This window comes from Notamacropus eugenii, chromosome 1, assembly GCF_028372415.1.
Source record: "Notamacropus eugenii isolate mMacEug1 chromosome 1, mMacEug1.pri_v2, whole genome shotgun sequence".
Lineage (NCBI taxonomy): Eukaryota > Metazoa > Chordata > Mammalia > Diprotodontia > Macropodidae > Notamacropus > Notamacropus eugenii.
Window position 1 is genome coordinate 530,785,174 of NC_092872.1, and position 224,969 is coordinate 531,010,142.

General features: G+C 40.0%; 3 protein-coding genes across 15 annotated transcripts; 1 reads left to right on the forward strand and 2 right to left on the reverse strand.

The window, feature by feature from the left end:
* Positions 1–11,313: 11,313 nt before the first annotated feature.
* On the reverse strand, positions 11,314–26,007 carry PCARE (photoreceptor cilium actin regulator). Its single transcript, XM_072644141.1, has 2 exons — positions 22,280–26,007; positions 11,314–11,836 (listed from the first exon to the last, which is right to left on the reverse strand). Exons 1-2 carry the CDS (start codon positions 26,005–26,007, stop codon positions 11,707–11,709), a joined length of 3,858 nt encoding a protein of 1,285 aa, XP_072500242.1. The 3' UTR covers positions 11,314–11,706.
* Positions 26,008–45,213: 19,206 nt separating this feature from the next.
* CLIP4 (CAP-Gly domain containing linker protein family member 4) lies at positions 45,214–215,409 on the forward strand. Of its 13 annotated transcripts, none has more exons than XM_072634095.1 (20): positions 45,214–45,288; positions 51,673–51,805; positions 73,617–73,706; positions 93,025–93,172; positions 94,321–94,460; positions 98,647–98,740; positions 99,882–100,043; positions 111,535–111,653; positions 118,570–118,806; positions 119,681–119,816; positions 125,905–126,048; positions 138,886–138,975; positions 140,174–140,317; positions 143,704–143,835; positions 146,719–146,842; positions 149,475–149,530; positions 150,272–150,344; positions 153,582–153,710; positions 168,214–168,268; positions 179,440–179,721. In XM_072634095.1, the coding sequence occupies exons 4-20, from the start codon at positions 93,040–93,042 to the stop codon at positions 179,473–179,475; spliced, it is 2,004 nt and encodes a 667-aa protein (XP_072490196.1). In that variant the 5' UTR covers positions 45,214–45,288; positions 51,673–51,805; positions 73,617–73,706; positions 93,025–93,039; the 3' UTR covers positions 179,476–179,721. The 13 variants fall into 13 exon arrangements, with proteins under 13 accessions (XP_072490196.1, XP_072490199.1, XP_072490197.1 ...); XM_072634098.1 differs by lacking the exon at positions 168,214–168,268 and adding an exon at positions 178,154–178,211; XM_072634096.1 differs by having other exon boundaries at positions 143,707–143,835.
* Positions 160,243–215,215, reverse strand: ALK (ALK receptor tyrosine kinase). The gene is made up of 10 exons (XM_072634100.1): positions 214,953–215,215; positions 212,667–212,757; positions 212,460–212,524; positions 211,393–211,522; positions 185,577–185,674; positions 178,356–178,448; positions 176,695–176,796; positions 174,569–174,703; positions 173,641–173,731; positions 160,243–168,262 (listed from the first exon to the last, which is right to left on the reverse strand). The coding sequence occupies exons 1-10, from the start codon at positions 215,213–215,215 to the stop codon at positions 167,564–167,566; spliced, it is 1,767 nt and encodes a 588-aa protein (XP_072490201.1). The 3' UTR covers positions 160,243–167,563.
* Positions 215,410–224,969: the final 9,560 nt, after the last annotated feature.

Sequence of the window (224,969 nt, forward strand, 5' to 3'; positions counted from 1 at the left end):
AAAAATTATATGAACAAATATAGGCTCCAGTAAAAGGAAATGGAAGACAAAGGCTTAAAAAAATCAAAACCACCCACACAGGCCCTGAGTACACAACACTCACCTTGTCATATTTTACAGCTTGAGTCATCTCTGTCAAGAATTCAGGATGGGCAGGGCTGCCTCATTGCTACCCCACTCACAGACCTTGCAAATTCTGTCCACCATGCTTGTTGGATAATTTGGTTCCATGGGTCCTGTTTAGTTTTACCATGACTCTCACTTTGGCCTGGTTTCTGCTTTTGCCTCTGCCTGCTAAGCTTTGTCATCCTTCTCCTCAGTTTAAGGGCAAACTCTGTTGAGATGTTGGCATTTTTTTTATGGTTGTTACTTTGTCATTTGGTTCTGATGCCTCAGTTTCCTTATCTTCTGAGCATTCAACCTGACCTCAAGCTAATAGGTTGACAAAGTCAAAGCTAGACCATTGGCAGTTTAGGAGCTAGCTCCAGCTATACCTGATACTTCTCTCCCTGGCCTTCATTAATGGATTTCATGAATCTCTCTCATCCTAGACTTGACTGCCTTCTGCCAGTCCCTATGGCAACTATGGGTCAGGTTGGGTCACCCCTTGCCTTTCCTATAACTGACCTGAATTCTGTGGGGAAATCTAAAAATTTAGGTTTTCTATGAAATTCTGAATTAGCTTAGGGTCCAGAGAGTTCTCCAGAAAACTCTAGTATGTCCTTGGCTTGATTTGGTCCCTTCCTATTTCCTATTGAAATCACAGAGGGCTTGTGGTTTCTTCTCAACTTTCACACTACCTCTCCAAAAATCCAACTGATAAATAACTTTCATGGTGGTGCTCTTTATCCCCCAGTCTCTCTTTCCTTTGTGATATTTCCCCTAGTTTCTATTGCTTAGGGATCCTTTCAATATAAAGCATGTTCTCTCTTGGGAAGGAGGCTGTCCCTGTTCTGGCTGTTTTTCCCCAGAAATCCCATCCCTTCTTGTAGTATAAGAGACATCTGATGTGAAGAGATTATCCCCTGAGAAGGAAGCAGCAGTAGTGGGGAATTGTGAGAATAGAATATTTCTTGGTATTGCAACTGGTCTAAAGGGAAAGATGGGAGGGGAGCAGATTGCTTCATTCACATCCACCTAGGAATAATACAAGACAAAATGGGTTAAAGTGAATAAGACAGTAGGAAGACTCTCCTGTCCTTGAAGATGGGGCAGTCTAGTTCACTGGGCCCGAATCTGGCCTCTGTGTGACTTTGGCCTCATTGTTTAACCTCCTGGCCTTCAGTTTCCTCATCTGTAAAATGAGGGGATTGGACTACATGACCTTTGACATCCTCTCCAGCTTCATTACACAGGCGTACTGTGGAGTCTTCTTAAGAGATAAAGATAAAGGAGAAAAAAAATTACCTTGAGATGCAAAAAGCAAATAACTTTTCTTCTTCCTTCTTTCCTCTTCCTTTTCCTTTTTCATTTTACTCCTTTTCCTTCTCTCTCTCTCTCTCTCTCTCTCTCTCTCTCTCTGTTTCTGTGTCTCTGTGTACTTCTTTCTCTCTCTATATATATCTCTCTGTTGCTCTCTCTTTCTAGCTCTCTGTCTTGGTCTCCCTTGCTCTCCCCTTTCTTCTGCTTTCCTAGGGTCCCCCACACGCCTCACTTTTCCCCTCCTGGTGTCATCAGTCAAGCCTGAAGAGATCCGGACTTCCTGTTGGCTGCTAGGTGGTCTCTAGATCCCCCTTCTTGCTCTCTGCTTCTCTGTTCCCAGGACTAGTAGAGGGCCTAGGGAAATTCCATCGAGTTCCATTGTGGACCCTGTGAGGGCAATCAACTCAACAGTGTCAAGAGTTCTGCTATAAAACTGACTTAAAGTGTCGAGTGAATTAAGGACCTCCCCCCCGTGTAGGGTATGCACCTTTAATTACATTTCATAAAAACGTCCAGATAGATTGATGGAACTTTGTATAAACTTCAGGCAGGTGCCATGAGTAAATGATACTGCAGCATAACAAGTCCTGCTTAATACAAGCACAGACCGCAGGCACGGAACACAATCTTTGACATGGGACCACTTAAAGCACCGTACACTTGAAAAAATGTCTTTTGTCAACCATTGTGGGAACTTGAGGGGGTGTCAGCAGGCAATGGTGGCCATCAATCCATACCCATTTCAATGCATATATTATGGGCTACATTCACTGTGGTTACATGCAAAGCACCATTTTATTTTGTAGCAGTAATAAATTTTCTTAACTCTTTTGTCAGCCACCCTGTGGAATTTTAGGAGACAGGTCTTGTCAAACATGGGCACTTCAGAATGAAAAAAGGTTAACTTTGTTCCATCTGCCCTTTATTGAATACCAACATAAAGTTATTGGATCTATGGAGCTAAAAGGTAATGGGAGGAAAGAAATAAGAGTCAGTTATGCTAAAGAAGCACTCACCTCTAGACTTGTATTGGGGGTAGAGGAAGGTTATATTTCATCTTGAAGGTCACACTTACCCAGGCAAAATGCCACTGATATTCTGCCACTATCTTCTATTTGTCTCTCACTCCAAGGATTCTTTTGAACTGTTTAAAATATTTTTCAAATGAGATAATATATTTAAAGCTCTTTGTAAATGTTAAAGCACCATAGGATTATAGATTTAAATCTGGAAGGAACCTTGAGGTTATCTAGTCCAATCCCTTCCTTTTATAGATGATGATGGAGGACAAAAGGTTAAAGGATTCCCCCAGGTCACCAAGGGTAATAAGTAAATGCTTCAATTCAGATCCAGCTTCTCAGACTCCAAATCCATCATTCTTTCCGTTGGACCACACACTTTCTATAGAAATAATTTCTTATTATCATCATCACCATTATTCAATTATCCTGAGAAAAGTCACTATCTTGGTAATTCTTTTATGTTTAACATTTTGCAGATGTGGGTAGATTAAAATGCCTGATTTTATTGTAATTGGAAAAAAAGTTTTGGGTTTTAAACACCTTCCACAGCCACCCTGAAAGCAGTCAGGGTGGTAGGAATTTTATATATACTACATCCTGTTCCCAAGTCATTTTGATTTCTTCCACTAGGGTCACTATATTTTGAAAGCTCTTTATTTTATGTAGTTCAGAAATTAAAAGTATTTGGCATAGACTCTGATTTCACTGGTTTAATTCTTCCCTCCACCTTTGCCGATCACAATGCCCTCTAAGCCGAAGGGATTAGTATCCTGGAATTGCTGTGGTCAGGTGACAAAAAAAGATAAATGACAAATGTTGGCAAGGCTGTGGAAAAACAGGTACATTAATACCCAGTTGAACTATGAATTGCTCTAGCATTGTAGAAAGCAATTTCAAACTGCCTCAAAGTCACCAAATTGTATATATCTTTTAGCCCAGTGATCTCTCCATCAGGTCTATGCCCCAAAAAGATAAAAAAAAAAAAAGGAAAAGGACTCCATACATGTAAAAATATTTATAGTAGTTGGTTTTATAGTGGCAAAGAACTGAAAACTAAGGAGCTACCCATCAACTAGGGAATAGCTGAAAAATTCTGCGATTTGTATATAATTGAACACTGAAAGGGATGGTTTCAGAGAAATATGGAAAGACTTGTGTCAACTGATGCACAGTGAAGAGAACAGAACCAGGAGAACAAGTTATACAATAACTTCAACGTTGTAAAGCCAATTTGGATATTCTCCAGAACTCCAGCCAGTGTAGTGACCCAAACATGATTCCAGAAGACTGATGAGGAAACGTGCTACCCACCTCCTGAAGGAGTGGCTATGGTTTCACGAAGCAAATGGATATGGACTATGTGGGAATCTATTTTGCTCAATTAAGTACATTTCAAGTGTTTTCTTTCTTTCTTTTTTTCAAATTAAGAAAGGAGGATATAAAGGAGTGAAAACAAATGCTTGTTAATGGACAGTTGCTTTTTTTTTTAAGTTCTAGGAGTAAAATAAACTCATTAGCTGGTGGCTGCCCTTCTGGTGGTGAGCCTTCCTGCATTTAGAGAGGCCTGTCCTTGTGTGGCAGATATTCATCCAGTGGCTGGGACATAATTGGAATCTTTTCCAGCTCTGTGAAATCTGTCAACACGTGGATTCTGCTAACATAGCCTTGGGTGACCTCCATATGCCAATAAAGCTTCACAGGAGGACTTTAGTGGAGGGAGGGCATTATTACAAAGGTATTTTCTTTCTGAATTACCAGCCTCTCATTAACAGTAAAGTCACTGGAGCAGGAATGGCTGTGCTTTATGTTAGGTCTAGTTCAATCCAGTACTAGCCTTCAATAAAAAAATCAATCATGTAGGCCAGCAAATACTCCCTTTTCTTTTTTGGGGGGTAGGCCTTAGGGAAAATAGTGACCGTGACAAAACTTGGCGACCCTTCCTAGACCTTGGTTTTGACCAGACGTTTCCTATAGAATCACAGAACTGGAAGAGATCTTAGAGGTTATTGAGTCGTATCCCTTAAAAGGTCTCAGCTCCTTTACTTCCTTCTTTCCCACTCTTATATGAATGTGATACAACTGAAGACAAAACCAGAACCTTACATAGTAGTAGCTAGGTGGTACAGTAGATAGAGGGTTGGGCCTGGACTCAGGAAGAGTGGCGTTCAAATCCATCCTCAGATGCTTACTAAGTGTGTGACCTTGGGCAAGTTGCTGAACCTTTGTTTGCCTCACTTTTCTCATGTGTAAAATGGGGATAATAACAGGACCTACCTCTCAGGGTTGTTGTGAGGATCAAATGATGACCTCATTTGTAAAATGACTTGGCATAATACTTGGCACATAGCAAACTCCTTATAAATATTTTGTTTGTTCCTGTCATATCTGACTCTTTGTAACCCCATTTGGGATTTTCTTGGCAAAGATGCTAGAGTAGTTTTGCCATTTCCTTCTCCAGTTCATTTTACAGATGAGGAAACTGAGGCAAACATGCTTAAGTGATTTACCCAGGGTCACACAGTTAGTAGGTGTCTGAGGCTGAATTTGAACTCAGGTCCTCCTTATTTCAGGGCTGGTGCTGTGGCCAGTGAATCACTCAGCTGTCTCCCTAGTTTAAACATTTAAGGTTACGAAAACACATAGGATAGGAGCATAGATTCTGGGCTGAAAAGGACCTTGGGGCTAAACTAGCCCAACAGATTTAGTTTTACAGATGAGGAAACTGAGGCCCAGAGGGGTTAAAAGCCTTGCCCTAGAACACAAAGGTAGTGAGTAGCAGAGAACCCAGAAATCCTTGATTCCAAATCCAGCACCTTTCCCCTATAGCCTACAGCTTTTCCCTTCTAATCCTAACAATTCTGTCCAATATTATTAAGTGTTGAATTTACCCAAAGTACTGTTATTAGAAACTGGAGATACAAAGATGAAAAATGACAAGTTTTGCCTTTAAGAAGTTTACAATCTAACACGGTACTACTAATAATTATAATACAAGAGATAAGGTATGCTAGGAGTCACAAAAGTAAAGTGCACTAAGCAAAATGGAGTGGTGAGAGATCACGTCCAGCAAAGGCATTCTGGGAACACTTCCTGGAGGAGGTGGCACCCGAATTCAACCTTTGAAGGAAGAGAGGGATTTTTAATAGGCAGAGAGGAGAGGTGAAGTTAGTTTTAGGCAGTGCAGGAGCACGGAAACTGGAGAACAGTTAATAGTCCAGAGCAAAATCTCTCCCTCACGACAAACCAGATTACAGCCTGGTTTGAATCTGCCACTCAATGTTCAGGCTGACTTCAAAGGGCCCAATATTTGTTAGCGGTTAGAATCTGGTATATATATCTTGTGAATAGAGGCCATCACACATTGCTCTAGAACTCAGAGAATTAAAATTTAGATGCAATTCTCTGTTAAAACAGAAATACATTTAAAAGTGAATTCTTGCTCTAACACATGCAGACCATCATGGTCTAATCTAATACATCAGACCTATGAATCTCTTAACACTATCTCTAAAAATTTCCCCTCTTTTCCATTGTGCTCTCCTGAGCCAGGGAAAAAGAGGAAGGGAAGGGTGACAGTGCGGGGAAGCAGGGTGTTGGCCATATCTATAAGGACCAAGTCTATCATGTTTGTCTTTATTCTGGGTATCTGCTATCTCACCAAGAGTTTGTTTTTTTTAAAAAACATGCACATGTGAGGTTTGAATATTCCTCTTGGGAACTGACTCAGAGCAACTAGACATCATATTTATCATTTATGTGGGGTTGTCTATTTGAAAAATTACTAAAATATGTGTTCTCTTTCCCAACATATTCTTCCTCAGTGGCTAGAGATTCATAGAATGTTAAATTTGAAAGGGCCCAGAAAGACCTTCTAATGCCTCATTTTATATAAAGACAAATAAGAAAAAAATAAAAATATAATGATAATGATAAAGATAAAAAAAAGCTGAGGTCCAGGGAGGTGAAGTAATATCAAAGGTCACGCATCTGGTCAATGGGTAGGGAGCCTAGGTATTCGAGCCCATTCTTCTTCTTCTGGACTTACTTCTTCAACCTTACTTTTTTTTTCATATTCTTTGCTTCCTTCTAACCTTTTTTAAAATTTCTTCTTCTTTTCTATTTCCTGATTCTTTCCTCATTCTTTTCTCTTCAGCTCCTTTCTCCCTTCTACTCCATTATTTCCCCATTTTCATTCATTTATTCATTCATTTGAGAAGCTTTTATGGAGAATCTTTCCCCTTTCCCACCCCATCCTCACCTTTGCTCTCATGGTTTCCATGCCTCCGTCTGTGTACAATCCAGTATGTATCCACTCTGCCACCCAACTGTCTCTCTAGTTTAAACATTTAAGGTCACTAAATCACATAGGATAGGAGCATAGATTTGGGGCTGAAAAGGACCTTGGGGCTAAACTAGCCCAAAGATTTGGCTTTGCAGATGAGGAAATTGAGGTCCAGAGGGATTAAAAGCCTTGCCCTAGAACACAAAGGTAATGAGTAGGAGAGAACCCAGAAATCCTCAATTCCAAATCTAGCATCTTCCCCCTGTAGCCCACAGCTTCTCCCTTCTAATCCTAATAATTCTGTTCAACATTTATTAAGTGCTGAATTTGCTAAAGTACCATTATTAGGAACTGGAGATACAAAGATGAAAAATGACAGTTTTTGCCTTTAAGAAGTTTACAATCTAACGAGGTACTACTAATAATTATATTATGCATGTGTGGGGAGTTCAGGAATACAGAGCAGATAGGAGTGGAAAGGGAGGGGTAGCCATGGGAAGGGGGCCATGGGAGAGGGAGTCCTTGTCCTGGCCCTGACTGAACTGTTTTGACCCTTGACCAGCTATTCAAGGGACAGCAGAGGCTCCCTACCCCCACCCACATTGCCCCTTTCACATGTCTGCTCCTCCTTTTATCTTGGCTCTCCTTTCATACATACCATTTGTTATGAAATGTATTTGCATCCCTGTTGACTGGAGCTTTAGCCATGTCCCATCACACTATTGATAATCTACAAAACCTGTGCTTTCTTCTCTGGTTCAAGGCCCTTGTGCTGTCCCAGTGAAAGCCAGGGTCCCCACTGAGCACACCAAGGGATTTACCTGCTCTGGTCAATGCCCCATCCTGCCTTCCCAGTAGCTGCCTTGTATCCAGCTATTGTTGGACTGTCTGACCCGAACGCACTAAAACTTACCTCTCACATGTCAAGGCACACATTCATTAATGCGACCAAAATGATAATAGTTAATCTGATAAAAGAATTTAGTCTGTTTCAGTGATGCTAATGGGATAGGGCTAAAGGATCTTAGATTCACAACTGGACAGGACCTTGGAGGCCATTTAGCCCAGCCCCCAGGGAACCGTGTACATTTTGAACATCAACCTCCCAAAATCATGCCCTACTTTGTGCAACACAAAGGGATGGCTTTGATAATGATGGAGATTTGGGGCATAACAATAATAATACATAATAATAAACATCTAAGTTGTGCAGTGGGTAGGGTGCTGGGCCTGGAGTCAGGAAGACTTATCTTCCTGGGTTCAAATCTGTCCTCAGACACTATCTATATGACTTAACTCTTTTTGCCTCAGTTTCCTCATCTATAAAATAAGCTAGGGAAGGAAGTGGCAAACCACTCCAGTATCTTTGCAAGAAAACCCCAAATGGGGTCATGAAGAGTCAGATATGACTGAAAAACAACTAGACAGTGCAATCACAATAATAGCCAACATTTATATAACACTTACTACGTGCCAGGCACTGTGTTTAGCATTTTACAACCCTGACAACAACCCTGAGAGGTAGGTGCTATTATTACAGATGAGGAAACTGAGGTAAAATGACTTGTCCAGGGTCACACAGCTAGTAATGTTTTGAGGCTGAATTTGAATTCAGATCTTCCTGACTCCAGTGCTATATCCAATGAGCCACCTAGCTGCCTCAAGTAGGAGGGCAGGACAGGGCAGACTGATTAAGAAGGTGCTTTGGGTCCAGGTGTCTCTCAGAACTGCTCAGACTACACCATCAAGGTAGTTGCCTTTCTTCCTTCTGTCTGCTCCCTTCTTCTCAGTATGAGAAAAAGCAGAAGCAGCGATAGTTTTCTTCCCTGGTTTTTGAAAGTCTTGTTTAATGAACCACAGTTTCACCCTCTAACAAGCCTACTCATAGGTTGGGGGTGATGTCATTGCAAGGTGTCATTTTCTAGTTGGTGCCTGCTGTGGGAAAGACAAGGGCTTGGAATGTGTATGACATACCCACGGCAATCCTTTTATCTTTATCACGCAGTCAAAGAAGAAAAGTATCCCTTTTCCTCTGAGACTTTTGGAAGTCCCTTCCTGTGCTAAGTATACACTGTTTGCTATGGGACGGCACCAACTCTGTAGGCCCATTGAGACAGAGTCAGCATAGCTTCAGGGACTCACCCCAACACATAAAATGCCATTCACTGTGAGGGGAGAGGCAAAGTTGAGTCTGAGAGGTGGGGAACGACCTGTATCTTAGATCCTGCTTCACCCTCATGTCCCTGGGGTAACCAGCTTTGCTAAGTAGATCCTCAGAGTAAATTCATATGAAAAACTTTATAACTCCAAGAGAGGTAAAGCCTTATCCATATTATTCTTTGGATAGTTCCCATCATGATAATTTCTATTTCTATTGTGCCTTGTGGTTTACAAAATGTTTTTCTCAGAACCCTTGGGAAGTAGGTAACGTAAGGAGAGGGACTGGGGTACTACTGTTGTTTGTCTTTCATTCCCAAAGAGAATCAATGATATCAGGAGGGTGATATCTTAACTTTCAAGTGATTGAAGTGTGGAAGAGTTGTTCAGAGTCATCAGCCTCACTTTCTCCTCCAGTTATTAGAGTCCAGTGGCAAGGCATAGGTCAGGACAACTAGCGATGGCCCTGGATGCAGAGGGAGACTTTGGCCTTTTTAAACTAAGGTCTTTTCCCAGGGCTTAGTTTGTCTGAGGCAGCACCCATTCAGTGGTTCAAGGCTAAGTAAGAATTGAGGCAAAAGATGACCTACTTTGACTTCACAAAAGAGTCAATCTGGGAGGGGAAGACCCTCAGAGTTTCAGAAACAGAACAGAAATAGAAATTCAGGGAGTGGATATAAGAGGATAAGAGGATATAAGACTGGGGGATTGGACCTGGTATAGGAAATACCTTCTACCAATGCAGATCAGACCCTTCTCTGGATCTTAGAGATCTTTCCAGAGTCACAGAGCCACCATGTGTCCAAGGTGGGTCTTAGCATCAGGCCAAGAAGGACTTAGCATCTTGGCTCCAAGGCTATCTATCTATCCATTATACCACAAGTAAGTGTAATGGGGGATAAAATCTGTACGTCCATTGGATGATTGCAGCTCTGTGGTGCCTTTCGTTGGCCCTATCCATAAGAATAGCTGAGGGGGGGCTCAGGGAAGCGATATATGACAGCTCTTAGCCATGTGAAATGCATACTGATGGTCTCAAAGTCAGAGACAAGGAAGAGATAAGGGAGAAGGGAACAGAATGCACATCTGTATGGTGCCTGCTATGTGTCAGGCACTGTGCTAGGCACTTTACAAATAGTTCATTCAATCTTCACAATGACCCTGGGATGGAGGTGCTATTATTATCCCCATTTTGCAGTTGGGGAAACTGAGGTAAACAGGGGTCAAGTGACTTGCCCAGGGTCACATAGCTAGTAAGTGTCTGAGGCTGGATTTGACTCAAGGCCCAACATTCCATCCATTTCACCATCCAGCTGCCTCCAGGTACCAAGATGGTGAATGAGGGATGTGATAAGAAATTAAAGTTCTCTTTAAAAAACTCTAGTCATACAATCATCTGCTGCACCCCTTTATAGTTCTATGATCTGAACCATGAGGAGAGGCTGAGATGTGGATCCTGAGTTCCTGGCTTATCCTAGTGACTGGTTCTACTATGTTCATAAAAGTCAGAAGCTGGGTTGTATTTTATATTCTGTTTGCCTACTCATGAGAGAGGCTAAACCCATTAACTGTGTCTTTAATAGACCTAGTGGGGTTGGGATCACTTATGGACTGGTTAGCGTATTCTGGGTAGAGAGGAGAAGCAACAGGCATGCAGCCCTGGGGTAAATGTCTTGTTATATACTGTTTATTCCTTTTATTCTTTGGAGGGAATAAAAACTGTTATACCGCATCCAAACGTCCTTCTCCACTCCTGTGAGGAAGTAGGTCACAGAGGCCAGGGCTCAGCGGAGTGTGGTCAGTTCAGGGAGGAGGTGGGGGCTCAGAGGTATTCTCATAGGGTAAATCCATGCTAACTCCGGTACTTAGACTAGTGAGATGGCACAGCCAACCTGAGAGAGGCAGCACTTGGGGATGGCGCACCCCCTTTCTGAGGACTTGACCTGAGAGAGTTTGGCACTTCCCAGGTATTCTTCTTCTGGTAGGACCCTGGAGCACATAGACACCTGTGGAGCACTCCTCAGGGTGAATTCGGGCACACGTACTGTTTAATCCTCCTTGTCAACAGGAATGGGACAGTAATCAACAGCAAGTCCTGGGTTCAAATTCAGCCTCTGACACTAACTACATGAATATTAACAATGTTGCTCAACAGTTCTGAGCATCCATTTCCTCACTTGCAAAATGGGAGGGAACAATCAAAGTAACCGCTTCTAGGGCTGTGGAGAGGATCAGGTGAGAAGAGGATTAAAAAACATGTGCAAAGAGCTTTGCAAACCTCAAAATGCATTATAAAAGCTAGTTATTGTGGTTATTCAGTGACTTGTCCAAGGTCACACAGCTAATGCGTATCAGCTCAGACTCAGGTCTTCTGACTCGGAGACCTTAAAGATCCTTCTGACTCTTCATGCAGCAGAAACACAACCAGTGTTAATAAAGACCTTTCTGAGATGGTTTATGTACATATAAAATGCCACAGACAGAAGAAATGGTAACAAATCTGGGCCTTCGTCCCCAGGTAGGGCTAATACTTAGAAGAATAGGCAACATGGCCCAGGCTTCTAAACGCTCCTTCCTTCTGGATGCCAAGATAAAGGGACCTCTGGCTAGAAAGGAGAGGTCTACAGGACTGACTTCCCTGGAGAGGCATCCAAACCCCTCTCTGTGCTCCCCTACCCCCAGCGGTGGAAGAGCTCAGTGCAGTGTTGGGTAGCATCATTTCAAACTCGGGGCAGGTCTTGGGTGGCTGTCATCTGCTCTCCTACAGCTGAGTCAGTCTTGGAGTGATGAGGGACTTCCCTCCCCAGCGGGTCCAGACCTCCTTCACTCCCTCTGGAAGCCTCGACCGACCACGTACAGGTCAGGGTGGGATGCACACCTGCTGCTTCCCTTCATGTCTGATAAGCAGAGGCTATTCCAAGGTGCCCCTTCTTTTGGAGAATTATCCTCTGAGCTGCAAAGAAGAGAGACAGAAACAATAAGGAAACAGAAATATAGAAGGTAATAGGAGTGGTGGGTGTGTGATCGGCTCTGATGCTTAATTGACTGTGTAACCATGGGCTTGTGGCTTAACCCCTCTGATCCACAATGTCCTCTTCTAGAAAATGCAGTTATAATACCCATAGTGTCTACCTCACAGGGCAGTTCAATCACTTGGTAAGCCTTTATTAAGTACCTACTGTGTGCCAGGCACCATGCTAAGTGCTGGGGATATGAAAAGATGCAAAAAGCAACCCCTGCCCTCAAGGAGCTTACAACCTAAGAGAGGCATAAGGTCAGAGATCTGTGACCTTACAGGTTCATTTACATGAACAATGTGGTTATTACTATTAACCTTTTTTAATCAAATGTAAGTTCTTCAGGCATGAGAACCATGTGTTACTCTTTCTGTTCTCTCCCCCTGCAGTGCCTAGCACAGTGTTCAACACTGTGGAAATGGGAATCACTCAGTGTTCCTCAAAACAAAAGTTCAAATTGATGCCCAGTGCCTGCTATTCTCAACCAAGTGATGCTCTTTGGATGCTGCGGGGCCTGGAATTTTATTCTGGCTTTTCTTTTCAGAAGGCAGGCTTCATTTATTTAATGTAGGGCTGAACCTGCCTCATTTTGTTGACATAACCCCACACACAGATACCTAAAGACACCCGTCATGTGGCACAGTCAAAGAATGGAATGGTAACCCAATGCAAGTCCCTAGGCCAAAACTGAACCACAGCCCATTGCTATTGGAGTCGTCCTTCCCCTCTTCTCCCCAACAAGAGATCAAAAGAAGAGCTGGGGCTGAGATGAGGCCTCCCTTTGTGGGGCTTCTCTGTGTCCATCCATACGAGAGGAGGATTGATTTTAAAAGGCAGTTCTAGGGGTTAACTATCACCCAAGTGATCCAGATACTCTGAAAGGGCTCTTTCCTGTCCAATCCCTCATCCATACAGCTACCAAAGTAACCTTTCTAAAGCATATGGTACAGTGAAAAAGAATATTGGTTCTGGAGTCAAAGGACCTGGATTCAAATCCTACCTTAGAATGAGTATTACCTATGTTACTCTGGGAAAGTCAATTCACATAGCCCGGGTCGCAGTTTCCTCATCTGTAAAATGAAGTTCCTTTCAGCTTTAGATGTGTGATTTTATGGATAAGTCTGATTGATAGAAACTTCAATGGCTCCCTCTTGTCTCTAGAAGAAAATATAAAATCCCTGGCCTGGTATTTAAAACCCTCCGTAGTCTGGCTTTTGCCTGCCTGTCCAGTCTTATTTCATCTTATTCCTCTTCATGCTATTTATCTCTGTTCTGGTCAAACTGGCCTGCTAGCTGCTCCCTAAAAATGACGATCCCTGACTTGACCTTGTGTATTTGCTTGGGCTGTGTCTCATATTTGGAACACCTTTCCTCCCTTCCTCCCCCTGCCTCTAAGAGGCTGTGGTTTTCTTCAGGGCATGACTGAGGCTTCGACTTCTGCTGGAGGATTTCCTGATCCCCTTGTTAGCCAGCACCCTCAATCCCCCTTGAAATGACATAGTTTATCCCTTGGAATTTATTTATTTCTGTACATGCTATTTCTTCCCAGTAGAATGGAAGCTACCTAATGGGGTAAGCACTGGTTTGTTTTTGTATGTTAAATGCCTGATATTGTTGTTTAGTTGTTTTCAGTCATATCCAAACTCTTTGTGACCCTTTTGGAGTTTTCTTGGCAAAGATGTTAGAGTGGTTTGTCATTTCTTTCTTCAGCTTGTTTTTCATATGAGGAAACTGAGGCAAACAGGATTAAGTGACTTGTCTAGTGTCACACAGCTAGTATGTGTCTAAGGCTGGATTTGAACTCAGGTCTTCCTGACTCCAGCCTGGCACTCTATCCTTTGCATCACCTAGCTTCCCCAATACCCAAAAAGTGCCCGGCAAAAGGCAAGCCCATGATTAATAATGCTTATTAAATTAAATTGATTACATCTTTTTGGGACTCACACTTGATAGCACTTTAGTGAAAAGCTATAAATTCTGTGCTTTTCCCTACATTATTTTCCTGTGTCATTTAAATGTACTGTCTCCCCAGCTAGGTTGTCAGCTCCTCCAGAACAGAGATGTTGTATCACCTCCATATTTGTATTCCCTTTCATGCCAAACACAGTGCTGAGTGCTCATGGGGCTATTCGGTGGCTCTTAGCATACACTAATAAACAACTGGAGAGTTGTACCCAGCACCTTAATGTTCCTAGGGAAGCCAGAGGGTCAGGCAACTGCTGGGCTGCCATCTGGTAACTTACTAACTCAAGTAATTATTTTGCTAACTAGGTGCTAAGCTCAGTTATTGCCTGCTTTTGGAGGATTAAGAATGCTGTCAGTCCCCTCAAAATTTAGTTACCCTGGGTCAAAGACCCAGTTAGGATGTCCTAGTTACCTCTCTGGAAAAGAGCAACAAAGGAGGAGATAGTTTGTCAAATTCCTGGACCTGGATTCTATTAATAGACCATTGATTCTGATACGATTTTGCTTAAGCAGACCTGTGATTTCATTGACGCAGGTAGTACGAACATCATGATCTCCATTTTACAGATTGGAAACCTGAGGCTCAGTAAGATATCTAGGACCACACAACTAATAAGTGCTGAAGGGAGGACTCAATTTCAGGTTTCCTGCTTCCAAAACAAATGGTCCTTCTACTACACCATTCTTTATGTATTGGAAGTACCTTGTCACTATACAGGGAGAGAGAAATACAAGCTACAGTAGGTCCACATTTGAGATAACAGATAAGGAGTTGGGGATCTGTTATCTGTTCTGACTTTCCAAAGTTACTTTGCAGCTTCCCACCCACAAAGCCTAGCGAATTCCAGGGTGATAGAATTCCATTCCTTGGCAGTCATACAAACAAGGACTTTCAAGGATCTGCTGAGAGCCAGGTTAGATGAAGGCCAGAGTTCCCTCCTACCTTTAGGACTCCATAACCTTGCCAGGGAGACCAGACCTGGATTTGACATGAATAATCATAAGGCAGTGTAGCAGCAAAAAAGCAAACATGACAGTGTGGTACATACAACGAGCGGACCTCCCAGATGATTCTGGCCAGGATCGTTTGTTCCTGAATGGGCCCAAGGCCCAGTGGATTTATGGGTCATTGTTTGCTCTCTCCTCCCCAATCCCCTCCTTAATAGGAATCTCTTCAAGGGAGAAAACTCATGCCTTTGGTCTCCATACCTCCTCTACCTTTCTGCTCTGTCCCTTGATCCATCATTTAAAGGAGAGTATACTAAAAATAGAGCATGGATTAATAGTTAGAAGTGGTTTGTTTTGTTTTTTGCAAAGCAATGGAAGTTAAGTGACTTGCCCAGGGTCACACAGCTAGTAATTGTCAAGCATCTGAGGCTGCATTTAAATTCAGGTCCTCTTGACTCTAGGACCAATGCTCTAAGGATTGCTATCCAAAGTGCTGATTCAGGTTTGTTTCTGCTACCTGTTGAGCAAATATAAGTTACTTGACCTCTGAGCCTCTGGTTCCCCTAAAAAAAGAGTGGGTTAGATTAAATGAATTGTGAGGTCCCTTCTATCTCTGAAAATATAATCCTATGAGTTGGATGAGAATCTTAGATCTGGTACCAACTAGTTGTGTGACTCTGGGCAAAACATGACATTTCTGGATTTCTGTAAAATCTGTAAAATGGGGATGATAATCTTTACTGCCTCTTTCCCACCTTGCAGGTTATGATCACACACACATATACATGCATATATACATATACACACATTCATATATAGATATATACAAACACACACACACAATACATATGCATACACCTTAAGGCATTACAGAGTGGGAATAGGGGCAGCTAGGCTGCAGAGTAGCTAGCTAGAGCTCTCAGGGAGATTCATCTTCCCAAATTTAAATCTGTCTTCAGAAGCTTACTAGCTGGGTGAGCCTGGCCAACTCACTTAACCCTGTTTGCCTCAGTTACCTCATCTGTAAAAATGAGCTGGAGAAGGAAATGGCAAACTGCTCCAGTGTCTGCCAAGAAACCCCCAAATAGAGTACAAAGTGTCAAACATGACTCACCAAGAAGAAGAAGTATTATATTGAATCTGATTGCCCATTTTACAAACTGAGGCAAGAAGAGAAAGTTGTAGCACTTCAAAGAGGGGATGGAATAGCACTGACTTCCTTTGGGGAGAGTGAAAGGACAGATAACCCCTTGCTAGGTGACTGATGGGAACAGAAAGGATCCAAGCCCATGTTTCCATGAATTTCCTTCCAACTTCACAGATATATGTGATTTCCCTGAGTTACGTTACAGTGGTGAGCCAGTCCATGGATTACCTAAGACTGTTTACCTTGGTTCTTCAAAGGTTATGGTAGAAAGATTGGAAGCATGCAACAGTGGAAAGAGCCCTAGTCTTTGAGTCAGAAGACCTCAATTCACCTCTGATTCTTGCTACCTTTGTGACCTTGGGTAAATTACTTAACTTTTCTGGCCCTCATTTTCTCCATACAACTCTAGACCCATGATCCCCTGATTTTACTGTCCTTTTCCTTAGTGTTTCCGGGACTCTAGGCTTCCCACACACCTTGCAGTAAGCCTTCTATGTAACCTGACTCAGGAAGGTGGGTGGTGAGTAGGAGAGGGGTAGAAAAGCAGGCAGGTGTTGAAGGGGCCCATGGTAGAGTTATTAGTTTGTATTTAAGGAAACAGACTGATCCCTTTTTGAATCTATGCAATCACCAAGCATCCTGAAACCTTCCTCCACCCACAAAAGAGAGATACAGTGGACTGTCATTTGAGCCACTGATCTCTAAGTGCAGGATGTAAACATCATTCTCCTTTTCTGGAAAAAAAATAGGTCCACCGTTTCTACCAGTGAAAGTCAGTGAGTTCAGGCAGACAGAGTTTGGCTGTTGCATGGAGCTGTATTCACAGTTTCAAGGTATGGTGGAGAGGTTGCCTGGGGTTGGATAATCCTGCCCTTAGTACAAACTACGTGGCCTTTTGCCACTGTCTCAAAGCATGACCCTAGGGTCAAGTAAGGCCTATATCCTGATTATGGCTGCCCTAGGCCCAGAAGCATACTTGATATCTATGGTTCAAGATCACAGAATTTCAAATTCACCATCTCTATGTGACCTTGGGCAGGTCTAAATTTTCCTTTCTGAGGTCAATTTCCTCATCGCCAAAATGAGGGTGTCAGACTTCATGAACTTCATTAAATGGCCATCCCTGCTCTGAAATTCTATAAATTTGTGAAAATGCTACCTCTGGGATGATGATGTACGTTTGTACCCCCTTCAGTTGGTTTGCTTCTGTTATAAGTTAAGGGGTCCCCTTAATAGTCCTTAACGCTCAGCAGTCAGCTTTATACTTGAAAGAACTAGAGGAAATCATGAAGGACATGGGAGAGGGGGTGGCACAATACAGTGTAGAGTCAGAAGACCTGGGTTCAAATTCTGCTTTATAATTTGCTGCCTGTGTCATCTTAGACAAAGTACTACATCTCTCTAGGCCTCAGTTTCTTCCTCTGTAAGGCAAGGCAGTTGCTTAGATCAGTGGTTCTCAGACTTTATGCTCTCAGGAACCCTTTAAACTCTAAAAATTTATTGAAGATCTCCCCCCAAAGAGCTTTGGTTTATGTGGATTACATCCTCTTGATAATTGTTGTGGCTCAGTAGTATCTGACTCTTCATGATCCCATTTTGGGGTTTTCTTGGCAAAGACACTGAGGTTGTTTGCCATTTCACACAACTAGTGTCTGAGGCTGGATTTGAACTCAGGAAGGTGAGTCTTCCTGCCTCCAGGCCTGGCACTTTATCCATTGCACGACCTAGCTGCCAAATGATGTCATTCAGTTGTTTTTCGGTAATGTCCAACTGTCTTTGGCAAAAATACTGGGATGGTTTTCCATTTCCTTTTCTAGCTCATTTTACAGATGAGGGAACTGAGGTAAACAGGATTAAGTGACTTGCCTAGGGTCACACAGCTAGTAAGTGTCTGAGGTCAGATTTGAACTTGAAAAATGAGTCTTCCTGACTCCATGGCAAGCACTCTGTCCACTGCACCCCTTAGGTGCTCTGTTGATAATTACCATGTTAGAAATTAAAATGTAGTATTATCATGAACATAGTTTTGACTTCATGAATGCCCTGAAAGGGACTCAGCGATGGGACAGTCACACTGTGAGAAACATTGGCCTAGATGTCTGAGATCCCTTGTAGCTCTAAATTGATGATCCCATAATCCTAAAGAATCATGAAAATGCAGAGTTTTGAAAGACCTTCATTTCATTAGGTGCCATGTTGTCTGGAGACAGGGGAGTAGACTAAATGAATCCTAAAAATCTCTTTCAGCCAAGTGAACAACAAGAATAACAACCATTTGAGCAGCACTTTAAGATTTGCAAAGTGCTTTTCATTTAGGTTATCTCATCTGTGCTCACATCAACCCTGCAAGGCAGTTGCTGTTATTACCTCCATTTTACAGGTGGGGAAACTAAGGCAAACAGAAGTTAAGTGATTTGCCCAGGGTCACCCAGCTAATACATGTCTGAGGCAGGATATGAACTCAGACCTTCATGATTTGAGAACTTCCTATCTCTTCTGTATTACTAGTGTTCCAAATTCATTGGGATAATCTAGTCCTACTCCTTCATTTTACAGAAAAGTTAAGTTATTTGGGAAAGATTGAAGGCAAAAGGAGAAGGGGACGGCAGAGGATGAGATAGATAGAATCATGGAAACAACAAACATGAGCTTAGACAGACTTCGGGAGATAGTAGAGGACAGAAGGGCTTGGAGTGCTCTGGTCCATGGGATCTTGAAGAGTCCGACATGACTGAACAACAACAAAGAAGGTATTTGCCCAGGAACATACGGGTGGTACGTAGCAGAGTTGGTATTTGAACTCAGGTCGTTTAACTCTGAATTAAAGTGCCCTTTTCATTAGCTTTTCTATTCCTAGAAAAGGAGAGTGGGATTTTATTCCTGCACAATTTTATGTCGTTTGATTACTGGCTCCTGCTGCTTGGAAATGCCAGGGTTTCTAATCAATACTTTTTTTTATGGTTTCTTCTCGAGCCAGTAGTTTCCAGGAAGGCTCCCCTTTAGAACTCTAATGATAAAATAAGTGAACAACTGAGGAGTAACATTAATAATTTGCTCCCAGATTCCCAGATGTGGGCAACTCATCTTTGGTTTAAGAAATGAGCAACATCACAGAAAGGTTCTTGTAAATAATCCATATCTCATTTCCTTCAGTGGCTGGGAAATTTCAGATGGTTTTTAACTATGTTCACATACAATTTTTCATGGATCATGATATTTTAATTAATGTTGGCTGAAAAATAGAAGTAAGGTTCTTGATGACAGGGACCATTTTTGTTTTTGTCTTTGAATCTGCAGAGCCTAACACAGCACCTGGCGTGCTTTAGGGGAGGGAATCTTCACTTTGTGCCATGGACCCCTTGGGCAGTCTGGTGAAGCATATGGACCTTTTCTCATAATAATGTGTTTAAATGCAGAAAATAATATACAGAAGGTTACAAGGGAATCCAATTACATTGAAATAAAGATGCATTTCCCCCCATCCAAGTTCATGTGCCCCTGAAATCTATTCTCAGATCCCTTCTTAGGTAAAAGAGCATGGAGTCAGCAGAGTACAATGGAAAGAGACCTGAATTTGGAATCAAAGGGCTCTGATATAGCTTTCAGCTCCACCACCTATGTGATCTTGGACAAGACTCCAGACACAATCTAAGGTAAAGCTGGACCTCCATTCAAATCCCTCCCGACAGTGACTATTTGCTTATTATCTGAGTGACTTTGGAAAAGTCATTTCACTTCTGAGTCTCAATTTCCTTATTTGTAAAATGAGAGACTTGGGTTAGATAACCTCAGAAGTCCCTTCCAATTCTAGACCTATATTCCTCTAATGTTAATATTAGAGTCATATTTCCCTAGTGCTTCAGGGGCTGTAGCCTTCCCACATACTATCTAACCAATCTTCTTTGTAAAACTGTGGAGTCAAGAAGACTCATCTTCTTGAGTTCAAATCTAGTTAGCTATGTGACCCTGGGAAACTCACTTAACCCTGCTTGCCTCAGTTTCCTCATCTGTAAAATGAGCTGGAAAAGGAAAGGGCACACCTCTAGAATCTTTGCCAAGAAAACCCCAAATTGGGTCACAAAGAGTTAAATATGACTAAAGTAATAGGACAACAGCAGCCACCTTGTAGGCTGACTTAGGAAGGTGGGAGGTAGATGGGAGAAAGATAGAGAATGGCAATGTGCCTGAGGGTCTTTAAAATGCAGCTGTTGAATTAAATGACCTCCAAGTCCCTTCCAGCTCTGAATCTGTGATCCAAGGGTTTTAGTTCAAATTGTAACTCTACTACCTCCTCCATTCAGCTGTTGTGGAAATCCAACATGACTGAATCAGTAAAGCACTTCATGACCAGCCCAAAGTGCAGTGTGAAGGATGAACAATTCTGATCTCAAGAGTGGGCGAACACTGATGGAACAGAAAGGAGACGGGCTGAGGTCTACCCCTGCCTCTGTCATTAACCAGAAATGTGACCTTGGACAAGTCATTGCAAACTACGTCAGGGGTGACTTAACTCTCATTAACTCACGCATCAAAAAGGACAGTGGATTTGGAGTCAGAGGTCAAATTCTGCCTTTGCTGCTTATTTACCTTATTTGCTGAGTGAGTCAGGCAATTCATTTCCTCTCTCTAGGCCTCAGTTTCCTCACCGAGGAAGTTGCACTACATGACCTCCAAGGTCTCTTTCAGCTTGAAATCTAGAAGCTTTTGACCAGTCTATCTCCATTAGGTGATGACAGTAGTGGACATTTACACAGCTCTTAAAGGTTGGCAAGGAGCTCATTCTACAATGTCTCAATTTATCCTCACAGTGAGGCTGAGAAGGAGGCTGCCATCCCATCATTGTTCAAATGAGGAGACTAATGAGGCCCAGAGAAGCTGGATTAGAGGTACAACTTGAACCCAGATCCTCTTTCCTACTGTGCTAAAGAGGCAGTCAGGACATGAACTTAGCATAATAACTAAGCCTTCCCACTGCTAACAGGCTTTGACCTTAGGAAAAAGCAGTCAAAATAGATTTAAAGTCAGATATCCCATGAGACATATTTTCTTCCCTCCATGAGAGTGAAAGGGTAGGTTCAGTTTAGAAAGATGGTAGCATCTCTGCCTCTGAGAGGAGAAAGGCCTGCAGCAGGTGAGGCCTGCTCAGTGTTGGGATGGGGAATCCACACATTCCCCATTCCCACTCCCTAACACCCCAGGCCTTTCCTGCTCCTGAAGTAAGGGCTGTAAGAACTGCTTAGGTGGAGTTCTCCTGCGCAGAAACCTATTTTCTAGAACATGGAACCTTGGAAGGCCACATCTGTGGGTGAGTTACCCTTTCCATTCCTTTCCTATTCTGTAAAATATATAATGAGGAGCAGCTAGGTGGTGCAGCGGATACAGCATTATCCCTAGAGTTAGGAAGACCTGAGTTCAAATTCAACCTCAGACACATACTATCTGTGTGACCCTGGACAAGTCACTTAACCCTGTTTGCCTCAGTTTCCCCATCTGGAGGAAATGACAAACTATTCCAGTATCTTTACTAAGAAAACCTCAAATGGGGTCATTAAGAGTCAGACATGCCTGAACAACAACAAAGAAGAAGGACTGGAATAGATGATTTCTGAGGGCCTTGCTGGCTCAAACACTCCGTGCTTCTACCTGGGTTCAAGTCTTGACTTTACCTCTAACTAGCTGTGTGAACTTGGGCAAGTCACTTAGTCATTACAACTCATGTTCACATCTCACCTTAAGATCTTAGAAGGCCTTTTGCTTACAATGAAGCTGACATTTGAATAGGTTTGTAAAGGCCTTCAACTACCGTATCTCACTTGATCCTTACTCCAGTCCTATGAGGTAAAGGTTATAGTTATTCTCATTCCTGTTTTATAGATGAGTAAACTGAAGCCACGATGGGGTCAGTGATTTGCCCAGGGCTACTAAAAGACTGGAGACAGGGTTTGAGTCCAAGCGTTCCTGACTCCCAGTTGAGCATCCAACTCACTATACCACGCTGTCTCAACAACCTGTGAAGTGGGTCATTCAAATATTAGGCCCATTTTATGTGTGGAGACTGAGGGACAGAGAAGTGAATTGACTTGCCTAGACTTCCCTGATAGTCAGTGTTGGTGCCAGGATTGTGGCTGTAGCACTCCTAACCCCAGGGCTCTTTCCATTGCACTATACTGCCCCTTAATGAACACTTTAGTTTTCTGGACCTCAGTTTCCTCACTTGTAAATTGAGTTTGTTGGCTACAGGCTCTTTAGGGCTCCTTTTCACTTTAACATTCTCTGATAGGATACAGCTAAAGGACAATGAGCTTGGGGCCAGCCTTACCTGGTCTGGCTACACAGTTCGCTTGTGGTCCCGACAGAGGCTGAGCCGGGCATCCGGAGGCGTACTCTTGGCCTATGGTCAGAGGCAGTCCTTCTGATGAAAGGCTGAGGGTTGAGAACACACAAGGCCATCCTTCTTTGGGGCTCCCCCCACTGCCTTGGCATGGTTCTCTTAGCCTCTGCTGCCATCTCTGGAAGCTCCTCACCCTCTGTGGGTGATCCTTTGGGGGAGGATGGAGATTTGGCCTCAAACAGAGAGGAGGTTGCAGGACAGAATATGGAACAGGTGTTGGGGGCCACCTTGCCTGGAGCTAGATCACTCTCCTCACATGAGCTTGGTTCCTTGGGTTCCTGGGATAGGGAGATTGGAGGGGTAGGGGTGGAACCAGCGGGAGGAGGGCTCACTTCTCTGTGACTGACCAGTGGACTTGAGAGCTCTTGGGGAGCTTGGGGGCTCTGAGGGATTTCTGTGGGAGAACTGGGATTTTGGGGTTGGAGGAGTGGAGAAGCTGATTTTCTTGATGCTGGGGGGCTTGTTGGGGGGCTAGGAGTCCTGGCCCTGGTCAGAGGGCTTGTCCTAGGGCTAAAAGGGGGGCTGGACTGTCTTTGCACATGAGGGAGGCTCGGCTGGGTGGGCAGCTCAGTGGGTCTGTGGGAGGCAGGCGGGCTAAGGTTTCTCTTTTCAGTCCTGTGTGACCAGTGTATCCTTGTAGGGGAGACTTTCCTCACCAGAGCTGGGGTCTGCCTCAGTCCTTCCGATCGGGGTGGTCTGGGCATACTGACTTCCTTGTTTCCATTTGGCCCAGCTGTTCTTTGGGGGTGGGGCAGATGTATCACCTTATGGGGTTGTTCGTTCAGACTCGCAACCTCTTCTGCTTCTGACTGTCTCTGGGCCACACCTGGTTTCTCTTGGTTGTGGTTGGTCCCAGGTGCATGGATCAGCTCTAAGGAGAGATTTCTGGCTTTCCTCTCTGTCTTGGTGTTCCCTGACCCTTTGCCACTGGGAGGGATGGGGTTGGGCACATTTTTGCTAGGCAGTAAGTCAATGGGCTTCAGGGAAGTCTTCAACCTTTGGGAAGCTGATTTCCTGGTGGGGGGAAGCCCCACTGGATGAAGCTTGTTAGGCACTTCAGCTGGACACCCTCCAGGCTCTGGATCTCCAGGGGTCTTCAGTGAATTGAATGAGTTGTCCATCAGGATTTCTGGAGGTGGGGGAGGGAGATCCTCTAAATCTTCCTCTGTTTCACTGTTTGGAGCACTCTTAGAGACTTGTGCCATTCTAGGGAGAGGTGTAAAGATTGGTGCAAAGGGCCTCCAGTTTTGATCTAATTTGGGGGGCTCTCCAGTTGTTCCTGGAGAAATCTGGTGCTTGGGATACAAAGGGGCAAGCCCTCTATAAATAGGAAATCTGGAAGGCATGATGGGAACACCAAACTTCTTGATGCCACTGACCTCCCCAGAGGGTCTGGGGCTCATTGGCATCACCATCTCTTCAGTAGGACTAAATGTTTCAATGAGTTTCCTGACAGACGGTCGAGGGTTACATCCATCACCATTCCAACCTGGGGTCTCAGGAGCCTCGTTTTCTCTTTCCCAGGATATATGTTCCTGGACAGGTGTGGTAGCCTTTGAAAGTGTCTCAGCTTTTCCTTCGCTGGACTGCTGACTCTTAGAGTTGAGATCAGGTTTCTGCAAGAAAATCTTTTCCTGACTAGGCAGAATGCTGAGGCTCTTGGCAAGGGAAGCTTTCAGCTTACTAATGGAGGAGCCCTGGAGGGGCCTACTTCTACTGTCCAGACACAACATATCTGTTCCGGGGACATGGTGCTCCTCTTTGTTCAGTGTTTTCCTTTTCTTACGGAAGCCATAAAACGTCTCTAGCCTCTGGCTGAGGTCCTTCTGGACCCTCTGCAATTCCAGGAGTGTGGGATCTTCAGTGTGATCCTTGAGGGATTCCTCCGACTTGGATCGCTTTGGTCTCCCAGACGACCTCTTGCCCTCGCTGACTGTGCGTGGCCTAGCAGGAAGGATTATCTTTGTTTCTTCATCCTCTGTCCATTCCTTGTGTGCTGGTTGGGCTGGGACAAACTTGATTCTCTCACTAATTGCGTCCTTCATCTTGAGAATCATCTCCTGGGCCTGGGGGCTCTCGATTCTCTTGAAACGTGGCCACAACATCCTTTCTGTGAGAGCTGGGGAAGTTGTTGGCCTCAAGGACCAAGTCTCTCTCTGACTGTGATTCAGGCTAGTGGTGACGTCTTCATCATCATTGTCCTCCTCCTCCTCTGGATTGCTGTTTTCCTCATCAGTGAGGAGTGGAGGGCCGGTTGACCTGTTGTCTCTGAAATGTTCCCCTTTCTCAGGGGCCCTGGTTTTTAAAGCATTTTGTGAAGACCTCTTCCCCAGCTGCAGAGAACAAGAGTGTGTATTTGCTAGAGTTTCATTGGCATGTAAAGGGATACTCAGTGCAGCTAGGTGAGCTCTTTGTGTTTCAAGAGCACAGTCCTGGGGTCTACTGGACCCTGATACCGATGGGTGATGCTGCCAGGAATCTGCCAATGCCTTGGTCTCCCTGTAGGATGAAACCCAAGGCTTCCTTTCTGTGGGCTCATCCAAAGAATCCCAGCTGGCCTGTTTCCCCAATTTGTCCACAGAATGCAGAGACTCATTATCAGCCCCAATGCCACTGTCGTCAGAATACAGAGGCCGATCATCGACCTTGGGCATGCTGGGGCCAGCCACACAACCTTTGAGGAGCCCTATAGCCTTCAGGAGGCACTGGTCCAGTTCTCCTTTAGTCTCTAATTTTTTGTCCAAATGTTGGGCAGCAGAGTGGAGATAGCTACTGGAGTCCTGCAGAGCGCTGGAGGTGAGGGCAGTCACTGTGTGATGGAGAACCTGCATCCTATTGGCAGTGTACTGTAGCAGCTGTTGCAGGAGATCTGGCTGGAATGATGGGACCTCCTTACCAACTGGCCAAGCCAGATGGGCTCCAGCTTCTTGGAGGAGGACTTCTCCATCATTGGCAATCTCTCCCAAGAGCTTGTTGATCTCATCAAAGCGCCAGAGCAAGAATCCCACCATTTGCTGGAGGTACTGCTGGGTTTGGGCAGCCTCATGGGCTATGCCCAGTATTGCTTCATATCTGGAGAGGCTGGGATGCAGAAAGGCATAAGCCCTGTGGTGAGCCTTCACCAGGGGTTCAGGGAAATCTACCTTGTCTTCAGGCCCATAAGCAAGAAAGTCTTGGGCTTGACAGTAGCAACTCTCTTTCCCCAATGTGTGGCCAGTAGGAGTCTTTCCTTTCTTAGAAGACTCCTTGGCACTATATACCTTCTCATCATTCCAGCAGAAGTCCTCCCTGGAAGAGTTCTGACCCTCTAGCTGTATATGCTCAGTCAAGTGTTTTTGAGACTCGATGGTCTCTGACACAGCCACTGCAGCATCTAGGGCCGTGTTTCCAAATTCTCTCCTGCCTGGAGAAGCATTCCCAGCAAACAGATGGAGACTTCGGGCCATGTTCTGATTCCTCCCGAGATCTGGATGCTCTATTGCCTGCTGCCTGTGGCCCTGAGGTGAGGCCGCTCCATGGCCATAGCAAGTAGAGCCTTTAACCAGCAAAGGGACAGCCTGATGTGCTGACAAAATGGTCTTGGGTTTTTTCCAAAACTGGATACCACTCCTGGTCATACTGTTGACAATGTCACTATGGGAAGGCGCACACCCCATAGCTCTGAATGATTCTTTTTCTACTTTCTCATCTTTAGAGAATCAGTTTAGAAATAAAAGCAAAAATCAGTCTCACCATTTCGTCCAGCAGTACTGAGCATCTCCTGGGCAGCAATCCAGAGCCTTTCTTTTCCCCACCTCCCAAAACCCCCAGCAATAACAACCCACCTGTGCCAAGTTTGGTGCAATGACCCATAGGTTACAATAGACCTCCTCTTGTTTCTTTTTGCCCCCAAGCTGAAGGCTTGTTTTCCTTCTCAGTTTTGGATTCGCAGTGGCCAGTGAAAAACAGGCAGACTCTAAAGGGCTTTACCCTATGGAATTAAAGGACCCTCGGGTTTTTGCTTGTGTCCTGACAGATGTGAGTGGCAAATAATGTCTTAAGCCTATTAGGTTAATCATGCTTCAGGCAGTCGGCATCTGCAGTGTGTTTCAGCATTTACTATTTCTGGAGATGGATTATTTCTGCACGTGTTTATGTGTTTAATCCTCATCCAACGCTGTCGGATATGAAGAGAAAAGGGCTATAATGGCAGGAGGGCTCTTGGAGAGAGGTGCTGACAAAATGGTGCTGGAAAGAGAGAGAACAATGCTGGAAGAGAGGAAGTGACTTTTGTGACCTAGGAGGGACATGTCAGTGGAGCATGCCACAGCCTAGTCCAGGGCAGGAGAAAAGAGCTTGAACAAATGATGGGCAATAATTGAAGAAATAACTTGTTTTCTTTCTATGGTGTAATGAATAGAATTGCATTGGTGAGAAGTTCCTTAGAATGAACGGGCAGCAAACAAAAGTGGTTTTCATATTCTCTATGGCATAGAACAAAAAAGTCAGCTATCATAGTCACAGACTCCATTTGTTTAGAGAAGTCCAGTGAGCACCAAAGCTTTTCTGATAAGCTCAAAGTCAGTCAGAATACAAGAATGACAAGGCAGGAAGGGGACAAACACTCAGGCAGAGAGAGCCTGATAAACTCTCCCACAAGCAACTACCAAGTTGAGTGACCTTGGGTCATGGGCTTAACCTCTCTGGGCTTCAGCCTCCTCATTTATCTCCATAGGTTTATAAAAACAGCTAGAGCTGAAGTCTGTGCACTGTTTTATGCTACTTGAAATAGGACTTGACATTAAATGTGTTTTTCCTTCTCAAATGATAAACCACTTACTCAAAAATCAGTGTGAGAAATCAAAGTCTAGGTTTGCCATGGCAGTGGGTCCTCCAACATTTAAGATATAGCTACCCTTATATTTGACAAATATAAAGACTTAAGATTTTGGAATAAGAATGCGTTGTTTGGTAAAAATTGTTGGGAAAAGGGGAAAGCAGTCTGGTAGAAACTGGCCATTGACCAATAGCTTACACCATTTACCAAGATAAGGTCAAAGTGGACACATGACCTAGATATAAAGAGAAATATTACAAGAAAATTTGAAGAACATGGAATATATTAGGAATAGGCAAACAATTTATGAATAAACAAGAGATAGTGAGATAATGTTTAAGAAAATTCCCCCCAGAGCCAAGAAGTCAAATCACAGCCTGTTCCTGGCCAACAATTTCTGATTATACTTGTATGGACAGAAACCAATTTTAGAAGTGGGGACACCAGAAGTCAGGGGTCTTACTTTCCAGGTGCTATATGGGGCCCTGGCTTGACAAGGCAGACTGTTCTGGAGGCTAATTTCTCCTTTCAGGGATAAGACACTGGGGAAGGAGGGGGGTGGTTGTAAAGATAAAAAGAAAACAGTCCCTACTGACCTTAAGGAACTTCTGTTATCCTGGGTAGCAGGTATATGGAAAGTAAACATAAAGGAAACTGAGGGAACTGGGGAAGGTTCCCATAGATCCTGAAGGAAAAAAAACAAGAAAGATTTCTTAAGCACTTACTAAGTGAAACAAAATTCTGAGAAGTAGAGATGAGGAGCAAATGCATTCCAGGCCTGGGGACAGCCTGTATAAAGGTATACAGAAAGAAAGAAGGAGAAAAAAATATCAGAGCAAGCAGCAAGCAGATCAATTTAGTTGATCAGAGAGTGGGATGGGGAGTAATATGCAATACTTGGGGAGGCAGACTGAAGCCTAAATGTGAAGGCATTAGATACCAAAAAGAAGAGATTAAATTTTATCCTAGCAGTGATAGGGAGCCATGAAAGGTTGTTGAGAAGGGGAGAAATATGGTTAGACCTATGCTTTTGGAATATCATTTTGTCAGTTAAGTGACGGATGGATTGGAGGGTGGAAGAATGAAAGCAGGGAAACTGGGATACTGTTAGAGTCTAGAGAAAAGGCTGTAAGGATCTGAACTAGGGTGGTGATTGTAAGTGGAGACAAGGGGATGGATGTTAGAGATGGATTGGAGGTAGAGTCAATAGAATTTGGATATTCGAGGGGAGTGAGAGGGAGGAGTCAAGAATGACTCAGAGGCTGATACCAAGACAAGACAGCCATTGAATGGATATAGAGTGGCAAGAGATGATGAAGTGCAAAGTATGGAAATTCATCAGGCTGTAAAGGTGGATACATAATCATCATAATTATTTATACTTTGCCATCAAATGACAGGTAGTTAGCATTTATTAAGCACTTACTATATACTAGGCACTATTCTAAATGACAAGCTTGAGGAACTTCTCAGTAACACGTCACCAGTGCTGCATCCCTGCACATCTGAATGTGTTTATTGCTGTTGGTTTCCTTATCGTCTAGTCACACTTTTCTCTAACTTACCCCAAAGATTCCTGCCAAATCAAGCTTCCTTAAACATCATTACATCACTCTTCTGCTCAAATGGCTCCCTACAGACTATGGAATCAAGCACAGGTTCCTTTGCCTGGCATTTAAACCCTGCCCAATCTGGTGCTAGCCTACTTTTCCAATAGTATCTTTCTTTTTTTTTTAAAATTAATTTTTATCAATATATTTTGTTTTTATATCATCTTCATTTTCCATTGTATCTTTTCTCCCTCCAGTGCCCAGCAGGTCATCCCTTTTGACAAAGAATTGTTAAGACTCTGCCAATGATTGGCAGTACCATAAATATTTATTGTTTAATGAGTCGCTGTGACCAAAATATTTACCATTATCCATAGTGCAAGATAATTGGCATTTAAACTCCAATACTCATGTTCACTTGTGTTTTCTTCCCAGTAGGGAAGTCTACCTGAGACACAAAGTTCTTGTCAGGAGGTGGCTGAGTGAATCTAGAGTGAGGGCAAAGGGAAGGGAAATTACCATCTGGTCTGATAACACCCTTCTCCACTGTTAGGATAGATCTATATGCCAACCAGGCAGAAATATTTCTATTATCTCCTAAGGGGCCCTTTCCACCCCACCCCTGCTCCCACATACCTCTCTCCATAATGCTATGCCCCCTCTTCATAGTGTCAGACATGAACTGGCAAATTCCTTCTACCCAACATGCTTTTCCTGAAGTCCATCCAGATGTTCTGCTTGATTTATTATTAACAAGTTCCAGCTCCTGAGATGGCAATTTATCTTGCATTAATTACATTTAGATTGGTGTTATTTTGGGGTCTCTCTGATGAGATGTCTGGAGACACCCACTCTAGGTTCACTAATAACACATTTGCCGAGAGAATTGCCACATAATGCCCAACCTAGAAGGGAGCACTGGGTCCAGCATCCTGTTACGGATGATGGAAGCTTCTCTGTGCTTGGCACAGTAGGTAGAACCTGGAAGATCTGATATCAAACCTTTCCTCTGACACATGTGGGGTGAGGGACCCTGGACAAGCTGAGTGACCCTCAACGTTTAAAGGGCTCTCTGAGGCTGTAAGTTGAAGAGCAGGGGTTGGTTTGCACTAGGAGAGGGAGTTTTATCACTAGACAGCTGAACAGATCACATTTAAAAAAGAGTGTGTGTGTGTATGTGTGTGTGTGTGTATACATACACAGAGATGGATTAGATAGATACATGGAGAAAGCTATGGGGAAGTGGACAGAGTGCTGAAATAGAGTCAAAAAGGCCTGAGTTTCAGACCTATTTCTGACAAATGATGGCCATGTGACGCTAGGTAAATCACTTTACTTCTCAGGAGGTGGCATGGTGGATAGAACATTAGCTTTAAAATCAGAAGACCTGGGTTCAACTCCTGACTCTGTTTTGCAATTTTGGGCAAGTCAAGTAGCCTTTCTGGGCCTCAATTCTTTACTTAAAAATTGGGGGATTGGGCTGGATGACCTCTAAAGTCCTTTCCAGCTCTAAATCTATGATCCTATAACAACTCTCTAAGGCTATACATTGAAGAACAGGCGGGAAACTGCATGGGCAGAGGAAGTTACTTCACTGAAAGTTGTTCAGTTTTTCAGTCATGTCTGAGTCTTCATGACCCCATTTGGGTTTTTCTTGGTGAAGATACTGGGGTGTTTTGCCATTTCCTTCTCCAGCTCATTTTACAGATGAGGAAACTGAGGCAAATTAAGTGACTTGACCAGGGTCACACAGCTAGTACATGTCTGAGGTCAGATTTGAACTCAGGAAGATGAGTCTTTCTGACCCCAAGCCCAGTGCTCTACCCACTGTGCTATCTAGCCTCACTGGCCAATTTCAAGGCCAATTAAAAACCCATTAGTAATAATATAAGCTGACGTTTACATAGCTCTTTAAGGCCTACAAGGCATTTTATATACCTATCTAATTATATATATATATATATATATATATATATATATATATATATGTACATATTCTATCTAGTCTAATCAACCTTATAAAGAAGACACTATTATTGCTCTCCCCACCCCCACCTCTACCCCCTATTTTGCAGATGAGGAAATTAAGCCTCAGAAAGACTGAGTGACTTGCCAAAGGTCACACATATAGTAAGTATCTGAGAGAGAATCTGAACCCAGGTCTTCCTGGTTCCAAGTGCAGTGCTTTATCCTACTATATCAATGCTATGACAGTAAAGATGAGAAAACAGTTCCATGATTTGGCAAAACTGCCCAAGCTCCTACACCAAGTACGTGGCAGACAGAGGATTCAAACTCAGATCTCTAGACTCCAAACCAAGGTTTGTTCCTACCTTGCTTCCTCCCTCCCCTTCCAAATGATGTGCCTTGGCACATGGTCAATATCATCTATTTCCTATTGATTTTTGAGGGTGATATACTCTGGCTTTTGTGCTACATATGTTCTGAAGGTGCCCCTCTGTTTGGTGCCCGCATCTCTACATGAGTTGACTCTGGGTGCAAGAAAGGGCTGGGGCCAGAGATGATGAGGTCCTGAGAAGGGGAGGAGATCATGGGAGGGGAGCAAAGGGCACCATTCTGAGAGACACTGTAGAAGTTGAATGGACATTGGAGTGAGGAGTCCAAGGTGACTCTGAGATTTGGGTCCTGGCAGTGCCAATGACAGAAATAGAGGAGTTTGAAAGGGTTTTGGGTATGCTTGGAGAAGGAAGGGCAGATAACGTTTTCTGAAGACAATACCCCAGCCCCTGGGTCTGTCATTGAGTGAAGTCTTGGCTTTGAGAAGCATCCTCTGCCAGGAGGAAATGCTGAGCACTAGAAACTGGTGGCTAAGCATGAGCCCCAGGGCGAATCACTGCTCTATGCCCCAGAGTGCATAATTAATTGAGTTCCCCAATCTGTTTACTAGAAATGGAGGTAATTCGGAGCAGAGAAGAGAACTGGTGCCTGGGGGAGAGCTGTGTTCAGAAAGCGATGTTGTTTTAATGTCTGTCCCAGGGCACAGTTGGACCAGTAAACAGGATGCCAAATGGGGAACGGCTTGTTTTTTCTCTTCTTTTCTCTCTTTCTCCTTTTACTTCTCTGTTTATTACAGTGAGAAGCTCATTTAAAGGCTTTGTTATGCAGATATTCTTTCTTTCAAGATTCAAGTCCAGGACTTGAATCATCCATCACGAAAACCTTTGGTCCAAGTGGCTCGTGGGAGTCCCAAACCAAGCATCAGATTCTAAGTTTACAACTAGATAAGAATTACCTAATTACCTATGATAGGTCTGGCACTCTATGACCTGTTTTTCCATGTCATTCCCAAGCCTCACTCCCATTGATCGTCTCATCATGGATTCATTTGTTTGTTCATTCATACATTCATTCAACAAGCATGTATTAAGCCCCTACTATGTGCAGGAATTCTGCTTAGCCCTGGTGATACGACAAAAATGAAAGAGCCCTTACCTTCAAGGAACCTATATTCTATGGAGTGAAACAACATTGGCATAAATAAATACAAAATCTATACAATGTGAGAGACAGCACTGGGGAGTGACTAGAGATCTAGCCTTGGAATCAGGAAGATGGGTTCAAATCTTGCTTTTGACAAATATTGTGTGATTCTGGGCAAGTTATGTCATCTCAATGTCCTGCGGCAACTTCTGAATGTAGTAAGTTGCAGAACAGGTGATATTCTGTATTGGGGAAGAGAGTTTTGTCACTGGGGAACCCCAGACACCAATGAAATCACAGGTTGGGACCAAATATATACATAGAGTATGTGTGTGTATGTTCATATATATGTGTGTACCTAAATAGAGGTATACATATATGTACACGTGTGTGTACATGCGTGCACATGCATATGTACATACACATGCTTACATATTTATTTCAGGACATAGGGAACACTTCATACATTCTTCATTAAGCCTTTTTTGTGTCTTTAAATGGGAGTGACTACAAATAAAGACTTTCCTAAAGTATTTGCTGGGGAATACTATAATACAATAATCCCAGGATTAAAGATTTAGATGGGACCTCAGATGCCATCTGTTCTAAACTCCTCCTTTTACAGGTGAGGAAATAAGGTGACTTGTGCTACAGCCCATGATAATGTCATAGGTGGGGTTGAACCTACATCCTCTGACTCCAGAGCTAATGCTCTTTCCACTGTGCCACACTGCCTCCTTTTCTCTGTAGTTGGCATATTGCCAGTCTTTCAAAGGGAGTGAGCCCAGAGGAACGTTGTACCTCTTAAGGATTGCCAATTTGAAATCCTGCTCATTTTTTTAAACTGATTTTCACCAAAAAGAGTCATCTTTCCACTACCTTCACATCCTTAAGAATATCCTAAGTGGGAGACAGAAGGACTGGGAAAACAGTGGCTTAGGGAGATTAAGTGATTTACTGAAGACCACGTGGGGGTATCAGTGGCAGGGACAGGAATAGAATTCTAGGAATAGAGCTCTCAGATCCCAAGCTGGTGCTTTCAGTAAAACTTTCTGCCTTAATTTAGTGGGTACTTACTGACTTTGGGACACTACTGGGGATATATGAAGTAATGATGCTGATTTTAAAAACAGACCTGCCTGTACTATTACATCCAGATGAGTACTGTAACCTCTCAAGCAGGGCCCTCAGGAGGGAATACTCTCATTCCCAAGGATGCTTTTGGTGTGGCAAAAAAACTCATTTGGCACTTTTCTTTGGGAATGAATTGCCCTCTGAGAATGTTCATGAGCCAGGCATAAGAAAATTAACCTCTAAAATTTTGTTCATACCTTTCAAGCTAGAGATCTAATTGCTTGGCATATGCCCTAAGGAGATCATTGACAAAAAGAAAAGCTCTATATATCACAAAATATATCTGGCAGCACTTTTTGTGATTGAAAACAAAGTAAATTGTGTTTTGAGTGGGGGAATGGCTAAATAAATTGTGGTATGTGAATGTTACTGGGCTGTAATAGAATGGACTATTTTTTTTTTTTATTATTAAATTTATTTATTTAACTTTTAACATTCATTTTCACAAAATTTTGGGTTACAAATTTTCTCCCCTTTTATCCCCTCCCCCCCCAAACACCAAGCATTCTAATTGCCCCTATGACCAATCTGCTCTCTCTTCTATCATCCCTCTCTGCCCTTGTCTCCATCTTCTCTTTTGTCCTGTAGGGGCAGATAGCTTTCTATACCCCTTTACCTGTTTTTCTTATTTCCTAGTGGCAAGAACATTACTGGACAGTTGATCCTAACACTTTGAGTTCCAACTTCTCTTCCTCCCTCCCTCCCCACCCCTTCCCTTTGGAAGGCAAGCAATTCAATATAGGCCATATCTGTGTAGTTTTGCAAATGACTTCCATAATAGTTGTGTTGTATAGGACTAACTATATTTCCCTCCATCCTATCCTGTCCCCCATTACTTCTATTCTCTTTTGATCCTATCCCTCCCCATGAGTGTCGACCTCGAATTGCACTCTCCTCCTCATGCCCTGCCTTCTATCATCCCCCCCACCCTGCTTGTCCCCTTATCCCCCACTTTCCTGTATTGTGAGATAGGTTTTCCTACCAAAATGAGTGTGCACTTTATTCTTTTCTTTAGTGGAATGTGATGAGAGTAGACTTCATGTTTTTCTCTCACCTCCCCTCTTTATCCCTCCACTAATGAGTCTTTTGATTGCCTCTTTTATGAGAGATAATTTGCCCCATTCAATTTCTCCCTTTCTCTTCCCAATATATTTCTCTCTCACTGCTTGATTTCATTTTGTTTTAAAGATATGATCCCAACCTATTCAATTCACTCTGTGCACTCTGTCTCTATGTATGTGAGCATGTGTGCATGTGTAATCCCACCCAGTACCCAGATACTGAAATGTTTCAAGAGTTATAAATATTGTCTTTCCATGTAGGAATGTAAACAGTTCAGCTTTAGTAAGTCCCTTATGACTTCACTTTGCTGTTCACCTTTTCATGGTTCTCTTCATTCTTGTGTTTGAAAGTCAAATTTTCTTTTCAGCTCTGGTCTTTTCATCAAGAATACTTGAAAATCCTCTATTTCATTGAAAGACCATTTTTTCCCCTGAAGTATTATAGTCAGTTTTGCTGGGTAGGTGATTCTTGGTTTTAGTCCTAGTTCCTTTGACTTCTGGAATATACTGTTCCATGCCCTTCGATCCCTTAATGTAGAGGCTGCTAGATCTTGTGTTATCCTGATTGTATTTCCACAATACTTGAATTGTTTCTTTCTAGCTGCCTGCAGTATTTTCTCCTTGACCTGGGAACTCTGGAATTTGGCCACAATGTTCCTAGGAGTTTCTCTTTTTGGATCTCTTTCAGGCGGTGTTCTGTGGATTCCTTGAATATTTATTTTGCCCTCTGGTTCTAGAATCTCAGGGCAGTTTTCCTTGATAATTTCATGAAGGATGATGTCTAGGCTCTTCTTTTGATCATGGCTTTCAGGTAGTCCCATAATTTTTAAATTGTCTCTCCTGGATCTATTTTCCAGGTCTGTTGTTTTTCCAATGAGATATTTCACATTATCTTCCATTTTTCCATTCTTCTCTCTTTGTTCTGTGATTTCTTGGTTTTGCATAAAGTCATTAGCCTCCATCTGTGCCATTCTAATTTTGAAAGAACTATTTTCTTCAGTGAGCTTTTGAATCTCCTTTTCCATTTGGCTAATTCTGCTTTTGAAAGCATTCTTCTCCTCATTGGCTTTTTGAACCTCTTTTGCCAATTGAGTTAGGCTAGTTTTTAAGGTGTTAATTTCTTCAACATTTTTTTGGGTCTCCCTTAGCAGGGAGCTGATCTGCTGTTCATGCTTTGACTTCATGTCTCTCATTTCTCTTCCCAGCTTTTCCTCCACCTCTCTAACTTGATTTTCAAAATTCTTTTTGAGCTCTTCCATGGCCTGAGCCCATTGGGTGGGCTGGGACACAGAAGCCTTGATTTCTGTTTCTTTGCCTGATGGTAAGCATTGTTCTTCCTCATCAGAAAGGAAGGGAGGAAATGCCTGTTCGCCAAGAAAGTAACCTTCTATAGTCTTATTTCTTTTCCCTTTTCTGGGCATTTTCCCAGCCAGTGACTTGACCTCTGAATATTTTCCTCACACCCACCTCACCTCCTGATCCTCCCAGCCCGTGTTTGTGGTCTGAGATTCAAATGCTGCTTCCAGCCTCAGGGCTTTTGGCGGGGGCAGGGCTGCTATTCAGTATGAGATTATGATCTGGTGCTGAGATCGGGGCAGGGCCACCTCTCAGGCTCAGTTCCCTCAGGGGGTTTATGCGCAGACCTTCCGCAATGGATTCAGGCTCCCGCCCGCTTGGGGAGACCCTGTCTGCAGCCGCCTCTCAGCTTCTACCTCCCGGGGGGGGCCTGAATTATGGGGGCACCCCACTCCCCTCTCGACCCGCCAAAGAGACTCTCTCACCCACCCCTGTCACCTGTGGGTGGAGGGACTTGTGCGGCCGCTGGAGATCCCGTCCCTGAAGCCTGCTCGGATCTGTTTCTCTCGGTGCTGCAGCCGTGGCCGCAGCAGGTCTGGGCTGGGCTTTGTGTCTGCAGCGCGACGGACCTTTTGCGAGAGGTTTGCAGATCCCTCTGTGGGTGGAGGGACCCGCGTGGCCGCTGGAGATCCTGTCTGTGAAGCCTGCTCGGATCTTTTCCTCTCGGTGCCGCGGCCGCGGCAGGGCTGCACTCAGCTCCCAGTCCCGGCGCCCAGTCCGCAGCGCGAAGGACCCCCCCGCCGCGAGAGGTTTGCAGGTCTCTCTGGAACAGAAATCTCCCTCGCTCCAATGTTCCGTGGCCTCTGGGTGCGGAATTCGCCGTGAGTTACTTCCCTGTAGCCATTCTATGGGTTGTGTCAGAATGGACTGTTATTGGACTATATGAATGAATGAATAAAAGAAGAAAGAAAGGTGGGAAGGGAAAAGTGTGTATTAAGAGCTTGTATATACAAAGCACCAGGCATAGAAATAGAAAAACAAGACCATCCCTGCTCTCAAGGAACTCACATTCTAATCATAGAATGTTTCAACTGGAATTCAGGAAGAAAGGCCCCATCATTTTTGGGGGCGCAGCAGGAAAGCAGAAGGTAATGCCTCCTTTTCATGTCATTTCTAGTAATAAAATTGCATCTGTCCTGGTGTGGAATCATTTGACAGCACCAAGGACTTTGGTGGTGAAAATCTACTTTTCTGGATCTTCTAAAGCTATGGCTACAGAGGCACCAGCAGGAGTACTTGCTGGGTTTCATCTCCCTGATGCTTGTTTCCTGAGGTGATGGCTGTGGGGGCTGGATGGGGTTGCTACTTATTCCTGAGGCTTTGGGGCTTACCTACTGTTGATGGCAGTTATGTAGAGGTGGTGAATGTGATGAATATAGAGAAGCATGAGAAGTATTGCATAAATTGATGCAAAGTGAAGTAAACAGAATCAAGAAAATAATATAATACAACGTAAATGTGAAAAATAACCATAAGAAAACAATAAGGAATGAATGTTGCTAAGCTATGAAGAACAAACTTGTCCCTAAAGAAGAAATATGAAAAAGATACCTCATCCCAGTCCTTTAGAGAGAATGGAACATTGTATATAATGTCATATTCTCTTGACTTATTGATTGCTATGTTGAATTTTTTTTCTTCCTCTTTAAAATTTTTTTCTTTGTTAAAAGGATAGCTCTCTGGGAATGGGAAAGGGAGAAGTAGAGGGGACAATTTAGGCAATGGTAAAAATCAAATCAATTAAAAATGTTTTTTTTAAAGGGAATGAGTTTCATAACTTCATTCTTTTAAATCATATCTCATAGGATAATAGGGTAATAGATTTAAATTTGGAAGGGACCTTAAAGGTCATCTATTCCAAGTCCTTCATTTTGTAGTGGAGAAAGCTGAGATTCAGAGACATAAGTGACTTGTCCATGGTCACACAGGTGACAAGTGACAGAGTTGGAATTCACACCTGGGTCATTGAACTTCAAATCAGTTGAATTTTCTACTGTACAATGATATTTTCAAAAGCATGCTCAGCTGTGTCATACACTGTATTCATGAATATGGCTCAAAGGAATTATTGACTCTTTCCAAAAAATCCAATCTGCTCTGAGAAAATGAAAATATGCCATCAGCAGAGCTATTCAAAAAGAATGCCTTCAGTCTCTAAAGGCCATTGTGAACTGCTGATGTCCCTTTAATAATGAGTCCAACATTGGTATAAGGCCATAGCCTTCTAAGGTGATCCCTTAAAAGGGGCAGTACCATTTAAATTATTAGGTTCTGGTCTGGTTTGTAAAAACCATCATTACTTTATAGTCATTCCATGTCTTCTCTCTGCTGCTGTATTTGCTAATTTAGGTACCTCAAGGAGCATGAAAGGAAGTGAATCCTTTGATCATGAATGAATAAATGAATGAAAAGCACTTATTAAGTGCTTATTATAGAGTTTTCAAACAGTATAGCAAAGGAAGAGTATTCAGAGAAAGAGGGGAAAGATCAAAGTTTGAGGACCATTCAGTTAACCATAACATTACCATCATTATCCACCCAACAGAAAGTGATTTCTGAATTAAGCAAACCCATTTACTGTTCTCGTTGCACTTCCCATTCTACCTTGTATGGCAGATACCTACATGTCTTATTGCTTCTTTTAGATTGTAAACCCATAATGGGCAAGGCTATAAGTAGCTAGGTGGGTAGAGTGCTGGGCTTACACTTAGGAAGACTCATCTTCCTAAGTTCAAATCTGAACTCAGACACTTACTACCTGTGTGACTCTGGGCAAGTTACTTAGCCCTGTCTGCCTCAGTTTCTCATCTGTAAAATGAGCTGGAGAAGGGAATGGCAAATCACTCTGGTATCTTTGCCAAGAAAACCCTAAAATGGGGTCACAAAGAGTCGGACATAACTGAAATGATACAACAAGTGGGTTGTGAATCTTAATTTGTTTATAATCTTTTAGTCTAGGGTGTCATATATAAATACTTAATAAGAATTTGCCAGTCTCATTCTCTTTGTTGAACTCCACTCCTTTATCACCAACCAAATGCTAGAAATTTCAAATCCAATACTCTGGTTCTAAAACTCAACACATTCGAAATGGAAGTCATATTGTTCTGCCTGTTTTAGGCTAAAGCTTAACTCAGGTCACTTTGGTGGTTCAGACGTGGTAATGGAACAAAATGAGGCACTTATAGATCATATGATAAATAATTTTTAATATAAGGTCTTTAGTTAATAAAAGGAAATTCAGCAAGGCTACAACATTGATGCAGGTTGGCTGAAGTTCCTCTTGTCTCCTTGGGGAGATGGGTTCAGTTGGGAGAGTGTGTTGTTTCACATAGCAGCATGAGTTAATGAGCAAAGTTCATTAAACCTAAGTGGGGCTGATTATTAGTGGGGTTGACTTTGTATGCCTTAGATAACCAGGAAGTGACATAAACACTTAGCTTTTGTTCCCTGTATAAATTAAGTCTCGAGGAAAGTTTCTTTAACTGTTTTGAGGAAAAATCTGGCCTAACCTACAGGAAATAGATGTTCCTACTACATACCACCCTTTTGTGGCAGTCATAAAAATCTTCTGGAAAACCTTCTTCTACCACTTAAATGGCCTTAGGGCTCTTACTAGATAACCTTGACTTTAGGCATGCAACAGGCTTGGATCAGGTATAAATGAGACAAAATCATGAAGACAGCAGATAACAACAACAAAAAAGCAAGTAGTATAACTGACCGCCAAAAGGGTAGAGCACACCACCAAGGAGTACTTCTAAAGGAGTGCGGTACCAAGATGACTGAATATAGAGAAGAAAGTCTAGAAATCCCAGGTTTCACCCCCCTCCCTTTGAAAGGGTGAAGTCCTGAATCTTAGCGATCTGGTTGATGCAGTGAGTAAAGACAAACATTTACAGTTTCTAGTGGGTCTCCTTATGTAAAGCAATGCTGACAAGTAAGGGCTGCACCCTGGTGCAGATGATGGCATTTCTGGCACAGTCATTGGTTCTCTTTGTGGGTCAAGGCCATCAATAGTAAGGTCCCTTTTTGCACCCACCCTGTCCTAGGACTAGGGTCAGAACCACTACCCACTCTGTATTCTCCAGCCCTTTAAACAACACCACCCACTGATTTCATTCCTAACTTTTTCAACGCAAAGCACCTCTCAATAATTCTGCCCTTTGTTCCTTGGTTGGAGGATAATTCTGCTACTGACCACAAGGTAGCTTATCATCAAATACTGTGGAATAGTTTTATCAGTTCCAGAGTGCCATAATTAAAAGGCTTACTATTGGCCTGCCTATGTTTCTGCTCATGCCAGGTTCTGGATTGCTGCCCATCTTTGCTGGGGCCCACGCTACTGCCACTGATTCTCTGCTGGAGAGAGAATGCTGCCACCCGCTGCTCTGGGACCTGTGATGATGCTCATTGACTGAAACCCTTGTTGTCAATGGTCCTTGCTTCCCATGTTTCCTGTACTAATTGCAGCCAGTGCCCACAGGCCAGGGTGGGCATGTGCTTCTGACTGGTCTACCATACCTGTGAGGTCGGGAATGACTGAGGCAGTGATGAACTTGAGTAGCAATCTGTAGTCCACTATAAGTTACCAAATGCTATCTCCTTTTCTCATCAGCCATTCAGTGACTTATTGTTTATTATTTAAAAATTGATATTATTTTTTATATTTTAAAATTTATTTAATTTTATTATATTATTATTAATTTTTAAATTTTAATTTCTGGAATAAAACAAGCATTTCTGTAACATAGTATAATAAAAAAGATGTTTGCACATGAAACTGCAAATCTATTATGCATAACTTGCAATTCCTTCTAAATGTATAATGATGTTATGAAAATTTCTTTTTTTTTCTTTTTTTCCCCTCCCCAGCCTTGCTTTGGAGAAGACTACCATTAAACACACACACATTACATGTGTATATATATATATATGTATATGTGTGTGTGTATACATACACATACATACATATATACATACATAATTATTCTATACATACCTCTTTTAGTTTTTCTTTGGATGCAGATAGCATCTTCCTTCATGTATCCTTTATTTTTAATTTGGGTATTTATAATAGTTAAAATGACTTAGTCACTCAAACTTGTTCTTAAAACAATATTGCTGTTACTGTATACAGTGTTCTCTTAGGTCTGCTCATTTCACTCTTCACCATTTTGTGTCTTTCCACGCCCTGCTAAGATCATTGAGCTCATCATTTCTTATAGCACAGTAGTATTCCATTACAATCATACACCACAACTTGTTCAGCCATTCTCCAGTTGATGGGCATCCCTGCAATTTCTAGGTCTCTGCCATTACATTCTTGTAACACCTCCCTCAAGGTAAATGTCTCCTGGCAAGTCAGGAGAGGAGTCTGATCCTCCTCCTTTGCTCATCTTCTCCAAAAAGTATTGTAGTAGTTGGCAGGGACACTTCCCATAGTGTAACCAATATTGACTAAGAAATCCAGGGGCTTTCAAACCCTTGAACTCACAAAGTTGCCTCCAGGTTGGAAATAGATGTGTCATGAACACTGTTCAGTCATTTGTTCTCAGACAAAGAAAAACAAAGCAGAAGAGGCTACCAGAGGCCCTAGGACCAGGTTCAAGTTTATTTTAACAGCTCATGATTGTAATACTTCTATACCTGCCAAGGGTTGGGGAAAGGGACCTTCTCCCATCCCCTCATGGGAAGTCCAAAAAGAGAGAATCGCATTGCATGGATATTAGAACAAGAACGGAAGCTGCCTTTTCTTTTAAACTGATGCAGCTTATCCCTTTTAAATACTTGGTCTCCTCAGGAAATCAGATATACCTCATTTGGCACATTTGTCCACGTCCCCAGTTTTGAAAAGTTCTCTGGAGTACTGAGGGAGGCTTGAGCCTTCTAACCTTCTAACTACCTTCTCCAGGAATGCTAGAGAGTTTCAACATCCACATGAAATGGTCTTCTAAATCCATTGAAAGAGTCCCAAGTAGTCCATTTAGGACTCAGACAATCTCAAGCATAAGAGCCTTTAGTAAGGGGAAGACCCAAGCTTGCCATAGCTAGTGGGCTAGAAATGACAATCACTCCTAAATACAATGGAAACTCAATAAATGACTAAGTCTATGAGTTGCCCCTCTGACCTCAGTGCATGGTTCTTAAAGATCTAGAATAAATTCCTATCTACTGCTAGTTGTTTAATACAGAGGGTCAGTTTACTTTCATTTTCCTTATGCTGATAATCCAGCTTTTTTTTTTAGAATCCTCAGCAGGATGTGGCATGTGAGTCCTGAAGCACAGGACCATAGGGTGCCAGGCTCTCGTATCAGCGATCATCTGGTGCTGTTATCTCTCCATCTTCCTTTCCCAGAATCAGTCCTGAGGTTATTGTATTCCAGTCCTGCCAAACATCCTAAATATTCTTGGCCAGAACTATTGAGAGTCAATCTAGGGGCTCAGGTTTAGGATTAGAATGAAATGACATAATTGCAGACCATATAATCTTTATTAAAAGGATTCTATTTAACAATAGCATGGAAGAGATGTGTAAAGGGAACAGGCATTTATTAAGTACCTCTTATATGTTAGACACTGCGTAAACACTTTACCAATATAATTTTGTTTGTTCCTCACAACAATCCTGGGAGGTACGTACTATTATTAGCCCCATTTTACAGGTGAGGCACTTGAGGTAGATGACTTGCCCAGGGTCATACAGTTAGCAAATGTCTAAGGACATATTTGAACTCAAATTTTTCTCACCCCAGGCTCAGCTCTCTCAACCTACCTGAGCCACCTAGCTGCCATTTAGCACAAAAAGGATACTCAGCAAGGATACAGCATTGGTTCAGCTGACAGTGCCTATCCTGTGTGGTTGGTCCATTGGGAAATGAGATCTGTCAGGAGAGTTATGGTGACTTCAGTTTGCCTTGTGTTAATTTTGTATATATTTTGAAGGTGTTTATATACATATAAATAGGATGTGAGTTCCTCAAAACCAGAGATTTTTTCATTTTTGTCTTTGTATCCCCAGTACCCAGCACCTGGGACATGGTAAATGGCACTTGATAAAAGCTTCTTGATTGGTCATTTGATTGATTGAATCAAATATTTCTAGAATTGTGAAAATGTTTATTTAGAATCATCCTCCTGGCTTTTGGAGGAGAAGATTGTGTAGCAGAAGAGACAAAAGAGAAGGATTTGAGCTGAATAAGAAAGTTAAGGACATCAGGGAGGTAACTTAGAGGGTCTTAGAAACGGGCAGTTGTTTAGAGATTGATCTGGGGAGAACTTGAAGGAAAGTTGAAAGAGAATAAAATTCAGCAAGGAGAAAGGCTAAATCTGCAGGCAAGAGCAGTATAAACAAGACGGTAAGGGAATAAAAATAACAATAATAAAAATAATGAGGTAATAAAAAGGATAAACAATAACATAAAGGGAAGAATAGGTCAGTAAAAAGTGAGAATAGGTGAGTAAAATAAGTTGGGAAGACAAAATCAGAAGTTCCTAAAGGGCCAGGAAGTTGGATATGACTATCAAGTTGGGGTGACGAAGAATGAAACCTAATAGAACCAGAAGAACAATTTCTATAACAATGACATTGTAAATTCCATTTTAATCTGGTTGGGGCTGTACTTGGGAGGGTTGTGAGCAGCATGCAGTTTAAAACTTCTGGTCTAGACAATGAAGAAAACAATAAATCAAGCCATGATTTGTAGGGTTTACTGGTGTCTGAGTTAAAAGAGCTCACGCTGAAAGTTTAACAATTGACTTTTGTGAGCTACTGTTCTGGCAAGCCCATGAGTAAAAGGACAGGAAAAGCGATTGAGCCTGTGATTTAATTGTTATAGAGAATTCCCAGGCGAGGAAATTCCTTCCACCAATGCAGATCAACAGCTTTTTGTAGGGGTGATACAAAATAAAGACTTCTAAAGTCCCAATAACACAAGTATGTGACACCAGTGTAAGTGAATCATTGTCCCTTCCAGACAAAATTTTAAGACACTTCTAACTTGTTAAAAATCCCCCAATAACTTCCTTTCTCCCAGTGAAAATCACTATATTCATAGATCATAAGATAATAAGACCACAGATTTCAAGCTGGAAAGGGCATTAGAAGTCATCAATTCAACTCCATTTTATAGATAGGGAAACAGAGTCAAAGAAACATGAAATGATGTTTTCAAAGTTGTACCATTGAGCCTAAGAAGCAGCAAAGCTGGGATTTGACCCTTGGTCCTCCCTCTAAATCTATTTCTTATACCCTGGGGCAGCTAGGTGGTGTAGTGGATAGAGCACCAGTGCAGGAGTCAGGAGGACCTGAGTTCAAATCTCACCTCATACACTTGACACTCACTAGCTGTTTGACCTTGGGCAAGTCACTTAAGCCCAATTGCCTCATCCTGGGTCATCTCCAGTCATCCTGATGAATATTTGGTGTCTGGAGGAGAAGTGAGACTGGTGACCTGCACAGCCCTCACTCACTCAGAAAAAGCAAAGTCAAGTGCAAATCATGTCATCATTTCTCTGATGGCATGGTCTTCTTCAGCAATGAAAGACAAACATATATTTCTTATACCCTCTAAGTACTAAACTCCTTGAGGGCAGCAAATACCTTGTCTTCTAGATCTTTATATATCCACAGACAGATGCTTAAATGATTACTGAATGATTCGTCATTTGACATGACAAAATAGGGTAGATTTGTTATAATGAATTCCAAGAAACTGCCCACATGCTTCCATTGTATTTCTATTGTTATTTATGGAATATGGGTAGAAATAATTTCACTTGGGCTTGGAAATATCGCTACTCTTTCTAAGATTTTTGCTGCAATGATATTCATCGTATCTGAACATAGTAAGCACATAGTAGACCCAGATTAAACATTTAATAAAAGCATGATTGATGGATTAATTTGAGCTCTAATAATGAAAAAAAAAGGCTCATGCATTATAGCAGTCTTCAATTTAAATAATGAACCACAGTTACAATGAAATCTTATTATAATACAACTTCTTGTTATCCAAATTCAACCGTACTAGAAGTCAAATCATGTTGTCTCCACAGTAATAAAAGTAACCATGATAATAATAAAGGTTCATTACTACATACAGTTCTTTAAAATTTTACATCTTAGTTTCCTAAATTACCCCATGTGAGGTAGGTAGCCTAAATGTTATTATCCTCACATTTTTACAGATGAGGAAACTGAGAGTAAGAAAGGTGACATGACTCGGTTCACACGGTCAATGTCAGAGTCACATTTGGTGAACGTCTGATATAGAATTATAAATGTATGGAGGTTAACGATTTCCACCATAGTTTGTTTCATGTCTGAACTAGTTGACTGGAAAGAGTTCTCTTGTCTTGTCATGCTGAAAATGACTCCTCTACAGCACTGAGTCCTGGATTAAAATGAAGGTCATTTTAATATCTGTGAAGTGGAAACTTGGATGGGATTGTGAGGCGGGATGCAAATGTAACAATGGCTTCCTTGAGTTCCATTGGCTTCAACCAAGAGCCAGATGTTCAAAGACAAGATAATATCATCAGGGAAACAGCTGGCAAACCTGGCCTCCCTTATGCCAGGTATGATCATGGGTATGCTGGGTGCCAGGGATTATAAATATAAAAGTGAGATAGTTCTGGCCCTCAAGGGAGCTTACACTCTATATCAACCTTGAATTCTTGAAGAATATTTGTTGTTTTCAGGACTGAAGTGATGATCATCACAAAATAGCTCCATTGATACAGAATAAGCTAACATTGGAATGAAGATGAGGGTCTAAAGTATAGCAATCAGAAACAGAGACCTATAGAACTAGCTAAAATTTAGTGTGTTCAATACTGACAGATTAGTTTGATGCCCACTGGAATTTTAATTAGATGTGCAATTAACAGTCACAGTCAGAATAAGAAGGATGGCGATATGTTTGTGTGGTGCCCTTAATAATGTATCCTAGCTGATATTTTATAAGAGAAAGGACTAGTTAACAAGCTTCTAAATTGAATTTCTTCCTATATTTCTATTCCTTGGGTAATTTGAGATTTTTGGTTTAATTAAAATATTGTATTGTCTTCAGGACTTGGTAAATACAAGCATGTTTGTATTTCATGAGTATGTTTGAATTTGACAAATTTGCGTTTATTATAGATTTTAAAAGGGAAGCAGTGTGGTATGATAAATAGAGAGCTGACCTCAGAGCTATGAAGACCTAGATTCAAGTTTAGCCTCTGGTATATACTATGTTTAGTCACATTACTAAGTATCCCAGTGCTCTAGGCCAGAAGGGTGAAACAGAAGCCAAATCCAGTTTAAAATGGGAAAAATTGGGAAATATTTAATGAAATAAATAAAAACACAATAGACTATAGATAATATGCATCTATGGTTTTCCCAGTCAATATGCTGTCTGCAAAGAACGTTATATATGGTTTAGTGAACTCCTTTTCAATTTGAGTTTGGTATAGCTAGGTGACACAGTGCATAGAATACCAGGTCTGGATCAGAAAGACCTGAGTTCAAATCTGATCTCAGGCTAGCTATGTGGTCCTGGACAAGTTGTTTAATCCTGTTTGCCTCAGTTTCCTCATCTTTAAAATTAGCTGGAGACGGAAACGGCAAACCACTCCAATATCCTTGCCAAGAAAATCCCAAAAGGGGTTATAAAGAGTCAGACACGATTGAAAAATAAAACAACCTCTGCTCTAGGCAACTCTTTAAAATTCTAGGTTGCAACAGTGTCTGTGATAAAGGCCTCATTTCTAAAATATATAGAGAACTGAGTCAAATGTACAAGAATACAAGTCATTTCCAATTGATAAATGGTCAAAGGATATCAACAGGGAATTTTCAGAGGAAGGAATTAAAGCTGCCTATAGTCATATGAAAAAATTCTCTAAATCACTATTGATAAGAGAGATGCAAATCAAAACAACTCTGAGGTACCACATCACACCTTTCAGATTGGCTAACATGACAAAACAGGAAGATGATAAATGTTGGAGAAGATGTGGGAGAATTGGAACACTAAGTCATTGTTGGTGGAGCTGTGAGCTGATCCAACCATTCTGGAGAGCAATTTGGAACTATGCCCAAAGAGCTACAAAAATGTGCATACCCTATGACCCAGCAATAGTGCTTCTAGGACTGTATCCCCAAGAGATCCTAAAAATGGGAAAGGGTCCCACATGTACAATAATATTTATAGCAGCTCTCTTTGTGATGGCCAAAAACTGGAAATCAATGGGATGCCCATCAATTGGGGAATGGCTGAATAAATTGTGGCATATGAATGTAATGGAACACTATTGTACTATAAGAAATGATGAATAGGAAGACTTCAGAGAGACTTGGAAGGACTTATATGAACTGATGTTGAGTGAAAGGAGCAGAACCAGGAGAACTTTGTACACAACAACAACCAAAGTGTGTGAGGAATTTTTCTGGTAGATTTAGCCCTTTGCAGCAATGCAAGGATCTAAAAAATTCCCAGTGGACTCTTGAGGCAAAATGGCTTCCACATCTGGAGAAAGAACTATGGAATTGGATTGCAGAATGAAGCAGACCATTTTCTCCTGTGTTATGTTATGTTTTGTTTTATGGTTTCTCCTATTCATTTCAATTCTTCTATTCAACATGACTAAAGTGAAAATGTATTTAATAAGAATGTACGTGTAGAACATATATAAGATAGCATGCCGTATCAGGGAGGGAGGGAGTGAAGAGGGAGGGGGGCAAAGTGGGGGAGGAAGGTGGAAAATCTAAGCTATATGGAAGTGATTATAAAAAACTGAAAACGAATAAATTAATAAAAAAATAAAATTCTAGGTGTCAATGAATATGCCAACTTGAATTTGTAAAGACAGCTTCTGTCTCGAATACCTGGGATCTCCTTAAACCAATGAAATCACAATTATCAATTTAAAAAGCAAAATAAAGCTAATTCAGAATCTCTCTTTTCAACAATTAGCCTTAAGACTGAAAGTAAAACCAAAATATAATTCATAAATTTTCTAATTGGTTTCCCTAGCTACATACATTAGCCAAAGCCTGATCTTAACAGTAACGTACATCTGTATGCACACTCACGTACCCTGTGGGTGAGAGTACAATATGTACTTCAAGACAAAAGACAACAATGACTGAAGTCTAAAGCAAGGAAGAATAATGAGTGAATCGTTAATTATGATCCTAATTATACTTCTGCTGCCAAATAAAATCATTTGTTTAAAGTAAGACATTTTGCTTTGATTAAAGACGTTCTCATTAACTGAAACATGTTAGTCAGTGAGTGAGTCAACAGACATTTATTAAGCATTGGTTTTATGCCAAGCAAGGTGCTAAGCATTGGAGATACCAGAAAAAAAAAAGTCAAAACTCTGGTCTCTGCCTTCAAGGAGTTTATTTTCTAATGGGGGAGGTGACATACAAACAACTATCACCATGCAAAATAGATTCAGTATAATTGGAAACTAATTTCAAGGGAAGGCATTGACAGTCAGAAAACAGAGAAAGGCCAGTTACAATAGATGCGATTTGAGTTGAGTCCTAAAGGAAGCGAGGAAAACAAAGAGGTGAGGAGGCATGGGGGGCAGGCAGCTAGTGAAAACAGACAGGATCTAACCATCAAGGACAGAAGTGTCATTGGATCAGAGCATATGGAGAGGAGTAAAGTGTAGCAAGATTAGAGAAGAAAGACGAGGCCAGGTTGTGAAGGACTTTATATGCCAGAGAATTTAATATTTTATCTTAGAATTAATAGGGAATTTTTAAAAATTGAGGGTGGAAGGAGGTGTCATGGTCAGAACTGTGCTTAAGGAAGATGACTTTGACAGCTGAGTGGAGAATGTGGATTGGATGTGCTTCAGAGATGCTGTGGACAAGGAATCTTGTCCTGTCCACTCTGCTCCAGCTGATTGTCCTCTCTATGAGCCCCACTTTCTCACTTGTCTTCAATCTCTGCCTGTCTGTTGGCTGCTTCTCAAACATGCCCACGTCTCTCTTCTTCCCCAAAACCTTTCACTCGATTCGCTCAACTCTTCTTCTAGCCATCGTTGTCCCATAACTTTCTTCCCTTTTGTAGGTGAACTCCTGGAGAAGTCCTTCTACTTCCTTTCCTCTCACTCTCTCAATTTTCTCCATTCTGGCCTCTAACTTCATCACTCAACCGAAATTACTCTCTCCAAAGGTATCAATGATTTTTATTTGCCAAGTCCCTAATTTCCTTTTCCCATTCCTCATCCTTCCTGATCCCTCTTCAGTCTCATCCTCTTCTCCTTGATAACTCTCTCTCTAGACTTTTGTAACACTGTTCTCTTCTGGTTCTCTTCCTACCTGTCTGACCACACCTTCTCAGGCTCCTTTGTTAGATATTCATCCAGGTTGCACCTGCTAAATGTAGGTTTTCCCCAAGTCTCATTTCTGGGCCATTTTTCTTTTCTCCCTTTATAATATTCCACTTGGTGACATCATTAACTCTCATAAATTTAATTATAATCTCTATACTGATTATTCTGAAATCTACTTATTTCCCTCTGACTTCTCTCCTAAATTCCAAACTTGGATCTCCAGCTGCCTATTGGACAGCTCTGACTGGATGTCCTATATACATCTTAAACTGAAATGTCTAAAGCTGAACTTAAAAAAACATCTTTTCCCCAAAACTATCCCTTCTTGCCAGACTTCTATATTACTTACCATTGAGGGTACCACCATCTAGCACCATCCTCATCTCCTCATTATCTCCCAACCCCCCAATTGGTCTCCCTACCATGAGTGTCTTCCCACTCCACAGTCCATCCTCTACTCAACTGTCAAAATACTATTTCTGAAGCACAGGTCTGATCATGTCATGTGCTCATCTGATAAATTTTAGTGGTTTCTTATTGCCTCCAGGATCAAATAGAAACTATTTTCTAAGTTGAAAAGCCCTTTGTAAGCTGGCCTCCTCATATTTCCAGTCTGTTTATACCTTATACCTCTCCAAGTTTACTCTGTGATCCTGTGGCATTGACCTTCTGGTCATTCCTCCAGCAAGATATTCCATTTCCTGACTTGGGGCATTTTCATTGACTGTCCCTCATACCTGGCATTCTCTCTAGTTCTGCCTCATGGCTTCCCTGACTCTCTTCTAGGCTGATATCCCACCTTCTATAAGAAGCTTTTCCTGACCCCCCTTAATGCTAGAGTCTTTCCTCTGTTAATTATCTCCAATTTATCCTTATTTGTATCTTGTTTGTACATAGTTGTTTGAATGCCTTAGACCATGGGCTCCTTGAGAATACAAGGCCTTTTGCCTTTCATTGTATCTCCAGTTCTTAGTAGAGTGCCTGGCACATAGTAGAGACTGCCTGAAGGTAGACTGACAGTAGATTTGGCAACAGGTTGGATATGATGGATTATGAAAGTGATGAGTTGAGGATGACAGCAACACTATGGGCCTGAACAACTAGGAAGATTATCATGACCCATAGAGTAATAGAGAAACTGGGAAGAGGGAAGACAATCAGAGGAAAGATAATGCTTTCAACTAATGTTGAGTTTGAGATGGCTTTGGAACACCCAGTTTGAGATATCCAAGAGGCAGTAGACAATGCAAGGTTGGAAGTCAGAAGAGTGGTTAGGGCTAGATAAATATATTGAGAATCATCTGCATGGGCAGAATAATTGGACTCATGGGAGCTGATAAGATCACCAAATGAGATAATATAGTGGGGTGGGATAATATAGATATAATAGATCCCAGAATGGAGCCTTGGGGTCTTTTAATTTTAATTTCATATGACCTTGTATTTCAGGGCAGGACCCTTTATTTCCTGTTCTGACACTTGCAATCAAAAGGGTTCCACTTAAGTTAACAAATGATCATTCTTCATAATAAACAGAATGTCATTTCATTAATTTTGTAATTGTTTTTCTTTGTCTCAGACATTAGTTGATAGTCTATCTTTAGCCATAATACATATGTAAAAGAATGTTAATTACCAGATTTGATTACAAACTATGCCACAAAGACCTCTTCAAATCAGATAATTCAGAACCTCCCCATGTTTAGAGAACCTCCCCTTGATAGAGCTATATCTCAGAATAGCCGTAGCAGAAGGAGAGATTCTGTTTGGATTAAGAAGTTGGACCATGCATGGAGTAAAAAAAGGATTAAGTTATGGCAGAGAAGGGATATACCCAGGAAAGTCATTGTTTCTGTGGGCATCTTGGACCCAGACTGAGAGAAGTCTCAAGAAAAGTTCAACTTTCTCTGCTATCTGTCTATCTAGAGATACTCGAAATTCAAATGCTTCCAATAAACTAAATTTTGCCTTGACCACAAATAGGCCAGGGGTTAATGGGCAGCTAGGTGGTGCAGTGGATAGAACTCTGTCTGATTTTGTAGGCCAGGTTATTCATCTTCCTGAATTCAAAACTGGCCTTAGACACTTCCTAGCTGTGTGAACCTGGACAAGTCACTTAACTCTGTTTGCCTCAGTTTCCTCATCTGTAAAATAGACTGGAGAAGGAAATGGCAAACTACTCCAGTATCTTTGCCAAGAAAACCCAAAATGGGGTCATGAAGAGTCAGGCATGATTGAAAAACAACTAATTGAACAACAATAGCCGAGATATGTATGAACACGTTCAACCCCTGTTTAAGGTATTACTTAATGTTTCTTTAGGGTGATTGTGACTGAACACAGAATTTTTCATCTAAAATTCCCTAAAAGATCGAAAAGGGAACCAAATGGACCTTAGGGGCCATTATATTGCCCGTAGTCTTAAGTGAGCTAAGTATTGTAAGAAGGTATGTTACACAGACATTGGGAAGTAGTTCTAGTATCTTATGGACTTCATAGCACCTTGATACTTACATAGCTCTATATATAATCTGATTGATGTGAGTCTATCTTTAGTGTTGAAAATTAAAATTTATCCAGGCTTTCTTATCTTGTCCATGTCCTCTTATGAATCCTCCGCAGGGATGACCACTCAGTGTACTAGAGTTTTTGGCCTACCTCATTTTTCATCTGGAATTTGCTGCTGCTGGGGAAGAGATACCTTTATCTCTCTTTGAGATTTACTTCTGCTTACTGGATACTTCTTAGGGACCAGGTAGGATATTCATGAAACCCCAGTTTAAATATTTGTATAAATATTGTGACTTCTATGCTCATTATACTTTCTTTTGATTTGAATTACCTTGTTAATATTTGAGAGAAATTCCTTTTCATTTAGGAGATACTCTGGACCCCTTAGTGGGCAGGGCAAGAAAGAAGACAATAAAGGTACTTAGAATAATTCAGGTTTTAATAATTGAATAATTGAAATAACAATGGATATAATTGAATCATTGATATTTGGGTTGAATAATTGAATAAATTGATTTTTAGTGTATTTTCTTTTTTTAAGAAATATTTTATTTTTCCTCAATATCATGTAAAAACAATTTTTAACATTCATTGTTTTTTTTAAGTTTTGAGCTCCTCCCATCATTCTCTTCCCCTCATCCTCGATAAGCAATCTGATATAGTTTACACATGTGCAATCATGTAAAACATTTCCATGTTTAGGCATTTTGTGGAAGGAGACTTGAAGAAAACAAAAAAAAGAAAGTAAAAAATAGTAAGCATTTCTTTATTCAGATGCTATCAGTTCTTTTTTTAATATTTTTTAAAAAATATTTTAAAAAAATTTTTTTATATTTTCAATAGTCACCAAAATTTTTTTAATTTGATGAACTAAAACACATAATTACATGATTAGTCATCTACAAGTCAATGTATAGAAAATGTTTTATTTTTCTGCTTGTTTTACGCAATTTTTATACTATATTTAAATATAAAAATAGATCTTTAATCTTTAAAGCAATTTATTCTCAAATATAGTCTTCCGGGGAAATTTTTCCTTCCAAAGTCCTGGTTTATTGCTAGCTGCATGTTTAACACCTCTGCTATAATCTTTTGAGATTTAAATATCAGTGTATCAGTAGTTATAAGTTACTGAACTCCGATTCAAGTTGCTTATTAATGTTTGCTGTGAGTCTTTCAGGCTTAGTGTTTCTTTTGTTTATAGGAATAATTTACCTGTCCTATACCAGGTTCATATTGCACTCTGAGTACTGCTCTACTTTCCTTTTTTGGGGAAACCCTAGAGGTGAGCCATAACCTAATCCATAAATAAATTTGTCCCTGGTGCTGGAGTGCAGGGGTGGGGTTTCATAAGTGAATGAGTATGACGACAGGAGCCTAATTCCCTGTTCTTGGAGCTCCCCAGGACTACACCTGGATGCCTAGATGCAGCCACATGCTGGGAGGTAGAACAGGGGCTGGGTGCAGTACTCTAGTCCTTGTGAACCAAGCCATAGTTTCCTGATGTTAAACATCAGGGCCAAGATAAATGGTTTCTTCATTACTGGAAGCATTCAAGCACAGATAAGCTAACTTGTTGGGAATATTGTAAAGGGATTCCTATTCAGGTACAGCTTAGTCTTTTGCTCTAACCTCTGAGATCCTTTCCAGCTCTGCGATTCTGAGATACTTTTCAATTTTGCCTATTTTTCTTCAATGGAGTACAGAAAAAAAGCAACCAAAAATGGAGTTATTTAGTTTATTTTTGTCATGTGTGGACTGGAAAGCAATCATGCATGTATCTTAGCAGGAATTGTTGATCATGAGGGACCTCAGTGGACAGATGCAAAATAGCTCTACTTACTATTCTAAGCCGCCTTGTATAAGATCTAAGTTCAGAGCTCAGAGTGTTAAGAGCTAGAAGAGATAATAGATGTCATCTAATCCAACCCCATCATTCCAAAGATGAGGAAATTAAGGGCCAGAATGAGGCAGTGACTTGTGCCAAACCACATAGCTAATAAGTAGCCAAATGGAGATTTGAACTACTTCTAATGGGGACTAGAACCCAGATCTTCTCTTTCTCAAACTATTTTTCTTTCTTCCACAACACACTGCCTACTACATTTCCTAATTAAGAAATTTTCTCCTCGCCTTTTGCCGATTGATGGGATACAGGAGTGGGGAACCTATGGCCTTGAGGCCACATGTAGCCCTCTGTGTCCTCAAGTGCAGCCCTTTGACTGAATCTAAACTTTACCCCATTCTACTCTCCCCTTTCAGAACAAATCCTTTTAAAGGGAGAAGATCCATGTCCTGTCCTGTGTGAGTTATAAGCAAGTCTGGTGGAAACACTGTGTTATGTGATGGGAAGTCTCTGCCCCACTCCCCAAAGGAAAGAGACAGCAGAGACACGATGTTCAGTATTTAGCTGAGTTGTTTATGTATTTAGTTTTAAACAAATATTTAAGGCTTTGGGAAAGTGCCTGTACTTGTACTACAAACTAATCTTAAAATAGTATCTTCCTCCTAGTTGCAGTTCTCTGGGTTTCTTGCCAAACTAGAGAAAAAAAATCCATCAGAGATGAGATAAATGCTAGTTGGTACATAAATGTTTGGAATTTTGTCTGCTTGATTTTCCCAGCATTATCATGGGATGAGGTAGGATTGATCTGATCTCCTTGGGATACTAAAGTACCTTTCTGCATAATTTTTTCTCTTTGTCTTTTAATTATGTAAGAAGTGGTGTGGTAGAATGGCTGGAGAACTAAGTTTGGAGGGATGAAGACCTGAATTCAAATCCTGCCTCTGACACTCAATAACTGTATTACCTTGGGCAACATTCATTTATCCAATATGGGCCTCAGCAACTCCATAAGACTTGTCTACTAAGTTAACTGGTGTGTTGTGATCTGCAGTGGTTAAGGATTTACCATAGTAGGTCTTCCCCATGCCCATGAGCTCCCAGATCACTGGTATTTAATTTTGTGGAACTAGGAATGATACACATATCTTTAGCACTTCAAGGTTTAGATGGGGAGTCAGTACAATGCAGTAGAAAGATCTCTGGATTTGGAGTCAGAGGAACTGGATTCAAATTCATTTCTTTTTTTTTTTTGTAATGGTGAAACAGTTTGTTTATTGTTCAAATATGTAAGTTAAGAAAATTTTAAAATTTTCACACTATTATTTTATAGTCCTAAAATTATTAGTTATACCAATAAGAGAATGAAATTAATGTAATAAACATAGACAAAATAGGCAAAATAATTCCTGTTTTTGGATATGACAATGTACTTAAAAATCCTAAAATATCAGTGAAGATGCTAATTGACATTAGAAACTAATTAGCTTCAATATGGTAGGAAAATGCAAAATAAATCCACAAAATTAGCATCATTTCTGTATATTGTGAACAAAACCAGGAAGAAAAGATTAAAAGTAAAATTAGTTTCTTTTTTTCCCCACTTAATAGGATTGAATCCATTTCTGACACTATCTTAGTGACTTTGTCCAAGTCGCTTACACTCTTGGGCTTCGGTTTCTTCATCTACAAAATTAGGAGTTTGGAGCAGATGGCTTCTGAGGCTTCTCCCAGCCCTAGATCTATGGCCATGTAAATGCTTTCTTGACCATAGTCCTAGGAGGCAAGCTGTGCGAATCTGATTATTTTTACTTATTTATTGTTTTGGAGGCAAACAGGGTTAAGTGACTTGCCCAGCAATCATACAGCTAGTAAACGTCTGAGTCCAGATTTGAACTCAGGCTTCCTGACTCCAGGGCCCGTACTCCATTCCCTGCACAATTATCTTTATTTCAACCACACAAAGAAATGAAATGATTTGCCTAAGGCCACACAGCTGGTGTATGTTGGAGTCAAGCCTTGGCCTTTTCTGACTCCTAGTCCAAGGCTTGTTTCATCATATGACAGCGCTATCTCACAAATATTGCTCATTTTATCTTATTATTACTAATGTGAAAGTGTGCATTTGAATTTACACAGTTGTTTGTATACATTATAGATAGATAGACAAATAGGCTGTTGTTGTGTTCATCCTTTGTTTTTGAAGAGGACCATGACGTCAGAGAAATGATGACATGACTTGCACTTGACTTTGTTTTGAGTGAGGGAGGGCTGTGCAAGGTCACCAGCCTCACTTTCTGGATCCGTAGATATAGATATATCCTCATAGCAATCACACAAGGTGAGTAATGTCAACCGATTTTATTCCCACTTTCCAGATACAGAAACTGAGGCAGAGAGGGGTTAACTGATTTATCTACTGTGGTAGAGCTAGGAAGCCCTTGAGCAGGACTTACATTCAGGTCTTCTGGATCTGCTGAATTAGAAAAAGACTCTCAATGTCCTGTGGTTCAAGCAATCCCTAACATAGGAACACCTGGCAATGAACATCCTGGAATATCATAGAAAGAATGGGGGCTCACTTTCACTAGGTGAGGGATTGAAGGATGAATTCTTCTCAGAGCCCCAGGAAGGAAAACTTGCTTCATTGATTCTGGGTTCTAGGAAGCTACCTTGGATGGGAGAGAAAATGTTCTTCAGGTATGTCATCATTTCATTCTCAGTGTGGGTCAGCTAGCTTCCAGTGCTACTGAGTGTGTGTGTGTGCGCGCGCGCGCGCACGCGCGCAGGAGAGGAATGGCAGAATATATTCTCAGCATTATGAACCCTTAGAAGATGGGCAACATGGCACAATGGGAATAGATGGGTTAGACACCAGAGGAACTGTGTTCAAATCCCACCTTTGTTGTTTATTATCAGTGTGACTTTGGTCACATCATGTTATCTTTCTGGTCCTCAAGTTTTCTCCTCTATAGAATCTTGGAGTTAGACTAGATGATTCCAAAAGTCTTTTTCAGCTTTAGATCAATGAGCCTGTGAGTTAATTTCCCTCTAGAAATAGAAATTTCCCTCTAGAAATTAGTGGATGGAGCACTGCGTCAATGTCCAGAAGACTTGGGTTCTAATTTTGCCTCTGACAATACCCTTGGCAAATCAGTTCTCCACTTAGAACCTCAGTTTCTTCCTTTATAAGTAGGGATAATAACACTTCCCTTGCCTACCTCATAGGATACTTTGAAGACTCAAGGGAAATAAAGTACATGAAAATATTCTTTGCAAATGTCAGCTATTGCTGTTGTTTGATAAAGTTATAAATGAAGGTCAGGGTCCCTTGACAGCTGTTGGGCTCAACCCAGTAATGTTGCTTATACTCCAGTGTAGTTTGGTCTATGATGCTCATTGAGAAGGAAAGATGAGGAACTCAAAGGTTCATAGATATGGAGGTAGAAGGGGCTGTGGAGATCAATAATATTACTCCTCATTTTACAGAGGAGGAAACTGAGGCTCAGGGGTACAAAGTACCTTGCCTAAGGTCACATAGGTATTAAGTAGAAGAAATGGGATTTGAACCTGGTTTCTCTGACTCTAGATTTAGTAGTATTTGCTGTGCCCCACCTCTCTCTCTTTGTTCCTCTTTCTATTCCAAAGTGGCATGGGGCCTCCCTGCAATCAAAAGGAAAGGAGAGGGAAAAGAAGAGGACAAGTATTTATTGAGGGGGCAGCTAGGTGGCACAGTGGATAGAGTGGCAGCTCTGGAGTCAGGAGGACTGAGTTCAAATCTGGCCTCAAACATTTATTAGCTGTGTGACCCTGGGCAAATCACTTAACCCTGTTTGTCTCAGTTTCCTCATCTGTAAAATGAACTGGAGAAGGAAATGCAAACCACTCTAGTATCTTTGCCAAGAAAACTCCAGATGGAGTCATGAAGAGACTCCAACAACAAGACTGAATAACAAATTTATTAAGTGCCTACTAAGTCCTAGGCACAGTGTTAAGTGCTTTAAAAATATCTCTTTGATTCTTACAACAACTCTGTGAGGTAGGCATTACTATTACCTCCATTTTACAGTTGAAAAAAGTGAGAAAGAGGTTGAGTGACTTGCCTAGGGTCACATGGCTAGTAAGTATGTAAAGCTAGACTGGAACTTAGGTCTTCCCAATGCCAGGCCCAGTGTTCTACTCACTGTGCTACCTGGAGGGGAATGGGATGGGGTAGAGTAGTGGAAAGAAAGTAGTGGAATTTGGAGTCCAAGGCCCTGTGTTTGAATCCCACTTCTGCTCCTTCATAGTTGTATGACTTTGGGTAAGTCACTTCCCCCTTCATCTCAGTTTCTTGTCTGAGATCTGACTAGATCTGACTAAATAATCTCTTTTTTGGTAGCAGCACATATCGCAGCTAAGACAGCCAGAGACTGCTTGGTATTCAGAGACAGGGGAATATGGTGGCTCGGGAAACAATCCTCACTTTATGGTACTCTAGACAGGATGGCACAGAGGGGTTGATTTCCTCTTCAGATATGGGTTGAACCAAATGATTTCTAAGACTACAGCTGGTAGCACAGTTGAGTCTGGAGTTGGGAAGACCTGAATATAAGTCTGGTTCCCTTCCCCCTTCCCTGCCCTTCCCTATCCTTTCCCCTTTCCCTCCCCTTTTCTTTCCTTCCCTTCCCTTCCCTTCCCTGCCCTGCCTTTCCCTGCCCTTCCCTTCCCCTTCCTTCCCTTTCCCCTTTATAACACTGTTTCAATGGGAAAATGCATCCTGGATTCCAAATAATAAATTTTCTGCTCATCTTCTTGAACACAACTTCTTTCCAATTTGGGAATGTTCTGTATTTGGAAACATGAAAGGGGTCAAGGGCTCTTAGTTTCTTGATATTCAACCTTAAGGGAAACAAATTAGGCAAGGCTGTGACCCAGCCCTGCACAGACAATTAAAATATTCTGACCAGTAGAAAGGAACATATTGTTGTTGTTGTTGTTGTTATGTTCTGTCTTGTCTAACCCTCTGTGACCCCATTTAAGATTTTCTTGGCAAAGATAGTAGAATGGTTTTGCCATTTCCTTCTCTAGCTCATGAGGCAAACAAGTGACTTGTCCAAGGTCACTGGATTCAGGTCTTCCTGACTCCAGGGCTGGTGCTCTATCCACTGCACCATCTATCTGCCCAGAAAGGACCATTCCTCTGGCTTCATGCCAGGTTGCATGTAGAAGGCTTCATGGAGTGGCGATTGACCGTTCTAACCTAAAACAAAGATTAAACTGTAAATGAACAGAAGAAAATAAACAACCAAGAACAAACATCCATCCCATCTTTACCAACATCTGTGCTCTCACATCTTTGGTGCCAAATCCAGGGAGTGCTGGAGGGTCCAGCCTGAAGTGACTCCCAAGGGCCAATTGTTCCATTCTCATCATGAGCACTAACATCTTGGAAATTCACATTTTGCTATAAATAGGAACTTAGTTTATTGTTTTTGTTGCATAGACTTAAGAAAGTAATGGAGAGAAAATATTGATAATGCAGATCAAACTCAGGAGTGTGTCATGAGTACATTTTTTTCCAGAGAGATGGTTGTTAAACAATTACTAGCACACTCCTGCCAATTTTCTATACAGGCATATCTGGTCTTATTGTATGTTGCTTTCCTGCTATTTGTAGATCGTTGTGTGTTTTTTTGGTTTTTTTTTTGACAAATTGAAGGTTTGCGGTAACCCTGCAGTCGAGCAAATTTAATGGTTATCATTTTCCCGACAACATGTGTTCACCTCATTTCTCTGCACCACATTTTGGTAATTCTCCTAATATTTCAAACTTTTTCATTATTATTATATGTTATATGATCTGTGATCAGCAATCTTTGATGTTACTATTGTAGTTGTTTTGGGGTACCACAAACTGCCTATGTAAGACAGTGAACTTCATGGATAAAGGTGTGTGTTTTGACTACCCCATGGACCAACCTTCCCCTCATCTCCCTCTCCCCGGCCCTCGCTATTTCCTGAGAAACAACAATATTAAAGAATATTACATAAACTTAGTCAATAAAGCAGTAGCCCCAGGCTTTGATAGGATTGACTCCAATTTTGAAGGAAACTCTGCTGTGGGTAAAATGCTACCAAACAACAGCACAAGCTGCAGAGAAATCTTTTGTGAAAGGAAGAGTCAATCCATGCAGCAAATCTCACAGTTGTCTTATCTGAAGAAATTGCCACGGCCATCTCAGCTTTTAGTAGTCACTACCCTGATCAATCAGAAGCCATCAACATCAAGGTAAGACCCTCCACTCACAAAAAGATTATTTCTGGTGCTTTATTTTTGAAAAGGACCAATGACATCATGAGATGATGTCTTGACTTAAGTTGAACTGAAGGCAGAGTTATGCAAAATCGTTGGCCTCACTTTCTTTTTCAGAATCATCAAAATCCAGTGTAAGACAAAAGTCAGGATGACTGGCAATGGCCCAGGATGCAATGAATGAACTTGGCTTCTTCAGTGTTTGATCAAGTTCTAAGCACTTATCAGTCCTGCTTCAGCCATCTTCATGGTCATTGGAACAAACTGTTCTCATTTGGCCATTGCATAGGGGAAGTCTTCAAACGCTTGGGGGAGACATCCCTTCATTCAGTGACAAGTCTGAAGTCTATCAGTTACCTTCAACATGGTTTAGCCCATCTGATGAGATGGTTTCCTGGGGGTGTGACCAACATGCATGCTACAACTTCTTAGAGCCACTGGGGAAAGTTGGGTGAATCAGGTGGATAACAAAGGTAGATGAACAAACCCTCATAGCAGAGGTGCTAGTTCTCCCTGATGTAAAGATAATTTTTATATGTACTGGAAAACCAAAAAATTCATATGATTTCCCTTTATTGTGGTAGTCTGGATCCAAACCCACAATATCTCCAATGTATATGCCTATGCCTTTTAACAGTCTTTAAATTTGGAAGGAGATAAATTACAACACAAAAGAATATATCATATAGCGTTTTAGGGATTTACAAAATAGTATTCATATATTCCTCACTTGATTTTCACAAATTGATCCTATCTCATCCCCAGTCCATCTTCTATTCTGTTGCCAAAGTGATTTTCCTAAAACACAGGCATGACCATGTTACTCCCCTACTCAATAAACTCCTATGGCTCTCTAGCACTTGTAGGATCAAATACAAAATCCTCTGTTTGACTTTCAAAACTCTTCATAATCCTCTTTCAGTCTTCTTATAACCCTCCACATATTCTTTGATCCAGTGAAACTAATTTGTTTTCTGTTCCTTGAACAAAAACATCCCATCTCCAAATTCCTGGCATTTTCATTATCTGTCCCCCATGCATGGACTGCTCTCACTTCCCTGGCTTCCTTCAAGTTTCATCTAAAATCTGACCTTTTACAGGAAGCCTTTCCAAATCCATCTTAATTTTAGTGCCCTCCCTCTGTTGATTTTTTCCTATTTACTTTGTATGTAGTTTGTTTGTGCTAAGTTGCCTGTCTGCATCTTGTCTACCTGGTTAGATAGTGAGCTCCAATGGTCTTTTGCCTTTCTAACCTCAGCCCTTAGCACAGTGCCTGGCACATAGTAGGTATTTAATAAGTACTTATTAATTGACATCTCTGAAAGGCAGATAATAAAGAAATCATTATCCTTATTTAACAGAAGAGGAAATGAAGATTCAGGGTCAAGTTCACACAGCTGGTCAGTCAGCATCAGAATGGTATGATTTGAATCCAGGTCCTCTAGACTCCAAGTTCCGTGCTCTTTTCCCTGCAGTCTGTTGCTTCAACTGAATGGTTGCGCTTTTAATTCTTGAATATCTGCCAGCATCTCCTTGGTAATATTTATGGTATATTTATCACGACCCAAGTTAATGCTGAGTTTATTACAGCCTAAATTGATCGTAGAATTGATTAAGTATTTTGAAAGCTATTATTCTGTGTGAACTTGTATGTTGGTGTTATTTAGTCGTTTCAGTCCTGTCTGGTTCTTAGTGACTCCATCTGGGGTTTTCTTGGCAGAGATCCTGGAATGGTTTGCCATTTTTTTCTCTAGCTCATTTTACAAATGAGGAAACCAAGGCAAACCATGTTAAATGACTTGTCCAGGGTCACGCAGCTAGTGTCTGAATCTAGATTTGGTCTTCCCGACTCCAGGGCTGGTGCTCTATCTACTTACTGTACCATCTTGCGGTCTTGCATGCCTTCCAGTCAATCTAGTAGAAAGAGTTGTTGTCATACTTTGGACAAGCTAACAGCCTGGAGGTGTATGCTCCTTTTAACTTGGAAATTGAATAGAAATTGCAGATTTTCATTGTAATATGGTGTGAGATATTTTTTTCAATATAAAAAACATAGCAATACCTCATATAGCACTTTAGTAATGGAAAGAAAAGCTAAAATTTAACTTTCTTTATAGCCAATGGGTAATTGGGAAATAAGTCAGACAGAAGTGTCAGTCAGCAAGCACTTAATAAACACTAAGTTTGTATCTAGGGTTGTGCTAAGTGCTGGGAATGCAAATATAAGGAAAAAGAAAGACATCCCTGACCTCAAGGAGTCACATTCTGATGGATAAAACCCATATAAGGAAGCTGAAAAAGAGTGAGGGAAGGTTCCCCCAAAGTGGGTAGGGCATGTTAGAGAAGTAAAAAGAGTGAAGCCTGGTTGGAAGGGAAGAATCAATCAGAGAAAAGCTTGTGAACTGCTTTATACAGGATGTTCCCAAAGTTTTATAATTCTTGAAACTTTTAACTTAATTAAAGCTTAAAACTGCACTAAGACTTTTAGGAAGTTTTGTATGCTATCATTAGCACCACATTAACAAGCCAGTTCTTTGTCCCTATTTTACAGATTAGCATACTGAGGCTCAGAGAAGTTAACTGACTTGCCTGTGATCAAACAGCTAGTGAGTGGTCAAAAGTGGGATTCAAACTCGAATCTTCCTAACTTCAAGTCTGACATCTCTGGCTTGTGAATCCTTATCTGGTCTACAAGGACCAGATGTAAGACATCTTGTCAAATGCCTTTGCCAAAAACCAGAGATAATATATTTATGACATTCCCCTTTTCTACTAGTTTAGAACCTAGATCCAAAAGGAAATGAGATGAGTTTGGTGGGAATGACCTAGTTTTGATGAATACATACTAACTTTTAGTGGTCATCACTTCCCTTACTGGATACTGCCAAGCTAGTTATTCAAGAATAAGTTCTGGAGTTTTGCGAAGAATAAAAATAAAATCCCCTGAGCTGTATATAAATATTCTCTCTCTCTCTCTCTCTCTCTCTCTCTCTCTCTCTCTCTCTCTCTCTCTCTCTCTCTCTCTCTCTCTCTCTTATCAGGATATTTGTAAGCAACACTGAATATAATTTCAGAATTAAAGTATGTATGCATTTTTCTTTCCTGAGATGATATTTTTGGCATGGAGTGATAGTTAAAAGAAGAGGGTCTCACACCTTTGACCTGGTGCAAATTTGTACTGGGTCTATGATAAGGATATTTGAAAACCAAGTACGGGGGAGAAAGGGATGCTTTGAATCTGTAAACCACCCCATTCTACTTAAAGTAACTACTTTTGCCAGATGAGAGGACCTCCACTAGGTCAATCAATCACAGGTATGAGCTAGGTGTGAACAAGGTCTACAAATCCCTATTAAATGACGGGTAATAGAGTAAGTGTAAGAAGATCTTGAAGGCTATTGGATGAAATGGAGTGATGGTAGGCTGTGTATTTGGATTGGCTCTCCTGCGTGCGGGTCTTGTATAAAATAGCAGACCAGTTCAGAATTTAGGAGATTTCAGGGGCAAGCTGGAAAAGAACAGTTTCTATCCAATCACCTGAGAGGAGATTTCTGGGGGCTGTGGGAGAGGAAGGAGGAGAAAGCCTCTGTTACCTCCTCCCCTCTCTCCTAGACCCGTGCAGGAACTCCTGGGACAATTGTGGCTGGTGACAGTGTCTGCATTGGTAGCCAAACACAAATTAGATGCCCTGAGGAAGGGTAGCTTTGACTCTACAAAGAGCCTACAAGAAAGCTATATACCATGTGTCAGGGAACTTCATGAATACCCCTCCAGTTCCCCCAAAAGGGAGAAAAAGACTGACAGCAATCAGGATCGGTGAGTTCCCACTTACCCTGGACTGTATGAGAAATTGTCATAGACTTATGGGGATGTGGTTTCTTTTTTTTGTTTTGTTTTGTTTTACAATTCTTAATATACTGCCTTAGTAAATATCTCTTTTTAAAAAGCTAGTTAAGCCTGGCTGAGTAATTGCTCTCAGCTGAGGATCAGTGGGAGGAAGGAAGCTCTCCCGTGGGGCTAGAGAACTATGGAATTTGCAAACCGCCCCCAGCCCCTCAGGACTAACCCTAGAGCTCTGCAGGGATGGGGCAGCTGCTCTCTGGGGACTTGTCCTGCCAATGAGATTTGGTGCTAGAAAAGTAGCTACACAACATGCGCTGTGGGTCTCAAAGGTGTCATTTAAGATGCTGTGTTGAGTGTCCCGTACACTGCTATTCTAATCGAGAGTCAGAAGATATGAGTTTGAATTCCTTCTTTGCTACTCACTGCGACATTAAAAAAGAGTCTCTCATGCTCATATTTATCATGTATAAAGTGGTAAAGTGAACCCGTGAGCCAGCCCTGGAGTTGGCAATACCTGATACTTATTGGTTATATGACCCTGGGTAGGTCCTTAACTTGTCTGGTACTCCAGGCAGTTCTCAAAGACTGTAACCCACTTGCCTCTATAGAGATTCCTAATCCACAAACTTCCTATACCAGAGAAATTATAGGTCCAGTCTCTATCCCTTTAAAATATTTATCCTGTTGATTTATCATATTGATTGAATATAATTTTATGTTCCCTGTTTTAAATTTTAAAAACAGAAGAGTTTAACATTTTTAATATTTCTCTCTTAAATAAAAATATCCAACCCCAAATCAAAACAATGAAATTTCATTTGCTTTATGTTTCTGTATGATCGTCAATGTTTCTGTTTGCTCCCAAGCAGTAACCCTTTATAGCAAGAATTATTAACCTGGAGTCCATAAAAGCTGTAAATTTGGAGGGGGAAAATTACATCTTTATTTTCATTAAACTCTAGTTGAAATTTAACATTACTTTCAATTATCTAAAAGCATTCTTTTGAGATGGGGTCCATAGACTTCATCAGACCACCAAAGAGTTCTGTGATACTTCAGAGATTAGACAATAACAAAGATTTCTTCTCTTAAGTAGAAAGGTTTCTAATTCACTCAATCTTACAGCAAATATCTATTTAAACATCTCTAATACCAGGTACTATGCTAGAACCTGGGGACACAAATTCAAAAGTGAGATACACCCATAAACCCTGTCTTCAAGGAGGGAGGGAGGGAGGGACGGAGGGAGAGAGAAAGAGAGAGAGAGAGAGAGAGACAGAGACAGAGAGACAGACAGACAGACAGACAGACACTTCTGAATGAATAATTATTTTCCTCAAAGCTGTATTTAAGCATTCTACTTGGGAGATGCAACATATTTAGACAGAAGTAAATATCCTATATACAAAAAGTGAATACAAAGTGAATTGGAGGTGAAGGGGCACTAAACAAAAGACTCTGGGAAGAGATGGCACTTATGTTGGGACTTGAAGGAAGGTAGGAGTTAAAAATAGATGGGGAGGGAGTGTATTCCAAGGATGCAGGAAGCAGGTCAAAGAGAGTTGCTGGTGCTGTGGATGGGCCCAAGTTCAAATCCAGTCGCAGACACTCACTAGTTAGATGTGCGACTCTGGGCAAATCACTTACCTCTCTTTGTCTTAGTTTCCTCATCTGTAAAATGGAGATAATAATAACACCTACCTCCCAGAGTTGTTGGTGAGGATCAAATGCAATAATATTACTCACCTTAAAGCTCCTTATAAATATTAGTTATTATAGTCAGATTTGCACTCTAGGAACATCAATTTGGCAGCTGTGTGGAAGATGGATAGGAGAGGGAAGAAACTTGAATCAGGGAAACAAATTAAGGGGCCATTTTAATAGATGAGAGATAATGGAGGATGGAGTTAGGATGCTTGTGATAAAAGTGGAGAGGAGAGGAGGGGGAAGGACAAGAGAAATGCTAAAGAAATAGTATTTCCTAGACAGGGCACCTACTGGGGCATGGGGGCAGGGTGAGGGATAAAGATGATGGCTAGTTCACAGACCTGTTTATTTGGGAGGATGGTGAAATAATAGCACAGAAAGTTCTAAAGAAAAGACATCTTGTCATTTACTCATACATGAAGGCTTGTGGTGTTGAAAAAAGTGGTGCCCATTTAAAAGTGACACATGACAAGAAGGACCAGTATATTTTTGCTCATGGACTCCATACAGGGAACCTGGAACAATGTGTGCCTGCCTTATTCCAGTGTACTTGGACCAACTCTTATTAGTACCTAGTTCACAATTTTACATAATTAAGTTTTATTAAGCTTGAGGAGAGGGAGGGAGGGAGGGAGAAGGAGGGAGGGAGGGAGAGAGAGAGGGAGAGGGAGAGAAAGAGTTCTGAGTGAATAATTATTTTCCTCAAAGATGTATTTAAGTTCTCAGAATTGTATCTCAGTAGGTAAAATCCAGATGAGGCAGGTTTTATTGTGTTCCCTTAGGAGAATGTAAGCTCCTTGAGAACAAGAACTGCTTCATTTTTGTCTTTGTATCTCCAGCACCTACCACAGTGCTTTTGTATATGACATTAATAAATGTCTGTCAAATTTATAACTCTGGGAACTTTTGGTTCATTGTCTATGGATGTCTCAGGGAGACAGGAGATTTGGAGAAAGAACAAGGTAAGGTAGATTCAGGGACATTTCTACCATAAAAGATTGCCCTAAGGAGGATCATGCTAATTCTCTTAGGACTAGGGACATTATAAAAAGATGGTGATTTTAGTCTATGTTCATCAAGATTATTGGCATTATCATTCTGGGAACAAGCCTAGTATCAATGGAAAGAAATGGCATGGTCAGTTGTTGCCCTGATTTTGTAGAAAACTGATAACAGTTATGAAGAATACATCCAGCAGTCAGATTGAGAGAGCCTTGAGATACTTTGCTCCTCTTTTCTCTTTTGTTTTTGGGGATTTCAGTCCATGACCTTGTCTTTTCACATCCTCCAAGAGTTATGAGTGTGTCAGAATTCTTTGGCCCAGAAGAGTTAGGGAAAAGGAGAAATAAAATGTCAAAGAAATCTATCAGAACATGAATAAAGCTAAGTGGGGAGTAGGAGAATCAGTCTCTTGATGAAACTGTATAACCTATATGTTGTTTGTTTGAATCATTGGGTACAACAGTGGAAAGAAACTGAGAAACACAGGATTACTCCAAGGGATGGGGGCTGAGCCAACATAATTGAAGTAGCTGTTGTTTTAAATATTTTACTGATCTCTTAAACAGGAATTTGAGATGTTATCATACACAAAACCGAAATGACTTTCAATGGCCAAAAGGGAAAGACAACTGCTTGGCTGCCATTGAGTGAAACAATGCAGTCTATGAGCACCTGCTAGGTTTGATGGGGATAATGCAGGCTGCTGAAACATTGAATCTAGCTCAGTACAAATAGATTTAACAGCTTGAGATGTTAAGGGCCCCACCTGGTGTCTGACTGGGTTTTTGCAGTCACCCCAAACCTCTTGGACTAGATTTCAACTGATGTGTTGCAGTTATCTTTTAGTATATTTAGAAATGCACCACAGAGTCAAAAAGTGTCATAAACTGAATTGAATTAAATGAGATGGAGTGAGCTAGGGCCTGAGGCAGTTTCCTTAATGGCCTTCATAGGGGAGGACTTAAACTTGACTTCCATTGGCTCAATTTTAGGGCCAAACCTGACCAAACCTGGGACCACCCAGGAACCCACCTGGGACTGGAACCCAAGTGTGTGTATCTAATCTTGAAGAAGGAAGTCTTTGTATATCTTCAAATATCCGATTTTGAAACTGCAAAACTTAACAAGTAAAAGCAAAGACAAGAATTTTATTAAAATGATAGCATTTGCATTTTAATTATTTTGCAAATGAAGTTTCTTAAATGTTATAAAAATCTAATTAGCTTCATGTGCAAAAATAGTTTGGTATTGTATTATCTTACTTGGGCTGAAGATGCCCATGGCTGAGCAATTTCCCCCAGTAATTGGGTGACTGAACTTTGTCATGACTGGTATTATATGAGGGCTCTGAATACAATCTATAAGGCCCATCATTACTGCTTAGTTCAGGAGTGGAGAACCTGCGGCCGTGAGGCCACATGTGGCCTTCTAGGTCCTTGGGTGCAGCCTTTGACAGAGCCAAAGTTTTACAGAACAAACCCTTTTATTAAGGGTGTTTGTTCTGTGAAGTCTGGATTCAGTCAAGGGGCCACACTTGAAGACCTAGAGGGCCACAGGTTCCCCCTGATATTCTCTTGAGTATAAAATCAGGGAATCATAGAATCAAACCTGAAAGGGACCTTTGACATCATCTAGTACAACCATTTCATGTTATAAATGAGCAAAATGAGGCCTAGGAAATGGGCCTTTGGAAATGACTTATCCAGAGTCATGCAGGTAATGAGTATCCTAAGTTTTGGCTATGAATTTATCAAGACAAGATGATTGTATCCCCACAAAAAATGTTTCTTGTTATCTCTGGGTTTAGATGAAACCAATACTTCCATTTAGTTGCATGTTCCTTATATCTCTTGGTTTCCTTTATATTGAATATATTTATATTCACTTCAATATTGATATGGTTCAATTCCTTTAAGATTGTAGTGCTTAGATTTAGAGCTAGAAAGGGACTCTCAGGCCACCTACTGCCAACCCCTTATTTTATAGATGAGAACTGGAGGTCCAAGGGAGATTAATTATTTACCCAAGTTCATGCCAGTAAAATACAGAGGCAGAATTTGAACCCAGGTCCTCTGATTCTAGTTATTGCTTTTTCCATTTTTCTGCCCTATCTCTATAGTAGTACTCTGACTTGTTCATTGCTGGACACTAAGGTTACCAACAGTGAAATTCATGTTTATAGATGACCTAAAAACTGTGTTATTCTTAGCACCCTCTGTCCCCTTTTTCACTCCCCTGCCACGGTCACTGAAAAAGTAGGAGGAGTTCACATAAAATTGAGTGCCATTTGCATTTTTCTTTCTCTTCATTATTACTCAGACTTAAGAATTTGTCCTCAAGTGACCAGCCTGTACTGGGTAATGAGCCTCTCTGTTCTATACTTACCTAGGCTGGTGTTCTAATTGTTTTCACAATCTGTGACCTTCCTCCAAGCCTTTCTATCTTGGTAGAACATGCCAGAACTTGCATGGCCTTTGAGAATCCAGGATATCCAGAATCCTTATAGGGCAGCTAGGTGGATAGACTGATAGACTTGGAATCAGGAAGACTCATTTTTCATGAATTCAAATCCAGTCTCAGACATTTACTAGCCTTGTGACTCTGAGCACATCATTTAACCCTGTTTGCCTCAGTTTCCTCATTTGTAAAATGAGCCAGAGAAAGAAATGGTAAACCAGTCCAGTATCTCTGCCAAGAAAATCCCAAATGGGATGATGCCGAGTGGGATACAACTGAAAAGTGACTGAACAAGAACAACAAAACTGTCACAAGCCACGGCAAGTGGAACTGGGTTTTTAGAAAATCCTACTGAATTCATATCTAGCCAGCATTTTTCCTTGAAGAAAACCGATGAGAGGAGAAGAACGAAAGAAAATAAAGTGGAAAAATATTGAAAAAAAGAAAGAAGACACAGGAGTCTTCATCTTTGTATTGTCCAAACTGCTACTACCCTATCTTCCCATCCTCTTATGGAACTTTCTCAATCATTTTGCTTATAAATAGTAGGAGAGAGGAAGCAGGAGATCTTGAAGCAGAGGAGGCTGAGGGAACAGTAGGGATTTTTGAAGTTGCCCAGGACTGTTGGAAAGGCAAACATGAGTCTTTCCTTTAATTAAAATGACTAATGGGTGAACAGACAGCCTGTGATGAATGCAGAGAAAATTTGCTTCTCACTGCTGATCTATGAACTTTGTGACAGAGAGAAAGTCCAGCATTAGGTGACAACCTGACAGGAAGGGCTGGGTGCTGTTCCAGAGGGTAATGTTAGGTAAAGGTTAAAGAAAGGAATGTTTCAACTTGGGGTGAGAGTAGGGAGAGGAGAGCAACCTAAAAAGTGAGTAAATGGCATCTTGTGGGGAGACTACATCTCCTTCTTACTGAAACTGCCCACTGATGGAAGAGGCTGTCTTCTAAACAATATTCTCCTGATGATCCTGCAAGTTCTGGAACATGAGGATCTCAGATGAATTCAAATAACCAAAAACCCAAATGACAATGAAAGGATCCATGGTAGATGGAAACAGGCCACAACACGCCAGCAATGACAAGCTGTGTATGTGTGTTCATCCTTCCTTACTGAAGAAGATCATGCCATCAGAGAAATGATGACATGACTTGCACTTGATTTTGTTTTGAGTGAGAGAGGGCTGTGCTGGTCACCAGCCTCACTTCTCCTCCAGAGCCATCTGAATCCAGTGACCAGATATTCATCAGGATGACTGGAGATGACCAGGATGAGGCAATTGGGGTTAAGTGATTTGCCCAAGGTCACACAGCTAGCGAGTGTCAAGTGTCTGAGGTGAGATTTGAACTCAGGTCTTCCTGACTTCTGCACTGGTGCTCTATCCACTGCACCACCTAGCTGCCCCAGCTGTGCATGGAGAGCCCCCTGAAAGATCATATCTAGAATTTGTCTGCCTAGAAAAGGAGGTGGGTCAAACACCACCAAGGAGAGATGACAAGTGGAGAGCCCAAATAATAATGTTCAAGATACCAAGAACATAAATGTCTTTATTGTATTGGGTAGTTGATTTCTGGCAATGGGAAAATGGACGAGAATCATGGGATCCTAAATATAGAGCTAGAAGAGAACCCAGAGATTATCCATGAACAAGGAAACTAAAGGTCAATATGAGGAATTCAATTAAAAACTAATAATGCATTTAAAAAGTAATGAAGGGAAAAGTTTCAGAGAAACCTGGGAAGATTTGTATGAACTGATGCACAGTGAAGTGAGCAGAACCAGAAGAACAATTTGTACAATGACAACATTATATGGACCACTTAGACTTAGGAACTCTGATCAGCACAATGAATAACTATAATACCAGAGGATTCAAGATGTAACATGCTGTCCGCCACTCTTCCCTACCCTTTTCTGACAGAAGATGAAACCACTGTGCATACTGAGACACATTTTTTGGTCTTGGCTGAGGGGTTTATTTTGTTTGACTATGCATGTTTGCAATGAAATAGCAAAATTAATATTACCTCTAGTTTCTACTATATGAATTTAACAGATTTTATGCTATATTCATTTTGTAATGGAGTCAGCTTTTCCCCTGAGTTAATTTAAAGTTACAAGGTAATTTGTTATCATCCCCAAAAGTTATATTGTCTATCCTTGCCTGTTCTTGTACAGTTAAGGAGGGTCTTATCTCCCTAACAAGCACCAAGGAGTCTGCTAACTCAGGTCTGTTAATAAGGCTTGCAAGATGATGATGAGTCCCATCTTGTCAGAGAGGGGTGGTCACCAGCCTACATGGATCTTTAAGCACACTTTAAAATACCCAGTTATGTTGTCCCCACTCCTATGATACTGTCTACCTTGTAACTGATCACATTGTCTTCCTCACCTACACAACTCTGTACTCCCCCAAACGATATTAAGGCTGGCAAACCCTACCTGAGGGTTTTGGACATTGAGAGAGGCCATTGGTTTTTTTGGTTACTGCTAGCCTAACTACATTGATCATGCTTGGACCATTGTCTCTCAGTTTAATTTTCAAATACAACAACAAAAGAGGTTTTGTTTTTCTTCCTTTCCCAATGGTTGGGTGGATGGAAGAACAGGAAGGAGAGAAGGCAGGTCTTATTTTCAGATTAAAATAACATTGAAAAGATAATAAATGTGTTGCTCAGACTCCTTTTCCTCAGCTGTAAAATATGGGTAATGATACTTGTCCTACCTACTTTATAGGGTGATTGTGAGAAAAGTGCTTTATACATAAATATGAGCTATTACTCTTTTTTTTAAATGCCCAACTCTCCTGTTCCCTTCTCCAGTTCTCAACTCCCTACTATTAAGGCACTTACTATATAACCTAGAACTGTTGTATTGAGTATCTAAGAGGTCAAGAGATTTGCAGGCATGGAGTTCGAATCCAGATCTTCTGACTCCAAGGCTAGGGGACATTTTCCAACTCCCTAACTTGGGGAAAGAGAAGAAGGAAAAAGGAATAAGTATTTATGTAGTGCCTACTATGTGGCAGACATTGTGCTAACTACTTTTTATGAATGGTACTTCATTTGACCTTCACAACAACCTAGGGAGTTGCTGCTATTGTCCCTATATCATAGCTGATGAAACCGAGGGAACCAGAGGTCAAATGACTTGCCTAGAGTGACACAACTAGTAACTGTCTGCGTCTGGATTTGAATTCAAGTCTTCCTGACTCCAAGTCTAGTACTGTATCCACTGAGCCACCATCTACCTCTAATTAGCTTATGAATTCCTTAAATTATTTAGTATTTTAGTATCATGCCCCACATGTCATCTTTATATAAACATTGATGGAAAAAGAAAAACCAGTGATCATACACAATCACTGCTACAGCTTAGAGCAGTGTCTCCATTTTTTTTTTTTTTGAGATTGGGATCCCTTTATAGTATTAAAATTATTGAGGATCCCTCAAAGCTTTTGTTCATGTGTGTTATACCTGTTAATATTTACCATTTAGAAACTGAAAGGGATAAATTTTAAAATGTAAATTGGTTTAAAATAATAATAAGCCCATTACATGTTAGCCTACTTCTTTAGGAAAAATAGCTGTTTTCCAAAACAAAAAAAAAATAGCGAGAAGTGACATTATTTTGCATATTTTTGCAAATCTCTTTAATGTCTGTCTTAATAGAAGACAGCTGCATTCTCATATCTACTTCTAGATTCAGTCTGTTGAGATATGTTGTTTTGGTTGAATTTGGGCTCCCACAGATATGTAGGTGGAAAAAGGAATATTTTAATAGGAGAATAATATCTTAGTGTTATTGTCAGGGGTATACTAGCACCAGGTCATACTGGCTAACGAGGGCTGATTTTTAAATTTTCAGTATTAACATATACACCTCAGAAATTGTAAATCACCACAAATCAGGGCTTGATTTATTGTTTTGATGATTGTCTAAACTTAAAGTGATGGAGAAAATGTTAATGACATAGATTAAACTTAAAAGTATATGCATACTATGCATACATTTTCTCCCCAGAAAGTCAGTTGTTAAAAATTTACCAATTTTTCAATTCAATTCAGTAAATATTTTTTAAGTGCCTACTATGTGCCAGGGCAGGCAGGTGCAGTGGATAGAATTAGGAAGACTCATCTTCCTGAGTTCAAATCTGGCTTCGGACATTTATAACTGTGTGACCCTGTGCAAATCATTTAACCCTGTTTGCCTCAGTTTCCTCATCTGTAAAATGAGCTGGAGAAGAAAATAGCAAACCATTCTAGTATCTTTGCCAAGAAAACCCCAAGTGGCATCATGAAGAGTTGGACATGACTGAAAAATAATTGAACTATGTGCCAGGCACCATGCTAAGCACTGGGGATATTTTTGATACTGACTGACTTTGTTATATCAAGCAAGTCACTTGCTTGTGGTTCACTTCTCTAGGCCTCAATTTTGTCATCTGTAAAATGAGAGGCTTGGACTAGATGACATCTAAGTTCCCTTCCAGTTATGATACTATGTACATATATATGTATATATATATATGTATGTGTATTTTATTTTTGTTAACATTTATGTAATATGCTCAACTCTTAAAAATTATTTTTATTATTTATTTTTATTATGATTTTTATGATTTTTATTATTATTTATCACTATTTAATTTACTATTATTTAATTTATTTATATTTTATTATTTTTAATTAACATTTATATAATATGCTCAACTTAGATCTCATTTAGTAGTAATTAAGTTTAATATGATGCCCCCTCTCCCTAATCCATAAATCATAGGAGTGGTCAAAGAATTTAAACTTATTGCTGTGTTCTGCTAATCTTGTTCCTGATTTTCTCAGTCACTTGAGGATAGTTTTACTATTGTTCTGTTCTGAGAGCCTCTGTATTTATTCCCACAGGGTTGCTGGGAGAAAGAACACTTTTTTTGGAGTCAGGAGAGACTTGGGTTTGAATCTAGTCTCTGCCACTCCCTAGCTATGAGGCCCTGGGTAAGTCTCTTAATCTTTTGAAGTCTTGGTTTTCTCATCTGTAAAATGGAGAAAATAATACCTGTATTATGTTTCTTACAGAATCATTGTGCAGCTCAATAGTGACAATATATATTAAGTACTTTGAAAACGTTAAAGGGCTGTATAAATGATGGCTGAGCAGCGGATAGGAGTCAGGAAGTTCAAATTCTGCTTCAAATACTGTTCCACCTTGGGCAAGTCATTTAACTTCTCTCTGCCTTTGTTTCCTCCTCTATAAAATGGGGATAATAATAGTACCTACCTCCTAGGGTTATTGCGAGAATAAAATGAGCTAATATTTGTAAAGCATGTTACAAAATTTATAGTGTTATATAAATGTTATTATAATTATTTTGGTTACATAGAAATATGTGCTTTTTCTATAAATTGTGCAGAAATGTAAACATATAAAAGAGTACCATCTGATCAGTTACTAGCTAGAAAGGAGATTCTTAACCTGGGGTCCACAGACCCCTCTCCCCAGGGCTCCAGGTATAAATTTCAGGAGTCTATGAATTGGGATAGGAAAAAATCTATATATGTCCTATCTATCATTTTTCCCCTCTAGCTTACTGAAATGTAGGGGTAGCTAGGTGGGGCAATGCTGTGCCTGGAGTCAGGAAAACTCCTCTTCCTGAGTTCAGTCAAATCTGACCTCAGACACTGACTAGCAGTGAGACTCTGGGCAGGCCATTTAACCCTCTTTCCTCATCTATAAAAGAAGCTGGAGAAGAGAATGACTTCAGCATCGTTACCAAGAAAACCCCAAATAGGGTCACGAAGAGTTGGACATGACTGAAGATGATTGAACAACAACTGAAATGTAGAATTTCCTTCCATTATGAGGGTTTTTTTAGAAAAAAAAACCTGAGAAGAGGTCCATTGGCTTCACCAAAGGGGTTCATGACCAAAAAAGCTTACGAGCACCTAGGCTGGAATAACATTCATTGTATTTTATAGAATAAATGGTAAATTCATTTCTAGGTGAAGAAGGACTTGCTTTAGAGAATGAAATCCCAAGAATCCATGTTCAGACAGATTGAGTGAAGTGGGCTGTACTGGAATCACTCCCACTCAGTCTGAAAAAGAGAGCTGACATACATAGCATCTGACTCATCCCAGCTGTCAGGAATATTTCGTCAGACAGAATGCCATGCTCTCTGTAACCAAAAGACAATGTTTGAAAAGACATATAGGCCTCTCTTCACCTTGACATAATAGAGAGAGGTGATTTCTAGCCTTCTGAGGGCTCCTTATTCCATTAATTCATTTAAAATATTTTTTAAAGATATAAAACTGTTTTCCATAATTTTCATTGTGCATTTAATTCCTCTTAGGAATTGTCTAGCAGCTACATGATGAATGGGAAAGGATTTTAGACATTTAGAATGTAAAACGTTTAACCTTAGAGGTGCTGTATATGAGGACTGTGTACTTCTAAGTACCACATTTTAGCTAATTTAACCTTTGCAGTGATCACAGAGTCTTGTCTTGTCACCTGCAACCCAAATCACTATATTCCCTACACTTGTGAATTTGTGAATAGTCATCTCTCATCTTGGGTGTTGTAGTCAGTTCCTTTCTTAGAAATGAAGACCAGGGTTGCTCTGAACCATGTTTTTCTTTGACTCAGACCCAAAGGCTCCCACCAGTGGGTGTTCCCATGTGGAACTGCTGTCTTCACAGCACTGATGTTCAGCGAGAGGGTCCGAAATGGAACTGTGGCCTTCTACTTGCTATTACAAGCACAGAATTCTGTGGGTAAACATCAGGAGGAAAGCAAACAGCTTGAGAAATTTAAAAAAATCCATGCATTCTGGGGACACCAGAAGCAGACTGTCACTGAGTTCCTGTTCAGCATCCCAGTGAGCCTTCTTACTTGTTCCATTTGCTGTCATTGAGGATCACTGGAATTTTAGCCTAACAATAAAGCCATGTGTGGTCTCCCACGAGGATCTCAAAGAGTGTAGGAGGTAGCCACATAGAGCAGCTTTAGAATGAGAAAATCTGAGACTTGCGTTCTAAGCTCACAAAGTGCTTTGAGGTTTGCAAAATGCTTTATGTATTGTTTTATTTGATCTTTGCATCACACCTATAGCTATCTGACAAAGGAAACATGAGGGAAAGAGAAATCAAGTGACTTGACCAAGGTTACCTACCTAATAAGTTTCAGGGGCAGAAACTGCTCCAGGTTTCTTTTGCCTCCAAAATCCAGAATTTTCTTCTGTATCACACTAAATGTGTGTAGTAATGAGGAGCTCACTAACCCCGTAGAATAATCCATCATATTTTTGAACTCTTCCAAATGTTAAAATGTTAGTTATTCTGAACTGAAATCTGTCCCCCTCTCATTTCACCTACTTCTGCCCCCTGAAGCTGTGCATAAACAGCTTGCTCCCTCTTCTACATTAGTTGTGTCAAACTCGGAAATGGGGGCACCAAACCATTCATAAGGATCGCTGCTTAGAAAACCACAAATCAACATTATCTACATTGTATTTGTATTTATTTTGTTAAGCAGTTCCCAATTATATTTTACTCTGGTTCTGATAGCACTGTGGGAGAAGGGGCAACCCTCTGTAGATGATAGGCTTTCAAACAGCATGATAACTATCAACTTTTCTCTAAGGCATTTCTCCTCCAGGCTTAACATTTCCAGGGTTCGTTATTTCTTCTCAAGGCACCATTTGCCGAAGGACAATTTATAGGATAACAAACAACATTGTAAAAATCATCTCCGAAAGACTTTTAAGGACTCTGATCTATACAATAACCAACCACAGTTCCAGCACATCAATGATGAAGCAAACTGTCTGCCACCTGTCAGAGGCAATGGACTCTCGGACACAGAATGAGACCTATGTTTTCAGACATAGCCATTTCTTTGCTCGACCATGTGTCAGGGACTATTTTTGTACTGCCAGTCCCCAGCATAGTATCTTCTATGTATTAGGCATTTAATAGGATTGTTGGATTGAATTAGATAATGAATTACAAAGGGAAGAGACTGGAAGCAGGAATTCTAATCAGGATCAATTCTGCTGAGTCCTGGTGAGAGTGGATAAGGATTTGAACTAAATGGTGGCTATCTGAGTGGAAGGAAAGGAATAGGTGGCAAGGTTTGGCAATTGGTTAAATAGGGTGAAGAAAGAAGAGGGAAGAAATGAGGATGGTGCACTGTATGGTTTGTGGGGCCCTCAAAAGAAATAAGGAAGTTTGGAAAAGCATTGAGCTGGTGGTGATTGGTGGGGGTGGGATCAAATCCATTGTGGACATTTTGATTTTGAGATGGCAGTAAGACATACAGGTGGAGATGTCCATTAGCTAACTGGTGATGCAGAACTAAGGCTCAAGAGTGAGACTGTTCAGTTTTTCAGTTTGTCTGACTCTTTGTGATAGCATAGACCATAGTGCACCAGGCCCTTTTGTTCTCCACTATCTCCTGAAGTCTGCCCAAGCTCATGTTCATTGCTTCTATGACTCTATCTAGCCATCTCATCCTCTGCTGACCCCTTCTTCTTTTGCCTTCAATCTTTCCCAGCATCAGTCTTTTTCAATGAATCCTGCGTTCTCATCATGTGGCCAAAGTATTTAAGCTTCAGCTTCAGTATTTGTCCTTTTAATGAATAGTCAGAGTTAATTTCTTTTACCTATTGACTGATTTGACCTCTTTGCTGAACAAGGGATTCTCAAAAGTCTTCTCCAGCATTACAGTTTAAAAGTGTTAATTGTGCAGTGTTCATCTTTCCTTATAGTCCAACTCTCACAGCCATACATTGCTACCTGAAAAACCATAGCTTTGACTATATGGACCTTTGTCGGCAAGGAGATGTTTCTGCTTTTTAGTACACTGTCCAGATTTGCCATAGCTTTCCTTCCAAGGAGCAAGCATCTTTCAATTTCATGGCTGCAATCCAGACTGCAGAGTGATCTGAGCCCAAGAATATAAAATCTGACACTGCTTCCATTTCTTCTTCCTCTGTTTGCTAGGAAGTGATAGGACCAGTTGCCATGATTTTAGTTTTTTAATGTTAAGTTTCAAGACAGCTTTGACACTCTGTTCTTTCACCTTCATCAAGAGGCTTTTTGATTCTTCTTCACTGATTCTCAATAGTAACAGTTTCTCTTTCTCTCCTACTTTAAAGGTTAGTTTAGTTATTTTTTTTTTCTTTCGCTCATTAAAAGGGCCATTCCCTGACTACTTCTTAAATAGGCCTGTTCATTCAATGGGCATTACTTCCCTCGAAGTGAATGTATCAAAAGGCCTAGGCTAAAAAGGCCAAGGTCTCCCATTGCATCCTGGGCCATCTCCAGTCATCTTGATGAATATCTGGTCACTGGACCCAGATGGCGCAGGAGGAGAAAGTGAGGCTGGTGACCTGCACAGCCCTCCCTCACTCAAAACACAGTCAAGTGCAAGTCATGTCATCATTTCTCTGATGGCATGGTGTTCTTCAAAAACGAAGGATGAACACAACAACAATCAGAGTGGCATTGTCTGCTTATCTGAAATTGTTGATATTCCTCCCAGCATCCTTAAAGCTTTTGATTTGTCTAATCTGCCATTTTGCATGACGTTCTCTGGATATAACTTAAATAAGGTGACAATATGTAACCTTGCTGTATTCCTTTCCCAAACTCAAACCAATCAGTTCCATATTTGATTCTAACTATTGTTTCTTGACCCGCATACAAGTATCTCAGTAGACAAGTGGAATGACCTATTACTTTCATCTCTTTGAGGACTTGCCACAGTTTGTTGTGATCCACTTAGCTAAGGATCTTAGTGTAGTCAATAAAGCAAAAGTAGTTGTTTTTCTGGAACTCCCTTGCTTTCTTCGTAATCCAGTGAATGTCGGCAATTTGGTCTCCAGCTCCTCTTCCTCTTCAAAAACCCAGGCTACTCTTCTGGTAATTCTCAGTTCACATATTGCTAAAGCCTAATTTGCAAAATCTTAAGCATAATCTTGCTGGCATATGTAATGAGTGCAATTTTTTGGTAATTTGAACATTTTTTTTGGCATTGCCCTTCTTGAGGACGGGGAAGTAAACTGACTTTTTCCAATGCAATGACCATTATTGAGTTTTCCAAATTTCCTGGCATATTGAGTGCAACACTTTAACAACATTGTCTTTTAGGATTTTAAATACTTCAGCTGGAATTCTATCATCTCCACTAGCCTTACTGTTAGCAATGCTTCCCAAGGCCCACTTGACTTCATTTTCTAGGACACATGACTCTCATCACAGGATGCCATTGTGATTATCAATGATGTTAAGATCTTTCTTGTGTATATTCATGCCCTCTCCTAATCTTTTCTACTTCAGTTAGGTCCCCTCATTTTTGTCTTTTATCATGCCTATTTTTGCATGAAACACTCCCTTGATATCTCTAACTTTCCTGAAGCAATCTCATTTTTCTCATTCTATTGTTTTATTTCTTTGCCTCACTCATTTAAGAAAACCTTATTTCTCCTTGCTATTTTCTGGAATTCTGCTCTCATACCACTTGCTTTCCTCAGCTTTCTGTTAAACTGAGATAAGGACTAGATATGTACATTCCAGACTTAGTTCTATGGAGATGACAATTGAACCACCTGGAGCTGATGATATTGTCAAAAGAAAAGGAATAGACAGAGAAGGGGGCCCAGTATAGAGCTTTGGGGCAGACCAATGCTTAGGGATGGGAGATGGATAATTTTTCAACAAAGGAGACTGAGTCAGAATGGTAGGAAAAGAACAAAGAAAAGTGTCAGAAAATCTGAAGAAAATAATTTCCAAGAGGAGGTCATGTTCAGCAATATCAAAAGCTGAAGTGAGAGCAAGAGAGATGAGGTCTGAGAAAAGACCATTGGATCTGACAATTAGGAGATCCTTGGTAATGTTAGAGAGAGCAGGGGCAGAAGAGGAGTGGGTTACAAGTAGCCAAGAAGTTAGTGAGAAGTGAGGAAGTGGGGGCAACAATATTTACTGCTCAGTGACATTAGGCGAAGTCACACACATACATACCCTGCTGACTGGGACCACGACCAAGTTATGGTATCTTCTCTGCTGGATCCTCACTGCTCATGGCAATTCCTTTATTCATCCCTGATTGACTTTATTACATTCCCCACATTGACTATAGACAAAGGTTTTTTTTTTTCTAGCAATTTCGCTATGAAAGGGCAGAGAGATCTGGGATGATAACTTAAGGGGATAGTAGGATCAAGTCAAAGTATTACCTTTCGTACCTTTTTAAGCAGGAGAGAATAATCTAGTAGATAGATTATGATGAAAGAGAGGATAGTGATGCTCCAAAAACTAGAAGAAAGGAGATCAAGGGCACAAAAGAGGGGTTCACTTTGGCAAGAAGAGCCAGCTCTTTGTCAGAGACTGGAGCAAAAGGATGGAGAACAGAGGTATCAAACACACATCCAACAACACTCGTGAGTGTGGCCTGAATCAGATTAAAATGTAATTGGGAAATATTTCACAAAATTAAATTTAAAAAATATAAAGACATGCATAGTGTTTCTAAGTCATTATGTGACTTGCAGAGATCCTTTGTGTTGCAGAGGTGGAGTGAAGGTGTAGGACTTAGGAGGCTGATTAATTGGGAGGCCAGGCTATCTGACAAGGTACTTTTCAAGTATACTGACCTCCCTTAGTCTGAGGAGAGGGTTTGGGATGGAGGGGAAGATGGTGAGTCAGGTGCTGAACTCCAAACAAGGAGGGAGAATGACCTAAGATTGGTAGATAAGCAAGATAGGTGGGAATGAACCTCAAAGGAAGATGTTGCTGAATGATGGTGGTAGGGAGTGGATCAGAAAGTGATGGTGAAGTGTAGAGAAGATGCCTATTCTTTCTCTTGACTCAGAGTGTCTATGGAAGAAGGCATGCCCATTTACTGGAGAGGGTACTTAGAAAAGTCGTGTCTTCTATGGAGAGCTAGATAAATGAATGAAAAAGCATTTATTAAGTAAGCACTTACTGTGTCTGGCACTGTGCCAAAGCTCTGGGGATGTGATATAAGCAACCACAAGAGTCCTGCCCTCAAAAACGTGTTATCTAAAAGGTGAAGACAACGCATGTAGAGGAGTCGTGCCTAGGGAGGATTGTTGTGGGCAGGGAAGCCAGAGAGAATGGTAACTGCAGTCATAGGACAAATGACTGATGTGCTCTTTCCAGGAATGGTAGTGTTGATTTGATTGCTTTTCTCAGACACAGAGTTGGACGACATGGATTGGAGATGGCTGGGAAATGGCATTAGGGGCCTCAGGATGAGCAAGGCAAACACTTGTCAGAGATCAGGGTCATGAGAATGAGAACTTTAAGAAATTTCAGTGAATGAAAGAAGATGGAAGGACTTGCAAGGAAAAGGTCTAACCTGCAGCCTTGAGGCCACATGTGGCCCTCTAGGTCCTCAAGTGCAGTCTTTTGACTGAATCCAAACTTCACAGAATAAATTCCTTTAACGAAAGGATTTGTTTTGTAAAACTTGGACTCCGTCAAAAGGTTGCACCCAAGGACCTAGAAAGCCACATGTAGTGTCAAGGCCTCAGGTTCCCCACTCCTGGAATCTGAATGGAAGTTTGGCCTCTGAAATGAAGGCATGATAGGGATAGGACTGAAATGGATGCAGGGTGATGAAGTTTTCACTTGGGCAACTTGAGACTTTAGGTCATAGCCTGAGTGGATATGGAGAGTGAAGGAGAGCAAGAGCCAAAGATGACTTGGAGCATATAAATCTGAGTGACTAGAGGTGATGACATCAAAATGAGTACAGAAGTGGAGAAGTTGGGATTAAAGGGGAGAAGATTTTGGATATATTGAGTATGAGGTGGTGGTAGAATGTCCAGATCTGTTAGTCATTTGGAGACGTTTCCTTTCTTTTCCCCTTCCTGCATCCCTCAATTACAATTACTACGATTTTTACCAATATATTTTTGAGTTATTATTTTTAGTGTGTACTATGCAATTTAGCACAAAAATTATATTTTATCATGTGGTATTTGATTTTTGATTCATTTTCTTTAATTTTTTATTTCTTGTTATATTTATAAACCCCTTACAGGCAGGCACAGTATCTTATACTTTTAAAAAAATAGTCCAGAATGTTTAGCATGGAGTTGTGCACATAATAGGTACTTAATAAATATTTGTTGATTGATCACTAGCATTGTTTGAGGTACCATGGTCATGTGCTGAGTCAATGCAAATTTGGTTACAACACTGAGATACAGCCATAATGTACTTCATAATGTACTTCCTTAATTGATTGACACTAGTTGGGGCAACATGATGTAGGGTATAACTACGTATCATAAAAGTTGTTCTTTTCTCATTGTGTCTGGTATTTTTGCTTTTATCTAATGGTATGTTCAGATGATCATTATTAAATTATTAGATAAAATGGGATGGGTTTTAGATGATACAGGTGAGCCCTTACTGAGCTTCTAGATGTAGCTGCAGAAATAGTTTAGCATTACTAAAGAGGAACTGTATAAAGTATTAATTTCATTTTGAATGCAGGTCACTTTTGATGTCCAGTAAGTATACAGATTGAGCTACTGGATTTTTTGGGTAGAGAAGCAACGTATAAAAATAATTTATTTTAAATAATTTGTCTAAGTGATATCTTGAAAAAATGGGGGAATTCTGTGAGACAGAGGTGAAATGGGAGTATATTATAGGCATGGCAGATATCCAGCGGTCAAGCGTGAGAAAAAGAAGACACATTTGGCTGGATCTGTAGAGTGTGAGAAAGGGAATAATGTATAATGAAATTAGAAATGTAGGTTTGGGTCAGGTTGCAAAGGGATTTAAAGGCTAAATAAAAGAGTTTATCTTTTATACAAGTGGCAATATGAAGTCATTGGAGTTTGTCATATAAGGAGGGGCATGATCAGGCATGAGTGTTAGGAAAAATCACTTTAGTAACCATGTGGAGGATGGAATGGACTAGTTGGAGACTTCAGTCAGGGAGATCACTTAGGAGGCAATTGCAATTGTCTAGGTGAGATGTGATGACCTGAACTAAGGGTGGTGGTTGTATGAGTGGACAGAAGGGTCAGATTTGAGAGATGCTGAGGTAGAGAGGGTAAGCTTGGCAACTGATTGGATATGTGGGGTAAGGGAGAGTGAGAGTTGATGGAAACTTAAGAGGTTTCCAAGAGAGTGAGTGTAGAGAGAGAAGAGATGGCCCAAGATAGAGCTTTGGGAAACACCCTCTCTTAGGGTCTGGCATTGTGATACGAATGATAAATCAGCAAAGAAGACTGGGAAGGAGTGATCAGACAGATAGGAGAAGCAGAACAAAATAGTGTCATGAAAACCTAGAGAGGAGAGGGTGGTCAGCAGTGGTAAAAGGAGCAGAGAAGTGAAGAAGGATGAGGATTGAGAAAAGATGGTTAGATAAACAAAAAGGGCAGGCATAGGAATAGGTAATATAGGTCTTTAGTTAACTCTAAAAGGCTAACACTGGTGGAAGGTGGCTGATCAACAACAGCTAGTTGTAATTAGATTGACAATTAAGCTGCACTTTGACCTGAAGGTGTCCATACCCTTTAAATCACGAATCATTTCCCCTCAGGTACTGGTAGAGAAATCTGATCAAATACCCTCCTTCTAAGGAGGGGGGGGCAGGGAATGACAGAGGAGCTGAAGGGCAACAAACTCCCTTCTACTTTGAGACTGTCTGCAGCCAGTATATACAAGCAGGCAGTTAGAATCTCTGCATGAGTTTTTAATATAGGCTGACCCATTTTATTGAAGTTGGAAGAATTCATTAACTTTGGGAGGGGGTAAGGGAGAGGAGCAGAGAGGAGTAGAAGAACCAGGCCCATACCTCTTGATAGCAAAGCACTTCTGTACTTTTTTCCTGTATATCCTTTCCTGTGTGTCTGCATTTTGTCTTCTCCTGTATTATGGTTAAGCCCATTCTTAGTGAGGTCTTGTGTACTGGGCTGTGCTGTGAGCTTCCTGAGATCTAGAGCACTGAGAATACCAAAGGAGTCAGTGATAGCTGTGTTTTTGATGAGATTGTCTGAATTCTTCACCCATTCTCCCAAGTGTGACTAGTGTGACTATTGGCACCTGTGAGACCCCAAACTGTGCCCTGTTTTATACACATGGCTGTCAGTTAAATGTCTCTCTAATTCCCATCATGAAACCCCAGGGTTTCCTTCTCAGGATAGTACTGCATGTATTCATTCACACTTTGTTGCCAGGACCTTCTTATAAACAAGCTTTCTTTTTTTGTAGAATGACTGGGATTCAGGATTTAGTTGGTCTGGCCATATAACAGTGGAATTAATTGAGGGAATGAAATGTTTGATCTTGAGTTTGATATCTTATGTTTTGTGAGGGAGCGCTTATTCCAAATATAGCTGGGCCCTGATTAGTGCAAATAGTGAATCCTGTGAGGTGGAATTCCAATGAGCACTATCTGCAGTTATACTTATGTAAATATGGCAGTTGGTTTCAGCCCAATGGAAATGTACAGTGCACAGTCAAATAATGTGATCCCTTCATAGGTGTGATTCAATATTTGCATTAATTGGGACCTAATTATAATCAATTTTTCAAAGGATTCCTCCCAGAAAGAGGATACTTATGAGATAAGTAAGCAGATCCTCAGGATACATTTTTTTTTTTGGTTGGTAGGAATGTAGTAAATGTTATAAATTTTCTCACCAAAAAACAAAAGGAAGACAAAAAAGATATGTCGGAGTACTTAGGAATGCTTTGAGCTCTTCCAAACACTTTAAAAAAGATTAACTTAATTTTGATGTCAAGTTGTCAAATATTGCTACACCATTTAATGCTCTAGGATTTTCCAACAGCTGGTGGTGAGAATATATGCAGGTGCCTAAAAGGAACAGGCAAATCCAACACAACATAAATAGCTTTTCTAGGCCGACTCAGAAAATGCTGCAGAGAAAGTTGGAAGAAACTTATACAGCATAAATGTTTAAAATAACCCAAATAAAAAAGTGTTCTAAGCAACACATTGTGATCAAAAATTGTTGCCAAGAAAGAGAATTTTGAGGATAAATTTTTAAATTTCAGAAAATATCTCTGACATAGGCTTCAGACAAAGTACGTACAATTTAATTTTGTCTTTCTCTTTTCTAGGAAGCCTTAGAAAAATGTTATCACCAAATAAGAACTATGTAGTTGGTCAACTTATTCCTTGAGACAATTGTTAATTAACTAGCTTTGCAATTTTTATCATGGAACTCCACCATAAAATATCCAGTTTCTCTATTAAACTAAATATTTAAATCAGTTTAAATTTAATACAAGATTTAAGCTGTACTTACTGAATAAAATAAGTACCGGTTATGTAAAAGAGAGAAGGGGGAGAAGTTATTTAAGAAGAAAATACTAAAATAAAAATAATACTATAAAAAATACTCCTAAGAAAATCCAGGAACAAGGGAAAGGATACTTGCAAGAGGAGAAAGAAAAGTGATATTGACATGGGAGCCAACACACTACAGACCACCTGGAAAGAAGCCAAAAACGAGATGCTAAGTTTGATCTTGCCGTTTGCTGGAGCTCTCTCGCTGCCAAAGCACACAGTTCAGTATTTTGGAGGATCTGGTACATCACTGATGTGGGAATTCTTTTCAACAATGTAATTCACAACTCCAGTTTGCTGTCCGTTTGCCATGCCTGTCCTAGATAGATGTGTTGATTGATGAGCTTTGAGCTGTCTATCCAGTTTTATAGTCTGGAGTAAGCATTCTTCATTTACTTGAGTTTCCCTCCATGAATGATTGCTCCAAACATTTCTGAATGATCACTGTATCTTAGGCTGGTTTTTCCTTAATGCCAGATCTACTTTCTCTTAGAAAGTCTGTTAAGGCAGGGTGACTTAGAACAATAATTTGATACTTCCTTGGTTGGGGTTTGCATCTGTGAGATCAGGAGAGAGCAGGGGACAAAATTTTACCTAGTGGGTTCCATCCCAGCAGGGGTTCTTAACCTTTTATGCCATGGGACTCCCTTTGGTAGTCTTGTGAAGGCTGTGGATCTCAGAATAATGTTTTAAAATGCAAAATATAGGACTAGGAAGAAAACCAACTATATGAAATTAGTTATTATATATAAGAAAAAAACAAGTTTTGTGACCACAGATTCTGTGACCTTGATTCTCCTTAGTCTGCCTACGTATAGCTTGTTTACAATAGGTCTTACTTAAAGTTGCTTGTGGCGGATCCTGGAGGACCTCCTGGCTTTCAGCTGAGTAGGGGGGTGGAGGGGGACAAAGAGGGGGCCAGGAGGGAGGGAGGAGGGTTTTTGCGGTTTGCCCCCCAGCTGATGTGCCAGTGCTAGTCTGCGGGGTGCCAGCATCCGGAAGCTCCTCAGAGGCCCCAGGCTGTCTTGGCCTAGCAGGTACAGATCCCATCCCTTCCTCCCTCAGGTCTCTGGGAAGGAATCGGCGGGAGAGCCCAGATCTCCTCAAGTCCGGTGTTCCTGCCACGACCGCTTAGGAGTCTTTTCTTAGGGACCAGGAACGGTGCCGGCCGCCTGGGCCTGGGCCTGAAGTCCGAGGACATGCGTTCGAATCCTGCCTCTGACACGTGCTCCCTGGGAGATTTGGGGCAAGAAGCTTAACAGCACCCTGCCTAGGCCCCAGCTCGCTCATTTATAGGAGAGAGGGCTGGGTTGGAGGCCTGAGGCCGGTCCAGCTCTGGATCTGGGTTCAGGGAGAGGACGGGGCTCGGAGCGGGGGGGTCACGGGCCCACTAACGGCTTGTTGACAACATTCATAATGGAAAGAGGTGAGAATTTCAGTTCGCCGTTAGTGAGAATAAGGACGTAAGGTGCTCCGCAGGCAGCCTGGCGCGGGGTGCACGGCCCCTGGACGACGCTGGTCACCCAAGGCCTCCAGCTCCACCTCCGCGAGGCTGCCGAGGGCACAGGCCGCCCGCCTCCTCCCCCTTTCCTCTCGGTCTGCGGCGGGGCGGCCGCGGGGTGGGAGGCCGGGCGGGCCGGGCCGCGGTCGGGGTCACGGTCACGGTGGCGGTCAGGGTCAGGGGGCACGCGCTGCGGCTGCGTCCCGGGCGCGCCTGCGTGCATGCGCCAGCCGGTCCCCGCGCCCCGGAGGCGGCGGCCGTTGGAGGCGGGTCGGGGGGAGGCCCGAGGAGCTGGCGGGGCGGGGCGTCTCCCGAGGCTCGGCGGCCCGCGGCGGCGGCGGCGGCCGGCCCGCTCAGTGCTGCTCGCGGCGTGGTCGGGCGGAGGCGGCGCCGTCTGCTCTCCTGTGGCGCGGCCTCCCCTCCCCGCCCCGGCCCCAGCCCTCGGCGCGGCTCCCCGAGAGAACCCGGAGGAGCGCAGGTGGGGGCGGGGGAGAGCGACGGGAAGGGGGTGGGGGCGGCCCGGGCGCGCGGAGCGTGCGTGGCGCGGGAGGGAGGGACCACCAGGGCGGGGGGCAGCCGGGCCTCGGCGCCGGGGTCGCGTGGTGGTGGTGATGGGGTGAGGAAGCCTTCCGTCCGGGAGCGCGGATGCCGAGGAGGGTGCACCTGCCGCGCGCTTTCCCTGTGGCATCTCAGCTGGTAGAGAGCTGGGGCTAGGAGGGGCCTGAGAGGCCCCCAGTCCGCCCCCACGGGGAAACTGAGGCCGAGGGGGCCGAGGGGGCCGCGGGGGCCCAGGGGGCCCAGGGGGCCCGCTCGCTAGTAGTCCAGTGGCAGAGGCAGGGGCTCGCTCCAGATCCGCTTAGCCCTTGATTGCGTGGCGCCCTCCAGGGTCAAGGGGACTTCAGAGTTCTTCCATCCGGGCTGGGGGTTGTTGCAGGGCAGAAGTCGGAGGGTCCGAGGCCCGGAGCTGGAAGGAACTTGAGAAGCCGTCTGGTCTGATTTTACCGCTGAGATTAAGGGAATGGTCCCAGATCGCCCCGGTAGTGCGAGGCAGAGGAGGCGCTTGAACCTTGTTCTCGGACTCCACCGGCGGGGCTCCTTCCTCCCGTCCTAGTTTTCCAGTGTAATTACTTACGGGGAAGCTTTTTAAAAATGCTGTTACATTTGACACGGGCTCCCTGTTCATGCTGGAAGACTGATCCGTCAGAGGTGATGACTGTTGTCTTCAAGACTGTGCAAGCCTGCCGAATGGAATAGTTCTAGTGTTTATTCCAGAAAAAGGTTAAATTGAGTTTAATTTTTTAGGTTCTTCAAAAAAGGGATCGTAATGTTTTGCTTTTTATTGTTATGAATGGTAACTCATCCAGAAAAATCTGTCAGCACTTCTAAAGTTGTATCATTGCTGTGCTGTGTTCTCCCTTACAATGTGATTATTTTCTCACCCCTATTGTTTATGTATACAAGTTTATATATTACAACATTGGATTGTGTTGTAGGTGGCCTTGTTATGTATGAATATTTTGTTTTTTTAAAGAGGAATGTAAGCTGCTTGTGAGCAGGACCACACATTTATTTTTTTGGTACCTTTCCACAACGTATAGTGCACTTCTGGGTGCATAGAATACAATGAACAAACTTTGTGTTATAGCAAATAAATAGCTTTCTGAGTGTGCACTGAAATATCCATTTTGGTCAGACAGCTTTGAAATTTCTTGGGGATAATAAATAATCATGATGGATGAATATGCATTTTGAGTAAAGGAGCCTAAGAGATGCAACTCTGTGTGAATGTGACTGGAAACCCCTAGCTGCTGGCAGACAAAAGGTGTGTCCTGGGCCCCTGGCGTTCCTCAACTATCTTCGTGAACCGTGTGCTCTGCTTCTGAAATAGAATTCTTATTAAGTGGGCATTGGCCAAGCTTCCTTGAGGCAGTCCCTCAGAGCAGTGTTGTAGGATTATGGTATTCAGGAGTGATGAAACTAGACTGGAATTCTGTCATGGGGTTTTCCAAGTTGAAGCTTGGGAGGTATGAATCTATTCTCTGGTTGCTGAGTGGTATCTATCATATACACAGTAACTTAGAACTAATACCACCTCACTTCAATAGATGTCAGCTGTAGTTATCTGTTTCATGTACAGTTATTACTTGCATAACATTGCCACCATGAACATCAATAACATTGTCAAAGCATAACCACACTCCATCATAACATCTTAAGCCTTTTTATAGTGCTAGGACTCTTGCAGGGGTAGCCCTGGCTTTTCCTCTTTTATTCCCAGGGGATCCTCAGCTCCATTCTGCTCCCCATAGCTCTTCCTCTGACAATAAGTGCCCTCTGTAATGCTGTACCACCTAAAGTGGGGATAATTGATTCTACAGAAGTGAAACACCAGGCAAAAAATGCTTGTCATTGATGAATTGCTGTGCTTACTTGCTCCTCTCCCCCAAAAGCACATAAGTAATATTGAGTTGCACTTAATAAACTAACGTCTGGTAAACTAAAGTGTATGTGGATAGATGCAATAATAAATGCTGTCATTTTGCCTTTTTTTCATAATTTTTCATAACAAAATCAACTTAAGCTTTAAATAGGTAATTGATGGCAAGAGATGGACAGATACCCCCCCCCCCAAATTAATTCTTTTACCTTAAAGCTGAAAATAACGTTTTTTCTCTTGTAAAAATATATTGTTCCTCCATAATCTCTAGAGGAAATTCTTGCTACTATTATATAAAAAGAAGTTTGACCTGAAAGGAAACATCAGTAATACCCTACATACTATTTTCTGAAGCTCCAAATTTATTCATATCAAGTCTTTTTCTTTTTACCAAAAGCGCAGAGGCCAGCAGGTTTCTGTAAGTAGGGATAAACTGTAGTGTTGGAGAAAGAACAATTACTACAGCCCCTGCTTCCTGGGAGACTGTGGTTGCTTGAACTGAGAATTCTGAACTCAGGGGCTCCAAGCTCAGCCTTCTCCTGGCTCCAATATGATCAGCTCCCAGTAGTGAACTGGCCTAGGTTAGTGATGGAGTAGGTCAAAGTTCAAAAGAACATCTGTATCAAAAGAAAATAAAACTTAGTTGGAACCTTGATTCTTCTATTTTGTATTTGGTTTTGGAATGTAATTTAGTGATTTGCACTTGCCTACACATATGAAGATGCAGTTTTTCAAATATGCAGTGAAGCCTCATGTGAAGAACCTAATTCAGGAGGAGCTAGAAAACTGTCCTCATGCTATTTTTCTTCTGACCAGAAATCATCCCTGTTTCCTTCGCAGTTGCTAGGAACAGATGATATCACTTCTCAGAATCTGATAAAGCACCATGTAATTGTAGGATCTCAGAGTTGGAAGAGACCTGAGAGGTCATCTATTTTCAACCTGAACCTTTTAGACAGAAATCTCCTTTATAACATTCCCAGAAAGTTATTCATGCTTATTCAAAGAACTGTGGTTGTGGGCAGCTCGTTTGGCTAGTACTGTTTGTTAGAAAGCTTTCCTTCACATTGACTTTAAATCTTGCTCCCTCCAGCTTCTTCCTGTTGTTCCTCTGCCTTTTGATTCTAATCAGACCAAATGTAATCCTTCTGTTACATCCTAACCCTTAAAATGCTCGAAGATAATGGAGTCTTTTGCTTTAGGAGCAGTGCAGTTTCTTCCCTTAGTCCTCATATAGAAGACTGCCTTCCTCTAGACACCCTCCAGCTTGTCAATATTTTTTCTCTCTAATTATGATCTAATCATAGCTGAATACAGTGAGACTATTATGTCTTTCATTCTGGACATTACTTCTTCCATGCATCCTATGGATTGCATTATTTCTTTTTTAAAAAATTTCATCCTATTAAATATCTTTGAGATCTGTTCTTTAAATATGTAGGACATGTATCATTCTTGATGATGATGATAATGATAATAAAAGCTCATGGATCTATAGAACCTGAAGGTTTACAAAATACTTTTTCTCACAGTAAATACCCAGTGAATACAGCAAAAATTAACATTCCCATTTTACAGATGAGGAAACTAAGTAATTTTGAGTGACTTGCCCATGTTCATACAGGAAGTGTCACTGATCATTTGAGCCTAGGCTTTCTGACCCCAAGTTCAGTGTTATCATAGCCCCTTTTCTTCTTTGACAACTAGTTCTTTGTCAGGATCAGGTTAATGGTTCTCCTTAACCTTCTCTTTTTTTGAAGAATGAAACAACCATTAAGGCAATCAGACATTTCTTGGCTGCTCTTCTTTTAGCAGAGAGCATTTGAACAGCTATCAGGTGTCTAAAAGCCTAATCACTTATATAATGTGTCTCTGGGCCAGGTTTGAATTTGTTTGCTGAATTCATCCATTTTCTTCTGTCTGGGGCTCTGTGTTTCTAGGCCAGGTTTGAATTTGTTTGCTGAATCCATCCATTTTCTTCTGTCTGGGGCTCTGTGTCTCTAGGCCAGGTTTGAATTTGTTTGCTGAATCCATCCATTTTCTTCTGTCTGGGGCTCTGTGGTGTTCCTACCACAATTTTGCCTCTGTTTCTCTCTTTGTTGACATCACCCAAATGATCTTGTTTGTGCTTAGTCCATCTGGTTTGTGTAGCTCCAATTTTGTCATCTGTCCTTACTGCATCTGCCACACAGGATTGTAAGACTGAACCGAGATATTGTACATAACGATCTTTGCAAATGTTAAATCCTAATATAAATGTTAGTTATCATATATGATGCTCGTCTACCTCTCTAATGGGTTATCATTGAATAAGATATCCTATTTATTTGTCATATTCCAGTTGAGTCAAACCTGCCCAAATTTCAGTTATAACTGTGAGGTCAGACTTCCCTCATTGCATTCAGGTCTCTGGTTCCCATTGTTTATTTCTTGTGCTTTTTGCATATGATCAGTTCATAGTTCTAGAGCTGGAAGGGGGTACCTTCATCGCTTTACAGCTAGTAAACTGAGACCTGGGGAGGTTAAGTGCCCCAAATCACTTAGCTTGTAAATAGAAGAGTAAGAGTTAAACCCAGGTCTTCTGACTCTTCAGCTACTGCTCTGGTCACTGAGAGTATGAATTTTATTGTCTCTCTTATTGTCTCTTTTGATTACTTGGCCTGTTCGTTGATATTCTTGTTGGAGGTAGGTAAGCAATTTTTCTCTCTCTTCTTCCCTTCCCCCTTGGTCAAATAATTTAGGCAGTTATATTTTTATCAACCTTATTTGATGCAAACCACCCCTGGCTGAAAGCCTGTCATTCCAGTATCTTAAGCTCTAGTACAGAGATCTAAATCCTGTTCTCCATCATTACCTTCCTAAGTAGCTGTTTGCTTCCCAAGTTCCCAACTTTCTCTTCTGAAAGCCCAAACCTTCAGTCAGCAGTGGTGATAAAAGTGTCACGTGTGCTCCTGAGGTCTTAAGTTTCTTGCCTAGGATGTCATAATCCCTAGCAATACTTTCCAAGTTCCTTGTGATAGCATTTGGCCCAAGAGAAATAACAAGGACTGAGCAGTGATTATCATGTTCAACAAATATCTCCTTACCTAGTACATGCTTCTTGAATTCAACCTGGCATGTCTCCCTGGAAGAATCCTCAACTCTCTTGGGAGGAGTAGTATATACTTGCCATGCAGCTTGAGAGAAATCCTGTCCGTACTCCACCTCTTTATGTTGGCCAGGTGCTACAGATGGAAGCTAGGCCTAGAATTAAGTAGCTCAGCAGGGTAGAATGAAGTTGCTGGTTATTAGTTCACAAATTTCCTGGGAGCAGTGAAGCAACATGCATGATTTGTTTCCAAAGTCCCTGTTTTCCAGCTCTTTCGGAGCTCAGAATCAGCAGAGATCTTATATAGTATCCCCAAGAAATGGTGACTCCAAGACAGTGCCAATAGATACTTGAAAGCAAAGTTTATTATGTGATCACAATTTTTCACAAAAGTTTTACTTAATGTTGAGACAGAATGGAAATTCATCATAGAAGAGATTTTTTTTTTTGTATGTGAAAAAACAAGACCATTGTATTGCATGTAGTAAGTGATGATAGATAACTGTCCCTGTCAGCATTCCAGAGTAGTAGACCTTAATAGGTAATTTTTGCTAGTGGATACTTTGTGTCATTGTGTCTTAGTAAGCTAAGAGGGCACCAACCCCACCCTTTTAGATTAGTGTGGAATTTTGAAACAGGTTTCACTTATTATATATTGTGAAATATGCTGGGTGTCATCACCCAAGGCTCTCTGGTGAAAAATTTCCATTGTCATTGACGGAGATTGTGTTGGACAAGTTTTATTACTTCAGACCGGTTTGCTGAAAGGACCAGGAAAAAAAACAGCCCTGCAATTGGAAACTGAAAAGACAAGATCCATTATTAAGGGGAAAAGGTTACTTTTTTTTTTTTTTAAAGATGACTTTAGAGGTAAATATTCTAAGCTGTATGGGAGTAAGAGTGTTTTTTGTTTTTGCCTTAAAGGTGGCTTTCTAGAGGATGACCATAGAAGACCTTCCAGATCTTCCCTCAGAAGGAAATTCTTTGATTGGAAGATACCCATTTTTATTTTCAGGTTCTGACACACCGGTTATCTTTTCAGTTTCTGCAGCACCAATGCCTTCAGACTGTGGTATGTTGTGTAGCAGTTTTAACTTTCTGTGAACCAGCAAATTGATTCTGTGTCTGCTTTTATTTAGGCTTTTGCATTTTCATTCTAAAACCGTGCACAGTATTTTGCACATGTTCCAAAAGCTCTGTTTTTATTATAGCTGACTTTCAGCATCTGCATTCCTGAGCTGATTGCTTTATTTCTTGTGTCAACACTTGCATTTCACTTAAAAACATATATTTATTTTAAGCAGTAATGGCAGACTTCTTGAATTTGCAATTTAGAAAGTGATACAAATTTCCAGAATTCTTCTGATACAATAGAACATGAGAGGTGGAATATTACTTTACAACATAGTAAAGGACAGTGAAGGGGAAAATGAGGTGGCAGAAAACATTTTGTGATCTATCTAAGCTAGATCATTCCAAGACCAAGTATACATAAAAGTAGAACAGAAATGCCATCATTTCTATTATGATGCTGTAGGTATAATAATGTCAAGATGTCTGAGGGGCAAGATTAGTTCATAATACCTTTTAAAAAAAGACTTTAATACTCTTGAGGGGTATTTCATCATAATAGATTTTATTGGCTAGGAAGAATACATCTTGAAAAGGTGATGATCAGTATTGTAGAATGGTCAAATTTCCCAATTTTACTAAATACTTCAGTTGTAATTTTGGTTCTTTAGAAAGGAACATGTTTTCAGGAAACCTGAGTCTTCAACATTGTGAATAGACAAATAAGCCTTTATTCACATTTATCTTAGCAATTTGTCTTTCCTGATACCTAGGTTTTTCATTGTATATAGATTTTATTGTACTCTTTTACCTTTGAATTATTAAAGTTACATGTGTCATGAAAAGATACAGCATGATATCATTAGCAATTTGTAACTTAGAATTGTAGCATTTTAGAGTTGGAAGAATCAATGTAGTATATACCTGGAATTCACTTGTTGGGAGATTTGGATTCCCCAAATTAACTTGGGCAAGTCCCTTAATCTCTCTGGGCCTTCATTTCCTCCTTTGTAAAATTGAGATTGGACTAAGTGAATTCTAGTGAATATTTCTTCTAGCTCTGAAATCTGTGAACTTGATTGCAATAAGTGTTAAAGGGATTGATTTCTTTGCTTATCTATTAAAATAATATTTTCTTATTTTAAATAGAGTTTTCTTTTTTTGATCCCAATGATGCATCATGCCAAGAAATTCTTTTTGATCCTAAAACATCAGTATCTGAATTATTTGCCATTTTAAGACAATGGGTTCCCCAAGTACAACAGAACATTGACATTATTGGAAATGAGGTAAGGAATGTATACTTATTCTTAAAATATAATACTCAAATTTTGGGAATTGTTTTATTAGTATTAACAAAATTAGGTTTATTTAATAGATAATTTATTCTTTTTTAGGTCTTGTAAAATGAAAGTTGGGAAAGGAAAGATACTAATCATGCTAAGTTGTAAGTTCTTTTTCCTTAGGACAGTGTCTTATTGATCCTTGTAACAGTGCTTTAAACATAGTAGGCATTTATTTAATAAATGTTTCTTATATAAAAAGATCCCCTTTTAGCCCTGATGTTTTTATTTATACTTTGTATTTAAAATTCCATTACAAAAGTCTTACACCTTTGCCTCATTGTGGTATGGAAGTGAACCTGGGTTCTTGGGATTCTAGCCAGCTGAACTGCAAGCTTGGGCAATTTCTGATGTTTTCTAAGTTTAACAGTTTCTAAATTTCTTTGAGTGTGGTCTTGGTCACAGACTGTGTCCATTATCTGAGGACTGTGCTAGTACAGAGAGGCACATTGCAAGTAGGTTGATAATTTGGTGATGAAGCCTCTGTCCAACTTAACCTGTGAAACAAAGAAAAATATAGACAGGCCCTCAATGCCCTTCTGTGGTGGCAGTAGTATTAGAAATGACACTTAAAAGAATGAATTTGATGACATTGGGAAGAGTAATTGGGCCAGACTAAGTGTACATAGAAGAAATATGTTTTGGAAGCAAACCATTCTCAAAAACATCAAGAGGCCTATGTTCAAGTTTCAGTCTGCAAGGGGGAAAATATTGAATGAAAAGCAAAAAAATCACTTGTAATTACTATTTTTAAAAAGGTGATGAGAGGAACATTGGTAACTATTGACCCCTATTTCTTATTTCTCATTTCTCCAAAATCTTTGTGAATTAGCAAGGGTTTCATTGATGAAACTATGAGAAAAGGACAGGCAGATTTTTGAAAATGACTTTCTATAGCATCTTCAGTCATGTAATTGCTTGAAAGATGTAGTGAATACAAGATCCTACTCTATTGTTTGTTGATTTAAAAAAAATGAGTAGAGTAAAATGTAGCCTGAAATGAGATGTAGACATCTCCTCTAAGATGTCTTTCATGTATACATTAAGATCACCCAAACTTCCTCAGTAGGTACAGCCACAGAGATAATTTTGTTCATCCATCTTCTTATCAATATCAAATCGGGCATAAGATAGATAAATGCTTACCAAAGTCCTCACCACTGTCAGAGACTGCTTGTAAAGTGTTGAAATGGATGAGGGATTCCTTATAGATGGTGAGATCCTGTAAACACTGCTATTTGCAGATGATACCGTGTGAAGCCCTAAAATAGTAAAGCACATCTTCAGTGAGATCCAGGACAACTCAACATAATAGATCACAAAGGAAAAACCAAATAGATGAAGAGGCAGCATGTTAGTCAGTGAAAACATGACTGTTTGTAATCAGAGGAATCTGATTTGAATCCTGACCCAGGTGCTTAGTAGTTGTATAACCTTGAAGAAGTCACTTCACTTTTCTTGGCTGAAACCTGATTTCCTCACCTGTAAAATGAGGATATTGGATTCCATCTCTCAATTTGTGCTCCTATAAGTAAGCCTGTTGTCCAGAAGATGGAAGGAGGTTGAATGGACAGCCCATTGAATTAGTCTTATCAATATACCTTGGATAAGCACTATAAAAGGGCAGTGGTTTTGTCCCAGAATTGGATAGGCAGAGGAGAGCAAGTTGAGTAACATTTCATAAATCTTTTTTACTTTGAGGTTCCTTTCTGACAGAAAAACAAAAACAAAACTATCATTGTCTTATTGAGAATTGTGGAATGCTAGAGTCTCCAAAGAATCATTAATTGTAGGTGATCTTTTAAAGGGCAGTGGAAGAGATGTATGCTGGGAGTAAATATTATGGAATCTTAGAGTGTTCCATTGGTACCTTCATAATAGTGGGAGAAAATGAGCAAGTCCTGCAGCACATAGGGTGGACCTGTCATGGAAAACCTTTGGGAGAATGTGAACCAGAGTCACTTACAATGGGCAAGTATGGATGGATTCCAGGGGTGGGGAACCTATGGTCACATGTGACTCTTTAGATTCTCAAGTGCAGCCCTTTGACTGAATCCAAAACTTCACAGAACGAATCCCCTTAATAAACGGATTTGTTTTATAAAGCTTAGACTCAGTCAAAAGGCCACACCCAAGGACCTAGAAGGCCACATGTGGCCTCAAGGCTGCAGGTTCCCCACCCCTGGGTTAGATCCTGCATAATTTGAGAGAATTTCTGAAATGATATAATCGCAGATCCATTTGAATATTAGTAGAATATTCAAAGTAGAACACTGAATGACCATTAGGATCATGGATGTAGGCAAGTTTTGTTTGATCGCTTAATTCTTTGGTTAGTGTGTCTTTCCCAAATATTCATTAAAAAAATTACTCATTAAGAATGATCTGTCAGAGGTACCAATTATATAAGGAAAAAAGGAAAAGGATGGTAAAAAGATAAAATTTAAGAAACGAAATCTATAATCCTAGATTTATATCTTATCTTCTCTTTGACTAGAGATATAAATTACACACACTAAAATAATTGCCTAAATTAAATTTAACAATATTTTCTCATTTGTTGCAAGATAGTAGATTATTTTGTCATTGATCTTTCTAGATTTAACATGCTATCTCAGGATCTGACTTCATTATTTTTTAAAGCATATTTGTGATGAAGATTTAAAGTACAGAAATATTCTCTAATGTCGGGCTAATGTCCTTTGCAATACAATGACTATTGCTAAGAATGGGAAGATTAGACAATGATACCTCTTGATGAGCACGAGTGAGCAGAGGAAAAGGCTCTGTAATAATATAGTTTCTTTGTATAAAATCTGGTTATGAGAAGTCTCTTTTCAAGGAAGAATTCTGCTTAACAAAACTGTTTCTGCGTCAGTATACATAACTCACAAGACCAGTGGCTTTGATTATTATAGTTAAAGGAATTTATATAAATAATAGCCATTATGGCAGGTTGTAATTCTATTATAACCAAAAATGCTTTTGTGTTCTACAGAGTTCATTATAGTGGGATTTGTTTTATTGTAGTTTTTCTCTTGGCTACTGTGATTTAGTGTGTTATCTACTTTTTAAAATGTTTTCCTAAAGAGAGAGGTTTAAGTTTGGCACTGTCTCAGATTGTGTCCTCTTTTCTTTAGTTTTGGTATTATCTGGTGGAAGTAGATATTCCTACTTTCCTGGATCTATTATTGTTTCAAAGAATTTTTCATAAATAGTTCCATTGGCTCCCTATTTACCTCCAGAATCAAATATAAAATCTTTCTCTTGGCTTTAAAACACTTCATAATAAAACAAACAAAAATCGCCTTTATAACTTGCTCTTTTCTATCGTTTCCATCTTCTTATACCTTATTCCTCTCTACATATTCTGCAGTCTGGTAAGGCTGGCCTCCTTTCTGTTCCTCACACAAAACACTCTTGGTCTCCTGACTCAATTTTCACTGGTTATCTCCCTTTTCTAGAATTCTCTTGACTCAGCTTTGTCTCCTGGATTTCCTAGCTTCCTTCAGGTCTTAACTAAAATTCTGCTTTCTGCAAAATGTCTTTTCCTGTCTCCCTGATATCTTTCCCCCTGAGATTATCTTCAATTTAGCCTACATATGTCTATTTGTTCATAGTTGTTTGCATATTGTGTCCTCCACTAGCCTGTGAATTCCTTGAGAGCAGGGACTGTTTTTTGCCTTTCTTTGTGTCCCCAGCACTTAGCACAGTGCCTGGCATGTAGTAGGCACTTAATTAATACTTGTTGACTTGACTGTAAAATGCCTGGCAGGTTGGGTAGAGCAAACTAGTATTTTTGTTAACATTATATCCATTGGAAATGAAAGCTTACTCATTATTGATGAAGGTCAAAAAGCATATTTAGAGGACTGTTTTTAACTGTTTTGTAATGTAAGTTTTGCTTCCTGGTGATGTGTATCACAATAAAAATTGTTTCATTAGATCAGACTGAACAGTCATTTGAAGAGTCAATTCTGTGGGAACATGTTAGTCAAACACTAAATTGAATGTTTTGGACTAGCTTCATTCTTGAACAAATCTATTTGATTCCTCTAGTTTTGTATTCATTTAAAAGCTACACTTCAGTAATAACACTAATTATATTCTCTTATATTTTAATTGCTTACAGATTATCAAAAGAGGTTGTAATGTAAATGATAGAGATGGACTAACTGATATGACTCTTCTCCATTATACCTGCAAATCTGGAGCTCATGGTATTGGTAAGTACATGGCAGATTTGTCAGCAGGTTCCCTTTTTAAGACTTTTGAGGTAGAATGTCAAATCAAACCACATATTCCTGGCTTTTATTGGCTATGAAATATGTTGTCATATGAACTTAAAAGTGAAACTCACATCTGTCCATACTTTGTTGAAGTGATGCTGAGATATAAAACATAATAGATAATGGAGAAAAAGAACTTGGTGAATGTTGGAATAAGATGAAGTATGACTAAGTTAAAAGTGATCCTGATTATTTAAAGACACATTGTGCCTTCTCCAAATTAATTTTGTTTTCAAGTTTTACAAACTTTGTACTTTGCTTGAAACCTACATTGCAAATCGTTGAAATGCAGTAATCCTTTTCTGCTCCAGAGTGGGGACAACTTGCTTAGCTTAGTGTTTTGCTTCACTCCAAGATGGTTTTAGAGTCAAGGAGGTTTCAGAGCACATCTCCTTAAGTCAGGTTTTCAGTGTGGCTTCATTGTTTTACTTCTCAGATAAAAGCACATTCAGACAGAAGTACAGAAGTAGAACTCCACAATCAGTTATGAATTTTTGTGTTATCTCTGTTTTCATCTTGATTCATGTGAATATTAGAGACTTGAAAGAGCAATGTGTCACTCATAACTGCCCAAGGATTGTTGTCTTGTTTCACTGGGGGCTATAATTAGTGTATGTTTACATTTTTTGGCTCTTAGAAGGGGAGAAAATTTGATTGGGAGTGTTTCTTTGTGAAAAACGTGCAGTTTTGAACGTATCATCTTGAAATGAATAAATTTTAGTATGCTATTATGAATCTGAAATTTATTCTTCAGTTCTTGATTTCATAGTGAATTTCAACTTATAGTTTCAATAGCTCTTTTTGTTACTCAAGTCATTGAAAATGTATTCATTAGGACGTGGTGTATTTTAATGAATGATGTGTTACAAACTCTGGGAGTAGTTTATCTTGCTAGAATATTTTTGTGGCAGAATATGTAAATTGTGACAACTTCTTCAGATGCTTTTCCTTTTAAAATTACACATATTTTATAAAATAACCCCTTTGCTTTGTGCTTTTTATGTGGATAAAAAGATGAGTCAGTGGAATATACAGTTTTACTTATCTTGGGGAAAATAATTTGAAAACTTTTTTTTAGGTGATGTTGAGACAGCTGTAAAATTTGCCTCTCACCTCATTGAACTGGGGGCAGATGTCAGCTTGAGAAGTCGCTGGACAAACATGAATGCCTTGCATTATGCTGCTTACTTTGATGTCCCAGAACTCATAAATTTGATTTTGAAGGCATCAAAACCAAAAGGTAGGTAATGTCAGAACATCGTCAATTATTGTTCATTATTCATCCACTGAGTAAAAAGGATTAAGTCCACCAGGCAGGCATTCTAATAGAGTAGTAAAAGTTCATAGTCAGAGGATGTTGTAGCTCAGTTTTTTTGAACTAGACTTGTGATTTCATTGTGGGATCTCTCAGTGAGCAGCTTTCTCTACTGACAGTGCAAATTGGCACCTTCTCTGCAACTAGAGCCTTAGGGAGCTTCCTCAGGCACTCAGGAGTTCTGAGTGACTTGCCTAGGTTCAAACAGGGAATATTTATCAGTGATGGGATTTGGACCCAGGTTTTTCTGACTGTAAGACCAGTTCTTTATTGTCTGGGCCATACTACATTATAGAAGGCAGTGGGATAAACAAGTTTCTTGGGGAATGACCAGCATGCTGGCTTGGTTGGATTAGAGGATTCGAGACTGAAGTGATGCACACAGTAGTTGACAGAATGCTTGGAAGCCTAGGTCTAAGAATCTGAAATTGATGTAATAGGTAGCTACTGTAGATCTTTGAGTACAGGAATGACCAAATGATCTTGTGAGGCCAGGTGCTACAGGTATTATTATTCCAATGTATAAATAAAGAAACTGAAGCTCAAAGAGAATTGGTGACTTGTTCAGAATTACAGAGCTAGAAAACATCAGAGGCAAGATTCAGATCGATCGCTCTGTGGTACTGTGCTGCTGCGGTATGTCTCCAGCTTTTAAAATCACTCATGTTTCACACTTTTAATCTTTTAAAAAATAAGCTTATTTTTTAATTTCCTTAATAATTTTTAAGGATTTTTGAAATCTCTTGAATTTATCCATTCAGGTTTCTTATGTCTTTTTATTTATCTTTGGAAAGCAGAGCTATTCATATTTAGGGGATTTAGATTTTTTTTGCTGATTTTCAATATCTTGTGCTAGTGTATGATGCTATAGATTTGTTCAAGGGCAAAAAATTGGGAAATCTAAGAAAGTCTTGTGTTATTTTGTTCTCTAATGTGACTTATTATATCAGTTAATTCTTAAATCATTTCTTGAACTTTAAAGGGTATATTTTCTAGATATACTCTGCTTAAGTATTACCTTTTACACAAGACCTTTCTTTACCTCACCAGCTTTGAAGTTTCACCATCTTGGTGCCTTTCCCCTACCCCTGTCATCTGGTATTTGTCTTCTATATGTGTATATGTTGCTTCACCTAATAGTATGTGAACTCCATGAGGGCAGGGACTGTTTATTTTTTGGTTTTTGTATTCCCCCAAACCTAGCATAGGCCTTTAAAGACTGGAAGGGTTCTCAGAGGCCATTTAATGCAACCCCCCTCACTTTACAAAGTGGGAAAATGATTAAGGTTAAGTGATTTGCTCTGGGTCCCACAGATAAGTAGTCACTATAGGCAGCAGAATCTGTGACTTCTATCCACAGAGTCAGGACCCCTTCACCCCTTGCCCAGTTACACAGGGCAGGGTGAGGAAACAGGAGCTAACACAGTAGAATCACCTCAGTGCATTGCTTTTTGTGTAGCAGATTTGACTTCTAATAAACTTTTCATTGTATGCCTCCTTATTTATGGCCTTTGACCTGACTTTGATTTTGGGTTTCTCCTGGGGCTTTTGATGACCCTTTGGCTTATTTTGGCTTCAGTTTGTTGTGATCTGAGTCTGGATTGTATAAAATGATGTGATGAACTGAACTGACCTCACACAGTCAGTTGAGATGACCTTCTTCATCATCTGTTCCAACTATCACTCAAGTTTCAAATCTCATAGATGACACCCCAAATAATATTTTGGGACATTTTGGGACAGCTTTGATTGTTAGAAAGATTTTATTAGCATTGAACTGAAGGTTGCCTTTTGTAATTTCTGCTCATTGGTCGTTGTTCAGCTTCCTGGGTCTAGAGGAATAAATCAGATCTTAAGACTTCTTTTTCCCAGTCTAAATATAGTTAGGAAGGAAACAAGCCTTTATTAAGTGCCTGCTGTATGCTAGGCACTGTGCTAAGTACTTTACAGATACCTTATTTGATCCTCATAATTCGAATGGGAGGTAGGTGCTGTTAGTGTCCCCATGTTATGGTTGAGGAAACTGAGACAAATGGATTGACTTGCCCTGGATCACATAACTAGTAAGTATCTGAGACCAGATTTGAACTCAGATCTTCTGCTTCTAGGCCCAGCACTCTAACCACTGTGCCACCTATGTTCTTTCACCTAATCCTCATAGAGGATGGTTCAATTCAACTCAGTAAACACTTAGAGAAATTGCTAAATATACCATGGAGGTAGTGTGTCCCCAGTGCTCTGGGGGATTCAAGAACAAGCATGAAACTGTCTCTGCCCTCAAGGATCTTACGTTTTATTGGGAGGGCTCATCATAGAGATAAAAAAGTACAAAATATGCATAAAAGAAATACAAAGTGGCTTTTGGTAGGGCAGCACTCAAAACTGAGGGAATCGAGAAAGGCCTCTCGGAAGAGTTCATAGACAAGTATTGGGCTGAGAGGGTCCTCGAAGTTACCTGGGCCTGTGCGCTCCTTTTACAAGAGGCAAGCGAGGCCCATCCAGAGTAAGTGACTTATCGAAGGTCACATAGGTTTTAAGCATCAGAAGTGACTATGACACATGTTCTCTGAATCCAGAATTCTTGCTTTTTTGGGATGCTGTAAGGGAATCCAAGAGGCAGAAATGAGGAAGAGCACAGTAGTTATTAATTTTGCATATGTTTTGTTTTTATTCACCTGTGTGCATGTTGTTTGACACAATCTCAGATGTTTTGTGCTCTTTCAGCCCTCAATATTTTAGGAAGAAAGGCGTTAACTAGGTGCTCACCTGTCTGGGATAGATCTACATATCTTCCAGTCTTTTTGCAGTGAGGTTTATTGTCCTGAGCTCAGAGATGAATGTACCAGAAATGTAATCAAGGATGAATGAACATCAGATAGGTAGACTGTTGTTAAGTATAGGTTTGACATGCAAACCCTTGCCTCCAGAGATTTTTCTCTATTTAGGAAGTAGCATAGGGTAGATTTAGAGCAGAAGTGTCAAACATGTAAGGGATCCACAACCCTCTCCAGCATGGCCTGAATCAGATTAAATGCAGTTGGGAACTGTTTAACACAATGAATAAAAATACAGTAAAACATAGATAATATTAATTTTTAAAACTGTCAGTTAAGTGACCTACAAGGATCCTTAGGTACAGTTTAGTAGCTCTTGTTTCCATCTGAATTCAGCCCCACTGACTTGTGTCAGAGAGGCCCTCCTCAACAAGAAGGACTGTAGCCCTAGATGTTTATATGGCTCTAGATTCTTCTTGGAGGAGGCTGACCTCTAAGAGGAAATCAGAGGTCTGTCAGCTTTCACTCCTTGCTCAGACAGTGTCTTTATGGGATAAATGCCAAACACCATTTTAGTAGCACCAAAAAGCAGTGTGTATCCCTAGCACTTATCACAGTACCCAGCACATGTAAGAGCTTAATAAATGCTTTATGTTTTGAGAGAGCATAATGAGCATAATGAACTATGTGAGATGTTTCATGCTTTTTGAAAATGTGTTAATGTATACTTGTGAGCCTTTTGAATTTTGAGCATGTTTGCTAGTGGACAAAATAAATAACTGTCCTATAGCTAATATAGGAGCAGCTGGGTGGCAAAGTGGATAGAGGATTGGCCCGGAGGTCAGGAAGTCAGGAAGACTCACCTTCCTGAGATCAAATCTGGCCTCAGACATTTATTAGCTATGTGACCCTTGGCAAATCACTGAACCCTGTTTGCCTCAGTTTCCCTATCTGTAAAGTGAACTGTAGAAGGAAATGGCAAACCCTTCCCATACCTTAGCCAAGAAAACCCTAAATAGGATCACAAGAGTCAGACAAAATTAGAGTCAGACTCAATATTCATTTTGTACTCTAAATACCTCCTTCTAGAAGGGACTATCTAGTTCTGAGTCACAGATCCAGGGCAAAAAGGAGTGGTTGGGAGCCTGGGTCCTAGCTGAGCAAAGGACAAGTTCAAGAAACCTCACTCAAAACAAAGTCAAGTGCAAGTCATGTCATCATTTCTCTGATGGCATGGTCTTCTTTGGCCGTGAAGGACGAACATAATCTAGAAGGGACTCTGTTTTGTATTACATTTGGGGAAATCCTAGGCACAACTAAATTTTGTCTTAGTGATTTCCCTGGAATTACTCCAGGGTGGAGGCAATGAGCCAGAGATAAGAGATCTGATATCCCTTTTTTTTTTTTTTTTTTGTGGGGGGTGGGGTTGTCAGACTCCACTGATATGAATCCAGATCCACATGAATTCAGGACCAGAGTCAATCTTTTGTTGAGGGAGAGGCCCTGGGGTGTAAATGCCCTTGAAACAACTAGTTTTATTTTCTATCACTTCTCTCTGTTTATGAGGTGATGATGTTGATCTTTTTTTTGTACTTTTAAATAATTTTGTTTTTTTCCACTAACCTTTATTTTCTCTCCCTTCCACTTCTTCCAACATTGGGGGTGGGGTGGGAAGAAAAACAACATCCTTTTAAAAATATGTATAATATATATGTATATTTATTTATTTTTAAAAATATTTCCCAATCTCATGTAAAGTTTTTTAAAAACATTTATTTTTTCCCATTTCTTGTTAAAACAGTTTTTTGACACTTCTAAAAAAAAGTTTTGAGTCTTCGATTCTATCCCTCCCTCCTTCCGTCCCTCCCTCCCTTTCTTTCTGCCTCCCTAAGCAATCAGATATAGGTTATATATGTACAGTCATTTTAACATTTATTTTTTAAAATTTTAAGTTCCAAATTCTCTCCTTCCCTCATCTCCCTCACCCTTTGAGAAGGCAAGCAATGTGATTTCAGTTATTCATGTCAGGTCATACGAAACATAATTCCATTTTAGTAATGAAAAAGCATCCTTATAACAAACATGCGTAGTCAAGTAGAACAGATCCCACATTGGTCACATCCAAAAACATATGTCTCATTTGCATCTTGATTCCACCATGTCACAGGAAGTGGGTAGCATTGGCCATTGCGTTGATCAGAGTTTGTATTCTTTGTAATATATTACTAGTAAGTTTATATTCTAAACTGGAATTGCCTTGGCTACCTTAGCTCTCTGGTTGTTACTTAGGCACTTTTTAAAATCTCTTTGGATCTTATTATCGCTATTGATTAGTTAAACTTGGTCAGTTAGATTGATCATTTAAGCTTTTATATGAAATTATTGGCTATCTTTGCCTTCCATTTTTCATTTATTATTACGTTTTCACTTGTTGAAATAGGTTGGAAAAGTTGTTTTAACTGCATATTTTTTCTCACTTTTTCTTCTGGTTTTGTTCATTTTGATCTTTGTTCTGACAAGGCAGTGACCTGATTGTGCACAGACATCTGAATAGAGGAATAAATTCTACATTAGTAATGTATTGTTTCTTGTGCGTTAAAATATAATTACTTTAATTTTTTGTGATGTGATTTCTTCATTTCCAGGTGTATTACTAATTCCTCAAAGAAAGTATTAATGATACATAGACATGAAGCTTCTGTGTAGTATGTGATACCAATCTTTGGGACAGTCTTTTTTCCTTATTTCTCATCTATATTTTCCAGTATATTTTTTTGCCATTCATATATTTTTTCCATTTTTGTGTTGAAGTCATTGAGAATCAGCATGTATGTTGATTAATTTGGAAAGTCTTAATGAGTTCTTAATAGAACATTTTTTACCTCCTCATCCTCTACCCAACTGTTATTATCAACCCTGCTGTTATTTTCCTGATAGTCTTTTTTGAAAAAACTTATTATGAACACTGTGATGTTAGAAGAGAAAATAGCTTGTGAAATGTTTTTTCTTGCCTTTTGGGCACATATTAGAACCAAGTCTACCAGCTCCTTAATTTTCCTCTCCAAGGAGAACCAGTGATCCTTCTGTTTTACTACAAATTCCTTCTATCTGCTGGCTTTGTCATATAAAGAATGTAAAGACTGATAGGATTGTGTTTGTCTAGTGTGCTTGTCTACTCAGTGGTCACTAAAGAAGGATTTTAGAGAGAACCGATAGTTTAGTTATGGTTTGCACAGTAGTTGCAAAAAGAGAAGGGCTGCACTAGTCTGAGGACCATTTTGTATTTTATTTTATTTTTTTTGCCATGGTGACATAATTCCTCCAGAAATGGTATACTAGTCATAAACCTTTCTGTACTTCCCTACCCTGGTCTTTAGCAAGCTGACTTGGGCTGCTAGGACCATAGTTGAAGCCTTAACAGGTAGAAGCTGCTGGAGTTTGTGCTTCACAGTTACAGCCTTCAGGAACTCAGACCATGATGAGACACTGGAGTAGGATTTAGTGGAGGATGGTTAGTATAGGTGCTGTTATTCCTATTTTATAGATGAACAAACTGGAAGTTAAGTGATTTGCCCACACTTGTGCCTTTGGTTTGAACCCAGCTTTTCTTGATTCCAGCTTTAGCCTTTCTTCTGTTTTGTTTCAGAATTTATCCTGTTACTATAACCTCAAAATCACATTCTATATCTCATTTCAAAAATAAACTTGAGAATTTTAATGAGATTTCACCTTAGTAGACATTCCACTTTTTCTAAATTTTTAACAGTTTTATTTAAAGTTTTGAGTTTCAAATTTTGAGTTCCAAAATATCCTTCCCTTTCCCACCTCCCTGAGATGGTAAGCAATCAGATATAGGTTATATGTGTGCAATTATGTAAAACATTTCCATGTTAGTCATTTTGTACAAGATGACTTAAAAAGAAAAAAATGAAAGAAAGGGAAAAATAGCATGCTTCAGTCTGTATTCAATCAATATCATTTCTTTCTGGAGGCAGATTGTGTGCTTCATCATCGGTCCTTTGGGATTGTCTTGAATCATTGTATTGCTGAGAATAGCTAAGTCATTCACAGTTCTTCATTGAACAATATTGCTGTTACCATGTACCTTTGTACATTGTTGTCCTGGTTCTGTTCACTTCACTGTGCATCAGTTCATGTAAGTCTTTCCAGGTTTTTCTGAAATAATCCTGCTCGTCATTTCTGATAGCACAATAATATTCCGTTACAATCATATACCACAGCTTGTTTAGTCATTCCCCAGTTGATGACTATCCCTTTGATTTCCAATTCTTAGCTACCACAAAAAGAGCTACAGATAGATCCCTTCCCTTTTTTTGGGTGTCTGGGATACAGACCTAGCAGTGATATTGCTGGATCAAAGGATATGCACAGTTTTATGGCCCATTGGGCATAGTTCCAATTTGTTCTCCAAAATGTTTGGCTCAGTTCACAGTTGCACCAACAGTACATTAGTGTCCCAGTTTTCCCATATCCCCTCCAATGTCCAACATTTTCCTTTTTTGTCATATCAGCCATTCTGATAGGTGTGACGTGGTACCTGAGAGTTGTTTTAATTTGCATTTCTCTGATCCTATTTCATAGATACCTTTGATTTCTTTGTCTGAAAACTGCCTGTAACATATCCTTTAACCATTTATTAATTGGGGAATATCTTGTTTTTTTTTTCTCCTGAATTTGACTCAGTTCTCTACATATTTGAGAAATTAGGCCTTTATCAGAGATACTTGTTGCAATTCTACCTCTCTCCTGGTTTTCTGCTTTCCTTGTGATTTTGGCTTCATTGATTTTGTTTAAGCAAAACCTTTTTAGTTTTATATAATCAACATGATCTATTTTACATTTTGTAATGTTCACTATATCTTCTTTGCTCCTAAATTCTTCCCTTATTTGCTTATGGTTATCATCTTTTATGTGTAAATCATGTACCCATTTTGACCTAATCTTGGTATATGATGTGAGATGTTGGTCTCCACCTAATTTATGGCATATTGTTTTCCAATTTTTCCAGCAGTTTTTGTCGAATAATGAATTTTTGTTCCAAAATCTTGGACCTTTGGGTTTAATCATATGCTAGATTACTATGGTCGTTTAGTATAATTTAATTTGTACCTAATCTGTTCTGCTGATCCACCACTCTCTTAGCCAGTACCAGATTGTTTTATAATTACCACTTTATAATACAGTTTGAGACCTTGTGGGGCTAGACTACCTTCTTTTGCATTTTTTCATTGACTCCCTTGGTATCCTTGAGCTTTTGTTCTTCCAGATGAATTTTATTTTTTTCTAGCTCTGTAAAATAATTTTTTCATAGTTTGATATGGCACTGAACAAGTAGATTAATTTGATATAATTGTTATTTTTATTATATTGACTTGGCCTACCCACGAGTAATTAATATTTTTTCCAATTGTTTAGATCTGATTTTATTTGTGTGAAAAATGTTTTATAGTTGTGTTCATGTACTTCCTGGGTTTGTCTTGGCAGGTAGACAGACTCCCAAGTAGTTTATATTGCCTACGGTTTTTTTAAATGGAATTTCTCTTTCTTTCTCTTGCTGCTGGACTTTATTGGTAATATTTAGAAATGCTAATGATTTATGTGGGTTTCTTTTATCCTGCAACTTTGCTAAAGTTTTTAATGATTTCAAGTAGATTTTTAGTTGATTTTCTAAGTATCATTTGTATCATTTGTAAAGAGTGGTAGTTTTGTTCTTCAGTGCCTGTTCTAATTCCTTTAATTTCTTTTTCTTCTCTTACTGTTATAACTAACATTTCTAGTAAAATATTAAATAATAGAGGTGATAATGGGCATTCTTGCTTCATCCCCATTGTATTGGGAAAGCTTCAAGCTTATCCCCATTACAGATAATGCTTCTAGTTTTATTGATTAATTCAATGGTTTTCTTTCAATTTTATTTTTATGTCTAGTTTTATTTATTATTTCAATGGTTTTCTTTCAATTTATCAATATTGCCTTTGCTTTTCAGGATTTCCAATTTGGTGTTTAATTGGGGATTTTTAATTTGTTCTTTTTCTAGTTTTTTTCATTTCATGCCTAGTTTATTGATCGGTTTTTTTCTCTATTTTGTTTATCTAAGCAATTAGAGATATAAATTTTCCCCTAGGTATCGTTTGCTGCATCCCATAAATTTTGATAGGTTGCCTCATTGTTATCATTTTCTTTGATGAAATTATCAATTATTTCTATGATTTGTTCTTTGACCCACTTATGTTTTAGGGTTATATTACATAATTTCCAGTTGATTATAATCTCTCTATTGTTCATTATGAAATAGAATTTTTATTGAATTATAATTTGAAAAGAATAGGTTTACTATTTCTGTATTTGGTTGTAAGGTTTTTAATGTCATAATACATGGCCAGTTTTTGTGTAGTTGCCATGTATTGCTGAGAAAAAAGTATATTCCTTTCTATTCCCATTGCATTTTCTCTATTATGTCTATTACATCTAACTCTTCTAGAATTTTATTCACCTCCTTAACTTCTTATTGGTTTTTTTTTTTTCAGTTAGATTTATCTAGTTCTGAGAGGGGAAAGTTATGGTCCCTCACTAGTATAGTTTTATTATCTATTTCCTCCTGTAACTCATTCAACTTCTTCAGAAATTTAGATGCTATAACATTTGGTGCATTTGTGTTTAGTATTGATATGACTTCATTGTTTGTGGTACTTTTCAGCAAGATATAGTTTCCTTCTTTATCTCTTTTAATTAGATCTATTTTTGTCTTTGCTTTATCTGAGATCATGATTGCTACCCCTGCTTTCTTTGAGCTGAAACATAATAGATTCTGCTTCAGCCTCCTTACCTTTACCCTGTGTGTATCTCTCTGCTTCAAATATGTTTCTTGTAATATTGTAGGATTTTGGTTTTTAACCCATTCTGCTACCACTTCCATTTTATAAATGAGTTCATCCTACTCACATATCTAGTTAGGGTAGCTATGTATTCCCCTCCATGCAGTTTTTTGCTTATTTCTCTCTTTCTCTTACCTCCCACCCTTTCCCTCCTCCCAAATGTACTTCTGATCACTGCCTTCCCAGTGTACCCTCCCTTTTATTGGTCTTCTCTCCCCTTTCTATTATTCCTATCCCTTTTTACTTCCTCATAGGGTAAGATAGATTTCTACATCCACCTGAGTATGAATGTTATTCTCTCTTTGAGCCAGTTTTGATGGGAGTAAGGCTTAAGTTTTGCCCACTCCCACCTCCATTATAATAGCTCTTTCATACCTCTTTTATGTGGGATAATTTATTCCGTTCAGTATCCCCCTCCTTCTTCCAATGCAGTGTTCTTTCTCATCCCTTTCTTTGTTTGGGGAAGGGGCATCATCTCATCAAAGTCACCTTTTATTCAAATCCTCTGTCTGCATATACTCCTAATTGCTCTTAAGTTGTTAGTTACAAATATTGTCTTGCCATATAGAAATATAAACAGTTTAATCTTATTAAGTTTTTATGTTTTCTCTTTCTTGTTTCTTTTTTACATTTTTATGTTTACCTTGAGTCTTGTATTTGGAGGTCATATTTTTTATTCAGCACTGATCTTTTAATTAGAAATGCTTGAAAGTCCTCTATTTCATTAAATGTACATTTTTCCCCCCTGAAAGATTATGTTCAGTTTTGCTGGGTAGGTGATTCTTTGTTGTAATCCTAACTCCTTTTCCTTCTGGTATATCATATTCCAAACCCTTAGGTTCTTTAGTCCCAAATCCTGTGTAATCTTGATTTGTAGCTCCATGATATTTGAATTCTTTCTTTTTAACTGCTTATAATACTTGCTCCTTGATCTGTGATCTCTGAAATTTGACTATGATGTTTCTGAGAGTTTTCATTTTGGGATCTTTCAGGCAGCAATTGGAGGATTCTTTCAATCTCTGTTTTGTTTTCTGATTCTAATGTATCAGGACAGTTTTCTTTGATAATTTCTTGAAATGTGTTGTTCAGAGGTTTTTTTTTTTTTATCATGGCTTTTAGGTAGTCCAATAATTTTTATATTATGTCTCCTGGATCTATTTTTTTAGGACGTTTGTTTTTTCAATGAAAAATTGCACATTTTCTTCTATTTTTTTTATTTTATCTTATCTTAATGCCCTATAGAGTCATTAGTTTCCACTTTTTCAATTCCCATTTTTAAGGAATTATTTTCTTCAGTGAGCTTTTGTACTTTCTTTCCCATTTGACCAGTTCTATTTTTTAGGGAATCATTTTCCTCAGTAAATTTTTGTATATCTTTTTCCATGCTATTGACTCATTTTTTTCATAATTCCGTTGCATTACTCTCATTTCTTTTACCAATTTTTCTTCTACTTATCTAATTTACTTTTTAAAATCCTTTTTAAGCTCTTTCAGGAATCCCTTTTGGGTCTGAGGCCAAACTACATTTTTCTTTGAGGCTTTACAAATAGTCATTTTTATACTGTTGTCGTTTTCTAAGTTTATGCCATGATCCTCCACCTTAGTAATATGGTGAAGCTGTCTTTCAGGGCGGATGTATTTTATTTCATCATGATGAAAGAGTTCTTCAAAATAAAATACTGCCTTGTTTTTTCTTATGTCTACAGATGAATGAGGAGTTAATGTACTTGTAATGTTTAATTGCAGATGTGGATGCTACATGCAGTGACTTTGCTTTTGGAACAGCTCTGCATATTGCGGCATTTAACTTGTGCACGGGGGCTGTGAAGTGTTTACTGGATCATGGAGCAAATCCTGCCTTTAGGGTAAGGGTCCTGATTTCATGGAAGAACCCTATGCCCTCCTGAACTCATCATCTCCAACCAAACAGAAAAAAAAAGAATTTGGAAATTATCAACTAAATGTGCCATATTTTTGGCTAATAAATAAAGTGGTAATCTAAAGTTCATGTTTGGGTATAGGGTAGCTCACTGAAAGGAATAACACTAGCAGTTTTGGTTCAGCATCCCCAGGGTCTAAGTCAGATTTGTGTCATCTCAAAGCTTGGACAAATTTCATAACTGATAATAAAACTTAGCTCTGAAATTCAGGGAATGCCTAATAAAATTAAAATGTGATTAATGTATCATTCTTAGCAAAAGATGAGTAATATGTCTAATATTATTGTTGCTAGGGCTACCTTGGGTTATTTTTAACCTTTGGCCTTTGCTCCTTTCTTCCCTGATGCCCTGTCTCATTTTGGATGAGATTTCTGTTACTTCATGCTTATAGCTTGGGAATGATTTTTTTTTTTTTTTTTTTTTTTTTTTACTAAACTTGATCAGTTAAAGTTTGTTTATATCTGTAGGAGAATAGGAAGAGGAGATATCTTTTTTGTATGGATGTAGATAGAATTGACACATTAGGATTTTAAGATTGTAGATTTAGAGCTGGAAGGGATCCTAGACCCATCCAGTCCCACCTCTTCATTTTACAGGTGAGGAAACTGAGGCCTCTAGAGGTGAAAGGGCTTATCAAGGTCATCCAGATGGCATCAGAGCCATGACTGGAACCCTGATGGTGCTGCCTCATAGATGTATACTTGAAAAGTTGCATATTAAACACAGATTCATGTATTGAATCTCATTTCCATTTGATTTACCTTATGAAGATTGAGGTACAGGTGGAGTAGCTTAGTGGGCATATTGCTGGGTTGGGGTCAGGAAGCCTGGGTTCAAATCCCATCTCTTGACACTACCTCTCTGTGAATCATTATTTCTGTGATTCTGGAGAACTTACTTAACTGCAGTCTGTCTCCAGCACCTCTTTAGATTTACCTCTCAAGACATAAATTTTCATTATGCTCTTTCTTGGGCACTGGAAATGTTGAGTTGACATTCTATAGCCTTCAAATCTTCAATAATAAAAATTGGGGTGTATTCCTGGATATATGTAGGTGTGGGAGGGGAATTTATTGAAAGATATTTTAAGAAAAAATTGCATTTAAGGATCCAGTAAATTTTAAAAAATAACACATTTTGTTTAAAAAAAGATAACTTTCTGATTTTCATGATATTCTCAATTGCAGTAGTAACATATTGAAATAAGATTGAAATCATAATCCTGAAGAGAAAATTTAATATTTACTAATAAAAAGGAATAATTGCATCTTTGTGAAGGACCTTAGAGGTTCATTCAGACCCTACCTGGATTGTAAATTCTCTCCTTCCTGCTTGAACACTTCTCATGAAGAGCTGAACTGATTACAGTACAAAGTAGTCTGTTTTGGTTTTTGATGGTTCTAATTGTTAGAATGTTTTTCCTTATACTCAGCTGAAGTCTTCCTCCCTGTGACTTTCACTGCTTGGTTTTAGTTCTACCATGAGGGCTCAGGCAAAAGAAGTTCAGTCCTTTCGGGAAGGTAGCATGATGCAGTGTAAAGACTGCTGAGCTCAAGGCCTGGATTCAAGTTCTGGATCTTCAACTCACTTACCTGTGTGGTCTTAGAAAAATCACTTCACCTCCCTGGCCTTCAGTTTCTTCATTTATACAATGAGAGGGTTGGACTGGATGATTTCTTAGATTCTCTTCCAACTCTAAATCTGTACTCCTTTGATCCATGTGACAACCATTCAAATATTTGGTAACAGAAATCAGTACTCTTCCTATGACCATTTTTCTGTAGGTTAAATATTCTTAGTTACTTCAGTAGTTCCTCATATGACCCATTCCTCCTAGCAGACAGATGTAGAATGGAAGGCTCATCTATTTTAGTGATGAACTCTTTTTTCCAGAGTTTGTACAGAGTGCCAGAAGGAACTTACCTTATGGAATTTAAATTTGTTGTTCCTGTGCACGTTGCTTCTTCATAGCCACCCTCAGATTGGTTGTTCACGTGACACTGAAATTTTTACTTCTCATCAACTTTAATGCGCCATGCTTTGTTTTTGATGCCTCCTCTTTTTGGGTGTGTCTCCCTTCTCCCCATGTTTTGTTTGTGTTGCATTTTATTTTGTATGTTAGTATTTATTATTTTTTTCTCCTCATTTTATCATCTTAATTACTTTGTTATAGTGAATCAAATAACTGTTTTTGGTCAGTGGTCATTTTAATTCTTTTACTGTGGCTTTTGTCTTCATCTTCTCTTTTTTGTCTTACATGTATTCTTCTTAGTAATGAATAGGATTAAACTGAGGGATTCTGGTATGTAAGTCAACTCCATTTATTTCCCCATTTGGAAAATTTATACTTCTTTTGGTAAATTTCTTTATTTTAAACTTATTTTAAATAAAATGAGAAAAGAAAAAAATTGCCATGTACACAGCAGACCATAAGAGAGGATTCAGTATAAAACAATAAATTTCCATTTCAAGAAAATCTATATAATAAATACTACACATTGTTTTCAAAGCTGCCCAGCTTTTCTTTGCTTTCTTGTTGGTTTTCTTTTGTTCTCTGCAGTGCACTTTTTACTTTATTTCTCCTCCTCCCCCCAAAGAAGGCTGCAATGAAGTGTGGATATGTATACATACATACATATATACATACATACACATAGATATCTATAAACATACACATATATACTCATACACATGTACGTAAGACCATACTATGCTTATTTTCTCCTATCATCTGTTTCTCCTATCATCTGAAGGTGGTTAACATCATCCTTCATAAGTCCAGGTCTGTCCATGTTTTTCCAAATCAACTAACTCATCGTTTCCTACACCACAGCAATATTCCAATTGAGTCACGTCCTATTTGAGAGATCATCTGTGAAAATTTTTCCCCCTAATTTTGTGCATTCATTCTATTTTTGGCTACATAGGTTTTATTTGTGCAAGAAAATTTTAATGTAAAATAATTGAATTTCTTTTTATACTTCAACAATGCTTTCACTTCATAATATAGTTTAAGGTCTGGTACTGCTGATTCTGCTTCCTGTACATCTTTTTTCCCTGGTTTCTTTGAAGTTCCTGACCTTTTGTCTTTCCAAATGAACTTTATTATTATTTTTTCTAAATCAGTAAAATAATTTTTTAGTAAGTCAGTTGAGATAGCATTGAATAAATAGATTAGTTACATGTAACTGTCATTTTAAAAATTATATTGGCTTTACCTACCCATGAACAATAAATATTACTTCAGTTATTTAGATCTGAGTTTATTTGTATTAGAAGTGTTATTTGTTTATATAAGTTCATGCAATTTCTGTGTCTGTTTTGTTAGGTATATGCTCAGGTATTTTATACTGTCAAATATTGAATAGTATTGCTGATACATAGTGTAGTTTCTCTGTTTGTCATTTTTGATTAAATCCATTTTAACTTTAATTTTGTCTGAGATCGTGACTACTATCCCTGCTTTTTTTACATACTAAATTTACTCCTGCTCTTTATTTTATCTTTGTGTATATCTCTCATTTTTATGTTTCCTGAAAGCAACATATCGTTGATTTCATATTTTTAATGTTTCCACTTTATGAGTAAATTTATCCCATTCATATTCTAAGTTACATTTACTTGTGTATTTTCTTCCTTCATATTTTTCTTCATTATGCTTCTCACCTATACCTCCTCACTCCTCTGCTTTACTTCTACTGGCTACCTTGCCCTCCTATTCCTTAACCTACCCACCCTTCAAATAGTCCCTCCCTTATCCTCTCCCCCCATGCTATGCCCTTGCCCTCTTATTTCTTATGAATTTAGAAGACTTGTATACCCTTCTATATATCTATATCTATAGATATATAGATATAGATATATATATAGTTTTCTCTTGAACCCATTCCTGATGAGAGTAAGATTCCAGCACTACCTGCCTTTTCCCCTAGTAGCTTCTTTTGTATCGGTTTTTCCTTTTATGCCTCATTTCTGTGAAATAATTACTCCTTTTTATCTGTCCTACATAGTTTTATTTTTTTAGAATCACCCCATCATACATGGCTTAGTCCATGCCTTTGTTTCAAACTGCCCAAATTATGTTGACAATTATAAGAGTACTGCTAATATTTTCACATATCTGCAGTAAACAATTGGACCTTATTGCATCCCTCATAATTGGTCTTTAATGTTTACCTAGTATTTCTCCTGGATGTTTTACATTAAATTTTTCCTTAAGTTCTGGGGTTTTTGTCACAAAAATCTGAAAGTCTTTGAGTTCACTAAATGTCCATTATTTTTTCATACAAGATTATATTTAACTTTGCTGGGTAAGTTACTGTTTTGCTCCACAGAATATACTATTCCAAGACCTACAGTCCTTTAATGTAGTTGCTGCTAGGTCTTTTGTAATCCTTATTGTAGCTTCATGATATTTAAAATTTCTTTCTTTTTCTTTCTTTCTTTCTTTTTTTTTTTTTAGAAAATCTATGAAATCACTTGGATATTTTTCCTTGGATGAGAAAAACTGAAGGATACTTCTTATCTTTTTTATATGTACTTTTAAAATCTTTTTTATAGGTACTTTTAGGTCAAAATGTATAATCATTTACTTTATTTTTATTAGGATAATAGATTTGTAATTGGTAAGAGCTTTGAGTTCATATAATCAGCCTCTTTTTTCACAGATGAGGAAACTGAGGTCCAGCAAAATGATATATTTGTAAAACATTAAAAGCATTACATAAATGTTATTGCTGTGTCACATAGGTAGTAAATGGTAGATCTAGGATGTGACCTGAGCTTCCCTTACCTCAGATCCATTTGTGGGGGCTGCAGTAGTAGTATTCCATACTGATGTCGTTTCGTGGTTGAGAGATGATCCTGAGAGGTTCTTGAAGAATATACCAGTGCAGTTCAAGCTATGACAGATCCTATCGGTCTGAATGACTTTTGAGTCTGGGCTCAGTGTTGTTTATCCCGCTTCAAGAGAGCCTTATCCCTGGAAGGTTGGCTACTTGTTGATAAGTTTTTTTGGCCACTTATGAATTTTTTGTAATCTATGAATATTATCTACAAATGTGCAGGGAGGTTCTGGCCTCCATCAGTAGGAGGGAACACTATGTATTCCAATGAAAGAATGGGTTTTTGGAGTGTATTGGAAAATGGTTGGCAAGCTTTTACTGAATGCCTTAAGAAAGATCCAAGACTATACTTCCTAAAGCATTAAAAGAATTCTGTTGTTACTATTTGTTACTTATTTTCTTATAGCAAAGCACGGTTTGAAATTCAGTTGAGAAATTGGAAAGCATGATAGAATAGGAAGAGCCTTGGAGTAGGGATTAGGAGACCTGGATGTTAGTCTCAGTTCTGTAACTACTTTGCAGTGTGACCATGGGCAGATCATTTCAGCTTTATGGGGTTTCATTTCCTTCATCTGTAAAAAAGATGAAGTCTTATTATTCTTTAATCTGCCATTGATTAGAAAAAAGCATGGGTCTCATAAAAGTTTTGAGTTCTTGCACCTTATATGATGATCAGTTGTCATTGGATATACTCTTGCCACTTTGGATTTCTTCTCTTGAGAAGTCTCATACCAGGGATTCCTTTTTTGCCTCTTTTTGTATCCCTTGCTCTTAGCACAGTGCCTGGCACATATTAGGTTCTTAATAAATCCTGATTGTTTAAATATTTAGGATTTCCTTTTATCTTCTTTGGTTTTTTGGAATATTAAATGATATTTTAAATTCTTGGCTCTAGTGCTAAATTGCTATTATGATTATTGTATAAAAGTTCCTAGTCCAGAATACCTATATAGTTTGTTTAGTTTCTGGGAACTGTGGTTTAGCATCTTATTACGTCATGTGTACAGTGGCTTGCTCATTATTTCCCTGCTTCTACTATCTCCCTCTTAGGATCCATTCATTTATTTGCTGCTACATTAATTTTCCTAGAGTTTTGTATTGATCATGCTACATTTTTGCTCAGAAATTTTTTATAATTCTCCTTTTCTGTGTAGTGTTCAAAGTTGCCTTCAGTTTACCCTATCTTATGGCATATTTCATATATTACTGGTATGATTTTCATAAATAGATGTTTCTACCTTATTACTTTGTAAATGCCTTAAGAATAGTTCTTTTATACCATTAATTTTAAGACTGCTGCTCTTCACACCATCTTCCCTAGTTCTTTTGAGTCTCTCCTTTTCTTTCTGTCCTCCTTCCACCTTGCTGGCTTTTTCAGCTTATTAATCACAATCTTCTATTTGTGCTGTTATGAGTTGGAGACCTTTTGGAGGAAATTTGGGACCTGAGCTTACCTAACATATTATAGATTATTGTCTGACCAAAGTAATTCTAAGCAATAGTAGCTGAGAAGAATTTTAGAATAATTTAAAAAACCCAACAAAACCAGAAAATGTTTAATGCAGAGGGGAAGAATTCTGAGGAAAGGACATCAAACAAGCAAAAATCCTAACAACAACAAACCAGAATAAGAGTTCAGGACATAGGGACATTTTAGAGTGTTAGTTTGTCCACTGTCACTATAACCGTCCTGACCTCACTCAAACTCTTTATATAGGGGCATGTTCTGAATTATTTTCATCCTGTTCCTGAAATGCAAAGGTGTGAACTTCTAAATTCTTCCAGAGTTACTTTTGTGTGATAGAATAACATTGCAAGGTTTAATAATAGCTATTTTAAAATACTTATTTTCTTCTGTTTCTATTTTTATTGTACAGTACTGGAGGATAGGTACTATGTCTCATTTATATTTGTGTCCTTTTCAGTACCTAACACAGTTCTTTGCATAAGGTAGACATAATATATCTTTTTTCTTATTTGTCTTTCGATCTCTGTAGAATGACAAAGGACAGATCCCAGCTGATGTTGTTCCAGACCCAGTCGATATGCCCTTAGAGATGGCAGATGCAGCTGCCAGTGCTAAACAAATCAGGCAAATGCTGCTGGATGCTGTCCCTTTGTTGTGTGATGTCTCAAAGGCCGTGGTTCCAAATTGTGATCCTGCAGCTGGCAAAGACTTGCTTACATCTTTGGGCCTAAAGTTGGGAGACCGTGTGATCATTGCAGGACAGAAGGTAAAGTGATTCAAATCAGTGACGTGATCTCTGGCCTCCCTGTTATGGATAGAGAGCTTTGAGATTAAAATGCCTATTTATTAAAAAAAAAACAAACACCTAGTAGAAAATGTGAAACTTGTTTGGGAATAGCAGTGTAACAGGGATTTTAAAACCACAAACTATATTTAAAGACTTAATGAGGATCTAGCCACTTGGATAGAAGAAGATTGGACTAAAGTTGATGTGAATAGAGGAGAATTTTGGGGAGTTTTCCCTTACCCATTTAAAAAAATGATACCTTTTCCCACTCCTAATCCAGCAAGAGTTTTAAGTGCTGAATTTTTCATGGGGAAGTTCTAGGAACCCCACAAATATGGAAATCATGTATGCTTGGAATAAAGGATGTTGTGCAGAGGATATCTTTTCTTCAACATAAACTGTGGCATTTGACTTCCCTGGAAAACTTCCCTTTTTCAGTGCTCTTTCCATTTTCTGATTTTCTCAGGAAAGGGAGTTTATTCTCTGCCCTTGATTTTGGGTAACCTTTTTGCTCTGTGCTAACATTCCTTCCAGAAGTGCTCAGAGAGGACATTCCCAGAGCTTCCCTTTAGAATAGGGCATTAAAAAAATCTCACTTAAAACTTGTCATTGAGGTAAGGTAGGGACTACTTACATGGCTTAGATTTTTTTTCCTGTGTTATGACAGTGTTGCAAATTATAAAGATTATAAACTTAACCATTTTAATTCAGATTGCTATTCAGTCATCTCAGGTAGGCTTATAGTGCTTCAGAGTAGACTTTTATCTTTACTCCTAAAGAAAAGTAGTTGCTTATGAACATTTTTCTAAATTAATTATAATTATCAAAAATTAATCTAGTTTTGTATCCATAGGTTGGAATATTAAGATTTTGTGGCACAACTGAATTTGCCAGTGGACAGTGGGCTGGCATTGAGTTAAGTGAACCAGAAGGAAAGAATAATGGAAGTGTTGGGAAAGTCCAGTACTTCAAATGTCCTCCCAAGTACGGTAAGATATTAATCTAACTTAATTGGAAAGAGTCCCCACATCAGATCAGTAATATGTTACAGTTACAGTTAGTCTTCCATGATCTGGATTGATGATCTAATGTGTAATCCATACTAAGTGTTCCCCCTCCAACAGACACAGGATCCTTCTTTGTAGAACAAGGCTGTGTTTTTCTTTTAGCTGGGGGAATAGTTCTTGTACCATGGGTACAGTCTTTGGAATTGACTATGAATTTAACAGATTAATGGTATGTTTGTGTGGATAGTGCATCATTTGCTGGGAAAAATGATCTCATGTGTAACTCTTGGAATAGTTGGGACTGGGAATAATTCAGGGATGAATAGAAAATCCATATTGTCAAGAGAAATACAGACTCTATTCATCCTCTTATTTTATTCTGGCTCTACCCTCCATTTCTTTTCTCTTCTGTTTTCTCTTCCTCTTCTTTTTTAAAAAAGATTATTTTTTTATTCTGAACTTAAGAAACAAGCATTTCCATAACAAAGTGAGATAGAGAAACAGAGGATTGCACCTGAAACTGCAGATTCATTATGTACAACTTGGCTATTCCTTTTCATTATATAACAAAGTTATCATGTAACTTCCTTTTCCCCCCTCCTCCACTCAAAAAACTTCAAGATGGTTTCCATTAGACACAAATATGTATATGCATGTTTTCTTTTTCTGGATTCAAAAAGCATCTTCATAGAATCTTCCCAGTTAATTTGGGTATTTATAATAATCAAAATGACTTAGTTGCTCAAAGTTGTTCTCAATACTTCTTTTACTGTATACAGTATTCTCTTGGTTCTGCTAATATCCCTCTTCATCATTTCATGGAGGTCTCTCCATGCTTTTCTAAAATCATTGAGTTCATCATTTCTTAGAGCAGAGTAATGTTTCATCATGAATGTATGCCACAATTTGTTTAGCCATTCACCAGTTGATGGGCATCCCCACAAATCCCAATTCTTTGGCACCACAAAGAGAGCTGCTGTAATGTTCTGTATGTTCTAAATACAGGTTCTTTTCCTTTTTCCCTAATGATTTGGGGCAACAGATCTAATAGTGGTGTTGCTGGGTCAGAGGGTATAGGCAGTTTATTAACTCTTTGGGCATAATTCCAAATCTTGGATGAGTTTACAGATCCACCAACTGTGAATTTAAGTTCCCAGTTTTTCCATGTCCCCTCCAACGTTCGTCACTTTTCTCTTCTATCATTTCAGCCAATCTAATAGGTATAAAATGATATCTCAAAGTTGTTTTAATTTGTATTTCTGTTTGGGATTACTTTATATTCTGCTACTTTACTGAAAGTATTAATTATTTCAATTAACTTTTTGGTTTAGTCCTTAAGGATTCTCTAACTAATATCATCATATCATCTTTATTACATCATTCCCTATTCTGATTCCCTCTCTTATTGCTGTTGCTAGGATTTCCAATACAATATTGAATAATATTGGTGATAGTGGGAATCCTTTTTTCATACCTGATCTTACTGGGGAGGTTTCTAGCTTATCCCCATCACACGTCATGCTTGCTGATGCTTTTAGGTAAATGCTTCTTATCAATTTAAGGAAAAGTCCATTTATGCCTGTGCTTTCAAGTGTTTTTAATAGAAATGAGTGTTGTACTTTATTTCAGACACTTTTTCTGCATGTGTTGATATCATGATTTTTGTTACTTTTATTATTAATATCAGTTATGTCAATAGTTTTGATGATTTTAAACCATTCCTGCATTCCTGGTATGAATCCAACTTGGTCAGAATGTGTAATCTTTATAATGTACTCTTTTACCTAGTATTTTATTTAGGACTTTTGCATCCATGTTCATTAATGAAATTGGTTTATAATTTTCTTTCTGTGACCTTACCTTTCTTGGTTCAGTTATCAATATTATATTTGTTTCATAGAAAGGAGTTTAGTAGGACTACTTTGCCAATTATTTCAAATAATTTACTTAATATTAGAATTAGTTGGCCTTTAAACATTTGATAGAATTCATTTGTAAATTTGTCCCTGGTGCATTTTTTTTTTAGGAAGTTCATTTATGGCTTGTTCAATTATTTTTTTTTCTAAAATAGGTTTATTTAGATATTCTGTTTCCTCTTCTGCTAATCTAAGCAATTTGTATTTTTGTAAATATTCTTCCATTTCACTTAAGTTATTAAATTTATTGGCATGTAGCTGGGCAAAATAACTCCTTATAATTGCTTTGATTTCATCATCTTTAGTGGTATATTTACCCTTTTCATTTTTGATACCGGTAATGTGATTTTTCTCTCTCTTTTTTCAATCATATTAACCAATGTTTTATCTATTTTATTGGTTTTTTCATAGTACCAACTCCTAGTTTTATTTATTAATTCAATGGTTTTTTTTCCACTCAGTTTTATTAATTTCACTTTTAATTTTTAGGATTTCCAGTTTAGTGGTTAATTGGGGGCTTTTAATTTGTTTTTCTAATTTTAAAAATTGTGTTCCCAATTCCTTGGTCTATTCTTTCTCTTTTTTACTGATATGAACACTTAGAGATATACATTTTCCTCTGATTACTGCTTTTGCTATATTCCGTAGGTTTTTGATATGTTGTTTCATTATTGTCTTTTTCTTTAATGAAATTACTGATTGTTTCTATTATTTGTTCTTTAACCCATACATTCTTTAAGATTAGATTGTTCAGTCTCCAGTTAGTTTTTGTTTTCTATATTTCCATGGTCCCTTGTTAAATATAATTTTTATTGCATTGTGGTTCTATATTTAAGTATTTAATATTTCTGCTTTTTTACTTTTAGCTATAAATTTTTTGTGCCCTACTATATGATCAGTCTTTGTAAAGGTACCATGTACAACTGAGAAAAAGAGGTGTTCCTTTCTATTTTCATCTAGTTCTCTCCATATGTCTATCATATCTAGCTTATCTAAAAATCTATTTACTTCCTTAACTACTTTCTTAGTTATTTTTTGGTTAAATTTGTCTAGTTCTGAGAGGGAAAGATTAAAGTTTCCCCACTGTTATAGTACTACTATCTATTTCTACCTGCAATTCATTTTACTTTTCTTTTAAAAAGATAGATGGTATTTGGTGCACATAAGTTTAGTATTGATATTGCTTCATTATCCTATGGCACCTTTTTAATTGTAATGCAGTTTCCCTGCTGATTTCTTTTAATTAAATCTGTTGTAGCTTTGACTTTGTCTGATATCATGATTGCTGATCCTGCTTTTTTTGCATTGGTTGAGGTATAATACATTGTACTCCAGCCCTTTATTTTCACTCTGTTTCTATCTATCATTTTTAAATGTGTTTCTTGTAAGCAGCATATTGTTGGATTCTGATTTTTAGTCCTTTCTATTATCCATTTCTGTATTATAAGTGAATTCACCTCATTTGCACTCAAAATTATAATTACTATTTGTGTATTTCCCTCCATTCTATTTTTCCTCTCTGTTGTCCTTTTCAGCCTCTTTTTTTATCCTATCCCTTCTTTAGTTTACATCTAACCATAGCCTTCCTATTTCACAACCTTCTAAAGAATCTCTTCCTTATCCTTTCCCCTAACCCTCCTATTTTTTATTCTACCCACTCCTTCCACCCTCCTAAATCTTAAACTACACACCCTTCTCTCCTTTTATTCTTACTTTGAACTTGGCTTCTTCTGACCCTAGGCTACCTCTCTTTCTGTAAGAGTTAAGTATAGGAGTGTATACACTTAGATGCAGGGCTGGCTATTTGAATTTAATGACAATAAATGGGCTATGTCACAGTTTGATCTCAGATTGTTTTCGTTTATGGATTTGGGTCTTTCTTACCTGCTTTTGACCTCTTACTCCTAACTGATTTGGATAACTTGGAAAACTAGATGAATGGGGTTTGGAAAGATGAAGCTCTGCTGTTTTAGGCTTAAAACTCTTAGGATCTTAGAATCAATGACAGCTAGCTAGTAGAGTAGAGACATTGCCAAATCTAGTGTCTAGAAAAACAGTTCAAATCCAGCTTCAGATTCTGGCTGCATTACCATGGTTAAGATATTCAACCAGTCTGTGCCTCAGTTTCATCATCTGTAAAACTGACAAAAATAGCACCCACCTTACAGGTTTGTTGTGAGAGTCAAATGAGGTAACATTTGTAAAATGCTTTGAAAACTTTAAAACACTATATAAATACCAGCAATTATTATTAACATTAATAATTCCAAGTTTAGCTATTTAAAATTTCCCTTCACAAATTTCCATTGAGCAATGTTAAAGCCTTTCTGGACTACCTGGATTCTTTTAGTTTATTATACTTTTTAGTGTGTTATTCTTAAACTATTTTGAATCTTTGCTGGTATAGTATATACGTAGTATATCTGTATGTAGTCTCTCTATATATGTTTCTATATAGTCTCTCTATATAGTACACATATAGAATATATGTTTTATATATATAGCATATAGTATACTGTAGTATAGTAGAAGCAGCCAGTTTGCCAGGTATTTTGTCAAGTCCTGAGGATATAAAGAAGCTTCCACTGTAATGGAGGAGACACAACATAAAGGGGATCTGAAAGGGAGGGGTAGGGTTGGAGGTGGGATGTAGGTGGGGAGATGGCCAATAAGTGTCTTTGAGACCATCCTCTAAAGTAGTGGAAAATATGGTTTACTTGGACAGATGGAGTTTATTTGCTTGAATCTTATCTGTATACATTTTCAAGGTCACAAAAGTAGTAACAAACTCTTCAAAGTCTTCTTAGAAGGAAATGCAGAAATCTGAACTGTCAAGTTAAATTTATGTGAAAATTACAGTGTTACTTTGATCCCTTCATTCTGTAAAGCTTTTTTCAGCTTTATTAATTTAGCCTTTCTTTTAGATTTTGCGTTAATGGGTTTGTATTCTTTTCGTAATTGTTTATGTTGTTGATCCCATTAGATGAAAAACTCCTTGGTGGTGGAGACACTGTCTTATATTTCTTTTGTAATAAGCCTCTTAGCACCTATAGTACATCATGGCATATGATCTTTTAAAGTTAAAAAAAAAATTCCCCAAATTTTCGTCCTAATTAATGGAGTCTCCCGGTAGGTGAGTCATTTCCATTCTCACTTGTCATTTTGGTTTCCATTGATTTAGAAAGCAGATACAAGGTGTTTCTCTATAGCAGGACATAAGAACACTACTACTTATGTCTATCAGAGCCAGTGTCAGCTCCATGGAATTCTGGAATCTAGCAACTTAGGTTAGCCTTTATGTCAGGTTGACTTTGGCCTCATGATAGTATCGCAGTCTAATTCAGTTCAATAAACTAGTGTTAACTTATTATATATGAGGTATTGTGTCAGGTTCCATACAGAATATACACAGTGACAAACCCTGTTGTGTCCTGCCATTAAATCTGAAAGACACCATAATTGGTAATAGCTGCAAAAGAGGTTGAGTTCCAAAATAGGGAGCTGGTATTAATTGAGAAAGATTTGGTGTGTACTAGAAGTCCAGCCAGGAATGAAGTTCAGAATTTTGGAATTTGTAGAATTAGCAGTTAATGAACAAGAGACCTCAGAGGTGATTTTTTAAAAAAAATCTTAAGAGAGGAGCTGTTTGTTTTATTTTCTATTTTATGGTTGGTGTGTGTTATGTGTGTGTGTGTGTGTGTGTGTATGTGTATGTATGTATGTATGTGTATGTGCATGTCTGTTCAGAGCCTAAAGACTCTTCTGCTGGAATAGAGGGCTAAGCCTTCTGGAAGATCCTTACATAATGTGCTACCATTAAATGAATAATTTATTCAAAACACTTTATCGAAAATGCTTAATTCCATTGATCTTTTCCTGACTTCTATTTTGTACTGTACTACTGATTGCCAGATTGTGTACTGCTTTGTTCTAAAATTGTGTCATATGGTTAGCTTTTCCTCCTTACTTTGTAAGCCCCTTAAGGATAGGAACTGCTTAAACCTTTTTTGCATCATTCACAACCTGGGTACTAAGTAAGTGCTAAATAAATGTTCCTTGATAAGATAATCATGCTAAATAGTTGAATTTGACCTTTTACTTGAAATAATAAATTTGATATTTAGTAATGATTCAAACCCTGTATTTTCCTTTAGGCATTTTTGCACCTCTTTCAAAGATAAGCAAAGCTATAGATCGAAAGAAGACCGTAGGACGAACACCTTCTACTACACGTGCTGCGCCGCCCATTAGGTCCCAGAAGGTTGATGTCACTCATGTAACTTCAAAAATAAACACTGGTAGGTAAAACTGGAAATTTCATCACTTTCTTAAGCATTAACATTTCATTTGTGTAAAAAGTTTTTCCATATAGGTTAGAGCTTGGAATTTGGGGTAGGTAGCTTGCTCTCTGAAACCTGAAGTTGGTAAGAATTTGATATCGGTTGTGTTTGACATTCATTGTTGCTTAAAGATTTCAGTTTCTAACAGCAGCAGCAAAGATCCTTCCTGTATTTTTACCTTAATTATTTTTCCTGCTGCTTCTGAGAAGAGATCTGTAGGATTTACTAAACTGCTGAAAGGGTTCGTGAGACCTATGAGGCTATGAATCTCTGCTCTAGAATCTTCTTTCCTATATATTTTGCAACTTACTGTCAGAATAATCTTCCAGTAACACAACTTTCACTTTGCCATTCCCCCACTGATTAAGTTCAAAGTCCTCCATAGTCTTACCCTTTCATAACAATATTCAGCCTCACTTCCTCCTGCTTCGCTGCATATACACACCAGTCCAATTCTGTTGTCCTTATTGCCTCTCACACATATAATTTTTGTGTTTATTTTTACCATTGAACCTTTGTTCATACTATTCCCTTCCCCAGAATTCAATCAGTTAATAAATAAACTTTTATTAAGCACCAGTTATGTGCCAGGTGCCATATTAAGCACTTTAGTATTTGACCCCCCCTTTTCACAGTCCTTCCTATTAGTCAAAGCTTGAGTCAAGTCCCATCTCCTCTGGGAAGCCATCATGGCTGACTTTAGTCCATGTTAATGTTTTCTTTCTTTGCATTTATTTACCGAAACACATAAGTTACTTTTATAACCTGTATTGTTTTACTGACCATGGTCTGTCTGACTGTTGTCAGACTGTTGGATGGGTTGCAATCTGCCTTGTTGGAGGTACTGCCATACCACTGCAATCGCAGAACTATTGGAGTGTTGGTCTCATTCTCTCTTGGCTTTAATATCTGGAAGTGGATTTATCCAGTGAGACTGAGCTCCTTGAGAGCTGAAATGGACAAGTATCTTCTTTGTATGTGTTCAAGTCATAAACAGCCCAGTGCTGGCAGCATGAGTGGTACATGCTGCCTGTTGGATTACTTTGATAGAAAGGAGTGTTTATTTTTGTTACTCTGGACAGCAATTAAAGACCAAAGAAGGCATTTCTTTCATTCTTTCTGAGCCAATCATTGGTCAATGTATGACCCTTGGTCAAATCAGTATTCTTCCTTTCTCGGAAATCCTCCAGATTTTTAACATTTTTACACTGATGTAAAAAGTTTATCACATTAGAAGTTTGTGAAGAAGAATAAATGATTATAAAGTATAATCAGTTTTCAGTTAACCGTAATTACATTTGAGCAGTGGTGGAGGGTACCAAAAACAGTAGTCAGTCCTGGAGTTCTTAATGATTTCTAAATTCATTTTATGGTGTCTAGTTTTTTCTCCAGCAGATTTACCTTCCTCATTAGAATTCACTTAGGATAATATTAAAATGGGTTTTCATTCATTGAACACATACCAGCCGACAATGAGGGGAGAGACTCAGGAACTTGTCAGGGGAAAGCAACTTTGGGATAAATAGTCAATCAACAGACATTTATTAGGCACTATGTCAGGCACTTTGCTAAGCACTGGAGAAGCAAAGAAAATAAAAATTATGGTCCTCCTGTCAAAGAGCTTTAATAGGGGACACAACATACAAAAAATGTGAGTACAAGAAATATCTAGTTGAAGTAGGTGGTAATCTTAGAGTGAATGGAATGTGTGTGTGTATGTGGCACTGGGAAAGGCCTTCTTTAGAATGTGGGATTTGAACTGAGTCTTGGAAGGAAGCCAGGAGGGAGATATGAAGAGGGAGAGCATTCTTAGTGTTAAAAGACACAAAACAGTGAGTTGGAGTGCCATTTGTGAGGAAAAGCAAGATGGTCAGTACAGTTTTGATGTGTACAATTGTGTATTTGTGAAATTTAAATAGCTCACAGATAGAATTGATCAGTTGGGTAAAGAAATAAGTTTTAAAAGCCATTGGCCCAGAGTTTTCTAAATGATTTTAAAATACTTTGCCGTGAAACCTGTAGTCATACAAATGAATTATTTACTTAGTTCATCTCCTCCATCTCAGCATCTCTAAATATAAACGCCTAAACTGTTTGAATTACTCTGATAATCAAGTTAAATGACTGGGCTTGGAGAAGACATGGAAAAGATTCTTAACTTGGCATTTTAAGTTAAAGGTATGTTTCAATAAGAATGTAACATTAATTAAAAACAGCATTTTATTCTTTCCTAGTACACTAAATCATTGTAACCCCTTTGCACTTTGTCAGATCACTCACTGAGCCCTAGATATGTCCTAAATTTTTTATGACATATTATTTTAATTAAATTTTCAGTTACCAATGGGTTTTTAGCCTTTAAAGCTTCTTGTCTTTGTGAGACCCTCACCCATAGTTCTTTCTTGCCTTGTCCAAAAAACAAATCCTTCTTTAATCTTCCCAAATAGGAAATCCAATTAGTCAGAAAGTACCTACTGTGTTCTAGGAACTATGCCAAGTGCTGGGGATACAAAGAAAGGCAGAAGACAGTCCCTACCTTTGAAGGTCTTCCACTGTCTAACGGAGGAGACAGCAAGTAAACAAATATGTACAGACAAGCTATAAATAGGATAATATGGGAAATAGTTAACAGAGGGAAGGTGCTAAAATTAAGGGAGGTTGTGAAAGGCTGCCTGTAAGAAATAGGATTTTAGCTGGGATTTGAAGGAAGCCACGGATGTCAGTAGGCAGAGTTAAGGAAGGAGAGAATCAATCCTAGGCACTGAGGACAGCCAAAGAGAATGCCTGGAGTCAAGAGATAGAGCATTTTGTCTGTGGATCAACCAGAAGGCCATTGTTACTGGACTGAAGATGAAAGATGTAGGGGTGGGGTGGGGGGAAAACTAGAAAGGAGGGTGTGTGTGTGTATGTGTGTATGTATGTGTGTGCGTGTGTGCCTGTGTGTGTGTCTGTGTGTCTCTGTGTGTGTGTCTGTGTGTGTCTGTGTGTGTATGTGTGTGTGTATGTGTCTGTGTGTTAAATTATGAAGGATTTTAAAGGCCAAGCAAAGGATTTTATATTTGACCCTGCAGATGATAGAGAGCCACTGGAGTTTGAGTAAGAGGGAGGTGACATTGTTGAACGAGGACTTTAGGAAAATCCTGTTAGTGGCTAAATGGAAAATGGATTGGAGGGGAGAGAGTTGAGGTAGGCAGAGTCACCAGCAGGCTTTTGAAGTAATCCAAGTAAGTTGAGGTAACACGGACCAGCATTAGAGTGGTGGCAGTGTCAGAGGAGAGAAAGGGACATTTTAAAGAGATTTTGCAAAATTAAAGTCGACAGACCTTGGCAACAAATTGGATATGGGGGCAGAGTGAGAAATTGTAAGAATCTAGGATGACTCCTTTGAGCTGGGGACCTGGAAGCACAGTGGTGCCCTCTGTACTGATAGGGAAGGGAGGCAGGAGGAGGGATTAGGGGGAAGATAACAAGTTCATCTTTGGACACCTTTGGTTTAACTGGACATCTAGTTTGAGATGCCTGAAAGGCTGTTGGAGATGCAAGATTGGAGGTCAGCAGCAAATTTAGGCCTGCATAGGTAGGTTTGACAGAATCATCAGCATAGAGATGATACTTAAATCTGTGGGAGCTGAGATCACCAAATGAAATAGTATAGAAGGAGAAGAGAAGGGAGCCCAGGACAGAACCTTGTGGGACATGCAGAATTTGATCTGAATGAGGAGAAAAGAAGACTGAAAGTGGTCAGAGAGATATAGGAGGAGAACCAGGACAGTATTTTCTTAAAAACCTAGAGAGAAGAAAGTGTCAGTGCCATAGGCTACAGAGAGGTCAAGGAGAATGAGAACTTAGAAAAGGCCTCTTGACTGGGCAAGATTATTGGTAACTTTGGAGAGAGCAGTTTTAGTGGAATGATAAAGTCAGAAGCCACATTGTAAGAGTTAAGAAAGTGAAAGCCCCTGTTGTCGATGCCCTTTTCAAAGGGGTTTAGCCAAAAAATGCAGAAGAGCTATAGGATGATTATGGGGATAGAAGGATCAAATGATAAGTTTTTGAGGATGACATGGACACATTTGTAGGCAGAAAAAGAGCCAGTAGAGAGGGAGAAATTAGGGAGCAGTGTTTTGGAGGAGATGGGATGGAATTTGATCATTTGTGCAGGTAAAAGGGTTTTGCCTTTGCAAAGTAAGGCTGTCTTGTCCTGTGAGATGGGATGAAGGAGGAGATAGTGGTCAAAGGTGTCTGAGTGATAGGAGATGAGAAAGAGGGAACTCATAGTGAATGGCCTCAATTTTTTCAAGAAAATAAGAAGCAAAGATCTCAGCAGAGAGAGTTGAGAGGAGGGAGCCATGGCAGGTTTGAGGAGGGATGACCAAAAGTTTAAGAGGCAGGATAGAGGGTTGGCCTCAAAATCAAGAAAACTCGAGTTCCAGTCCCACTTCTGACACTACTTACTGTCTGTTTGACCCTGTTCTCCAGCCAACTCCCTAAGAATAGTTGCTGATCTGCATTTATTAGAGTATCCTTTCCAGGAGCTCCCTATACCAGCAAAATCATAGGATTTCTGTGTTTCTTCTCTGCTCCCCTCCCAAACAAAACAACCTGAAAGTATACTGTCCCTTTTTTGTTGATTTTCTTTGCGTGGGTAGAGTAGAATCTTGACTATATAATTATAAAAGTTTCAGGACAACTGGTTCTCAGATTTTGTTATTCCATGACTCTCTATAGCCTGATCTTTACCTTTCATCATTTCATCAAAATAGTCTGGTTGTTCTTGTAAGGACAAAACTGCTAAAATTTTACCCACAGAATGTCCATACCAGTGGTACTGCGTGTATGTGTTTGTATTTATTATTTTTTAACAAAATAAAGTCTTTTTTCTTGATCTCTCGTATATTTATATTATCCACATTTCCCCATTATATTCCTCCTTCTCCTCTCAGAGAGCTATCTCTTAAAACAAGTAATTTTTTAAAAATAGAAGAGAAGAAAAAAAAATCCAAACCAATCAGCACATCCCACAGGTACCCCTCTTAGAGTGAGAGGTGAGAAGTCTGAAGCTGCTGCTTGAGGGGGCCTCTTTTTGTTTGAGTAGGTGGGAAATGGAGTCCTGAGTCCCCAGGATAAACTTAGCCTGAGTGCTCCTCTTGGAGATCAGGCATGTGAGACCCATATGCATTCAGATGGAAGCAGCTAATGTGATGTTCTTGCAGAGATCAGAACAATGTTGGGCCAGGTTTGTGCTGAATTCATACTCCCCACACCACGTATAGCACATACTGTGAGCTGGCAAACACATCACAGGCTTTCCATACCTAGGAAGTCTGGGAATCTGTGGCTTCCCCTGGAGTTTACGTTCAACTCTCGCATGTACCACTTTTCTTTTCCTTGTTTGAAAAACACAGTTTAAACTGAATGATAATGCATTCCTTATAGGTTTATCCTGAAAACCTCTCACAATAGAACTTGATTGCTGTTGTAAATCCTAAATTGACATATGCTTTTTATGTAAAACGTAGTGAGGGGGAAATTCCCATCTTTTCCCCAAGAGATTGGATGTGCAAATGGTGTAAGCTGAGATCTCGCTTGAAGATGTGCTTGTGCCAAAGGGCCCATTAGATCTAATCTAGGTGATTGATTCATTGGTAGTGTGGGAGGGATGTCTGAAAATCCAAAGCTTGTTTGAAGTGTTAGTATATGCTGCTGATTTTAATTTCTTTCATTCCCTTGGCTTTCAGTTCCTTTGTTGTCTATTAAAAGATATGAAATATGATTGTTACACTTTTAGCTGTATTTGGATTCTGCTGTTGTTGCTATTTGTGGATACAGTTTGCTTCCTCAATGCCTCTTCTGCCAAGTCAAGTCACTTTTCACCTTAACTAGCATACTTCTTTTCATCCATTGTGAAATGAGGATAATATTTGCCTTTTTTGCTTTCTAGGGGTGTTGTAAGGAAAAATAAGATATTTGTGTATTAAATTGGGAGTTTTGAGCGACTGTGGAGGAAAGATTAAATTCACACTTAAGGTGGCAGCATCCTTCACCAATCCTTTGCCTTTGAACTAAATAGAATATGAATTTTGAAGTGTAGGGATACCAGTAAGTTCCTGGGACCACTTCTTAAAAATTAGCTGTTTGTTTGGGGTCTTAACTGGAGTAGGCCAGCCAAATCTTGCTTAGTGTATGGGTGCTGGCTAAATTCAAGGTGCCATGATGGGAAGTCAATCACCAAAGCCAATGTTTTAAAAAAAGTTTATACAGCTTAATAGATAACAGAAATAAGCTTAAAATAATAGAAGAATTTTAGTTCAATTAAACCTTCATTTACGAAGTACTCTCTGATATGTGGGATAGCTAGGTGGCATAGCAGAGTGCTATGTGACCTTGTGTAAGTCACTTAACCCTGTTTACCTCAGTTTCCTCATCTGTAAAGTGAGCTGGAGAAGGAAATGGTAAACCACTCCGGTATCTTTGCCAAGAGAACTCCAAATGTCAGAAATGACTGAACGACAACAAATACTGTCCACAGGGGAGATACGTAGTTTAGATAAGACATAGTACCTGTCCTCATGAAGCTTATAGAGGGAGGCTGTGGCATATACCAAGCATTATTTTGCATGAAAATATTTAAGTGAGTAAGAAAGGTGCAAAGTGATATGTGAGGGTAAAGGGGAAGGTCATTACTGTTTTTGAGAGGGAGATTTCATGAAGGGAGGTAGCCTTAAGATAGGCTTTAAAGGATTGTGAGGCTAGAGGTCATCGCAGGCATAGAGAACAGCAGGAGTGAAGGCCCTCTGCCTGATCTGTTAGTGGATCCCTGATCTTTTCATTGTGGTCACTTCAACCAACCCAGGCCAAGAGCCTTTTATGCCTTCTTGTTCAGCATATACACATCCTTGTCTCTGTCTTCCTTTAAATCTTTAATAGAGAATCCATCCAGTGTGGTAGAAACTTTTCTTTGCATCTTTTGATATTTTTTTTTTATTTGATAGAGTTGGATTAAAGCTGTCTATGCAAAGAATATAAGAACCCATTGTGGCTATTGTTTATTGATTTCAAGAGAGGATTTGGCCTATTGTAACAGAAGGCATCCTTGAAGGCATCTCTCCTGAAGCATGTTATTTTCAGTTAAAATCATACATGATTCTATGGCAGTTGTAATCACAGAGCTTACACACACTATCAGCATCTGGTTAGGAAAGCTTAGATTAGGAATCTAATCCAGGAACCCTTCATCCAAGGTGTTGGGTAGTCTAAGGTCATTTTTCTGTGCACACTCCAAATAGAAGAGATTCCCCTTTGATGCTTTTTGTCCAGATGCCCCTTTTTCTAGATGAACCAGTACTTCTTATGTTGAGCCCTAGAACACCACAAAGCTTCCTCTGTGAGATCTGACCAAAAGAGGGGAGGGCAGCCTCATTTCACATAAGAAAAACAAAATGGACAAAATAGAGTATGTTGCTTCCTCCTTTTAGGAGCAGGTAGTCCAAAGAAGCCAGCCATAAATACACACACACACACACACACACACACACTATTTCCCAAAGTCTGTCTTTTTTTACACTCCTATTTTCCCAGTGAGTCTGTGTGGCTGCTGCTTTCAGACTCTACGTTCTCTGAAGACTTGAAATTGCTGGTGGCAAAAGGGACATGCCTAGTGGTAATCCATATGTGTGAAATGTCATTGTGCATAACATTTTTTTCCAACTAGCTTTAACTCTTCACATTTTTTTGGCACCCATGCTAGCTTTTAGACTACTCTATAATTTAAACTCTTCTAGGGCTTATGTTGTGTCATTACAGTTGTGTATTTTATTTTAAAATATATTTTATTGATGCTTTTTTGACATTGTATTATAATCATTGCTACCTTCCCTTGTGACACATAAGAACAGTTAAAGATATTCCTTATAGTGAGTATATATGACAATGTGTACATTCTGGCAGGGGTGGAGAGGAGGGAAAGATACATTTTATTATCTGAAGTAGCAAGGCACTCTGAGGGAGAGCCAGGAGGCAGCATGTGAATCACTCCTACCACCCTGACCACCATCTCCCCTCGGATGCTGATGAAGACAGCCCAGGACTGTGAGCCCAAGAGCTCAAGAATAGTGATGTCCATCAAACCAGCAGACCTGCTTTTATCCTAGGCTCATTGCCATCACTAATTGGAGAAATGATTGCAGAGAATGGGCCCATCTTCTGCACTATCACCAGTGTGTGGGTCAGAGACCGTCAACTCAAAAATCAGAGACTTCTCAAGGTAGAAGCAAAGCAGCAAGATTTTATTACGATCTGGAGAGAAAGGGCATCTCCTCTCTGAGAAGTAATCAGGAAAGTGAGGCAATTACAGAAGGCAAAAATAGAGATTATATGGCCCTAACGCAGATCCATCCTCTCTGCTGGCCTTTTCCTCCTATTGGCTGGGAGGCAGGCTTACAATCTAAACTCAACCGTCTGCCCTGTGAATGGGGGACAAGGTAGCAGTGGAATAACCAATAGACATTATGTTGATGTGGCAACCCAAGGCGGGTAGTTTAAGTTTCGTATTCCCAAAAGTCACATGATTTCTGGGAAACTAAAATTTAGGCCTAACCGTCTACTAAAAGGCTTTTGTTAAGCATGAGAAGTCTTCACTAACTTCATTCCATTCACCAGCAACTGGTATATAAAGAACCAGCTGGCATATAAACAGAAAGTTCCCCTGCCCCTATCCTTCCAGCTCAGCCCTCATAGCCATCATCCAGGGAAGTAACCCCAACATAGATGCAACCTGCCCCAGCTGCTCAAGACCCAGAAAAGAAAACTCTTACCCAGTTCAACAGCAGAGACTGATAAGAAGAGGTGACATTACCATGAGACTTTTCCATCTGACTTGCAATTGAAATTTCTTATGTGTGTTGTCTCTCTTTTTTAGAATGTTAAGTCCTGGAGTACAGGGGACCATCTTTTCTATTTGTATCCCCAGTGATTAGCACAGTGCGTTGTACATAATGAGTGCTTAATAATTGCTTTCTTCATTAATTTATTCATCTATTCAATTCATTCAAGGGAAGTCATTGATTTTTCTGTTACTTAAAGTTTGATTTTTTTGGTGACTTCAAAAATTTATATATTTTTTTCATGTTAATTATTTCTCTTTGTGTTAGTTCATACAAATCTTCCTATTTTTCTCTGAGTTTCTCATTTGTAATTCTGTATTTTACAGTAAGATTCTATTATATTTATCTATCAAAGGTTCTTCAGCCATTCCTCAGTCATTGGATGTTTCCTATTTCCAGGTCTTTGTTACCACAAAGAGGATTGCAGTGAATATTTTCCTAAGTAGTGAATCTGTTTCTGGCTTTGAAATCCTTGGAGTATAATGCACCGTAGTGAGATCAGTGGGTAAAGGGAATTGACAATTAGTTCATAGTCACTTGTCTTACAGAATTTCCTATCGTAATTCAGAAGAGTTGGACCAGTTCACAGCTTTACCAAGAGTACATCACAGTCAGTACCTGTCTTCTGATCACCCCTCTAGAATTTACTGTCCCCATCTTTTATCATATATGCCAATTTTCATAGCATAAGGCAAAACCTCAGGGTTGTTTAAATGTGCATTTTTCTTATCATTAGGAGTTTGGAGCGTATTTTCATTTGGCCATTTATTATTTGTGCAATTCTCTTGGACCCTTTATATACTTTGTTCATTTATCTGTTGGAAAAAATCTCTTGATGGTCTATTTTTGTGTCAGTTCCTTGTGCATTTGGGATATCAGAATTTTATTGGCGATATTCACTGCAAATACAGAATGTGCCAAAACCCTTACTGCATGTTAAAGCTATTAAGCTATCAAATAGCTTAGAACTGCATTAAGACTTTTGGCACAGCCTCTTATCATTTCCATTCTCTGGTTTCTCTTCTACGTTTGTATTCTTTGATTCTATTTGTTCACAATCTTTGAAATTTGATGTGAGCAAAATTGTCTGTTGTGTCTTTTATCGTCTTTCTCATGTTTGATTAAGAAGCCAGAGATACCAGATTTTGTTCTCTTCTGATTTTTTTTATAACTTCTAAGTCATAGCAGAGTGTCCATTTTGAACTCATTACAGCCTGCTGTGTACGTGATGCTGGCCTTCACTTCAGCTAGGCTGTTTGCCAGCTTTCTCTGCAATTCTTGTGAGAAAGGGAAGCCCTTCATCTACCAGTATTTCTCATTTCTTATTCCTGACCCATATTTTCTAGAAATGTTTTCATCTTTCTATTTGTCCACTTTTGAGGGTTTGAGAACTACTGTATTAGAGAGAATACCTACATTGAAGAAATCAGAGATTCAGTTATTGGAGAATCAACTTGATTGTTTCTCTACTTTCTTCTCTTCTGTAATAGATATTGGCAATTATTTTCTCTTAACCCCTGTTTGCCTCAGTTTCCTAGTCTGTAAAATGAAGATAGTCAAGTACCCACCTCCTAGGGTTGTTGTGAGGATCAAATGAGATAATATTTGTAAAGTGCTAAGCACAGGGACTGACAAATAGTAGTTGTTATATAAATGCTTAACCCTTTCCCTTTTCTTCCCATTTTCATGGTGGTCTTTTGTTAAATATTTCTCATGATATGATGAAATGCCCCATGAGCAGATGTTTCTTCTTGCCTTTGGATGTATAATAAAACTAATTCTGTTTTACTAATTATTTTTACTAATTATTAATTCTGTTTAACTAAAACTGTTAATGGCTTCTTCAAGGGGAACTTGTGAGTCACCCTTTAATTATATTTATTTAAGATATTTTTACTGATGTCATTTCTTTTACATTACTTTCATTTCCAAATGTAGTCCTTCCTTACAGCAAATAATAAAACAAAGAAGGGGAAAAGGCAGTTTATTAAAATTAATCAACACATTATCCAAGTTTGATAGTATATAAATTGTTCTACACACACTGTTCCCTCACCCCCCAACCCCCACCCCCGTGCAAAGAAGGGACAATTGTGAATTTTCTCATTTTCTTCTTTGGGGCCAAGCTTGGTCATAATGATTAATTATATAGGGTCAGGGTTCAGTTTACTGAAAGATAGAGAGCTACCAGAAGAGTAGTACCAGTATGGTTCTGGGATGGCATTTTAATTTTTGCTTTCATGTTATGCATATGCTGTTATCATATATTTTAGATGAGGAAAATTTGACTCTAAGGGGTTTAAGTAAGACTTGTCCAGTGCCACAATGAATGTATGTCAGAATTAGGACTTCTATTTAGATCATATAACTTGAAACATTTGAAGGACTGACACTTAGAAGGCAAGAATAAAGTAGTTCTTTCTCATGCCAGAGAGCAGGACTAAAAATAATGAGTGGACATTACAAGTGGACATTTTGGCCATAACTTCCCAAAGTCTCTTTGCCATGAACTGAAGCAGGTACCTGCCACCTTCTTCTCTCTTCCACCTTCCTCCCCCCACCTTACTTAAAGGGATATATACTCCTTTATGTATTTTTTTCAGGATGTAATAAGCTCTTTTAGGGTAACGACTGTCTTGTATATGTGTCCCCAGTGCTTAGCACTGTGCCTGATATTTAGTAAATACTTGATAAATGCTCTCTGTCTTTGTAACTTAAGAAAGAACTTTTAATAGCTAGTAATGGAATGTTTGACTTGTTAGATAGTGAACTCACCATCACTACAGTTATTCATGAGAAGGCTAGAGAAACATGTATTGGGAATGCTCCGTAAAGGCCTTGTGTTACAATCTACTGATCACATTTTGCTCGGCATTGTAGATCTGCATAGGTGATTGTGACATGTCCTTTCTTCCCAACGAGTTTTGAGTATTGTGGGGGAAGGGTATAAATGGTCATCTTTACAAATAAATGTGGTACAGAATGGAGTATGAAAGTCCATAATGGAATAAGCATTTATATGGCACCTACTTTGTGCCAGCTACTGTATTAAGCACTTTACAGATATCTCATTTGATCCTTGCAACAACCCTGGGAGTAGGTGTTACTATTATCCCCATTTTACAGTTGAGGAAACTAAGTCAGTCAGTAGATATCAAGTGCCTGCTATGTGCTTTACACATATTATCTCATTTGATTCACACTACAACCCTAGGAGGTAGGTGCTATTATTACCCCATTTTACAGTTGGCAAAAATAAGGAAATCAGAAATTAGGTGGCTTGCTTAAGCTACTAAGTGTCTAAAACTGGATTTGGATCCATATCTTCCTGACTCCAGGTACCACAGCACTAAATCCACTATGCCACCAGCTGCCTCCTCCATGAGAAGGCTGAGGGCCATGAAAGTTTGAATCAGTTGGAGCTCACTTCTAATTTAGGTGGGTGGGGTGATCTAACAACTCCAGAATGCTAAGATTCTATAAAATGGTTTTCTCTTGCCTGAGATTTGGTTTATGTGAAACTTGGTAATTGGCAGACCTCAGAAAGCAAAGAATGCAGGTCTTCAGGAGTCAGTATTTAAAACACTTAACTTGATCACTTGGTCGTGCTTTTATGTTGTGCTAAAAATGCTTTTATGATATTTTGATAATTTAGATTTTGAGTCAAGGATGTAAAACATGGGAAAGGGAAATACTTTAGGATTGTAACATGTGACCATAAAAGTGTTTTTTAAAAACATAGATTTTTCTTAAGCTGTGTTTCTTGTATCTCTTTTCAGATATTGTGATCATATGGTACTTTAAAAAGCAACCAGGCTTATTATCTTTATTCAAAGCTTATTTGTGTATGTTCAGCTACAAACTATTTAGAATTCTTTTCCTGTTTTCTGAAAAAAATGTTTCTTTTTTACCCCAGGATTAACAATGTCCAAAAAAGAGGGTGGTTCTGAATCAACATCTTTATTGTCTCCTGGTGAAGGACTGAAAACTGCACCTGGGAAGGAAGGTAACATAAAATATTCTGTTCTCAAGATGTTTTTGGTTCATTATCTTAATCATTTGTCACGTTTATCCTACCAACTCATTCCTTTACACAGAGCAAGCATCATCTCTTCTAGTTCATAGTATTATCATTTCCATGGTGAACATTTGCAATATTTATTTTTTCTCTGCTTATGAAATGCATTATTTACAAGTAATAATGACATCCACAGTCCACCTAAGAAAGGACATGTATTTTTGTTGTGCTGTAAAGTTGACAGTGTTTTTATATACATTCTCATTTGATCCTTATAAAAATCCCATGAATATTCTGATGAGATAGGCTTGGATAGCAGTTATTGCCATTTAAAAAAGGAGAATCCCTTAAGAAGAGTGAGACCTTGAACAGAATAGATTTTCAGAATCCATGTTCGGAATTCGTTACTGCACTGTGCTTGTCCAGTATCTCACCTAATTGCTGGAAAGCCAAGGGGAAAGTTTCAGAAATCAAGGTGATCCTTGAGAGCTCCTCTCGTGCTACCTTTATACCACCTCTTGATGTTCTTCTCTCACCATAAAAATGGGAAAAGGACCCACATGTGCAAACATATTTATAGCAGCTCTTTCTGTGGTGGCCAAGAACTGGATATTGAGGGGATGTCCATCAATTGAGGAACGGCTGAACAAGTTGTGGTATATGAATGTAATGAAACGCTGTAGTTTCATAAGAAATAATGAGCAGGTGGACTTGAACAAACTTGGAAAGACAAGAACTGCTGCTGGATGCAGTGAGCAGAATCAGGAGAACATGGTACCTAGTACAGTAACAGCCACACTGTGCAATGACTGACTTGGATAGACTTGGCTCTTCTCAGCAATGCAAGGATCTAAGGCAACTACAGAAGACTCATGATGGAAAATGCTGTCCACATCCAGAGAAAGAATTTTGAAGTCTGAATGCAGATGGAAGCATACTGTTTGCTCTGTTTTCTTCTTTCTTTCTCATGGTTCCTCCCATTGGTTCTAATTCTTCTTTATAGCATGGCTAATGTGAAAATATTTCATATGAATGTATATGTGGAACCTACATCAGATTACATGCTGTCTTGGGGTAGGGGAGGGGAAGGGAGGGGGGGACTCAAAATTTTACAGAAGTGAATGTTGAAAACTAAAAATGAATTAATATTTTTAAAAAATAAGATATTCTTCTTTCTTTGTTTCAGCTATTCCACCTGTATCTGTCAGTTCCTCCTCTTCTGTATCCTCCCTGGACAACAAACAGATTCATCATAAGAAATGGAATCTAACCAACAGTAATAAGGAGGCATCCATAAAAAGTTCTTCCATTTCATCGAGAGCCAGTGCTGGTACCTGTGACTTTTTCATCCTGGATTTCTTGATGTTTTTTTTTTTTATTTTAAAAAATATATATATATATATATATATATTTTTGGTTGTTAATAGTTCAGTTTTGGTGGACTTAGACTTTTAAATTGTGAGGCAGGCAATATTGTTGGCTTTTTCTGTTTGAAGAAGAAATTTCCCCCAACTACATTCGTTTTTGTGGGCATAGCTGAACAACCCACTTGGTGACTGACAGACTTTTGAGTGACATGCATCTGTATAGATGATTGTTTGCTTTGTCGGTGGAGCTGTTGCTTGCAGAACCTTGCGTATTTTGCTGTCTTGACTCGTAGATTGTAGTCACTTGAAAAAAAGCTACTCTTCCTGATTATTGTGCATTAGGCTCAGCTTTTGCTTTTCCCCTATAATCAGTGTCCTTGTCACAGAACAGCATAGGAGCTTAGAAGTGGAAATGGCATCGGAGGACATTTGTGCTGACTGGACAGTTTTTCTGTAACCTTCACACCAAATGATTGTCCAGCCCCTCCTTGAATACTTCAAGTGATGGAGTTGACTGCTTCTTTAGGGAGCATCTTCCATTATCACTCTCATTATTTCATTCCTTAAATGCCTGCTACACATGAAGTATCTGACTAGAATACAAAGACAAACTCAGTCAGGTTCCTCTCCCAAGGAATTTACAATTTAATAGGGTGGAGAAGATAATATATACAAATGCTATGGTACAAAGTAAAAAGTGATTAATGAAAAGGAGAAATCCAGAAACAGTACTAAACACCTTCAGCTGTGTCAGGGTTGGGGCTGGGGTGGCTGAAATAGATAAGTCTTCCAAGGTCTCATGAGGAGGGAGGTGGGTGGTGCCTGAGCAGGTCTTTGAAGAACTAATGATAGGAGCTCACATTTATGTAGATCTTTTTAGATCTTTCCTCATGCAGATAGGTGGATAGTAAAGTATTATTATCCCCATTTTATAAATGAGAAAACTGAAGTAAAGAGATTGACTGGACCATAGCTAGTAAGTGTAAGGGCTGGAAGTTGAACTCATTTCTCTTGACTTTGAGTGTGGTGATTTTTTCACTCATCATATGGGCTCCAAAGTGATTACATTTAATATTCATGGAATTTTCTGGGAAAGAAAGTCTCCTTTACATTATTAGGGTGATCTTTTCAGAGAATAATATGCAGTAAAAGTTAAGAGACATAATAACTCACATGTGGAGAGTTTTAATGCGTGCTTACAGTGATTCAATGAGGCAGGTAGTGAAAACATTCCCCTTTTACAGACATGGAAACTGAAGCTAGAATGAAAGGGAGGGACTTTAAAAGGGTGCTCATGGGTACTAGTAGATAGAATCCATTCCAGGTGTGGGGAAACTGCATGAGCCAAAGACATAGAGATTGGCTCGAGAAGTAGATGTGGGAGAACAGCACTCCGCCTCCACCCCTGCTGCTAAGAATAAGAGTGGACCAGCAGGAGATAAAACTGAAAGGGAGATGGTAACCAGGTGAAGGGGATCAGCCCAGAATCTCAGAGTTGAAAGGGTGATTAAAGTGATCTGCAAAGGTCATCCATTTATAACCAGATGTGAAGAGGACAGTTCTCTTTAGAAATTTTGCCTTGAGCTGAATTTTTTCTTCTACAACTTCTAGTTTTGGTTTATATGGCTAGGTCAAGTAGACCTAGTCATATCTCTCTCCCACAAAGCAGTCCTTCGATTCCTTGAAGGTAGATGGCATATTGCCACTGAATTTTCTTTTCTCCCGGCTAAATCTGGTGCCTAAACCCTCCACCTAAGCATTTATGGCATGGTTTTATAATCCTCTCACATTAACATCCTCTTCTGGCCCCACTTCTAAAATATGACTGTCATTTGAATATTCACCATAGCACTCTAGATGTGATCTAAGTAGGATGGTGGGTAGTGGGACAACTTCCTTGTGCTTCTTTTTATGCAACTGAATGTTATTTTAGGTATTTTGGCTTTCACATTCCACTATTGACTTATGTTGAGTTTATCCTATATAAAAACACTCAGATCTTTTTCCTTTTAAAAAATTATTGATAGTTTTTGCTTTTACATTTAAATTTTCCCCTGTATTCTTCTCTCTTCTCCCTGAGAGCCATCCTATATAACAAATAATTAAAAAAAAGAAAAACAGAAGAAAAAAATAAAACTGAGAAGTATATTAAAATCTGCAATATATGCAGTGTTTCACTTCTGGGGACCCCCCACCTCTTTAAAGGAGTGAATGGAGGGTGTTTTCACATCTATATCTTTTTCATATAAGTTGTTGTCTAGATACACCTCTTATGTCCTCTACTTGTATGTTTAATTTTTTGAACTCAAATGTACAACTTGTGTAACATAAATATTTTAAATTTAATCTTAGTTGATTTAACTCATCATGCTTGTCTATAAAGTCATTTGTGGATGTGGATTCTATTGTGTATCATGTTAATTTATTCAACTTTGTGTCATCTGCAAATTTGATCAACATACAAGTTATACACTCCTTCAAGTAATTGAAAAAACTGTCAAATAGCATATGTCTGAGGGTCAGGGCACCCCACTGGAACCACCTTCAGTAAGATTTCCAGTGTAAAGCCATGTATACTACTGTCTAGCCTACATCTCTCCAGCTACCATCTGCCTCTTTTTTCTTCTTATCTCCAAGCTAAATATTCCCATTTCCTTTCATTATTCTTCACCTGTGGTTTCCACACTCCTCACCATCTTTGTTTCCCCCCTTTGTACATGTTCATTTGTCATTGTTCCTCTTAAAATGTGACAGCAAGAGTTGAGCACAATTCTCCTAGCATATCTATCCAGGGCAACTTATGTGACAGCAAGAGTTGAGCACAATTCTCCTAGCATATCTATCCAGGGCAACTTGCAATGGTACTCTTTAATTCCTGGAATCTGGCACAGGACTTCTGTTACTAAAGTGTGGTCTTGTGTCAGGTTTTTTAAGAAGTGATGTCACATCATTTTTCTACTAATGTCTTATTTGGATACCTTATCGTGGTATGGAGCTGCCTCTGAATTTTCCAAGGCCGTTCTCACAGAGTGCAAGCTCTGGCAAGCCTTACCAGGCTGGAAAGGTATTGCATATGACTTGGTACAGTATAGCCCTGGCATCCAAAGACTGGCCTAGCCACATTCAGAAAGGTTCATCTCCAGGTTGGCCTCAGGATGGTAACTATTTTATCCACAGTAACTAGCAAAAATATATACTAAGGTGTAGAGGAGTGCATCAAAGAAGAGAAAAGTGGTACTGCCAAGACCAGGGATCCTAGAGGTATTTGTTAGGGCTGTGTTTAATTGTCTAACATGCTCATTTCTCTTCAGACTGGGATTGATACTGACTCATTATTTTATTGGCAAAGCAGTGTCAACTACTTCAACTACGTCTGTGGGAAATAAACGGGAAGACGAAGTTCACGTTGGAGACCGAGTGCTGGTGGTAGGCCAGAGGATTGGCACTGTCAGGTTCTTTGGAACAACAAACTTTGCTCCAGGTAGCTTACCTTGATTCTTTTTTTTTTTTTTTAACATGGCAAATAAATTTAAGAATCTTCCATTTGTGAAACTGAATTGCATTCAACTTTCTTGGTGGATGATGCAGTGGTAACAAGTATATGTAATGGTGGAGAATCTTCCAAGTACTTATACTTGTTTTGATAATAGTCTCTGTTTTTCCCCAACAGATTTATCTTTCCAGTTATATTTCTCTTAGGTTAATAATAACCTTAGTCTGTATTCTCTGATCCTACACTTTGTTTGCTGCCAAGGATAATGTTGGGTGAGGAAAACAAGCCTGGGATTATGGTTTTTGCCTGGGATAATCCATAAAATGAATAATTTTCTCTCAGACAATGAAGAGGTGACTGTATAACTTTGTTTAGGGTTCTTTGTAGAGAATGGAAAATCCCATTTTTCCAGACGAGTGACTTTGCTTGATTATGCTATGCTAAAGCAAACTAAAAGCTTGTGTATACACAACTCACTTAAACATTTATGTGTCCATATATTATTTCTGGACTTCTCACAAGGTCAAGGAAAAACATAGACTTAATCTTATGTTTTTATGTAAAAGAGACTTTATTTGCATTTTTCTATTACTAATAATGTTGTATATTTATTTAATGCCTTACAGTTTACAAAGCATTTTCATGTACCATGCATTTTTGTACTTTTGAAATGGAAGCTTAATTCTTCCATGTCAAGTGAAGCTCTGCTGAAAATTTAAAGTGGCAATATTGCCATTTTGACACATGGTGGCATTGCAATATTTCAAAAAGAAAATGTATACTGAAAAATTGATGAGAAATAAGCACATAATATTCTATTCTTTTTATCCATTACTGGCTACCTGTGCTTTTGATTATAATACCTCAGGTTGATTGCAGGCTGATTCTTTTTTTAGAATTCACTTCTCTCTCTCAATTTTTCAGGTCATAATTGGGATCAGCTAGTATTTTCCTGTTAATGGTTCCCAAATAAAAGCTTAGTCATAGATCATTAGACCTGGAAAGGACTTTAGAGGTCATGGAGTCTATCCCCTTTCATTTCACAAGTAAGGAAACAGGTTTAAAAAAGGCACACTTTCCTTTCTAGGGAGGATGTTTTCTGCCATGTATCTTTGATACTGTCATTATTCCTGGAGAGTCCTTTTGGGAAAGTATTAGAGTATGGTACTTAATAATCAATTAAACATTTATTTATTAATGTCTTCTCTGTGTAAGACAGTGTGATAGGTGATAATGATACAAAGACAGAAATGGAAAACATCAGTTTTTAGACCAAATAAGGCCCACCAAAACAATGTACTTTCTGGCCTTCAGTATGACTATAAAACCTGGACCTGTTAAATGTGTTACATTTTTTTCTGAGCAGTTTTTATCAGTGTCACCTGTGAACTATAGTAAACAATAAGCGATAAATTGGGATCATCAGCAGAGAGATGTAGTCTGTAGCCTGCTGAAACATCATGGTGTGGCTTGTCCCTGTTCAGCCCTTTGGAGGTGCCCAGGTGCAGGGGTCCTCATGGGAATAGATCAGGGAGCTGTATTCTATGGCAGGCTCCTAGGGGACTGTGCAGACAGGGCAGATCCGTATTAAGGGTACAGTGAAATGTAACTTCAGAGAACACGCCATAGCTGAGGTGTTATGGCAAACAACAGGGGCAGGTAGATCACCTGGCTTGGAACATGGAGTGGCTTTTTTTGTGAGACATTAAATGACAGAGCTAAAAACCATGACAGGCCCGTCCACCCTGCTGTGTATAGATCCACATCATTGGATAGCCTCTTCATAGGAAAGGAATAGGTTATACATTAGTTTTTCATTGTATTCTCAAATGCGAAAAATTATATCCTCTTTGAACATGGAGAACAACTTGCAGATGGTAAGACATCCCCTGGACTACCTTTTCTATTGTTACTAATTAAGTCTTTCAATTGGTCATCTGAGAGAAGACGCTATTTTATGGGTTTGATAACTTATAGTATTTAGTCTGTCGTTTATTTGAACTTTACCTTTACCCGCTCTGGTAGCACCCAGATGTGCTTCTACTTGGTCTTCCTTTCATATCTTAAAGTTAATTTCACATTTGGGCTCCCTTAGTGTTTTCCATCTTGAGAGTAGAAGACTTGTCTACAGTCGCACAACTGATAAGCTAGCAGTCTATTCACTGAGCCACTAGTTGCCCCATGAGAAATCTGCTAATATAACTTAGATTTAATTTTCTTAAAGAAAAATCTTCTGCAAAATTCATAATTTCAAAAGTAAATCCTTTTATTTCCCAAGTTAAACTGACCTTTCTTGTTCTTGGTCATTTTAAAATAGTCGTTTGCCAGCTTGTCTGAAGGTCCTTTGTATATTTGGACTGGAACTGATTTCCTCCTGTGATTCCCTTCTCTGTTACACTCTCCAGCCCACCACCCATCTTGGTGGCTTTCTATAATACGCCCTTCCTGTTCTGCATGCCGCATCTTAGTTGGGTATAAAGGAACTAGACATAATAACCAACCCTGGAAGATGAGAGTGGTAGCTTTACCTTGTAAGGATAGCTCCTCGTGTTAGCCTTGGGATTTCAGCGACATACTTGCCTTCACCTGCGTGTGTTGTGGTTATATTTACACAGAGCTCGCTCCTGCCCGACATCTATTTCTCGGGTTTGTTTTTGTTTTTCTCTTCTCTAACATACCCTGTAGTTATGCTTATAAATTACATTGTTGTTGTTTCTGACCACTTTGTGCAATGTGATTTGTATCATTTGAAAATTTAATGCCTGTGCTCCATATTACATTTCTGAAAATGTTTGGTTACATTGGGCCTGGGACTAATATACTGGTCCTGAGAAAAGTACAGGTGCTTCATAAACTGTGTTTATGTTCTAGGAGTTTGGTGTGGCATTGAGCTTGAAAAGCCCTATGGCAAGAATGACGGTTCAGTTGGAGGAGTGCAGTACTTTACTTGTCAACCAAGATATGGAATATTTGCTCCCCCAACCAGGGTGCAGAGGTAAAAATGGGATATTTTTGTATTATATTTGTTTCCAGGTACAGATTTTCTGACTGCCTTTTCATTCCAGTTAGAGTTCTTTAATATTAGAATGGAGCATTGGATGCAGTTCATTTGTTCTTCCAGGGGCTTAAGTATCTGCCTTCTGTAGAGGGAAGGCTCATGGAAAGCAAAATTTCCTTTTGCGGAGGATTTGCAATTTTAAAAAACATCCTTTCTTCCTCATTTGCATACCCTTTGAGGATATGTAGGCTGTTAGATGTAGCATTGCAGCTAAGAAGAGTGAGAGCAGCAAGCTTAATCTGTCATGCAAACAAAAGTTAAAATGCTATCTGATTGCTTCAGTCACATCCTAACTGCATTACATTTCCTGCCAGCAGGCACCCCATTCATTCTCTTACAAACCTAATGGAACCAAAATGACTTTTTTCTCTGATTCCTTTTCATCTTAAAAATAGATAGACAGTAGATCTTTGGGGGAAGTGGAGCTTCAAGAATTTTCTTATATGTAGTAAACTAGCTTACTGTTTTTTGTTAAGATATTCCATTTGGAAAATCATCCTAGTTCACTTTGGTTTTAGGAAATAAGTTTACCAGAAGCAAATTCTCTGTAAATTCTAGGCACCATTATGTGAGATGACTTGTCATATGCTGATATGCTGAAAGGCATGTTGTCTTGGTACACTTTTCAGTGGAAGGGGAATGGTACAATAATTTCTAAATACAAAATAACATGAATAAGGTAACTTCATGCATGCAAACAGTTCTTCTAGCCATTATCTAGTTGTGAACCTCTTCTAGTTCAGATCGTCTTTTTCTCCCCCGAGTAGGAACACTAGACAATAGAGTATAAATGGATATTGTCAAGATAGGTCCCAGATAAATTATTTCAGATTTTCTTGTGTGTTTTTGGTTCCCTTTTTTGGAAACGTGGAAGACAACTTCTTTTTTACCTTATTTATACCTTATTCTTTTACTACTACTATATATTTTAAAATGGTTACTTTTGATTATTTGAGCACCAAGTAGAAAAGTTCACTCATCAAACAAATTATTGAGCTGAGTATGGTGCATGTTGAGCACTGTATTTTGAGGGAACTGTTACTGGATATTGAAGCATATATTGGTCACATATTGTCTTAATATTGATAACAATAGCTTGGATTTATGTGGCACCTCAATGTTTACAAAACTCTTTATAAATATTATCTCTTTTTGTCTTCACAACAGCCATGGGAAGTGGGTTCTGTTATTTTTATTTTAAATAAAAATTGAGACATTTACCTTGTTTTTCTTTCAAAATTGTTTGAAGAGATCTCTGAATTGATTTTATAAATATGTAAAGGAATTCTTGTCCCAAAGATCTTAGTGCAGCTTTAAGCTCTAATAGCTTTATCTATACCCTCTTCTAAAATTGCAGAACTCCAAGCTTTTTACTGTTCAATCACTTTCTTTTCTGTTACCCCACTCTCTTTTCTATAATTTTCTTAGCTTTTCTAATTTTTTTTCTTTTTAACATTTATGACTTTTTTCATTTCAGTAGTAAAGCTGTAACCAAAAGACAATGATTTTTTTCCTGTCTAAATTTTAAAACTTTAAATCTGAAACTTTCATATTTCCTTTCTGACATTTTGTAATTCCCTTCTTATTCAACTATCTTAATGTTGGTGATGGCATTTATGTATTGTGTGAGTATATGTATGCACATATAAACTCACCTATTTATGATGGTATCGTTAAGATATTATTAGTAATAATCACATAAAAGCTGAATTAAATCTCAGAGGAAGGAAAAAAGTCAATAAGAAACTTAGGTGAGATTATTTGATTCAGAAAAAACTTTTTTTGTTTAATGGCTTTCAGAGTGCATACATGGATATTATCTCATTGGATTCCCACTGAAATTCTGGGAGAAGTGAATTGTCTTTCCTTTATAGCTGAAAATACTAAGAGATAGAGAGGCTAACTGACTGTCCCTCAAGGTCACATGATTTGTAAGTGGCAGAGACTAAGGAGAACCCAGCTGTAGTTTTCTTTCTGTTGCATTGTACAGTAGCACATATTGACATGTCATTTGGTGAGTGAGCCTAATTCTGTCATTACTCACTTTTTTCCCCTCATGATTTCAACTAGTGTTTATCGATTAAACCCAAATCTCTTTTCTTTCTGACCTTCCTCCTTCTGTTCTCCTTCTGTTGAAGGTGAAGGAGGCCATCCCTGAATGGTCTGCTTTTTTGTTCTCTGTTATGTCTCAGTCGTCTTGTTGCTTGTTTTCCTCATGATGTTAAGTCTTCCCGTAGCGCTGTGTTGGGCCTTCCCTTAGCAAAGTGAACATATGTAGTCTCTGCTGTTGAGTTTAAAATCCAACTAAACTCAAACGTAAGAGACCGAGGCATTCAGAATAAAAGGTCAGTAAGATTTTGAAGAAAACATGGGAAGATCATTTTCAAATTGGGGAGAGCTTGAGGCTTGCTTTATGAGAATAGAAATTAACATCACAGTGGTTGTCATATCTCCATTGAGAACCAGTATCAAATACATGAATATATCGTACATAAATCAATAGACTTTTTATTACAATTGATTACCAGATACTTGTACTGAGGTGTTTGCATGTTTGTTTAACCAATAGACTAAAAGAAACTCTTTCGGAGAATGCATCAAGTAAACGAAATCATTCTTTTCCAGGTAAGACTAAGAATTTTATTGAAATTAAAAAAAAATAAACCACTAGTTCTGTGCTCCATTATTAACTGCTTTTAAAGAAAGAGACATATATAGGTTCCTTGATTCACTTATTTTTTTTTTTTGGTGGAAGCTATTATCCTCAACTAGCAATTGATGGAGCTTCCGGTAGTCAAAAATTGAAAAGTTGTATTATTGCGACATCAATGCTCACTCTTTTTTGTGATAATAAAGCAATTAATTTTCTTTGAACATGTAAAGAATTAGGTATCTTTAGTGATAAACATTACTTTTTTCTTAGTATATGTACTTCGATTTTTGTCTTTAATTTTTTTGGTAGATTATGTATCAAACCATTAAATTCAGTAGAAAAAATGGTAGTTTTATCTGTTTATAGTGATTTTGTTGTCTTTATGAAATTTTTTTTAGTATCCAGTGTCTTCCTGCAAAATTAAAAGAAACTCACACTTTGGAAAAATGATTGTCTTATTCTTATATGTATATAGTTTGATTAATAAGGATATAAGAAATCATTTAAATTTTGGATAAAATTTTCTCAAGAAGTCTAAGCTATAATTATGTTCCATATATATGTGCTTTCTCCCTTTGACTCTAGCTTCCAAGGAAACATTTGATATAATGGAACATCTGCAGAAGTAGAGACAGAATATGGGGTTGAATAGGCCTACATGTTTGGGGTTGTTTTTTTTTCCATTTTTTTCTACCATTAATTTTCCTACTTAGGTTTTAGACGAAGTTTCAGTACAACTTCCGCATCTTCTCAAAAAGAGATAAACAGAAGAAATGCTTTTGAAAAGTGAGTATCAAGTTATTTAGAAATATAGATAGTTGATATAAATATGACTTGGAATGTTATGAAAGAAGACTACTATTTTGTGTCTTATTCTTTGGTGCATTTCTTAACATTTAGGAATAAAGGTGTAATGCTTGTGGTAATAATGAAATAAGTACTTTGTGAGCATATTATCCTTTTGTAAATGCTTATAAAAACCTTTAGTGTTTTGACATCATATATACACACATATATATGTGTATTTATATAACATACATATCTGTGTATTTACATACATATACACATGTATACTGTGTGTATATATTTACATGTATGTGTCTATTTGTACACATATGCCTATCATTTTCTCTTTTTGAAGTCTATAAGTTCTATGAGAAGGGGTTGATGTTTTATGTTACCATTGAATTGGGTGTATTCCTCTCTCTCCTAATCAATCTATGTTAGTAATTAATTTGAAAAATTTGATTTAGTGTTTTCCCTGTTGAATGCAAATGATAAGTATATCAAAGGAATATAATACCACTTTGCCTAGATGAAACAACATTCTGTTATTTGGCAAAACCTAGATACTCTGGAATATTGTGCTTTATTTCTCTGAACAGAGAATTTCTCTCTTCTCTTATACTTATTTCAGTCCCTCCACCTTCCCTAGATCTACTTTGCTCCCAATAGCCCTTTTATCCATTTAGATTTGAACTTTTTTTAGAGGAAAGGTAAGTGCTTTATTCTGTAGGCACAAACTTACAGTTATACAATAGAGCTGTCATGTCTCATTCCACATACTATTGACTTCAAATATATTATTTGCAGAGAAAAATTCACAGTTTGAGAATAGAAACTAAGTGTATCTTTGATGTTTAATGGGTTCTTCTAGCCTAATTGATCTGTTACATAATGGATAGAGAGCCCCCTACCTTGGAGGAAGAAAGATGTGCTTGTATGCACATACCTGTGGATGCAGTACATGCGTGTATCTTGTGTACATGGGTGCATATGCACACATATACATGTTTGTGCATGTATGCATTTGAATGTCTTCGTGTGTGCATATGGAAAGGATTGTAAGTGCACATATGTGCATATGTGTTTGGGATGTTGTGATGTCATTAATATAGTGAATCCCTGCTGATGAAGTTTCCTCTGTCAGTGCACTTGGGGCACTTTGAGAGTACCCAGAGGGTACTCAGAAGGGATGTGACAGTAGGAGTTAGGGATCTTCCTGACTTTTAAACTGGTTTTCTGTCCCAATCCTACTAAACAGCCTTAGGATGCATGTATCTGTGCGTGTGAATATAGGTGTGCATGTGCCTAACTGTGCATGCACATTTGTGTGCTTGAGTGTAGGTGTGCATTGATGTTGCTGCACAGGCATACACAGGATTGGCTGAGACATGTAATTTCATGAATAGAGCACCCCCTGCAATGAGGAAGCTTTTTCTCCCAATACAAGCCTACATTTTCTCTGCGCCTGTTGTCCGTGCCTGGGCCATTGGGAGGCTATGTCACTTATCTAGTAGTTGTGTGTCAGACGTAGGGCTTGAACCCAGACCTTCCTAACTCTGAGGTGGGCTCTCTATCCACTATAGCACACTGCCTTAGGATGCATGATATGTGTGTGTGTCACAGTGACATCTCCTGTCACATTTTGATAAGTTAAAGACTGCCAGTACATTTTTACCCTGCTTAGGTGGAAGTAACCAAACAGTCAGCAAGTATTTAGTCCATGGTCAGTAAGCATTTATTAAGTGCCTGCTCTGTGACAGGCATCCTACTAAGCTCCCAGGGTACAAAGAAAGGTCCTGATTCTCAATGAGCTCACAGTTAATGCAAATAACTACAAGCAAGATATAGCCAGGATAAGTTAGAGATAATTAATAGAGGGAAGGCACTAGAATTAAGGGTGGTGGTGGTTGGGAAAGGCTTCTTGTAGAAGGTGAGATTCTATCATGGGAGGGCCTCAGAGAAAGCTAGGAGACAGAGATGAAGAGAGAAAATTGTGGGCATGGGGGGTGGGCAGGTGCTGGGGGAGGGAGTAAAGGTATAAGAACCCTGGAAAGGGAGGGAGGAGGGAGACAGGTTGTGAAGGGCCTAGAATGCCGATTAAGTACTTATTATGTGTTAGGCATTGCACTAAGTACCAGGGATACAAAGAGAGGCAAAAACACAGCCTTTTCCCTCAAGAAGCTTATATTGTAATGAGGGAGACAGGTAAACAGTTAGGCAGATGCACATACACCTATTTGTATATGTTTATACACCAAGTAGATGTGTAAGGAAAGCATCAGAGAGTGAGAGGTATTTGCAGCTGCAGGCACCAGAAAGGCCTCAGGAGGAGTTTGGTTTGAGCTAAGCCTTAGAGGAATTCCCCAGGAACCTCTGAGGGGGAGGGGAAGGAGCAGAGCTCAGCCAGGGCAGAGGCACTGGGAAGGGAGGGAGAGGGATGTGAGGAAGGACTTGCCAGGGGGCCAGGGGTTGCTGGCATGGAGAGGGCCTGCAGAGGAAGAGAGACTAGGAGTGCTGCAAAGTCAGGAAGGGGTGAGCTTAGATACAGCTTGAAATATCAAGCTAAGAGGTTTCTGTTCATGTTTGAGGCAACAGGGCCCTCACTGAGCAGGAGGCCCACATCTTAGAAAGATGGAGGAAGGTGTCTTGGAGGAGAGAGCAGAGACCTGAGGCGTGGCGATGAAAGGTACATTATTGCACCATCATCCAGGGAAAGGTGATATATGAGAGCCTGAGCCAGGGAGGAGGGTAGCATCTGTGTGAGTGTGGAGAAAAGCCTGTATGCAGGAGATGTGGTGAAGCTAGAAGTGACAAGAACGTTCTAAAAAGGGAGCAAAAAGCCATCTTAATTTGCTACCACCAGAATATTTCCCCACTATTACTCCTGACTCCTGCAGTAATCATGAATATTTCTGCAAATGATAGTTAGCAGGTAGTCTCTGCAAAATGATAGTTTGATGATATTTTTCGGTGACAGTACTAGCATTGTCATCAAGCGTTGTAAGTGACATCCTGAATCTAGAACTAGACCGGGTAAGCCAGAAGAGAGTACATTTTCTGCAATTAAAAACATGCTGATGCATTTTCATAAGTTATGAATTTCCATACTAATGTTTAATTATTTAAAAAAATTATTGGACCTAAAAATTAAGTTTGCCACTGAAAATCAGTGTAAAAATTGTATGGATATTGTGGCTGAGTACTTAAATATGTACATTTATTTTTTATCCTGGGTAGATCAAAAAGTGCTTTACTTCGTCGAAGCTGGAGCAGTACTCCAACTGGCGGGGGTGTGGAAGGAGCTGTGAAACTACACCAAGGCTCTCAGGTTCTCCTCACCAGCTCTAATGAAATGGCCATTATTAGGTATGTGGGCCCCACTGATTTTGCCCCAGGCACCTGGCTTGGACTTGAACTCAAAGGTGCCAGGGGAAAGAATGATGGCTCAGTGGGGAACAAACGTTATTTCACTTGTAAGCCAAACCATGGAGTTTTGGTTCGGCCAAGCAGAGTGACCTATCGGGGGATTAATGGGTCAAAGCTTGTGGATGATGACTGCTGAACTTTTGAGACCTTTATATATGTAGAGACTGTCACACTAGAGGCTCCAACACGTGGTGAGTGCATGGGGAATGGCTGACTTAGCTCTTAATCAGCATTTTGATAACACAACTATCTTCATAATATCATTAAGGCAATTTACAGATTAACTTTTAAACAAAAAAAGTACGAAATTTTAAAGAATCATGAATCTCTTAAGATCATTTAAAGAGAACTTATTTTTTAAAGCTTGTAGACCTGAGTGTGGTCCTGGGGTGCCAGAACATTGTGCCATTAGGAGACCAACTAACGTGTTCTGTTGCTTGTTCTGTCTTCCTCTGTTGTATGTGATTGGATTATTGTTGAAAGTATTGGGCAGTATATTACTTTGAGAGTTCCTTTAGCTGTCCACAGTGTTTTGGGAAATTGTTATCCCTTTCTGCTCTTTCACCAGTAAAGGGTAAGAAATGGCTATAGGTGACTGATCATTCATGAAAACACCCATTCCCTCTCTGATCCTCCAAAGAAATTCGGCTCTGAAGGTGTGCAGTCGAGCATTTTAGGACTGGAAATGACCTCATGATTTATCTAGGCCACTCCTCTTAGGTTATGGATGAGGAAACTGAGGTGCAGAAACATGAAACGATTTCCCCAAGGGCTCCCAGCTGGGAGCAAAGTGGGGAGCACAGAACAGGCCTCCTGACAGCCAGTGTCTTGTGCCATCTGCACTAGACGTACTGCAGGGATCCTCGGCATTCTTCTGAGTCACTTATCAAGGATTGCTGACAGTCAGCTCCTGTTTTAAATACCACCTTATTGTTGCATAAAAGACTGCATTTGGAAGACGCACTTTTAAAACTTAATGCACTTTCATTTCTGTGGCAAACTTCTCCTTGCTGTATCTTGAAGCCCTTTGCCAGTTTTTCCTGCTGGCTTTGAAAAAAGAAACCAAGGAGCAGATTGAAACATCCTAGGCCTACATATAGAGAACAGTGTGGTTTACCATGCAGTTTTCCTCACCCATAAATAGAAATAAATATTGCACAGATAGCTGAGGTCTATGTGTTACACGTTCATTCAAGTGTTTCTTTATTTCTTTATATTTCTCTTTGTGGTATTGCTCCTAAGGCAACCATGACATTTGCCTTAGTTGGTTTTGGATTTTCCCAACTGTTGCAAAGCACAAGTATTTGAGCTTTGGCTAAATGCTACATAAATTCAGCGGGGGAGCCTGTTTTCATTCTGTGGCTTATGCCCATCTTTGTGTTTAAGCTTTGTAATAGAATAACATTGTAAGGAATTTGTGTTATATCTGTGTCTTGATGTTTGTGTCCCATAAATGTAGAAGATTTATATTTTATTGTAGATATTTAGATTTGAAGAGACTACAGAAAGAGTAAAATAGTTCACTTTATAAGATTTAAAATTATCCTTAACAATGGAATTGCCTTTGCACTTAGAAATAACATGTTCAGATATTTTGCAATATACTATTTTTAAACTGAATTCTGCTGCTCTGCTGCTCTTTTGGAAAAAGTGTGGTATTTCAAATACTGCTAGACCTATTTTCCTGAAATACATTTGCAAAACAAGGCTGTAAAATGCTGCCTTTTAATCAAGGAATATTTTTACTGACTAAAGAAAATGAATGTACTGTGATTTTGAATGTAAACTTATTTTATTATACCGTTTCCTAAAAACTCTTGTTTATTTATACCTTGAGATGTATGTGGATACACTGAACTTTTACGAAGTCCAAAATGTTTCCTGTTGTACATCAGAGCCCTATAAATTAAAATCTGTTATATTGATGTTGACAGTGATTTGCTTTTAGGGAAACCATAAACCACTTTTTTTCTTCTCTTGCAACCTTTTTTTTCTTTCATGCATATATTATGTGAAGAGAACATCTATTCAATCCATACAGATTTATACATTCATGCATAAATACATGAAAACAGATTTTTTTCATCTTTAGCTTATTAAATGTCAGTCTGCTCATACTGAATTGTAGCTTCTTGAACATAAATAAAATGGGAAACCCTTGTGTTTTGGAATAGTGTCTTATGATGGACTCTTTCTATTATTCTTTTCTTCTCCCATAACCCAGCGTATTAGCGTATACAATCACTTCTTAAAAAAGAACATTTTATAAAGAATTTGGGGTTGTTGTCTTTACTAACTAGACTGTTCTTGTGTGTTTGACTCTTCTCATAAACACTTTTCAAAAATGAGCATGCTTTCTTTAATACAGCAAGGTTGGTTAAACAAACCACCCACTGTAGAACGTGTTTTAATAGACAGAGTGTTATTTCACAAACACTAGCTAGAAACACAGAAGCTTGTCTTTTTATAAACATGCAAAGAAAGCAGTTTCAGTTATTAGTGTTACAAATATACATGGAAAAACTCATACGCATGGTCCTATCAGACCGATAACTACATTTGTGTATTTTATTATTCACATTTTCATGATCTACCAAGATGGTAAGCTTCCTGATACATTTATCCCATTACCTTGTACTGTATATTGTCATCAGTGTTATTAAGTGCCTGGCTCATAGTAGGCTCTTCATCAATAGGTGATGAATGAATGGATATTTTACAAGTAATTCCTTTACTAAAATTATTCTTTGATGCATCATTGTGGCAAGGATGACCATGGGTTCTCAAATGCTTTTTCATTACCATGTGATCTAGCTCTGCTCACTAGCTCTGCAGGGCCTGCAGAAAGTGGAAGGACTTTGACTATGGACCCAGTATCCATTTGTTGTCCTATAAGCAAGAAATAGCCTAGCCAAGTTGGGAAGGTTCATCACCAGGTTAACCAGAAAGTGATGTTCTTTTGGGGCCACAGCAGCCCTTCAAGAACATCTGTGAAATCTCTGAGAGCTTCTGTTGTGTTGATAGGGGCAGTAATTTTCTTAAGTGCTCAAATCATAGATCCTTAAAGTATGAAATTTTGGGAAAGGCTACACAAATTCCAAACTAAAGCTCTAGATAAAGGTGCCAGCCCATTAGATGTAAACATAACCAGTGTGATAGGGACAATAAAAAATTTACTTAAAATTATACTGGCAAGCAATATTTGCAGATCATTTTAAACTTGTATAAAGTAAGATGATCATTCATAATTCCAGAGGAAAAAGAGGAGAAATATGTTATTAAAATAAGTGACAGTACTGCCTCCTCAGACTAAAGGTGTAGACATCTTAATACTTCAGAAATCTACTTATTTTTATTTATTTTGACATTAGTTACGTCCAAATATCTCTCCCTTCTCTTACTCAATAAGCCTTAACTTGTCACAGGAGAAGAAAAACATTTGAGTAAATTCAACAGACACATTGATTGTATCTGGCAGGATCTGTGACATTCTGCCTCCATAGTCATTTTCGTTTTTTTTTTAAAGTTTTGAATTTGACAGACAAAATAAAATGAGCATTTTCCTATACATTGTGAAATAGAAGAGGGGTGTACGTGGAACTGCAAATTTATGTAGAGCTTGATTTTCTTTTTAAGTATACAATAAATGTAACATATAACTTTCAAAGCTGTCCTGCTTGTCTGTGATTTCTTCTGGCCTTCCTTCTGCTCTTTTCTCTTTTGGGGATTTAGGTGAAGGGAGGGCACTATTTTTGATTCTTTGCTACAACAAAAAATTTTGGTATAAATTCTTTTCATACCTTTCATACCTTTCTTTTTGTCATAACCCTCTCTTTGAGATATGTTCCTAGGAATTGAACTGCTGAGATAAAAGGATATGCATTATTTTAGTCACTTTTCTTTTGCATAATTCCTAGTTGTTTTCCAGAATAGTTGGACTCCATCATAGATCCACCAACACTATATTAGCTTCCCTGTTTTTCTGTAGCCCCTCAAATACTGTGTCTATCTTTTGTTCTCTTTGCCAGTTTGTTGAATGTGAGGAAAAATCTGAGTTGCTTTATTTGCATTTTTCTTATTAGTGATCTAAAACAGTCTTTCATTGTTTAACTGTTCATTTCCTTTAAGTACATACATTGGGGAATGACTCTTGTTCTTATGTTTAATTCCCTCTATAGTTGGGATATCAGACCTTTATCAGAAATATTTGGTGCAGATTATGATATCCCTTTTTAATCTAGTTGCATTGTTTTTATATGTCTGAAACCTTTTTGTGTTACCAAAATAGTCTCTTTTATCCTTTGTAATCTCTCTTTCTCTTTTGGTTAAGAGTTCTCCCCAGCTCATAGTTGTGAAAGGTTTTTCCTTCTGTTGTCCTTGATGTTTTTTTTCCTGTAACTTTTTTTTTTAAAGCTCGTGTATCTTTTGGGAACTTAATATATGGCATAAAATGCTTGTCTAAACCTATGATAATGATTTTTTTGGGTCAGATTTACATTTTCTGAGTAGTGATTAGTGATTATCAAATGAGGAGTGTTTTAAGTTCATTCTTGTGTTTATTGAACACTGAGCTAATGCGTTTGGTTATTTCTGACCCTTTTTCTAGTTGGTACACTGATATACTTTTCTGTTTTTTTTTTTAACTAATACCAAATAGTTTTGATAATTACAAGTTTAATAATACAGTTTGAGGTCTGGAAGTGCTCTTCTCCCTCCATTCCCACTCTTATTACTATTCTTGAGATTCTATACCTTCTGTATCCTCCATAACAATGAATTTTGTTATTTTCTTTAGCTCTGTAAAGTAACCTTTTGGTAGTGTGATTTGTATAGCCCTAAATCTATAACTTAAGTTAGGAAGTATAATTTTCATCATGTTGGTATGGTTCAGCCATGAGCAATGAATATTCTTTCAATTGTTTTTCTTTTCTGTAAAGAGTGTTTTGTCATTATATTCATTTAAATCTTGAATGTGTCTTAGTTAGATTGACTTACAGATATTTTATACATTCCCCAAACAATTTTTAAAAGCCAAATGATGTAATCAGTCAAGATGAATAGTAATTAGAAAGTCTTTTATTAGAAACTGAAGAAGCAATATTCAACTCTTTAAAACTTTTCAGTCTGTTACTAAATTTCAGTACATATTTGTTTGGTGGAATTGAACTCCAAATAGATGTCTTTTGCTCCTGGTATGCTGTGTCAAAATGCCTTAGGGTTTTCTAAAAACTATGTTTTGGACAAAGTTTAATTTTGGGGAGAGAGATTTTTAGCCAAAGATTTTTAATCTTAGGCCATATATCAGATATATCTAAAAGGCAATCCTGCCCTCAAAGTACTTTATTGCCCCAGTTATGTTGTTTAATATTCCCACATTTATCATTAGATCAAGGTACTGAAGGCCTTTGCAAAAATATAAATTTGTAATACTTAGTGAATCAATTCCAGAATAGTTTTGATCAATTAGCAGGGCCTTGTGAGAATCAGACATAGGACTTTTTGTTTTGATAGGTGGAAAGGAATCAGGACATTTGAATTATGAGATGTTGCCTTTATGTAGGAGGCTACATAAAGGTGCTCTCTGGAAAGGGTGGAAATAGGGATGGGATAACTTCAAGTTGTGTCTATGATAGAGATGCTGAAAGGCCAAGTTAAACTTGGCTTCTTTTACAGCCTTATTTAAGAGCAACTGCTGTCCTGTTGGTAGGAGAGAATTTAGAAATGATGATAATGTGGATGTCATTTTCAGGCAAAAAACCAACTCTTGATTTCTAGTTGACTGATTCATTCTTCTGGTGTACTATTTGTAGCTCTGCACTACTTTGTTGAACTATGTAAGCTTTGTACCTCCTAGGTCTTCTGTAGCTCTAGTTTGAAAGAAGCCCGCTAAAATAGTCATTCAGCACAGTAAACTTACCACTAGGGTACCCAAGGTCCTGAGAAACAGCACCCCCAACTGCCCCTGGGACTGTATCCCATCGTTTTGGTGATGCTGTTACATGAGTGTGTTATAGGGTTACAGAACTGAGAGGTAGAAGGGATCCAGAAGATCATTTAGTTTAAGCCTTCAATTTGATAAATGAGGAAACTGAGGCCCATCCAAGAAAACAAAGAGGGTTTAAGTGACCAGCCTGAGGGTACAATTGACAACCAAGTGATGGTCACATTGGAATTGTCTTGTGTTCTAATGTTATCCAAATCATATGTGTATGTTTGAAAATCCGGATTTGAATCATTCTTATTTGGGAAACAGATCCGACTGTAATTTAAACTATTGACATTTGTACTGTGCTTTTGAAGTTTGCAAAAAAGTACTTTATATACCCTATGTCATTTGAGCCTCACAAGCCTGGTGAAGTACGATTTTATACATGAGGAAACTGAGGCTCAGATGAGGTCATGGTTTGCCCATGGCTTAAGTATCACAGGCAGCATTTGCACCCGTATCGCCCTGCCTGTCAAGTTACAACATTCTATTATTCCCTGAAGCTTCTTATTGACTCATAGACACTATAACATAGACCACACAGATTGCAAGCCAGTAATGAGACTTTATTTTTCATTTTTCTTCATGCCTTTTGTTTCACTACACTTGATTACAATACAAATACAATAATCAATACAAAACTCATATTACCATATATATTATTAGTATTATTTGTCTCATAATAGTATCCCTGAAATACATAGGCCCGTATTTATAGACAGTGTCACATAAGCTGCTGTATATACAACAGACAACCCCAGAAAACTTCTCTGAAGGGTGGGTCTGAATAAATTAAGCAGGACAAGTTAGGATTTTATTAAAAGCAGAGCAGCAAGATACCTTTGCATAAGCAAAAGGAAGTTTTCTACTGATAATTTTGCTAAAGCTTTTGTGGAGGCCATTTGAGGGGGAGGAATTTAGGGTTGTAGGGACCAAATAAAGCAATCTCATCATGTAAAGCAGAGATAAGTTCATTACCTGCTTCTTACAGCCTCTCCTTTGGTGGGGAAAGGCACAAGGAGGAGAAAAAAAAAAGCTTTCTGTCCCCCTCTTGAGAATGTGTCCTAACAGAGTATCTTCGTGGTGACAACATAGCTAGTGTTTGTCTTTGTGCTTGTATATAATTCTGTGTAACTGCACATTTTGGACAGAAGAGCTGAGGGTGATTTCTCACTAGAGGGGATAATGAGAATCATATTTCCAGGTTGTTAAAGACAGACTGTTGGCTAAAAATGTCACCTGCTACCTATGATAACTGGTGCCATTTAAGAACCAGAATGGATTGTGCACACTGCTTGTAAATCTATTTGAAGCCTACCTAGTTCTTCCATCAGAAATCAGCCTAGCCTTGAAGGATGTTGTTTGAATTCATGCACTTTATACACCATTCAAGTCTCTTGTGTGTGTGTGTGTGTGTGTGTGTGTGTGTGTGTGTGTGTACATACATATGTGAATATACACCATCCTACCTGGATTCAAACTCTTAGCAGCTAAGAATCCTTGCTGTTCACTAGCATGTACTTCAGAAATTCTTTTAGCATTCTCCATGGATTGAAGTAGTATTTTGTGAATTGGTGAAATAAAACCATTCTCGCTGACCCTTGTCTGGTATTGTGTTATAGCTGAGTGATCTATAAAGCACTGGAGGGTAATTAAACATCCAGTGGCTGTGTTCTGCTGCTCATACATCTGTCTTATTGAGACCATGTTCTCTGAACTTTATCTTGAATCCTCCATGGTTTTACCTAAAAGTAGACTAAGCCATTTGAAAATTGAACTGATAATTTTGCTTTTCTTTCCAGTAAATGATATGTGGTGTCAGCCAATCATGAAAAAAGAGCCAAGATGAAGAGATAGAGAAGACTGTAGACTCATCTCTTATTCTGACTCTGATATGATTCTAGAAGCTCAATTGAAAGTTACCCAGTAGGTGATGTTAGTGATGACAGCCAGTTTCTACACCGTTGTTCTTAATAAAGGAAAGCTGTTATTAGTGAATACCTGTGGACAGAAAGACTTTTAAAAAAAAGATTTAAAGTGAGTTTTTAATACCCATGATAGCTTGGAAGACTGGTTAACCCTTCATCTAGACAACAGGCCCAGCCTCAGAGTGATATGGCAACCTTTTTCCTTAAACTGCCAGGTAAAAATGTATCTTGATGGTGATCCTGTTACATTGCAAAAGACAGAATTGGAACTATGATAATTGTTTCAAAAGATTTCTTCCTGCTTCTTTGTCTCAGATAGAAATACAAGCTTTCGAGTTAATGCCTTGAGATACTGAAGGCCTGGCTTCAATACTGGTGTGCTGTATGACCACCGGAAAAGCCCCAAACTTTCTTAAGGTCCCTTGTCAAATAGTGCTAGTGCTTAAGTTTTCAGGGACATGAGAATGAGCTAAGTCCTGAGTTAATGCCAGTTCTTCTAAGAAAAGTGTTGTTTCTTAAAATTTAAAGGAAGAGTTGAGCTTAAGTGATTTAAAAAAAAATTCTATATATTTTATTAGATATACTAAGATGCAGGAAATTTACCTATCTGGCAGCTATTACACTTTTTGGAAGGGGCTGCATGAGATTCCAGCTCTTAGCAAAGTTCCCAAGATCCCAATTAAACATAATTGTCATCCAGATGACTTCTAAGGATTCTCATCCAGTAGACTGTGACTTCTGATGAGGTCACCAATTCTTATCACTGCCACTTTTAGTGCTTTTCCAGTGGTCACAGAGCACAGCCACTATGATGATGGAGGATACTGTATCCCAGAGGTTCCTTCTGGTCCTCGGCATCTGCTTTAACTTGGCACTTACTGTCCATCTCTGGTCTTTAGGAATAAAATACATAAGGTCATAGATTTATAGATGGAAGGGACCTCAGAGATCAATTTAGTTCAGTCCTTTCATTTTACACATGAAGAAACTGACATACAAGGAAGTCAGTTGACCTGCTCAGGATTATCTAGGTGAGTGTCAGAGGGTTGATTTGAGCCAAGGTCTCTTACTCCAGTGTTCTCTCCATCATACCTTGTTGCTTCCTATATCAGCAAGTACAACAGATATTTTTAAATAGATTTTTAAAGGGGAATATGAATTCAAAAAGGTTTCAATTTGACTTCAAAGAGAGTTACTGTTGTGGCAGTGTCCCAATTTTTAATACCCTCCAGTGGGAGAGAAAGAATAATGATCCCTCAACGGCTGGACTGCTATTTTCTCATTAAATGGACTTGTTTCTCCTTTTCCCCTTATCAGCCTTGTTTGATCCATGAGATCTATAAAGTTCATGTAGTTTTACTCTCTCTTTTCATATAAGTACTGCTGTCTATCCATGGGTCAGTCCATATAAATACATAGTTTGCATTTGTGTAGCTCTCTTTCCATTTGTTCACATTTTTTTTTTCCTGGCCTATCTTGCTTGCTAGATTCTATTTCCCTTGAGGGCAGGGGTCATGTCTTAAAATTCTTTGGTGTGTCTCTTCATCTCTCTTACAAAGTGCAGACAGTAAGTGCTCAATGCATGTTTCTGACTTTGATTAATTAGGAAGTTCCTAAAATTTGTCTGTTATAAACTAACTGGTCTATCCTGTGTCCTTTAACTGTTTAATATTATGCTTTACCCTTTATTTTGAATCAACGCTAAGGTCATGGAAAAACCTGACCATAGTTCCCACATTGTCTCAATGCAAAGTGTCTCTGTGGATAGAATAACTCAGATGTACGTGAATTCTTGATTACAAGGAATCTAAGACTTTTAGAAGGGAAGGGACTTTGAAGGTCACCTACTCTGAACTTTTTGTTTTATATATGAGAAGACAATCTCTGAGAGGTGAATTACTTTGCCTTTGGTTACACAGCTAGCAAATGACGAGAGCCACAACTAGAATTCTGGTCTTCTGGTTCCTAGTTTAGTGTTCTGTTCTATCCATGCTACCTTTCCTATAATTTGGCAAGGGGAATCCTGTTCAGAATATCACATTTCCTGAAATTCTGCCAAAAGACAGATTTAGGTTAGAAAGTGATGACTTGGGAAATCCAAATGCCCCAATTCATGCCTCAGTCAGAACTACTTTAACTAAGGTTGACTTGCAACTAACAACTTGTTGAGCTCATTCTGTTGACATTTTAATGGGGAGAGGGAAAGATAGATAAGGGAACCACTGGAAAAGGAAGGCTGTCAGCTAACGGGACAGCATAAGAAAACTAAGCACCTGGAAAAGGTATTCATTCGTGTGTGTGTGCGCGCGCGCGTGCGCGCATGTGCATGTGTGTGCATGCATGCATGCACAGGGTATGGGGGCAGTGGTAAAGAGATGAAGAAAAGTAGATGGGAAAGAGAGCCAATGACAGACTTTGTTTTGCAATCTTGCATGGAAGAGCATAGATACTGTCAGTTTTAGGTTGGCACAGTCCTTTTAGACTGAGAGAACTTTTTTGCTTTTTAGTTCTCTGACTGGTCTATACTTTTTCCTCACTGAGTATTTGTAAGATGGCTGACTCTTCTTACCAAGCTTTTAAAATGTTTTCTAAAGCCCATGAATAAAGTTAAAAATTAATCTTTGTTTTTGAGAATCTTAAAAACTAAACATACCCATGCAGCACATAGTGTGAAAATGGGCTCTTAAGAGAAACTTTGCTGTTTGCTTTCAATAATTATCTTTCCTTTTAGGGCAGCAGGTTGAGGTTTCTGGGAACTCTTAATTTTTGTTTTGTGTGCTCCCACAAAAGAACACATCATTTGCTACTAAGAAATGAAGCCAATCAACTTTTAATTTCTTTGGAGTCCTTTTTGGAAAGTCACTAGTAAAGACAGGTTGACCGGACACAGTGTACAATGTTCTGTTGGCATGTCAGCAGTATCTCTTGTATTCAGAATGGTGACATTGCCATTCCTGGGGATGTGAGACACCATGAAAGGCACCCATTCACTTAGATTTGCACATTGGGGTCTCCTTTAAGGATGGCTGTGGAAGTTACTTTTTGAGGTTAATAGAGGTTACAGTTAAGTATAAGCCACCTAGGATTCACAGAATATGTTAAAGCAAAGCTTAAAAGGAAAAATGTTTTTTGACTGAAAGACTTCCTTTCTCTTTTGGTGATTTTGGGGCCTTAGATTCTAGAGACCATGGGTTTATATAAAAATAGAACTTTAGAGCACTAAACAACACTAGCAGTCATCCCATCCATTCCCCTCATTTTCTAGGTGAGAAAACCAAGGCCCAGAAGAGTGAATCAACTAGCTCAGTCTCTTAGCCTGTTATTGGCAGAAGTAAGATTAGATTTAAGGTCTCCTGCCTCTTGCCCAAGTGCCATTTGTATTACCCTAATGGTAGGTATGAGACTAAAGCAACTTTTGGAAATGTGGATTCCATCTCTTTTTTAGGTGGAAAAGAATCTGGTACTAGTGTTAGGATCTGTGCACAGGGGGGGCATGTGTTCAAGAATACGTTTTTGATAGATGAGGTAAAACATTGCATGAACTACTGATTAGATGGGTTGGGTTATGGGTGGACAGAAGAACATATCAGAACTATCCCTAGGCTTGACAGGGAAAAAACCCCAAAACATTTTGACTTGGAAATTCTCCACATACATTACAACTTTTTTGGATACATTTTTAAAGGGTTTTTAAGTAGGGATGGGTCGAAATCAATAAAACTAAGCAGAGACTAATGGGTAAAGTCAGTACTCTGGGGAATACCCAAAGGTCACATGAAGCTTCCTGAAATCATCTGTCCTGGGTGCTGAACTTGCTCCAATGAGTCGCTGCAGTAGTTTAGCAAATCAGGTTTCTTCTGAACCTCAGTGGATCAATAGACTTTTAAGACTTGAAAGGGACCCAGTTCTGATCTAAGTCCTCAAGTGCATCAGCCTGAAATGCATTATTGTACCTGCTTAGTTAACTACTCTTGGATGCTCTCAAATGGAAGCCTTTTTCAACACTCACTGTTGGGCTGGCCATAGCCTCCATCCCAGACTGTCTTTAACATGGTTGTAAGAGCCGTCAGGGTGATTTGTGGATTGTTCACCTGAGTGTCTAGCATGGATTTACTAAAACAGACTTTGTTGTTGATTTTTCATCTCTATGATAAAATTTTAGTGGTTTTCTCCCTCAGTTGTAAGTAGGTAGTAGGTAGTGGGGAAAGAGGGAGGGTGTCCAGACTGCCACAGTCAAAGAAGTGTTGCTCTAGGACAAGGCAGCTGGGAAGCCTGGATCAGGGAGATATTTTGCAGGTGATTAATCCCAGATCAGGAGAAATGAGCAGTTTTCCAGCTGGTTAGCATTAACCTGCAAGCACCATCACAGCACCCCTTAGTCAAACATCCATTAAGACATCATTGACTACCAGGGAAAGGAACTGGTAATGGTAATGAGAAAGGTGGGAGAAGAAAAATATAGAAGTGAAGGGAGGACTAGGGCAATGCCTTGAAAAATTGTAAGGAGAATGTCATTTCATAAATTAGAGGTTGATGAGTTTGCAGAACTTTCAGATGTCACTTTATACCAATATCATGTCTTATCTGTGGAAGCAAAGTTGAGGAAACCATGGTACACTGATATGATCAATTCCTCAAGTATTTCCTGATGTCTTAGACCTTATAACACCAAAGAAAAATGCAAAACCACTTTTCCTTGTGCTTGAAATATATCCAAAAAATATGCTGTGCATATTTCAGAAGTGTTCTACTCACATGTTTCACATGATCAGGTGATAAAGAAGGAAAGAATGAAAACAACAACAAAAAATTAGGCCAGCCTTGGGAAGAAAATATTTTCTCTAATGTTTCTTCTTTTGGATTTCCGGCTGCTCCTGCAAGCCAGGGTATGACTGTGAATTGAGGCATTTCTCTTTAGTAGGCTGTGTGGCTGAAACCATTGCTAGGATTTGGTATATCACTTTTGACATGTCTGGCCCCAAATGGCCATGTTTCTATGCTTTGGAAATGCATCACTGTGGCTGCAGTTTTGCCCATCATTTTTGGTCTTCATTCAACTATTGTAAGACTTTTTGTAACTTATATTTATATCGTAAGTAGACAGTCTGGGTTTTAAAGTCCAATGGGAAACATCAAGAGTTTTCATCTTTTAGGAAGATATTTTTAAGGCGAGAGGTACAGTAAAGGGACACTTAAATCTCTAGCCCTCTTACTATTGTCTTTTCACACTCAAAGTCTTTTGAACGTCTGTATTCTATTTAGGTGAAAGTGTATAGCTTGCAACTCTGTCTTCGTTGGGCCTATCCCCATCGCTTTACTGTCCACAGCTGAAGATGTTGCAGCCAAGTTTTACTTGTCTTGTTTTTCTTTTCCAAATGAAGGATGGTCTTCATTGTACTAAATTACAACAGATAAATAATTTGCTCCCCCCTCCCCCCACGTTCAAATGTTTTATGTCCACATCGACAAGGTAAGTAAATGACACCTGTGACGCCAAACTATGGAACACGCAGGCAGTGGGTTGTGTGACTTGATGCCGAAGCAAAGCACACACTACTGATGAGAAGCGTGAGAGGATCACATCGACCATGCATGCACGGGAGCTTATGCAACCGACTTGGGGCCTTGCATTTAATGCTTTTTTTTTTTTTTTAAATGACATGTTATTCTTTTGAAAGAGTAGGAGAAACCCATGCTCACATCCTTTCTGGTGCATTTTAAGAATTCAGTCTCTGTGTGTGTGTGTGGCACTTTAGAGCAGGTTGGCACAAAATGAAAGGCAATGTTTTGGTCTCTGCTTGGTGGTGGAGCTGCTGTGTGGAACTCTCTCCTCCATGGTCTCTGGAATCCCAAGGGGGAGAAGAGAGTACAGAACAGGCTCAAGGACCAGGCTGGGTCACGCTACTCGGATTTCTAAGAACAGAGTCCCCGTAACTGCCAGCTGCTGGGGTGGCCTCCAATGGTAAGCCTTGCTGCTGATAGCCGTAGTGGACGTTCCCACAAGGGAAGTGGCGGAGCCTAAACAGAGGCACTTCCGTCATGGTGGCAGACAGGGAAGATGGTTCCAAGAGCAGGGAGGACCCTGGCAGCCTGCCAGGGACAACACTAGGTGGCCCTGTGATGGAGTGTCCTTCTGGCCCCGATTTATCCCTCTCAGGCTGCTCCTTCTCTGTCAGGGGACTGTTTTTGGTTGCAGATTTCTCTGTAAACCAGGAGCCATATGTGGGGTTCCAAAGACTAGTTGGTTTGTTTCTTGATCCACGCCCTTTGTGCAGCTCTGTGGGTGGATTAGATTGAGAATATGCCATGTTGACGTGTCCTCCTTCTACAGGTATCCCTCTGGTGATACGGACTGGGGGCTCCAGAGCCATTGCTTTCTTCAAGGGCTTACCAGAGGAAGTGGTGGGCAGTGGAGGGGGAACAGATGGTGGACATACATCCTCTTTTTTCTCTTGCTGTGGAGAGACTAAGAGAGGAGGTATTCTGTCAGGGTCTTCTGGCCTCATGGGCACCTTCTTTTCCTCTTCAGTTACTGGACCATATTCTACTGGCAAAGCAGTATTAACCACATCTGGATCCTAGGGGTAAGAGAAAAGTATTTGTAAAACATTCTCACCATGGATTGCTGTAGTGTACCCTCTGAGACTATCTAAGTGACAAATAACTTCCTACTTCTTTTTCCTTCTTCCAATACTCTCTCCCTTTCCTGTTTGAGTCACATATAGACCTTAAAAGACTTTAAACTTCAGTATTTGTCACAGTATCTCCACCTTCATGTGTAAGATTTCATAAATAATATGTATACACATACAGATACATGCATCTCAAAATGACATTCTATAAACAGCCCCATGTAGCTTGTCTTTAGATAAATATTAGTTGTTACAATAGTAGCTCTATTAACTCATTACTCTTGGGAATCTAGTAAGAAAACCTGAGAACTGTTTGGTCAGAAAGTAAGTGCGTAGTATCCCATCTTTTGGGATATTTAGAGGGGCATTGTTCTTGTCAATTGTCTGATTCTGGGGTGAGACTGGGAAGAGGTGAGACACTTATTATCACGCATGTGTGTGCGTGCATGCGCACACACACTCCCTAGGTTTTTTAGTTCTTTCTTAGATCTTAAGTCTAAGCTTTTAAGTAATTCATATGGAATTCCTATTAAGTTGTTTTTTAAAAAGTAGATATGCACACATTTAACGTGAAAAGTCAGTCAGCCTAGAGGAGCATCTCATTTAACAGTTGGGGGAGGTGGTGGTGGCAATGGGAAACACTGCAACCTGGAGACATGAGGAACCTGCAGTTCCCACAGGAATTCACTACTTCATCTAGCGAGCTAAGGGAGGTGTGGCTGATCCTTACAGAAGATATGCTATATTTGTTTTCCTAATGGAAGTTAAAGTGAAATAATATGAGGTCAAATGCAGCTCCTCTCTCCCTTCTAGACTAGAAGAAAAGGCAAGTGTGTTTAAGAAGCAGCCCCTTTATATACCAATTTATTAGAGAGACTGAATATTCTTAGAAAAGATGAAAGAAGTATCTTGGGGATGAAAGCAGAAAGAAAACGTTTCTAAGGAGGTGGAAGGAAATCAATTACAGAGGGAGCCAAATGAGGAAAAGAAAGTAACAACCAAGAGAACAAACGCATTTTGTGCGGTTGGACCTATTTGAGAGCTACAAGTCTTTTCTCATGGAATATGCTTCTATTTAGACATTCTAGAAATAACATTCCGGGTGCCATACTTCTGCTGAAAAGAATCCAGTTAACTCTGCCAAGTGTAATAGGTATGTTGTGATGACTGGTGAGGGAACCTTCCTGAGAAGGAGTATAATGATGGCTGACATTTAGAGGACGTCACAGTGCTGAGACAGCAAGTCATAGGAGATGTGGAGAAGGGAGAGTTAGTTTGCCATCTTTTTTGGCAAAATTATTCAGGATAACAGCAGCTTATTCATATAGTGCTCTATAGTTTACATAGGTATGATAGTCTGCCAAGGCTCAAGGTCATCTGGTTTTTGATATTTAATAGATCAATATATTCTTAGTAATAATAATGATAGGAGAAATATTACACATCTTTAGAGCTATTGGAATTATAACTGCCAATTATTAGCTATACAAACTTAACCTCTCTGCACCTTGGTTTCCTTATCTGTAAAATGTGGGGGTTGGACTGGATGATTTCTAAGGTCCCTTCGAGATTTAAAATTCTATGGCATGTGATATCTCAAATTATCAAGGGACATTCAATGCAACTCAATAGCATTTATTAAATCTCCACTAAGATAAATACTAGTGTTGCAAAAGTGAAAAAACAACAGCCCTTGCCCTTGAGGAACTCAGCAATTTGGTAGGAAGCTTCAATTGAGAAAATCAAAATATGTCAACAGCTAGTTTTCAAAGGAAAAAAATCCAAGCTGTCAGTAGTCATGTTGAAAAATGTTCCAAATCACTATTAATTAGAGGAATGTAAATTAAGGCATCTCTGAGGTCCCACTGTAGAGGTATCGCACTGGCAAAACTGACAAAGTGAAAATGACAAATGGTGGAGGGGCTGTGGAAGAACAGGTACATGGCACTATTGATAGAGCTATGAATTTGTTCAACCATTTTGGAAAGCAATTTGGAACTATACCTCAAAGTCATTAAACTATGCATGTTCTTTTCATAGAGGCAAAGAACTAGAAAGGTGGGACACTTAATTAGGTGGGGAATGTGAACAAATTATGGTAATAATAGCATTTACATAGCATTTTACAGGTATCTCATTTTATCCTCATAACAACCTGGGAGGTAGGTGTAATTATTACCATTTTACAGATGGAACTCAGGCAAACAGAAGTTAAGTGACTTGCCCAGGGTCACACAGGTATTAAATGTCTGAGGCTGGGCTTGAACCCACCCAGGTCTTCCTGACTCCAGATCTAGGACACTATTTATTGCAGCACCTCTTAGCTGCCGGAATGAATGGAATACTGTATAAGAAATAATGAAGGGGACAGTTTCAGTGAAACCTGTGTTTGAATTAATACTAACTGAAGTAAACAGAACCAGGAGAATAATTTATCTACTAACACTATAAGAAGAAACAACTCTGAAAGGCAAGAACTCTGATCAATGAATTACTCAGACATGATAGAGCATGCTGCCCACTGCCTGACAATAGAGAGAAGTCATAGACACAGAATGAAGACTGTATTTTTTGGATAGGGACAATGAGGAGAATTTTTTTATCTTGACTGTGCATATTTGGCACATGGGTTTTTTCCCATTGTTGGGGGGATTGAGAGAGAAAACAGATTTTTGTTAATTGAAAAAAAAAACCAGCTAAAATCCATCTAGTAAGGAGATGAGAAATGTACTGAAGAAAAAATATTTTTCCACTAAGTTTGGAAAAAGAATAAGATAGGGCCCACTTCTTGGGGGCAGCTGGAGTGATAATAGAAGAAAACAGAAAAGAAGCAGAACTTTTTACTTTCTATGTCATCTCAAGGCTGGTAAGAGTAAGGTCTTCCACCCTAGGGAAGGAGTGGGAGCCCAAAGTAGGTGGGGGAAATGGTAAGAGGGCATCACACTGTTTCCAGTGAGATTGTCTTCATATTTTCCTATGAACTGGAACTAGAAGGGATTTTAACTCATCCTCTTACATTTGAGGAAATTAATGGCCAGAGAGATTGTGACTTGTTCAGGGGCTCACACGTAGTAGTGCATAGCCAGAATCTTCCCAAGGAACTTACAGATGTGATCTTAGAATAATAAATATATGGAATTTCTAAAAAATCATGGAGAATAGGAGAGGGATAAGGAGATGATACAGATAAACCTAATGCTTTTTTTTTTTTAAGAGGAAAGGGACTTATCTCGTAAATCACAGGCTCGTAGACTTGATGTCCATCCTGGGAAAAATTCTGGAATTAATTATGAAACCTCAGTTATGGGCATTTAGAAACAAATAATGATCACTGGGACCAACATGAACCCATTAAGAACTCACTTCATTTTCTGTTATGTTTACTAGGTCAGTAGATCAGAGGAATACTTGACAATTGTATAGCTTGATGTCAGCAACATAAGGAATAGTGTCCTGTGTCATACTTACGGATAAGATATGGACTAAGTACGGATAAGAAATATGGACTAAGTAACAAAGCTATTAGATAAGTTAGCTAAGTAGGAGAATCATACCCAAAGCAACTGATTAATTTTAGAATTAAGCCATAGCGTTGACTAGTGAAGTACTACCAGTCTGTCTGGTTTTGGTCCTGCTCTGTGTAAGATTTCTGTCAATAACTGATCAAAACACAGAAAACAGGCTTTTGATTTAAAGCTGAAGTGGACAGGACTGGGAGGAATGCCTAATATACCACAGATGACTAAACCAAGATTTAAAATTGCCTTGAACAGGGCTGGAATACTGGCCCAAGACCAACAACCATGAAACTTCACAGGGATGATGGAAACTCCTGCATTTAGGTTAAAAAAGATAAAATGCCTATCTGCAGGCTAGAGGAGGCCTGGTTTGATGGCAGTTCATATAGCAAAGATTCTAGCAAAGGGTGAGCCTTAAAGAAGCTAACAATATTAGGCTAAATTAACTGAATATTGCTGGGGTAGACGAGCACATGGGGACTGGACCTATGATTGCATTCACATAGGAACCTTCCTCTACCAACACATGCTGGTACTACCTGTACAACTTAAGAGTCTTAACGAGTTGCCCAGAACACTTAAGAGTGACTTGCCAGAGTTATGAAACCAGAAATTTTCCTGGCTTTGAAGCTGGTTCCCTCAAAAATCACTTGCTAGACAGGCAAGGATATTGCTATACTAACAAAGATGGTCCAAGTAAATGGGAAGTTACTGTGCTAGGCAGACCAATTCTGGAACGTTTTGCTCAGTTTTGCTCACTCTTTAAAAAGGACATTATCAAAGTAGAGAATGTCCAGTGGATGCTGATCACAATGATGAAAGGTCTAGAAACTCCTAAAAGGAATTGTCAAAGGAAGGAGGGATGTTTAGCCTACAAGAGGCCTGAGGGATGAGATATAACCTGCACATTAATCATCTCTTTCTTGCTAGATCTTATGCATATTCCCTGAAGGCAGGGATTATTTTTTGTACTTCTATTTGTCATGGAGTCTAGCACAGTACTCTATAAACCTATTAATATTGGGGACACTCAGACATGCCCCTAGAATGATTGAGTAGAGTCTTAGGGAATCATTTAGCACATCTGTAGCCTCAACTGTAAGTGGAGTAGCACATCACACATTCAGCCTTTTGCCAAACTTTTGCCCCTTCCTGCACCCCCAGGACTGACAGGGAGACACTTGACACATCATAAATGACTTCCCTCTTTCCCCTTCTTCAGGTTGTCTTTCTTTGACTGCAAACTGACAGCCCATAGAAATGTCTTTGTGAGGAAAGACTCCCAGGGCTACTCAGTGGTGTAGGTGGGCCATTGTCTATGTACTGAAGGCTTGTGTCAGTTCCCTTCTCCTTATGAACCAGCTCTATCCAAAGATGACAGGGTCAAGGCTAGTATTATATATATGGATGATAGCCACCAACCTTCTAAAATGACCCAGTTTACGTGCCATCCCCAGATACTGGAATGGTGGCACAACTATTCTGCAGTTTACCTGCTCTCCATCATCCCTCTGGAATCCCCTAGTTACGATGCTAACCAACTGTTGTTACCGGTGCAGAAAAAGACAGATGCTGTTATTTGTTTTACAATGGGGTGATGCTTTCTCTAACCCACAATTTCCTTTGTATACTCTGCTTTATAGAGCATTAACATTAATTTCTGGTAATTGTAAACCAGTTGAAATCATCTTATTCCTTAACAGATACAACCTAAAAATTTAAATTTACTAATTCTTGATTTTGTTCTCAAAGTCTTATTCACATAAAATAAATAAATGTCAGTCAAGGGAAAAGAATAGTTGGTACCTGGGTACAGTATTCAATCCTCTCTAAGATGGTGGCAAAGTTGGGCCGGTCCTCAGGCAGATGCTGCCAGCACTGAGTCATGATCCGGTACCTAAAAGGAAAATGAGAAAATTCATTAAGAAAAGTGTTTTATCTTTGTGTAACCTAGACAAGGACCATGATGTTGGAGGGCTACATTGAACTGGGAGGCAACTTAGGTAACATGCAGCTGTCACATGCTGCCCTCTGGTGTTGGGTCAGGGAATAGCGACCACATCCCCAGACTAGTTTCCATACAGAAATCCTGTGGCCCCACTCCTGGCAGGGGACTCTTATCTGAGGTAGGAGACTCCACCTTGTCTTTGGACATTGTCTTTGCCTATTGAAAAGATGTGGAAGCACATCCTAAATTAGCTCACTGAGGCATGGTCATAGAAATGAGAACAGAAAGGAATTTGAGTCTAAACTCCTCTTTTACAGCTTCTGTAAATGAGTGCTGTCACCCAGGTCTCTTAACTCCTTGGACTCTTTCCACTGAGAATATCATGCAGAAGGAACCAAACATTTGATTTCAGATACCAACATTCAAGTCATACGTGATGCCTTAGGAGAAACCTAACCATTGTAGGCTTGGTGAGCCGATAGCTTCATCACTCCTCGTTCTTGTTTTTCTTATGTATTTCTAGCCTTTAGTATAGTACTTGGCACATAGTCATTTAATATATGTTTTTCTCCCCCCTTCATTCATTTATTCTAGTAAAGACTGTATTATTTCAGCCACTCTGATCCTAGGTACATTAAAAGAGGTCAGCACTTTGACCCTTTGTGGAAAATTAAGACTAGAATGTTTTTTAAACATTCCATTTTAAATACAGAATTGTTTTAAAATTCTGTTTAAAATTCAAATAGCTTTTTAAAGAAAAATTATACTTAGTAGATGGTATCATACACAGGCCCAGGGCAATTTTTGGGTGGATCCATCCGTCCTCCACTGGTGACAAACTCCAGGACCTCCTGATTGCTTTTGCTTGGGTATGGCATGTATCCAAGGGAGAATATTTCCCACAGAAGCACACCGAAGGACCTGACCAGAAATCAGAGGATGCAGAGTTAACCTTTGAACAAGTGGAGTCTGCCTTTGGCATGTATTATGTATATTCATTAATATGTTAATTATTTAAAGACTCATGATTTCATCAGCATGAGTTACCCCCCCCCCACCCCCCCCACCCCCCCCCACCCCCCCGCTACCCCAAGACAGGTCACAGCCCTTCCACACCATAGCTGATGGTTTTTGAATGTTGCTGTGGCCAAAAAATTAATTACCTCATGGCCAGCCTTCTGGTGATGTCTGAGTGTAGCCAATTTGGTCTTGGTGGCCTTGCAGACCACCAGTTTTCTGAGCCTATACTTGGAGCCTATCCAGAATGGGAGGAACAGCCAGCATTTGATGGCCTCTGAGAACCGAGGGGACACAATGGACCATCAGAAGAGAAGGATGCAATCGGAGCATTTGTAACTGTTACCCTCTGCTCAGAGAAGGGCTTTCTCCCAAAGAATCCTGCCTTGAAAGGGCAGGAGGAAAGAAGGCTGAAGCTGAGACAAAGTCACAGAATCTCTTGGTAGCAGAGATGAAACTACTGGGCAGCTTTCAACTCTCCTGCTGGCTTAGCGTTTTTAGTTCTTTCCCAGCAAGTTTTTCTTTCTCCTTCCTTCCCCTCTCTCACTGAGGGCACAAAGCCATCTAACAGACCGTGAGCTCCCTGAGGGCAGCTGCTGTCTTTTGCCTTTCTTTGTATCCCTCGCACTTCGCACAGTGCCTAGCACATAACAGGTGTTTAATAAATGTTTACTGATGTACTAAGCTTCCAGACAAAGTCCTTTTCTGATAATTTTAGTTTGTTCATTCTCTCTGTGTGAAGAAAATAAGAGAAAATAGAGGTGCCAAATTCCTAAATTTGAATGCAAAAATGGGGAGTGTGTGGATTAGAGGTTACTAAATCATCACCATAACAATAGCTAACCCTGTGAGGTAGATGCTGTTATTACTCCCATTTTATAGATGAGAAAACTAAGGCACAGAGAGATTAAGTGACTTTCCCACCCTGAGCACACAGCTGCCCAGTATGGGATCAATGAAATGCAAATCTTTGCATGAGAAACCTTTTCACTGTAGTCGAACCATAAGATATAGAGTTTTAGTTGTAGCAAAAGAGGCTGTAGAAAAAAAGCGGTGGTTAACTATTGACAGCAGGTGCTCCTGAGAGGGATTGGAATGTTGGATTTGGGTTATGTGACTCATCCTCTACTAATACGAGCTTTGCTCATGGTGGTATATAGGAACCTAGGGTAGAGATGCACCCTTTGGTCAGGAGGCTCTGAGTTTAAGGGCTCACACTTTGCAGGCACAGAGAAGAGAGATACGAACTGTGGGTTACATAATTCTGTCCACCCAAATGGTGCCACTTAGAACATGGTAAACCTGGGATTCTGCTGAATACTAGGGGGCTTCTTGAGAGCTAAGTACCTCCACAGCTTTGCAAGTTACCATCCTTTCCTCTCTCCACCATGCCATACCCATGAATTCGGTTTGAAATTGTCTTGTTTTCCTTCTTCTATCACTCATGTTCAACAGATGTGTAAGTATGTGTGTGTGTGTATGTGTGTGTGTGGGCATAATTTAATTTTCTTAGAACATCAATTTTCCTAGCCCACATATTTTTGAATGCTGGAAGGAATCTCAGAGGCCATTTCATTTAAAAGACTAGGAAACTGAGACTTAACAAGGTTAAGTAATTTGCCCAGGGTTTCATGGACAGTAAAGTAAACATCAGAGACAGGATGACTCCTTGCATCTGAGTCTTCTCATTCTAATAGTCCAACCAATAGTCCTTAAACAGGCTCAGCCGGTAATGTCCAGCTGAGACACCTGAGATTGCTCATGAACATGTTTAGCTCAAACATCTGCTCCATTCTTTGCTAATCTAGATCCTTATGAGCAATTGGTATCCCTGGTTCATTCATGCAAGGCAGATAGTCAATGATATTCAAAGGAGGACAGTGAGGATTACTCACCATGTATCTGTTTTGGATGTAAATATCCCCTCCATGAAGGCCTCTGGGGGCATCCATTTGACTGGAAGCATAGCGCATCCTCCCTTCCTGTAGTAGCTTGCTCTGTAGCACAGAAGAGGAAAATGAAGTCACTCTAGCCAGGGCATTGAGCAGAGCCTGTGACTGACAACTTGACAAAGCATTAATTAAGAAATTAAAATTAATGAGGAATTGGGAGGGTTGGTTGAGGGAAGAAAGCTCATTAGTTAAAGTCATTAGTTGGATCAAGGAGACTCACAAGAGGAATAAAATAGACGATGAAATCAAAATGAAGAAGAAAGTATCAGCTTCAGCAAAGGTTTGGGGGGCCTCCTTTGGATTTTGTCTTATTTTATCATTTGTCTAAAAATAACATCACTAAAGCCTTTTAGTAAGTATAGCCTTGATGAGCCACATCAGCAGATTGTCTAAATTAGGATAATTGACAACAAGGGCTGGCTTATTTGTCTTTTTATCCCTATAGCATCTAGCATTGTGCATTAATTGTAGTAGGTACTTAATGAGCGTGTTTCTTGGATGAATGAAATCGCCCCTAAGTATCATTCACTGGTATAAGTTGTTTATGTACATATCTGAATCACTGACATGCCTGCCTTCCACCATCCCTTCCTGTCAGGGTGTGTGGGAGAAGGTATTCTCAGGCTGCCTGATCAGCTAAGCAAGTCTTAGCAGGAGAAGTAGTGTGAGATGGGCAACAAAATCATCTTGACAATTCACTGACAGATGACTGGCAACCAACTGTAAATATAAAAACTTCTAAATACAAAAGCCTTGCTATACTGTACTGATGTAGTAATAACAAACAATGAATAACATTTAAAGTTTGCAAAGCACTGCAAATATATTAACCTTGCAATGCTCATGGGAGATAAGTAGTATTGTTATCCCAATTTTATAGATGAGGAAACTGAGGCAAGCAGGTCACACAATTATTAATTGTCCAAGACCAGACTTGAAGGAATGAACTCAGTATTTTACTCTCCTTTTCTCAAATGAACTTAGAAATTGTTACACTCCCCAAATAAGTCATTATACCCAAAGATGTATGTATTATTACAATGATATTCATTTTACTTAACCCAATCCTTGCTTTTGTTCTGGCTCAAAGAGCAAAAGCTCTTGAAGATTATTTTGTTGATAATTCAATGGGGTGGGAAGCATTTATTATGCACCTACTGTGTGCCAGGAGCTGTCTTTTGGAGAATCCAAAGATAAAAATGAAATAGCTCTTTTCCTTAAGGGGTTTGTATTCTGACTGACAAAAAATGGACTGTACACAGCAAAGTGATTTGTTAAGCCATTCAGGAAGTCAGTTGGTAGCAACACTGGATTTTGATGCTGGGGCCAGTTTTCAGTAGCCTACAAATGAAAAGTTTAAAGAAGCAACAGAGCAAGGTCCATTATCTCTTTTCTTTCTAAGCAAGCATGGTGTAAGGAGCAGCTAGTTTCCTGCTGGCCTACAAGAAGAAGTTATAATGGTAAGATTGTTGGACTTGATTTCAGGGACACCTGGCTTTGATTTTGCCTCTGATATGTGCTAGCTGTGTGACAACGAGTGTGTGTGTGTGTGTGTGTGTGTGTGTGTGTGTGTGTGTGATGGAAGGTTAATGGTTGTCACCCACCTGTAGATGTCTCGAGCCATTCCAAAATCTCCAATCTTGGCCACTCTGCCTGGTCCAGAGCAGGTCAAGAGACAGTTCCTAGCAGCAATGTCCCTGGAAGGGAGAGAAATAAGATCTAGTTTCCCAAACCAATGTGTGAAGAGACTATTTACACAAAGATCAATTTCTCTTCCTCATGTGATATCCAGAAAGCTGGCTCTTTTGTCCTGCATTTCCTGGAATATACTTCAGTATGAGAGACTACATTTGGGGGCTTGACAACTTTTAAAAGGGATAGACAAAGGGACTAGAGAAGATGATGTGTCCAGTGTAAACTAAAACTGGGGGAAACAAAGGACATTTTATAGAATTGTTTTCAGAATATTGACCCCAAAAAGTCAGTAGTTTTCTCTAAATTTCTCTAGCTTCTGTCAAATAAAATTGTAGATGTATTATCCATGAAGCTATCAAATTTTTAAGCTATGTTTACTACCCACCAGGTAAAGCAATTATTTCATCCTATGATTTCATTAGGATTAAGGCTCTCTTGTGAAGAAATTCGAATGTACGTATCTGTACATTAGGTAATGTATGTACCTGAATCACTGACATGCCTGCCTTCCACCATCCCTTCCTGTCAAGGTGTATGGGAGAAGGTATTCTCAGGCTACCTGATCAGCTAAGCAAGTCTTAGCAGGAGAAGTAGCATGAGATGGGTAACAAAATCATTTTGACAATTCACTGACAGATAACTGGCAACCAGCTGTTGCCAGTTGTCCAGTTGGGAGATCTGTTGTCCAACAGCCTTAGAGTTGCTTGAGGTTATTTTGAGACCTTAGGTGACTTACATGAGGTGGAATTCAAACCCAGTTTTTCCTACTTCAAGGGCAGATCTCGATCCATGTTGCCTTACTTCACCATATAAAGCAATATTATGCTCCATGTAAAACCATTTCTTTACACTTTAGGCAGTGTCTCTAGGTTAGAGTGCTCTAGGATTGACTGAATCTTTATTCTTTTTGCCTTGATAGATTTCAATCATACCACCTTTACATCTTTTCTGACTGGAATCCTCATTTTTTTTTTTTGGTCTATCATTATACAGAAGTCCCTTCGTCTCCTTGGTCCCACAGATCCATGAAGAAAGGTCAAATGAGTTGAGTCTATGAAACACTGAGAAGAAATTATTGGGTTGTCAGATTTTCAAATAATTATGATTCTGCTGCAAGACATGGAGGTAGAAGTACAGACATCTCACATGACTAATCTGAAATTTTCCTTGATATGATTAAGAACCTGCCAATATTCATCAACTCTACTACCTTCTGCTAATACATGTAAACCTACAGTATACGTAGAAATAAATGATACAAACTGAAGAAGTCTAGAATATGTGTTACATGACTTTCACTTTGTGAGTAGGAAAGTCATGGCCTGTGGAACACAGCAATGTCATCATCTCTTCTTTCAATTAAAAACTATGACTGGAAGAGATAAGAGGCCACGGAAAGATAACAGCTGTATACATTGATAACATGTATGTTTCTGGAAAATGAGGCAACACTCATTTAAAGCTCAACTGTCCTTGGAAGGAATTGCAGGCTAAATCCAAGTGCCATAAAGATAGATCTAGAACTGTTTGACACGGAGGGTTAGACAAGGAAAAGGAAAAAGGGGAAAACTGGTGAACTGATCCATATGTATCGATGTGAGTCAGAAAAGCATTAGTGTACCTGCAGGTACATCTACCAAATGCATGCAGGTCAAGGGAAGAGATACATAGCTAATGTAAGTTATCTTTGGCTTTATATGGCCCCACCATGTGAATGCATTAGTCACTTTGGACTGCTCTGCCCAAGCAAGTCCTCCACGGAGATGGGCTGAGCCAACCCAGCCTGTACACCAATAAAATGAGAGATAGATGATCTCTAAGTCCTCATCCAGCTCTATTTGTCTGGGATTCTATAAGGAGTATTGCTACCCTTGGTTCTACTTCTGACCAGCAACTAAGAACTGGACAGAGATGTGCAAGTGTCATGAGCCTTTGGAGAAAGTGACCATATTTATCTTAGAGTTTATTATAACAAAGAAAGAGAGTGCTGGGTTTTATTAGACATGTGCCCTAGACTTTAGGGAAGCAGATTTTAAAAAGATCAGAGAACAGATAGGATGACCTACAGGCTGGAGATTCTAAAAGTGAAGCTAGCTTAAAAAGGATGGGATACTCTAGAAAATTATCACCATCCAAGCAGTGAAGATGAAAAAAGAGAGACAGCTAAAGAGATGAATATGGCTGCAAGGTATGCTCTCTTTTCAGTTCAAATTCTGTAAAGTTCTATTTTTTAAAATGGAAGAGTCTATAAATAAGGATGAACAGAAAATAATAATGCATGCTCTATTCATGATGTCTAGATTAAAGCCTAGAATGAATTGTGGCCTGAAGAAAATTCTAAAGACAAAAGTAAAAAGTTTTAAAGGCCATATCGAGAGGACAAAGGATAAGAAAGACTAAACCTGCCTCCTAAGCAATGGAGGAGAATGCTCACAGATGACAGAGAAAAGGGAGCTACTCAAACCATATTTGGCTTACATATACCCCATTAAGGAGAATGTATTCCTTGTTCCATTGGTCTTTGGGGTGGGAAAGGGTAGCTTCAGCATGGGTGAAGAGAGAATTGAAATGCAAAAGGAGATAGTAACCACTTTGAATGAATTCAAGTCTCTAGACTGGTCATGATGTGATTATGGAACCACTGTTAGTAACCTTTGTGAAATTGTGGGGAATGAAAGAGGTATCATAAGATTAGATATAGGAAAAATCTGGATTTTCAAGAAATGGAAAAAGGTAGATGCCAGCTCCAGAATGATAAGCTTGGCATTCATTCACGACCAACTTCTAGAAGAACCTGTTATACAGATGGTTTGGATTTGGTTTAAACACAGGAAAATTGAATTGCATTCAATAAATAGTTTTAATGTACAGTATGCAAGGCACTGCATTAAATGCTGTGAGTATAAAGAAGAGAGTCCCTGATCTCAAGGACCAGACAGTGAAATAGAGGGGATGATGTACACACACATACACATATACATAGAGTTTACACAATATGTGCATATATATGTGTGCATATATGTATACAAACATATATGTATATACACACATATACACACATATACATATTATACACACACACATATATATATTTATATTTCACAGATGAACTATGAAAAGGGCAAAAGAGAGATCCAGACAGCAGGCTTCTAGGATAATCTAAGGAGGGGTGAATCACTTTCTGCTAGAGGTGGGGGGGGTGGGTGGGTGGGGTGGGGTGGGAGATCAGAGAAGAGGAAGTACCTTAACTGAGTCTTGGGGGAAGAGAAGAATTTCAACAAGATGAAATGTAGCATAAAGATATTCTAAGACCTGCATGAATGCACAAAGGATGGTGATGATTGGACACTGCAGGGGAATAACTAGTGGCCCAGTTTGGCTGGAACACAGAATGTATGAATAGTCATGCCCAGGTGAAGCCTGGGAAAGTGTGATGGAGCCTTTTTTTCTTTGGCTGGGAGTGGGGAAGGCCTATGGATGAAGAGTTAAAGACTAGAAAAGAAAGTGGTGAGAGAGGAAGGGTGGCTAGATGGCAGCCCCTCTGAAAGAATAATCTGGTGATTTCAGTGGACAAGTTCAAGGAATCCATCATGGTGATACAGCATTCCACAAAGCTAATTTGTCCAGAACAAGGTGGGCAGGTGATAGCCCCTCTGTATTCTTCTCTAGTTAGGCCAGTTTGGAGTACTGTGTTCAGTCTGGAATGCCACATTTTAGGAAGCATATTTACAAGTTAGAGAACGTTCGGAGGAAGGCAAGCAGGATGGTGAAAATACTGGAGAATATACCATTGACAGAATTGGAGCTCCTCAGCTTGGAGCAGAAAAGACTTAAGGGGTTGGGAGTAGGACCTGAGAGCTTTGTTTAAGTATATGGAAGGCTGCCATGTGGAAGGCTTGCAGTGCTTGGCCTCAGAGGGCAGAACAAAATGCAGTGGGTGAAAGTGACAAAGAGGCTTCTATGAGTTTGACAGAAGTAATAATATCCCAACAATTAAGAGTAGAATGGATCACTTCTGGAAGCACTAAATATCTCCTCTGTGGAGGTCTGTAAGCAGAGGCTCATAGCCACTTGTTAGGGACACCGTAAATGGGATACTCAAGTTGGGCTAGATAGCTTTTGGGGTTCTCTTTGACTTGGGTCCTCTGTGTGCTCACTGGCTAACCAGGAATCCCTCATCTGCATTACTTCTGTACTACTGCATTTCTTCAGAGGATTAGTGAGCTGGGAAATCGTGAATGACATCTAGTCTTTTTCAAAATAGGCAGATTAAGTCTTGAGAGATACTGTGTACAAACAATATGGAGAGATGTAGGCTGGATGATCGTGTGGTGAAGTAGATTCCCAGCTGGATGGCAGCCAGTAGGGAGGCCTCTAATACACCGCAGGGTCCTATCTCTGGTCCTCTTCACTTCAAAGAAAGAACAGGCAGGCTTACATAACTGGCAGATGGCATCAAGCTGGGAGGGATGGCTCATAGGAGAGGTGATGGAATCATGATTCAAAATGATCTCAACTGAGTGGGAATGATGGGCCCTAGACACACAGGAGGAAATACGGCAGGGAAGTGCTATATGCTTAGGGTTAAGAAAATCAATTGCATAATTATAATATTTGGGAGATATGGGGGTTTTTGTGTGAAATAAGGCCTTGAGGTTTTGGTTGACCACAAGCTCAATGGAAACCTAGAGTTATATGAGGCTACTAAAAAAAAAGGCTAATGCATTTTAGAGGATCTTAATAGGCATTTAGTGTCTAGATAATGGGAGGTAATAACCCAACTATTCTGCATCAACCAGACCACATCTTGAATATTGTATCCAGTTCTGACCACCACATTTGAGGCAAAGATAATGACAAACTGGAGTTCATTTGAGGAAGATGGTGAAGGAAGATGGAGGAACAGGGAACGAAAAGACTTCAGGGGAATAAGATAGCTGTTGTGGAGGAGAGAGTAGACTTATTCGCAGGGATGTTTTAAGGTTCAAATGAAATAATGGATGTAAAGCAGCTCACAAACCATAAAATGCTATATAAATGCAAGTTAGACTGTTATTCTCCAGTCACCAGGCCTCCACTGTGGCAATGACTTCATTCCCTATGCTGCCTATGGAGTGCCTGCTGAGCTCAAGGAAAGCTTATAAAACAATACGGAGTGAGCTGGTAAGTGTTTACCTACAGGGCTTTTAAGGGAAAAAATGTATGCACATACCTTAAAGTTTAATCTGTATTATGAACATTTTAAGCCTACACAGTCAACAGAAAAATAAATCAAAGGGTATGTGGCTGTGACTCCACCCCTAGCTATTGTGGTAGTGTCAGAGAGAAGAGATAAGAGGTAGTCACTCAGGTGGAAGATACTGGGAGGCAGGTTTGGGCTCTGTGTAACAAAGTTCTAACAATTAGAAACATTCCTAAACGGAGTGGGCTGCCTTCCAAGGAACTGAGCTCCTTGTCTCAATCAGAACATCAGGGATTTTACTGAGAGGATTTCTGCTTTGGTTGGGAGGTTGACCTTTGAGGTCCCCTCCAGTCCCATGATTCTTAATGGTAATTCCAGGAAGCATGGTGCCTGGGGCCTCACTCTTTCACTAAGGATGTGGTTCTGAGAAAGGTTTTACAAAGATCAGAGGGAAGAGCTTTCTGAAGGAAGGAATGTATAAGATAGTAAGGGATGGGGTTCTTAACTGGGTCTTGGAGCTGGAAGGGCTGGGACCTCATGGGCTCTCTATTCTGTGAAGCCTGTTGCATCACTGTTATCATTCGACCATAGCCTGCTGTTTTATCTTTAAAAGAAAATGATAGACTTCCATGTGCCTGGACTACTTAAGATGAAGCGAGTGAGGATGAAGGCAGGGGACTGACTAGAAGGCACAGTAAAAAGACAAAGCAGAGAATCTTAGATTGGAAAGAACCTCAGAGGTGTCCGACCCAAGCTTTGCTTGATTAAGCACAAATATCCCCACAAGTATTTATGCAGACCTCATTTGAAAGCCTTTGTGGAGGGGGAAGCCCACGACTTCCATTATAGCGTTGAACACATCTTTGAATTGGTCCTCCTATGGCTGTCCTCTGTGTCTCACCTTTCTGTAGATGCATTCCAGCTTGTCGATGCCTTACAAAAATGTGGCAGCCAAACGTAGTTGAGGGGTCAAGCTTGGAGCATTTGCATAAGACCCACCTCATTGATGGAGAGAATGATGACTTAGGGGGCAGAGAGGGCCTGAGAGTGCTTGGAATCCCTTCACACAGGGTCCATACTCTTTACCAGTGAAGAGGGTTTTATACAAATGTTCCACCCTTGAGTCCTGGGTTACACTTTGTACAATAAAACTTCTAGGTCTGCATTAAGGGCATCATGGGGTACATGAAGCTGGGCAGGGGGAGAGAATGGGGATGGGAAGGAGAAAGTCCTGCTACACTTCAGTTTCTGAATCTGTATAATGGGTAAAATGCTGCTTTTCACCTACCAAAAGAATAGTGAAGTTTTACTTACAAAATGATTGAACAAGCTTTGCAAAGGACCCATTTTACTTTGAAGGCTGACCTCAGGCCTCCAGATATGAAGACAGTGAACAAACAAGCAACAGTAGCAAGTGTACCATGGCAAGTACCTTCAGTGGGGTCCCTGATCTAAATACCCTTTAGTCATATATTTAAAGTAAGGTTTTGACAGAGAGAATGAAATTTATGAACTAAAGAAACTAGTTCTTATCCTTGCAGATTTCACAATTTTGGAAACCTTGAATTCCATTTCATTCTCCCTCTGAGGCCCTGTAAAGTTTGAGACTGCCATGAATATTGGTGGCTGAAGTTTCTTCCCTGCCCCCTCCCATGCAGGATACAATAACACAGCCAAGGTTCCCAGAATAAATCATTGACACATCTACCACTGGAATCAAAACGATGATGCTGATTTTACAGATGGAGAAACTTAAAGTCTCAGTGGATTCAGTAATCATTTAGAACACATCCCTGGCTGATTAAGAAAAATATCCTTGTTTTGCAGCTTGCCTCTGGGACACCATCCCTGGTTGCTGTCTCTGGGCAGGTCTGTGCCCTCACAGCATAATGAAGGCAAGACTGCCTGAGGCCAGGGGGGCAGGAACAACCAGACCCCTCAGACTTACCGGTGAATGAAGTGGTTTTCTTCCAGATACTGACAGCCACAGGCAATGTCACGAGCCACATGCAGCAGGTCCAGCATAGCCAAGGAGGAGGGCTGGTTCTGGAGAGACAGAAATCATGACACCCCCCCCAGTGAAAAGCAGTTCATGCTGGCTTAACTAGGGAGAGCAAAAGTTACTATTACAACTTATTTTCAGAAAAGAGAGGATTGTATTGTAGTCAGAGGCCCTAGGTTAAAATCCCAGTTCTGACATTGGCTGCATAACCCTGGGTAAACTTAATGTCTCTGGGCCTTTGGTCCCTAAACTGTGAAATGAAGGGGTTGAAGTATATGATCTCTAAGGCCCTTCTGTGTTTAAATCTATGATTCTTTGCTGTGCAGAGCATTTTCTCGTTTGTTCCAATAATCCTCAGAAGTAGGTGGTATTATACAAATTGTACAGATGAATAACGAGTATAAGAGATAAGTGGGTTGCCTAGGGTCACACCACCCTGAAGTATCCAAACTGAGATTTTTAACCTTGGGTTTCCTGACTCCAAATCTACATTCTACCCAACCTCTTTAAGTGTGAAAATCTGAGATGTAATGACTGACTGAGTTGAGGACAAAATAGGATCCTTGCCATGGCATACATTTATTGCTGCTAATCCTGGAGCCCTGAGTGGGTCTACTGGAGTCCCACCCTGAAGAAGCTGATGCCACAATGACCCTTCCATCTACTTTTCCAGACTCTAGTCTCTCCCCATTCCAACTGGACTTTCATTATCTCACTTCCTTGCTCCCTGTAGTTCACATAATTAGAACTAACATAGCCCTTTAAGGGTTGTAAAACTATATACGTTATCTTACTTGAGCCTGGCATCAGCCCTTTGAGGTACATACTGTGTATTGTTATCCCCTTTTCACAAATATGGAAATGGAGGCTTAGAGAGGTAAAAGTAACTTGCCCATCATCACAACAATCAGTCAATTCCAGAAAGCTAGATTTGAACCCAGGTCTCCAAGCCTGACCCTTTACACCATACTCACAGTCTCCTGTTGATTAAGCACCTACCTATGAGGTACAAGGAATTGGGTTAGCTGGAGGGAGATACAAAGATGAGTAACCAAGGACAGAGCTTATGACCTGGATGTACACAGATAACTCACATAAAATTGAATAGGGCAGCTAGGTGCTGCAGTGGATAGAGCCCTGGGCCTGGAGTTAGGAAGACCTGAGTTCAAATTCAGCCTCACATACTTTGTAGCTGTGTGATCCTGGGCACGTCACTTAATACTACTGCCGCAGTTTCCTCATCTGTAAAATGAGCTGGAGAAGGAAATGGCAAACCATTCCAGTGTTTCTGCCAAGAAAACCCAGAACAGGGTCCTGCAGAGTCTGACACAACTGAAAAATCACCGAACAAGAAAGATAACAGCACAGCATAATGAGATAAGGCTGCCTCATTTTATCCTTATTGCAAGAGGATAAAAATGCTACAAAAGATCTGAGGGAGCCATCCCTTCCAAAAGAGCTTCATGGAGTTAGAAACAGAATCAGGCCTTAAAGAACATGGAGATGGGGGGCGGGGTGCCATGTAACATGTTCATCACTGGGTGATCATTTCTGCTATCGGGGGATTAAGCTCAGTCCATGGATTAGATATGGCTCTTGATTCTGGGAGATTTGGGAATCTTGAGGACATGCCAAGATGGCTCAGATGATCATTTTGTTATCCTCTGCATCCTGGCTGCAGAGCCCCACCCTGGGTCTCCTTGTGGACCACACCCAGATGCCCTGGAGAATGCAGGTGCACATGGGGTCCTGAGTGCCTTCCTCAGAGGTTCATCAGTCAGGGCTACAAAAGGGAGGCAGGAGGAAAGCTCTGGACCACCACAACTGGTCTGTTACAAGCTTCCCTGGGCCTGCCTTTATTCCTGTGTTCTCCTATGCACCACTCCACAAACCTCAGAAAACATGGGCAGGTTTGACAATTGTACCCCAACATTGCAGGTGGCATGAACTTCGTCTAAACACCTTCTTTTCCCTGAACTAGATGGGATTAAATCCTCAGCAGCTCATCCCCAGTGTGCAACCTCCACCATGGTCCTTGATCACCTTCCACAGGACCAAAGCTAGGAGGGTCCTTAGAGCTCGTTTAGTCCATTTCACAAGAATTCCCTGTGTGACACCCAAAAGGTGTTCATATCTCTTCTTGAAGACCTTTACTGAGAGGGAACCCACCGCCTCTCAAGGCAGCCCATGCATTATGCTCATTTCCTCTACCATCAGGTTTAAATTTGTGTCAGCAACTCTATATCAGCCACAAATTTGGTAAGCATATAATTGTTAATTGCATTGGGATGCCATATTCCTGGGCCAAACGTTCCGCTAGACCTTCCTTCCAAGTTGACTTTGAACCTATTTGGGTCTAGCCATCAACCAATTCTAGATCTACCTAAATGATATGTTACCTATCTCATGTCTATCTTTTCCACAAGAATAGTATGAGTGAATTGATAAAATCAATCAATAAACATTTATTAAGTGATTAAATGTGCCAGGCATTATGCCAAGCACTGGGTCAAATGCTCTGCCAAAATTTAGGTAAATATCTATAGTGTTTCAGGCAGCTTAGGTGGCACAGTGTATAGAGTATGGGGCTTGGAGTCAGGAGGTCCTGAGGACAAATCTGACCTCAGACACTTACTAGCTGTGTGACCCTGGGCGAGGCCCTTAACCCATTTGCCTTAGTTTCCTCATCTGTCAAATGAGGAAGGAAATGGCAAACTACTCCAGTATCTTTGCCAAGAAAATCCAAACAGGGTCATGAGTCAGACAAGACTGAAACAACTGAAGAACACAGCAACAACATCTACAGTGTTTTGAGTTGGTAACGAGTCTAGGAAGACTGTCACAAAAAGCTATGGGGCTCATCTTGCATGATTTGTTGCTAACATGGAGGGGGTGGCATTTATACAAATGCCCGGAAGGAAACTGCTATGTGCAATCTTTTGAAATGATTCTGTTCCTTAACTTCAAGAATTCTCAGGCTTGAAACAAGATGAGGGAGTGGGGAGGAGGAGGGAAGTTTCTGAGTTTTTGTTGATGTTCAGTTGTTTCAGTTGTATCTAACTCTTCATGACCCCATTTGGGTTTTCTTGGCAAAGATAACTGGAGTGGTTTGTAATTTCCTTCTCCAGCCCATTTGACAGATGAGGAAACTGAGGCAAATAGGCTTAAATGACTTGCCCAGGGTCACACAGCTAGTAGGTGTCTGAGGCTGGATTTGAACTCAGGAAAATGAGTCTTTTTTATTCCTATCCCAGTGCTCTATCTACTAAGCCACCTAGCTGTCCCTGAGTTTTGGTAGGTTACCTAAAAGATAACCTTGAGCTATTCAAAATTATTTTTAGACAAAAATTGACCACATGCTACCTTATTTCCTCCTCCTCCTAACAACTCATAGCATTATCTCTCAAACAATGCTGAATTTATTCCTGTCTTTAGACGCTTGTTCAACTGATTCTTCTTGCCCCAAATGCAACCTTTCTCTTCCTTTCTCTCAGCCTATCTGAATCATTATTCATGGGTATGAGTAAATTCAGCCAATGAATATTCCCTTCCTACTGTGCACAGAATGCTGTGCAGATCATAAGTGCATAGAGTGGGAGTTAGGATAGCGAGTTGCCATAATGAGTTGCTTAAGTGGCAAAGTAGGATTTGAACCAGGTTCTCTCTCAAAATCTAACATTCTTTCCAGTGCTATTAGCTTTCCACACTATGAAAAACTTTCCATACTGTAAGTTCATCTGAACCTGAAATGGAGTTTAGGTTACCAAGGAAATCTTTGGGTCCTATGCTAACCACTAACATTTTGCTCCAACTGGTATTTCTAGGACTTTTTTTGACTGCAGATGGGAATCCTGTGATATCAGCTATCCCATGAGACTTAAAGAAAAACCTAAAAAAAAAAAAGTGTGTGTAATTTATTTTGATCTAAAGCTTCTTAATGTCAAATCCAAGCCTACAAAGGTTTACTTATAGTATCTGAATAGATACTTTAGCACTGACGAGCAACCATTTGATGAGACATGAATTTCAGACAAGATGCCACCCTTTATCTGCTTTAGAGTTTATGGTCCAATAGAGGGATATGTGCTGGGGGCTATAGGAGAGATAGCTGGTAGTTAAATTTTCAGCGTGAGCATTTATACCTCTGAAATTGGCAAATACTACAAATCAGGGCTTGATTTATGGTTCTGTGGAGTGTTCAGACTCAAAAAAGTGATGGAGAAAATGTTAAGGATGTAGATTAAATGTAAAAGTATGCCGTGCATACATCCCCTTCTCCCCCTCCCCCCCAGCCTGTTGTTAAACATTTACTGGTAGGTAACTTTAAAAGGCACACCAGGTCTGGTCAGTTTGGTAGGTTCCCATATCTACTTGATGAGATTGCAGGGCACGGGCATTTGTTGGAATTCCTATTGAATTGTTTCCTTAGCCAGCCCCTCGCAGAGGATCTCTGGATACAAGTGCTTCTTTGGGAGGACACAATGAGCCCCTCTGACTGGCCCTCGGTGACAGGGCTGCCTCCTGAAGATTGGCTGACTGAAAAGGATGGATCATTAGAAGATCCTCCCCCCATTCTACAAGACTGATCTGTGAAGATTCTATCCTTCTTCCTCTTCTCCTTTTATTTCAAACCAAAATGCAGTGAGGTTGCTGGGGATGGGGGAGGCGAGGACAGAAGGATGTGACTTTCCTTCCAAACCCCTTGGCTGCCCCACTCAGCCTCAATTAACAGTCTGGTGAGAGCATCAGTTACTAGGGACCAGCCAACAAAGGAGCTCACTGAGCCCTCCTGGCAAGGGACCAGGGTGCAAGCTGAGACCTGTGGGAGGCTCCCCTTCTTCAGACAAAGGCCTCAGCTTTGTGTTCTCACCTGCCGCCATATTGCTCAGGGGCTCAGTTCTAATATTGATGAGAAGTGGGGTTGAGAGAGAATTAGGGAGGGGAGGAAAGGGGGAGAAAGAGAGAGGGCATAGAGAGGGAAGGAGAGAAGGGGCAGAGAGAGATAGGAGGAGGGAGAGAGAGGGTGTAATGATCAAGTAAAATAGGATCTTTTGCTGTTTTTGTTTTGGTGTAATCAAGAAGTATAATGCCTCTATTTGAATGTGATTCAGGAGGATCTTTCCCACCCATTGTCAAGCCTGGGAAGATTTATAGGAAGGTCCAGGCCTTTTGTTAATGAGGCACTGGTTCTGAAGGGATGTGATGCCTTCTGGCTCTAAAAAGCATATAGAGACTGAGGTGGGGCTTTCTGACTGGAACTGTTTGGCCAGAGGAGGACTCTGGGAAGCTGCTAAGGAGTGTACTTCCCCTCCTTTGAGTTGTACTTCCCTTCTTGGTAATTATGGTCAGAGAGTTGGGGTCCAACTGTCTGTTGAATTCAGGCAGAGGAAGCCATGTCTGTTGACTTTTAATTTCTCTGTATTTTCTTTGAAATTCAGGGTGCTGATTTCCCTGAACTATGTGAATGAATTTGCTTGACTAAAGGATTGATACATGTGCTTGATTAAAGTGATTGTTAACCCCTCAAAAGTTGCCTTTCCTTTTACAAATGCTGATCTAAGAACCTATGATAGCAGGACTCCCTGTGTGTGGTGGAGTGCTTACTGATACAGAGCAGGGAGAAATATGGGGAGAGGAGAGAGAGGTGGAGGGAGGGAGAGGGAGACCCACTCTCCCTCAGAATTCCATATTCATTTACTCACTTTCTTGTTTTCATAGGTATTTCCTATTTATGTGGCTTTCCTTCCCAAGTAGACTGCAAGAACACTGAGGGTGGCAGGGTGCCATTTATTTCTCTTCTAGGCTCCACATCAGTACTCCAGTGGGTTTGTAATCTCATAATTGAAAGTCACATGGTGCCTGTCATGTGTGGACCTTGATCCATGCCTTCCCCTACCTCTGTCACAGGGGTCCTCCATTGTGTGGGGGCCTTATTGTGGATCTCTTGAAGTTGCATGGACAGCAGCAGACTATGTGAGCTGCCCAGCAGTTATCCATGCCATCAGCCTGGCTTTTTTTTCCAATTATACATTTCTCTGATGATGCCCCTTTTCTGTGTAAATTCTCATTTGTAATGTATTGCTGCCAGCATATTCCTGCCCACTATGTATCTCTCTATTTCACTTTGGTTGATCTTAAACTTCCCTTCTTCAGAGAACATATTATTCCATGACTCAAATCCATATGAAAATCCCTAGAAGAATATTGTTGCTAAAAGGATGGGAGAAGCTAGCTAGCAAAGAATAGTAATGTCACCTGTGGCCCAGTGTCCGCCCCCCAAACCTTTGGGCTCACAAGGCCTTGGTTTGATCTTAGATGCTCACCCCAGGAAGGTCTGTATCTCACTTTTAGGTTATTGTGATATCTCAGAATTTACTTTCAGAGAAATATGCAAAATATAGATTACGTTTGGCTCATGTCTAGGTTTCTCAAAATTTGGGTAAAGAGAGTTCCCTGATCCCATATAAGCACTAAAGGTAACAAACACAAATCAAGTAACAGTCAGCCTTTACTTCATCACACAGAAAATTCAGAAAATGCACTCAGAGGAACAATAAATGCTTATTGATTGAATGAGGGAGGTAGTCCATAAATAGATATGGTAAACTCATAAAGCACTCCAATAGTTCATAAACTCTCCTTGCCAGAGAACTGAGGTTAAGGTTGCCAGTGGCCCACCTTTCACATTCCAATCAATGAGTCTTTTTTACCCCATAGATCCCTTCCCTTCTCCTCTCCCCAGCCTTTTCCTTCCTGTCCCCACAAGTTTTGTAGCACCATCCTGTGATTTAAGACTCCTTCCCTTTGAAGGTGAATGCACTTTAAGAACTGTTACACAAGCATTCAGGCTTGCATTGTCCAAATAATTATTTACAGGAGCTCAATGTGGGTGGGGGTGGCCATTCCCTTGGTCACTTTCTTTTTTACTTTTTTACTTTTTTCTCCATGGCCCCCTGCTCTATGTGACTTGGGAGCTTCTCAGGTAAAGATGAGGTAGACTAGACACCAAGAAGTCTAGTCTTGGCTCTGCTGCTTACTAGGCTGCACATGCATCCCAAGTAGGCATTTCTTCTCTCTCTGGGCTCAGTTTTCTCATTCATAAAATAAGGGATTAGACTAGATGGTCTCTAAAGGTAAAATGATGTAGCATACAGAGCGCTGGGTTTAGAGCCAAGACCTGGATTTAAGCCTCTCACACTCAGGGGTGTGCTAGGAAATATTAACAACCAGGTTGGGTGATGGTGTGTGTAGGACTCACTTAAATTGAATTTGCATTACTAACATTGACCGCATAACTTTCCTAAGTCTAGATAGTCAACAAACCAGTTAATCATGCCAAATATGAACCAATTGGTTGAGAGTCCTTTTGAGCTGGTTGCAGCATACTCTTGCCATTTATTGCCTGTGTGACCGTGAGCAAGTCACTTCCTCTGAATCTGTTTCTTCTGTAAAATGAAGCTGCCTACCATGGTTGTTGTGTGGGTCAAATGAGATTATGTTCAATGCTTTGCAAACTTTAATGTCCTCTACAGATATCTTTGTTTTCCAAGATCCTGTCCCGACCTAAAATACTGCAGGCCTATAATACAAATCATCATTCTGTCAGTATAAATAATCCAAGAGAGGAGAAAGGCCTGAGATCCTTCCCCAAGAACGGTGCAGGACTTGGGTCCTGTTGCTGTGACTGTGCTGGTTTCTTCCAGAGGCCTAAGGGATCCTGGGGGGACAGAGGAGAATTAGGTAGGTAAAGCCTATATGCATATTTAGGACAGGAGACTTGTCTGCATTTTTTGGGCAAAAAATTAAATTCACAGATTTAACGAAAGCCCTTGGGGAAAATCCATTTATTTTGCTGACGTCAGAAAATGCTTTATTTCCCCTCCTGAGGGAAATATTTTTTGTTCCTGCAAAAGCAGGACTTATTTCTGAACCTTGGAGGTCATGTAGGGAAGATTTTCTCCCAGCATGTGTCTTCCAGGGCTTTAGTCCTCATCAGAATGGCCAGCTGAGTTCTCTCTGGATGTCTGGAATGTTAATATCTCAAAACAACTGGAATAATAAAGTGATTAACCACTTCCAGATGCTAACCCTGTGGACCAAGTTTATCAGGACTCCCCATCTCTGGCTAGTGCTTGCAAGTTGATTGTTCCACTAATGGGTCTCTGCAGAAGCATTCTGCAGTCTTTGGGAAGCAGAGCTAGGCCTGGGGTAGAACAGAGATTCAGACTGGTGCTGTGGCATGTGGTGGTGGCTGCTGCCACTCAGGGCTGCTGCCCCTGAGTCTCACATTGAACAGGAGGCTGAGCATCTGGGTTTCAGCTCCTAACATTTGCTGGGTCTCTGGGATATCTGCTAGCCAAATGCATTGGGGAGAACCCAGAGGATTCCTGAAAAGGTCAATAGCCAATGGCAGAACACATGACTTTATTTTTAGAAGACTATGCCATTTGTAAGAACGGGACCCAGTTTTTTGGTAAGTATGCCAGGTAGCATGTCAGAATCCATTTAATCTCTTGATTTGTCTAACTTCTTGTGCAGAGATATATGAGGAGTTGCTGAACCCTCATCTATTTTTGGAGTTCCAATCCCAACAGTGCCTCCAAGAGCCACCTGAGAAGGATCTGTCTTAACAACATAAAGGACAGTTAGAGTTCAAATGTCATTGGAAAGTGTACTCTGGCTATAGTAAGTAGGTGGAGATTGGGGCCTAGAAGCAGGAGGACCTGAGTTTGAATGCTGCCTCAGACACTTCCTGTGACCCTGGGCAAGCCATAGCCTTTGTCTGTCTCCATTTCCTCCACTGTAAAATGCTGCTGTAAAACAGCAGCACCTACATCTCCCAGGGTGGCTGCAAAGATTAAATCTATAAAACACTTAGTAGTTTCTGGGCACATAGTAGGTGCTTGATGTTTTGTTTTTCTACTTCAAGAAAGTCAAAGGATGTCCTCTGCTCAACTTTCCATATTTACTATTTTCCCTTCTTTAACAAATAGATGAGAAGTTCAAGTCTATCTTATTCAACAGGTGTTTCTTAAGTGACACCTACTATATACAAGGCAACATGGGGCTTCATGTAGTAGAATACTAGGTCTTCAAGACAGGATAAGTACAGCTGACACACTGGCCGTGTTACCCTTCAACAAGTCATATAAGCAACGTTGCAAGCCTGTCCATTTCAGAGAGGGTCCTAATCCTCACTGGCAAAAGGAGTTTCCTCACAGGGAGTTCCCTAGACCAATGAAATCTTCATCTAACTCCCCCTCCACCTAAATACATATCCAACATGCTGTGCTAGGCACTGGGGAGACAGATGCAAGAACACCAGCCCCGTCTGCAAGGAGTTTACAACCTACTATGGAGAGGCAACACACACATAGGTGAGTGTAAGGTGATTTGAGAAGGGCCAGAGCTATTGGCATCAAGGAAGGATTCACAGAGAAGCCTTGAAGGAAGACAAGCCTTCAGAGAGATGGACAGGAGGCAGGAGGATGTTCCAGGCATGGGTGGCTCGATGCATCGTGGTAGGTGATAGAGAACATTTAGTAGTTGAGTTTGACCAATGAGCACAATGTCAAAAGAAAGCAATGTGAAATAAGGGTGGAAAAGTAGATTGGGACCAGACTGTGGAGGGCCCTGAAGACCAGGCACCAGAAGATTATAGTTTATTCTAGTGGCAATAAGGAGCTGCTGAAAGTTTTTGAGCAGAGGAGTTGTTGTTTGTCCTTCATTCTCAAAGAGGACCATGACATCAGGAAGGTTATGTCATGACTTGCAAGTGAATTGGATTTAAGTGAGGGAGGGCTGTGGAAAGTCACTAGCCTTACTTTCTCCTCCTAAGCCCTCTGGCTCAAGTGGCCAGGTGTAGATCAGGAAGACTGGAGATGACCCTGGATGCAGTGGCGGGGTTCAGCCTTTTCAAGCTAAGTGGTCAGAAGTGTTTTAGGAAGACTATTCTAGTGGATCTGTGGAGGAAGAACTGGAGAGCCTGATAAAAAAGGTTATTGTTTTATTGATACAAAAGTCAATGTAAATGAAGAGAAGGGATAGGAGATAGCAGCAGAGAAACCAAGGAAGGAGAGAGTTCCAGCTGGAGGGTGGCTAATAGTGTGAAAAGCTGCAGAGAAGTTAATAAGAATGAAGAATAAGAAAAGGTCATTGGATTTAACCATTAAAAGATTTTTGTTCACATGGGAGCCAGCAGTTTCAGTAGAATCCTGGACTTAGAAGCCTGATTGTAAAGGCTTGAGGAGTGGATTGTGAGAAGTTATCACATTTTCTGGGAATTTGGCAAAGAAAGGGAGGAGAGATAGGATTAAGGCGTAGGGGCATGGCAGGGGGTCAAATGAAGTCTTTGCCTTTTTTTTTGTTTGTTTGTTTTTAAGGAAGTAGAGACTTGGGTATTTTTTTTTTTTTTGGCAAAAAAAGAAACCACTGGAAAGGGAAAGACTGAAGATGAGAGAGTGGGATGGTTGGCTCCCAGAAAACAAGGGATGGAATGGGACCAAGAGCCCAGGAGAAGGGCCACTTCTCCTTTGGAGACTAGAGCAATGGAGGAGAAGATAGTAGGGATATGGATGGCCTTGATCTTCTCCATAGTAGAAGAAAACAAATAAAGAAGTATAGCCAGAGTGGAGGAAGGAGATGCTGACTCCACAATCCAGAGGTCAGTGAAGGTTGTGAGCTGCTGTTGTGCTGGAATCAATCAGGGAAGAATAAAAAAATTGCCTGTAGCAGGAAGGGAATAGTTGAGACTAGATAATGAATTTGTAATGGATGCAGTCGGTATGGTTATATGGTTTTCCCTGCAGTGTTCAGACCCATGGAATTAAGACCAGAAAAGGCAGATGGTGGGGGTAATCTATGGTTGATAGTCTAACAATGGGATATGACACATATGTGGATAACTATGTTTAAAAAATTAGTGTAGGGAGAAAGAGATGCATTGGTATAGAGTTGAACTAGTCAACTTTATGATCAAGACTATGAAGAAATGAGAGGCCAGAGCAAGGATGATGAATTGTGATAACAGAGAGGTATGGAGTATCTGGAATTCACAATAAGGAAAAAGAATAAGAGATTATGATCAGAGAAGAAAATTCCATAATTCAGAATCATAGAGGTGGCAGTTGTAGGTAATGGTGAGATCTATGGTATGACTATCCCTGTGGGTGGCTGAGGCAGAATGAAATTATCAGTGATGGGAACTGAAGAGGCTGATGAACTAGGAGGACAGGGAACATCAATGAGTATATTGAAATTTGCATGTGTGAAGGTGGGGATCTATTTGAAAAGGAAGATTGTATATCAGGTACTGAATTCCTTGAGAGAAGACAGAAAAGCACCTAGATTATACAAATAAGCATTTAGATGGACAGATGGAGTACATCTCAAAGAATGGAAGGCTTTAGAGTAATGGGGGCATTAGGAGTGTCTGAATTTAGTAGCAGATAGCAAGAAGGAGGCTGACTCCTCTAGTCCCAAGTAGCACTAGAGAGTATGGCCAGTGGCAAAAGGTCTTCTGAAGAGAACCAGGTTTCTATGGAGTGCCGGGAGATGGGAAGAATGTAAGATGAAGGGATCTAGAATAACAGGGAGACTGTTAATAATGGAGCATGAATTCCAGAGGGCACAGTAGAAGTGAGAAGTAGAGAATAGGAATTGGAGTGGATTAGGGATGAGAATTTGGAAAGAGGTATCAGGAGAAAAGTATTTCACTATAGCAAGCGACTGAATGGTAGAGATAAAGGGAAGAATTGACAATTTGTCAGCCATAGCATGGGGGTAGAATCAATTTTCTGCCAGGCTTCTATGATGACTGAGCAAGGCATGGCTGCAAGGGTAAGGGGATCAGCTTCCAAGTTGATCAGCTCCCAAGCAAGCAAGTTGGCTTACCACACCAACCACAAGGGAGCTGATGGTAGACCAAGCCTGGAAGTCTGGCCAGCCCTCTGTGTTGGTAATTATCCTGTGACTGGGTTCCCATTGCTAGACTGAACTCACACTAGGCATCAGGTTTAGTGTCTCATCCTAAAATTGCGGGGAATAAGGCAGAACCAGAAGATATACTTAACATACACCTAGCTTCCAGTTTTTGCGTTCCTGGCAACACATGCTTCCAAATATTGTTTTTCCTGAGACTCTGTCAGTTTTCAGAGCCTATGATGATCTTGCACTGCCATGTTATGTTCCTAGGAAATACTCCAAGGCCTTGACTCCTGCTAGTGAAATTCTGTCTCGTACAGGCCCCTTATACACATAGCCCTTCAGGACCTAGCATAAACCTGGAGAAGGTTACTTGATAAGATAACTCAGTCTCGCAATACAAGCCATGGTGAAGGAATCAGGTGAGCACTTGCATCTGAACAATGTGATCTTGTTCAGATAAAGGGAAAATTAAAATGTCATCTATGTCTACAACATGTTGATTGAGAAAGGGCACCAGAATTTTTCATTGATCGTGTGTTTGAAAGGCATGATCTAGTAAGTATTCAAATGTCCAGACTATGTCCAGACTACATCTACAAGATTGTCTTCCACTCATTTTGAAGTTTAATTTGAAGAAGAAAAATGCCCTTCATGAATCTAGCTTTGTTATAGTTATATTCCTTAGATTCTAACAGAAACTATCCAAAATCAGTGAGAGCAGCAGTTGCAAGTTGAAATTTTGGGGGGTCACTCAATAATGGGTTTACGGGCCCAGCTTTCTTTCTTTTGGGGTATTAAGAGAGATGTCCACAGTGGCAATCATGAAGGCTAAATGAACTCCTTTTCTTTATGTTTACACATATGTATCTATGTAACTTTTTATCTCTTGCTCATTTGATGCATAAATTTGTTTAGGAATGGGGGTAGGGATTAAACTGGCAGGAGGTCTATGGGATGATCTTAATCACCCTGCATGTCTACCCTTTCTTGCCTAGAAGGCTCCTTCAAATCTTTATATTTAGGAGGAATTCCATCCCCACCCATCTTAGCCTGAAGGGAGGTATCCATGGCTAAAATGGTAATCTTGGGCACATATTGGGCATGTACTCAAGTTCTTTTTTTTGGGGGGAAATTATGAGTTAAATTCATTTAGATCAAGGATTACCCTGCATCCTTCATGAGAGTCCAAATACCACCCTGAGTTATCATCATACAGACTAAACCCAGGACTATCTGTTCCATGTAATCATCTGCCTACCTTGTAAGGTCTCCTAGCACCCTAAGCCCCTCTTTCCTAACTTTCCTGCCCTTGATCCTGCAGGGGAAGTACCCTCTCTGGTACATGATCCTTCCTTCTCCTCCCTTGACTGAAACATCATCCTGAAACCCCAAAGCCAATCAACACTTGAGTTCTCTTTTTTTCCCCCTGGGGAAGAGTGGGGTCAAGCCATCTTGACCATAGCAGGTGTCTTGCTTCATCCTCTCCCTCCTCCCCATCTTGATTTTCAAGTAGCTTTCCTCCTCCCATACAAACTTATGTTTCTTTTTTGTTTGACCTCATTTCCCTAAGATTTTAGGAGGAAATGGATTTTTCCTACACAATGGAGCCCAGTGACTAGGCTCACAAAGAAACAAAGACAGCAAAAGCCATAGTGACGCTGGTATATATCCTGAGAGACCAGTGTCTTCTTCCTGCTCCGACACAGGCTCTGACTCTCTTATGACTGCTTCTCCTCTATGCTTATAAATTTACCTTTATGCTTTCATCAGTCAGGCAATACTAAATGCTTTATTAAACACTTACTATGTGTTATATACAGTGCTAAGCTCTGGAGATACAAAGAAAGCTAAAAACAATGCCCATTTCCTCAAGGAGCTCACATTTGAATGGGGTAGACTACATGCAAAAAGCTGTATTTACAAGATATAACCAGTGGAAGTGTAAATTAATCTTAGAGGGAAGGTACCCGCAGTGGGAAGGTACTGGAAAAGACTTTTTGCAGGAGAAAGGATTTGAGCTGAGTCTTGAATGAAGCCTGGAAGTCAGGAGGTAGAACTAAGGAGGAAAAACATTTCAGGCATGGGAATGGCCCCTGAAAAATCATGGAGTCTGGAGATGGAGTGTCCTGTGCAAAGACTAGCAAGAAGGCTAATGCAAAGTATAAGAGTAGAAAAGTATGAAGAGTCTAGATGATCAACGAATGGGACTGTGACATCTATTAATCCAGGCAGCCCTGTAGGAACCAGATGTCCCACTAACCATTACTTTACTTTGTTGAAACTTTTCCTAAATATCTCAACCAGAATTGCCTCTTCACAATCCCTTAGTAACTGTCGAAAATCATTTAACTATCTGTGATTGACCTTCTTGTGTCTCTAACGCAGAAGTTAGTTGCATGAAGTTTTCAGTGTGGGTCCTCAAACGCAGTTTGACCTTGAGCTTAAAGCCCATAAAATGTCTTTAGTCTCCCAACATCCCTTCATCTGTCAAAGCTGTTGCCTGATCAAGAGCTGCTTCATCTAATTTTCTTAGAGGAGCAGTTCTCAAAGTGTGGTCTGCAGATCCAGAGACCCTTTTAGGGGGTCCATGAGATTAAAACTCCTTTCATGGTAATGTTAAGATGTTTTTTGCCAATTAAAATACTCCTTCATTTCCCAACCATATATCTTTGTGAGGCCAAATTTTCTGTGCATACTTCAGCTGAAACAACCTTTCATAGTAGATTAAATGCATTAAGCTGTTTGCAGTTAAGTCAGATATTAAAGATTTGCAAAAATAAATAAAACAGTGCCACTCTTCTCACTAATTTTTTGTTTTAGAAAAAATAATCATTTTTATAAAATATTATTTGTTAATATGTAGTAAATTACTGTTATTTTTAATGAATAAATATTTAAATTTTTTTCTTTGTAAATTTCTCAAATGATAAATATTAATAAATATGACCCACAGAAACAAAAGCTCATTGGGGTCCTCAATAATTTTTAAGAGTTTAAAGGGATCCTGAAACCAAAAAGTTTGAGAACTCTGTCCCAGAAGCAAGTAGGGGGCAAGAAGATAGAATGCCTGGAGTCAGGAAGATGAATTCAAATTGGGTGACCCTGGGCAAGTCATTTAACCTCTATCTGCCTTAGTTTACTTATCTGTAAAATGAGAAAAATAATAACATCCAACTCCCAGGACTGTTGTGAAGACAGAGTGAGAGCGGTAAAGTGCTTTGCATACTTCAAAGTACTATATCAAAATGCTAGCCGTTAGCTGTTACTGCCAACACCCAGGCCCCTCTGACTCTCCTTAGCTTGTAATTCACACAGTAGCTTCCCTGCACCAGCTCCTTCAGTATGACGACATGATGTAAGCTCCTTTTGTATTTGTATCCCCGGTTCCTAGCAATTGTAGGGACATAATACATGCTTATTGATTGACAGGGAAAGGGGGAGAAGGGCTTTCTATTATACTACGGATACTGAGGTCTGGAAGCTGTCAAAGTATCCCTAGAGGGCAGTGGATAACATAAATTTTTTAAAAATAGATATTTGATAGTCTCAATCATAGAATTTTAGAATTCAAGGGACCACTTGGTCTAACCCTGCTACAACTTAAGAAGAAGCCAATGTGGTGTGGAAGAAAAAATCCTGGATCTGAAGTCCTAAGACCTGCGTATGAACCCCAGCTCTGCTGCTTTCTACCTTCTTGACTCTTGTTTTGCCACTGGAGGAGAAAGTAAGGCTTATAACTTTGGGCAGCTTTGCCTCACTGAAATCCAATTCACCAGCAAGTCAAGATGTCACCTGAGGGACGGCATTGGTCCTCTTTGAGATTGAAGGAGGAGCAACCACCACCACCTAGGGCAAGTCAGTTAGCCCCTCTGGGCTTTAGGGATTGGCCTAGATGACCTCCAAGCCCTTCCAGCTCCAAATTTCTGATCCTGTGGACATCTGTCAAGTAGCTATCCAGCCTCTGTTCTGAGACCTCCCAAGAGGGGGATCCAGCCCGTTACCTCTGGAGTGCTCTTGTTAGGAAGTGGTTCCCAACATCAACTAGTCCTCTTTCTAACTTGCAACCATTAAAAGAACAAACCAATTTCTCTTCCACAGGACAGCCTTAAAAATTTTTAAAGATAGCAATAATGTACATCTGAGTGGTTTTTTTTTTTGCCAGAATAAACACTACGACATGACCTCAAGGCCCTCCAGTAATAGCCTGTTACTGTCTTCTGGACTGCATTTATTAAATTCCTATTAGATGTCCTTAGGTGGCAAAGTGGATAGGGTGCTGGGCCTGGAGTCAGGAAGACTTATCTTCCTGAGTTCAAGTCAGGCCTCAGACACTTACTAGCTGTGTGACCCTGGGCAAGTCACTTAACCCTGTTTGCCTCAGTTTCCTCATCTATAAAATGAGCTGGAAAAGGAAATGGCAAACCACTCCAGTATCTTTGCCAAGAAAACCTCAAACAGAGTCACAAACGGTTGGACACACCTTAAAAATAACCCAACAACAGCAGAGACAACTAGATGGTCAAGGGGATGGAATGCTGGACCTAGCATCAGGAAGACCCGAATTCAAAACCACAGGCAGACAATTACTTGCTGTGTGAGCCTGGGCAAATCACTTAACCTCTGCTTTCCTCAGTTTCCTCAACTGTAACTCCCAAGGTGGTTGTAAGGATCAAATGAGATAGTATTTGTAAAGTGCTGAGCACAGTGCCTGGCACATAGTAGGCACTTAATAAAAACTGACTCCCTTCTTTCCTACTATATGCAAAACAAAACAGTCTCTTCCCTCAAGGAATTTATATTCTTTAGGGGAGACTGGGCATAAAAGTAAATATATTTAGAATACTTACAAAAATAAGTAATTTGTGGGGAGGCACTAAGATCTGGAAAAGGTTCATCATAAAGATGCTGCTGTACTCTGTAGCCTGGCCAGGCTAGAACACATGAATGACCCTACTGGTCACTGTGCTTCTGCAGCTATTCAGAATGGCTGGGTCCCACGAGATGCCTGAGGCTGGAGAGATAAGGATACATGGGCAGCCCCCTGGCTGCTCTGCTGAAGCACACAGATCACAGAAAAGAGAAGACGATCCTTTTGCCCAACCCAAGACTTAATCAGATGAGTTCTCTTCATTGCCAAGCCCACTGGCTACAGCCAAACCCAGTGGCCACTGTGGAAGTTCCCCAAAGACTAACATGTCTGTTTTCTAGGCATTACTTTACCAGGCAGATGCACTGGACACAGAGTAAGTCTGTTTGCTGAACAAAAGCAATCAGGAGCCTGCGTAGGACCAAAGTCTTGCTCGCTCCCAGATGCCTTTGCTGGTATTCACCGACTGACATTGTTGATCTGTGGGTGCCCCCCCCCCAAAAACTGACCCAAACCAGCCTTGTGGTCAGTTGTCCCTGCAAGACACCTTGCTTCTATGTTCACCTGTTCCTGGGAATGATTGTCCATTCTTTTTCCCAGTGCCTCCCTGAACCTCCCCTTTGTGGTTTTCAAGCATAAATCTCCCCTGCCTCTCCTGAGCTGTAGGTGCCTTAGTACCTTGTACTAGGGGCCTTAGCATTAGTGTCCAGTTTTTCTCCTAATAAAACTTTTCTGCTTTTAATCTTGGACTCCTCTGCATTTGGAGGGGTGGGCTTTACCTGACTGACAACAAGAGCAACAATGACCAATCCTTGTACTTCAGTACCCTGGCTAGATGCTGCCACCACCACAGGTTGGGGTGACAACACAATTATTTGTGACACCATTTCAACTTTTTTTCCTCGTTTCCAGTAACCCTGCTACATCTCTTTACTTTCAATAGGTATTTATCCTCTTTCCCTTTGCCCAAAAGTATATTTTAAATGCATAAATATTTATACGTATAGATGTATATATTTTGCTTATATGTGTAAAAGAGAGAGAGAACATAGACCATAAAAACATGTAGAAATTCTTGAACAAGTGGATTTTAAAATTAGTAAACAGTTCACACTCTTGGGGCCCTCACAGAATCTGCCTCCCACTGTGGCCAGGTTTTTATTTTATTTTAGAGGAATTTCAACAAATTTATCTTATTTGAGGCAATTTGGGCCATGTATTTGTGCAGTTCAAAAAGAAGTTAAAGCCATTATTGTTCTAGCTCAGGTATTGGTCTATTGAGAACTCCAGTGACCAGCAAGATGTCACTGAGTAGCTTGGGAGGAGGAAGTCCATCGGAGGGTGTGTGGGCATGCTTGAGAACAGTTAGAAGTACAGCTCCTACCTTAGGCAGATGAGTAACTTGGCTTGGGTGACTTAAATAATTACACCCAAGTACTTATGAGAGCTGATCTAGGGATTGATTTAAGTGCTTTATAGGTTCGTCAATCCTGTGAAATGAGGAGAAGGAAATGGCAAACAACTCCAGTATCTTTGCCAAAATCCCCCAGAAAACAAAGAGTCAGATGTGACTGAAATGGTTGGCAGCTAGGTGGCACAGTAGATAGAGTGCCAAGCCTGGAGCCAACAAAACCTGAGTTCAAATTTAGCCTCAGAAACTTACTAGTTGTGTAACCCTGGGCAAGTCACTTAGCCCTGTTTACCTTAGTTTTCTCATGTATAAAATGATCTAGAGAATGAAATGGCAAACCACTTCAGTGGCTTTTCTGCCAAGAAAATCCCAAATGGGGTCATGAAGAGTCAGACACAACTGAAAAACAACTGAATGACAGGCTCCTAAATGAGATACAATTAAATGTATTTGATTAAATAAAATTTTATTTTATTAAATGAGATAATTTGTATAAAGCCTTTAGTAGGTATTTAATAAACACATATTCCTTTCCCTCCTCCTTCTCCCTCCTGAAAAACTGGGAATTTTTCTCTCAGATAGGAGATTGCTAAAAGTTTAAAGATCAGCTCTCAGAAAAAAAAGTATGTACAACATATTTAACTACAATCTACATTACTCACATTTTCTCTATCATTTTTTAAAGACTAGACAATCAATGAAAAAAATCTAGCCCTGACCTGTAGCATCTGCTGATTTCAAAGATGTAAGCATTCACATCAATAATGTAACAAAAGGCCCTTGAAGGAGGTGGTCACTCCTCCAAATTAACAGGGAAAAAGTCCTCAAGATCACTGTATCTGAACCTGGGCATTTTGACAGGATCAGTTCTGAAGCCACAGTACAATAAGAACCTTGGCCCCAGAACAAACTCTTTTTTTAGCCATTTTCCAGTTGTGCCTGACTCTTCGTGAAGTTTTGTAGTATTCTTGGCAGCGATACTGGAGTGGTCTGCTATTTCCCTCTGCAGATCATTTTATAGGAGTTGGGAGTCTATGAAGCACTTAAGGTCCTACTCTACCACCTCATTATAGCCTAGAAGTGAGAGGAGCCCAAGCCATGATAAGTCCTACCATCTACCTAAGTTCAGTTTCATCACCAGGTTGATACAGAGTGATTGATTTTTAAGCTATAAGAATTCACCAAGGTCATCTGGTATAGAAAGATAATAAGTTGTGTCAGTGCAGGGAATATCCAGGTCAATCAAATTGCAGATCCTGGAAGTAATCCTTTTTTTGGAGGGGGCATATCATTGTAAGATTCATGCTCAAGGGTACTTCTTTGAGGCTACCCTTCTAAAAATATACCTCATGAATCCCTACCAGTGTGTTTCTCAGTAACAGTGATCTAGTAGAAATAACTGATTGAAAGCAAAGGCATTTACTAAAATGGCAGAGTAAGAACAGTATTCATAAAATATTCTCATCGAGGAGCCTGGGGAGCACTCTCCTACAAATATACATCGTGTCCATAGGAAGAATAGACGTGGGAGAGGAGCCAAGATGGCAGAATAGAAAGATACACATATGCTAACTCCGAACCCACAGCCCATAAAATACCTGTAAAGAAGAACTCCCAACAAATTCTGGAGCAGCAGAAGCCATAGAACAACAGAGTGGAAGAGATTTCTGTTCCAGAGAGACCTGGAAAACCAACGCGAAAGGTCTGTCATGCACCAGACCTGGAGCAAAGCCCAGCCCTGCCTTGGCCGCACGGCACCACGAGGAGTAGATCTGAGCAGGCTTCAGGGATGGAATCTCCAGTGGTTGCACAGGTCTCTCCACCCACAGGTCAGTGAGAGAGTCTTTTTGGCTGGCCGAGAGGGGAGCGGGGTATCCCCATAACTCAGGCCCCCTCGGGAGGCAGCAGCGGAGGCAGCAGCAGACAGGGGCTCCCAAAGCAGGCAGGACTTCAGATCCATTGTTGAAGGTCTCTGCATAAACCCCCTGAGGGAACTGAGCCCTGTGTGGCGGCCCTGCCCCCACCTGAGCACCTGAACTTAATCTCACACTGAATAGCAGCCCTGCCTCCACCCAAAGCCTTGAGGCTGGGAAGCAGCATTTGAATCTCAGACCCCAAGCGCTAGCTGGGCGGATTTGGAGGTGTGGTGGGTGTGGGGAGGACACTCAGAAGTCAAGTCTCTAGCTGGGAAAATGCCCAGAAAAGGGGAAAAAAAATAAGACCATAGAAGGTTACTTTCTTGGTGAACAGATATCTCCTCCCTTCCTTTCTGATGAGGAAGAACAATGCTTACCATCAGGGAAAGACACAGAAGTCAAGGCTTCTGTGTCCCACACATCCAAAATAAATATTCCATGAGCTCAGGCCATGGAAGAGCTCAAAAAGGATTTTGAAAATCAAGTTAGAGAGGTGGAGGAAAAACTGGGAAGAGAAACGAGAGAGATGCAAGAAAAGCATGAAAAGCAAGTCAACACCTTGCTAAAGGAGACCCAAAAAAATGCTGAAGAAAATAACACCTTGAAAAATAGGCTAACTCAACTGGCAAAAGAGGTTCAAAAAGCCAATGAGGAGAAGAATGCTTTCAAAAGTAGCATTGGCCAAATGGAAAAGGAGGTTCAAAAGCTCACTGAAGAAAATAGTTCTTTCAGAATTAGAATGGAACAGATGGAGGCTAATGACTTTATGAGAAACCAAAACATCACAAAACAAAACCAAAAGAATTAAAAAATGGAAGATAATGTGAAATATCTCATTGGAAAAACAACTGACCTGGAAAATAGATCCAGGAGAGATAATTTAAAAATTATGGGACTACCTGAAAGCCATGATGAAAAAAAGAGCCTAGACATCATCCTTCATGAAATTATTAAGGAAAACTGCCCTGATATTCTGGAACCAGGGGGCAAAATAAGTATTCAAGGAATCCACAGATCACCCCCTGAAAGAGATCCAAAAAGAGAAACTCCTAGGAACATTGTGGCCAAATTCCAGAGTTCCCAGGTCAAGGAGAAAATATTGCAAGCAGCTAGAAAGAAACAGTTCAAGTATTGTGGAAATACAATCAGGATAACACAAGATCTAGCAGCTTCTACATTAAGGGATCAAAGGGAGTAGAATATGACATTCTAGAAGTCAAAGGAACTAGGACTAAAACCAAGAATCACCTACCCAGCAAAACTGAGTATAATACTTCAGGGGAAAAAATGGTCTTTCAATGAAATCGAGGACTTTCAAGCATTCTTGATGAAAAGACCAGAGCTGAAAAGACAATTTGACTTTTAAACACAAGAATGAAGAGAAGCATGAAAAGATAAACAGCAAAGAGAAGTCATAAGGGACTTACTAAAGTTGAACTGTTTACATTTCTATGTGGAAAGACAATATTTGTAATTCTTGAAACTTTTCAGTATCTGGGTAGTGGGTGGGATTACACACACACATACACACACACACTCACACAGAGACAGAGAGCACAGAGTAAATGGAATAGGATGGGATCATATCTTAAAAAAATTAAATTAAGTGGTGAGAGAGAAATATATTGGGAGGAAAAAGGGAGAAATGGAATGGGGCAAATTATCTCTCATAAAAGAGGCAGGCAAAAGACTTTTTAGTGGAGGGAAAAAGAGGGGAGGTGAGAGAAAAACATGAAGTTTACTCTCATCACAGTTGACTCAAGGAAGGAATAAAATGCACACTCATTTTGGTATGAAAACCTATCTTACAATACAAGAAAGTGGGCGAGAAGGGGATAAGCAAGGTGGGGACAGGGATGATGGAAGGGAGGGCAATGGGAGGAGGGAGCAATCTGAAGTCAACACTCTTGGGGAGGGACAGGATCAAAAGAGGGAATAGAAGCAATGGGGGGCAGGATAGGATGGAGGAAAATATAGTTAGTCTTACACAACACGACTATTATGGAAGTTATTTGCAAAACTGCTCAGATATGGCCTATGTTGAATTGCTTGCCTTCCCAAAGGGAATGGGTGGGGAGGGAGGGATGAAGAGAAGTTGGAACTCAAAGTTATAGGAACAACTGTTGAGTACTGTTCTTGCTACTAGGAAATAAGAAATACAGGTAATGGGGTATAGAAAGTTACCTGCCCTACAGGACAAAAGAGAAGATGGGGACAAGAGAAGGGAGGGATGATAGAAGAGAGGGCAGATTGGTGATAGGGGCAATTAGAATGCTTGGTGTTTTTGGGTGGAGGGAGGGGACAAATGGGGAGAAAATTTGGAACCCAAAATTTTGTGAAAATGAATGTTAAAAGTAAATAAATAAATTTTAAAAAAAAGAATAGATGCAAACTTAAAATACAATGGTGGTAAGGGATGCATATGAGAAATTGAACACCCTTTGCCACCCCACCCAACAAATAGTCATATAATCTCTTCAACATTGCAGTAACAGGGAAGCCAGCAACTCAATTAAAATATAATTAGAAAATATTTAACAAAATAAAAATACAACAGAATAAAGATAATGTTAACATGGTTTTCTAAATCAATATGTGGTCAGTAGGGATCTTTAGGTATAGTTTTCCCTGTTTCTGTTTGAGTTTGACTCCCTTTGCCTTAAGACAAAGAGAGAAAAAAACCTTAGAGAGTGTTCCCTAAAGGTCTGAGTCCACTTTTCAATTTTAAGTCTGTGATTTTATGATCCCAATGTATACACTCAGTTCAAGCACCACTTTTTCATGAAGCCATTCTCAGATGGCAGTGCACCACTCCCCAACCTTGTATTGCACTCATTCTGTATGTGTATGTATGTATGTGTGCATTGTGTACCTACCTCTATAGGGCCACAGTCTTCTCCATTAGACCGTGATTTCCTTGACAGTAGGGACCTGTTTTGGCTTCTCTTTGTGTCCCCAGTGCTTAGCAAGGTGCCTGGCACATAGGAAATACTTAACAAATACTTATTACTTGTTAACTGATGAGTTAACTGAACTCAAGAAAGCAGAAGCAGCTTCTTTACCAGGTGCCTCTTATTATTAATATGCAGCCCTTTTTCCTTTGGGGCAGGGGAGACAGCAGAAATGACTTTGGATGTACCACTGGAGAATCCTGAGGCCACCAGCTCCCCCTGACTTCTCAGACATATCTGTGACCATCACTAGAATACATTCCTTCAAATTCAAGAAAGAGGGCCACTTCTGGGCTCACTAATAGGATACAATAGTTGAGGAAGGGGAATTCTCACAGAGGTAGTTGTATCATTGCATCACTGGACCCAGATGGCTCTGGAAGAGAAAGTAAGGCCAGTGACTTGGCACAGTCCTTCTCCCTTAAATCCAATTCAATTGCAAATCATGGCATCATCTTCCTGATGTCAAGGGCCCATGAGTCCTCTTCAAGAAGGAAGGAAAAACAAGATATAATAGTTGAAGTAGGGGAATTCTAGATTTAACGTAAAACACTACAGACAACCTCTGAACCAAGGATATAAAGCCTAGCACAGATGGTGGTATAGTTATTAGAAAGAATCCCCTGATTTCTATGAACGATGCCTGCAGAATTTACAAATGATCATTTTTTCATGATCAATTCAATTTGATTCCATGGATAGGATCCTGCATTTAAAGTTGGAAGGGATCCTAGAAGTCATCTAGTCCAATGAGACGAAGAAATGAAGCTGACAGAGATGCTTGTCTAAGCTCTCACAGGTAGATGAGTCCATGGAGGGCAGCAATTTTCAGGTATTTTGTTCGACAGACTGAGTGTAGGGCATTCATCTTCTCTCAGGTTGGGAAGGAGGGACACTGTTTTCCACCTGACAGCTTGCTTCTTTTCCATCTTTCTTTTGTGTGATGTCTTCCCCTTGCAGGGCAGGGGCTGTCTGTCCACGATTCTTTGTGTTTAGCACATTGCCCCGTGCAAAGAAGTACATAAGTGCTTGTTGGCCATATGTACCAACCATTTCTTCTAGCATGTCTTTGCTTTTGTAGCTGGGTGGCACAGTGGATAGAATATTGGACTTGGGGTCAAGAAGACCCAAGTTCAAATAATGCCTCAGACATTTACTTGCCAGTGTGACTCTGGGCAAGTCACTTAAACTCTTTGAAGCTCAGTTTCCCCTTCATAAAACAAGTAAACAACATCACAGGCTTATTATGAGGATTGGAGATAACATATAAAATGCTTTGCCAACTTTAAAGCATCATATACATGCCAATTATTGATATTAGGTATTCTAAAAAGTGATATTAAAAGTAGCTGCTAAAAAAACAAGGTAGAGTGCTTGGCCTGGAGTCAAGAAGACTCATTTTCTTGAGTTCAGAGCTGGGCAAGGTACTTAACTCTGTTTGCCTCAGTTTCCTCATCTGCAAAATGAGCTGGAGAAGGAAACGGCAAACCACTGCTGTCTCTCTGTCAAGAAAACCCCAAATGGGGTCACAAAGAGTCAGAAATGACTGAACGAATTCTAAAAAACCCACTAATTTGTGCCATTGTCAAACACAGAGTATTACACTCCAGACCCCATGGGCTAGAGCCAGACCATTATTATGATCCAATGAAGCATTTCTTATGTTTCAGAATCCTCTCGATTTACAGATGAGGAAACTAGAGACCTGGGAGGGGAGGTGACTTTGTTAAGGTCAGCTAACCAGTTGGCAGTAGCATTAGGACTAGAGCCTGGGTCTCCTAACCCTGACTCTGTCTAGTTTGCCTTCTTATGTTTACATCTGCATCTCTATCTAAACAGACATTAGATGTGTTATCTACCTATATATACACATATATGTGTAACAGATGTTGTGAAGGGAGAAACAAGTTTTTAATATGTCAGGTGAATAGGATGACACTGAGGGAATGAACCTAGGTGACCAGGGAAAATGATGGCCTCAGAGATGTCCTGGCTGTATGACCTGGGCAAGTCACTTCACCCTGTTTGCTTCAGTTTCCTCATCTGTAAAATGAGTTGGAGAAGGAAATCGCAAACCACTGCAGTATCTTTACTAGATAACCCCAAATGGGCTCAGAAGAGTCAGACAGGACTGGAGCAACTGAACAAGAACCACAGCCAAGCATGACATCCAACTCAAGATGGCCAAATGTCCGTAGGTGAAGAGAAACTGGAGGTGAGGAGAGAGGCTAGGGCTGAAATGAAGACTTGGATTAGATAATCTTGGATTAGGTAATCTAATAATATCTTGGATTAGATAATCTCTCAGGTTCTTTCTAGCCCTAAATCCTATGGTTTAATTAGGTCTAAATTAGGATCATGGAGACTAATGGGGTCACCGAGTGAGAACTCAGATAACAAATCAGGTCTTTTGATTCTTAGCCCAATTTTCTTCCTGTTAGACCAGATTTAAAAATTAATTAGTCCAAAAGTTAATTAGCTAATTAACTTAAACCTGAAAATTTTGCGTTGGCTTTGTACATTTTGACCAATGCCATTGCCCAGTTATTCCTTCCTAATCATTCCCTTTATTCAGACCATCAGTTGTTTTCCCTTATGTCCTGAACTGTTGACATGTGCTAACTTTCAAGGTAATGCTGTCCCACCCCAATTTTACCATCTGTCACACTGTTTACCTATCAGATTCACTTACTGGGCGAGGGCGAGTCTCCCGAAGGAAGGATTTGAGGTCTCCTCCAGCCATCAGCTCTAGGAGGATAAATCGGGGCAGGGCCTGCAGGCTCACCCCAATACAGCGAACAATGTTCTGGTGGTTGAATTTGCTGCAGCAGAAGAAGAGAGTGTCAGAAGTTAACTGTGGTAAAATAGAGGCTTGTTCAGCTGTCTAATTGCACTCATTAACAAGTTTCAGTTTGACGGAGGCAACACCCATTCAGTGACTAGTCATTTATTCTACAGGTAGAATAAATTTCACAGTTCTTGAGAAATTATTTGGGTGCTGAAAAACAAGAAAGCTCATTTTTCTTTTTTAGTTTTTTTGTGAGCAGGTAGACTTGACTTAGTTTGATAACCCAGTATTTTAAGCTTCTTATATTGATCAGCTTGAAACATCCAAATATTTTTGAAAAACAGACCACATTTATAATTAAAGCAATTACAATTTAAAAAACACATGTGGTTGCTTTGTTTAAATAATTATATATTTGTTAAAGAGAAATATCTACAATACATAAAACTGATCACTTTTTGGGCAACAGTAGCCCAGGTAAGGTCCTGCTAGAGTCAGCTGGTTGGAGTCATTTTGGGGTTCCAGAGGACTCCAGGAACCACAGAGTACTTGAATTTAGAAGTAACCAGGAAGAGCTCTACCTAAACTTTCCCACCCATATAAGAGTCTGCTATAACCCATATAAAGTCTACTATATTGAGTCTGAAGAAAGAATGAAGGGTCTTTCTTCAGATTTTGAGGAATTTTCAGGATCACAGAAAAATTACAGAAAAATGGAAGGGGACAAAAGTGGTATACAGGGACATGGTAGCTTCTTTCTACCAACAGGAACTGGTGGTTGACTGTTTAGGTCATAAAAGTACTGGAATTTCTTCCAGTTTGCCTGGGGACAGTTTTACTGTGATCAGAGATCCTAAACTTTGGCAGAAGGGTAGATCCAGAGGTTGTGAAGGCCACCTTCCCTTTGAGACTTCACCATTTCATGGGAGATTCTTTGTGCTCTGCATTCAGTAAAAGATGGGTCACTTTACCTAATGATCAGTGCTTCCATGAGGAAATCCAGCTCATCCTGTTCTGAACACACCTCTGGAAGCGTCTGGATACAGACACAGAAAGGGAGATGGAAGAGAGAAGGGAAAAGCTGTAAGTCAGGATGCATGATGAATGATATACTTCTCAGAAGTAGGGACTCAGACCTTGATACACCAGGTCATGTGGGAATACGGGTTATCCCTTACCTTCACTGCCACCTGTAGGGGGCTGGGGTCACTGGGACTTCCAGACACTTGTCCTTCATACACCTCCCCAAAGGCACCATGGCCCAGACCCCTAGACAAAGCGGAAGAAAAAGTGAGATGAACTCAGGGCAGGTTAGTGATGGATTCACAGATGGTATGCAAGCCTCTTCACAGATTTAAGCAGGTGGTTATGACATGATTATCCAGTAAATATTTTTCTGGAATATATAATATATCATACACTTGAGGATTTGGGATGAATCAGACAAGCAATAGGGCAGTTGGGTGGCACAGGGGATGGAGCACTGGGCCTGGAGTCAGGAAGACCTGAGTTCAAATCTGACCTCAGACACTTAGTAGCTGTGTGACTCTGGGCAAGTCACTTAACCCTGTTTGCCTCAGTTTCTTCATCTGTAAAATGAGCTGGAGAAGGAAATGGCAAACCATTCCAGTATCTTTGCCAAGGAAACCCCAAATGGGGTCATGAAAAGTCTTGTAGAGTAGACTGAACAACAACAAAGATGAGTAGTAGCTGTTTAATGATGAAATTTTATAGAAAATCATCAATGAACCCATTTCTTAACATCTAGACTTGTAAAAGATTGAAGAGATAATCCTGGTTTTAACAAAAACACATTCTTGTCTAGGCATGAAAAAGGGTTTGCTTCTTTTGAATACATTCATTCAAACTAAGAAATCATTGTGAACTGAAAAAGTAGGAAAGCTCAACTTTCGTTTCAAATGAACTTATGTGTAAGAAGACTTTAGTTAGCTTCATAACAAGCTTCTTATGTTGACTAGCTTGAAATACTATTTTTAAAAATTTATATATTTCACATTTATAATGGAAATTAAAAAAATTAAGATATATATATTTGTTTTGTTGAAAATTACACATTATCTTTTGAAGAAAAATAGGTAGAACACCTACATTTTAAAAGAGTTAAATAAAAGCAAATATTGTTTGTTTTTTACAGATCACAGACTCTCAGAATTGGAAGGAACATCAGAGGCCGTATCCCATACCTGAGCAAGAATCCTTTCTACATCATACCTGACATGTGGTCATCCAGCCTTGAAATTACCTTTTCCACTTCCTGCCTTAAAATGACATTGGGCTTTGTGGATTGGGACAGCAGGGACAGGCTTCCATGACCCCATCTCTGAGCCTGGCTTTCCTCATAGGATCATAAGATTTAGAGTTGGACAAGGTTTTAAAACCACATCTAACATAACCCCTTCATTTTAAGATGAAGGAACTGAGACCCAGAAAGGCTGACTTTCCCCAGTGTCACAAAGGATTTGAACCCAAGACCACTGGCCTGCCCACCATATCAGTAATATTGAAAATAGTTGTCTTCCTAATAATACTGCAGGACAAAAATTTCTCCCCAAATATCACTGTAAAGTCAGAACTAATTTACCTCCCAATGACTTTAAAGTTATCTGCTCTTATTAGCTTTGGTAAGTATAATAACCAAATGTTCATTCAATTTTCTGATGTAAAGTGAAAATTGAAAATGAACCTCTACTTTAAAATGTGTAGTGAAAACAGTCTAAAAAAATGAATCCTCTAGCTTTCTTTTGAATTGTGAAGTGTATACTGTGAATTATATAAGGCAGCAGAAGTGTATTTTTTTAACTGAAAGAATGATTATTAGATCAAATCCTCCCCTCCTATAGGGGTTGTATGAGATGCCCTGAGGGAGTGCCTAATCATGTCTTAGGAAAACTTTCTAAAATGAAGGGGCTTTATTAGATTAGATTACTCCTATCTGATTTTCCTTCAAGGTCTAAGTCTTTAGGAATGTGAGAGTTCAACCATGTCGGCAGTCAACATCAGACTAATTCCATTGAAATTCTTTAGTTCTATAACATACACACGACCTTAGATTTAGCACTGAAAAGTCTTACAGAAGCCACTGAATTAAAATCTCCTAATTTAACAAATGAACAAATTGAGGCACAGAGAGATTTCCCAGAATCACACAGAGAGTAAGCATCTGAATCAGGATTTGAACCCAGGTTTTCTTGACATCAAGTCCAGAACTCTAGAGCTGGAAGAAACAACAGGGATCATTTAATGCAACTTTTGCATTTTACAGATGAAAACCAAGGCCTAGAATAGATAAGTGACTTGCTCAAGGTCACGTAGGTAGTAAGGAGCAGAACTAGGATCTGAACTCAGGTTTTCTGACTCTTTCTGCAGTCTTGAGCTCTGCCATCTTGGATGCTGCCACCCCAGTTTTGGACTCCAGCTGTTGGAGAGAGTAGACTGGGACTTACCGAATGAGGGAGATATTTTTCCGAGGCACCTCCTTGAGATCACTGATAGATGTGGTTTTGCCAGCAAAACAGTAGTTGGGATTATAATCGGTCATGATGGTTGAGGTTCTCAGTTTGCTCAGCTTGTACTCTGGACTTTGCAGTTCCATCTGCATCGCCTGGAGCTCCTGGTGCTTCCTGCGGTACACTGGAGACAGAGACAAACCCAGGCAGCTGGAGGCTTCATGGGCACAACCAAAGGAGCATCCAAGCTCCGGGGCCATTTCTGATGCATCTTGCTGAGAAGTCCATCACAGACTGCATTAATGTTTTAGTGAGAGGAATAGGAATCTGAACACAGTAGCACCCTGCTGAAATACCCAGAGGAGGATTAAGCTAGAAAAGGGTTTGATATCTGTCCACTCCCAGAGCTCCTGATGCTTACACAGATTCCTTCATTAAAGATCTATGTCAATGACCCTTTGTGTCATGGAGATATCCTTGGGGTTTGAAGGTTATGCCAGGGAATCCCAGGATATGGGAAGTGCTGAGAAAAGGCTTCTGCATGGGCCTGATGATGGTTGGAATGTGTGTGGCCTGAGTAAGTCATGTAACCTCTTCACTGACCAGAAATCATGTCATTTTGGGGTATGTGAAGAGGGGCATAATGTTTAAGACTAGGTACTGGTCAGACCAGCTCTGGAATATTGTTTTCAGTTCTCAGTATCACTGGTTTTCCCCCCACTCTTTAAACATTGTAAAAAAATTACCTTTTTGTTTTTACATCACCTTTATTTCTGAATCTGTCTCCACCCCCTATCCCCCACTGGGTGCTACATATTAAGGGCACTGACACAATGAGTATCCAGAGGAGGGTAACCAGGCTGGTGAAGAGCCTTGAGACCGTGCCATAATGCAAATATAATGAAGGAACTGGGCATGCTCAGCCTGGAGAATAGGAGATCCAAGGGGAACAGGATTGTGGATTTTTGAGGGAATTCTGAAAGCCAATCACCTGATGAATGGCTTTGGGTTGGAAAGGCATGGACTGATAACTAGTCAGACATTTAGGAACAAGTGGTAGATAGAGGCCTGGGGGGAGGACAAATCTCTTCCCTGTCCTTGAAGTATAAGGGTCCATAATTATAGCTACCAAGCTGCTATGGGAGTAGAAGAAGCCCATTCTTGGGTCCCTCTGCCCTCCCACCTTCAAGGGTCTCTAAATCACCCTGAGAACATCTCAGAAGCTCTTTTCATAAGAGCCAGGCTTCATTTCTTTGACATCTCCAGTGCACATGCAATCCTCGCCTCCAGCAGGGCCCAGCACACTCACCAATCATGATGCCCGAGAATGCCAGGACCAGGGCAGCCACCAGGGCAGAGGTCACAACAGACAGTATCAGGGAGAGAGGCAGGTGAGGCTCAGAGGTCGGTGACACTAGGAGACAGATTAAATGGTGGGACTTAGAGCCATATACTGATATACTGCTTCCTCTCTGGAATTACCCTGAGAATTCTTCTGCCTTCATCTCCCACCCATGGAACCTGCTTCACTTCTACCTTAAACAGCACATTCAGAAGAGGACATCTTACTCCTTTATGAGCTGGGAGAGACAGTGTAGGAGCAGAAAGAAAGTGTTTCTATCTATGTAAAGAGCCCAAACTATCAGTTTTTGCCCCTGTGGCAAGTGGCACAAGAAATATGCCCTCACTTCTACTGGGGGTGGAAGGTCTAGTAGAAACAAAATGCAGCCTCTAGGGAGGTCACCATAGTGGGAGACCACCTAGGGCATAGCCACTGAGGAATGAGATAGGGAAGGAAAACACCAATTTCCTATAGCTTCCTATTTTAACCAATTATTTACTGCTAGCTAGGCAACAATCTCAGTTGTTTCCATACTACTCCAAAGGACTGCTAGTCAAGACAGCAAACTTCAGTTTGAGACCCAGCTCTGACACTTACTAATTGTGTGATTTTGGGTAAGTGAGTAGGACTCAGTGACCTCTAAGGTCCCACTGAGCCTGAATTCTGCTGTGATCCATGACTAGCTAAGGTCTCTCTTCATCTGCTTTTAAGCAGTTGGTTCCCTTTATCCCAGCAGGAAGTGGGGCAAGGAAACAGTACAGAACAGTAACCATGGGATCAGCCCCTCTCCCAGCAGCACCCTTGGCCCCAGGAGGCAGTCTGCTTGCTCACCTATGCAGGAGACCTCATCTTCAGCCAATACTGTGCCATGCTCACAGAAACAGATAACTTTGTGGCTCTCTGGGTCAATGCGGCACTCATCCATCTCACAGTGGCTGCAGTTCAAGTAAAGCTTGATGTTCACCTCCCCATGGCCCTCCATCACTGGGGTAACAAGGGAGGGGCAGGAAACACCATTGTCAGCCTGCGTCAGTGAGGCTGGCGCTCTTGCCAACCCATCAGAACATCTACCAACACCCAGGGGTTCCACTGATGGGGATGGACCAGGAGGGCTCTCAGAGGCTCTCCTCTTCTCCATATGGTTTCTGTGGATTATCTGTGCATTGTTTCCTATGTTCTCCTCAGTAACATCACTCCATGCAGTGGAGGACTACGTTATTTGAGGGGAAGTAGAAGAGGCATACATTTGTCTAGGTGGGCTGGTGGGTGGGGAAGGAATCATGGATGTCTTGGTGAGAGTCTTGAAATGGCTATGTGTGTGTGTGTGTGTATAGGTGTATGTGTATGTCTATGTGTGTGTGTGTATGTGTGTGTATATGTCTATGTTTGTGTGTGTATGTGTGTGTGTTTGTGTGTATGTCTATGTGTGTGTGTGTTTGTGTATGCGTGTGTGTGCATTTGTGTGTGTATGTGTGTGTGTTTGTGTGTGTATGTCTGTGTATGTGTGTGTATATGTCTATGTTTGTGTGTGTTTGTGTATGTGTGTGTGTGTGTGCATGTTTGTGTGTGTATGTGTGGTATATTTGTATATAAAATGTAAGCCCCCTGGGGGCAGGGACTGCTTCAGTTTTGTCTTTGAATTCCGAGTGCTTAGCACAATGCCTGGCATGTGATAATTACTTAATAAACTCTTGCTGGATCTGAGTATTTTGTTTTGTTTTTGCCTCTATTTGTATATCCATGGTTAGCACAGTGTCTGACACATTCATGATTGATTGAACTAGCTGGGTTGGAGGTGTGGGCTTTCCTCTTTGCAAGTGGATCACTTGTCATGTGACCACAGAACCCAACACACTATGGATCTATATTGTCCTGAGGCCCAGTCATGGCCTGGTGTCGTAGTCTGGAGAGACCTGACTGCTGCCGTCTGGAAGGGAGAGAGGGGGGTACCTTTCAGAGCCGGGGTGTACAGGATGCCCAGTGGACTGATGAAGGAGACCCCATCCTCCCCATCCACTTCAGGGTCATTGTTCACAGCTGCGTTACCCCCTGTAGCAAACCAGAGAAAAGCTGAACACCGGATAGGGAATCATGACACACACAAACACGTACATATATGCACACATCTATAAGTCACAGCATGCTAGCCAGAGCAAACAGGGTCCTGAGGGGAGCTGACATCAGGCAGGGAGGATAGCATAGTATAGTATAGTACGGTATAATATGGTATAATATGGTATAGTATAGTATAGTATAGTATATTTATAGTAAGGGAGAGGGGTCAGAGCAGAGCAAATCTTAGCTCCTGGGGTTTTGGTTCAACATGGTCATGGGCACAGTTAATGAAGTTACCTGCTTGGGCAGCTCTAAATCTGGGTACCCTGAGTAGAACTGACTATACTCTGCAGGGTTATTGGGCAGACTGCCATACTTACTCTTGGAAGCTCTTTGGAGAATTTAGTCTGACCCTCTCATTCTGCATGTGAGGAAATAGTCTCAGAGAGTCTCAGGAGCCTAAATAACTGGTTCAGAGTCACATGGGCAGTAAAATGGAAGAGTCAGGATTTAAACTCAGGTCTAGCGACTTTAAAGTCAGACCTCCGACCTGAATGCTCTTTGCACTGTGCTGTAATTCTCTTAGGAGGATTCATTTGGACCGGAATCTGAGAAATTCTGGGTTCCGTAGGGTGATTTCCCCTACCTCCAGGCCTTAGCTTGTAACATTCCCATTAGCAGCCTGTGGAAGGAGCATCTCTTGCTCTTTGCCCCACCAGGTCAGGATACGTGGAGAAGAGTGACGGGGGGAAGTCAAAGACCGCTGTAACCACATTGAATTGAGCATGGTCACCCCTCCGTCCCCAAAGTTCCTATTCTTTGCTTCAAGATGGGGTTGGACACATTCCCCCCCACCGCACCCCCTGCCTGATTTTCTCACCCTCATAGAGCCTGAAGAATGAATGCATATGGTCAACACAAGCATTTTACATGAAGCATTAAAGTTTTTAAAAAAATACACAGATATCACAGTGCATGCACATTACTCTAATCTAGGGGGGCTATACCACTTCCTCTCCTCTTGGTTCATCAGTCCTGGTCTGGTCTTGGGCAAGAGCCAAGAGGAGGGCAGCTAGGTCAATGGCCTGTTGCTGCCTGCTGATGAGACCAGAGGGTCTAGGGAATGGGGTAACCCAAATTCCCCTCTAACATCAGCATGGAGAGTGGCTTCTCTTTGGCCCCATATGGGGGCTCTGATGTGACAAGTGAGTGGGGACAGTCCAATGACTGGAGGGGTGGACAAATTACCAATCCATCCCTTAGGGGGAGTGGTATTGGTTTAGAATCAAGCATGGCCATCCAGAAGGAGGCACTGGGCTGGGCAGAAGCTGCTACCAGCCATCACCCCTGGAGGAGTTCAGTCTTTAAGGTTTTCAATCTGGCACCTCATTGGGGTGCTCAGAGAATGATCTGGGAGAGGCTGAAGCCTCTTGTTCCAGCAAGGATGGCCGGTGGCTGAGACGGGGAGGGGATCAAGAATCATAGTGAGATCTTGATGCTATCCTGGCAGGGGCTTGAGGCAAGATGGCGGCTCAGCAGCTGCCACCATGCCCACCCCATTCACATTCTCCCCCCCACCAGCTAAAGGGGAAGGGGTGGGCCATGACATCACAAGCGAGGGTCAGGGGAGGAAAAAAGAGGGAAAAGGGTTTGGGGGAGTGGGGAAGAGAAGGGATGAGGGAAATGGGACTTAGAGCCTGCCTGACTTCTATAACTAAGGGAGGGAAACTGACACCTTGAACGCGAAGCATCTTTACCTATGTATCCTCCGCCTCCTCCACCTGAGGAGCACCCCCCTCCACCCCCTCCGAAACCCCCTCTTGTCTCCCACCCCCACTTCTTCATGGCCTGGGGGCAGGAATGTCCTCCTGTAGCACCTTCCAGCAAAGATTTTCCAGACCAAAGCAAGGAAGTGTTATCATTCCAGCCACCTCCACCACCTGCAGAGGAGAGAGGGAGAAAACAACCCCAGAGTGAGGAGAGCCCAGGAAGTAAAATTTGTGGACAAAGCTGGAGTCCACTGAGTCTGGGCAGAAAGGTGGACTTAAAACCAGGAAGACCTGAGTTCCAGTCTCTCTTCAAATACTTCCTAGCCCTCTGACTCTGGGCAAGTTACTTAAACTGCTGCCTGCCTCAGTTTTCTCAACTGCAAAATGAGGACAATAACAGTATCTCCCTCCCAGGGTTGTGTTGAGGCTCAAATAAGACAATATAGAGCAGCCAGGTCTGGAATCAGGAAGACTCATCTTCCTAAGTTCAAATCTGGCCTCAGACACTTTCTAGCTGTGTGACCCTGGGCAAGTCACTTAACCAACTTCCTTATCTATAAAACGTATGCCTAAACAACAACAACAACAACAACAGGTGGAACATTTGGCAAACCTTAAAAGGGCTATTAGGCTCTGAGCACATTGGTTTCATAGTCCCTTCCCCAGAGCATCTGCAATAGAATTGGCGGCCTCCAGTTTCTCTGGTTGGAAATGAAGGGAGATGATGCCTGTTGAGTAGATCTGTTCCTTCTCTGCCTGGATCCACCCCTTCCCCTCTAGCCTCAGAGGCAACTGTTCCCCAAATATATGTGGAAGTGGGCTTATGTGTAGATGAGCATGGATCTGAGATTCAGAAGCTTTGGAGCTAAGTTTATTTCATTCTCACCTCCCTGTCCCTATCAACTCCCAAATTTTAGCTCTTTAATCTCACTCCCCACAGCCCCTAACTCCCACCCCAAGAGGTACCTCCCAGTCTTCAAGGAGGGCAAAAGTCAAAGGGTCATCTTGGGGTGAGTGTTAAGCAGGATAGAATGACAAAGGTCATAAAAGAAAGTGCTGTTGGCCTTTAGACTTCATCCCACCCCAGCCAAGCATCATTCCTGAGGCAGGTCTTCAGCATAAGTCAAGAAATCAGGATTCCAGGATCAGATGTGCACAATCTAGCCATGTGATCTTGAGCCAGTCCTTTCCTTTCTCTAGGACTCAGTTGCTTCTTTTGTAAAATGAGAAGGTAGGGGAAAGTTAAATTGGATAATGCCTAAAGTCTCTTCCAGCTTCAACAATCTTTGAATCTAAGAATCTACAATCCTGACCTGCTTGGCCCAAATTAAAGTCTTGCATGTGAGTGGGTAGGAAGATGTGAAGACACAGCTTCCGCAGAAAGCTGTGTTCTGCTGATACTGTGGGCAGGGGAAGGTGAGTGATTTCTGGGGTTACCAGGAAAATGACTTGGGCAAGTGATTTGGGAACTCACAGAAGAGGAAACTTCATTAACCAATAAAGGTTGGCACCTTCTCTGCAATTTATAGTCTTAGTGACTTGGGGGCCTAGAGACATTAAGTGACTTGCCCAGGGTCACACAACTAGTATGGGTCAGAGATGGGTCCTGAATGTTGGCATTGCTGATTCTGAGGCCAGGTCTCTTTCTGCTTTGCCTCTTTTAGGTGCATACATCTGCAAAATCCCATGCGTGCCTTCAAATGTGTTTCCCTAAAGTGAAGGGACTATTACTGACTAAGGCATCTTAAGGCTGTTCTGTCAATGTAGCTGATCTTTCCCACTAAGACTGGGACTAGACACTGTTTCTCATGGCATTTTCTTTCTTTTTCTTAAAACTTATTTTATTCTGGACTTAAGAACTGAAAAAAAATTTCCAAAACAGTAGAATAGAAAAAAATATGTTTATATATGAAATTGCAAATCTATTATGTATAACTTGCTATTCTTTTAAAACATATTATAAAGTTATCATGTAACTTTCTACTTTTTCTTTTTTCTCCCTTTTCATGGCATTTCCAATAGATTTCTTACCACCACCCCCAACCCCATCCCCAGCCTTCTCAATGAATGCAAGGACATGTCCCTGCTCCTGTAGATAGCAGGATGGGGTCAGGAGCCTCATAGGAGAACATGAGTCAAGTCCCTGAAGGAGAGATGGGCCAGTGGGCCAGGGAGTTTATATTGTGGCCTTTAGGACAACAGCAGTTTGATAAAACAGAATCAGAAGTGGGTTCCTGTAGCTCACCTGTGTCTGACCTCACCTACTAATGCTGGCTCAGTGCCTTGGGGCTCTCCCCAAACCTCTGAACCTAGGCCTCCTCTCCTGCTTCTGTCTGGCTCTTTGTCTCTTTCTAGCTGTAAGTCTACCAAGGGTCAAAACCAGCGACTGATGCCATAGAAAAAGCAATGAATCAGAGGTGGGGAGGGTTCAGAAGACCTTGGTGTGAATCCTGGTTCTGCCATGTATAATCATCTACAAGTTACCTAATCCTTCTGACCCTCACCTTCCTCTTCTATAAAAGGAGAGGACTGAATTAGGTGGGGTCCTGTCCCACTCTAAAATGATGATCCTGGAACTTCTGATGCTCCTTCTGTTGTCTGTGTATTTCTGATCTGAAAGAAAGCTGATTTGCCAGGTTCTTTTTGTTTTCATGAATTAATCTAATACCCCACTGAAATGTTACCTAAATATTCTCTTCTAGACTGAGTATTGAGATTTTTTGAAAAAGCAATACAAAATGAATATCCCAAGATCTTTTTTCCCCCTTTCTATAACTGCTGCCTCCAGAGGAAACTGTTCAGCAGAAACCAGCCCAGGCTTCATGTTTTACTTTTGTAGCTCTGGGTCAGTGAGATTAGCTTTCCAGTTGATGGGGGTTAGGTGGTGGAGGTCAGAGAGACAGAGATTGTAGGACAGAGCAGGCAGAAGGCCTTGCTCTCCTGAATAGCCTACATTCTCTTCTATAGGCCTCCATTGCTCCTAAGGGCAAGAAGACAAATCCTGTGGATTTTGAAGGAGCTCCTTGTTTTTCTTTTGGATGCAAATGCAGGTTGGTCGTGGTGGAGGTCTTGGGAATATATCAAGTCAGGGTGACAATTTGTCACTCTTGAGTCAGAGAGTTTATATTTGGTTCCTAATTCCCTTGGAGATTTTCTGTGACACAAAACAAGTCAAAATGCAACTATGCCACATGGGGAATAATAAAGTAGCTTGAAATAGCAAGAGTCTCATTATTTGGATTTGCATGAGCAGATAGCATGGTATAGGGGTAAGAGCATGGGACGAGAAGTCGGAAGCCCTGAGTTCAAGCACTAACTCTGTCTCTTACTAGCTGCATGACACTGAGCAAATCATTTCCTCTCTCAGGGCTTCAGTTTTCTCACTTGCAAACTCTAGAGAGCAGTAGTACTTGGCCTAGGTGTCTGACAGCAGTGTGGTGTTTTGGCAAGGCCTTTTCTGGGTCTCTCTGATCCCCTGTGTTTGTGTACCTGGGGAAATCTTATGCATCAGACTATGCTGCCTGATGTCTTGGCAAAGATAACACTGCAAGAACAGGCAATTAGGGTTCTGTATCACGGTGAGTAAAAGATCAGGTCTTTATTTCTTTATTTTTGGCTATGCCTATGTCAGAGATGGTGGGATTCTTGCAGTCAGACATCATGAGACCCTTACAAGGGATCTCCAAATCTTAAAATATATTTTAAATGTAAGTTATCACAATCATAATAATGGATATGTCATGAGAAATAGTGTTCAGGAGTTTTGGTACCTCAACTACAACTAAGAACGAGCCTGACCAGGAAGTTACTTGTTTGCCATAGTAAGTTGTACTCCTCAACTCCCAACTCCATCCATGTTCCCTCACCAGCACCTCCAGCCCTGCCCCAACCACAAAGAGCAGTTCCTGTGTCCTTACTGACACCCAAGGACCAGCTTAGTCCCTAGACATCTGAGCCTGGCTATGTTTTGTGAGCAGTGGTATGTGGTCACATTACCTGCGGCTCCAGAAATGCCATTCAGACCTAGAACAGAGGAGTTATTTTCCAGTTTTTCTGGATGGAAAGTATCTGTTTTGGCCCCATAGGCTCTTCCACCGCCTCCGGCTGCAATGATCAGAGGCACTGGTATTCCATTTTTCATCTGACAAAGGAAAAATTCAAAAATAAGGTGGGCATCCTCTTCTGGCCTGGGCTGGCCCCTGACTTGGCTGCTTGGGAGGCAGTAGGCTCACCCTTTGAGCACTCCAGACTTATGCTGCACCAGCTGTGGTCCACCATCTGTTAGATTCTTCCCACAACACTATTTGGAGGTGGATATTTGGATGCCTGTGGCATTCTGTTTGCCTCAGAGATGGGTGGGGGGTGGAAATGTGAGTGGGGAAGTGGGGATAAGGCATTTGGATGGACCAGACAAGGTCTGAAAATTACACTCCTTGGCCTACCTGTGACTATCTATCACAGGCTGTGATTTCTCACTCTACGAACTAAAACTTATCACAGAAAAATACCTACATGCAATGGAAAAGGAGATCTCCTGGTATTAAAATTCAATTCAAATTCTATTCAAATACATAGTATCCCTCATTGCTTTGACTATGTGAAATGATCCCAATGGTTGCCTACCTTGTCTAGCCCTAGTTCTTCCCAGGAATGGCTGTATAATATATAGCAGTCACTTAAAGAATGCTCACCAACTGATGAATTGTTTCACATGGGAAGGGTAAGACCTTATTAGTAGAAGTAAAACTCTCCAAATTCAGACTAATTTCTCAACTGCGATTTAGAGACATAACTAGCAATTCTTGCCCTGGGGTGAAAGTTGAGGGTGTCTTACCCAGAGCTGCAGGC

Coding starts and splice junctions, on each gene's coding strand:
- ALK (XM_072634100.1), bottom strand. CDS start 215,215: ATGGCCCCGGAGCTTGGATGCTCCTTTGGTTGTGCCCATGAAGCCTCC. Junction 212,525..212,666: donor CCCTACAGGTGGCAGTGAAG/GTAAGGGATAAC, acceptor GTCTGTATCCAG/ACGCTTCCAGAGGTGTGTTC. Junction 176,797..178,355: donor ATGGCTCGAGACATCTACAG/GTGGGTGACAAC, acceptor TCTGTGCTACAG/AGCAAGCTACTACAGGAAGG.
- PCARE (XM_072644141.1), bottom strand. CDS start 26,007: ATGGGGTGTGCGCCTTCCCATAGTGACATTGTCAACAGTATGACCAGG. Junction 11,837..22,279: donor GAACTGTGTAGCCAGACCAG/GTAAGGCTGGCC, acceptor TCTTCTTTGCAG/CTCAGAGGATAATTCTCCAA.
- CLIP4 (XM_072634089.1), top strand. CDS start 93,040: ATGACCATAGAAGACCTTCCAGATCTTCCCTCAGAAGGAAATTCTTTG. Junction 146,843..149,474: donor CCCCCAACCAGGGTGCAGAG/GTAAAAATGGGA, acceptor TTTAACCAATAG/ACTAAAAGAAACTCTTTCGG. Junction 149,531..150,271: donor ACGAAATCATTCTTTTCCAG/GTAAGACTAAGA, acceptor TTTCCTACTTAG/GTTTTAGACGAAGTTTCAGT.